At 46.7% G+C, this 288,358-nt stretch overlaps 1 protein-coding gene across 1 annotated transcript; it reads right to left on the reverse strand.

The window, feature by feature from the left end:
• Window positions 1-25,802: 25,802 nt before the first annotated feature.
• Window positions 25,803-224,993, reverse strand: BRINP1 (BMP/retinoic acid inducible neural specific 1). Its single transcript, XM_060251015.1, has 8 exons — window positions 224,802-224,993; window positions 172,544-172,811; window positions 75,500-75,690; window positions 62,324-62,493; window positions 56,140-56,245; window positions 43,628-43,864; window positions 43,294-43,516; window positions 25,803-27,466 (listed from the first exon to the last, which is right to left on the reverse strand). Exons 2-8 carry the CDS (start codon window positions 172,759-172,761, stop codon window positions 26,326-26,328), a joined length of 2,286 nt encoding a protein of 761 aa, XP_060106998.1. The 5' UTR covers window positions 172,762-172,811; window positions 224,802-224,993; the 3' UTR covers window positions 25,803-26,325.
• Window positions 224,994-288,358: the final 63,365 nt, after the last annotated feature.

The raw sequence follows: 288,358 nt of genomic DNA on the forward strand, positions 1-288,358 counted from the left end.
CCAAACTGGCTCTCTAACCTAGCAATGGCTATTTCATGCCACAGAGAGCCAGTCTGGTGTAGGGTTTAAGTGTGTGGACTCTAATCTGGGAGAACCAGGTCTTTCCCCAATCCTCCTTCACATGCACCTGCTGAGTTACTTCAGGTCAGCCACAGTTCTCTCAGAGCAGTTCTCTCAGAGCTCTCTCAGCCCCACCTGCCTCTTAGTGTGTCTATTGTGGGGAGAGGAAGGGAAGGAGATTATAAAACCATCTGAGACTCTGAGTGAAAGATGGAGTATAAATCCAATCTTCTCCTCCCCCTTCTCCATTTCCCCCTCTACATTAGGGGTGCCTGTATTTTTCAGTAAGAGAAATCACACATGTAAATTGTTCATGATCAAACTGGCTATTTGTTATTTCCTCACAAAAGTATTTTTTCTTTCCTCACGAAAGTAAGAGAACTCAATGGAGTTTCCATGAAACATTTCAGCACATGGACTAATAAGGCAGCCCAACACAAACAATTTAAGAGCACCTAAAAAGCATTTAAGCATGACAAGAGTCCTCACCCAACCAGCCAATATTCATTCAATGACTGGTCAATTTCACTTAAAAGCCTTCCTAAGCAAAATGGACTTCTATCACTGATCCTCAATGCGAGGCTCAGGGGCATCCTGACACCTGTCAATATGTTTTGTGCTGCCCATTTCCTGCTCCCCGCAGAGCAAAGAGCCACCCCCTGTTACCTTAGTGCAAGAGGTGCTTCAGAAGAGGCCATGAGACATCACATTTACATCTACTAGGAGCCCCTACTTGGAAACAGCTTCCTCCATCACAGGAGGATGCTTGGATCAGTAGCCATTTTGGTAACCGTGGTAGCCATTTTGTGGTGGAACCCCTTCCCTGTTCTCTCTAAAGTGCTTACAGATCCAGTAAGATCGGGAGGCCCACTTTTCACCATTCCCTAGGGTTCCCAGCTCTAGATCATGGAGGGGAGGGAGCTCAGCACAGTATAATGCCAGAGAGCCAACCCTCCAAAGCAGCCATTTTCTCCCAGAGGAACTGATCTTGATCATCTGTAAACCAATCATAACAGTGGGAACTCTTCAGGTGCCATCTGGAAGTTGGCAACCCTACCATTATCTGAACAGAGGCAGGGATGGAGCTGCTCAGACCTCTGCCAGTGGCAGCGTGTTCGAGAGTTCGAGCACAAATACTGATGAGACACCACTAACCTCTCCCAAATGGGAGACCAATAAAAAGCAAGTGTTGGGCAGATACTGCCAGGGCTTTTTCTGTAGCAGGATCTCCTTTGCATATTAGACTCGTGATATACTGCTCATGATTTCGTTGAGGGTGCTGTCTGAGCATCGTTTTGCTCTGAAGTCTCTTCTGTAAGCTATGTCTTGATCTAAAGGAGCACCTACATGAAGGAAAGAAAGGTCCCCAGTGCAAGCACCGGGGTGAAGTTGCTTTCACAATGTTTTCACGGCAGACTTTTTATGGGGTGGTTGGCCATTGCCTTCCCCAGTCATCTACACTTTCCCCCCAGCAAGCTGGGGACTCCTTTGACTGACCTCGGAAGGATGGAAGGCTGAGTCAACCTCAAGCCAGCTACCTGAAAACCCAGCTTCTGCAACTCAAACTACAAGTGATCTGTGTACTTAAGAAGTATAGAAGTACAAGTATGATGTACCTATGGGACTGTCTCCTCCATTACATCCCTGGAAGATGTACTCCTTAGCAGGGTTTTTTTTGTAGCAGGAACTCCTTTGCATATTAGGCCACACCCCCTAATTGTAGTCAATCCTCCAAGAACTTACAGGGCTCTTCGGGGGGGGGGTGTAGAAAAAGTGCAGCAGGAACTCATTTGGCATGTAAGGCTATAACCTTGACATCACCATTGTTTTTGTTTTTAAAAAGCCCAGCAGGAACTCATTTGCATATTAGGCTGCGTCTCCTGACACCAAGCCAGATAGAACTGTGTTCCTGTGCGTTCCTGCTCAGAAAAGGCCCTGGGGCTCTTAGCACAGGGCCTACTGTAAGCTCCAGGAGGATTGGCTACATCAGGGGTGTGTGGCCTAATATGCAAAGGAGTTCCTGCTACAAAAAAGCCCTGCTTCTTAGACAACAACTTGCTGGTGGTCCCCGGCCCTAAAGACATCCAGCTGTCTTCGACTAGGGCTACGGCCATCTCAGCCCTGACTCCAACATGGTGGAACTCTCCGCCAAATACCATCAAGTCCTTGCAGGATCTGCTGCAATTTCGCAGGGCCTGCAAAGCAAAGCTGTTCTGCCAGCCTTTTGTTGTTGTTGTTGAGGACAGCAACAGATTACATCTGCCTGGCACCCTTCTATAGTTTGGTGTAGTGGTTAAGTGTGCGGACTCTTATCTGGGAGAACCAGGTTTGATTCCCCACTCCTCCACTTGCAGCTGCTGGCATGGCCTTGGGTCAGCCATAGCTCTGGCAGAGGTTGTCCTTGAAAGGGCAGCTGCTGTGAGAGCCCTCTCCAGCCCCACCCACCTCACAGGGTGTCTGTTGTGGGGGAGGGAGATAAAGGAGATAAAGGAGATTGTGAGCTGCTCTGAGACTCTTGAGTAGAGGGCAGAATATAAATCCAATGTCATCGTCTTCTTCTTCTACTTCCACCTATTTTGCCCTCTTCTCACCTACTGGTAAATGTAGCCAGCAGTCGGAATGGGGGTTATCTATTACTCACCATCAGATTGTCAAAATGTTCTGTAAACTGATCTTAACTGGTTTAATTTTGGTGTGGCTTACTATATCCTGCACATCACCCAGAGCCCTGCAATAGCAGGGGTTGGTGATTTATAAATACAATAAATCACCATTAAAGACTGAGCTTCTCCTATAGGGTTGCCAAGTCCCCAGCTTCCCATAGTGGAAGTGACGTTATCAAAATGGCTGCGCCTGTGCATGGGCCGCTCTAGGCATTTCCGAGAAAACTATGGTTTTCCCAGACGCTTTAGCCATTTGGGAGGTGAAAACTCCATGGTAACTATGGTACCATAGAGTTTTCCCTCCCAAATGGCTAGACCATTTTGACAATGTCACTTCCGGGTGACATCATCATGCCAGCGATGTAGGGGGAGGTTTCCCCCACCGGCCCAATGTGGGCCGGCGGGTTGGGAACCTCCCGAGCAAGGATTCCCTGCCTGGACTGGGGGCTTGGCTGCCATATTCTCCTATTGCTCCCCTCCCCCTTGGTACAAAGTTTAGATGCCTTATCAAGAAATGGCTGTGTAAACTGCTTTGGGGACAGCTGCTGAAGGGCTGCCACCAAAGAGCAGGGGATCCTCTGAGGGAGCCAAGGCCCAGAATCTCTGCTTTGGTGAGGGAAACCCCAAGTGACATTTAGCCAGGGGTAAAATTCTAGCAGGAGCTCCTTTGCATATTAGGTCACATGCCCCTGATGTAGCCAATCCTCCAAGAGCTTACAAGGCTCATTTTGTAAGCTCTTGGAGGATTGGCTATATCAGAGGCGTGTGGCCTAATAGGCAAAGGAGCTCCTGCTAGAATTCCACCCCTGCATTTAGCAAGGTATGACTGCTCTATCCAATGTTTTCCATGAGAGGGTGTCTATCTACCTACCGACCTTTGTTGCAGATAGCCAATAGACCAGGGGTGGCCAAACTGTGGCTCAGAAGCCACAGGTGGCTCTTTCGCACATATTGTGTGGCTCTTGAGGCCCCCATCACCACCACCCTGTCGGTCGGCTTGGAGAAGGCATTTGTTTCTTTAAATCACTTTTCCAAGCCAAGCCAGCTGGTGGCTTGGAGAAGGCATTTAAAGTTAAAGTTGCTTTCTTTCCACCTCTCCCTCCCTCCCTCCCCCCCTTCCTTCCTTCCTTCCTTCCTTCCTTCCTTCCTTCCTTCCTTCCTTCCTTCCTTCCTTCCTTCCTTCCTTCCTTCCTTCCTTCCTTCCTTCCTGTCTTGTGGCTCCCAAACATCTGATGTTCATGTCTTGTGGTTCTGACATTTATTCTATGTGGCTCTAACGTTAAGCAAGTTTGGCCACCCCGGCAATAGACCCAGCTGTGGTGCAGTGGTTCAGAATGGCGGGTTCTAATCTGGACAAAGTGGGTTTGATTCCCCATTCCTCCTCCATGTTCAGCCAGCTGGGTGACCTTGGGCCAGCACAGCTCTCTCAGAGCTCTCTCAGCCCCACTTATCTCACAGGATGTCTGCTGTAGAGAGAGGAAGGAAAGGAGATTGTAAGTCACTCTGAGAATCAGAGTGAAGGGTAGGTTATAAATTCAGTCTCCCCCCCCCCCCTTTTTTTATATTCTACTCACCTTCCACAGAGCTCTGGCTCTCCCCTCCGTTATTTTGTCCTCACAACAATCCAATGAGGTTAAGCTGACGGACAGCAAAGATCACCATATGAGCTTCATGTCTGAGCAGGGATTTGAACCTTCATCTCTCCAGTCCCTGTCACCATACTGACTGTCCAAGGTAGGGTTGCCAAATCCACTTCAAGAAATATCTGGGGAATTTAGGGGTGGAGACAGGAGACTTTGGGGGTGGAGCCAGGAGGAAGGGTGGGACAAGCACGATTGAACTCCAAAAAGAGTTCTGGCCATCACATTGAAAGGGACCGCATGCCTTTTAAATGCCTTCCCTCCATTGGAAATAATGGATAGGGGCACCTCTTTTGGGGGCACATAGAATTAGACCCCCTGGTCCAATCCTTTTGAAACTTGGAGGGTGTTTTGAGGAGAGGGACAAGATGCTGTGCGGCAAGTTTGGTACATCTACCTCAAAAAAACAGCAACCCCCCCCCCCCCGAGCCCCAGATACCTGCCAATCTATTCTCCATTATTCCCTAAGGGAATCAGTCTTCATAGCAAACAATGGAGTGTGCAGCAGGCATTTCCCCTGCCCCTCCCCACCCCCCATTCTAATGGCCCTGAAGCGGGGGTAGGGCCTCCAAACTGGGGAATCCCCTGCCCCCACCTGGGGATTGGCAGCCCTAGTCCAAGGGTTGCCAGGCCTTTGCCTGAAACCCCCAAAGGCTTTTTTATTTGGGGGGGTGGGTGGAATGTTGTGGTATGCAGCAATGCCCCGTCTTCAGTGAGAAAGGCACACTATAAATAATACACACAAAAATTAGTAAGTAGAGACCCAGAAGTGACATCACTGCATCAAGAGGGAATTCCTAGAGCACCACTCACCATGGTGATATCATGTTGCCCTTTTACCCATCCCCCTTCCATTATCCCATTGGCCAAATGCAGAGGATGAGAAGAGTGGGCAGGGGTTCATCCACAATTAGTGCATACCTGACAGTCATACAACCTTAACTCTCACTGAGGTCTAGGGCTCAGTAGGGACATGTTGGTTATAGTCGGCCATATTTTCAGTGGTTGCTCCAGTGCCTATATCAAAGGCTCCCGGCCTCGTTGAGCCTGTGAGCATTTTTGGATTTGAAGAACAGGTGGTGGGTACTACCATAAAATGGCTGCCATGGGGAAGGCAGGTGGAGCAAACCACAAAATGGCTGCCACAGGGCAACTCACAGACTCCTGGGAGGTTCCCAGCCAAGCATCCTCCTATGGTACATGCAGCAGTTCCCAGAGGGGTGCTCTCTGGAGAACGTGCTGTTCACCGGGCTCTTCTGAAGCATCTCCTTCCAGTGAAATCGAGGAAGGCCAAGACTTGCCTTTGCTGAAGCAATGCTTTTTGGGGGGAAAGAAGTGGGCACCACTGAGGACATCTTTGGGTGTCACATCAGGGATCACCCAGCATACATGGTCTTCCCACTGAGTGTGCATTATGACTAGGAACAGAGGGCTGCCAACTCTGGGTTAGCAAAGACTTGGAGATTTGGAGGTTAGAACCTGGAGAGAGGAAGGTTTGGGGAAGGAAAGGACCTCAGCAGGGCACAAAGCAGACATCTTCTCCAGGGGAACTGATCTGTATCATCTGGAGGTCAGTTGTCAAACCAGGAGTCTTCCAGAGGTCTCATCTGGAGGCTGGCAACCCTAAATGAACCTGTTGAACCATCTTATCCTAGAAATTGTCCCCCCCACCCCCCGCCAATAGCTCTGTTCTGACATTTTTTCCAGTGTGGTAGCATGTGCCTTTGACTGGACAGCTCAATGTGTGTGTTCTAATGCAGCCTTATCCTTTTGACTGATAGCTTCCTGAGCCTTGGGAATGATGCGCCTATTTAAGGCAACCTTTTTTTGTAAAAAGAAAAAATCTAATTTCCTTTCAGTTGCACATTGTTGACTCATGTTCAGCTCATTATTCACCAGTTTGCTCTTCCTGTGTTGTACATATGTGGGAGGGAAAAAATGTGAGTCTATCTTTGTTCAGAGAATTAAGATAATAAGAACATCAGAAGAACCCTGGCAGATCAGATCAAAGAGTCTCTCTAGTTCAGGTTCTTGAGGGGCTAACTTGATGCTCCTGGAACGATACAGCAAAAGACAAACACAATAATGAAGGGGTTGGAACATCTTTCCAGTAAGGAAAGGCTCAAGGGTTTGAGCTTTTCATTTACGAAACAAGGCTATTAAGATAGCAGAATGTGATATAACTTAATAGCATTATGCATTTTCCTCCTTCTCCTCGAGTACCAGAATTTGGGCAGCACCCAAATGTGTAGTAGATTCAGGACAGACAGAAGAATGTATTTCTTCCTGGAACATAAAATTGATTTGTGGAACTCAGTGTCACAGGATGTGCTGAAGACTCTAGGCTTTTTAAAGAGGGGACTGGATAAACATATGGAGCAGAGGCCTGTCAGTGGCTATTAGCCACAGTGTATTGATGGAACTCTCTGTCTGGGGCAGTGATGCTCTGTATTCTTGGTGCTTAGGTGGGAGGGCAACAGTGGGAGGGCTTCTAGTGTCCTGGCCCCACTGATGGACCCCCTGATGGCACCTGGGTTTTTTTAGGCCACTGTGTGACAGAGAGTGTTGCACTGGATGGGCCATTGGCCTGATCCAACATGGCTTCTCTTATGTTCTTAAAGGATTTCTAAAGGATTCTCTTGGCTTGACTTCGCGAACGAAGTTTTAAGAAGGGTGCAGTAGTCCACGTCTGCTGCAGGCTCGCTGGTGGCTGACAAGACCAATGCGGGACAGGCAGATCCGGCCACAGTGGCTGCAGGGAAAAGTCTGATTTGGGGTATTCTGAAGTGTAAGGACTTCTCTGGTGTCTCTGGTGCCCAAGGTCAAATTAATTCATGCCGCAGTATTCCTCATGACTATGTAAGGGGATGAAAGTTGGACAAAGAAGAAAGCTGACAGGAAGAAAGTAGATTCCTTTGAAATGTGGTGTTAGAGGAGAGTTTTACGGATACCCTGGACCACCAAAAAGGCAAATGAGTGGGTTCTAGATCAAACCTAGCCTAAACTCTCCCTAGAAGCTAAAATAACTAAACTGAGGCTATGGTACTTGGGTCACATTGGCTGATTCCAGACTGCTGGCTCAGGGCGACAGCATGCTGACCTGGAAGTGAGCTGGTGGAAACTGGAGTGCCCCAGAGTGTCCAGATGGCCCGCAGAACAGAGATGGGCTGCGGGTGCCCCAGGGAGCATCCAGAGCACTCATGCACCTTTTCTGCTGCTCCCTGGGTGCTTTCCAGTCATCCAGATGGCTGAGGTGCCCCAGCAATTAGGTACCACTTTGCAAGTGGTGCCTTTTTGAGTCAGCTCCAGGTGAGTCAGGGATCGGTTGGGGGCAGGAGCAGAATGGCAGGCAGATGTGCACATTTGAACATAAGAACATAAGAGAAGCCATGTTGGATCAGGCCAACGGCCCATCAAGTCCAACCCTCTGTGTCACACAGTGGCAAAAAAATGTTATATACACACATACACTGTGGCTAATAGCCACTGATGGACCTGTGCTCCATATTTTTATCTAAACCCCTCTTGAAGGTGGCTATACTTGTGGCCGCCACCACCTCCTGTGGCAGTGAATTCCACATGTTAATCACCCTTTGGGTGAAGAAGTACTTCCTTTTATCCATTTTAACCTGTCTGCTCAGCAATTTCATCGAATGCCCACGAGTTCTTGTATTGTGAGAAAGGGAGAAAAGTACTTCTTTCTGTACTTTCTCCATTCCATGCATTATCTTGTAAACCTCTATCATGTCACCCCGCAGTCGACGTTTCTCCAAGCTAAAGAGTCCCAAGCGTTTCAACCTTTCTCCATAGGGAAAGTGCTCCAGCCCTTTAATCATTCTAGTTGCCCTTCTCTGCACCTTCTCTAATGCTATAATATCCTTTTTGAGGTGCGGCGACCAGAACTGCACACAGTACTCCAAATGAGACCGCACCATCGATTTATACAGGGGCATTATGATACTGGCTGATTTGTTTTCAATTCCCTTCCTAATAATTCCCAGCATGGCGTTGGCCTTTTTTATTGCAAACGCACACTGTCTTGACACTTTCAGTGAGTTATCTATCATGACCCCAAGATCTCTCTCTTGGTCAGTCTCTGCCAGTTCACACCCCATCAACTTGTATTTGTAGCTGGGATTCTTAGCCCCAATGTGCATTACTCTGCACTTGGCCACATTGAACCGCATCTGCCACGTTGACGCCCACTCACCCAGCCTCAACAGATCCCTTTGGAGTTCCTCACAATCCTCTCTGGTTCTCACCACCCTGAACAATTTAGTGTCATCCGCAAACTTGGCCACTTCACTGCTCACTCCCAACTCTAAATCATTTATGAACAAGTTAAAGAGCATGGGACCCAGTACCGAGCCCTGCGGCACCCCACTGCTTACCGTCCTCCACTGCGAAGACTGCCCATTTATACTGACTCTCTGCTTCCTATTACTCAGCCAGTTTTTGATCCACAAGAGGACCTGTCCTTTTACTCCATGATTCTCAAGCTTTCTAAGGAGCCTTTGATGAGGAACTTTATCAAAAGCTTTCTGGAAGTCAAGGTAAACAACATCTATCGGGTCTCCTTTGTCCACATGTTTGTTCACCCCCTCAAAGAAATGCAACAGGTTAGTGAGGCAAGATCTTCCCTTGCAGAACCCATGCTGAGTCTTCCTCAATAGCCCGTGTTCATCAATGTGCCTACTCATTCTGTCCTTGATAATGGTTTCTACCAACTTTCCCGGTATTGAAGTCAGACTGACTGGCCTGTAATTTCCCGGATCTCCTCTGGAACCTTTTTTAAAGATGGGGGTGACATTTGCTACCTTCCAGTCCTCAGGAACGGAGGCAGATTTCAATGAAAGATTACAGATTTTTGTTAGAAGATCCACAAGTTCAACTTTGAGTTCTTTCAGAACTCTCGGATGTATTCCATCCGGACCCGGTGACTTATTAGTTTTTAATTTGTCTATCAGTTGTAGGACCTCCTCATTTGTCACCTCAATCTGACTCAGGTCTTTCAACACCCCTTCCAAAATTAGTGGTTCTGGGGCGGGCAAAAAGTTCTCGTCTTCCACAGTGAAGACGGAGGCAAAAAATTCATTTAGCTTCTCAGCCATTTCCCTATCCTCCTTCAGTAATCCTTTTACCCCATGGTCATCCAAGGGCCCCACTGCCTCCCTGGCTGGTTTTCTACTTATAATATATTTGAAGAATATATTTGAACATCCTTTTTTCATGTGCTCGCCTGCTGTCCCTGGTACAGCTGAAACTGCCCATCTGAACCCAGCCATTGTTGATGTAGTAGAAGGCAGTAGGAGAAGACTTCCTTCAGGAACTCATTCTTCACCTTTGCAATTATGGTAAGAACATCAGAAGGGCCCTTCTGAATTCGACTCAGGTAGTCAACCACATGTTTCTAGGAAGCCCATAAGCAGGGCATAAAAGCAACTGTCTTCCCCCATTCTTTGCCCCCCCCCCAAAAAAAAAAATTGGAATTCACAGGTATATTGCTTCTGTACAAGGCGGTACCATTCTTAGGTAGCATAGAAGTGCTGTAATAGACCATGAATTCATCTAATCCTTTATAGCAATATTAGTGTTGCCTTGCAGGAACAGATGCAAATATTCATCTGGTCTAGTATTCTTTCTCCAAAAGTGGTCAGTCAGATGCTTTCAAGAAGTCCTCAACTGGGGCAGGAACAAAACAGCCCTCCCCTGAAATTTTCCACTCAGGAACTGGTGCCTTAAAGGTATGCTGCCTCTGAAAGTGGAGGCTCCATTCCACTTCAATGGCTAACGGCTGTTAATAACCTGATCCTCTACAACTGATTCTGATTCTCACAAAAGTGCTTGTAGGTCATGCCAAAGCTTCATCTTCCTTTATCCCATGCCTTTACACCACCCATTTTTATCCCACCCTTCCCTCACTAGATGATTCTCTGCTTCACCACAACCCCATGAGATAGGTTAGGCTAATAGACAGAGAGTATCCTGGCTTCCAGTCAGTCACCCAGTCACGTTCATGCTTATTGGCAACTGAACCCAGATCATAGTCCAATACTCTAACCACTCCAGGACAAATCACTCCAGATGGCTCCCAAAATAAACAGTTTTAAAGGGGATTCGATAGATTCATGGAGGATAAGTCTATCAATGGCTATTAGCCATGGTGGCTGAGGGGAACCTCCACATTCAGGTCCTTTGAATCCCAGAGCCAGGAGACAACATCAGGGGAAGGCCTCGGCCTCTCTGCCCTCTTGCTGGCCCACCAGAAGAACTGGTTGGCCACTGTGTGAGACAAGATGCTGGACTAGATGTACCGTTGGTCTGATCCAGCAGGGCTATTCTTATGTTCTTATGAAGGCCTTGGCCCCTATGCCTTGTTGTTGGCTCTCCAGAAGAACTGGTTGGCCATTGTGTGAGACAAGATGCTGGACTAGATGGACCATTGGTCTCATCCAGCAGGGATCTTCTTATGTTCTCATGAAGCCCTTGGCCTCTATGCCCTGTTGTTGGCTCTCTAGAGGAATTGGTTGACCATTGTGTGAGACAAGATGCTGGACTAGATGGACCACTGGTCTGATTCAGGGTTCTTATGTTCTTATACTATGTTGGATCTATCAATTGGCTAGCTTGACCCTTCCAGGAAACTCCCAAGTCATTTTTTTAAAAAAACAATTATGTCAGACAAGATGCCAAATGGGTAAATATTTGGTTTTTGTTGCCTGTGAAAAGGAAGAGGAAGAATCAGCGTCAGCAGGGGAATGTGACCCTGGAGTTGTTTGTGGTCTGAATCAACAACGTCTATGGCAAAGATACCAGCAGCAAGCTGTTGTGCAGCAGTGTGGGTTTCACACCAGAAGATAGAATCAGCAGGCCGACCTCAGGGAAATCACTCAGTGTGTGCTCACTTTACAGCTTGTAGGAAATAAATTGCACTGCCCCCTCCCCTCCCTTTTAAAGAAATTGATCCCCGTAAACATTTTTTTTTAAAGTTTCATTTTCTTTCTGGTCCCCGCCTTGTGTGTTGTTCCTATGTAGGCTGATAACACTTATCGTCTCTCTCTCTCTCTCTCTCCATAATTATAGGTCTCTTTGGAAAACTGGCTTCAGAGCAGAATTTTTGTTATTGGTTTTTAAAAGATTTTTTATTGGTTTCCAGCACCATTATCAGGGTTTTTTTTTCTTCTTAAAAGGTTGTCTGACCCGCCTCCATGACCCAATTGGTTATTGATTGTGACACTAAATGACACAATAGTGGGCCACAGGAGAGAGATGGCTGAACGTCAGCGAGGGATGAGACAATTTCACCCTGTTCCTTATTTTGCTGTTATTGCTTCAAAAGGTCTGTTCTAAGCTGCATTCCATTCCTCGTGAATTCTGCTTGAACAAGGAGAGTTTCTAAAATTACGTCCAGCATGTGCTGTTTGCTACATTTCAGTTCCTTCAGTTCATTTATTTCTCCTTCCTCTATATTTTCAGTGTGCAAACGGGTGCATTAATAAAACACAGCAAAAAAAAAAAAAAAGAACCTCTGATGAAATTGCATGTGGAGGTCCGTCAAGGTACTTTTTTGCATTGCATTTGACTTGCGAGTACAGGAGCCCTTGTGTATCAGAAAAACACCACACAGAAATGATCTGGGTGCAATGCAGCAATCATATCTGGGCCTGGGTCCAGATGGGCAGTTTGGTGTAGTGATTACATGCGCAGACTCTTACCTGAGGGAACTGGATTTGATTCCCCACTTCTCCACTTTCAGCTGCTGGAATGGCCTTGGGTCAGTAGGCTTCCCAACCCCCCCGCCCTGGCGGGAGACCTCTGAATTCGCAGCCTCATCCCCTGCTCTCCAAAAATCGGGAAGCGGGGTGTGTGTGTGTGGGGGGGAGAACATACCTGTAGGCTTCATGTTGTTGTAGAGCTCCTGAGCCATTTGTAAAATGTGTGCCCCATTAAGGCTGGGTAGGAAACAGGAAACAGGAAGGGCTTCGGAGAACGGCCCCTCCCTTTCTTTTGCTTTCGTTTTCACAGCAAGTAGAATTCTCCGGAAGAAGATCTAGTAAGTATTTGTGTGTGTGAGAGAGAGGGAGGGGGCAGGGGATTCCCTGGTTTGGAGGCCCTCCCCCCACTTTAGAAAGCATGGGCGGGGGAGGGAAATGTCTACTGGGTACTCTGTTATTCCTTATGGAGAACGATTCCCATAGGGAATAATAGGGAATTGATCCGTGGGTATTGGGGGCTCTGGGGGAGCTATTTTTTGAGGTAGAGGCACCAAATTTTTAGTATAGCATCTAGTGCCTCTCCCCAAAATACCCCCCAAGTTTCAAAACAATTGGACCCGAGGGTCAAATTCTATGAGCCCCAAAAGATGGTGCCCCTATCCTTAATTATTTCCTATGGAAGAAAGGCATTTAAAAAGGTGTGCTGTCCCTTTAAATGTGATGGCCAGAACTCCCTTGGAGTTCAATTATGCTTGTCACAGCCTTGTTCCTGGCTCCACCCCCAATGTCTCCTGGCTCTGCCCCCAAAGTCCCCAGATTTTTCTTTAATTGGACTTGGCAACCCTATGGGTCAGCCATAGCTCTTGTAGAAGTTGTCCTTGAAAGGGTAGCTGCTGTAAGAGCTCTCTCAGCCCCACATACTTCACAGGGTGTCTGTTGTGTGTGTGTGGGAAGGTAAAGGAGATTGTGACCACTCTGAGATTCAGAGTATAGAGCAGGATACAAATCCAATTTCTTCTTCTTCTTCTTCTTCTTCTTCTTCTTCTTCTTCTTCTTCTTCTTCTTCTTCTTCTTCTTCTTCTTCTTCTTCTTGTAAATTACTTTTTTTTGCAGTGTGTAATCAATGTACATATGTACTGTTAATGCAACAGAGGTGGGAAGATATAATGATACATTTCTTATTGTTGATGTGGACTGTTTTATTCTCTTCTATTGCTGTTTGTTTATCTTTATGTCCCTTAGGTTATGTTCTCCTTATAGCTTTATGTCTAATTTGGCCGTGAGCTAAAAGCCAGTGGATTAGAAGACAGGAGAGGAGGCATAGCTGAAAGAGCAAGCGGTGCTATCCTAGAGAGGGGAAGGTAGCTCCCCCTAGTAACATCATTACATAAAGGTAGATCTTCATGATTGATTGGTACAGAAGCTTTGATTAAGAAGAATTGCATGAACTTTTGTTCTCTGGAGGCAGAAAGACAATATAAAACAGCTAATTGGCAAAGAGACGAGGGTTTGATATGTTATCTGTCATTGACTTAATAGTTTCCAAGAGGCAAGAGAAGCTTCACTTGACCAGGTTTGCAATAGCGTTTCATCAACACAGGTGTGGTTCCATATGTACAAAGCGGGAGACGTATTGCATTTCAGCATTAGAGCTGGAACTGAGTTAAATGCTGGGATACCACAATTCTCCCTATCCAGATTTCTCCACTGAATTTGGATTTCCAAATTATCGGGTCTTTGAAGTGGAGAATTCTGATTAAGAATTATCAATTCATTTTTTTAAAAAAAAAAAAAGTTTTAAATTTGGTTTTGAGCACTGCAGATGCAACATTTGCTTTAACCTTCATTTCCTTTGCTTAATTCATAACTTTTCTCATCTGCTACATTACCAGGATGTGTGCAAACACTGCAAAAAAAGTAATTGAGATATGGTTATATTCTTCAGTTCATCATTATTTTGATGCAATCTTCTACTAATGCGCAAAAGCATTTTGTGAGCCTAAGCTGTAATGTTCCTTCATGTTAAGAGAGCCAGCTGCGGCATAGTGGTTAAGCCTGGCGGACTCTAATCTAGAAAACTGGATTTGAGGCCCCACTCCTCCAGTCATACCCTCTCAGCTAACCTGCCTCCCAAGGTTGTTGTAAGGATAGTTGTGAGCAGGGTTTTTTTTTTTGTAGCAGGAACTCTTTTGCATATTTGGCCGCACCCCTCTGATGCAGCCAATCCTCCTGGAGCTTACAGTGGGCCCTGTAAGAAGAGCCCTCTTGGAAGATTGGTTATATAAGAGGGGTGTGGTCTAATATGCAAAGGAGTTCCTGCTACCAAAAAAAAGCCCTGGGTCTCCATAGGGGAGACAACTGGGGTATAAAAGAAGTCAGTAAATAGGATGGCACTGCACTGTGTGGATTTTAGCTGCTTTTTATTAGAGGTAGAAGATTCCTTTTTGACACGGGCTTTGTGTGCCGCTTCACTTATCCTCCCCCATCCCTTACCTGATGTCAGAAATGTATATATTAACTTCTCAAAAAAACATTTCTAAGCTGCTTATTATATGCTCCCATAGATAATAATACAGTTATCTCGCTGCAGAGCCTTGAACGTTCAAGGAGTGCATTGTAACAGTGACAGATTTAGTTCTGGGCCATTAATGGAATAGGTAGATTGACGTCTCAGACTTAAATGCAAGGCATAATGGATTCTCAGTGAAAATATTGAAGGACATTAAAATGAGGCTTGGTCCTTGGCATCTTTTCCATCAGGTATTTCTCCGGTGGCTAAACATGCCCTTTCCTTCTTTTTTTTGGCAGTGGGAGGTCTGCAGATGGGAAATTCTAGTTCTACAAGCATAAACAGCTTCAGGAGGGGATTGAATAAGCATATGGAGCAGAGGTCCATCAGTGGCTGTTAGCCACAGCTTATCATTGGAACTCTCTGTCTGGGGCAGTGATGCTCTGTATTCTTGGTGCTTGGGGGGCACAGTGGTGGGGAGGCTTCTAGTGCCCTGATCCCACTGTGGACCTCCTGATGGCACTTGGGTTTTTTAGCCACTGTGTGACAAGTGTGACACAGAGTGTTGGACTGGATGGACCATTGGCCTGATCCAACATGGCTTCTCTTATATTCTTATGTAAATTCGGAAGGAAATTTGCCAAGGCTGCATATGCCCTGTGATCCAGTTGTGATGGATAAGACACTGATGGAATGATGCTATGAACAGGGTTGTTGGGAAGGCTGGGGGTAGGGACATGGAAGGTGCAAACTGGAGGTGACAGTGGGTAGGTCTTGGAACCACTGGAAACTATGGCAAAACCTTAGAGTTTCTAAAGATTCCTATAGCTACGTACAGTGACTTCCTGGTTGTAACTGGAAATGGCATGCGGGTGAGAAGGCAAAAGTGTTTTTTTATTTCTCTCTGCTTAGAACTGTGCTAGGCAACAGTGACAATTGGCAGGAGGCAGGGATGCCAAGTTCCCTCTGCTCCCTGTAGCCGGGGGTGGGGGGGACTTTCACGTGCGCACAAAGCATGTGCACGACACTATGACGTCACCCAGAAATGACATTCCTCGCAGCCGTTCTAGGCATTTTCGGGAAAACTCTATGGTTTTCCCGGATGCTCTAATCATTTGGGAGGGAAAAACTCTTTGGTACCAATTGTACCAAAGAGGTTTCCCTCCTAAATGGCTAGAGCATCTGGGAAAACCATAGACTTTTCCTGGAAACACCTAGAGTGGCCACCGTGCGATGTCGCCGGCACAATGATGTCACTTCCAGGTGATGTCATCAAGCCAACAAAGTCGGGGGAAGTTCCCTCGACTGGCCCAATGTGGGCTGGTGGGTTGGGAAGGGCAGTGGAGGGCATTCAAGCCTCATTCTTTAGACAAATTCTTGGTATGCCAAAATGTGTGTCCTACTTTGCTCTCTGCTCTGAAGTGGGTCAGTCTTTGGTGGAGACAAAAGCCTAGATTGCAGTGTTTAAATTCTGGCTCAAAATTCACTTTAGAACAGATCCTAACAGCCTTCTTGATTGTATGAAAAGAGACCCATATATTTCATCCTGGACAGCAGTGCTTATGTCCAAACTTAAGCAGTTGGGGATACAGGTTGACGATTTTTTTACTTCTGATGAGTCATATATCTTCAGATGTATTAAATTGAGACTGTGGGAGTTGGAGGAAACAAAACTACGACCAACAGACCTTTATATTTGCTCCCCAGCTTTCTTAGGTCTTCATGCTTTCTTCTGCAAAATGCCCCATTATCAATCAGACTTAACCATTCCAAGTCATTGCAGGGTATTTACGTTGGCTAGACTAAATGCGTTTCCCTCCAAAGTTTTACAAGGGAGACATCATCGAGTCCCTTTAGGCGATAGACTCTGTTCCTGTGGAGCGAATATTCCTGACTCAATTCAGCATGTATTGCTTGATTGTTCCTTTTATCATAATCTCCGTAAAGATTTCTTTTGCAAGCTTTCTTTCTCCCCAGCTTTGTCTATTCTGCCACCCTGTTGTTATTTATTGAATGATACTGAGGGGGAAGTTAGCGAGGCTGTGGCAAAATTTTTGGCTGACATCCTTAAATTTAAATCTGACCGTGTATGAATGCATCTGTAAGCTCGGTTTCATTTTGATTTTATCTCCTAATGTTTAAATTTTACATTCTGTATATTTTCATTGGCAACTGTTATGCCATTAAAGGTTTGGTATGGGTTGGGAAGGGAAGGGAACCTCCCGGGCAGGAGAACCCCCGCTAGAACCAGGGGCTTGGCACCCCTAGCAGGAGGCCTGCCATAGTGGGACACCTAGTGCCCTACCCTGCTAAATCCGTTGGGTTCTGTGGGCTTCAGGCCTTGAATTTAGCAGGAACTCACAGAAGCACAGCTCCTGAACCTTTTTGAAAGGTTCCCCCTCCTCCTCCTTGCAAGTTTTGTTGCTGAACAAAACAAAACACACACACACACAAACAGAGCTTTAAAGCTTTTGCACAGGTTTGAAAGGGCACTCACGCAAACAAACAAAATTCCACTTTCATGAAAATGCCTGCTCCCTTTCTTGCCTGTTCTGTCCCTAACCTTAGCTTTCCAAAGTGGAGGGAGTAACCATCATCAGAGGTAAGCGGGGGTGGAATTCTAGCAGGAGCTCCTTTGCATATTAGGCCGCACCGCCCTGATGGAGCCAATCCTCCAAGAGCTTGCAGTAGGCCCTGTACTAAGAGCCCTGTAAGTTCTTGGAGGATTGGCTACATCAGGGGTGTGTGACCTAACATGCAAAGGAGTTCCTGGTAGAATTCCACCCCTGGAGGTAAGGATTCTTCAACTCTCTTGTGAAGTCATTCTTCTTGCCAAAACAATCCTATGCCTTCCCCAGCTCTTCCTGCTGAGGGTGAAGAAGAAGAAGAAGATATTGGATTTATATCCCGCCCTTCACTCCGAAGAGTCTCAGAGCGGCTTACAATCTCCTTTACCTTCCTCCCCCACAACAGACACCCTGTGAGGTGGGTGGGGCTGAGAAGGCTCTCACAGCAACTGCCCTTTCAAGGACAACCTCTGCCAGAGCTATGGCTGACCCAAGGCCATTCCAGCAGCTGCAAGTGGAGGAGTGGGGAATCAAACCCGGTTCTCCCAGATAAGAGTCCGCACACTTCACCACTACACCAAACTGGTGATGGGACCTGTCGTTTTTCTCACCTGCTCAGATTCAATTAGGAGGCCACAAACACAGCAGTGTCTGGACCTGGATGTCCCAAGCTAGCCTAATCTCATCAGATCTCTGAAGTTAAGCAGGGTTGCCTTTGGTTAGTACTTGGATGAGAGGTCACCAAGGAAGTTCAAGCATTGCCACGCAAAGTCAGGCAGTGGCAAGCCACCATAGGGCTGCCAATCCCCAGGTGGGGGCGAGGGATTCCTCCAATTTGGAGGCCTTCCCCCCCACTTCAGGGTCATTATAAAGCATGAGGGGGGAGGGAAATGTCTGCTGGGCATCCAATTATTCTCTATGGAGACCGATTCCCATAGGGTATAATGGAAAATTGATCCGTGGGTATCTGGGGCTCTGGGTGGGGGGCTGTTTTCTGAGGCAGAGGCACCATATTTTCAGCATAGCATCTGATGCCTCTCCTGAAAATACTCTCCAAGTTTCAAAAGAATTGGGCCAGGAGGTCCAATTCTATGAACCCCCAAAGAAGGTGCCCCTATCCTTCTTTATTCCAAATGGAGGGAAGTCATTTAAAAGGAGTGTGGTCCCTTTAAATGTGATGGCCAGAGCTCCCTTCAGAGTTCTACTGTGCTTGTCACACCCTTGCTCGTGACTCCACCCCCAGTCTCCTGGCTCCACCCCCAAAATCCCCAGATATTTCTTGAGTTGGACATGCCAACCCTAAACCACCACCTCCAAACATCTCTTGCCTTGAAAACTCCCAGGGGTACTGTGAATGAGCTGTGACTTGATAGCATTTTCCACCACCACCACCACCAAACACCACAATCTGCTACATTTTGCAAGATGGATAGTACCAGGAGTGGAATTCTATCAGGAGCTCCTTTGCATATTAGGCCGCACCCTCCTGATGTAGCCAATCCTCCAAGAGCTTACAAGGCTCTTTTTTGTAAGCTCTTGGAGGATTGGCTACATTAGGAGGGTGTGGCCTAATATGCAAAGGAGCTCCTGCTAGAATTCCACCTCTGGATAGTACACTGCACTTGACTTAGAGTTGCCAAGTCTGGCTTTGGAAATTTCTGGGGGCAGTGCCAGGAGAGTTTGAGAAGGGACAAGGGAAGAATCTCCATGGGGAAACAATGTCCTAGAGTCCATCCTCCAAAACTGCCATTTACTCCAGGGGAACAGATATCTGTGGTTTGGCAATCACATGTAATTCCAGGGGAATCCTAACCTCTGCTTGGAGGTTGGCATCTGTAGGGGTACCAACTGCAGCTCAGGGAATTTCTGGAGATTACAGGGCTGGAGACTGGGAAGGGTGGAGTTTGGGGGCGGGTAGGACAGCAGCCAGGTATAGCGCTATAGAGTGCGCCTGCCCAAACAGGCATTTTCCCCTGGGAAACTGATCACTGCCATCTGGAGATCAGTTGTAATTCTGGGAGATAGGACTGCCAAGCCCCTGGGCTGGGCAGGGGTTCTCCCACCCTGGAGGTTCCCAACCCACCAGCCCACATTTGGCCGGCGGTGGGAACCTCCCCTGATGTTGCTGGTGCAATGACATCACCCGTTAGCGATGTCATCACGCTGGCGATGTCATGCGTGGCCGCTCTAGGCATTTCCGAGAAAACTCGATGGTTTTCCTGGACGCTCTAGCAATTTGGGAGGGCAAAACTCTATGGTACCCCTGCCGGAGGATGCAGGTGACAACCCTACTGGGAGATCTCCAGGTCCTACCTGGAAATTGGCAACCCTAACAAGGATGGGTGGATGTGAAAATCCCATTCCCTGCTGGGCAAAATTCAAAGGTCCCCAAAAGGATTTTTATGGGCACATGTGCAGGTTTGCATTACTTGCCCCCCCCACCCCCGCATCTAAAATACCAGCACTAGATTTTGACCCCTCTACCGTTGGAGCTCCTGTCCATGAGATTTAGACTTGACCTGTGTTGGTTTGTTCTTAAATAGCTCTTAAAAGAGCGAGTCATCGTTTATAGCTCTTGCCCTGCAAAACGTTTTAAATAGGTTTTATCCCCTCTTCCTTAGAATGAAAATCCAGGAGGGCCTGTCTAAATGGCAATGTTTTGAGGCCTTGCTGAGACTTTACAACAATGGTTTGGCCTTCACTATGCTCGATGAAGCTGAAGAGAGAACCACTTAGATGTGATCCTGCTGTTATGGCCACCTTTCCCTTATGGAGGGCAGAGGCAACAAGGGGCCTTGTTTCTTCCCAAGGATTTTCATGTGATAACTAATTAATGTCCTCTTCTTGTTGCCTTGGCAACCCCACGTTTTGCTTTCAGGCCTTCTCCAAGTGGGCATTCAGAAGGCCCCTGCCTTAGCATCCACAAGAGGAGATGATGCGGTTCACTTGCTTTCGCCGTGAGACAGCAAGAGAAGAGGTGACTTAAAAATGTGCGTGGCTGTGAGGGTGGTGGGGAAACTGGAAGCAGGCGTGGAGCATCTTTTGGTCCTCCTCTCTCAACTTGGCAGTACCTGTACTTCACCCCTTCCCTATTTTATGTTTAAGACTGGAGATAAGATAGATCTCTCAATCTTAGGGTTCCCAGCCTCCAGGTAGGTCTGGGAAACATCCTGGAATGACAACTGGTCTCCAGGTGATAGCCATCAGCTCCCATGGAGAAAATAGTTGCTGTGGATGGTGGCCTTTATGCTTTAGATGGCACTGAAGTTCCTCACCTTCTCAAACCCCACCCTCCCCAGGCTCTACCTCCAAATCCTCCCCATTTGTTCCCCATTTTCCCCACCTGGATTTGGTAATTCCAGAGCAGCATAACATCACTGCCAGATTTGGTTGGAAAAGATGACATGTGGTTGGTGTAATTGTGATTTCACCCCCGTTATTCTCGCACCTGCTGGCCGGCTTCTTGGTGACAGCGAACAAGGGCTGCTGTGAGAAGGTTCTGCTATAGGGGAAGACTTGGCAACCCAAGTGAAAGGATGCTTTATAGACTTTGACTGAAGTTGTCAATCTGCCAAGATTTTATTGTTCCAATCAATACTCCCTGTAAACTGTGGGGTCTTGTGAGCAAACATTCTACTTTGTGAGCTGCTGGCATTAAAGTTATGAGTTACTGCATAAATTAGTTTGCTCTGGGGCCGTTTTTCCTGAGCTAATACAAAAACGCGAGAGCCAGAGGCTAAAAAAACCCTGTGAGCTAGCTCACACTAACTCAGTCTAGAGGGAACACGGGTTCCAACCTATACAGCCATTTTGTAGATGTTACGATTGTAGAAGCCTGGTCTCTGTTATCTATGCTTCAGTAACAACCGAGGGGGATGTGTTATATGTGACTTTGAAAAGTCTTTAAAGAACTTCAGTGAGTCCAGTAGCTAGACTGTCCATGGTATGTGTGTGGATGTTTATCTGGTGTTCTAAAGTTTTCCATTATTTCCAGTTTGTTCCAAGGCAGAATTCAGTGTAGTGGGATTTAACCCTTGGGAGGATACTATAGCTCAGCGGTAGAGCATCTGCCCTGAATGCAGAAGGTCTCAGAATCTTTAGTTGGGTAGCAGGTGATATGAAAGTCCTTTGCCTGAGACCGAGGAGAGCCACTGTCAGTTAGATCACACACTATTGACCTCAAGATCAAAGGCATGGCTCAGCACGAGGCAGCTTTTTGTATATGGCAGAATCCTAACTAGTATAAGGCAGTCTCGTAATCAGTCTGAGAAGAAGAAGAATATATTGGATTTATATTTCACCCTATACTGTGAATCTCAGAGTGGTCACAATCTCTTTTACCTTCCCCATCCACAAGAGACACCCTGTGAGGCGGGTGGGGCTTCAAGGACAACTCCTACAAGAGCTATGGCTGACCCAACGCCATTCCAGCAGCTGCAAGTGGAGGAATGGGGAATCAAACCTGGTTTTCCCAGATAAGAGTCCGTGCACTTAACCACTACACCAAACCGGCTACAGGATACATGAATATCTCATATCAACTGGCCTGTCGCTTGAGATTGTCATTGGAGGCCCTTTCCTAGGTGCTATTGCCATCTGCAAGGCAGGTATCCACTGGGAATAAGACTTTTTTTTTTCAGGGGCTGCAACCCATTTGATGGAATCCCTTCCGAAAAGATGCTCCTGCTTATCTAAGTGTTTTGAACTTTCACGATGCATCCTGATTGGAAAGGGACACGTGCCGAACAGTGACTCACCTAGGGATCAGTCACTCACCATGCAGAGACATTCTGACAGCCGGTGTGATGTTGCGGTTTGAAAGATTGGGCACAAATGGGAGAATGTTTCTATTTTCATCCACTTTTGTATTCAGTATATTTTCAGTGGCCCATGTTCTGATCCTTCAGCATTCTAATTTGGATATGTATATTTCACTAGGTAAGTATGTACTTCATATAGACATCCACAAAGACAAACACACACACACACACACACACATGGACCACTGATAAAAGCTGCACTGATTGTGCTGATAAAATGTGTAGAAATGGACATTAAAATATGAGCTGGGGATCAGTAAGAACTTCCAGGAGTTCGTATTCCTCTGCCCCACTATTTTCTCTTTCCCATCCTTGAAATTACCTGCCATAGCCTCTCCCCTTTTCCAGCTTCCTTCTGTCCTTCCCACATGCCTGTCAGTCTCTCTTTGCTTCTCTGTCTTCAGCTTGCTCTCCTTCCTCCCCCCTAGAAATATCTACCTAGGAAAACTTCATCTCAGTTGCTCAATGCCTGCTGCTGGGAGGAGGAGGAGATTGGATTTAAACCCCACCCTTTACTCAGAGTCTCAGGGGGCTTACAGTCTCCTTTCCTTTCCTCTCCCCACAACAGACACCCTAGGTGGGGCTGAGAGGGCTATTTCAAGAACTGCTCTTGAGAGAACAGCTCTTTTGAGAACTTTGACTGGTCCAGGGTCGCTCAGCAGGTGCATATGGAGGAGTGAAGAATCAAACCTGGTTCTCCCAGATTAGAACCCCTACACTTAACTACTACACCCAACTGGCTCTCATTGCACAGGGCCCAATTACACAGTGAGCAACTCTCTCTCAAAAACCAAAACAACCCTGGAAGGCACCCTGCTCCTCCTCCTGCCTTTTACTGACAGAAACCAAGGCTTGAAGGCTGGCAGTACTGTTTTGGTTTACTAGAACCATCACTGAAGGCATTGGTTTCTTACAGCTACAGGTGCTGCTTCTATTATTGGGTGGGAGGAGGGATTTAACCTCCAGTGTGTTTTGTTTTAGAATTCTAGGTTTTTTAAATGAAGAAAAAAAAAACCTTGGGTATTTTTCAGGTTTGAAGAAAGATCCATCTTTTTTATCCATGGCTCCAATCTCTGTATTTAAATATCCAGAAATCTGGTCATATTGGCAATTAGATATGTTGACAAGTGGGGAACCTGCAATGATTTAGCGGGGGGGGGGGGGGGGGTGGATCTCATTTTCTTTTTTCCCACCATTTATTCTTTTGCTTCCCTGAGAGCCTGTATAACCTCTTCCCTTTTCCTGCTTCCTTCTCACCCACCAGCCAACTCACCTCTATCTGCCCTTTTGTCTTCAGCCTTATCTCCCTAATAGCTTCTCCTTTGGGAAGACTGTTTGCAGTAATGGCTGCTGGGCCAGGCCTTGCTGTAAAATAGAGAACCCACAAGGACTTGCAGGAGACACCTCGCTATCCCTTCTATTACCACTCCCAAAGTATTGCCTCCTTCCCTTCTCCTGGCAGCCCCCATATTCTCACCTTTCCTTACTTCTTTCCTTCCCACCAAGAAGCAACTTATATTGCTCCCCATCCTCAGCTAATATTATTTATTTCATTTATACCCCATCTTTCTTTGCAATAGGGACCCAAAAAGCTTACATCATTATCCTGCCCTCTATTTTATCCTCACAAAAAACTGTGTGACATGGAGGTTCCATGGCAGAGTGAGGATTTGAAAGTGGGCCTCCCAGATATATTCACCATCATACTGACTGACTTTTGTACAGTGGATGCTGTTGAACAGTAGCAAGCAGCTGGACTTGAGTGAGTCATGCAACAGGTTACCTGTTGTTACTGTAAGGCCTGGCCTCTCAAGGCTGAAAATGCCCTGAAAAAGACCCTGCTTCCTCCCCTAGCCTTTTACTAACAGAAACCAAGATATGAAGGCTGCCAATACTGTTGTGTTTATCTAGCAACAGCCACTGAGGGCATTCATTTCTTAAAGCTATAGACACGATTTCTATTGGGGGTTTTTGGAGGGGGAGTTCTAGTCTCTTAAGAGTACAGATTTTTATGCAAATCTGGAGCTTTCCTCATATTTTAGAAAGATGTGTGTTGTCTGTCCATTGCCCCAGTCTCTAGAATCAAGTATCCACATATTGAGACATGATGAGAGTAAGATTCACATCCATGTAGACCTTTCAGCAATGGCAGCTTGGGTAGTAGAATACAGGACCAGCCATAAACGATGAGTCCCAAATGGCAAATGCTACACATACAGCCTGCGACACTGGTGCTTGATGCCAACTTGGAATGCCATGCTGAAACTCAAACAAGTGACAAACGGCCATCTTGTGCAAGTAGCCATCTGCAACATCCTGCCAAATGTCAAGGAGAACTTTACCGAGCTCCTCCCTTCCTGGATTTCTGATGAGAAGCAGATAGGCAGTAACATCCTTCTCATCTCTTAGAAAGAAGGCAACAGCCATTTCCTAAGTGGCTTCAGCTAGACTTGACCTCCTCCCCATCCATCAAAACAGCCCTGAGAATCCAACTGCCCCGAGACTAAAGATCCCATCAAAAGCTTGCTTTTGGTCCAACTCATTGTCCCTTCTATCCTACACAAAAGTCTCCATTATGTTTTCTTAAAACTCTTGTTGGGCTGTATTGTACCCCTTGAGTTGTCTGCTGGAGGAAGATCCTCTGAACTGAAGAAAAGGTTGAACCCTATCAAGTCTCACACTGGCAAAACAGGGAGGGGGGGGAGAATCCTTTTTGGCTCCTGATGAAGCTGATGTGGGACAAAAGCTGCAGCGAGGAGGAAGAACTTGGTGAAAGCCAATGGAGCAGCTGGTAGGATCCAACCCTAAGGACCTCGTTTGCAGGAGAAAAGATCTTTAGGACAAAGGACTTAGCTGAGCAGTGCGGTAGGATTCAACCCAATATTTACAATTTGTTTCACAGAGGCGGGTATTTTGATATCCTGCATTTTTTCCAATCTGTTTTCTTTGAAGGGTCTCTCACTGAAAAGTGGGATACCATCCCAGCAGATCAGAAACTCATAATTTACGATGACCACCATACCATTTAGTATTGATTTAAATGCCACTTCAGAAGGGATGCATCTGAATCCCTTCCTAATAGAAATTCTCCCGATAATTGCTATATATATATATGTGTTTGTGTGTGTGTGTGAACTTGATATTGATGAGTTGAGGAATTGTTCTTTTATTTGGTTGACATTTTTATAGGCAGGGACTCTTACGTTCACAGGGAATTGCCCATAGTGTGAATAATGACATTTTTATTCCCTCCCCACCCCCGGCATCGTCTCTTTGTGTGGGTTTTGAGTGTGTGTGCACACTAGATGCACATTTGGATATGTATTACTATAATGGATGTGCTATGGAAGTGTGGGCTGCAACACAAATATGCACAGCACTTGTAGATAACACGTATGAAAGACATATCCACCTGCGCACCATGTGCCCGTCCACACCAATGAAGTTTACAGAGACTCATCAGAATGATGCGGAATGCAGTCTTTGACATGGCAACACGACCGAGAAACAGCAAGGGGGACCTTTGGCTAACACTTTGGTCCCTGCCACATTCAGTGCAACGTCTTGCACGCTGCAGTCGAATTTTTAAATGGAAGCTTTCCCAAAGTCTTTTCAGTGCCACAAGGGAGCCCGGAGAGCCGACGAGATCTATTCGCGCTCTTTGCTCCGCTCTGAAAACATATCGTCTTTCCTGTCATTTAAACCAAACTTATTTTCAGCTGGAAAAAACTTTAAGGGGGAAAAAAGGCTCTCAGGGGGCTGCCATTGCATCCTTTCAGTGACCGAGTGCAACAAAGGGCGAGTGAATGATTCAGAATAAAGCTGCTGTAACACTTCACAAAAGAAATACCTTTTATCTTTGGCCATTGTCTCCCACTCGGAGGCATGGCGGCTCTTTGTACATGTACACAGAACTCTTTCTCTTTCTCGCTCTCTCTGATGCTTCTCTCTCTTTTTTGCACCTGCATAGCTGAAATCGTTACAATTAAATACAGGAAATCTGATTTTTTTTTAAAAAAAGGAAACCATTTCTGCATCTCTTGTATTTTTTCCACCCCCATTGGCTGTCGCTGAATCCTAACTAGCAACGCCCCCGAGGAATCTCATGTTCTGACCCTGTTTTATGGGTATAGGAATAGCAAACATGCCCAACGGGTTTACACAACTGCTCAAACGGTTTTCTTTTCATTTTCCAACAAATGAAGACTTTTCCTCCCCCCCCCTTTTGTATATTAATTACATTTTACAAATTTTCATATTTTTTTAAATCTCTCTTTCTTTTATCTTCTTTTTTTTTGTTTGTTTGTTTTTACAGCAAAAAGGTGAGTCACCGAGTACATAAAAGTCTGGGTTAGCAGAGTTTGGCTGTCATCTGGTCTGACTGTTTGAGGATTTCGGTGTTGTACAGATCCAGGGCGTGGTTCACACGGATGATCTCGCTGTTGGTCAGTTTCAGGCGGTGCTTGAGCATACAGGAGAACAGATCCAGCTGGGGCTTCCCTGGCGCCACAGGAGGCGCCAGTCGATTGATTCGGTCCCGTATATCCAATAGCAAGAGCATGACCGAGGAGGAAGAATAGAACTGCCCGCCTTGCGTGTACGACTGGTTGACCTGCTGCACGGCACTGCGCAGCAGGTCCGCGTTGAATCGCAAGCTGTACCCGAACACCTGAATGTCTGAGATCTTGATGTAGAACTGACGCTTGCTGGGGTCGGAAAGGTCCACGGGCCCTTGGCCGGTGTCGTTGCGCATCAGGGAAGGCAGCCGAGTTCGGCTGCGCAGATAGATGTGGACGGTCTCAAAAAACGTTTTCCACCGGTTTCCCAGCAGAAGGGTCCAGTTGTAGCACTGACTGTTCTGCAGGCGGATTTTCTCCCAGCGTGGATAGCCATGCTCACCGAAGGGCATATTCCAGCCCTCGGAGTGGCTCCCACTGAAAGGGTTGACATAGACAAAGAACATGGGATCCAGGCTGCTGTTGCGCATTTGGCAGATGCGCATGGAGATGCCAATCACCATGTGGATGAAGTCCATCCGGTTCTTGTTGCTCTTCAAGGTGAGGGACATGCGCTTGCGCCATCGGGGGTCAAAGAAGGTGTCTAAGCGAATCTCATTGCTGATGAAAGTGGTGTGGACGTACAGGCGAGAGTCCATCTTTTGCAGCAGGTACTTTAACTCCAGGTCCTGGAAGTCCAAGTCTGTCTCAAAGCTGATGAACTGCTCGCTGCGCTCTGAGTCCACATTCTGCGGCTCGCACCGGCCTCGAGAGAGACGGTAGCCCTTGTTGCAGGAGCCGCAGAGGGAGATGTTGGCCAGGCTGCACATGGCACAGCTGTTGTTGCCTCCGATGATGCAGGGAATGGGCCGCTGGCATAGGCTGGTGCTTCCATGGCAGACACAGCTCCGCTGGCTCTCCAGGAAGGTTCCCCAGAACCCATTCTCATTGCAGTAGAGCAGAGACTGGACACGGGACAGCCATTGCTGTATTGTCCTGCAAAGAAGAAATGAAGGGAAATTAGGAGTGTATTCCTAAAGACTGGTACCCCAGGCTATTACACTCAATTTGTAAGGCTATCAAGGAATGTTACCACAAGAACTCAGGAGCCCTGAGGGATTCATATATCCCAGCTTCCTTTACTTGTAGCCATCCTGATGACTCTGGAAAGTCAATTGCTTTCCGCTGAACACTGTCCAGAAGCTTGTATTTAGATGTACTGCCTCTGAAGTCTCATTTAGCCATCAAGGCTAGTAATTGTTGAAAGACTTCTTCGCCATGATTTTACCCAACCTCCCTTTGGAGCCATCTAAGCCAATGGCCATCACCATATCGTGGCAGCAAATTCATTCTGCACTGTGTGAAGGAATGTTTCCCTTTGCCTATCCTGGACCAACCTGCCAGTTTAATCTTGCTGACTTCAACTTCTTATATGAGAGTTGGAAACCTCCTCTCTCTCCCTCCCCCCTCTGCTTTCTTTCATCATGCTTCTTCTTCTTCTTCTTCTTCTTCTTCTTCTTCTTCTTCTTCTTCTTCTTCTTCTTCTTCTTCTTCTTCTTCTTCTTCTTCTTCTTCTTCTTCTTCTTCTTCTTCTTCTTCTTCCTTGTTAAGTTGTAGCTGACTTATAGCAACCTCATAGGGATTTCAAGGCAAGAGATGTTCAGAGGTGGTTTTCCACTGCCTGCTTCTGCATAGCAACCCTAGACTTCCTTGGTGTTTCCATGATCTTATACATCTTGATACCCCTCCACCAATCTTACTGTCTTTCTTCCCCCAACATTTAAGTATCAAAACTGATTGATTCTTGGAACAAAGTCTGGGAATATGTTCCTTTCTTTGAAGTGGAAATACAAATCAGAGACACTGACTTGCACCTCAATGGAATGTTCTTTTGGGGACAATCTGAGTGAATATAAATGATACCTTTTGATGATAAACAAAATAATAGAAGGTGACCCACACACCATAGAACCGTCCCCACAGTCATCCTTCCAAGAAGGAAAAAAAGAAATTACCTAGAAATAGAAGATTACCTGGGAAGAATTTGAAAACACCACTGTCTCCCATTTCCTGGTGGGGGACCCACCCAGAAGAAGCATAGTGCAACTGTCTCCCATTTCTAGGTGGAAGGGATGCCAGACAGAGGGAGAAAGAATGAGAACCATTCTTACCTAAGATAGCCACACTCTGCTGCCTTCCCCAGATACCACTCTCAACAGAAAATAAGAGCTCCCAGTAACAACCCAGAATCTTGCCCTTGGTTGGGAGCTGTACAATCTAAATATCACAAGACAGAAGAACCTACAGGAGAACACTTTAACCTTTCAGGACATTCAATGTGTGACCTCAATGTAGCTGTTTTATTGCAAAGGGATGTCAGGAATACACTAGAAAGTGAAAGTTGAGTTACAAGTTATTACAATGCTCAGAACAATGGAACTCCCAGGACTTAACAGTGATATCGGTTTCTTATCTCATGACATATGCTGACATCATTCAGTCCTTGCATCTGTTTTCTCACCAACCCCCCAGAAGAATTATACTTTATGTCTTCTTTGGAACAGTAGATTGTAGAGCAACGAATAGCAGAATGTAATGTAATTTGGAATGGTCTAGGGACAGAGAAGCCAATTGCACCACCTTAAGAGGAAGATGCTGTACTATTGCCTGCATGCTTGAGAGGAGACAGGGCATCAGTTAGTTAATCTCAGCATTCCACAATTAAGAAGGGTGCATCTGCCCATCAGCCTCCAAATCTGATATATTTATTTCCTTCATTATGTTTCCTCCCAGAATTAAACCCAAACAAATGGTGACCATATAACCTAAGCTTGTTATTCCGGTTTGGCCCTTGTCTCTGTTAAACATCTTTTATTATGCTTGTGCCAATATGCTGCTCACCCTCTTTCTATACGTACGGACTGGCCACTTCCCTTTCAAAGTATCTGAAGAACTGTGCACATGAAAGCTTGCAACTTGAATAAAACATGGTTGATCTTAAAGGTGCCCCTGGACTCGAACTTTGTTCATCTAAATTTCGGTGCTGCAGAACAAACCCAGTAATGAAATGGCATCCAAAGCAGCTCATGCTGCATAGATCACCTCCCTAGTTTTTACCAAGTTGAAGACAAGGATGCCGTGATGGATGAATGGCAGGGGGCAAGAGATGCTGTGACAGTTATGGTGACAGAAAAAGACCCTGGGGTCTCTGCTGTTTGGTCAAGAAGAGACAGGTGCTCTTTGTCAGACACAGAGCTTCCTTTCTCAACTGAGAGGGAAAACACATTTGCCCTTTGGAGCGTTAACACCTCTTGATTGGGAGGTCCAGAACCTGGCACCCAAATTGGCAGAAGACTTCAGAACACATCTGGGATGGGGTCTGCAAAGGGGACCTGTTCCATTGTCTGAGGGTGCATTTTGGTGTGTGTTGGGAATTGAGTTTTAGAGTTCATGAGAGCAACTGTTTCTCCGGATGACCGGAGGGAACGATGCTAATGAGAGTTGGAAATGCACTAGGAACAGGGACATCCTGCAACCAACAAAGACCATGGATTGTAGGTACCCAGTTAGTAACTTTCCTTTTATTTTGCTTAGTGCACCTAGATTTTTTTTCTTGTAGCCTCTACCTCCAAGTTTGTGCCTTGTAGAAATAATTAGCAAGTCTCTGCACAAGTCCTTACCCACTTACCTTGACTTCTTGGGTATGGTATGGTGATATACCCCTGTAGAGCTGGCCTTGAGTAACCCACAAGAAAGAGAGAGTGCCTAGATTTTACCCAGGGTGGTGGTGGCATCAGTGAAAGAGAAGCGAAGATTGTGGCTAGTCTTGCCCCACAGCAGGATAGATATTATCACACAGATACCTTTTGAAGGAAGAAGGTTTTCCAAGACATTCTTGTCTGCTTTCTCTTTGTGGCTGAGCAGCAGCCAACAGGGTGAAAGAAAATGAGACAAAACTCTAGGAATCAGTGAGGCTTATGATATCTGCCTCAGATGCATTTCCCTCTGGAATCTGGGGCTCTGCAGGGTGGTAGTCAAGTTGCAACCAACTTATGGCAACCCCATAAAGTTTGCAAGGGAAGAAACACTCATAGGAGGTTTGTCATTGATTGATCCCTCACTAGCCTTATGCTGCCCTCATGCTCCTCTTCTCCATGGGGCTTCTGTGAGATTTCACACTACGTGCCCCGGGGCTGCAACTTGCTTTGCCTTTTTTGCACAGCAAACAGAAACCGTTTTTTAGAGGATCTTGACCGTTTTTGCACACAGCTCACCTCGCAGTCACAATCCTGTTCCCTCCGCAGCGCCTGGTTGGATTCCCCACCATCTGCGCCGAAGTTACAGGTAGTGCTGCAGCTTTTGTGCAGCAAACGTAAACTGCTAAACCCCAGCTTACGTTTGCTACGCAAAAGCTGCGGCACTTCCTGTAACTCCGGCGCAGATGGTGGGGAATCCGACAGACGCTGTGGAGGGAACAGGATTGTGACTGTGAGGTGAGCTGTGTGCGAAAAGGGTTCTTGTTTGCTGTGTGAATAAAGCGGAGCAAGTCGCAGCCCCGGGGCAGATAGCGTGAAATCAGACCAAAGCCTCACGGAGAAGAGGAGAGTGAGAGTGGCATAAGGCTAGCGGGGAATCGGTCATTGCCTGTCTCTGTGTAGCAACCCTGGGCTTCTCTTTGGTGGCCTCCCATCCAAGTTCTAACAGAGCCGACTGCTCAGATTTGATGTGGTTAAGCTAGCCTAGGCCATCTTGATTAGGAAGGGGGTTCTGCACATGCAGAAATAGTCCCCCTCCCCAGTAAATTTTTCAGGATTCAGCACAATCAGAAATATTTACTGGAAAGCAATGCCTAATTCTTCCAAAATGCATCCATTTAAAAAGTGTAAAAAGAGAGCCAGTTTGGTGTCGTGGTTAAGTGCACAGATTCTTATTTGGGGGAACCGGGTTTGATTCCCCACTTCTCCACTTGCAGCTGCTGGAATGGCCTTGGGTCAGCCATAGCTCTCACAGAGTTGTTCTTGAAAGGGCAGCTTCTGAGAGACAGGTCTCAGCCCCACCTACCTCACAGGGTGTCTGTTGTGGGGGGAGAAAATAAAGGAGATTGTAAGCCGCTCTGAGGCCCTGATTCAGAGAGAAGGGCGGGGTATAAATCTGAAGTCTTCTTTTTTAAAATAAAACGTGCCCCTTTGAAATTAACTCAGGACAAGTTGGCACAAGATACACAGCGTTGCACTTTTTGAGCATAACACTTTTTTTTTAAGCAATGAATGTGCAAACTTAGATATGGGTCTGTGCAGCTCTGGTTTGATTGGCAGCATCTCTCCTGAGATACTTTAACTGGCAATATCAGGGCTGCAATATGTACTCTGCCACTGGCCTATGCTCCCCCTTCTCCTAAAAAACAACATGGGCTGGACACAGAAATGTATTAAATAAGAAGGGCTTTTTTGTAGCAGGAATTCATTTGCATATTAGGCCACACACCCCTGATGCAGCCAATCCTCCAGGAGCTTACGGGGCTCTGATGAAAAGGGAGTCCAAGGAGGAATGCGCTTTGTGGCACTGACCTGTTTATGTAATTTCTGAACGGGCGGTGATGCATTGTTTGCCGCAGGGCAGGCTGCTAAGTTGTGGGAGTGAGAGACTGAAAAGCTGAGCAATGGAAGGAGTCAGGGGTGGAATTCAAGCAGGCACTCCTTTGCCTATTAGGCTACACCCCCTGATGTAGCCAATCCTCCAAGAGCTTACAAGGCTCTTTTTTGTAAGCTCTTGGAGGATTGGCTACATCGGGGGGAGGGGGGAGGGGCCTAATAGAAAAAGGAGCGCCTGCTTGAATTCCATCCCTGACTCCTTCCACTGCTCAGCTTTTCAATCGCTCACTCCCACAACTTAGCAGCCTGCCCTGCGGCAAACGATGTGTCACCGCCCGTTCAGAAATTACACAAACAGGTCAGTGCCACAAAGCGCATTCCTCCTCGGACTCCCTTTTCATCAGAGTCACATCTCATGTTGTTTTTTAAAAAAATAATTAACTTAATTTGCTGTGCTTGTTTGGCAAACAAAAATCACAGGTGCAAAAAAAAGAAAGAAAAAAGAAAGAAAGAAAGAAAGAGAGCTTTATAAATTTGGACTCGCACTTTTTTTTGGGAACCATTACAATTGGCACAATTCAACTTTCTCGTTCAGCATTCAGCTCTTTTCTGTTTCATTTCCGGAAGGGCAGCTGAGTGTCAAAACACGTTCCTTTAGGCTATAATTGAATATAGAACATACTATTTCTATTAGGCCTTTGTGAATGGGACGGAGAGTCTCATGCTGTTAATATAACCACTCCATCTTTTCAAAGCCTGTGGCACATATTAAATGCTCGGTCTGGGCTTTCACACAGCCAAAATTGCCCTAGTATGGGGGCTGTCCTAGCTCTAATTTCATGCTAGGTCTATCCAGCAAGCTTTCCCATCAGATGTGCAACAGTGGTGGAGACTGAGTAGTGGGTGGCGGAAGGATTTCTGTGGGAGAAATGACACTTGCATCACTCAGTCACTCCCCAAGAGGACATTTCATATGTGTATCTCCATCCCAGCATCCTTTGCACATAGGTTCCTCCATCCCAGCATCCTTTGCACATGGTCCCTCCATCCTAGCATCCTTTGCACACAGAAGCCTGGTGAGGCTGCTAGCAATTTGGTCCTTTGTGGGGGGGAGCAAACATGACTTGAGGAGGCTTAAGGGAAGTCCTGTGACTCAGCCACACAACTAATTGTTGGCATGCAGAAATACCATGGAGAAATGGTATGTGTTGTTGGTATGTTTAATACATGGCAGAATTCAAATAAGAGCCCCGTGGTGCAGAGTGGTAAAGGTGAAGTACTGCAGTTGGAGCCCTCTGCTCACGACCTGAGTTCAATCCCAGCGGAAGCTGGTTCAGGTAGCCGACTCCACGTTGACTCAGCCTTCCATCCTTTTGAAATCAGTAAAATGAGTGCCCAGCTTGCTGGGGAGAAAGTATAGATGGGCAAGAGAATGGCAAACCACCTCGTAAAAAGTCTGCCATGAAAATGTTGTGAAAGCAATGTCACCCCAGAGTCAGAAACGACTGGTGCTTGCACAGGAGACTACTTTTACTTTTTTTTTTTAGAATTCAAATAGCAGGTGTTGAGAAATGTCTTGCTCTGTTTTAAACCCAGGAGAGCCGCTGTTGGTCAGGGTAGACACTATTGAACTAGGTGGATCAATGCTCTGACTAAGTATACAGAGCCATTGTGTATAATGCTGCTTGCCTTGAGTTGGGTACCCAATTTTGCTTTATCAACCCACAAACCATCTGCAGCTTAATCCTGCCTAGGATACTTTATGGGTTCTGGTTTTGAGACTCCATATGACCATGCACAGTTGTGTTATACTGAGTCAACTGCCCCATCCACTTTAAATTTGTACACTCTTAGGTAAAAAAGGGAAAGGTGACAGTTCCCTGTGCTTTTGAGCTATGGTGCTGGAGAAGAATCTTGAGAGTCCCTTGGACTGCAAGAAGATCAAATCAGTCTGTCCTAAGGGAAATCAACCCAGACTGTTCCCTGGCAGGTCAGATGCTGAAGCTGAAGCTTAAATACTTTGGCCACCAAATGAGAAGGGAGCATTCACTGGAGAAGATCCTGATGCTGGGAAAGACAGAAGGCAAAAGAAAAAGGGGACGGCAAAAGAGGAGATGGCTAGATGGCGTTACTGATATAACTAACACGAATTTGAACAGACTTTGGAGGATGGTGGAAGACAGGAGGGCCTGGCGTGACTTTGTCCATGGGGTTGCAAAGAGTCGGACTTCACTGTGTGTGACTGAACAACAAAGTCCACTGTGTAAGCACTGAGTCGTTACTAACCCATAGAGTGACGCTGCATCACAGTGTTTTCTAGGCAGACTTTTTAACAGGGTGGTTTGCCATTGCCCTCCCCAGTCATCTACGCTTTACTCCCAGCAGTCTGGGTACTCATTTTACCGACCTCGGAAGGATGGAAGGCTGAGTCAACCTTGAGCTGGCTTTCTGAACCCAGCTTCTGCCAGGATCGAACTCAGATCGTGAGCAGAACTTGGACTGCAGTACTGCAACTGACCACTCTGTAACATTGGGGTTCCTTTGTACATTATTACTAGCAGACAAAGGTCTTTCCAGCAACTGCTCCTGGAGACCTTTTAAGTGGAGATGCTGGCAACTGAATGTGGGATTTTCCCTGCATGCAAAATATGCACTTTGTCACTTAGCTATGTCCTGTGACCTCTTTTCGTATCACTTTTGACCCGGTTTCCTCTCCATGTGCTATGTGTATTACATAATTAATAGTGACACCATGTGCTGCAGCCCATAATACGCAAGATCGATACTTGACTTCCATTCCCCACTGGCTCACTGCAGTCGTGAAAGAAAATGCTCACGTACATAATGGGATATACTGTAGGTGCACCCGCTAGGTAAGCTCAGTTATAATGTGTGCCTCAGTCACCTCCATAAATGGTTTCCCCTCAATTTCCCTCATCCCATTTTAATTTTGCCATTTTGCCTGTGCTGTCTTGTGCAGTCTTCCTTCCTCATTTGCCACGGGCCACACTGCGGGGGTGTCACAGAACACCTCTGCACCCACCATCTTGCATTCCTTGACTGCCAATTTCATTTGGACTCATAAAAAAAAAAAGATCTTGAGAAGAATAACGAGATTTCTAAAATGCTCCTCCTTTTATGATGGCTTATCGGTTGTCGGCTTTGAAATTGTCTATTATTTTGATTTATTATCTGTTTTATTGCTGATGTTACTGGGAGCCCCTTTGCGAGATGTGGTGCTGGATTATAAATAATTTTGTAAACAAATTATATATATATATATATATATATATATATATATATATATATATATATATAAATGGAGTTGCTTCCTGGGTTTTGTAGTTCTGAATTCCCTGCTCTTGTTTCTGCAGTGGAACTGATGCATTAAGGGTCCTCCAGTGTTCCGTTTTTATTTCCAAATTTTTCCAGAGCATTGCGCTTGCTGTGTCCTGCCACTACCAATGGCCTCAGTTCATTTGCATCTCTTCCCCATCTCTTTCTTTTTTAAAAAATCTACATGAACATACACATTGACAAGGCTGGCCCTGCCAATAGGGGAGGGACGGTGGCTCAGTGGTAAAGCATCTGCTTGGGAAGCAGAAGGTCCCAGGTTCAATCCCCGGCATCTCCAAAAAAAAAAAGAAGGGTCCAGGCAAATAGGCGTGAAAAACCTCAGCTTGAGACCCTGGAGAGCCGCTGCCAGTCTGAGAAGACAATACTGACTTTGATGGACCAAGGGTCTGATTCAGTATAAGGCAGCTTCATATGTTCATAATAGGCAAACTAGGCGATTGTCTAGGGCGCCAGTCTTCTGGGGGCACCGCATTGGGTGCTCCCCATGTGACTCAGTGATATTATCACTGGGGGGGGGGCACACCAGAAGTTAGCCTTGGCTAAGGTGCCAGACAGCCTAGGGCCAGCCTGGTACATTGATAAACACTGCCCCAAAGCAATCATGCTGCAACAGTTATAACAAGATTCTTTCTGTGTGGTGTTTTCACAGTGCGCTTGGGCAACCAGAAAGCACTATGAAAAAAAGAATCTCAATGCAATTCTAACATACAAGGTGTGGTGTGTGTGTGTGTGTTTTTATAAAGCATTATCAATCAGTGTGTGAGCATTCATCGCAAAGAAGGAGATGCAAACTGGAGTCAGAGGGACCTGTTCCAGTTCACAGAATTAAATTTAGAAATAAATTAAGCTTGGAAACGCTTTACAGGCTGAAATCCTGGAAACCATAAGGGAACAGTGGGGTGCCGCAGGGCTCGGTACTGGGTCCCATCCTCTTTAACTTGTTCATAAATGATTTAGAGCTGGGAGTGAGCAGTGAAGTGGCCAAATTTGCGGATGACACTAAATTGTTCAGGGTGGTGAGAACCAGAGAGGATTGTGAGGAACTCCAAAGGGATCTGTTGAGGCTGGGTGAGTGGGCGTCAACGTGGCAGATGCGGTTCAATGTGGCCAAGTGCAGAGTAATGCACATTGGGGCCAAGAATCCCAGCTACAAATACAAGTTGATGGGGTGTGAACTGGCAGAGACAGACCAAGAGAGAGATCTTGGGGTCATGGTAGATAATTCACTGAAAATGTCAAGACAGTGTGCGTTTGCAATAAAAAAGGCCAACGCCATGCTGGGAATTATTAGGAAGGGAATTGAAAACAAATCAGCCAGTATCATAATGCCTCTGTATAAATCGATGGTGCGGTCTCATTTGGAGTACTGTGTGCAGTTCTGGTCGCCGCACCTCAAAAAGGATATTATAGCATTGGAGAAAGTTCAGAAAAGGGCAACTAAAATGATTAAAGGGCTGGAACACCTTCCCTACGAAGAAAGGTTGAAACGCTTAGGGCTCTTTAGCTTGGAGAAACGTCGACTGAGGGGTGACATGATAGAAGTTTACAAGATAATGCATGGGATGGAGAAAGTAGAGAAAGAAGTACTTTTCTCCCTTTCTCACAATACAAGAACTCGTGGGCATTCGATGAAATTGCTGAGCAGACAGGTTAAAACGGATAAAAGGAAGTACTTCTTCACCCAAAGGGTGATTAACATGTGGAATTCACTGCCACAGGAGGTGGTGGCGTCCACAAGCATAGCCACCTTCAAGAAGGGGTTAGATAAAAATATGGAGCAGAGGTCCATCAGTGGCTATTAGCCACAGTGTGTGTGTGTGTGTGTGTGTATATATATATATATATATATATATATATATATATATATATATATATATATATATATATATATATATATATTTGGCCGCTGTGTGACACAGAATGTTGGACTGGATGGGCCATTGGCCTGATCTAACATGGCTTCTCTTATGTTCTTATGTTCTTAACAGAATGTCCACTCCTAGTTCAGACTCATCAGATTTTGGATGAAGTTATGGGATTTATATCCCTCCACTCTGAATCTCAGAGCAGCTCACAATCTCCTTTACCTTTCTCCCCCACAACAGACGCCCTGCGAGGTGGGTGAGACTGAGAGGGCTCTCACAGCAGCTGCCCTTTCAAGGACAACTCTGCAAGAGCTATGGCTGACCCAAGGCCATGCTAGCAGCTGCAAGTGGAGCAGTGGGGAATCAAACCCGGTTCTCCCAGACAAGAGTCCACGCACTTAACCACGACACCAAACTGGCTCTCAGGTGACTGGATCTTAGGAAGGAGGTGTTTTCACAAATCTATTGAGTACCGTCCAACAGGTTGGTTTGTTTTTTGTAGGTCAAAGCAGCCTGGCCTGCTGCGTTTGGCTTTACCCAGCTGGCTTTCACCCCCACCGTGTTGCTACAAATGCAGAATGACAAACCCAAAGTGTGTGGGGGAGGGGAATGCTAATACGCCTGGTGGTGTTGACTTAAACAAATCAGGCACATCACTCATTTAAAAACTCAGCTGCCATCCTGCATTTCATCCCATTTCACCCAGATTTCGATAGCGCTTGCCGGAGACTTTCTTTCTGCCTGGCTGGTTTTTTGGGTTTTTTTTTCACCCAAATAGAAGCAAAATGCTAAAGACATATTTATCTAAAAGCTTTAGAAGAGTACGCTTGGCTGGAGATACACTAGGTGCCTCTTCCCTGGCTCTTATTTCTAAGCTGATGAATCAAAAATAATATATGTATGATTTCTCCCCTTACCTTCTCTCCCCACCCCCCCCTTCCCTTCAGAAGTCAGGTTTGTTTACAGCGACTTAATAAAACGGGCAAGATAGGGAACTCGCTTCAGAAAGGGAATGCTGATGATAAAAAATAATTAACCTTGAAAATAAATATTTTGCCCTCCTTCTCACAAACCCTGTGAAATTCTGAGTAGTTAGAAGGGTGGGTGGGGGAGTGAGAATGACTGTTAGGAACAGTGTTAGCCTTCAGGCAGAACAACCAGTGAGTTAGTTGTCTGATCATTGTTTAGTCCGTCATTCTCTCATGCAGAATGTATTTTTCCCCCCTGGGGAGAGGACCAGGGAGAAGAGTTGGTTGGAGCAGGGGTGTCAAACATGCAGTCCAGGGAATGAATCAGGCCCTTGGAGAGCTTCTATCAGGCCCCTGAGCAACTGGCTGTCATCTGCTTCCTTCTCCCTCTCTCTTGCTTCCTTCTGTATTACAGCTTGCTTTGCTGGACTTGCTCAATTGCACAGAAGCTACAGAGCAAAACCTCTGTTTCCTCCATTGACTGAGGCTCCTCCCTTGGGGAGGGGGGGAGAGCTTGCTTTGCCAGGCTCTCTCAATAGCACAGCAGAGCAACTGAGCCAAGCCTCTCTTTCTTCTCTTGGCTGAGGCTCCTCCTCCTGGTCCCCCGGGGAAGGAAAGAAAGAGCCAGAGTTTCTTTTGCCCAGTTCCCTGGATCCCATGGGAGAGATACAAAGAAGGCACCGTTAAGACCGACAAGTGCTAATATATTAGACATGTTTTATTTTAAGTCCTTTAAAATCTTAATGGTGTTTATCTTTTATAAAGTTTGTATCTCTGCTGCCTGGTATGACATGTTATGACACACATGGCCCAGCTCGACAAGGTCTCACTTATGCCAGATCTGGCCCTCATAACAAATGAGTTTGACACCCCTGGGTTAGCGCATCAGACTAGAATCTGGGAATCCCAGGTTCCAATCCCCAGTCTGTCACGGGAGTTCGCTAGGTGACCATAAGTCAGTCACACTCTCTCAGCTGAATTTACCTCACAGAATTGTTGCTGTGAGGATAAAATGGCAGAAGGATGTTGAGAGCTGATTAGGGTCCCCAGGAGAAAAAAGCAAACAACTAAACACGGGCTGCATTCAGACAGGAATTTTGGCCCGAAATGGGCATGTTCCCCAGGTAGATTTAAAGGGAGTAACTGCCAGCCAGTCCCCTCTTGCTCTGACATCAGTGGAAGACGAGTCGCAGATGGGGTAAATCGCCACCAGGTGGAATCGAGCAGCAAGAGCTCCCCCCACATGAATCGTGCATTGCCAGACGACTGGATGTGGGGGAGTGCCCGCAAAATGGATTGGTGGTGTGAATCCACCAATCTGGGTTTTTTTTCCTTGCTCACGGCCATGGTGTACATACGCGCATGAGCATTAAAAAAAAAAAAGACAACTCAAAGCATTGGCATGCTGCAACAGTCTGAACGCTCCACCAAGCCCCCCCCCCCTCCATGCAATATACACTTTGGGTTGTTCTTCTGTGTGACCATGATTCTTTGCTCTGGAATGGAGAACTTATATCCGCCTCCAAAGCACCTAGAGCTTCCGATCGGTCTGTAGTCACAGTGGTGTACAAAAAGTTATATATATATATATATATATATATATATATATATATATATATATATATATATATATATATATATATATATATATATATATATATATGTTCTTCGCTTGCTCTTTTTTCATTGAAAACATGCATCTCTCCCCCTCCCAGCAAGAGAAAATTTACTTGGGGGGGGAGATAACTTGAGAAGCAGGACCCCCCCCTCCAAAACAGCCATTTTTTTTTCTCTCCAGAGAAACACATCTCTGTAGTCTGGTGATCAGCTGCAATTCTGAGAGGTCCCCAGGCTGCACCTGGAGGTTGGAAACCTTAGCTGCAGCCAGGAGTCAGCATGGAGGGGTAGCTGCTGAGGCCCAAAGCCTCAGGAAGCAAGCCAACCTCTGATTTGCTGTGACACCTGTCTTTCTTGTACCACATGGCAGGATGGACCACCCCTCCAAGCCAATCAGCGTGGAGGCAAGGAGGAGGAACCATCAGCACTTCACTGCTCTCTCTGTTTGCGGGGTAACATATGCTGCTGTTAACCTCTGAAGTCCTAGCTGCTAACTCCCTGGGTGATCTAACAGCAGTGGCAGCACCAGGAAGCCACAGCCACTACTGCCTGTTTTCTGCCTGCCTCTGAATGAGGAGGAAATAGGGCGGTGGTGGAGGAGAAGTTAATAATGACACTGGGGAGGTAGAGCAACAGTCAGCCAGGGGAGGGAGACCAAGAGCTGGGAAGTGGCAGAGGGAGAAGAATAGATGGGCAGGCAGGGGGAGTATTAGAAACCAATGGTGTGCCCCCACCACCACAGCTGCCATGTATGCTGTGGAGAGATGGCAATGCAGCTAGAGAGTAAGGAGCTATTAATGCCCCCCCCACTGTCTCTGATGAGTGGGTGACCCTGGTGAACTTGCAGATAGGGGAGGGGAAAGCAGCATTGCTGGCGGCTAGACTCCCCAGTTGACAAGCAGGGGAAATAATGAGATTCCTACGGTACCCCTACCCAAGACTGTTGTGGGTCCCTGCTTATCAATATATTTAATTCTCAACATGGCCAGATCTGTGGAGACAAGACAGATCTTTCTGCAAACCTGAAAAACACTCAGGTTGATTTAAAACAAAAAACAGAGAGGTAAGGCTCCCAATAATATAAGCAATGTCTGTAGCTTTAATAAACAGATGCCCTCAGTGGGGAACTGCAAGGACTTGCAAGGGACACCTCATTTTCCCTCAGTATTGTCAGCCTTCAAGCCTTGGTTTCTGACAGTGAACAGATGGGAGAGGGGGCAGGGCCCTATTCAAGACTGATTCAGTCTTGAGGGAGGACTCATAGGGGCCAGGTCTTACAGCAACAAGACTTCAGAGATCTGTTCCCCCAGAGAAAATGGCTGCTTTGGAAGGTGAACCCTAAGACATTTGCTCTATTGAGGTCCCTCTTCTATCCAAACCCTGGCCTCTCCAGGCTCCGCTTCTGATCTCCAGGATTTTTAAAATCTGTAGTTGACACCCCTACTTCATCCTGATGATGTATAGGCAGACATGGCTTGATTGGGGCTCTATTTAATGATGCTGCCTGGTGGAGGAAGTGAAATATCACCTCCTCCTTCAAGGATACACTTTCAAAGCAGGTACTTTATGGAAAGGAACAGCCTGACTTCAAACCACCACAAGCTTGGAACCCTGCAGCGAGCAATGGCAACAACTGGGCAGGGGTTGTGTTTTAATAGCTGTCGTTAGTTTCATAGTTGATGTTCCTAAGTTTGTCCCATTAGGGAGACCATAGTCTGTTGTGTTAAGGATTCTGCCTTGCATTGTCTCCTTGCCTGCCTATAAAAGCAGACTAATATAGGGCAGATCTCAGTGGGTGACTTTTCCCCCCTTGCGCTGTATAATAATAAGTTCTGAAACACTACAGAAAGTACCATAGCCTGATGTATCACTTGCTCTCTCCGCTCCCCCTTCCTTGAGTGGTGTCTCTTTACCTCACCCCCCCTTTATATTTATAGCTTATATTCAAAAAAAAGGAGGGTGCCAGGGAAAAAAAAATAAAGAAAAAAATCAATCGCCCAATGAGTATCAAGCACACAAGCCCGACAAAGTGACGACGAGATGCAGCAAACTAAATAGTACGTCACATCACATTTTTTTTTTTTGTTGCTTGGATACATCTTACAATTAGGCAGCACAGATTCTCAAAGATATTTCCCCTTCTTTCTAATGTCAAAGATCCTATTTATTTGTATTATCTATGCCCCGCCTTTCTTTTTCTAGGGAAAAAAAATCCAGGTGTTTAACAAAAGTCGATTAACGAATAGAAATGTGTCGACGTGGCCTTTCAGACTCTCCCACTGACTGGTGGGCAGCTGGTGTAGGCAGTAAGGCAGGGGTCTCTCACCTCCTTGAATGTGTGGGCTCTCTGGGATTTTGAGATTAGGTCATGAGAACTCCTATCAAATAGCTCCCTGGGTGTGGCCAACCACAAACGGCTGCCAGGGGAACTGAGGTCAGTTGCATAATATTGGGAAGTTCCAAGTCAAGCTTCCTTCCATGATGGAAGCATTTCGTTTGAATGACTGCTCCCTGTCATCAAAAGATAAGAACATAAGAGAAGCCATGTTGGATCAGGCCAATGGCCCATCCAGTCCATACAGTGGCTAAAAAACAAACAAACAGGTGCTATCAGGAGGTCCACAAGTGGGGCCAGGACACTAGAAGCCCTCCCACAAAGATGATGATGCTTTTTGTTTTCTTCTGAAGCAGTGAGGTAGAAAAAAGCCAAGATTGGCTCTTTGCTTTGGGGAGGTGGGGAGGAAGTGGACATCACAAAACATAGCAGGGGACAGGGCTGTTTTTGAGCAGGAACACATTTCCAGCTGCCTTGTCATGGGGTGTGGCCTAATAGGCAAATGAGTTCCTGCCAGGCCTTTTCTTAAAAAAAAGGCCTGTGTGAAACAGTGGCGGCATCAGGGGGTGTTGGTCTAATATGCAAATGAGTTCCTGCTGGGCTTTTTCTACAAAAAAGTTCTGGCAGCAGGTGCCATGGTACCCTATAAGCGAAGGGTAAGTTGACCGGGGACACCAAGGAAAGAAGCCTTGTTCCCTTTCCCGCTCCATCCACAGCATTGGTGGCCATTGATGGAACCAGAGATGAAGGGTCAGGTGACAGATGTTTCATGAAGTTTTTAATCTTTCACTCTCTTCCTTAGAGTCCCTTAGTTGCTCAGACAGTCAAGAGGTATGTGGGCTGCCTACCAGAAACAAACAACCCATAGAAAAGGGTGTACACATGACCATGCCTCAGATTCAGTGGGAGCTCACAGGAGCACAGCTCCTGAACCTTTCTGAGAGTTCCACCTCCCTGTCCATTGAATAGTATGTGCAGCTGCACTACAGTCCCTGGATGAGCTCCATCACCTATTTTTCTACACAATGACCCCTGCACATGATGATCTTATAGTGCTTACTCTCTGCCACAAGAGCTAAAGGCCCGGTACCTTTCTCTAGGCAGCTGGTGATTCGGATTGTGCCGACACCGGACGCTGAGGCCAAAGAGCTTGCGTGCGGTGCGCTGGATCTTCTGGCGTTGGGCCTCCATGGAGCTCTGCAGGAGTTTGTAGCGGTTCTGGAGGTCCCAGTCATTCCCCCAGTGCTGGTGGATGCTCCCGATGGTCAGGAAATGGTTGTTAGGTAGCCTCTTCATGAAAGATTTAAATTCATCTGCGGAAACACATGCACCAAAGCCAAGAAGGAGAGAGCTCAAACTTGCATCCTCTGATTTTCCTCCCTAAATGTTAAAGACCCAAAAACCTTCTTTACCCAATCATTTACCTGAGTTCTCCAGGTCTTTATAGGCCTCTGTCCAAGACTTTGCCATGTTGGCCAATGTGTATTCCATGATCTGAATGTCGGTGATGGGACAGTTGCATTGTGGGAATTCTTCTGCACACTGGCAACCGCATTGGCTATCGCGGCATATGTATTCTCCCTCCCCATTGCACATGATGTAACTCAATGCCGACTGCACAAATTTCTCTTGTAAATACTGAGGGAAGATGACCTGGAGACCTAGCAGCAAGCCACAAACAGGGAGAAAACAAAAATACGTATTGTGTACAGTGCTTTTTTTTTTTCTTTAAAGAAGCTATTTCATTAGCAACTGGAGAAGGTGACAAGAATAATTATAATTTCCCCATGCAATGTCTTCTCTAGGAGTCATCAGCAAGGCAGAGAGGACATGGGCAACTAAGCGCGGCGCAGCGTGGATGCTGTCAAGCCGAAAACCTCATCTCATCTGCCAGTTCATATAAGGTTATGCCAAGAGGCACTGTGGTACAAAGCCCCAGAAGGCACACATTAGAATGTCAAATGGGAAACAGATATAAAGAGAGAGCTGCTGGCTCAAATGCTCCCCGTTCTCATTCACAGGATCCCTGCCAATTCAGGACGTACAAAGGTGTCCTTCAACCTTCAAAAGAGCCGAGGTAGACCATCTAAGCCAGTGGACATTTCCACACATCTTGCATCAGCAAATGCTGTAAGTTAATACTGCATTGTATTACACACACGAACACACTGCTTTTTTGTAGAAAAGGCCAGCAGGAACTAATTTGCATATTAGGCCACACCCCCTGCTGCCAAGTCAGCTGGAACTGCGTTCCTGCTAAAAAAAGGCCATGTGTGTGTGTTTGTGTGTATTCTTTCACATGTCTTGAATAAGTTCTGGGTTCCTATCTGGGCAACATGTGAACCTAAGAAGAGCATTGCTGGATCAGAACAAAGGTTAGTCTATCCTAGAATCCAAGACTGGTCAGCCAGATGTCCCTGGAAGCTCACAAGCAGTGTTTGCAGTCCAACACCTCCTCTGTCGTTGAATTTCAGCAATGGCTATACACTGCCTCTGAATATGGACATTCCATTGAACCATCATGGCTAATGGCACTGGAGAGACCTCTCCTCCACAGGTTCGTTTGTTTGTCTTTTCAAGCCACCTAAGCCAGGGGTGGCCAACGGTAGCTCTCCAGATGTTTTTTGCCTACAACTCCCATCAACCTCAGCCATTGGCCAGGCTGGCTGGGACTGATGGGAGTTGTAGGCAAAAAAAAATCTGGAGAGCTACCGTTGGCCACCCCTGACCTAAGCCATCATCTTGGCCCAGGCTAGCCCAAACTCATCAGACCTCAGAAGCTAAGCAGGGACAGCCCTGGTTAGCACTTGGGTGAGAGACCATCAAGGAAAACCAGGGCTGCTAGGCGGAGGCAGACAGTGGTAACCCCCGCATGTTTGTTTCTTACCTATGGAATCACCATAAGTCAGTTGAGAGCACCTCCTTCCACTCAAATCATCAACTACATAAGACAGCAAATTCCATGAGTTAATTCCCAACAGCTCGATAGTCCTTTTTTCTTGCTTGTCGTGAATTGGCTGCCAATCCGCTTTATTGGATGACTCCCAGTTCTAGAGTGAAGGGCAAAATGTCTCTGCTTTCTTCCCTGCCGTGCATCATTTTACAGCCCTCTAAATTTTATAAACCTTTACATTTTTATGAACAGATGACTTCTGGCCAGTCCTGCGCTTTTGCGTCCTTCTGCTCATTGGACCCAAAGACCGCATACCGGGCTGCATTCTTTGGGAAACATACAGGAACTGAAGTTACCGGGGTATGTCTATTCAAAGAGATACACAGAAGAGCTTTGCCTAGGATATCATTTCCTATACCAGTGCACAATGCCGCTTGAGAAGTGCCGCTCCCGTTGCTTTCACCGGGAGGGATTCACTGTGGGTTTTCCAGTGGATGTCCTCTCCAGTATACCTTTATCATAGGCCAAGGATCAAGCCTCATTTTGGGCAGGAGCTCACAGGAGCAGAGCTTCAGAACCTCTAGATTTCATTGTGCTCTTTCTTTCTTCAGGTAAAAAAGGTAGTCCCCCTATGAAAGCACCAGTCGTTTCTGACTCTGGGGTGACATTGCTTTCACAACATTTTCACGGTAGACTTTTTACGGGGTGCTTTGCCATTGCCTTCCCCAGTCATCTACACTTCCCGCCCCCCCTCCAGCAAGCGGGGAACTCATTTTACCAACCTCAGATGGATGGATGAGTCAACCTGGAGCCAGCTACTTGAACCAGCTTCCGCTGGGATAGAACTCAGGTTGTGAGCAAAGGGCTCCGACTGCAGTACTGCAGCTTTACCACTCTGCACCACGGGGCTCTTTCTTTCTTACCCCCCCCCCCCCAAAAAAAAAATACTTGCTTCTGGGCTCCATTGTTCAAACCCCCTAGGGAGAATTTTGCTGAACTCTAAGATTTGACAAACCTTCTCATATTTTCCCCCACACACAAAAAAGGGAGAATAACCAAAACGTATCAAGCAAACAGATGGAAATCTTCATTATGCCACGGGGGCCACATAGGAGAAAGTAATCTAAAAAGTATGATGGGAGGAAGGTTTTATGATGACCATTAATAATAATAATAATAATAATAATAATAATAATAATAATAATAATAATAATAATAATAATAATAATAATAATAATAATAATAAATTTATTCTTATATCCTGCCCTCCCCCGCCGAAGTGGGCTCAGGGCGGCTCACATGACATGGTTTACACCATGATTACACTAAAATCCATCAATACATTAAAAACAATTAAAATAGTTAGATACAATTCAGACTGAGTTAATTAACAATTAAAATTTATCAAATATAAATTAAATTAAAGTGCCGCAGTTCAGGATGTGTATAGGATGGCTAGGTGTCATCTCCGGGTGCCATCTTAAATGCGAGTTGACAGAGGGTGGTTTTGCAAGCCCTGCGAAATTGATTTAGGGCTCGCAGGGCTCGCACCTCCTCTGGTAGTTGGTTCCACCATTTGGGGGCCATTGTGGAGAAGGCCTGCTCCCTAGTTGCCTTCAATCTGGCCTCTCTTGGTCCAGGGATTCGTAGTAGGTTTTGAGAACTAGATCTCAGTGCTCTCTGGGGAACATATGGAGAGAGGCGGTCCCTAAGGTAGGCAGGTCCTTGGCCATATAATTCAAGAAGCATTTTAAAGTAGATGTTGAGCTGATATAATTTAGTGCACCTTCTGGTGATGTCAGGGTGTGTGTGGCGTATGCAAATAAGTTATGCAAATGAGTTGTGCTAATGAGCTCCAGCAGAGCCTCATGGCGCAGAGTGGCAATGCTGCAGTACTGCCGTTGAAGCCCTCTGCTCATGACCTGAGTTCGATCCCAGTGGAAGCTGGTTCAAGTAGCCGGCTCGAGGTTGACTCAGCCTTCCATCCTTCCGAGTTCGGTCAAATGAGTACCCAGCTTGCTGGGGGCAAAGTGCAGATGACTGGGGAAGGCAATGGCAAACCACCCTGTAAAAAGTCTGCCGTGAAAACATTGTGAAAGCAACGTCACCCCAGAGATGAAAACGACTGGTGCTTGCACAGGGGACTACCTTTACCTTTAATGAGCTCCAGCACCTCTTTTTCTACAAAATGATCCCTGCCTATATTCTTCCATTGCTTTCGCCTGGAGGGATTCCCTGTGGGTTTTCCAGTGCATGCCCTCTCCAGTATACCTTTATCATAGGCCAAGGATAATGAAAAAAGGTGAATGTTTGGCAGGAAAAAGCCTCTGTCCGTCTTTCCTGCTGGGCCGAAGCATGCGTCTCGTAGTTTGCACACACGGAACAACGTACACACACAGAGCTCTGCATCATTCCGTAATTGCCCGTGATATCCTCAAGTTTGTGGCTTTCTATCAGGCAGCCTCAGGTCCCCTTGGATTCATAGCTGTTTCCTCCTACCTGATAAGTTCTGCTTGTCAGAGTCGGTCAGCTTCCAAAAGCGCACAAGGACAGTGAGAAAGAACGGAGCGCAGGGGAAGCAAACTCTTCCCGAGCACCCCAGCCCAGTTTGTCTTTCCCTTGTCAACACAGTCTGGGATTTCAAGGCAGACAGATAAAGGAGTTTAAAGCTTCAGCGGAACCGTCGGACTGCGGCATAATGAAGGCACGCAGGTCAGTTGCCCATCTGCTTGTGCTGCCGAGATTCTGGATTGCGGTTCTCTAAATGCCGACAGCTCAGCGGAGTGGAAGGGAATGGAAGAAATCACACAGAGAGCTGCGCTGTGTGCCAAGGGGACGGGAGCACTGTGGTCTCCCTGCCCCCCATCACAAATGCAACCCCTCCAAGAAGTGAGCCTGAACTTCTGGAGGAGGGAGGGCATGGATGATGCAGAGGGAGGGTGAAAGCTTCTTTGGACACCCAGTTCCAGCATCGTCTAACAGATGGTCTGAGATGCAGGAGCACAGTAGGGCCTAAAAGAGGTGACAGGAGAAAGGAGTGAAGAGGTCACTCTCTTTTGGGGGTTGCGTGTCCAGATCAGAACTCCCTGCCCAGCGGCTACGAATCACCCAGTTTTGTCTGACCTAGTTCTCAAGCGAGCAGGGAGCAGTGGCAGCTGTCAGACATGATAAACACAACTTTGCAGCTGTTGGGAGAAAAAAAAATGTTTGGAACGCAGAAAGAAGGAAGGGAGGGAGGAAGGAAGGAACAGTTTAAAGGTTATGATTGTGTGCAATGTTCCTTCTAAGCTGCAGAGTCTTGTGAGCAGAAAAAAAACCTGGTTTGTGAGCTATTGCATAAATTATTGTGCTCTGGGGTCCTCCTTCCTGAGCGAAGACAAAAATGTGTGAGCTGGAGGGTAAAAATCTGTGAGCTAGCTCACACTAGCTCAGCTTAGAGGGAACACTGATCATGTGTATGTTTGGTAAAAGAGGTGTCTAGCCTCCATAGACTATAGGCTCATCAGGGAGTTAAAAGTTAGCCACATGGAGCCACATTCTCCCCCAGGAGCCAGGATGGTAAAGCGAACAGAGCACTGGACTTTGAACAGGAAGGCTTGGATTCCAACAGGCATTCAAAGGGGCAGGGACTCAGAACACAAGTCCACTGGGTGCCTTTGAGCCTCTTTTAACTGCTAAGGCAGCTAGAGTTGCCAAGTCCAATTCAAGAAATATCTGGGGAATTTGGAGGTGGAGCCAGGAGACTTTGGGGGTGGAACCAGAAGCAAGGCTGGGACAAGCATAACTGCACTCCAAAGGGAGTTCTGGCCATGATATTTAAATGCACACCTTTTAAATGCCTTCCCTCCATTGGAAATAATGAAGGATAGGGGCACCTTCTTTGGGGGCTCATAGAATTTGACCCCCTGGTCCAATCCTTTTGAAACTTGGAGTGTATTTTGAGGAGAGGCACTGGATACTATGATGAAAATTTGGTGCCTCTAACTCAAACAACAGCTTCTCCAGAGCCCCAGATACCGGCAGATCGATTCTCCATTATACCCTATGGGAATTGGTCACCATAGGGAATAATGGAGTGCCCAGCAGACATTTCCCTCCCTCCCCCTGCTTTTTGATGACCCTGAAGCGGGGAGAGGGCCTCCAAACTGGGGGATCCCCTGCAACTACCTGGGGATTGGCAACCCTAAAGGCAACTCCGGCTGCAGAGTTCTTGTGAGGATTAGATGGAGGGAGAGAACTTTAAATACGCTGCCCAGAGTCCACAGGAGAAAGGGCAGGACACAAATAGCCAGATATGTGTAAATCCTCCCTACATTTTTTTTTTTTGGAGGGGGGGAATGGTCCATGACTGGCATTGTTCTAGGGAAGCAAGCTGCTTCCCATTATATTTGATTTATTTGTTTACCTTAGATTTATATGCCGCCCACTCCGCTAATGGACTCAGGGCGGCTAACAGTCACATTAAAAACAACACATTCAGTTACAATTTCAAACTGTAGAAGCATGAACAAATAATAATATAAAAGCTAGATAGTTGGTGCTATACAAAATGTTAACATAGGCGGATCAGATTATATTGATGTCGTAACGCTTCTGTTTATCTGTTAGTGGTCTTCCGATGGTGTTGCTCAGGAGTGTAACAGTTGCAGCCTTTTCCCACATTGGTTGTTATAGGCCTGTTGAAAAAGTTCAGTTTTATAGGCCTTGCAAAATTGGGAGAGATCCTGCAAGGCTCTTATGGCCTCTGGGAGGGCATTCGACATAATTGGTGCTGCCACTGGGAAGTCCCTGGCCCGTGTACAGCTTAGTTTGGCTTCCCTTGGTCCGGGGATTGATAGCAGATGTTGAGCTCCCGAACTCAGTGCTCTCTGGGGAACATATATACAAACAGCGTCACTACTATTAAAGAAGAGTTGCAAACTCTACCGAGCTTTCATCAAAAGGATTTCGTGCCTGTCAATAGCTGTCTGGCACTAAACCAATCTGGGTGAGTTCAGTCATCTACCTGCTCTTGTTTTCAAAGTCAAACTGATACATCAGAAATCCTCTATCACTTTTTTGTTTCCCAGGGGGGTTTTTTGTGCACAGAACCTGGTATATGTGCAGTTTGCGGCAGCTTTCAGTCCCATCCGTCTATACGTATCTTTCTCACCTTCTGTTTTACAGATGCACACTGAGAAAACACTGCAAACAAAGCAAGATGGACAGGATCTTGTATATGCTTGTATCAGGATTCCTCCTGTGTGTTGTTTCATGGGTGCACCTTACAAAACGTTGCACAAACAATGCTGAAATAATCATTAGCGCAGCCATGTCAAAGTTTAAGGGCTTTTTGTTTTGAGCAGGAATGCACAGGAACTCAGTTCCAGCTGGCTTGGCGTCAGGGGGTGTGGCCTAACATGCAAATGAGTTCCTGCTGGGCTTTTTCTACCCCAAACCCCCTGCGTGAAACAATGGTGATGTCAGGGGGTGTAGCCTCATATGCAAAAGAGTTCCTGCTGGGTTTCTTAAAAGAAACCCTCCCGGGCAAAACAATGGTGATGTCAGGGTGTGTGGCCTCATATGCAAATGAGTTCCTGCTGGTTTTTTTCTACCCAAAAAGCCCTGCGAAGTTTTATTTAAAAAGCGTTTTATCGAAACACAAAGGGACATTGACACTATAGCATTGTGGATTGCTGCAAAGCTGGGGGAAAGCTGGAGGTGCAGGAAGGTACCCACAATGTTCTGTGGAAGCTAAGGGAAGGGGGGGGGAAACCTCACAGCTCGTTAACACCCCAGTTGGACTAAAATATATGCGACTGAACTGTACTAGATCTGGGAGACCTAGGCTGCGATCACACACACTAAATCACACAAAACTCATTTGTTATGAGGTCCAGATCCAACATAAATGTAACCTTATCAGGCCACACCGTGTGTGTCATAAAATGTAATGCCAGGTAGTGGAGATATGAAGGACACAAACACAAAGATTTTTTAAAAAAATCTTAAAACTTGCTTACAACACTCATTGCTCTGAAATATGCTTTCTTTGTATTTCTCCCATGAGATCTCCCATGAGGAACTGGGCACAGGAAGCTCTGGCTCTTTCCTTCTTTTCCCTGGGAACTGGGTGGGAGGGAGCCTCAGCCAATAGAAGGAAGAGAGGCTTGCCTCAGTAGTTCTGTGTGGGATTAAGAGAGCCTGGCAAAGCAAGCTATCCCTCCCTCCCTTTCCTCCCCAGGGGAGGAGCCTCAGCCAATGAAAAAAACAACAACAGAGGCTTTGTTCTGTAGCTCCCATGCAATTGAGCAAGTCTGGCAAAGCAAGCTGTGATGCAGAAGGAAGCAAGAGAGAGGGAGAAGGAAGCAGATGACAGCCAGTTGCTCAGGGGCCTGATAGGTGCCTTCCAATGGCCTGATTTGGCCCCTGGGCTGCATGTTTGACACCCTGCACTAAATAATGCACTTTCGATCCGCTTTCGCTGCACTTTCCAAACCTAGTTGGAAAGTGCGCTAAAGTGGATCGAAAGTGCATTATTTAGTGTGTGTGACTGCAGCCCTGGTTGGACTTCCCTTTCTGTTCTGAAGCATGCTGGGTGATCTTGGGCCAGTCACTCTCCCTTAGCCTAAAGTACCACACTGGATTGTTGTGAGGTCCAACAGGAAGGAAGAACTATGCCCACCCACCCCTGAAAGTTCCTTGGAGCAAAATGTGGTTTAAGATGCAATCGCTAAAAGGCACCCAGGTACAGGAAGAGCGCAGCCCTCTATTAATAAGACTAAAGTGACCTTTAAAGCATGTCTCAGCATTCTCTCTCTCTCTCTCTCTCTCTCCAATCTAGAAGGCGGCTCTTGGAATAATTAGCTAAGATCCTTGCCTTTCCTCTCCAGCTGCTTCACAAGGCCTCATTAAGAATTATTCACAGGGCTGCAGGTAATGGATCGTGACTTAGTCTCCTCTGATCTGATTAGCAGCCATGCGCAAGCCAACGGCCGAGAATTTGCAATTGGCAGTGGGTCAAAGGCCTGCTTGGGGGAAAAAGAGCAGCTTCTCTGTGACACCTCCGCCGCTGTTCTCAAGAGGGCAAAGGGCAGTGATGATATGACCGGCACAGAAGCAAACATGGGCTTTGGTGGCCCTATCCCATAACCAGTAGGAGAAGCACTGGGGCAATTAACATCAAGCTTACAAGGTCTGAATCAGGGATCCCCCAAATGTTTGAAGTTCACGGACGTCTGTGGAATTCTGACCCAGCATGGTGGGTGCTAGCGTTGCCAGGTCCTTGATATGGGTGCAGATTCCTCTGATTTTGCAGGCTCCGATCTGCAGTCGGCTAGCTTATTTATTTATTTTATTTGGCGGATTTATATTCCGCCCTCTCCCATGTGGGCTCGGGGAGGAGGACATTCAGAATAAAACAGTTAAAATACAACAATAAATTAATAATATATAATTAAAAGAACGTAACTCAATAAAATACGCACAGGCGCGGCGGGCACAATTTACAGATTAAGATATAGTTTTCAGCCCATTGTGGGGGAGGACAATAAATGGTATAGACAGTAAGATGAAAGGACGCCCGCTTGTCTCAACCAAAATCCTGGCAGAGTAACTCCATCTTACAGGCCCTATGGAATGGAAGCCCGGTAGGGCCCGGTTCTCCATGGGGAGCTGATTCCACAAAATTGGGGACAGGGCCGAAAAATCCCTGGCCCTGGTTGAGACAAGTCGGACATCCCTTGGGCCAGGGAAGACCAGAAGATGTTGATTGGCAGATCGCAGCAGTCTTCGGGGCTCATATGGGGAGAGGCGGTCCCACAGGTATGTCGGTCCCAGGTCACGTAAGGCTTTGAATGTCAACTTTTGAGCTTTTAAAGAGCTTTTGAGAGGGGCTTTTTTGGTAGAGAAAGCCTAGCAGGGACTCATTTACATATTAGGCCACACCCCTAACGCCGAGCCAGCTAGAACTGCATTCGTGTGTGTTCCTGCTAAAAAAAAAAAGCCCTGGTTTTGATCAAAATGCTAGAGCATCGCAGCATGACATGCCCAAAGTGATGACATCACTTCCATGTGATGGCATCACACCAATATTGCACGCAGTGATGTCACCCTACCCTACCCACTCCCAGAAGGCTCCCTCCCACCCCCTGCCAGCCGGGTAAGTAGACACGGAAACCCTAATGGGTGCAGCCACAAAATGGCTGCCACAGGCAGTAGAGGCAGCCACAAAACAGCTGCTATAGCTTTCCTTCAGCCACACAAAGAAGAAGAAGATATTGGATTTATATCCTGCCCTCCACTCCAAAGAGTCTCAGAGCGGCTCACAATCTCCTTCAACCTTCCTCCCTCACAACAGACACCCTGTGAGGTGGGTGGGGCTGGAGAGGGCTCTCACAGCAGCTGCCCTTTTAAGGACAACCTCTGCCAGAGCTATGGCTGGCCCAAGGCCATTCCAGCAACTGCAATTGGAGGAGTGGGGAATCAAACCCGGTTCTCCCAGATAAGAGAGCTCTGGCTGACCCAAGCCATTCCAGCAGCTGCAAGTGGAAGCATGGGGAATCAACCCCGGTTCTCCCAGATAAGAGTCCACGCACTTAACTACTACATCAAACTGGCTCTCCTTGTGCTGCAGTAGTAGTAGAAGATCCTTGTGCTGCAGTAGCAGATTCTGCCATAGCAACAATTTTAAAAATCCATACAACCAATCAAATCTCTGATGACCAATAAGAAGCCTTGCTGGAAAAAAGCCCCGCTTAGCCCTGTCCGCTTTTGAAAAACACTCGATAGGCATCAGAAAAGATGCTGACAAATGTCTTGGTGCCGACCCGCACCACGTTGGGGAAACCTGGTCTACATTTGTCTGTCGTTTGTTTCTGACTGCAATTAAACTGGTGGTGTTAAGCAGGTTTGAACAACTTTTCCCTGCTGAATGTGCTCAAGTGCACTGAAAAGACACTAACCAAAAGTAATCTCAATGGGGTTGCCTGGAGAGAAGTCCAGTGTGCTGTATTGGTTTGCAGGGGTGGAATTCTAGCAGGAGCTCCTTTGCATATTAGGCCACACACCCCTGATGTAGCCAGTCCTCCTGGAGCTTACAAAAAAGAGCCTTGTAAGCTCTTGGAGGATTGGCTACATCAGGGGTGTGTGGTCTAATATGCAAAGGAGCTCCTGCTAGAATTCCACCCCTATTGGTTAGTGAGTAGCGATAGGATCTGTGGAATCCTAGTTCAAATCCACACACTGCCATAAAGCGGGCACAGTGGCCTTGGACCAAGATCTCTCTCTGTTTCTCTCAGTTTCTCTCCCACACACACAAAGCCTAACTTCAGAGGACCGCTGGATAAAAGGGGGAAAGAAGAAGTATTTATGCAGCTCTGAGCTCCCTGGAGGAAAGATGGGATAAACTGTACTAGATAGTATATTTCCCTGGGTCTGTTGCCTTATAGTACCAGAATTATAGTTCTATTCCTCCATAATTCTGGTTGAACTGGAGAAATTTCTAACATTAATTCCAGAACTGGAGTACGTGTGCATTGATAAAATATGGCAAAATACATTTTATCAGTGCAAACAAGCTCATCAATAATGTAAAGGAGAAAAAGATGCAAATAAACTGAAGGAACAGAAAGCTGGGACCATGCGTGCGTTCTCCAGTTCAGGAGCCAATGTTAGAAATTGTTAAGGGTAACGCATGTGGTTCACAATGGTAAAACACCACAAAGAATCTTGATAAGGTTACACTTGTGTTCTCAAAAGAAGGGCTCATATATAGTGTTTTAGCAATACATTAACGCTGGTTGTTAAAGTAAAGGGAAAGAATTCTTTACACAAACACACAATCCGAAAGGCCCTCCCAAAACATTTCAGCCTTAACATAATGTCCCTGAAGCCTTGATCACTGGAGATCCACTATCTCTACCAATTTTGGAAAACATCATAATTAAACTAGTCTTACAGTTTTTTTTGTAATAATCATCATTTACATGCATTGAAATTATTTTTGCAGTCTTAAGGACTAGAAACGTGTTGTTCTTAAAATAGAACGCCAACTTCTCTAGAGTCTTAATCCTGCCCTCCAGATTGAGCTTTGATCTTTAAGAACATAAGAGAAGCCATGTTGGATCAGGCCAATGGCCCGTCCAGTCCGACACTCTGTGTCACACAGTGGCCAAAAAAATAGGTGCCATCAGGAGGTCCACCAATGGGGCCAGGACACTAGAAGCCCTCCCACTGTTGCCACCCCCAAGCACTAAGAATGCAGAGCATCACTGCCCCAGACAGAGAGTTCTATCAATACGCTGTGGCTAATAGCCACTGATGGACCTATGCTCCATATGTTTATCCAATCCCTTCTTGAAGCCATCTATGCTTGTAGCTGCCACCACCTCCTGTGGTAGTGAATTACATGTGTTGGGTGAAGAAGTACTTCCTTTCATCCATTCTAACCTGACTGCTCAGCAATTCTGTCGAGTGCCCACGAGTTCTTGTATTGGGAGAAAGGGAGAAAAGTACTTCTTTATCTGCTTTCACTATCCCACGCATAATCTTGTAAACTTCTATCATGTCACCCCACAGTCATCATTTCTCCAAGCTAAAGAGCCGCAAGCTTTCATTCACAAAACTGCAGAACACCCCATGCCATTGCTTGAAGGTCATGCAGACATAATAAATAAGAGAGAGTGGAGACAATGTGGAATCAGTATGGAGAGAACAGCACTATAATAGAACAGCTTCTGGCAATGCCTCCTCTTCCCCACTGCCATTTCACAGGCCAGTGGAGGGTGGAAATGGAGGGGTTCACCAGTGGTAAGGCAATGCATGACATCACTCTGGCACAAAACTGGAAGTGATGCCATTGTATTTGACACTAGATTTTGATCAAAACTCTATGATTTTGGGTGAATCCTAGAGCATCACCATGATGTGATGATGTCCCTTCCAGTTCTGCATCAGAAGTGTTGTCACCTGTGGCAACGCTGCCAGGGCAACGGTCGGCAATCCCCCCCCCCCAAAGCCCTCCATTTTCTTCCCTTCTGAAATAAGACATTTCTGTTGCCTTACCTTGCAAGTGGAGTTTGCTTTCAGTGCTTTGCAGAAGGACGGAACTCACAGAGTCCAGATTGTCATAACTGTTACAGCCCAAAGGGCCTGTCCGAGTTTCTGTTACCTAGGGTGGGCAGGAGACCAAAGGGAAACAAAATTATTTCATGCAGCAAGCTACTTTTGGCAATAAACTAAACATTCTCAGACTCATAAAAGACAAGAAAGAATAGTCGTTGACAGTAACAAAAATAGAAGGAACCAAAGCCATCGACACTGATTATACAAAATCGGGATGGGGTAGGGATGAAAATAGCACTATCAGATCATCTGGGTCACTGCAAATGCTCATTGCCAATTTTACCAACACTTTGATTATTTTAAATAGTTTTCTCTTAAAGTATCTTTTTAAGTTACGTTCTTGTAAGCAGCCTTAGGAAGCTTCGGGTGGAAATGCAGGAGACGATTCCTTTAATGGCAAAAAAGATAAGCCATAGTCCTATTATGCACACACATCTTACTGCAGATTTTGAGAGCAGTAAGCCTTTAATCTTGACTTTGGATTCTGCACCCGCCTTACGCACCATTCTTTCCCTTCCGGTGTATTTATTCTGCACATACAATTTTTAAAACAGACTTTTTCCAAATCAGGGTGGAACTTCACATTTTTCATTATGCAATTGCCCTATCACAGCTGTACAGGGTAGCTCTGCAAGGGGCCACATACAGCTGAAGGGGCTGGAGAGCCAGTTTGGTGTAGTGGTTAAGTGTGCGGACTCTTATCTGGGAGAACTGGGTTTGATTCCCCACTCCTCCACTTGCACCTGCTGGAATGGCTTTGGGTCAGCCATAGCTCTGGCAGAGGTTGTCCTTGAAAGGGCAGCTGCTGTGAGAGCCCTCTTTAGCCCCACCCACCTCACAGGATGTTTGTTGTGGGGGAGGAAGGTAAAGGAGATTGTGAGCCGCTCTGAGACTCTTTGGAGTGGAGGGCGGGATATAAATCCAATATCTTCATCTTCTTCTATCTTTTTTATCAAGGATAAACACAGCAACAAAACAATAACACTGGTGGTTTCCCCAATATAAAATATCCACATTTTAAGGGCAATGTAGTTGTATCGTTTAAAACATTCTCTAAAATCGACATTTGTACATAGCAAGTAATATAGCCTGACCTGCCTAGATAGTCTAGGCTAGCCTGATCTTATCAAATGTTGAAAGCTAAGCAGAGTCAGCCCTGGTTAGGATATGGATGGAAGACCACCAAGAGAGTCCAGGGTTGCTACACAGAGACAGGCAATGGCAAACCACTCTGAATATATCTTCCCTTAAAAACCCTATGGCTTCAGCATAAGTGATAGTAAATTTATGCCCCACCCCGTAAAAGTAATATAACAGTAATATTTTTCTAGGACAGGGGTGTCAAACATGTGGCCCAAGGGCCAGACCAGGCCCCCAGGGGGCTCCTATCAGGCCCGTAAGCAACTCAGTGTCATCTGCTTCCTTCTCTCTCTCGCTTCCTTCTGCTTCACAGCTTGCATTGCCAGGCTTGCTCAACCATACAGGGGCTACAGAGCAAAGCCTCTATTTTCTCCACTGGCTGACCACCACATGAAGCAACTTATGTACAAAAAGCTTGCAATGCCCAGCCATTTCATATTTTTATTTATGACAGATCCCGCCCTCATAACAAATGAGTTTGACACCCCTGCTCTAAGATGTCAGGAGGAATTTCAGAGCCAGTATATTTGCACTAAACACAAAAACAGGAGATTAGGTTCCAAGACCCCTTGAGCCATGAAGCTACAGATGTTACTACAGTCTACAGCCCTGCTACTTGGACTTGGGGTTACCCACTTTGTGGTTTTAGGTTTTGTACTATTATAAATATAACTCGAGACTTTCTTTTTTAAAACCATTTTCTCATGCCAGAATTTTCCTTACTGCAAATGTTAATGCTATTTTTGCATCAAATCACATATGCAGGGGCCATGACTCAGTGGTAGAGCATTTGTTTGGCAATGCAGAAGGACCCAGGTTCAATCCTCAGCACCTCCAGGAAAAAGGATCAGGAAGCGAATGATGTGGAAGACCGCCACCCTGGATAGCCACAGCCTGTCAGAATATACACCTCTAGAGGGACCAGTGGCAACTTCATGGATGAAACTTTGCTGAAAACGTCTGCTTTTCTCTGGCAAACATCAGGAGGTTTAGAAGGATCAATCAGGCGATTTCCAAGATTCTCAGTCTTTGCAAAGGAAGCGTCTCAGCCTATTGACTTCAATGTGATCACGGAGGCCAAACCTTTTATTTTGGGCTGGGGAAAATTACCAGCTGTGATAACTTCACCGGTCAACAGCTGAATGAATGTTCTTCTTTTTCTTCCTCTCCTCCAGCACTGGCAGATTGCTTTCAAGAGAAGAAGGGGCTTTTGTCTGAGGGTCCTTTTCCACTTCTTTTGTCCATGTCCTCCCCTCCCTCTGACAGCTTTCTTGTGCCTCGCTCGGTGTCCCTGGCCACTTCAATCCGGATGCCTTTTGTCCGTGGTATATTATTGCCTCTTGTCACTCATGCACCTGAGAATCAGTGAAAAGACTTCCGAGTAAAGCCCACGGCACAAAAGGTCCGCCGGAGGGGGATGGGGGGGGACATGCATGCCGTTGAACAAGCACCTCCATCAGCACAAAAGCGATCCTCTTCACCTCATCACAATCATGCGATGGCTACTTGCCAACCCATTCTGCGGCGGCCCCAGGGTGCCCATCACTCTTTCCTGTAATATCTGTTGTGTATCCCTCTGCAACAGTCTGAGGAAAATGGGCACATCTGCTTTCGGTTAAACGACGCACCAGGAACACGTGAAGGGGCCTTCTACAAAGGAAGACCATTCATCTGTCTGAGTGTTGTCTACTTTGACTGGGGCAGATCTCCAGGATCTCCGGCAGAGAAGGCTCTTCCCCAAGTAGAGATGTAAAATGTCTAGGAATTTGGAATTATATTCTACAACTCTCTAACGACTTAAACACTAGCGACATTAATACAGAAGACTGAAAAAGTCGTAGGAGTTCAAATGAAGTCCTAAAAAACTTCCAAAAAGATTTATAAACAAATTCCAAACAGAGAGCAAGTTTGGTGTAGTGGTTAAGAGTGCAGACTGTTATCTGGGAGAACCCGGTTCCCCACTCCTCCACTTACAGCTGCTGGAACGGCCTTGGGTTAGCCGTAGCTATTGCAAGAGTTGTTCTTGAAATGATAGCTGCTGTGAGAGCTCTCTCAGACCCACCCACCTCACAAGTTGTGTGGGGGGGGGAGAGAAGATATAGGAGATTGTAAGCCGCTCTGAGTCTCTGATTCAGAGAGGTGGGATATAAATCTGAAGTCTTCTTCTTAATGATTGCAAGCAAACAAATACAGTTGCCAAAAGCTCAGATTGGCTTCAGTGCTGCTTGTTGAAACTCAAGCCTTCGTGGGCCCCAAGAGCAATTGGAGCTTCCGTACCTTCTGTCAACTATGTTCATTCACTTTCAATCGTTAACACCATTTGGAATGTGTTTACAAAATTTTGAATGTCTTCAGGACTTTATTTGAACTTCTTATATTTAAGTTGTTTGAGAATTGCAGAATATAATTTGGCATTGTTATTTGTGGTGTGTCTCTTTCAGGGCTTTTTTCTTGTAGAAAAAGCCCAGCAGGAGCTCATTTGCATATTAGGCCTTATCCCCTGATGCCGAGCCAGCCGGAACTGTGTTCCTGTTCAATAAAAATAGTTTTGGTTTCAAAAGGATATGTGTTTTCAGCCTCTTTTGTAACATTTCATGCGCCGTAATCCAATATGGTGCAGCAAGACTTTTGATAGCACAACTCTGGAAACATCATGAAGCTCTAAAGAAACAAGATTTGATTGACAAAGTACTAGAGACAGCAGAAATGGATATACTTGCACTTCGTCTTAAAGGCAAACTACTAAAAGATGGAGAAAGTCTTTGGAAACCTTTTTATGAATGGTTTCCATTCCATCCAACAATGAACTTGACTTTGTTATATTATCTGTTGCACTATCTAATGGATATTTTGATATGGTTGAATGTATAGTAGCAAACTATTTAGTATAACCGATAGACTATAAACTTGTTACGACTAAGAGTGATTACGTATTCTAATGACGTAGGAAAAAATGTTGACTTTGTTTTATTTTTACCCCTTTTCCCTTTCCACTCTGTATCCCTTTACTTTCCGGCTTTTTTCAAAATTACGATAATATATATATAAAACCAGGAATTGTGTTCCTGTGCATTCCTGATGAAAAAAGCTCCAAAAAGTCTGTATTCTCACCACCATGGTTGCTGGCTTTATCTTGGGAAATTTTGAAGTCGGCGGGGGGGTGGGGGGGAGGGGAGAAGAATGTTTCCTCCCTTTTTCAGGGGGAAAAAAATGGGGAAAATGGAAACATACACAATACTTATTTTCCTATTATCCCACCAATTTTTCTGATCAACTTAGTCAGCAAATAAACATATACTATTTGGCATATTTGCAGAATTTAAAAAAAAAAATACGAGTATCTTCATTTTCTTCAAGGGAAATGACATGCTACCTTAGCACATCCATCTTTCGTTTATTTGTTTCTGTCTGAGAAGTAAGAAAAAAATAAAAGTTGAAAGTAGAAAACAAATCTGCTAGTAAACCACAGGGAATATATTAATTGGGCAGCAACGGTCTCATAGAGTCACCGTAGTAGGAAGGACTGCCAGCACGCTTGGACATTAAAGCGAAATTTTGCAGTACAGGAAACACTGAGCTTTTAAGAAATGTATTAGCATTCAACCTATTATAGAATATTAATTGTTGCAAAATTATCTAGATTTTTAGTGCTCCCCTCAATTTTTCCAAAAAATCCCACTGGAAAAATGGAGAAAGTCTCCAGACTTTTACTTGCTACGTATTTGGAATGAGTGGAATGCCTTGTAAGACAGGGGATTGCTTTCACACAAGAGATTTGGCCCGACCTGGCCACACCTCTCATTTGGGTTAAAGGTGCATGATCCCACAAGCACATCTACCCTCTGAGCCATACCTGTTCTCACTGCATCCCCAGACGCCTCCTATCTGGATTAAAACGCCACCTGAATCATCCCGGTAGTTTCCCCTTGAATTGCATTTATGTCACATATTCACTGTCTGTTTCAATGCCCTGGCATGACTCATAAGCAGAAGAGCAGTGAGATTGCACCAAACCACTTCCGGCATGGTTGGGTTCCCCCCCAACTCTGTTCCAAGGAGCGCTTGTGTACTTCTCTGCTTGAGTGCACACACCGGGGGACTTAAAAAAATCCCCTTTTCCATGGTGGGTCTATTGTTGAGGAGCACAGACCACTGTTGTAATCCTGATGCTTCAACGATGGCTGTCTGATAGCCCAGAAATGGTCCAAACCCAAACAGCTTATTTGAAGCTGAGATAATATTGCACCAGTTTCCCAGTGTGATAGCACCCAAGGTTTTTCTCACTGAAAAGGAAAATATTCCATACTGTTTTCAGTGCTACTCCAAACTGCCCAGTTCCCCCATGCTTTCTTGACTGTGCACCTCTGCTCTACTAATACCTATCCCCAATCATACCAAGTCAGACCTCCATTTCATCTATACATGGGGGTCCTGATTTCTTTGATGGGCGTCACCTCTCCAGGGTCTCAGGAAAAGAAAATATTTTCCAAAGGGTCTCAGAGATCCTTTCATGGGAGGTACCTAGGACTGAACCACAGGAGATACAACAGGTTGTCCAACACTGACCTAAAAGATTTTTTCCCAACTCAAGATTGCTGAAATCCATTGGGGCCAGGGGTCCCCAACTGTGGCCTGACTCCTTTTCTGCACCCACCAAGTGTTTTTAGACAGTGAGCAAGGCCAGGTACTGGAGATTTGGTTGTCTGTACAGATTTTTTTTTTAAAAATGTTACTTTGGCAGAAGATGACATGACACTACACCACAAGGATCTTCTCTGTGCAACTGAAGGTAAGCTGTGGGAGTCGTACTGTGGCTGGCTCTGTCGCCTGTGGCAGCCATTTTGCAGCAGCCATTTTGTGGCTGTGCTGTTTCAGAATTCCAAAAGTGTCCACAGGCTCAGAAGGGTTTGAGAAATCTGACTTAGAGGTTGCTCATCTAATGCCCTCTCAACTGAGCTATTTCAAATTGTGGCTCAAGCCATACCTTGATTGCTCCAGTAGAGATCTGGATCTCATGGAGACGCCTCATGGTTCCATCCCGGTCCACGAAATAGGAGGAGGCAAGCTGGTGAAGGGATTCTACGCTCTGGGTAGCATTGCCTGACTTTCGGTCGAGTCGGCTCTTGTCCATGTACATGGTCAAAGCCTCCTCTCCTGAAATGCAAAAGATGGGGGGGGGGGGGGGGGGACATCACATTTTAATGGTTACTGACAGTGCAAGCATAGAAATCAGGAGTAGAGAGAAAAGACTGAAATGCCCCCAACATACAGCTCTCAGCACACAAATGCCCTCTTTTATCCTTTTTTATCCTATCAGCACAATACAATAGAGACGAAATGGGTGAGAACAGATGGGTGTTTAAAGCCGCCCCATGGACAAGAGGCAGGCAAACCAAAAAAAGCACGTTCGCATGCGCACATCGGCCTCCTGTCCCTGTCCTGCCCCTGTCCCACTCCTGGCTTGCCGGGAACCGGCTCGAAAAGGCACCACTTTGAAAGTGGTGCTTTTTTGCTGGGGCGCCTCCAAGGTGCCTCCCCAGCCATCTGGAAGGCCAGGAAGCACCCGGAGAGCACCCGGGGAGCTGCGGATAGGAAGAGTGAGCGTTCCAGAGGCACCTTGGGTGCCCAAGGCCCACCCCTTTCCCAAGCATCTTCCGGAAGCTTCGAGGTGCTCTATTTTCGGCTGATTTTTTTCAGGGCAGCTTCAAGCTGCCCCAAACCAGCTGTCTATTGTCAGCCAATAAGCACTAAATGTAAAATGTAGCTGGGCTGTTTATAATATTCAGGAGTCCATTTCATGTTTGATTATACCTCCAGGGCACTAGAATCTGACATAGTTCCAGACCAGGTTTTAGGACAGGGTAAATTTGCCAGGCAAGCTGGTGTGAAGAAGTCTTAGGAGACTGGTTGCAATCACACACACTAAATAATGCACCTTCGATCCACTTTCAGTGCACTTTCCAACTGGATTTTGCCAGTTCACACAGTAAAATCCAGTTGGGAAGTGCACTGAAAGTGAATGGAAAGTTTATTATTTAGTGTCTGTGATCGTAGCTTTTGAATTCCATTATTTGCTTCATCTGAATACAGTTATTCAGATTAACAACTTTATTTTAGTGAAGAAGAAGATGATATTGGATTTATATCCCGCCCTCCACTCCGAAGAGTCTCAGAGCGGTTCTCCAATCTCCTTTCCCTTCCTCCCCCACAACAGACACCCTGTGAGGTGGGTGGGGCTGGAGAGGGCTCTCACAGCAGCTGCCCTTTCAAGGACAACCTCTGCCAGAGCTCTGGCTGACCCAAGGCCATGCTAGCAGGTGCAAGTGGAGGAGTGGGGAATCAAACCCGGTTCTCCCAGATAAGAGTCCGAACACTTAACCACTACACCAAACTACACCAGACAGTGCTACCCCCAAACTGCCCAGTTTTGCTAAGACATCCCTCAGCATATTCCTATTACATCTTGGACACCTAGGCTGGGACAAGTATGCCTCAATTGATATGCCCACACCTTCCATGACTGAATCGCCATCCATGCTGCCTTGAACTAACTCTGAGCTGTGGCTTTTATTTTTAATCTTTTAATGTGTTTTAACTGTCTGATTGTTTTACTATTTATCTGTTAGACTGCTTATTGTCAGTTTTAATGGTTTACTGTGTTGGAATTCGCCCTGAGCCCACCATGGGAAAGAGCAGACTACAAATTGACAGACAGGCAGACAGACAGAACTAACTAAATAAATCTTACCCTAGCAAGACGACATCCATGCCTCCAAATACTTAGTTGTGTATGTACATCAATTATACCCTGCCTTTCTCTCCAGTGGAGACCCAAAGTCACTCACATCATCTCCTCTCCTCCACTTTATCCTCACAACGACTTGTAAATAGGGTAGGCTGAGAATGTGTGACTGGTCCAAGGTTATCTAGCAAGCTTCCATGGCAGAATGGGGATTCAAACCTGTGTTTCCCAGATCTAGGGTTGACAAATACAGGTTGGGGTATAGTTCAAAATTTGAGGGTGGAGGTTGGGGAAGGGAGGGAGAGAAAGAGGAGGAGGAGATTGGATATATACCTTAACCTTCACTCAGAGTGATTTACAATCTCCCTTCTACTTCCTCTCCCCACGACAAACATCCTGTGAGGTAGGTGGAGCTGAGAGAGCTCTTTCAATAACTGCTCTGAGAGAACTGATCCAAGGTCACTCAGTAAGTGCATGTGGAAGAGTGGGGAATCAAAATCAGTTCTCCCACATTAGAGTCCACACTCCTAATCACTACACCAAACTGGCTCTTGGGACCTTATTGAGGTATAATCCCATAGAACAAAATAGGAGTCAATTGCAGCTTTAAGACCATCTTTAAGACCACGAAAGCTTACGTTCTGAATAAAACGAAGTTGGTCTTAAAGGTGCAACTGACTCCTATTTTGTTCTACTACTTCAGACCAACACAGCTGCCTATTTGGATAATCCCATAGAGTTCACTCTCCAAAGCATCAATGTTTCTCCAGGGGAACCAGTCTCTGTAGTCTGATTAGTTGTAATTCCAGGAGATCTCTGGGACCCACCTGGAAGTTGACAATTTATTTATTTATTAATTTAATTCAATTTTTAGCCCACCCTTACCGTAAAACAGGCCCAGACAACCCTACCAAGTCCAAATAGTACAATAATTACCATAAGAGATGGGAGTCTGAGGGGAGCACGGACACGGGGGGGGGGTGCAGTGGGCAATGGTGTTACCTCACTTCTGGGAGAATCTCAAAAATTATATCAGATCTCTTTAGGAAACAACAGGATATCTATGGCAAAGAGCCAGTTTGGTGTAGTGGTTAAATACGTGGACTCTTATTTGGGAGAACCGGGTTTGATTCCCCACTCCTCTATGTGCAGCCAGCTGGGTGATCTTTGGTCAGCCATAGCTCTCACAGGAGTTGTCCTTGAAAGGGCAGCTGCTGTAAGAGCTCTCTCAGCCCCACCTACCTCACAGGGTGTCTGTTGTTGGGGGGAGGAGGTAAAGGAGATTGTGTCCGCTCTGAGATTCAGAGAAAGGGAGGAGGAGGAGGAGGAGGAGGAGGAGGAGGAGAAGAAGAAGAAGAAGAAGAAGAAGAAGAAGAAGAAGAAGAAGAAGAAGAAGAAGAAGAAGAAGAAGAAGAAGAAGAAGAAGAAGAAGAAGAAGAAGAAGAAGAAGAAGAAGAAGAAGAAGAAGAAGAAGAAGAAGAAGAAGAAGAAGAAGAAATTGTAGTAGTAGTCTTGGAGTGGCTTACAATCTCCTGTGCAGAATATAAATCCAATATCGTCCTCTTCTAAAAGCATAGCATTTCTGGTGATTCCTAGAATAATGTGCAATCATGCCTGGGTTTTCTGCAGAGAGACACTTTGTTGTCTGGCAATGATTCCCCCCTCCATCAGCCACCAACGTGCCATTGGGCAACAGGAACAGAGGGCAGTCGCTCTCCTACCCCAAGTAGGCAAATAGCAAGCCTGGGGTTAATTGATGTCCTGAGATTTCAGGCAGCTTCCCTGAGGCCCTAGAATTGAGTCTAAAACCTCACTCTGAGGGTGAAAGCCCAAGGCCTGGTAATCCTAACAAGGATATTTAATCTCATAAAATGAATCTGGTTTAAAAAAAAAAAAAGATTTATCCCATTTAATGTAGACCAGGTGCACTAAAAAAGCCTTCAGCAATATGAAATGGTATGTGGTAGCTGAGGTAGTTATCTTGCTATAGAAATACAGGTATTAGAAACACTCAGAAATGCCCTTGAGAACATGCTGGAGGGTGTAATGTTGAAGAGGGTTGACATAAAGCTGCCGAGCTCTATACAGAAGGTAGATTTTAATCCGATTCGGAGCTCAACCTCGTAGTCAATATGTGACACCAGCAACTGCATTACATGCGAACCGATGGCCCGATTGCACATCACAGGCTCCTTAAACTGTTCCAGGTAGCAGTGGCTGTTATCGCTCGGAAACCTATTCACATGCGCAAGGTACTTGTAAAAGCCGCCGGGATCATTTTCTTCACACATGTGAACCAAAAGGTTTACACCAGGGAAGGCGCTGCTTGAGCCGTGTGGTGAACAAGACTGCCTTAAAATCATAATAAGGCTGATTCCGCACTCACCTTTCTCCGGGGCAGGCTTCCGTTTCTGGGCGGAGCAAACTGGTGATTTCGCACCAGTTGCTCCATGCCGGCATTTTGCATGAGGCAAACCCGTGATTTGCCCCGCTGCAGTGTAAACCTGTTTTTTTCAGATTTACACTGTGGCGGGGGCAGATTGCGGGTTTGCCCCGTGCAAGATGCCGGCGCGGAGCAACTGGTGCAAAATCGCCAGTTTGCTCCTCCCAGAAACAGAAGCCTGCCCCGGAGAAAGGTGAGTGCGGAATCAGCCTAAATCTTAACATTAGCCTACATTAAAATGCCTCGTGCCTTATTATGAAGAGACCGGGAAACTCACACTGTCTATTCAATCAGCTGGTTTATTTTTGTTTTGCCTTAGTTAGGAGCCATAACAAAAACTGCATTCAAAATATATATAATAAAAAAGATGGGAGGGGGATCACATTTCCAAATTCCAGTGCAAGGGATCTCTGGATGAATGCAGTTGAAGTGCCAAGTAATGTATTCTCCGGACTCTCTAGTCTGCTGTCACATTCCCTAAACACCCCTCCTTCCCACCCGTCAACCCACAGCCCTTCCCCCATCACCTATCTACATGACCTTCCTCACAAGTTCAATCACTTTGCTCCATGGACAAATTTCATACCTGTCTTTGTCTCCTTTCAGTTGAAATCATTATTTCCCCCTCTTATGACACCGGCTGGTCTGGCAATCTGCGGTCGGAAGACGGCTCTTAGCAGAAATTTTCGGCTGAGGTTTGGAATCTTTGACCAGGCTAGCAGTGAAACTATGTCCTAAGGCTGGCTAGTGTCATAAGAGAAAGGATGGGTTTGGACTTTTGCAGGCTTTGGACTTTTGCAGGCTTTTGGACTTCTGTTGCAAATACAGTTGAGCCAGGCCAAGGTGACCCTCCCCTTCCCCTATGATTCTCCGGTGTTTTTTATGTTACTTTCAAATATATGTGTGGAGGCAGACCAGACTAGAAGAGAAAATAGCAGCTTATCGCCACGGAAAGAGCCAGCCTCAGCAATCAGGAAGGGTTAACAGATTTTTGCTGCATTATTAAGTCCTAATTTCTCATTCATTAAGTGGGCACAGCGTTCAAAGTCATCTTCCCTTCAGGGTATTCCCTGCAAATTAGCTCTCAGCTCTGCCCACTCTATTGCTGAGTGTGTGCATCCCAGAAATCACCCAGCGCTGTTTTCTGTTTTCAGGAACTCAACGCAGAGGATAGCAGGAGATGTATTATCTTTAGAGTAGAAGAGAGGCAGGCGGAAGGAGGGAGAGGATAGGAGAGTCCAATGTCTGGCACCAGAGCAGTTCCAGGGCAACCCTTCAGGGGTCATTCTCCTTTGGATGAGAAAGAGTGTCCTTGCAGAATTCATTTCATTGATAAATAAGCAAGCAGAGCGTATGGAAGAAAGGTCCTCTTTCAGCAGGCAAGAAATCTGCTGCTGATGCACCAGTTTCTTGGGAGAGCTAGTTGGGGGATGCCCCAGCTGCACCAAGGCTGCATCTTAGTTTCACTTAACTCACAACTCCAAACGTTCTATCCATTACGGTCTCAGAACGAAACCGCTCTTCTCTCGTATTTCTTAAAACAGAACGAAGCTGCAAGAGTCGCGACTTAAAGGCTAGTGGAGAGGGATGGCTGAAGCCTCTCATCTCGCACTCTTTTCCTGCTGAAAATCCACACTGTGGATACTAGGACTATTATGCACGGGTGTTTTGCCTTGCATTCACTGTGCATGTCCATTGGGTTTTCCTTTTCATTCTTTATTGACTTCCTCCCCTTCAGTGTTCAATTCACTTTCCTGTTGCTATTTCCCTGGGTTGTCTGGAAAGTGGCTTTGTGGTGATTTCTGCTTGTTTCAATCCTGAGACAAAGGTAATTTAAAAGCATAGATATTCCCTTGGATTTCCCTCTGATTCCATTGGATATCCCTCTGCCCTTTTGCTGCCCCGAGAGGTGCCTTGTTGTTTACTTTTACTTTTGGTTTGACTTTTCTTAGCAAGGCTATGCTTGGCATTGTCAGCTTCCAAAATTCCAAGATATTTGTATCCTTCTTCAATGTCCAGAGTTTGGATCTTCTTGTTGTTGTTTGGACCCTTGATTTCTTCTTGTTCAAGGAACTTTCCTACACTCAATGATAACGCTGCGCACTTGTCAAGGCCAAATTCCATTACTATATCTTTGCTGAATATCCAAACTGCATTAAGAAGGAAAAGAAGACGGCTGCAGATTTATACTCCACCCTTCTCTCTGAATCAGACTCAGAATGGCTTACATTTGGTGGAGTGGTTAAGTGCGCGGACTCTTATCTGGGAGAACCGGGTTTGATTCCCCACTCCTCCACTTGCAGCTGCTAGCATGGCCTTGGGTCAGCCATAGCTCTGGCAGAAGTTGTCCTTGAAAGGGCAGCTGCTGTGAGAGCCCTCTCCAGCCCCACCCATCTCACAGGGTGTCTGTTGTGGGGGAGGAAGGTAAAGGAGATTGTGAGCCGCTCTGAGACTCTTCGGGGTGGAGGGCGGGATATAAATCCAATATCATCATCTTCTTCTTCTTCTTACAATCTCCTATATCTTCTCCCTCCGCAACAGACACCCTGTGAGGTGGGTGGGGCTGAGAGGGCTCTCCCAGCAGCTGCCCTTTCAAGGACAAGTCCTGCGATAGCTATGGCTAACACAAGGCCATTCCAGCAGCTGCAAATGGAGGAGTGGGGAATCAAACCCAGTTCTTCCAGATAAGAGTCTGCACACTTAACCACTACACCAACCTGGCTCTAGTAAAGAATCAATATCAGATGATGACTTTCCATATATTTTCAAGTCATACGTATGCAACAAATGTGAAATCTTTGGCCCTGTCTTTGAAAGCTGGTATCCTAGGTCTGTGCTGTTGAGACTGATGGTGAGTTGTATTAGCAGAACGACAAAGAAGAGTAGTGATAGTAGCTCTCCTTGGGAAATTCCTCATTTGATATTAACTGTTCCAATTTCTTCTCTCTTCACTATCAACCTGGTGCTCCATTTACTCACGGCAGTTCTGATAAACATTATTACAGTTTTGCTGATGTCTTATCATTTCTAGTGTTTTCAGGGTCCATGTAGGAGGAAATGAATCAAATACCTTCTCTTAATCAATCCAAACAACATTCGGGTTGGTTTTCTGCCTTTTATAACGTTGTAAGACCATTTTATCAATTAGTAACTGATCTTTAGTGCCTCAGGATGTTCAGAACAATTCTTTTTCATTCATGTGGTAAAATTGAATTGAATTGTGTTGTGTTGCTGTTGTAGTGTTTTTTTAAAAAAAATGGTGAGGAGCCATCAAGGGGCTTGAGATGTGTAGTCCCCTCTAAAGGATGTGTGACTGGATGATATGTGGGAGACAAACTGTCAATCTCCTTATGTTTAAACAATGACATTCGTTTGCAGAAGTCTGCCATTTTCAGTAAAAGAATGTTAGGAGAGGGTCTGCGTTACCATTTTCTTTTCTGCCAACTGTTATCCTTTCCTACAGTCATTTTTTTCCCCTACAGAAGAAAAAGTTAGAAGACTCTAGTCTTTCCTGCCATAAGTGGCAAAGCACTGGGGTGGGGGGACAGTTCTAATCAAAAAGAAATGGCAGAAAAGGGTTAAAATGCCCCTCCATCGACTGCGGGGTGACATGATAGAGGTTTACAGGATTATGCATGGGATGGAGAAAGTAGAGAAAGAAGTCCTTTTCTCCCTTTCTCACAATATAAGAACTCGTGGGCATTCGATGAAATTGCTGAGCAGTCAGGTTAAAACGAATAAAAGGAAGTGCTTCTTCACCCAAAGGGTTATTAACATGTGGAATTCACTGCCACAGGAGGTGGTGGCAGCTACAAGCATAGCCAGCTTCAAGAGGGGATTACATAAAAATATGGAGCAGAGGTCCATCAGTGGCTATTAGCCACACGGTGTGTGTGTGTGTGTGTATTGGCCACTGTGTGATACAAAGTGTTGGACTGGATGGGCCATTGGCCTGATCCAACATGGCTTCTCTTATGTTCTTATGTTCATCAGCTGAAAGACACACATGTGAACATACACAAGGAGATCACATAAGCCACTGAAAACCCAGTTTTGCCCTCTCATTTCTCGGAAGCCAGTAGTCTAGCTTGAACCTGATGATTAGAAATGAAGTTCTGTTCTTTTGGATGGAAAGGGGTTATCTGAGCGCTTGCTAGGTTTGCCAACCACCAGGCAAGTCCCAGAGACACCCCCCCCCCCGCTCCTCCCCCCCGAATTAAAAACGACTGGGCTTTTTTTTAGCAGGAACGCAGTTCTGGCTGGCTTGGTGTCAGGGGGTGTGGCCCAGTACGCAAATTAGTCCTGCTGCGCTTTTTCAAAAAAAAAAAGCCCTGTGTGAAATAATGGTGACATCAGGGTGGTGGCCTAATATGCAAATGAGTTCCTGCTTGGCTTATTCTACCAAAAAAAAGCCCTGGAAAGTGATCTCTAGGCTACGGCAATCAGTTTCCCCAGATGAAGCTTTGGAGGATAGACTGAAGTGAATCCTCCACTCCTCAAACTCCAACCTCTTCAGGCCCTGATTCTAGATCTGTAGCAATTTTCAACCCCCTAGCCCTTGAACTATATTAGAGGGGGGCGGGGAGGGAGAATGTTGGTGTGAATCACAGAGGGGATTGCTCAGCAAAATTTTGTGGGCAGCTCAGGACAGAGGCGATTGGATACTGATGCTCTGCTCTGAAGAATCAGGGGTGTGTGGGGAAGGTATAGGGTTGCCAGACCCCCTGGTGGATGTAGGGGTCCTCTGGTGTCAGGCCCCACCTCTCTGTAGCTGATGGGGGGGATTTACCCCCCAAAAGGGAGAAGCAGCTGAAGTTTTAGCAACATGCCTACATGACTTCAACGTGACCGTGCAGTGATGTAGGCCCATAGAAGCTAATTCTGCCATAGACTTTTTGCGCCAAAACCAGAGCATCACCTCAATGTGCCGACATCACTTCTGGTTGAGACTGGAAGTCGTATGGACAACTTGCTGCAACGCTGGATAAAACATTCTGCTCCCAGTAAGCCCACCCCTGTCCCCTGCTGGCTGCCATGAGGGACCTGCCAACCCTAGCTAGGTCCCATCCTGCCAGTTGTTCCCTTGCTGTCCCATCTGACTGATCTCAGATCCTCTTAGTTTCCTGTGCATCTATGCACAATACTGCAGGTGTTGTGTGTTTTTGCCTCTGACCAGCTTCCTCCACATTCAGCTGAAAGGCACCACCCCTAAGGCCACATGTTCTTTTACATGTGTTTATTTGCAACAGTGCTGGAGACCAGTACTGTAAAAGGTGCTCTACAAAAGCTCCACAAAAACATAAACTCCAGGGAATGATTATTTGATGGTAGAACGCAAATTCATATGTCCTTTGTCTCTGATCTGCAACTTGGCCTTATTTTATGCAATTTGTATCTTTCTGGAGTAAAAAGCATTTTCTCCCCCAGTGAACTCTTTAACTGGAGATGCCAGAAACTGAACTTGGAACCTTCTGCATGCAAAGCATGCAAAGAGAGGGATGGTGGCTCAGTGGTAGAGCATCTACTTGGTAAGCAGAAGGTCCCAGGTTCAATCCCTGATATCTCCAACTAAAAAGGGTCCAGGCAAGTAGGTGTGAAAAACCTCAGCATGAGATCCTGGAGAGGCGCTGCCAGTCTCTGTAGACAATACTGACTTTGATGGACCAAGGGTCTGATAAGGCAGCTTCATAAGTTCATATGTTCTACCACAGAACCACAGCACCTTAAACTAAGTCAGGAGATTGGTCCACTAAACAGTATTGTCGATTCTGACTGGTGGTAGCATCTTTGGAAATTTTCAGCATCTTCCCCAAAAGCCGCTGCCAGAGCTCCTTCTAAAGGTTGAATCTGGGACCTTGTGCTTATAAACACCTGCTCTACCATTGATCTACACTCATTGATGTAACACATGAAATTGCCTTACACAGACTCTGACCATTAATTCACCTAGGGATTAATCCAACCAGCTTTTTTGCTGGTCCTCTTTGACTAACCCCCCCCCCAAAAAAAAAATAAACTATACTGGGGGTCATGTGACCTTGCTTGGACAAAGGCCATGTGAACCAGGAATTGTAGTACGGAGGAGTATTAGATTAGATTGGGATAGGGATGGGGTATTAATTAAACAAATAAAATAGATTGATGGGGGGGGATTGCTGGAACAGCTGTCCTAGTACTTATTCTGATTAGCAGCAACCGTTTGGCACAGGATCTCCAGAACATTGGAGTATCTGCACGCAAGGCGTGTGTCTTGCTGCTGAACCACAGACCCCCTTCCTAGAAGCTAAGGTTGTATGCATCTGATCTGATATATATGCCTGTACGTATCCCCTTATACTGAGCCAGACCACTGGTCCATTGAGCCCTATACTGATCTAGCAGCTCTCCTGGGTCTCAGGCAGGGAAAGTTCTTCTCCAACACTTCCTACCTGAGAACTTTTTTTTTCAGAACTTCAGTTGCCAGGGAGCGAATCTGGGCTGTTATGCATGCACAATGCATGATTTACTACCGAGCCACGAGACCTTCCTAAAACATGCATGCGCAAGGCACTCAAGACTTCGGAGGTCGTATCAGCGTCGAGGCAGCCGTTCCTGATGAGCCTTCCAGCACTTTGATTTCCGAGCCCTTTGGGTGAAGTCATTTTTGCATTATTTTAACGAGAGTGGAAAGCTGCGGGCTGCCATGGGATGATGGGTTGTGTATCCCGGGTAGAGGGACGCTCGTAGTCTCCATATAGGGAAACACTTCTGCTCATGAACAATGCATGTTCCCAGGAGGGTCTCTTTGCATCATCTTCCCCTTTATTGCCGTCAAGACGAATCTTTCATCCCTCTCCCACTGCTCCCCGGTGGCTTCCCCTCCCCTTGCACTCGGCACCGGGGGCTGATGGAACACTTAGCACCACTGTCCATCGCCAGCTCTCCTTACAAGCCTGTGCATATTTTAAAGCATTGTGTTGTAAAAACAAGAGCCGGGACACGCCACTGTGAATAATTCACCATCAGGCCCGGGCAAAATTAAAAATATATTTCACTGTCAAAAGGTCTGTGTTATTTGGAATTTTTAGGAAGGCTCAAAATAATGCAATCTGGTAGGGATAAGGAAGCAAGTGTTTGTTTCTCTGGTTGCCTCCAACAGAATGTAAAATCAAGAGTTTGGCTGTAAATGTCATTTCAGTTCAAGCTTGCCTGGCAACAGTGTTCCCCTACAGTAGAAATGCCCTATGCATGAGGGGTTGCTGGGGCGGGGGGAGTTGCTTTTCAGCAAGAAGTGGGCCCTCCGCCTATGCTCAGAGTATCTTAATCCCCAGACAGCTGACGAATGAAGCAAAAAAAAAAAAAGCAAACATACAAAGCCAGCAAGTTAGACCACTGATCCAGCTAGCCCAATACTGTCTACTTTGATTGGCAGCAGCCGGCTGCAAGCTACTTAAAAGCCTTCTGGTATTGACCCAATAACCTTCTGTGTGCAAAGCATGTGTTCCACCAATAAGCTATGGGTTGTCTTCATAAACATATGAAACCATTTTGCTTTGTACTGTCTCCTTCGACAAGTGGCAGCTTCCCTGAATCTGAGGCAGCAAAAGCTCTTTCCCAGCACTTGTTCTGTGAGATACTTCAACAGATATGATGGGGAATGAATGTGGGACTCCCAGGAGGCCTACACCAGCATCTCAGCAGCATCACCAGCAATGTGGTGAAGTAACTTCTGGTACATGTCGGAAGTGACATCACCATGCTCCCTGGTGACATCACCATGCTCCCTGCTATCTGGGAACCCTTCCTCATTGGTATTTGGGCAAAACTCTATGGTAAAAATGCTTTCTAGTCCAGGATTCTGTATCACACACTGAACCAACAAGATACCTCTGGAAGGCCTACAAATAGACCAAAGCCACCACTGGTTGTTTTCATGAGGAACTGGTATTCAGAGGTTCATTGTATCTGAACATGAAGATTCCCTTTGGTCTCCAGGGTGTATAAGAAGTCCCATTCAAGCCCTTCTTTCTCTTTCTATCTCCTTCAACCCTCTGCTTCTTTTGCCTAGCTCTCATGGCATTCTTCTTTGAAGCTCCTACTTATCAAACTAACCTACTTCAATTCCATGAGCCTCTGTACTCCTCTCCCTAAACAGCTACGTAACCCTTAACCTTCCTTCTTCTCTCCCTCCCCTTATTTACCAACAGAATATACTCCCTATTTTCTTTAGGCTCTGTGTGAGAATATTTGGAACCAAACTGGCCTTTTGCTTCTCCTAGATAACCTACTTGCCAACATTCTAATGCTGTCTATCTGTTTCATATCAGGTTGAATATTTGTGAGCATTCCATCACATCAATCCTATCAGTCACATAGGGTACAGAGTTACGGATGCATATATGCATTCTCATGCAACAAAGCATTTTAGCCTCTGATATGCATGTTACCCCAAGTGCAGAATGTCTGAGAGTTGGAACAGGGCAAAGCTCTTTTCACCCTACCTTTAATCAAATATTTGTGAACATTCTATAACATCAGACCAAGCTGGTTATGAGGGGCATACAAGCAATGTTCTGGTGCATGTCAAAAGTGACATCACCATGTTCCCAGCTGTCCGGGGACCCTTCCTTGTTAGTTACAAGCGATGTTCCCTCTAAACTGTGGAGTTTTTAAAGCAAAAATTCTATTTTGTGAGCTACTGGCAATAAAATTGTGAGCTGCTGAATAAATGCTCTAATCTAGGGGCGTTTCTTTTAAGCTAAGGCAAAAATGTATGAGTCACAGACTAAAAAACTGTGAGCTAGCTCATTCTAGCTCAGCTTAGAGGGAACACTGGTTACAAGTTACACAGCTTAGAGGGAACACTGGTTACACTTTCTCCTTAGCCTCTAATATGCTGCCAAGCCCAAGTCCAGAGAACTGGAATAGTACAGTGTGCTCTGCTCCAAATGATAGCGAGGGGGGAGGGAAACAGAAGTAATCCTGCTGCCACCTACCTCCCAAAGTGGCAGAGATGAGTATGTGTGTGCCGTACTTTTTGATGATGGTATCAATGAACTGCTGTGTCGTGGGCCTCCTGCCCAGCAGGCGTATGCTTCTCTGGAACTCAGGCATCAGGGGAACAGGGTTGCGGAGCAGGTCCCTCCGCTCAATGGCTGTGTTCCTCACCTTCCAACGGGCAAACTCCCTGAGTGACAACACAGGAACACAACACAGGTAAAGTTCTGAGTTAAGACGGGAGAGGCAGACCACTGGGGAAAGGCCAAGGGAGGGGAACAGAGGGAAATATTTTAACACCCCCTACGCAGGTGGATTATTGGGACTAGGCCTAAAAGGTTGGAGAGGTAGGGAGGAGAGTGGAAAAGGGAAAGGAGAACAGCAGAAGGAAAGACAGAATTTCATTGTAGTAGAGTCCAGAAGCACTTTCAAGACTAGCAAAATTTTATTGCAGCTTAAGCTTTCAAGAAATCCAGCTCTGTTTGACAGATACATGGAGTATGCGTCAAAAATGGCTAGAAATATATTATTATTTATTTATTTCATGAATATAGGTGGTGTATAATGGAGGGAAACAGAGGGAAATATTTTAATACCTCCTACACAGGTGGAGGGAAACAGAGACAATGAGGAATGAATGTGGGACCCCCAGCAGTAGGGGAGGCCTACACCAGCATCTCAGCAGCATCACCAGCAATGTGTTGGAATAATTTCTGGTGCATGTCGGAAGTGAATCACCATGTCACCTGCTGTCCAGGGACCCTTCTTCATAAGTATTTGGGCAAAACTCTCTGTTTCTCTCTGTTAGCCTTTCCCCAGTCATGAATACCGGGGGTAAGGGGAGAAGGGAGTGGATGCAAGAAGTATGTGCCATGAAAACGTAAAGCCATTGCAAAAGTCATGAATAAGAAAAGGTAGAATGCTCAGTCTAGGCTGGGTGTGACCACTTCCTTCTATTGATGGGATACCTGAAAGGGAAAGGCAGTTACTTCTGGTAATGAGATAACCACACAAAGTCCCTATTCGATCCAAGTCTGACTGAGTCAAATTTACATATGAATTCCAGTTCAGCAGCTTCACATTGGATTTTGGTTTTGAAGTGTTTTTCTTGAACTATGGTGACCTTTAAGTCCTTGATGGAATCTCCTCAGAATTTCATTATGCATTGATCCATGCTATACAAATCAGCTCTAACCTCAGTATGAAGGGAACCTCATAACATAAGCATGATTGACCACTCCTTAAGAGCTATCACGCAAACCCGCATCAAAGGTCCATCAGCATGTTCCTTGCCAACAATAACCACCTAGATGTTACAAGAAGGTTCACCTGCAGGTCATGATAGAGCTATGAAAGGAAGGCATGGTTGCACTGCATCTCGATCCACACCATAACACTGTGCTCCAACCTAGACATGGAACAAACATACTTGGAACACAGCTTCAGGACAAGACCTAGAGGGACCCTCAACCCCGAAACAATGAAATGTTGCATTAGAAGTATCATACTAAACCCAGGCAGTGATCCCTTAGCATCCTTTCTAAGACAGCTTCAGAGGATAGCCATGTTGGTCTGCAATTGAACAGTTAGATTCATTAGATGGGTCTTTTGACTCTCAAAAATTCCTACCCTGAAAATCTTGTTGATCTTTAAGGTGCTAGTGGACTCAGATCTAGCTTCCAAAGATAGTAGCCATCTAAATATCACAATGAAACTGCCAAGGAAGTTATGACAATTATGTCAAACCCAATATCACCATCTGATGGTCACGAGTTCCATAGTTTGAGTTGATTAGTAATTTTTAATATACATTAGTCCTCAGACTCATTTTTCGCCCCATTCTGCACTATCACTTGCACTTTTTAATTTTAAGGCATCTTTTCCTCATTCTTCCCCAACCCTCTCTAATCCCTCTCCATCTCTCTCCTTCCAAAACACTGAATAAGAAAATGATGGTGGTGCAACTGATGAGACACACTTTAGGTCAAGGGGATATCCAGCTGATGTCTAATAGACCAGGGAATGAATAAATGATGCCTCTACTTGAACAACTCAGGCTAAACCACCAAAACAAGTACATTCAAATATGTCCGCCCCACCCCCAGCTCTCGGATATGGGACAGGTCACAGCTGTTCCTCATTTTCGCTGGTCTTTACAGAAACCTGGAGGAAAGGGCAAAATTACCCCTCATTCTACCAATGAGGACATGGAGTCTGCTACACAGTCACTCAACCAATCTTAGTAAGGCCAAAACTTGAGGTACACTGGTAACTGGAGCAACATTCCATCACTGAATAGCAAAATGGACAATACTGAATGAGATGGACCAATGGTCTGATTTGGTATAAGGCGGCATTATACATTGGACTTTATATTTTATAGCCCTTATTTCCTTTCAGCTAAATGTTGGTTGGTAATGGCAAGGAAAATCAAACACAATTGAAGAAGATGATGATGACGATATTGGATTTATATCCCACACTATACTCTGAATCTCAGAGTCTCAGAGCGGTCCCAATCGCCTTTACCTTCCACCACGACAACAGACACCCTGTGAGGTGGGTGGGGCTGAGAGAGCTCTTACAGCAGCTGCCTTTCAAGGACAACTCTTACAAAAGCTATGGCTGACCCAAGGCCATTCCAGCAGGTGCAAGTGGAAGAGTGGGGACTCAAACTCGGTTCTCCCAGATAAGAGTCCACGCACTTAATCTCTACACCAAACTGGCTCTGAATAATAAGAGTGTGCATTGAGAAAAAATTCATTATAATTCCAAATCCAGCCTTTGTGAGGGAAATTTCCTGTGGCTGCTTATTTTCTGGTAGGACATTACCATTTTGGGATTCAAATCAGGTTTTTCACAAAGATAATACAGCAAATTTGGATTCAACACAGTTCTCCCTGTATTTTAAAGACCGATGAAATTTTCAAGTGAATTGGACCAAGAGAGTCAATGTTACAGACTCTCAAAGTAGATGTCTCCCAGCACAGTTTCCACTGATTCCTAAAATGGCAGTAACAGTGGGGCTCTGGCTGGCGATGGCATTTTTTAAAAAAAGTTTGACTCTTTTAAAAGTCTGAATTTTCTTACATTTCCACGGAAACCTCTTCCCTTGCCACCCTTCCTTATTGTGGGCCTGGTTTTTTTGTTTTGTTTTTACAAGGTAGAAGCAGCTTCCTTTGCAACCCCCTACCCCTGTCAGAACTTGTATCTGCTATGTATGCTGAGCTTGGTGCTCTTAGCCTAACAGACTCCATATTGTAACTGCCTACTAATCCCATGTCCTTGTAGTCAGGCCTACTAACCAAATGCTTTGCATTTCAAACAAACTGTAACCACTGAAGGTGGCAGATAGCCTCTGGAAAACATCTGCAGGTGTCCTTTGAAGCTAGCCCGCCAAAGCATCACAGCAGGGCTCCTTCCTCCTCCATGGAGATAAGGGACCCTGGGAACAGACAACTGTCTCCCAGAGTGTGAGAAATGGTTTGATTGTTTCTGTTACAACTGCATAAAGAATGTATCGATAGCTGAACCCGTTATCAGAGTCAACTTGTGCTTTCCCCGAACACAGTTCTCAATAAACGTCTTATACTTTTGCAACAAAGTAATGAGTTTCGTTTGAAGTTCTTCAAGTTCTGACAACCCCTTTCTGTTGGTCTGCCATTAGGGATGGGCTCGAACCTAAAAAATTCAGTTTGGTTTGGGGTGACCCCTAAACCGAACCAAGTCAAAAGGCCCCAAATTGAACTGGCCAGTGTGGTTCCCCTTTTCTTCCGGCCGTGGCTCACCATGACCAGGAGAAAGGGGGAGATCATCAATGAAGGGTTAAATGGCTGCCAGCTATTTAGACCTAATAGTGAGATGGGTACGCCTACTTGGAAGCAAGGGGAGGGGGCGCGAAACTGACGGGTGAAATAGTTCACAGCCATTTAAACCTAACAGCTCAGTTGCAGACCCATCCTGCTCCTATTACATTTAAATGGGCCAAACCATCCAGCCAAAGTAGTCAGAAATCTGATAAATAATCAGGGAAGTCATATTCCCTGAGCATTGGGTTGGGAGCTCCTCACTGACCCAAGCTTGCGCAGATTTTGGTTTATGAGTTGGTTCATGCCCATCCCTATCTGCCATTATGGGGGTGCACTATAACAAACTACAATAATGCCTACTGGAAACAATGGGAGAGGTTTGAATGCCCATGGGTATAATGGGAGCCATGCATGCCAATTGACTTACATAGACTCCATTATAGATGTTACAGCAACATTACAGTTGCAATGAAATGCAGAACAGATTGCAAGAAACCCACCCTGGGCCTGGTTGTGGAATAGTAATCCCTGGAAGTAGAATTATGGTCCCTGGGCCCAGATAAAGTGCTCTGGGACTGGAATCAGTGTTCTGGGGGCTGTCATTCCAGTCCCAGAACAACATATATGGTCCCAGGGACCATCATTCCACTCTGAGGAGTATCATTCCAATTTCCAAGCGTAGATTCTAGTCCCAGGGGTTTCTTTAAATCCTTTCCATATTTTCATTGCAACTTTGTTATGCTGCAATGTATTCCAATGGACCCCACATAATTGGAATACATAATTCAGTTGGCATTTCTGGTTCCCGTTACGTCCAATGGGCCTTCGGGTGGCACCCAATAGGCATTTTTGTCCTGTGTTTCAGTGCATCCCTTCCTTCACAGATCTCCCCTCACTTTCCTATTGAGGGACTTTCAGGGTCCCTGGAGTGGATCCCCCCTCCCTTAAAGAAAACAAACTGGACCAAGAATTAGAATTCTACAGCCCCCTGAAAAGCAGCTCCCACAAAGCACTGAGTGAGGAAGAGCAGCAATTCTTTGCAACCTGTCATCAAAGCTGATTGCCTGGTAGTGCTCTCTAGTTCTCCTTTGCAAGGGTCTATCGAAAGGGAGAAATGTCAGTGCCCATGAAATCAACGCAATCAAGAAAAGAACAAGGCATGCTGTGTTCCAGGCATCTCCAGCTAAAATGACTGGGTGGTAGGTGATGTGAAAGACCTTTGCCAGAGACCCTGGAGAGTCATTGCCAGTCAGAACAGCCCTGGATGGACCAATGATGTGATTCAGTATAAGGCAGTATTACAGTATACATCTGCTATGCAGTGAGGGGCTATGGTTAAGCGGTACAGCATCTGCTTGGCATGCAGAAGGTCCTAGGTTCAATCCCCGGCATCTCCAGCTAAAACGATCAGGGGGTAGGTGATGTGAAAGACCTCTGCTTGAATCCTTGGAGCGCCACTGCCAACTGGAGTAGTTCTTGATGGACCAATTATGTGAACCACTATAAGCAGGGGTGGAATTCTAGCAGGAGCTCCTTTACATATTAGGCCACACACCCTTGGTGTAGCCAATCCTCCAAGAGCTTACAAGGCTCTTTTTTTGTAAGCTCTTGGAGAATTGGCTACATCAGGGGTGTGTGGCCTAATATGCAAAAGAGCTCCTGCTAAAATTCCACCCCTGATTTTAAGGCAGCTTCTTATGCGTTCACGCCACTATGCCACAGCTCTTAAAAATGCGATAGGAAGAGGCCTGGAGGGCCAATTTAAAGAAAATTTCAAAGGTGCAATCCGGTTCATGGACTGTGGTTCAGAACAACAGTTTCTTGACATTTATACCTGGCAAGAGTATTGAGAACCCCGGGGGACCCTCTGGTTGCCTACAGGGAAGTCAAGTCTCAAGCATCCGGCTTGCTCTATTGTCGTAGCAACAGGGTCTATATGTGTCGCTGGAAGGTATTACCTGCCTAATTAGCACACAACAAAGGCCGGCGTGAATTATAGAAATGGCGGAAGTCACGAGGGAATGTCTGGTTGCTCGTTAGCGCTGCGTACCTCCAGGGGACAAGCAAGTGGGAAAAACTGCTGAGGAGGAAAGAAAAGGTTCAAAGCGCGGGGCAAAGATTTTGCCTTCTGGGAAACAGGAGTCTCCAAGGGCCCTCGTGGCTTTAACCAGACAGACGAGTCGGAAGGATAAGCCATCAGAGGGAATTAAAATGCTCCACCTTCCAACCACCACGGTGGCCAGAGGGCACGGGGGAGAAACGAGTTCAGTGCACAACCTTGGGGGCTGTCGTTTGATTCTGAGGCAGAGGGATGAAACACAGAAACAGAAGGAGGAGGCAAAGAAAAATGCAGAATGGTGTTTCCATCCCCACATGGAAACGCCAGGCAAAGTAAGCTGCTGTCTGGCACTTGCCGGTAGGTTCTTGCGACATGACCCAAATCTCCTTCTTTTGCTATCAGCCCCAGATAGGAGGTAGAAGCAGAGTGGGATTGTTGCAACCATGGCTTTCACTTGCCCTTGCTCCCTCTTCTTGATTATTCACTTTTCCCAGCATTACCCAAGAGGTACCATCTGCTCAGTGCCACCCACAGCCTGATCTGTCAGCCGGTGGCTTTTTCCACACATGCTCGCGTCAACGTTTTTCGCCTTCTTTGCTGCTGGGTCAGCCTCCTCCTCACAAGATTTACTGACTTTAACACTTCCATCACCGGGGGCGTGGGTTGTGTGCTTGTGGAAAGCTGAAGAACACTCGAAGGAAAAGCAGTTCTAAAAATGGGAATGCCTTAAAGGCATGCTTCACACAAGACATTCTGTACCCCAGAGTCACTGCTGCACAGGGAACTATGGGAAATCAGCATTGAAAATGTTGGTTAATGCATGCCTGGGAGAGTCCAGCGGGGGTTGAACTCATAGGGGGTCTCATTTCAGAATCTGTAGAGTGTATCCATTTATTTATTTTGTTCAATGTCTAGCCTGCCCTCCCCAACACAGCAGGCTTAAGGCAGGTTACAACATTCTTAAAGCCACCTATTTTGTAGAAAAATAGGTGGTGGAGCTCACTAGCATAACCCATTAGCATCTGCCCCCCCCAGTCAAAAGAAGGGAAGGGACGTTGGCTCAGTGGTAGAGCATCTGCTTGGTAAGCAGAAGGTCCCAGGTTCAATCCACGGCATCTCCAATTAAAAAGGGTCCAGGCAAGTAGGTGTGAAAAACCTCAGCTTGAGACCCTGGTGAGCTGCTGCCAGTCTGAGCAGACAATACTGACTTTGATGGACTGAGGGTCTGATTCAGTATAAGGCAGCTTCATATGTTCATATGTTCAACCCAACACAAGAAAGGAGAGCCCCGGGTGAGCGAGGTCTGCTTGGGCTAGCTAGAGATCCATGTGTGGGTCAAAAGGTCAGCAAGCCACTTGCCACCCAAAATCACATAAGAAGTAGAGAAAGGGTGGTACAGGCTTCTCCGGGGGTTAATGGAGCTGCTGGGGGCATGGCAAAGCTCCTGGTGGCTGGCTGGCTGCCCGTTCTCCTAATCCAAGGATTGTTATGCAGCTGCACCTACTATTTAAAGGACAAGGCAGGTGAGGGAACCCTCAGAAAGGTTCAGGAGCTGCGCTCCTGTGAGCTGCTGATGAATCCGAGGCCTGCTTAAAGCTTACAAAATTTTAAAGTACAATGCAATTCATATTAATAGATTAATAATTCTTAAATGGAACCAGCTGAATAATCTGGTGAACCAGATAAAGTTCTAATTACAAATAGCCATAGACTGAAGCAGGACAGGGCAAGTGAATGGGTGACGGGAACAGCTATGTAGGACTGTAGGACGCTGCTAGAATATGTAGGACACTGCAGAGCAAAGCAGAGCAGGAGAGGCCATTATAAATGGGTTGTCGCCACCTCAACCACAGGACTGGTGGAACATCTCCATTTTACAAGCCCTGCATTAAGATTTCACTAGGGAGAGTGTTCTACCAAGTAAGCACCAAAGCTGAGAAGGCTCTTGCTCTGGCCAAGGCTAGGTGTGCATCTTTGGGGCTTTCAGTCAAATGGAGCCAGAGTTGAGTATCATTGTCTAGCAAGAGTGAAGTTCAAGAAGAACGAAAAAGAAGAAGAAGGTAGATTTATACCCCGCCCTTCTCTCTGAATCAGAGTCTCAGAGCAGCTCGCAATCTCCTTTATCTTCTGCTCCCATAACAGACACCCTGTGAGGTGGGTGGGCTGAGAGAGCTCTCTCAGAAGCTGCCCTTTCAAGGATAACTCTGTGAGACCTATGGCTGACCTAAGGCCATTCCAGCAGCTGCATGTGGAGGAGTGGGGAATCAAACCCAGTTCACCCAGTAAAGACCAGGATCAGAAATAGGTAACCGTCTGAGACAGGAAGGAAGTTCAGAAGGGTTCAAGTTACAAAGACCATGGTGTGGAGATGATGTGGGGAGGGGGGGAGTGTTATTCCAAATCCCTCCTTGATTGGAATTCTCCCTGGAACACAGGCTTGTGATTTCAGTTGTGTGGGCTGGGCAACTGAATTATATGCATCTTCTTGTTGTCCGCTATCAATCATCAAGATGGCAATTTGGATGGGGCAGAAGGGATATGGGATAAAAATGCTTCGTCTAGGCATGTGCAAATATGTATTTGACCCCCTTCTTTTTATTTGTGTGTAGAAGGGGAAACTATTTTTACACAAACCCATTTTCTTTTGTTAATTTATACCCATTTTCATTTATTGTATGCTATTTTGACATTATAAATCATTTTTAGATCAGGAGTCCATTTTAACTACAATATTTCTATTGGATTTTGTTAATGCTATTGTGGGGAAAGGACAAGTGCACTTAGAGACATCATAAAAGAAATATGAAGTTTCAAGTCGAAACAAAGAGGTCACAAAATGTGGTGACACACCTGGCATTATCATAATGGAAGTACTCTGGAAGTATGGATTGAAACTTACCTCAAGTTCATATAAAATATGTTTTAAAATGAAAATGAAGGACACGTCCACACAAAGGTTGTATTTGCAACAGATCATCAGAAGGAGCTTTTAGGGTTCAAAGCTTAGGGAGGGAAAGTGTTATTCAGATGGTAACATCACCCACTCTGCTCTAGGAATTTCCCCAGTCTCTCCAATAAAGACTATAGAGATTGGAGAAACGTCTAGAGCAGGGGTGTCAAATGTGTGGCCCAAGGGCCAGATTAGGCCCCCAGGGGGCTCCTATCAGGCCTGCAGGCAACTCACTGTCATCTGCTTCCTTCTCTCTCTCTTGCTTCCTTTTGCATCACACTTGCATTGCCAGGCTTGTTCAATCACACAGGCACTACAGAGCAAAGTCTCTATTTTCTCCATTGGCTAACCAGCACATGAAGCAACTTATGTGCAAAAGCTCACAATGCTGAGCCATTTCATGTTTCCCCCTGGGTCTTAGGCTCAAAGCATTGACTAAGAGATTTCTGTAATGAGTGTCAATAAATCAAAAGTAGGTTTGCAACTTACAGACACACACCTGAACAACACCTGAACAGCATACTCAAGACTACTACAACACAGACATTATCTCCAGATTTTGATGCAATAATTCAGAGCAAGAGGTGTCAGTTATCAGAGACTGTTAAATAAACAAAAGATTGCAAGAGTGCTAATCTTTTAAGCACATTTTATTTTAAGAGTTGTTTTTTTTTTAAAAAAAAATCTTTAATTGTGTTTGTCTGTGGCCTTTATAAAGTGTATATCTCTGCTAACTGGCCTTACATTTTATGACACACATGACCTGACCCAACAAGGTCTCATTAATGTCAGATCTAGCCCTCATAACAAATGAGTTCAACATCGACACCCCTGGTCTAAAGTGTCACAGACGTGATGAGCAGAAGCGATTACACATCTGCAGCAGAATTTCCATCTCCCTGCTTCCTCCTTCTGCGAGAGCCAGTGAGGTGAGGGAGGGTAAGCCTAGGAAAGATTGGCAAATGCCTTGGTAGGCATATATTGCCATCTACCTTTGAGAAACATGGCTCATTTTGCAAGTCCAGTGGTGGCAGGACAGCGCTGGAGGTGCAGGAGATGTGGTGTCCCAGCTTGTCTGCTGGAAGCTCCCGTTTGAATCCTGCTTATCTTTCCATGGCTGTTCCACATAGCAAGGGTTCTCCATGTTGTTCTCATCATCACTATCGATGCAGAGGCTGACCTACTGGCAACCAATCTTTCACTTGTGGCATAGGGTTGCCAATCCCCAGGTGGGGAAGAGAGAAAACAAGCCCTAAGGCATCCACGAAAAACCAGCCTCAACTATGAAAATATAAAGTTTATCAAACAATTTAAGCAAAGGTGCAAAAAAAAAAAATCACCCGGAAACACAATGTCCTTTCAATTCATAATAGAAGTTCATAGTCTTTATGGTGGAGATCCAGGAAAGAAGTTGGCAAAGCCGTGAATGGAGAGTCCAATTCGCCAGAGATTTCTTTCAACACATGCCGGTGTAGGGACAATTGGCAGCCCAGAACAAGAACTCAACAGGGAGGCACGTATTGCCCTGTTTCACTGAAGGCTTTTACAAGCTTCAAAATACATTCAACATTTTACAAGAGGCACAAAGCTCAAATTCTATGAGTCCCAAAAGCTCAAATTCTATGAGTCCAATTCTATGAGTCCCAAAAGAAGGTGCCCCTATCCTTCATTATTTCCAAAAGATGTGCGATCCCTTTAAATGTGATGGCCAGAACTCCCTTTGGAGTTCAATTACGCTTGTCACAACTTTGTTCCTAGCTCCATCCCTAAAGTCTCCTGGCTCCACCCCCAAAGTCTCCTGGCTCCACCCCTAAAGTCTCCTGGCTCCACTCACAAAGTCCCCAGACATTTCTTGAATTTGACTTGGCAATCCTACTTGTGGGAACTGTGTGTGCTCTTTCTCCATCTGTTTTTCCACCTTTCCCCTTTCACACATGCTCTGTAGGCAGTCCTCAGTGGCTCTTGGGGAGGAGGTCATCACAGCAACTTTGTGGTGACTTGCTGTTCCCATTTGTGTTCTTTTCTCGTGGATGTGTAATGGTGCTAGAACAACTCTATTAAACTTTGAGACAGACGAGTGCCAATCCATCAGCACGATGCTACAGCAAGTACCTTTTTAAAGCCCACAGGGGTTCAACAGGGGAGGAAATGATGGGAAAATGGTGCCAGTGGGGGTGAGGCCTTGGAAAGTTATGACAATGGGCAGACAGTGTGTAACACTCTTGGTTTGTGCTTTTGAAGAAGAAGAAGAATTGCACTGAATGAGGTTGAGAACAGAACCTATTGAGAAAGGGAAAATCTGGAAACAGGACGATTACAGCTGAGCATTACATGAAAGGAAGGAAAGGTCCCCTGTGCAAATACCAGTCGTTTCCAACTCTGGGGTGACATTGCTTTCACAACGTTTTCACGGCAGACTTTTTACGGGGTGATTTGCTATTGCCTTTCCCAGTCATCTACGCTTTCCTCCCAGCAAGCTGGGGACTCATTTTGCCAACCTCGGAAGAATGGAAGGCTGAGTCAACCTCGAGCCAGCTACCTGAAAACCCAGCTTCCACCGGGGATCGAACTCAGGTCATGAGCAGGGCTTAGGACTGCAGTACTGCAGCTTTAACACTCTACACCACGGGGCTCTTGTATTACTTGGAAACTCCCCCACAAAAAACCCTCCAATTGGAAGCCAAGGTGGACCAAACTTTCTACGCGGAAGCAGTCCACATCTTGATGCTGCTCTCACTTTTTTCTGTGCCTCTTTAAGGGGAGGGGAGGGGACAGTCTTCTATCTGATGCCCAAATGCAGCAGGAGTTTTGATGAAAGAAGGGGAGTAAAGGCCAAAGGGGAAAAAAAAAAAAACCTGAGACGAGTTTTGCTAATGCTGATATAAAACAATAATGGCTTCAAAGAAGAGATGGATTGGGTGTGACCTTGAGCCAGTTCTTAGTAAGTGGATTGTTCCAGCAGTGAATTAAGAAAAAAACAAAATCACACGAGCATGACATTGACTCTGGTGTTGTCTGCTCAGACCAGCCTGGTCTCCTTTTATGAGTCAGACCTAATTATTTGATGCAGAGATGATTTTATTGCACAAGTAAAGTTGAGCAGAAGGAATCACCTGTCTGCAACATGGCCCGGGGCCAGCTCTCAAACTGGGAGCTCTTCTTCAGTTTTCATTTAGAAAAGAAGCATGCAGGGCTTGGAGTCAAGGCAACCATGTGGTGGTTACCAAGTAGGCCTTATGGGACTGAAAGAGAGAATAAGGCATGTAGGAGATCAAGCTTGCAAGGAACACAGCAGGCAGCTGATTCAATCTTGAAAACAGGTTGTGACCTTTGCTAGTACATCAGAGAAAAGGAGAGCCATAGACAATCAAAAGAACCCTTCTGGATCACACCAGGGTTTCCTGTAGTCAAGCATCCCACTGCTGAATCTGTCTGGGAATAAGCACAGCCTGAAGGTAGACGGTAGAAACCCTCACCCACTTTTTGTTCCCTTATCAGTAATGGGGCAACAAAAAGTAGGTGAGGGCACATTTAGATTCATGTACGTGTGTTATGGGCCATCAGGTCACCCTAGGGATGAATGACCTCCAGAAGTTCAGGTCTTACAAATGGAAGGCTGTGGCTTCCACATGGGGATCTTATGACCAGTGTTTCCTCTAAACTGAATGTGTGCGATCTAGCTCACAGTTTTATAGCCACCATCTCACATTTTTGTCTTAACTTGGGGGAAAATGGCCTCAGAGCGAACTAGTTTATGCAGTAGCTCACAACTTTAACGCCAATAGCTCACAAAGTAGAATTTTTGCTTACAGTACTCCACAGCTTAGAGGGAGTACTGCTTATGACCTAAGTCAGCATGAGAAACGTTGCCCAGTTTCCAGTATGAACCAACTTTATGAGCTAGCACATCTGTGTTCCAAGTCAGGTGACTTTAGAGACACATGCTCAGAATGTCATTTTGAGCCAGAGAAGAAGACAACCTTAGTCACGGTAGGCAGGTGTACAAAATGTCATTAATGTCCTAAGTTGGTGACAAACATTTTGGATTGATCCATAAGACAGCCAAGCATTCAGGGTTGCCAGGTCCCAATGGCATGCTGGCAGAGTGGGAGGGGCCTTTCCAAAAGTGGGGAGAAGTGCCATGCTGTGTCTACATCACCTGGAAGTTATATAGGCACATTGGGGATGTTGAGTCATAACACTCTGGTTTTTGGACAAAATTCTGTGGTAGAATTAACTATAAATCATAGAGTTTTGCTCAAAAAACCCCCAGAGTATCACTGCTTGATGTCCTCAGTGCGCCTACATCACTTCTGGGTGATGTAGGCACATATTGGCTACTTCCTGCTTCTTGGAGGCAACAGGAGGTAATTTGGAAGGAGGGAGAGGAGCTCCCTAAAGCAGGAGACCCCCACCCAAACCAGGGGGTCTGGCAACCTATAAACATTTGTATTTCAAACCAGGAAATAGTGTCTTTTGTAGGCTTCCAGGGGATTACTGACTCCAGCCAGAACTTGCTGTGTGCTAGAGGGCAGGTCACCGCAGCTGATCAGTGGAGGCATAAAATGGCTTGGGGGAAGACGGGCTTCAGCTCTAGCTGCAGTTTGACCAGCTTTTTGTTTCTCACAGGGAGAGGCACCACTGAGGAAGACAGGGGGAGCCAGGGGCATTTGGGCCCATCCAGGTGGCTTGAAATGAATAGGAAGGTGGCCAGGCAGGATGCAACCTAGCTACCTTCCAAAGGCAAATGAGGGAGCCAATGGAAGGAGGAGGAGGAGGAATAGAGAGCTGGGAAACCCTCCCCTCTTGTTCCTCAGGCTATTGGAGGCAATGATAGGAAACATTCAAAAGTGGGCCACTGGTGGGAGGCCTTGATCCCCCATTAAAGTTCATTAAAGCTAGTTGCCAGCTTTGGGTTGGGGAATTCCTGGAGATTTGCAGAAGAACCCTGGGGAGGGTGGGGTTTCAGGAGGAGATGAACCTCAGCTGGATATAACACCATAAATTCCACTCTCCAAAGCAGTCATTTTCTCCAGTGGAACTGATCTGGAGTCTGGAGGACAGCTGTATTTAAGAACAGAAGAACATGAGAAGCCTTGTTGGATCAGGCCACTGGGCCATCTAGTCCAACACTCTGTGTCACACAGTGGCCCAAAAAAAAAAACAGGTGCCATCAGGAGGTCCACTAGTAGGGCCAGGACACTGTTGCCCCACTCAAGTACCAAGAATACAGAGCATCACTGTTCCAGATAGAGAGTCCCAATTATACCCTGGGCTAATAGCCACTGATGGACCCCTGCTCCATATGTTTATCCAATCCACTCTTGAAGCCATCTATGCTTGTAGCTGCCACCACCTCCTGTGGCAGTGAATTCAATGTGTTAATCACCCTTTGAGTGAAGAAGAACTTCTTTTTAGCTGTTCTAACCTGACTGTGCAGCAATTTCTGGGAGGTCTCCAGGCCACAATTAGTGGTTGACAACCCTACTACAGCAGTACACATCCACAAAATGTCATTACTACCCTCAGGTGGTGACAAACCTTTTGGATTCAGACACACAATGTGAGTAGGGCAAATCCATATGCCAGCCTAGGTAATTACAAATGTGGGTATTGCTGCCAACCTCCAGGTAGTAGCTGGAGATCTCCTGGGATTATAACTGATCTCCAGGTTATAAAGACCAATTCCCCTGGGGAAAATGGCTGTTTTAGAAGGTTATTACACTTGGTTGAAGTCCATCCCCTTCCTAACCCCCCCTCCCAAGGCGCCACCTCCAAAATCTTCTGGCCAACCCAGAGCTGGCAACCCTAAATGTGGGTAACACCATGAACCCTTACAGAGCTTCTATCACTGGCTTCCAAACAACAAACAGAACAAACTCGTATCTCAAAAAAAACAAGTCTTCAGCTTGAAAAGTGGCAGTATTGGCAGAAACAACAACAACAAAATGGAGCAACCGTGTCTTCTGATCTTTTGAAAAGCCTTCAAAATTGCTTAATGTGCTGCTCCTCGGCTAGACCTCCTTTTCTTGTCATAAACAAACAGGGCAGAAGGTGTCAATCCAAACTGAAAAGAAAGTGTCAGTCTGTGAGGAAACAGATTTCCTCTGAGTCTCAAAACTGCCCTGCCAGCATTTTTTTTTTAAAAAAAATTACCAGCATCCTGAGAAGGTGAAAAACAGGGTCAACTAGCCTGCTGTGCTAGGACAGTGCCTAGGCAAATTCAACAATGAATATTATTATGACTAAATTGATTCCCAGCTAAATGCCATCATGCAGGCCCAAGTGAGAGAAAAGCATGCTGGTACAGTTGAGAAACTAGTGCTGATATTGATTACGAGTTGTAGAGATAGCCTAGTAGGATTACACAATGTTAGGATACAGACACAGAACATGAACATAGGAGGCTGCCATCTTGTTTTCTGGTCTATTTAGCGTAATACTATCTACCCTCACCATCTCTCTGAGGACCTGTCTGAAATCCCAGAGCAGGATGGATTGGACCTGGGACCTTTGGTTTACAAAGCAAGTGCTCTGTCTCTGAGCTCTACCACTCCATCTAGCCCAGTATTGCTTGCTCAGGCTGCAGCAGCCTCTAGGATCTTAGACAGGGAGAGGTCCCTGCCCAACTACTTTAAGTGCAGATACCAAAGACCAGGGCTTTTTTGTAGGAAAATCCCAGCAGGAACTCATTTGTGTATCAGGCCACACTGTCTGATGCCAAGCCAGCCGGAACGGTGTTCCTGTGTGCTCCTGCTCAAAAAAAGCCCTGCCTGAGACTAAAACTAGGACTTTCTGAATGCAAAGCATGTGCTCTGCCGAGTGACCTACTGAGGGCAAGCACACGTTGAGAAGACAGAAAACACAATCCTGACACGGGAGGGTTGCCAGGTCCTACCTTCTGGGAGAGGAGGTAGGGTGGGGCAACATTGCTGCATACGACGTCCCCAGTGTGTTTATGTCGCACAGAAGTTACATCATTACACAGGTGATGTCATGCAGTGACGCTCTGGTATTTTGGGAGATGCAATGCCTGAAATGTGATGATGCCACTTCCGTGTGATGTCATCATGCTGGGGATGGTGTGCCAGGTGGTGGCTGTTGGGGGGTAGGGGTTCCTCCTGCTAGCCACTTGGCCAGCAGCAGACAGGAGATGGCCAGTGTGGGGACAACTCTCCTAAGCACTGATTCATTAAAGCTTTCTGTTGATGACCTGCTTATAAGCTACCTCCCAGTATAAGAACAAACATCTGGGATCCACAGAGCTGCCCTAGGAGCTGAAAGGACTCATTACAGTGTTGGAAGCCACACATTTTCATTCAGTATGCTAGTGGGACAGTGACGTGCGTGATCTTTCTGCGAAAGAAACATCACTTTCCATGCGAGGGTTGAAGAGCCAACACTTTCCACAGAAGAGCTAAAGAGCCATCATTTTCCATGGGAAGGCTAGAGAGCCATCACTTTTCATGAGCAGGATACCCCAACATTTTCACTTCATACTGTATGACTCAAAAGAATTACGCAGCTATGCTTCACTGTTTAGATCACCCAGCTTCTGCCACGTGTAAGCTTCACATCATTTCTCCTCCTACATAATTTCCTCTCTTTTTGCTTTCCTTCTCCGCACCTTATTTTTCTCTCACATCTCTCTGCCTCCTTTGCAGCCTGGAAGCTACCCACTGCTGTGAGTTGGCATGGGAGGGAGGGAGGGAGGGAGGGTGAACATTCTGGGATTGTTTTCCTTTTGCATTCAAAACCATCAATCGAAATGTAAAACAAAGAGGCTTTCAGATTACTTATGCAAAATACTATTTCAACTGATTCAGGAGTATCAAACTCATTTGTTATGAGGGCTGGATCTGATGTGAATGAGACCTTGTTGGGCCGGGCCATGTGTGTACCTATTTAAGATAAGGTAGCAGAGATATAAATTTCAGAAAGAACACAGACAAACACACACACACACACACACACATATATAAACATGCACTCATAAGAACATAAGAGAAACCATGTTGGATCAGGCCAATAGCCAATCCAGTCCAACACTCTGTGTCACACAGTGGCCAAAAAAATTATATCTATCTATCTATCTATCTATCTATCTATCTATCTATCTATCTATCTATCTATCTATCTATCTATCTATCTATCTATCTATCTATCTATCTATCTATACACACACACACACACACACACACACATATATACACACTGTGGCTAATAGCCACTGATGGACCACACATTGGTGCTTTCTTTGTATTTCTCCCATGGGATCCAGGGAACTGGGCAAAGGAAGCTCTGGCTCTTTCCTTCCTTCCCCAGGGACTGGGGAGGGAGAAGCCTCAGTGGGGAGGGATGGTGGCTCAGTGGTAGAGCATCTGCTTGGGAAGCAGAAGGTCCCAGGTTCAATCCCTGGCATCTCCAACTAAAAAGGGTCCAGGCAAATAGGTGTGAAAAACCTCAGCTTGAGACCCTGGAGAGCTACTGCCAGTCTGAGTAGGCAATACTGACTTTGATGGACCAAGGGTCTGATTCAGTATAAGGCAGCTTCATATGCTCAGTCAATTGAAGGAAGAGAAGCTTGGCTCAGTAGCTCTGCTGTGCGATTGAGAGAGCCTGGCAAAGCAAGCTTATCCCTCCTCCCCTTCCTCCCCAAGGGAGGAGCCTCAACCAATGGAGAAAATAGGTTTTGCTCTGTAGTTCCTGTGCGATTGATCAAGCCTGGCAAAGTAAGCTGTTATGCAGAAGGAAGGAAGATATAGAAAGAAGGAAGCAGATGACAGCCAGTTGCTCAGGGGCCTGATAGCAGCCCTCCGGGGGCCTGATTCAGCCCCCGAACTGCATGTTTGAAACCCCTGAACTAACTGATGCTTTTGTAGGCATGACCAGGGAAAAAGACATTACACTAAATTTTCAGATGTGCTCTATATGGTTCTTCTACTGCCATGTTTGGAAAAGTACCTCAACTGTATCCCTTAATCTGCAGATAAGATCTGTCTTTGAGATATGGATAAATGCATTACCTATATCTGTGTTTACTTCGGCAGCCTGTACAATTTGAGATAATTTTGAGCTATCGATTGCCATTCGTTGCCACAGAGACCATTTAATATAATTACTACTCTGAATTTCACTTAAATCTAGTTTAATCTAAATATGGTCTAGAGTTGGCCCTTTGACCAGTCAAAAAGATTTGTTCAATTGACTGGTCAAACACCGATCAAGTATTCTTAAAGCACTGACTTCATTAGAAGAACAACAAAAGTAAAGAGAGGTTGCTTTAATCATCAGTGGTTTTGGTACTTATGCTAATTGCAAAACAAATTAGTTCACTGTTGCTGAGAAACAACACTGTAAAAATGGTAAGGAATTATTCCAAACTTAAGACAAGACTTCTAGAAAATGCAAACAACACAGTGGGGAGTTTGTTAGCTTTTACATGAAAACAGCAGCCTATAATTTTAAAAGTAAAAAAAAAATGAAACTGGACTGAGAAACTGGACAATTTTTCAAGAAATTCCCAAGCCACAACTGGCAACCATAGTGTTATTTCACTTTTGGCAGAAACCTGGACATGATGTCATGCCTCTCTAGGAACCCTAAAATCTTGCCCACAGCGGAAGGCAGAAGGAGCTCATGGTGGGAGGTCTCCATTGAGGAACATAGAGGTCTCCTGGTAACCCTATGGAGGCGTGTCTTGTTGCAGGGGTCCCCAGCCCCTGGGCCGTGGACCGGTCCCGGTCCGTGGCCTGTTAACAACCAGGCCATGAGTTGTATAATTATTTCATTATATATTACAATGTAATAATAGTAACAACAACAACAAAACAACAACAACAATACATTGGAATTAAATCCTGCCCTCCACTTCGAATCTTAAAGTCTCGGAGCAGCTCACAATCTCCTTTTCCTTCCTCCCCCACAACAGACGCCTTGTGAGGTAGGTGGGGCTGAGAGAGCTCTACCAGAAGCTGCCCTTTCGAGGACAACTCTGCGAGAACTATGGCTGACCCAAGGCCATTCCAGCAGCTGCAAGTGGAGGAGTGGGGAATCAAACTCGGTTCTCCCAGATAAGAGTCTGCACACTTAACTACCACACCAAACTAAGAGAAATAAAGTACACAATTGTATCATCTTGAAACCATCACCCCTCCCCCCACCTCCACCCGATCCGTAGAAAAATTGTCTTCCACAAAACTGGTCCCTGGTGCCAAAAAGGTTGGGGACCACTGTCTTGTAGCAAGAAATCTAGTCTTAAGGTTATCATAGACAGAGATTTTAGCCACTGCTGGGTGCTCATGTGCTTGTTCCTGTATGGAGATGCCCGCAGTTATATTGATTGATTGTCTGAAGATAACTTTTAAGCTCTCTTTTTTTCCTTAAAAGGGCTCAAGATACGTTACAATGATTTGTAAAAATAAACCCAAATAGAACAAACAACTGAAATCTGCACAGAACAGAGATGCAAGCAACCTCAAGAGACTGGATAACCGTTATTAACTAGAAGGCTGTTCTAAATAGTACAGTTTAGTGCTGTAATTGAAATACTAATAATGTGTTCAAGGGCACACTAAGTAGGCTTTGGTCTAATGAGTGAAGCTGCCACCCAGGGATATACTGGGAGAGGTAATTCTGATTCTGCGTAGACCATGAAAGGTGTTACAGTTCATAAGCCTGAATTGCCGGTTGCCAGTTGAGTACCGGGTTAGATTCAAAGTTTTGGTGATGACCTTTAAGACCTTGAGGGGCTGGGGCCGATGTATCTATGGGACCGCCTCCTCCACTATGTCCCCGGAAGGGCGTTGCGCTCCAGTAGTCAAAATCTGTTGGTGATCCCTGGCTCAAAAGAGGTCCGGCTGTCCTCAACAAGGGCCAGGGCTTTTTCAGTCCTGGCCCCAACCTGGTGGAATGCTCTGCCAGAAGACATCAGGGCCCTGCGGGATCTTTTACAGTTTCGCAGAGCCTGTAAGGCAGAGATGTTCCGCCAAGCCTTTGCACAAGGACAGCAACAGTTGCCGTGCTGGCACCTTTCCCTCTCCACCTCCTCTTGGGGGGGGGGATCCCCCACCCCTGACATGATGTACTGACTAAGAGCACTTTAAAGATGCCATCAGGGTTTGTAATTTTTCACTGTAATTGATTTTATATATATGCATTTTTTTACTGTTGTACATCGCCCTGAACCTGCCACTAGCTGGGATAGGGCAATTCATTAAATTTAAATATAATAATAATAATAATAATAATAATAATAATAATAATAATAATAATAATAATAATAATAATAATAATAATAATAATAATAATAATAATAATAATAATAATAATAATAATACCCAGAGACAAAAAGGCAGCCGTTGGCTGCTAACAGACAGGCATTTTGGGGTGCATGCAAGGCATCCCAAATTGGGCCAGCTCAGAAAAAAAACCATTCCAAATTGTCCACACACTCCCCCACAAGCTGTCCCCATCCCATCCCTGGGGCGACTTGGCACGATTGGACAGCTGTCGCGCACCATCCCTGTGCATCATTATTTTTTCCATTCATTTTTGGTTATGTGCAAGTGCACTCATGCGCCCATGTGCCTATGTGCTCGAAATCAATCTATATTTTAACAAAAAAAAGGACAGAAACGACTTGGGGCAGCTTGGCAGGTTCACATTGCCAAGATGCCTTGCTTGCGCCCTTCCGCATCCAGACGCTCGGGAGGCGACTGACGTGCGGCTCAGGAATTTGCTACCGCTTTGAAAATGGTAGCTTTTTGAGCTGTACTGAGTATGCCAGAGGACAGGGTCAGTATGGGACGGGGACTAGTGACAGATGTGCACATTTGGACAGGTTTTCCAAGTCAGTTTCTGAGGCATCTCTAAGTTGTCCCTAACTGTCTGTCTGTTAGCAGCCCTTGAGCAACTTTAACTGCTATGATATGTGAATTGTTGCTAAGGCCGTTTTCGCACTTAGCGTTTGCTCCCCTTTTTCCGCGGCGCAATTATGTCCAGAGCATTTTTCTCGTTTTCCCACTAGTGACTCTTTGCGGCGTCGCCTTCCCTGAAGCCCCGGCTCAAATCGTTTTCCCACTGGCATCGGCTTGAGTCCGATGCCCTGTCAATCATTTTTTTTTTAAGCGCAAGTCTGGTCGCGTAATGACGTACTAACGTACTAACGTAACATCGAGCTGCTGCCTCCCCTTCATTTCTTGGACAAACCGCATCACGTGTGCTGCTGCTGCTTATGGATTGGCTGCAGCTGTAGAATCCTCCACAGCCCTTTATGTATTAACGGAAGCATTCACAGTGGAGAATCCTAGCACTAGATTCCCCCCCCCCAAATTCTGAAGCACTAGATCCCCCCCCCCCAAATTTCCTCCGCTCTCTTTCCCCTCCCCGGCTGGCGCTTGCAACGGGGACCTGACTGATTCCTGCTGCCAGAGCTCCCCCCCCCCGCTCCATTCTCTCCTTCCCCTTCTGTGGCGCGTGTGAGGAGCTCGGTCGCGTCTACTTTCTAACCGAGCGGAATGTAGCCAGGGAGAAGAATGCAGGACTCCAACTTCCCATTTTATACATGGCGATTTTGTGCAGGTCCAGAAATCCTGGTGGCACAGCTGAGGGAGGCATTCCCTTCTTAAAACACACACACATGGACGCTGTGGCCCGCACCGGCACTACATTCCCCCCCCCCCCAGCAATGGTCGTTTTCGCATTATCGAGATAACGCAACAGCGGAATAACGCAACTAAAGTCAATAATAAAAAAAAATTCTAACGAAACCAATTGAAGTGCCAATTGAGGCTATTCCAGGAGGGTTTTTTTTTTTTCTATTTGTTAATTTCGAAATATCGCTATTACGCAAAACTGTGAAGTTTAAAAAAAAAAAATGGCCGTGCCGGCACTTTGGGGAAGCGCCGCGAAATGCTGATGATTGGCCAAGCGGGTGGATGGGGTGGGAGGACGGAAAGGGAGAGGGTGACGCCCCCAAAGCAGTCGATCCGGCGTGGATGGATTTCGCACAGGAAACTCCGCTGAGTGGATCCGGAGTGGATCCGGAGGTTTTCGGAAACTCCGGCAACTTGCTGAAAAACATACTCCGGCGTAAAATCCCTGAAGCGCCGGAGCAAAGCGCAGCGCCGGAGCAACATGTGTGAAATCCAAGAGAAGATCCGGAGGTAAATGGGGCGCTACGCCGGAGCAAACGCTAGTGGGAAAACGGCCTAAGTAAATTAATGACATTATTTTGCACTACCTGAAGTTTCCAGATCGTCTTCATACAAAATGCTTTCCTCCAGCTCTGAGGTTACTCCAGGATGGATCAGCAAAGCCAGACGAAGTGAGTCAAAGACAGGGAGCCCGAATGAATACAGAGAGTATGTTGTGCTTTAACTGCCCCATTAGCTTCTCTGTCTATCAGAAGAGAAGGATCTAACAACTATCAAAGAATTCAGGTTTTCACGGCTGGTAACACCATTAGGGTTTGTAGAATCTTTCGGGCTCAAGTGCCGTGTTCTACTGGAGAAAGTTTTCCTTCCAGACGTTTCGTTCTCAGCTGCGGAGAACATCCTCGATGGCATTGCAGCCGGAGCAGGCGCTGAGACCTTCTTGGCTGCTGTACATTGAGTGGGGGATCAATGTGCATCCACTCAATGCACAGCAGCCAAGAAGGTCCGAGCGCCTGCTCCGGCTGCAACGCCACCGAGGATGTTCTCCGCAGCTGAGAACGAAACGTCTGGAAGGAAAACTTTCTCCAGTAGAACACGGCACTTGATCCCGAAAGATTCTACAAACCCTAATGATCTAACAACTCTCCCAAACTCTTAATAGAGTCAACCAAAGACCACTGCGCCCTGTCCAGGCGGTGAGGTGAGGGCAGTAGGAGAAGTTTTACGTTGGGTGGTGCCTGACTGTTGTAAGCATGAGAGGGGACAAGACTTCCTTTGTTGCCCTACCACATGGCACCAAAGTGAAATTTTTAAAAAGGAAAGGTATAATGAGACTAGGGTTGCCAGTCGCCAGGTAGCTGAAGTGAATATTGTACATGGCCATTGGCTGTTACAATATAAAGGAAAGGAAAGGTCCCGTGTGCAAGCAACAGTCATTTCCGACTCTGGAGGTGACATTACTTTCACAACGTTTACACGGCACACTTTTTACGAGATGATTTGCCCTTGTCTTCCCCAGTCATCTACACTTTCCCCCCAGCAAGCTGGGTACTCCTTTTACCGACCTCGGAAGGATGGAAGGCTGAGTCAACCTTGGGCCGGTTACCTGAACCAGCTTCTGCTGGGATCGAACTCAGGTCGTGAGCGAAGCTTAGGACTGCAGTACTGCAGCTTCAACATTCTGCACCACGGAGCTCTTACAATATAAAAGCACATTATAAAAAAACACAATATAGAATTGGCATTCAAAATACCAAGCTTAAAAACCAAGTCTCCCAGTTAAAACTGTATAGCACTTTTAAAATTTCAAGCATACAACATCATGGTAGGAGCGGGAATCCCCTAATTTTGCGGGGCCCACCCCTAATAGCCACAAGTCCATGGGATGTCCCTGACATGATGACATCATGCGGAAGTGACATCATCATGCCGGGCACATGGTGCAGCGATGCTCTGGTACTTCTGCATGACATCATCACATTGGGGATATTGCACATAGTGATGTTGCCCCACTTGCCCACTCCTGGAGGGCTCCTAACCTGCCACAGCCCTAGGCAAGGACCTGGCAACCCTCTAACACAGTGGTGGCCAATGGTAGCTCTCCAGATGTTTTTTGCCTACAACTCCCATCAGCCCCAGCCATTGGCCAGGCTGGCTGGGGCTGATGGGAGTTGTAGACAAAAAAACATCTGGAGAGCTACCATTGGCCACCCCTGCTCTAAAAGACATTCTTGGCTTCATGGACTCATCATCCAGCTATATGAAGTGACCAGTCAATAATTCATTGAAGAAGATGAAGATACTGGATTTATATCCCGCCCTCCACTCCGAATCTCAGCGTCTCAGAGCAGCTCACAATCTCCTTTTTCTTCCTCCCCCACAACAGACACCCTGTGAGGTGGGTGGGGCTGAGAGGGCTCTCACAACAGCTGCCCTTTCAAGGACAACCTCTGCCGGAGCTATGGTTGACCCAAGGCCATTCCAGCAGCTGCAAGTGGAGGAGTGGGGAATCAAACCCGGTTCTCCCAGATAAGAGTCCGCACACTTAAGCACTACACCAAACTGGCTCTCATTGTTGATTGACTTGCAAACCACCTCTAACAGACCCCATCACTGTCTTCTGCCTTTCATTACTTCTCAGCTTCATCTGTATTATGAGATATGGTGCATTTTTTATGTTTTATTTATTTTTTTCGTGGGTAACTGCCTTTGGTTGTGAACAAATTAACATGATGGACTGAATCTTTTAATAATAAAAATATTTTGGTAGATATGACTTCTGGGGTACAAGTGCGAATGGCTTCCTGAGTGCATATCCTACCGCAGAGGATGAGGAGAGGTCATAAGCCTGTATTAAAAAGTAAAATAAAAACACAGGAAATCTAAATAAGGTCTCTTCATTTGCTTAACCCTGCGAACCTATAATGAAGAATGCCGTTTATTACGAAAGAGAGCCGGCAGCCTTTAAATGAGCTATATCTTAGCACTGACTGTTCTGGCAAGCACAATTTCAGTAATCTACTGTCCTCCATAGCTTGTAGTTTAAGGCCGTAATTTAGAATATAGTACCTTGTCCTTGAGGAGATTAAGAAACCCTTTACCTCAGTTCGTATGAGGCCATTCCCATAACTACCTCTCTCCATGGCTTTTGCAGTTTTTCAGTTGCCTTCTGCTGACATTGAGCTACATTGTGATTAGCTGAAGGGACCATCTGAGCACTGGCCAGCACCCACAGACTGGTGCTTTGTCATTCATTCCAGATTAATAGGGTTGTCACTCACCTACCACCTGTAGGGGATCTCCAGCCAGTGCTCCTCTTCCCCATGCTGCCCCTTAATGGAGCAGTGGTGAGGAAAATGGGTGGAGACATTGTACAACACATGACTCACTTCCATGTGAAGGCCCAGAAGTGACATCACAACATTGGGCGACACTCTAGGAATATCCAAAATCTCTATGGTTATATCATGTTGTTTTACAGCAGAGATTGACAAGATTCTTGGAGAGTTGCTGCCATGGTCCTGTTGTTCTGCTGGTGAGGGACCTGAAGTTCCTCTTCGGGAGTTCTTTGCCGCATGCACAAGGTGACACTCTAGTTTTTTCAGCAAAACTCTGTGATTTGAGCCCAAATTTACTATAGAGTTTTGTCCCAAAACTTGAGCATTGCTGTATGATATCGCCAGCACAATGACATCACTTCCAGATTGAGAGAAAGACAAGGTGTCAAGGACAAGGAACTAGATCTGTGAACTACCTTATACCATCTATACAAAGGCCTTGGAGCCTCTTCAGGCATAAAATTGGGATATGTGACATCAGTCCTCTTTTAAAAAATAAAAATAAAATTCAATCATTAACAAACAAAAAAGGAAGCATACAACGTAGGCAATGATAAAACACACGAAGGCGAAAACAGTTACCCATTTACAGACAAGGAGTGTACTGATTAATATAATATGTTGTGATATATGGAGCGTTTTGCAAGCAAATCCGTGTAAAAGAGATCATTGTCTATTTTCTCAAGAATAGGGGACCACTTAGCTATACAATTTAGTTGAGCTCGATATGGATCGACTTGATTTAAACCTGCTGAAATTTTGTCCATAATTATATGGACATCAGCCCTCTTGACCAGCAGGCGAAATTAAGCTTCTGGACCTGCATAAATTCTAAACTAGCCTGCAACAGAGCCCCTGATCTGCTTACTTGTTTCCCAAAAGCACATAAACTTGCCACAGAAATAAAGGGCTTGGGACATTTCTCCTACAAATTAAAAAAAAGAAAAAAAAAAGAGCCTGGGGGCATGACAAAATGGGGAGGGTTTTAGCGAGGTTTACGAAATCATCTGTGAAGTGGAGAAAGTGAACAGAAAGCCTTTTTCTCCTTCCCTCGTAAAGCTAGAACTTGTGGGCATCCAATAATGTTGATTGGCGAGAGATTCGGAATGGGCAAAGGGAAGTGCTTCTTTACTCGATGAGTCATCACTTCGTGGCATTCACTGCTAGTGGATGCAGCGATGGTCAGGACGAATGCCATTGGCACCAACATTCTCATAACCATTGATTTCAATAATAAATACAATTAATCAACTAATCCATTGATTGCTTCATTCAGCCACCAACTGACTTCCCAGCAGGACTATCTCATTCTGTCTCATAAATATGTTCCAAACGGGGGATCTGGAGAACCTCCAAGGAAAAGGAACACTCATAAAGCGAGTTGCTATAATGCAAAAATAGCTGCGAGTGTAGTAGTAGTAGTAGTAGTAGACCTCTGAATATTGGAGCCAGGAGAAAGCAGCAAGTCATTGACTCTCCACCATAACTTGTTGGCCAGTGTGTGAGACAGGATGCTGGGTCTGAAAGAGCACTGGTCTGAACTAGCAGAGTTCTTAAGAACATAAGAGAAGCCATGTTAGATCAGGCCAATGGCCCATCCAGTCCAACACTCTGTGTAACACAGTGGCCAATACACACACACACAGGTTTTGGCTAATAGCCACTGATGGACCTCTGCTCCATATTTTTATCCAATCCCCTTTTGAAGTTGGCTCTGCTTGTAGCCGCCACCACCTCCTGTGGCAGTGATTTCTTGTGGTTTTGGTCGTAGTGGTGGTGGTAGTAGTAATAGTAGTTAAAAACCCAAGTATTTAGTGCAATATTTGGATTGCATTCCAGGATGCACACTTCTATTTACATATAAATGGCTACCATTTAACTGAAACCGGTCATTGTAAGGCAGAGTTAAACTTAAAACACGTTTAAAGACAAACTTTAAGAATGTCTTCCTCACTAGCAGGGCATAGACTTGGTGTGCAGGAGGACCAAAGCTCAGTCATTGTCATCTGCACTTTTAAAAGCTTGCAGGGGATTGAAAAACCTTAGCCTAACATCTCAGTGAGCTTCTGTCCACCAGACAACACAGAGCTCCGTGGATCAGCGGTCTGTCTCTGTCTTGGTATATGACAAAGTCATGTGTAAAACAGGTTAGGCTTGTTTGGGATGGTAATGGAGAAGTTAGGGCCTAAGGGGTTGGTTTTATGAAGAAGGTCCCTTCTTCGATCAATGACGTCACCAGTAAAAATAACAACAAGTGGTGGGAGTGGTCTTCTGTGACTTGGGCTCTAGAGAGGAACCGCCAGTCAAAGCAGACAACTAGAGTTTCCAGTTCTGGGTTGGTTTTAGTAGCTGGGAAATTGGTTGGGAAATTCTGGAGATTTGAGGGTGGAACCTGGAAAGGGGAGAGACCGTAGCAAGGCATATAATTCATGGGCTGGTTTCACACTGTAAAACTGATGCAATTCCATCCCATTGCCAAAAACAAAATCACTTGAGTTTGGTCCATTTCCAGGCTATCAGCTGCCCTTGAGGCAGCAGGATCTCGGCAGTGGTCTGTGGTTGCCCATTCACATTGCTAGCATGGCTCAACCAGGGACCCACAGCAGAAAGGGTTGGGTTTTTTTCAAGCAGAGAAGCACACAAGCGCTCCTTGGAGAGGGGTTAGGGACCCGGCCGTGCAGGAAATGGCTTGGCATGATCACACAGCTCTTCCGCTTATGTAGGGTTCCCAAGTCCAATTCATGAGATATCTGGGGACTTTGGGGGTGGAGCGAGGAGCAAGGGTGTGACAAGCATCACTGAACTCCAAAGGGAGTTCTGGCCATCACATTTCAAGGGACCGCACACCTTTTAAATGCCTTCCTTCCATAGGAAATAATGAAGGATAGGGGCACCTTCTTTTGGGGCTCATAGAATTGGACCCCCTGGTCCAATCTTTTTGAAACTTAGGGAGTGTATTGGGGAGAGCCACGGCATGCTATACTAAAAATCTGGTGCCTCTACCTCAAAAAACAGGGGCCCCAGAGCCCCAGATACCCGCAGATCAATTCTCCATTATTTTCTATGGGAATAAGCCTCCTTGGGGAATCATGAGTTCCCAGCAGACATTTCCCTCCCCTCCCCCCGCTTTCTGATTATCCTGAAACGGGAGGAGGGTCTCCAAACCGGGGGATCCCCTGCCCCCACCTGGGGATTGGCAACCCTACACTTATGAGTGGCGCCCAGGCGTTCAGACAGTCACTGATTATGTGACCTAGATGCAATTCAGGGGGAAGCTTCAGGGAAAATCCAGGTGACTTTTTAATCTGGATAGGAGGCATCTGGAGATGGGGTGAGAACAGGTGCCGCTCGGAGGGCAGATGTGCTGATGTCATTGTGCACATTTAATCCGAATGGGAGGTGGGGCTAGGTCAGTTGAACATATATGAACATTAAAAGGTGCCTTATACTGAATCAGACCCTGGGTCCATCAGTATTGTCTACTCAGACTGGCAGCAGCAACCCAGTGTCACAAGCTGAGGTTTTTCACGCCTACTTGCCTGGACCCTTTTTAGTTGGAGATGCTGGGGATTGAACCTGGGACTTTCTGTTTACCAAGCAGCTGCTCTACCACTGAGCCACCGTGCCTCCCCAATTACAATACTCCGAGATCTCCAGGCCCCACCTAGAGATTAACAACCCTACAGACATCAGTGAGCAAGGTAGGCCAAGGGTCTGACTCAGTATAAGGCAGCTCTTTCCATCCCAGAGAAATCTTTTTATGGTCAGCCTTTCACAGTCAACAATACAGACTCCTACAGGCCTCTTCTTTACTTCCCAAGCCACGGCTGCAAATTCTGCCCCCAGCATAAGTGACACGCTTCTTCCGATTTGATAGCAGGAAGGCAATCAAATAATCAAAATTAACTCGATCTCCAGGCAGCTCCTTTCTATATTCTGCTCTAGGTTCAGAATAAATGGAGCAGTGAAATGCATAATGACACAGAGACTCAATTTCCTGTGCTCCACAAAGACATAACCAGACACACATTCGCTTGACACAATTTAAAATGTTCTTGCTGGGTTTGGGGGTCAGATGACCCCTTTTCAAGGATCGCCTACAGAAAATTAAAATTCTTCTGCTCTTGGTCTTGGAAGACGTCTGGCTTAGAAGAGTCACACAAATGTGGACTACCTGTTGAGAACCTCTCTCTAATAGATGCTTAGATCCAAGGCGCAGGTAGAGATGTTGAATGTTCTCTCACCCATTAAACAGGAACATGCTTTGTCTGCTGCCCTTAAAAAGGAGTCTAGGTTTTCCCCCAAAAAAGCAACTGACTTTTGATGGCCTTCCATTGGTCTGAATAACTGTTCAGCTCAAAGGTGAAGCTCTGATGGAAGATTTCCTGCTCTTTCTGTGTCACAAGAAGGAAAGCGGTATGCTAAAACTCTCTGTAGGAATATACTATCTCCCCCCTATTAGTAAAAGGTAGCGAACCAATCTATGTATCTATACTGCTTGCTGGGTCACCAGTTGTACTTAGGACAGAAAAGGGCTATCTCATTCCGCACAGGTTTTCAAATCTTCGGCGATACTGCTCTGAAGGCCTGAGGTTCAGAAGTGATGTTAGGGTTGTCCAGGGCTTTTTTTGTAGCAGGAACTCCTTTGCGTATTAGGCCACACCCATCTGATGTAGCCAATCCTCCTGGAGCTTACAGGAGGCCCTGTACTAAGAGCCCTGTAAGCTCTTGAAGGATTGGCTACATCAGGGGTGTGTGGCCTAATAGGCAAAGGAGTTCCTGCAGAAGAAGAAGAAGGAACCTGGGGTTGCTAGCTCTGGTTTGGAAAAGCCCTGAAAAGATGGGGGTGAAGTCTAGGGAGGGAAGAATTTGGCCATGGGAAGAACCTCACTAGGTTATAATACCACCTAGTCCACCCTCCAAAGCAGCCATTTTCTCCAAGTGAAATGATCTCTGTCATCTGGAGACTCACTGTAATTCCAGGAGATCTCTGGAACCCACATGAAGTGGGCAACCCTACTTGCCAGCACCCAAGTCCCAGAAGGGGATTCCCTGGTTTCAGGGTCTTCTTCCCTGTCGTGGACCAGCTGACTGGCGGAGGAAAATCCTCCCCTAAACAGGGGTGTCACTGAGCGATGTCCCCAATGTGATGGCATCACCCAGAAGTGTTGTTATCGTGTCGGGGACATCGCACAGGGTACACTCTGGTTTTTGGGACAAACTCTCTTGCTTAACTCCATCTTAACCATAAAGTTTGCCCCAAAACCAGAGTGTCCCCTGTGCAACATTCTGACACAATGACATCACTTCCAGGTAAGGTCAGCATGCCAGGTATATGATGCAACATCCCTGCCCACTCCAGAACACACTCCAAATCTTCCCTCTAGATGGGTGAGGGGACCTGGCAACCCTAACTCTAAGCAACATACTTGGCCACCAAAAAACAGTTCCTTCCTGGCTTGGCACCCTCATACTCTCCTTCTGTATCTCCAGGGATTTTTTTGAGCAGGAATGCCAGGCATTCCGGCTGGCTTGCAGTCAGGGGGTGTGGCCCAATATGCAAATGAGTTCCTGCTGGGCTTCTAATACCAATTTGGTAATTAACACCAGGCGGTTTTTTGTTTGTTTGTTTTATAGCGGCCCCGTGGTGCAGAGCAGTAAAACAGCAGTACTGCAGTACTGTGGTCTGAATTCTCTGCTCATGACCTGAGTTCGATTCCAGCGGAAGCTGGATTCAGGTAGCCGGCCCAAGGCTGACTCAGCCTTCCATCCTTCCAAGGTCGGTAAAATGAGTACCCAGCTTGCTGGGGGGGGGGAAGCGTAAGAGACTGGGGAAGGCAATGGCAAACCACCTCGTAAAAAAATCTGCCATGAAAACGTTGTGAAAGCAATGTCACCTCAGAGTCGGAAACGACTGGTGCTTGCCCAGGGGGCCTTTCCTTTCCTTGTTTGTTTTTAAGTTTGTTCAGGAATTTATGCATTGTTTGTAATACAGATTCATTTTTTAATTCATTTTTGTTTGTTTCTAGGGTTTATTTCTTTATTTCCACTATTCATAGTTCACCTTTCTCATTTGGATTCAAGGTGGATTACAACAGAGTGAGTCAATACAATCAACAAGATGGGACACTCAATAAACAAAGCGATAAAATTAGGGTTTTAGAACCCTCCAGAAGTCTAAAAGAAAAACTGAAGCAAAGCAGAAGTATTAATATGACACATTAAAAGATGCAAAATTCCACAGAAGGATCCTCGTTTCTGCAAGCGATACACAGTGCTATAGACCACAGCCCCTACTTTTCCCAAGTAACTTTGTGAATCATTTAGTGCCGTGCAACTCTATTGCCTGAGCAGGAAAGCCCTCTTGAATAATTCAGTCTTGCATACTTTTTAAGACTTTTCAGAGCAGCTACTGCCCTAATTGAATGTTTTGCTTCTGGTTTTAGTCTTTCTGATACTTACATTTGGAGTTTAGTTTATAAACCTGCCACTTTATGCTTTGTTATCCTCTTCCAAGCTGTGATACGTTGCTGTTGTTTTGTTTTTCATGTTATTAGACAGGTTTTGTTTTCTCAAATGTGTTCTCGAGACAGTGATATGCACACACATCAATTACATAACAAATAGATATTTCTAGTGATCAGCAGGGGAAGGTTTTGGTACAGCCTGCCAAAAACCGAAACACAGGAAGTCAGGGAATGGATATTTCATATTGCCAGAACAGTGGCGGGGGGGATTAGTAAGGGAACAAAATCTGGAGGACTCCTTGGTAGCCGTACAAAGTGCCGCTGCTGTGTGGCTATAAATTCTGCAGTCCTTTATCAAGACAAAGAGAAGAAAGAAATGTATCCAAGGCCTAACCTACCTCATAATGATGTTATGAAGGAAAAATGGGAGGGGGTTACATGCACTGGCCTGAGATACATGGAGAAGGGCTGGAATATGGACAAGTCAGGTGTTTTTTTGAGCAGGAATGCAGTTCTGGCTGGCTTTGCATCAGGAGGTCTGCCCTAATATGCAAATGAGTTCCTGCTGGACTTTTTCTACCAAAAAAAAAGCCCTGTGTGAAACAATGGTGATATCAGGGGGCATGGTCTAATATTCAAATAAGTTCCTGCTAGGCTTTTTCTGCAAAAAAAAAAAGTTCTGCAAACTGTGTTGTGTAGTGGTTAGACTGTTGGTTAGGGTTGCTTGCCAGGTGTGACTCAGGAAATATTTGGGGACCTTGGAGGTGGAACCTGGAGACTCGGGATGGAGCCAGGAGCAAAGTTGTGACAGGCACGATTGAACTCCGAAGGGAGTTCTGCCAATCATATTTAAAGAGGCCGCACTCCTTTAAAATGCTTTCCTTCCATTGGAAATAATGGGGGATGGGGTCATCTTCTTTAGGGGCCCGCAGAAATGGACTCCTAGTCCAATCTTTTTAAAACTTCGGGGTGGGGGGAGGGGATGAGGAAAAGCACCAGATGCTATGCCGAAAATTTGGTGCCTCTACCTCAAAAAGCAGCCCCTCCCCCAGAGCCTCAGATATCCACAGATTGATTCTCCCTTAAATCCTATGGGGATTGGTCTCCATAGGGTATAACGAAGTGCTAGGTGAACATACCCCCCCACTTTCTGATAACCCTGAAGCGGGGGGAGGGCCTCCGAACCAGGGGATCCCCTGCCCCCAGCTGAGGATTGGCAACTGTAGTTGGTCTAGGATCCAGAAGACTTGGTTTGAATCCCTCACCATGGAAGCTTGGGTGAGCTGGGGCTTCCCCAGGGTAGTTGTGAGAATAAAATTGAGGAGAGAATTCTGTAAGTCCCCACTGACAAGAAAGACGGGAATTAATGAAATAAATAAAATAAAATTTAAAAAAGAAATTAGAGCAATGGAATGGGGAAAATATTTTGAGAATTTGCTACCTAGGTATTTCAACTATTCATACAATCAAATGTGGCCACCAAGTCCACAAATATAACATAAAATGCCTTCGTAGGACAATTTATACCAGAATACGCTAATTGGCAGAGAACGTAACATAAGAACCTAAGAGAAGCCATGTTGGATCAGGCCAATGGCCCATCCAGTCCAACACTCTGTGTCACACAGTGGCCAAAACCCCAGATGCCATCAGGAGGTCCATCAGTGGGGCCAGGACACTAGAAGCCCTCCCACGTAGATCCCTCATCCATCTTCTTTATAATCAAGAGTTTGGCAATGATCTATAATGCCACACCCTATAGTGCTAGGGCAGTCTCATAAGGGTTAACCTGTAGACCAGTTTACGTATCTTATTCTCAGCTTATTGTCTAATTTTATCATTTTATTCATGTGAATGTAGTTTTAGCTTTATGGTATTTTATTGTAATTTATTTTTTTTTAGTACTTGAAAGTTTTGCAATCTTGTTATAGCCAATGGCTAATACTATAAAATTTGACTTGACTTGTGTCAACTAGAGATGCCAGGGATTGAACCAGGAACCTTTCGCCTGCTAAGCAGACGCTCTACCACTGAGCCCCACCCCAGAGTGATATTCGTCAGGAAACAGAAGGCAACAAACGCAAGCCTCTCCGGCTGCTGGAAATAACAGCTAGCTCTCAAACTGGAACCACACTTGTGAATCTCTGACAAAATGTAAACGACACTGCTCGATGACACAGGAGCCAGTTTGGTGACGTGGTTAAGTGTGTGGACTCTTATGTGGGAGAACCGGGTTTGATTCCCCACTCCTCCACTTGCACCTGCTGGAATGGCCTTGGGTCAGTCATAACTCTTGCAGAGTTGTCCTTGAAAGGGCAGCTGCTGGGAGAGCTTTCTCAGCCCCACCCACCTCACAGGGTGTCTGTTGTGAGGGAAGATGATCAAGGAGATTGTAAGCTGATCTGAAACTCATCCTCTCTCCCAACTTTGGCTTAAAATGAAATGTGGAGCAAGGTTAGATCTCTCTGTAAAGGTCTCTTGCTCAGAAAGGCCAGTAGAAGACCTTAGAATGGCTTGAGGAGCTCAGATGATTTCAGTCACATACAAAGTTGACTTATAATGAGTCAGACCATTAGCACATCAAATCCAGCATTGTCTATTCTGAGTGGTAACAGTCCTTCAAGGGTTGCAGGTTGAGAAAGGTCTTCCCATTACCTCAGATCCTTCAACTGAAGATGAAGACAAAGAAGAAGATTTGGTTTTATACCCTGCTTTTCCCCTACTTTAAGGAGTCTCAACATGGTATGCAATTGCCTTTCCCTTCCTTTCGCAAGAACAGGCTCCTTGCAAGGCAGGTGGAACTGAGAGAGTTCTGAGAGAACTGTGAATGGCCCACAGGCCCAAGGTCACCCAGCAGGCTTCCTGTGGAGGAGGAGTAGAGAATCAAACCTGGTTCTCCAGATCAGAATCGGCAGCTCCTAACCACTACACCAGCTGGCACCAAGATATCAGGAAATGCAGGCCTTTTTTTGGTAGCAGGGACTCCTTTGCATATGAGGCCGCACACCCCTGATGAAGCCAATCCTCCAAGAGCTTATAGGGCTCTTAGTACAGGGCCTGCAGTAAGCTCCAGGAAGATTGGCTACATCAGGGGTGTGTGGCCTAATATGCAAAGGAGTTCCTGCTACAAAAAAAAAAAAAGCCCTGGGAGCTTTTGTGTGCCAAGCATGTCCTCAATGGCAGAGTGATGCTCCCTCCCAAACAGCACAGGATGTTTTTCAAACATGAATGTCACCCTTACTGGTGACGCAGGCATGAAGAAATTGGCTCTCATACAGCTGGAGCTCCTGCCACCAGAGATCATAATATCGTAAGGGAGCAAGGTCATCGCAGATCTCTCATCCATCTTCTTTATAACCAAGAAAAATGCAGAGGTGGACTAAATGGCCCAAGAACAACCTAAGTCGGGTGGGTTTTGTGGCACTGGGAGCCAGTGTTGCAGGAGAACCTTTGCTCAGACCTGGCTGCTGGCACCAGTGATGGGGACCTGTTCTGCCCTTGCCTGATGTCAACAGGCCAGGAGGAAGCAACAAGTGAGATGACACTAATCATTGCTGCTTATGGCAGGGCTGAGGCAAGTGTCCCCATCGCACTGGAAGCTGATGACTGCCAGCAGCCCTCCAAACCACCTGCCCTCCGGGACCTTTCTTGGTAAGTCCAATGGCCATGAGAGCACCATACCTTGAAGAATTCTCCTGGTACGTGTCTCTCTTTCTCCCCCACCTTCTTTCCTCCTCTCCTGTCCTCAGAAATAAAGGAAAGCTGCCAAGCCATCTGGAGCCATCCAACCATCAGGGTTGGCAGTGCGAGTGTTGTGATGAGACACTTTAGCCCAAGTCCCTCTCCGCCACTTCCACCTCCTCAATTTGTCACTCAGACAACAAATGTCCACTCCGACATATGGTGAGCATACAGAGCTTGGCTGAGGGATGTCTTGGCTGGTACATGAGCTGGATTCTACGGCTAGAGCTTCCTGAATCAGATTTATACCAACGTGACCTCTCCGTGAAGCCTTCAGAATACATACCCATAAACATGGGGAAAGCCTAGACTCACATGCAGCCTGAATTTCTGGCAATGCTTGAAAGCAGTGGCCAAAAGACTCCACAAGGACAGATTAGCGTCATTGTATCGAGTTGCATCACTATGCTGAACACTATATATAGGTTTGGTGTCTTAAACTTAGCTTGCACATGTGCATGGTCTTTTCCTACTGTGGAGACAACTCCCCCATTGTAGATAGGTGTAGACAGGCATGTGGAGACAGCTTCCCCTGGTGTTACGTTACATACTTACAGGGCTTTTTTTTCGGAGCAGGAACTCCTTTGCATATTAGGCCACACACTCCCTGATATAGCCAATCCTCCAAGAGCTTACAGTAATATAATAATAATAATAATAATAATAATAATATAATCATAAATTTTATTTGTACCCCGCCCTCCCCTGCCGAAGCAGGCTCAGGGCGGCTAACAATACGGTGCCCAATGGTGCACCAACAATAAAACAGTTACATTGGAAACATTAAATTGAACATTAAATTAACCTTAAAAGCCTGAATTAAAACAATTAACTAAAACATATTATAACGCTATCCTTGACAGTAGGCCCTGTAATAAAAGCCCTGAAAGTTCTTGGAGGATTGGCTACATTAAAGGGTGTGGCCTAATATGCAAAGGAGTTCCTGCTACAAAAAAAGCCCTTCATACTTCCACTCATGCAAGACCCGTGTCTCTCAAATAGCTGAAAAGTGCCTTATGTACGATCAACAGGAATGTACTACCTCCACAACAGACAATGATGGGTGCAAGCAGAAGGAGGATCCAAACCATATTTCTCATAGTGAGGTTGGAAAAAAATCAGTTCAGTTTTAGCCCACAAAAGCTAATAAGGACTGTAATGGAGTTAGAATGCTGAGATATTTTTAACTTGGTCTACTATATTATTTGTCCTAAAGGATGATTCTGAAATACTTGGAAACATTTGGGGTAAACGCTTATTTTCAGATACCTGAAAATGTTCTGAATAGTATCAGCAATGCTTTGCACATGCACATTCTCACACTCTTTCCTCATGCTTTCCCTCCCATATGCTTAATACATTTAACAGGGGGAAAATCAGGTTACAAAAAGGATGATTTGTACTTGGCCTACAGGGATTGTAGGCCTACAGGGATCTGTGGGGCTTGTCTCTAACTTTACAGCCTTGCCCAGTTTGCTCACTGGGATCTCAAAACCATATTCTAATTTGAACGGAGTGTTCTAGATTGCACTGAAATCCATGCATTTTTACACTGCCATGTGGGACTTGTAGCTTCAGCCAGTAAACCCAGTCTTGCACTGCCATGTTTTGTTGCAAGACAGTGCTGCTAAAAAAAATCATTAGCATTTATTCCTCACTATGGGAGGAAAGGTAGCATGCTACAACCCAGTCTCATCCGATGCTGAAACCTAAGCAGGGTTAATACTTGGAAGAGAGAACACCAAGAAAGACTCTGCAGAGGCAGGCAATGGCAAACCTCCTCTACTTTTCACTTCCCTTGAAAGCCCCTTGCTTGGGTTGCATTACGTCAGCCATGACTTGACAGGACTTTACACATACATATCCCTCATTATTCCTTTCCGTCTTAGTCTAAATCAAAGGAATACAAAACCCATGATGCAGTGCGACTCCCATGTATGACTACATCTGAAACCTAGGCAACAACAGAATCGGGTAATTAATGAATAACAGAAGCTTGTCTTGATGTTGTACATTCTTGATGGACTTCCCAAGAAAATCCATTGCTTGGGACCAACAAAAATTGTGACTAGTTTCATAAGTCCCTGCTAAAGATGGAATGTAGAAATGGTGCTATCATCTTTGCACCTAATCCAAGGCTTCCTTTATCTGCACAGCAAGACTGCAGGACCCTGGCGCTTGTTCTATATCAGCCTCAAGTCTCAAGCTGCTTGTTCAACTCCATCATTCTCCTCCCGCCTCAGCATTTCTTTTCAGGAGCAGATGGTTCCTCTATATAAGGCCTCAGACCTGCTGCGAACTGAGACCGCTTGCTCATCAGCTCTGCCAAATCCCTCTAACTAATAGCCTTCTAATGCTGTCGGGGGTTTCATCCCTGGCCATGTCTCAAGCTTATTAGACAATCATTTTCATCTTTGGTCAACAGCATCGATGACAATGGCTGGAAAGAGGGGGGGGGGGGAATTTTGGCTAAGATAGAAAAAAAAGAGGGAGTTGAATGCATGGATTTTTTAAAAGGAAAGGAAAGGTCCCCTGTGCAAGCACCAGTCGTTTCCGACTCTGGGGTGACATAGCTTTCACAATGCTTTCACGGCAGACTTTTTACGGTGTGGGTTGCCATTACCTTCCCCAGTCATCTACACTTTCCCCTCAGCAAGCTGGGGACTCCTTTTAGTGACCTCGGAAGGATGGAAGGCTGAATCAACCTCGAGCCGGCTACCTGAAAACCCAGCTTCCATTGGGGGTCTAACTCAGGTCGTGAGCAGAGCTTAGGACTGCAGTACTGCAGCTTTAACACTCTGCGCCACGGGGCTCTTTTATTAAAAATCCACCAGTATAATACTTGTTGAGGTTTATTGCAGTATAAGATGTCAAAAATCACTCATAAATTGTTCCTTTTTATGCACTGATCCCAATGCCAAAGTCTGAACGCATACCGGCTGGCACCCTGAATGAAAAGGAGTGCCAGAGGTATTCCGGTATGTGAGGAAGGATTTTCTCAAAACATTTAATTCACGGTTCCTGCTTCTATAAAGCGCCCACAAATGTCATTCCAATTTGGTTTGTTTCTGAGTGGATCCTCTAACCTCCACAGAGCCAGAGGAACAGAAACCACCGTATTGGGTTATGCTGTGTTTGTGAAAAAATCGATAACTGAGTGAGAAGGTAAGTTCTAGAATGGGCAAAATGGCAGCACAGATGGGCTCTACAATAGGATTGCCAATCCTCAGGTGGGGGATCCCCCAGTTTAGAGGCCCTCCCCCCACTTCAGGGTCAGGAAGCGGGGGGGTATGTCTGCTGGGCACTCCATTATTCCCTATGGAGACCAATCCCCATAGGGCATAATGGATAATTGATCCGTGGGTATCTGGAGCGCTAGGGGGCTGGGTTTTGGGGGGTTTTTTGTTTTTTTTAGGTAGAGGCACCAAATTTGCAGCAGAGCATCCAATGGCTTTCCTCAAAACACCCTCCAAGTTTCAAAAAGATTGGACTGGGGCTCCAGTTCTATGGGTCTCAAAGAAGATGCCCGTATCCTTCATTATTTCCAATGGAGGGAAGACATTTAAAAGGTGTGCGGTCCCTTTAAATATGATGGCTAGAACTCTCTTTGGAGTTCAATCACGCTTGTCACAATCTTTGCCCTGGTTCCACCCCTAGTCTCCTGGCTCCACCCCCCCCCCAAGTCCCCAGATATTTCTTGAATTGGTCTTGGCAACCCTACTCTACAAACATGGCTGTGGCCCAGCAATTTAATTGCCATTGATCCCATGACATATATGAATGAAAAAGGAGCCTCACAAAGTTGACTAGACAAGTCTCACCTCATCAGGCAACCCCCCCAGTAGCAGTGTGAGAAAATGCAATCACCTAGGGTTGTGAACTCCAGTATGGGAAATCCCTAGAGATTTGGGAGTACAGCCAGGGGAAGATAGAGTTTGGGATGAAAGAGACCTCAATGTAGTACAGTTAGGGCTGTCAGTCTCCAAGGGGCACCTGGAAATCTCCTGCTATAACAACTGATCTCCAGATGGCCAAGATCACCTCCCCTAGAGAAAATGGTTGGTGTGGAACTCTGTGGCATTATATCCTGCTGAAATCCCATATAGCCTGGGACCTGTCTACCTCCGGGACCACCTCTTCCCATGTGAGCCTCAGAGAGCACTTCGATCAAGTACGCAAAATCTCCTTACGATCCCCGGGCCAAAAGAAGCATGGCTGTCCACCACGCGAGCAAGAGCTTTCTTAGCAGCAGTCCCTGCTATGTGGAATGCCTTCCCCGAAAACATCAGGGCCCTGTGGGACTTGCAACAATTCCTCAGGGCCTATAAGACAAAAATTATTTAAACTCGCGTTTTAATAAATAATGGGGAGGCGACCACCATCACTCACCACCCCGCAGCATTGACACCGGAACCACTCCAGTACAAATCCAGAGCGCCAAACCATTGTTTCATAACATCGTCAGATGCTGCGCTCCACAAGAACCAAAACCTGCCATCTGGATCTTAGCGAGTGAATTTGAAATTGTACTGTATATTTTTAAATTGTTTGCACTGTCAGATTGTTTTAATGATTTTATCGTATATTGGAGAGCCAGTTCGGTGTGGTGGTTAAGTGCACGGACTCCTACCTGGGACAACCGGGTTTGATTCCCCACTCTTCCACTTGCACCCGCTAGCTTGGCCTTGGGTCAGCCATATCTCTGGTAGAGGTTGTCCTTGAAAGGGCAGCTGCTGTGAGAGCCCTCTCAGCCCCACCCACCTCACAGGGTGTCTGTTGTGGGGGAGGAAGGTAAAGGAGATTGTGAGCCGCTCTGAGACTCTTCGGAGTGGAGGGCGGGATATAAATCCAATATCATCATCTTCTTCTTCTTCTTGTTTTTAACACTGTGTTCTGTTAATTGTTGTTAGCCGCCCTGAGCCCGTCAGGGGAGGGTGGGATATAAGCACAATAGAATTAATAAATCCCTTCCTCCCCCAAGTCTGCCCTCCCCAAGCTCCACTTCCAAAATCTCCCTGTATTTCCCAACGCAGAGCTGGCAACTCTATTAGGGTTGCTAATCCCCAGGTGGGGGCAGGGGATCCCCCGGTTTGGAGGCCCTCCCCTGCTTCAGGGTCAGCAGGAAGCAAAAGTGGAGGGATGGAAATGTCTGCTGGGCACTCCATTATTCCCTATGGATATTGATTCCCATAGGAAATAATGGAGAATTGACCCACGGTTATCTGGGGCTCTGGGGGTGCATCAAACTTTCAGCATAGCATCCGGTGTCTCTCCTCAAAACGCCCTCCAGGTTTCAAAAAGATTGGACCAGGGGGTGCAATTCTATGAGCCCCCAAAGAAGATGCCCCTATTCTTCATTATTTCCTATGGAAGGGAGGCATTTAAAAAGTTGTTTGGTCCCTTTCAATTTAATGGCCAGAACTCTCTTTGGAGTTCAATTAGACTTGTCACACCCTTGCTCCTGGTTCCACCCCCAATGTCTCCTGGCTCCACCCCCAAAGACCCCAGATAGTTATTGAATTGGACTTGGCAACCCTAAACTCTAGGTCTAACACCATAAAGTCCACCCTCCAATGCAGCTGTTATCTCTGGGGAACTGATCTCTGTCATGTGGGGATTAGCTGTAATTCTGGGAGAACTCCATGTACCAGAAGATTGAAGAGGAAGGTGATCCTGGATTTATATCCATCTCTTCACTCTGAATCTCAGAGTCTCAGAGCAGCTCACAATCTCCTTGACCTTCCTCCCCCATAACAAATGCCCTGTGGTGGGGCCAGATGCGTCACTAGGGTGGGTTGCACCCTGGGGTGTAACTGATTCAAATCACCCCCCCATTGGGCATCACCCCCTTTGGAGGGCTGCGTCACCCCCTCCGCACACAACCCCGCCCACTTCACATGGCCCCTCCCTCATCCACCCTCTGGTCACATGACCAGCCCCCGTAATCCAAGATACCAGTTTTGCAGCATTTAAGTTTCCCCCACTCACCCACACGCTTTTAGCTGAACCGGCGGCAGCGCGGCCCCGGTTTCAGAATCCCGGCCAGCCCACACACAGCAGCAGCGTTCTAGACCCAAGGCCAGACCCTTCCTGTTGGGGGGGGGTCATGGGTCCGTGCCTGGGGCCAATGAAAATGCTCTGGGGGGGGGGCGATGGCCCCCTTGGCCCCGCCCTAGTGACGCCACTGGGTGGGGCTGAGAGCGCTCTCACAGAAGCTGCCCTTTCAAAGACAACTCTGCAAGAGATATGGCTGACCCAAGGCCATTCCAGCAGCTGCAAGCGAAGGAGTGGGGAAGAAGAAGAAGAAGATTTTGGATTTATATCCCGCTCTATACTCTGAAACTCAGAGAGGTCACAATCTCCTCTGCCTTCCCCTCCCCCACAGCAAACACCCTGTGAGGTAGGTGGGGCTGAGATTGCTTTTACAGCAGCTGCCCTTTCAAGGACAGCTACTACGAAAGCTATGGCTGACCCAAGGCCATCTCAGCAGGTGCAAGTGGAGGAGTAGGGAGTCAAACCCGGTTCTCACAGATAAGAGCACACTTAACCACTACACCAAACTCTCTCTCTCTCCCTCCACCCCCCCTTCAAAATACCCCATTCTTTGTTGTAGATCATTCATACAGCACATTTATTAGGAGCCTGACTATAATTCAACCTGGAGGGGTTGTTGCCCACCATTGTGGTATGGCCTTATTTAAAGTAAGCAGGTCTCAGCTAGGTCAATGCCTGGATTTGTGTACCACCTCTCTCTCTCGCTCTCTCTCCCCTCCACAGAGATTATTTTTTGACAAGACCAGGTTTCGACCCTGCCTAAAAGCAATGCATTCTTGATGTAAATGCCCCGCACCAAATCCCTCACAGAGCTGCCACGGTATGAGCGCAGCTCTTGATCTAGATGTCCTTCTTCCGGGTCATCGTTTCGTGTCTGATGATTGGGGACTATGATCTCCTGACCCAGCCTGCCTGGATCTGATTTAAAAGCCAAAAGTTTCTCTTTGCCTTATCAGAAAAGGCTTACGGGATGCTGAATTGGAGAGCGCCTCTAAAGCACACACGGCCTGTTCTCTGCGTAATCAAAAGATAACTGTAAGCAAAGGATATTGTTTGCTAAAGAGAGACGATTCCAAGCTGCTCTAGCAGAAGTCGCTTGTTGTGAAGAAACCAAAAGCTTCCCTTAGGTTGTGCACTGATCAAAGCCATATCAGGAGGGTGGGGGGGGGGGGGGAAGGCAACATGAAACAGGATTATTCCACTCAAATGAGGGTGTGTATTCCCCCCCTCCCTCAGCTGATTAAAAACTTTCTCAGGTAAATATGTCAGCATAGTTATACTGCCTTAAAATGCAACAAACCGGTGGTGTTTTGAGCCCAGTCACATGCAGTCTAATTGAAAGCAGCTCTCTGGAATTTCCACATTTATTGCTTGAATGTCTTTATCTGAAGCTGCCAGGGATTAAAAACCTCAGGTCTTCTACATGTAGTCTACAATTCAACCATGGCCCCACAATGACTTGGAACTGTAGCCGTGGGACCGCCTCTCCCCATATGAGCCCTGAAGGTTGCTGCGATCGGCCAACCGACATCTTTTGGCCATCCCTGGCCCAAAGGACGTCCGTCTTGCCTCAACTAGGGCCAGAGCCTTTTCGGCCCTGGCCCCAGCCTGGTGGAATCAGTTCCCACGGAGATACGGGCCCTACCGGATTTGTTACCTTTCTGTAGGGCCTTTGGTTGAGGCAAGTGGGTGTCCTTCTCCTTAGTGCCTATAACATCTGTTATCCTCCCCCACATTGATCCGTCATCTGAATTATTATATCTGGGCCACTGACTACATTCTAACCTGCACTATGAGCCTGCCCGCCTCTGTTATATAGTACTGTGTTGCTTCGTTTTTAATTGTATTTTATTGGTTTTGTTGTATTTGACTGGTTTTACTTGGTTGCAATCTACCCTGAGCCTGTTTGGGAAAGAGTGGAATATAAATTCACCAAATAAATAAATAAATAAAAATACCAACCTCCATGGAGAGTCTGGAGAGCTCCCTGAATTACAACTGACTTCTAGGCTACAGAGATCAGTTCTTCTGGAGTAAGGAGCTGCTTTGAAGGGTGGACTTTATGGAGAGTTTCCAGATCTCCCCCTGGCAAATGACAGGGAAAGGCGGTTTAGGGTTGCCAGACCCACATTGGGAAAGACCTGGATATTTCGGAATGGAGCCTGGGGAAGGCAGCGACTTCAGTGTGATACAATGCCATAGACTCCATTCTCCAAACCATCCTTTTCCCCCAAGGAAACTGATCTCTGTAACTTGGAGATGAGCTGTAATTCCTGGGAATCCCCAGGTCCCACTTGAGGGCTGGCATCCCTTACTTTATGGCATTATATCCTGCTGAGTTCCCTCCTGTCCCCAGGCTGCACTCCCAGATCTCCAGGAATTTCCCAACCTGTTGTTGGCAACCCAACCAGAAACTGGTCTGAAGGAAGTATTTATTTATTTGCTTGGTTCCTGAATGGTCAGAGAAAGATCCTGCAAAACTGTCTTCAGCCTTCCCAGAACCAAGACCAAAATTTAACTACCCCACCCCACAGCAGCAGATGACCCACAGAGAGCTCTCTCACTTGCCAGCTCTCTCACTTTGGCAAGAGACCTGTCACCACCATCCCCATTGGCACTTCCAGCTGCCACTCAGCTGGGTTGTGGGACAAATGGGGGACAATCGGCATCATCTCAATTCCATTACATCATTTCTGGCACAACTCAGAAGTGGCGTTATAGAGCTCTAGCATTCACCCCAGACTCTATGTTAAAACTCTATGGTAAATGCTGGGAGTGTTGCCAGTGACATGGTGATATCACTTCCTGGCTGCATCATAAGTGATGTCAAAGTGGACAGCAAGGGCTCCACCACAGTACAGTGAATTTCCTTCTAGTTGAACAAAGTTTGAGTCCAGTGGCACCTTTAAGACCAATGAAGTTTATACCCAGAATTAAACTTTTTTTGGTCTTAAAGGTGCCGCTGGAACTGTTGCTTCAGACCAACATGGCTACCCACCAAAATCTATCTCCTGCTGTTTGCCAGCCTCAGCTGGGGTTGCCAGGTCAGCTCGCCCATCCAGAGGAGATGTTCCAGGAGTGGGAAGTGAAGTCATTCCTTTTTAGGGGAGGGTTTTCCCCTACTGGCCAGCTGTTTCACAGTGAAGAACAGCCCCCAAAACTAGAGGAAACTCCAGTCCCGCTTGGGGGCTGGCAACCCTAGTGTACACGACTGTATCAAGACAGCACCCGGTGCAATGTCCCCAGCATAATGATGTAACTTGGAAGTGACATCATCGTGCCAGGGACATCACACAATAATGCTCAGTAAAACTACTGTTTTGCCCCAAATCCCAGGGCATTACCCAGGTCTTTCCCAATGTGGGTCTGGCAACGTTATCCCCAGTATAATAAGATCACTTTTGCTTGACATCATCACAATGGGGATGCTGCACACAGCAATGGCATCCTGCCCTCCACACCTGGAAAGCCCCCAATCCCTCTCCGAGCCAGCAGGAAGATAGGACCAGGCAACTCGTCAAGTTTGCCTTTTTTGCAGTGTTTTACCAACGTTAATTGACCAGCCCTGTGGCACAGAGTGGTAAAGCTGCAGTACTGCAGTCGGAGCCCTCCGCTAACAACCTGAGTTCGATCCCAGCGGAAGCTGGTTCAGGTAGCCGGCTCCAGGTTGGCTCAGCCTGCCATCCTTCCGAGGTCGGTAAAATGAGTACCCAGCTTGCTGTGGGAATGTGTAGATGACTTGGGAAGGCAATGGCAAACCACCCCGTAAAAAAGTCTGCCGTGAAAACATTGTGAAAGCAATGTCACCCCAGAATCGAAAACGATTGGTGCTTGCACAGGGGACTACCTTTACCTTTTTTTACCAATGCTAATTATGAGCACTGGTCATACAAAAACATTGGTAATACAGGGGGAAGAGGCATGCGATCTACAGAAACGTAAAGTCATGTCGAACAGCTCAAGTAGAGTTTTCTGTACAAAAAAATCTATTTTAAAAAAACAAAGACAGATTCCCAATGCAGTGAATCCACTTCAGAAATCAGACCAGATAGTTCATATTTCGAGGGGGGGAGGGGTTGGAACTTGGGAGACATTGGGATGAGGAGGTTTTCAGAAGCTCCCTAAGTAAGAAAACAAGAAGACAATGTGTTTTCTCAGCATCAGGCACCGGGTAGCCACTTTTCCTGCTCCCGCTTCATCTGTAGCGATCTATATTAAATATTTATCTGGGAGAAAGAAAGAAAAAAGAAAAAAAGCTCTGTATTGCAGGCACATTTTCCATTATGGGGCCTTTATCAACAGATATTCTCAAAAGATATTTTCCCTTGAGCTGACTGCCTCCCCCCAAGTATTAGAGTCAGAATTTCCGACAGAATGACATCTCCCCCTCCCCCCCCCCCCCACTCTTCTCTCCCCGTGACCTTTTTCTCTCCATAACAAGCTGCTGATATGCTGGAATTTACAGGGTTATAAACATTTTTTATGGAGTGGGGAAGGAGCTGGGTAATTTGGCAGCGTCTTTTTCTAATAAAAAAAATCTACAGGGGGAGGAGATGATGTTTGACACCAATAAAGTACTGGAAGGAGCCGCCGTGTACATCCAAAGACAGCGGCTTCGAATGACAATTGCAGGGGGGGGGGGGCTGCTCTTGCTTTTTCAGGGGCTTGAGAGACCTGCACCCGAATAAAACGAGGGTTGCCAATCCCCAGGTGGGGTGCAGGGGACCCCCTGGTTTGCAGGCCCTCCCCCCACTTCAGGGTCATCAGAAAGTGGGGGAGAGAAATGTCTGCTGGGCACTCCATTATTCGCTATGGAGACTGATTCCCATGGGATATAATGGAGAATTGATCTGCGTGTATTTAGGGCTCTGGGGAGGCTGTTTTTTGAGGTAGATGCACCAAATTTTCAGGATAGCATCTGGTGACCTGCCTCAAAACAACCGCCAAGTTTGAAAAAAGATTGGACCAGGGGGTCCAATTCAATGAGCTCGCAAAGAAGGTGTCCCTATCCTTCATTATTTCCAATGAAGGGAAGGTATTTAAAAGGCATGCAGTCCCTTTAAATGAGGTGGCCAAAACTCCCTTTGGAGTGCAATCACGCTTGTTACACCTTGCTCCTGGCTCCACTCCCAAAGTCTCCTGGCTCCACCCCCAAAGTCCCCAGATATAACTTCGGACCTGGCAACCCTAAATAAAACAAACATTACTTTGGAGGGGGGAGAGTCAGGTTCAAATTCCTGTTCAAAAAGAGCTCTCTGGATAGACTTCAGGAGACATTACACTCATCTTAGCTGCCCTAAAGGCTTCCTGCATAGACTACTGTAATGCACTCTGTTTGGGGCCACAGTGTATGGTAGAGTTACTAACCTCCAGTTGGGGGCTGGAGATCTCCTGGAATTGGAGCTGATCTCCAGGCTACAGCAATCAGTTCTCTCTGGAGAAAACAGCTGCTTTTTGTGGGTGGACTCTATAGCACTGTACCTGTTGAGGTCCCTCCCTTCCCCAAACCCTGCCCATTGCAGGTTCCAACTGCAGATCTCCAGGAATGCCCTAACCTAGAGTTGGCAACTGTAGTGTGTGGAACTGCCAAGTTTACAACAAGCACCATCAATCATGGTAGACTAATCCCATCAGATTGTATCACCTTTTTTTTTTTTTGCTGAAACAGTGGGCAGATTCAGTAGCAGATTTTTCCCCCCATTATGGTCCTCAAATTATCTGATTCCTCCACAGTCCGTTCATTTGGAGTACTGTGTGCAGTTCTGGTCGCCGCACCTCAAAAAGGATATTATAGCATTGGAGAAAGTCCAAATGAGGTTTACAAGATAAAGCATGGGATGGAGAAAGTAGAGAAAGAAGTACTTTTCTCCCTTTCTCACAAGAACTCGTGGGCATTCAATGAAATTGCTGAGCAATCAAGTTAAAACGGATAAAAGGAAGTATTTCTTCACCCAAAGGGAGATTAACATGTGGAATTCACTGCCACAGGAGGTGGTGGCGGCTACAAGCATAACCAGCTTCAAGAGGGGATTGGATAAAAATATGGAGCAGAGGTCCATCAGTGGCTATTAGCCGCATATATATATATATATATATATTTTGGCCACTGTGTGACACAGAGCATTGGACTGGATGGACCATTGGCCTGATCCAACATGGCTTCTCTTATGTTCTTATGTTTGTTCGTTCATTCATTTGTTCAGTCAGTCAGTCAGTCAGTCATTCTTTATTACGGTTATTAAACTGAGTCTGGGCCTTAGATATTTCAGTGAGCACCTTCACACCTACTGTTTCTAGATCTTCCAGTGAGACCATACAGAAGGGCTGCCAACTATGAAAAGCTGAACTTTTCCCCATTATGGTCCTCAAATTATGTGATTTCTCCACAGTTCATTTGTTCGTTCATACAGTCAGTCAGTCAGTCATTCTTCATTACAGTCATTTCCCAATCATATAACACATTTACACGTAAAAATTCAAGGTGTAAATAAACCGGATAAAACAATTTAAAATTAAGATTTAATTACAGTCCCGTTTCCGAGACCTAAAAATCACCAAATAGAACCTAGCTACTTGAGGAGTAATCTTAGCATTCTTACGAGAGAGAAGATAATCAAGTCTAACTTTTTCGGTGAGACCAGAGATTTTGTCAAACAACAGAATAATAATCTCATCCCGTGCTTCCTTATAAAATGGGCAGCTAAAAAAACATGCACTCTCTTAGTGGACAGGAGCAGAGCCTTTCCAGGTTGGAAGTTTTGTTATATCTGCCTTCCGATACTGCAGAAGGGAGGGCCAGGAATCTTGCCAGGGTAAGTGCCCTTCTGAATCCATTTTATTTCTAAAGATGTTAAATAAGCTGCTGGTTTTGCAATATTTTGAAAGGCTAGCAATATTGGTTTGGCATTCTATGTCCTCAATCCTCCGTTTAACTAATCTCTTTGCCTGATTGTAACCCCTGGACAGGAGAGCATGAGGAGAGAAACCCAGGGCTTTTTTTGAGCAGAAATGTAGTTCTGGCTGGCTTGGCATCAAGCGATGTGGCCTAATATGCAAATGAGTTCCTGCTGGGCTTGTTGGGGGGGGGGGTTCTACAAAAAGAAAAGCCCTGGAGAAACCAGTTTTGGCATAGGGATCCCAATCCCCTGGTCCCAGTGGGGGATCCCCCAATTTGGAGAGGGCTTTCCCACTGCCGGCCAGCTGGCCAGTGGGGGAAATCCGACCCCAAAATGAGGGGTTTTGGGCCATTTCTGGTCAAACTGGAAGTGGCCCAAAAAAACGGAAGTGCTGCCCTAGAGCAGCCATTTGTGGGGAAGCACAAAGGACCATTCAAACGGCTGCTTGCAACTTGAGCAGTCACTTTTGCTTTCTCTGGGGAAACAAAAAGGACCACTCAAATGGCTGCCATCTTGCAGCTACTTTAGGCTACCCCTTTTCAGGGATCAGTTTTGCTCCTCTCCCCACCCCCCACAATTAGAAGTGGGGGGGAGAGAAACTGGCCATGGAATGATTGGCAGCCATTTGAGTGGTCCGTTTTCACCCCCCACCACCACCCCCAGATATCACTCAAATAGCTGCCAGCCATTTCCTATTTGGGCTACTTCTGATTTTACCAGAAGTAGTCCAAAATGTCATTTGCATCCCCCCACCTCCCGGAACCGCCCCCCTCCCACAAAGGCCTCCACTGGAAAGGTAAGGGAATTTGGTAACCTGAATGAGTGTGTGTGTCTGTGTGTGTGTGTGAGAGAGAGAGAGAGCAGCCAGTTGCTAGGGAATGAGGAAATGACTGCATTCAGGGGAACTGCGCTGCTGTATTTTTAGTTCTTTATTTTAGGGAATGAAAAAGTCTCCCAGCCACACCCCCAAAGTCCCCAGGTATTTTCTTAGTTGGCAACACTATTTTGGCAATATGTTTCTGAACAGACTTAAGCCAATTAGATTGGAAGCTGTCTCTGATTATGTGGGAATAAACCTCCACTAGTTCTACAGATGTCCTTTCCTGGGCTGTGGGATTACACCAGCCACTCATTCCTGAATGAGGGGGAGCAGCCAGCTACAAACCTGTCCAGAGCTCTGAGCATCTTGGCGCAAAGTTGCCCTTGACAAAACACTGTCATGGGGGCTAATCTTCAAGAGCACCACAAGGCTTACTCTTGAGCAGATGAGTGAGGATGGATCCACAAGTGCCCATTCTCTCCCCCTCTTCCTTCTCTCCTCCCCACCCCAAGGTCCATGTGGGCTCATCTTCTCCACACAAGAAGAGATAGGGTGGTTGCGCTGCCTTAGTTCCTTCTCTCCATGGCTACCATATCTGATGCCTCCTGCTCCACCTGCAAGACTCCCAGAAGGATGCAAACTAGAATATGTGACTGTGTGACTTTCCTCTGCTCTCATCCCTGGAGGAAGGGGGGTGGAGAGAGAGAGAGAAGGCAACCACTATAGGAGACCAAGGGAAACATGGCTGGTCACTGGCTGTGAGAGCACTGGAGAAGAACATAAGAACATAAGAGAAGCCATGTTGGATCAGGCCAACGGCCCATCCAGTCCAACACTCTGTGTCACACAGTGGCCAAAAACCCCCCAGGTGCCATCAGGAGGTCTATCAGTGGGGCCAGAACACTAGAAACCCTCCCACTGTTGTCCCTCCCAAGCACCAAGAATACAGAGCATCACTTGCTCCAGACAGTGAGTTTCATCTATATCCTGTGACTGATGAATCTCTGCTCCATATGTTTATCCAATCCCCACTTGAAGCTGTTTATGCTTGTAGCTGCCACCATCTCCTGTGACGGTGAATTCCATGTGTTAATCATCCTTTGAGTGAAGAAGTACTTCCTTTTATCTGTTCTAACCCAACTGCTCAGCAATTTCAAGAAGAAGGAAGGTAAGGGGCTTTGAAGTATGTGCCAAAGTACTGTCCATGAGGGCACCGGTGCATTCCAGATTTCAGCTTCAGCTTCCTTTTGGAATTCTGTTGCTCTGCAGTGAGCCAAAAATCTGTGCACTAAAGGCTAAAAAAATGTGTGTGCCAGTGCACCCTAGTGCATTTGGGCAGGGACTACTCTAAAAGTTCATGGAAGTTTGTGATGGTCAGGGCCATTTTTGTAGAAAAAAACCAGGAGGGATGCATTTACATATTAGGCCACACCCATAACATCACCATTGTTTCTCACAGGGCTTTTAGGCCACACCTCCTGATGTCACTATTGTTTCACAAAGGGTTTTTTTTTAGAAAAAGCCCAGCAGGAACTCATTTGCATCTTAAGCCACACACCCTGATGCCAAGCCAGCTGGAACGGCATTCCTGTGCGTTCCTGCTCCAAAAAAAAGGCCCTGGTGATGGTGAACCCATTCACAAACATGAGTTCATGATGAGCTCACTGTCACAAACATCCACGAGCTTTTAGAGTGGTTCAGGAACAAAACCCGTCATGAATTTTGCGTCGTGGTTCAGTTCATCCCAAGCCCTATAACGGTGAATGCAGTTTCAGTCTCCTGCAAAGCTGTTTTATGAAGAAAAGGACTTCAGCAGCACCTTGTGTTCACACAGGGTCATTCATGGCTCCCAAAGAATTCTTTATCAAAGACTTCAGCATTTGATAGGGTCACCAGGTTCCCCCTGGCCGTAGGCTGGGATGGGGAAGTAGGGTTGCCAGATCCAGGTTGGCAAACTCCTGGAGATTTGGGGGTGGAGCCTAGGGAGAACAGAGAACTCAGAGGGATACAGTGCCATTAGGCCTGCCAAGCCCCTAGGCTGAGCGGGGGTTCTCCCGCCCTGGAGGTTCTCAACCCCAACGTCACCAGCGCGGTGACATCACCCGTAAGTGACATCATCGCGCCTGCGACATTGCTCGCCGGCCACTCTTGGTGTTTCCAGGGAAACGCTATTTTTTTTTTCCCAGACGCTCTAGCAATTTAGGAGGGAAAACTCAGGGCGTTTCCGCACAGGGCTTACCCCGGAGCGACGTCCCTCTTCACCGCGCAGCGTCTGCGCAGATTTCGCACCAACTGCTCCGCAGAACCCGGAAGAGCCGCGAAGTGCCGCGGCTTTTGTGTCGCAAATGTAAACCGCCAAAAAACAGTTTACATTTGCGATGCAAAAGCTGCGGCTGTTCGCGGCTCTGCGGAGCAGTTGGTGAGAAATCCACGCAGACGCTGCGCGGTGAAGAGGGACATCGCTCCGGGGTAAGCCCTGTGCGAAAACGCCCTCAATGATGTCACTTCTGGGGGGATTTGGGAACCCTAAGTGCCATAAAGGCTGCCCTCCAACCTCCATTTTGGGATCTGATCTTTGTACGCTGGAGATGAGCTGTCGTTCTGGGGATCCCCAGGTCCCATCTGGAGGCTGGCGTCCTTAACATTGAAGAGGCACTCATATGCAAAAATACTAAAGTAATAGCCATGAAGGACTGCCTGTTTTTTTTTTTTTTTGGGGGGGGGGGAGAGGAGGTTTTTTTTTTTTTAATTGAGATTTTAAAAATCAGCTAACCCCATATAATAAAAATTATTTTAAAATTTGGACTAGTTGAGCATTAATTAATTCATTAAAACCTCAGCAGATTCACTTGAAATTGCAACAGATCACAGAAAAAAACAACGGAATAGTGGGTTTTTTTAAAAAAAAAATCAACTCACCTACAAAAATATATTTCCTAACAACCAGCTATTTCCAACTTGTCTAGACAAGCCATGCATTGCATAGAAAAACCCGAGCCTCAGACCCTGCCATCTACATCAAAATTGATCTCATAAAGCAAGTATTAGAAAAAGCTTCCCTTTGCCTCAGACGCCAAAGAACATCTAGCAATCCAACTAGAGATTATACTGAGTATGATATGAGTATCTTTTTTAATGGCTTGCTTTGTCTTTTACATTGATAATTGATGTTGACTTTATGGTTTCATAGTGTTTTTACTTGTAAGATGCTTCAAGTAGGACCCTGAAGAGTAAACATACATGAGTCCTGCGATAAATAAATAAATAAATACCAATGGCCATTTTAAAATTGAATATGGCATGACATCACTTCTAGGAAAATTCAAAAGTGAGATCACACCTCTCTAGGAATTGCCAGAAACCTTGTGGTAAAACAATAGCTTGTTCAGTGATTCCTCAAGAGGACTGGTGTTCTTTCTTGAAATCTTCAAAAACTCTTACGGTTTTACCATAGAGTTTCTGGTGATTCCTAGAGAGGACCAATCAGCTAAATCGACCCTGGTGATCATTGGGGTGACAGATGTCACAGCCAGATTGCTCTCACATCCCAGGAGTCACAAAATGTTACAAAAAGAAGCTAATTCTTCTCTAAGGAACTGCTGGACTCCTATTTAATTTTGTCGGAATAGCCTACAACGGCTACCCCAAGGTTATTTTAAAAATTCCTATAAAATGAAGAAATAACTACCAGTTGGCTTGGAATACAACTTGAGTAACACAGACCTGGGCAACTGCAATACAAGGGTTGCCAACAGGTCTGGAGGGAAATATCCTGTCTCTTTAAGAGAGCCTTAACTTGTGGAACTGGACAGCTGAAGCTTTTCATGACATGCAGTTAAATAACAGCCCTGGGATGGTAATATCTCATCTATTCAGGACTTTTTTTTTGCAGCAGCAGGAATTCCTTTGCATATTAGGCCATACCCCCTGATGTAGCCAATCCTCCTGGGGCTTACAGGGCTCTTAGTACAGGGCCTACTGTAAGCTCCAGGAGGATTGGCAACATCAGGGGATATGGTCTAATATGCAAAAGAGCTCCTGCTACAAAAAAAAGCCCCGGTCTGCAGGGGCCTGAGGGTAGGGGGCAATGCTTAGGAAAGATTGTGATGAAGAGGGGAAAGAAACGTGGGATCTTCATCCTTTTCAGAATGGGCTTCTTTTGCCTTGGACAGCCACAAAAGGGGGAGGAACAGGAAGTACAGCTCTTCGTGCTGTGCCAAAATGAGGATTAGAGGGCATGGGGGAGAGAAGCAATTCTGCTTTATTAATAAGAGCACTCTGTGGGGTTTTTTTTTTAGCAGGAACATTCAGGAACACACAGGAAAGCAGTTCCTGCTGGCTTGGTGTCAGAGGATATGGCCTAATATGCAAATAGGTCCCGCTGGGCTTTTTCTACCAAAAAGCCCTGTGTGAAACAATGATGATGTCAGAGGGTGCGGCCTAATATGCAAAGGAGTTCCTGCTACAAAAAAGCCCCTGAATCTATTGAAGGAACAGGATAGGTTTCCCCCCCCCCTCCCAGGCCACTGCCAACCCTATTCAACAGGGCAAGTCTGCTGGCAGCTCCAGCCAAATTCAATTCAACATTCATGATGCTAGTCCTTTAGAAAAGAGCAATCTTTTGAAAAATCATACCTTAAAAAAAAAAAAAAGGATCTGAACTTCCATATATGCCTGTGAATATATGGTGAAAATTAACTCTTAATGACTAATCCATAAGCTTAACATTCTTCCTCTTCCATTCATAAATGTCATTATTTTTAAAGAGAAATGACAGTCCCAGCCAGCCAGAGAGAGCTATGTCTTTTTCTTCTTTCATTTTTTTACATTTTTTTTATAGCATCACCAAAGCAAATTGATTGATTGCCACGTGGAAGTGGCTCCAACATCCCTTCCTAACTGAAAAATGTATAGCTCTTTAAACTCAAATAAAAAACGTCACACAAAGAGAAGGATATCCGCTCGAGAACCCGGGGGAGCCAGGAACGGTGGAATGACAGACATCTGTTGGTTAATCCTTTATTCTGCTGCACCTCTCTTCATCTTGGGAAAAGATTGAAGACATGCAAAGTCATGCAGCCAAAGAACTTTAAGGCATGAGAAAGAGGAGGACCAAACAGCCTGTCCCCTTCAGGCTAGATCTCTTCATCAAGCCCTCACTGACAGAGCTTCTCAGGGGTGGAATTCCAGCAGGAGCTCCTTTGCATATTAGGCCACACCCCCTGATGTAGCCAATCCTCCATGAGTGTACAAAAAAAGCCTTGTAAGCTCTTGGAGGATTGGCTACATCAGGAGGTGCAGCCTAATATGCAAAGGAGCTCCTGCTAGAATTCCCTTCTGTCCTCTTGAGGAATCACTGAAAAGAGCTTCTACTTCACACATCCCAGGTTCAGTCCTTTGCATCTCCAGTTAAAATGATCAGCTAGCCTTGACCCTGGGACCTGGGAGGGCTGCTACCAGTCTGAGTACATAATCAAATAAACGTCTGACTCAGTAGATGACAGCTTCATGTCTTCAAATAACCAGGGCTTTTTTGGTAGAAAAAGCCCAGCAGGAACTCATTTGCATATTAGGCCACACGATGTCACGTCTGACTCAGTAGATGACAGCTTCATGTCTTCAAATAACCAGGGCTTTTTTGTAGGAAGAGTCCAGGAGGAACTCATTTGCATATTAGGCCATGCGGGGAGCTCCTTTGCATATTAGGCCACACATCCCTGATGCAGCCAATCCTCCAAGAGCTTACAAGGCTCTTTTTTGTAAGCTTTTGGAGGATTGGCTACATCGGGGATGTGTGGCCTAATATGCAAAGGAGCTCATGCTAGAATTCCTCCCCTGAGGCCACGCCCCCTAATGTCAAGCCAGCCAGAACTGCATTCCTGTGCATTCCTGCTCAAAAAAAAAAAAAAAGCCCTACCAATAACAATTAGGACTGTCAGCTCAGGGTTGGGAAATCCCTGGAGATTTTGTGGGGTGGCGCCTGAGGGGGCGGGGTTTGGGGAGGGGAGGGACTTCACTAGGGCACTGTGCCATAGAATCCACTTTCCAAAGCAGCCATTTTCTTCAGGGGAAGTGATCTCTGTAATCTCGAGATCACTTGTTATTCCAACAGATCTCAAGCTACCATCCTGAAGATGCAAAGAATATACCAAATTTGGTATCATAACCCCAAATTACTATGAACACTCAACATATAATGAAATATTTATCAATGGTAATATCAAAACGGTAATAAATTCAAACAATTCAAGTGTCAGTGTCCTTCATTAAGTGCATTCCATAATTCTATACCACAAGGTATTGGCATAAGGCCCTCCATGGGTCACAAAAGGCTTTTCAAGTCCACTGTGTTGATTCAATCAATAAATCCAATGGTCCCAAAGGGTCCTGAAGAGCCAGTCCCAACTACAAGCAGTCAATTATTTACATGGCTTGTTTCATGGAAACCTCCTCAAGGTTGGGAATAGCAGTATTATCACAAATCAATATGGATATGAACAGCAACAACTTTGGAGCAAAGTGCTTGTCTGATCACAGCCCAGAACTAAAAGTATCCTCAAGGTGTGTGGGTGTGGGGGGGGGGGAACCTACCTTTTAATGTTATCCAGAGGAAGCTGCCCCAATATTCCTCCACTAGCTTTATTATTGTCTCGTGACATCTCAGTCTTTTCAGGTTGAAGATTCAACATACTGGTCATCTTAACTATTACAACCTCCAAGCATTGACTCAGGAAAAAGGAAAGGAAAGGCTATGGATAAGTGGTGGAGCAACTGCTTTCCATGCTTGAAGGTCTCAAGTTCAGTCCCTGTTGTCTCCAGTGAGTACGCCTCAGGTAGCAAGTACTGGGAAAGACCTTTCTCTTAAGAGAACATAAGAACATAAGAGAAGCCATGTTGGATCAGGCCAATGGCCCATCCAGTCCAACACTCTGTGTCACACAGTGACCAAGAAAACCAGGTGCCATCAGGAGGTCCATCAGTGGGGCCAGGACACTAGAACCCTCATAATGTTACCCCTCCCAAATACCAAGAATACAGAGCATCACTTGCCCCAAACAGAGAGTTCCAACAATATGCAGTATAGATGACTGGGGAAGGCAATGGCAAACCACCCCGTAAAAAAGTCTACTGTGAAAACATTGTGAAAGCAACATCACCCCAGAGTCAGAAACAACTGGTGCTTGCACAGGGGACTACCTTTTAATAGCCATTGATGGACCTCTGCTCCATATGTTTATCCAGTCCCTTCTTGGAACTGGCTATGCTTATAGCTGCCACTACCTCCTGTGGCAGTGAATTCCATATGTTAATCGCCCTTTAGGTGAAGAAGTACTTCCTTTTATCTCTTCTAACCCGACTCCTCGGCAATTTCATTGAGTGCCCACAAGTTCTCGTATTGCGAGAAAGGAAGAAAAGTACTTCTTTTTATTGTATTGGTTTTTCAATTCATTTTAGTAGTTCCCTATGGGGAATGGGTGGAATATAAATAAACTAATAATAATAATAATAATTTCTCTACCTTCTCCATCCCATGCATTATCTTGTAAACCTCTATCATGTCACCCCGCAGTCGACATTTATCCAAGCTAAAGAGCCCCAAGCGTTTCAACCTTTCTTCATAGGGAAAGTGTTCCAACTCTTTAATCATTCAAGTTGCCCTTTTCTGCACTTTTTCCAATGCTATAATATATTTTTTGAGGTACAGTAACCAGAATTGTGCACAATACTCCAAATGAGGCCACACCATTAATTTATAAAGGAACATTATGATACTGGCTGATTTGTTTTCAACCACCTTCTTGAAGCCCTGGAGAGTCACTGTAGAGTCTAGGCCAGGAGTGTCAAACATGTGACCTGGGGGCCAAATCTTGCCCCAGGAAGGCTCTTATCAGGTCCCCAAGCAACTGGCTCTTATCTGCTTCCTTCTCTCTCTCTCTGCTTTCTTCTGCATCTCAGCTTGCTTTGCAAGGCTTGCTCAATCACACAGGCACTACGGAGCAAAATCTCAATTTTCTCCATTGGTTAAAGCTCCTCCCCCTCCTGATCCCCAGGGGAGGGAGGGAAAGAGACAGAGCTTCCTTTGCCCAGTTCCCTCAATCCCAAGGGAGAAATACAAAGAAAGCACCTTTAAGACAAACGAGTGCTAACGTTTTAAGCATGTTTTATTTTAAGGGTTTTTGAGCCACACGCCAGTCACCTTCTTGGTGTCTGGAAGCAGAAGGGCACAAGCGAAGCGCTTCGGCAGTGTGAAACTGCCAAGCCACCTCAAGTCGCATCCAGTTTTAAAAAAATAAAACCTGCACATGCACACATGTGCGTGCATGCACATGACTGGTGAAAATGTATGGGGAAGCTGAGTGATGGGAATGGTGCACAACAGCTGTCTGAACATGCCCATGTCGCCCCATGGACAGGATGGGGACAGCTTGCGGGGGAGCATGTGGAGGGTTCAGGACAACTCTTCTCGATCCATCCCAATTTGGGATGCCTCCCATTTGCCCCAAAATGCCCATCTGTTATCAGCCTCTATGTCTTTTAAAAAGTTAATATCTCTGCTACCTAATCTTAAATAAGAACATAAGAGAAGCCATGTTGGATCAGGCCAACGGCCCATCCAGTCCAACACTCTGTGTCACACAGTGGCAAAATTTTTTATATATACACACACATTGTGGCTAATAGCCACTGATGGACCTGTGCTCCATATTTTTATCTAAACCCCTCTTGAAGGTGGCTATACTTGTGGCCGCCACCACCTTCTGTGGCAGTGAATTCCACGTGTTAATCACCCTTTGGGTGAAGAAGTACTTCCTTTTATCTGTTTTAACCTGTCTGCTCAGCAATTTCATCGAATGCCCACGAGTTCTTGTATTGTGAGAAAGGGAGAAAAGTACTTTTCTCTACTTTCTCCATCCCGTGCATTATCTTGTAAACCTCTATCATGTCACCCCGCAGTCGACGTTTCTCCAAGCTAAAGAGTCCCAAGCGTTTCAACCTTTCTTCATAGGGAAAGTGCTCCAGCCCTTTAATCATTCTAGTTGCCCTTTTCTGGACTTTCTCCAATGCTATAATATCCTTTTTGAGGTGCGGCAACCAGAACTGCACACAGTACTCCAAATGAGACCGCGCCATCGATTTATACAGGGGTATTGTGATACTGGCTGATTTGTTTTCAATTCCCTTCCTAATAATTCCCAGCATGGCGCTGGCCTTTTTTTATTGCAAACGCACACTGTCTTGCCTGACCCAACAAGGTCTCATTTATGTCAGAGCTGGTCCTCATAATAAATGAGTTCGACACTCCTGGTGTAGGCAATGCTGGGCTACATGGACTAACTCTCTGCCCTGGTATGAGCCAGGTTTATCTGGGTTAATTAAGGAATCATGTCTTCATGTCCTGGTTAAATTGGCTAGAACCTTGTTGCCCGCTGATTGGATGGGATCTTGTTGCTGGCTGATATTTTTTTGTTGCTGCTTCTGCTGGCATTTGTCTTTGATCTGCTGAGAGGCTGGTGATTCAGAGTCCCTCTCAGGCCATCTGTACCATGCTGATGCAGTTAGACATTTTAGACTGATGGGAGAAGCACATCTGTGCTAGTAGCCGGTCTGGTTCCTTGGGACTGCTTTTTCATTTTATGTCCTCCAATTCAGGCAGTTGGCCCAAAGGCTACAATTCTGGTCAAGACATTAAATTTCAGACTTGATGTCAGCCACTAAACTCTGTTTCTGAGGATTAGCACCATTCTTGCTGTCTCCTTTGCCCCCCCCCCTTCCCAGGTTGTTTTGTTCCATTGTTAATTCCCTTTTCCCTGGTCAGTCTTCTCATACAGCCCTCCCCACCACACACTTAGTAGTTGTTGTGTTTCTTCACAACCCCCTTCTTGATTTCCCTCCTCTTCCATCAATTCCCGTTTCTTCTATAATTCTTTTCAGGGGTCATTTTGTAGAAATAAAGGTGGTGGAGCTTATCCAGGGATTGTTATGCAGCTGCACCTACTATTCAATGGAGAAGGGGGGGAGGAGGAGGGGGAACCGTCAGAAAGGTTCAGGAGCTCTGGTCCTGGGAGCTCCTGCTGAATTCAAGGCCTGATTCTTCTATCAATTTTCATCAAACTGCCATCTCCCCCGCTTACCTTTCATGGAAGTTTAATTAATCTTAACTCCATTCTTCAGCATTCTTCAACCACATTCTGCCCCTTCTAGCTGCTTTTCCTCATTTGTCACAGGAAGCTGCTCTTGCACAGCCAGCCTATATGAGGTTTTCATCTGAACCAAACTGACAATGTTCCCTTCCTTCATGGAATTCAGCAGGGCTTTCTTTGAGCAGTAACACAAAGGGACACAGTTCCGGCTGGCTTGGAGTCAGGGGATGTGACCTAATATGCAAATGAGTTCCTGCTGGGCCTTTTCTACAAAAAAAGCCCTGACATTCAAGCCTGCAGACATTCCGACGTCTTTGTTTCCTTAGTAGTTGGAATGCACATCCCATCATGCTAAGGAAGAAGTACAAATCTGTTTGGCGATGTTCTGATCTTTCGCAAGAAATTGTTCAGAATCGACCTGGGCACAAGGACCCATTTTCTCTCATGCTGAGCTCCCTAGACAGTAGCACGGATGGTTTGTTTGCTGACAATCGTCATCATCACCCAGACAAACATCTGGCTGCACCCACTGGCACATGCTCAGAGATTATTGGACTGCTAAGGTTGATGGGAATTGCAGTCTTCTTGGCTTTTCAGTTCAATCAATAAGGCCAGCAAAAATTATAACTCATCAACTGCAGCTAGGGCTGCCAAGCCCCCGGTCCAGGCAGGGATTCTCCCACCCGGGAGGTTCCCAACCCATATTGGGCCGGCAGGGAGAATCTCCCCCTACATCACCGGCGCAATGATGTCACCCGGAAGTGACATCATCATGCTGGCGACATTGCACAGTGGTCCCTCTAGGCATTTCCGGGAAAACTATATGGTTTTCCTGGACACTCTAGCCATTTGGGAGGGAAAACTCTATGGAACAATTGGTACCATTTCCCCCTCCCAAATGGCTAGAGTGTCTGAGAAAACCAGTGTTTCCCCAGAAATGCCTACAGCAGCCACGTGCGATGTCGCTGGCACGATGACATCACTTCCAGGTGATGTCATCATGTTGCGCACACGCAAAGTGCACATCCGAAAGTCTCCCACTCCATAAAGCAGGGGACTTGGCAACCCTAACTGCGGCAGTGTGTCATGCTAGGATAGCAGAATAATAGGGATGATTATTTTTATTTTATTGAATTTTTTCCACCCTTCCCAAAGCTGGGCTCAGGGTAGGGCTGCCAAGCTCCTGCCACGTGCGGTGGATCCCTCACCCTGGAGGGCTCTTTTGGGGGTATACCAGGAGAGGCAGTCCTGAAAATATGTGGGTCCCTGGCTATTAAGGCCCTTAAACATCAATATCATAACCTTGAATCTGATCCGGTGCTCCACTGGGAGCCAATTCAGTTCCCGTAGCATAGGGGAGATGAGAGCTGTTCATGGAATCCTGGTGAGAAACTAGGAGCTGCATTCTGCACTAGCTGGAGTTCCTGTAGGCTTCCCAACCCCCCCCCCCCCCGCCCTGGCAGGGGACCTCCGAATTTGCAGCCTCCTTCCCCGCCCTCCAAAAATCCGGAAGCGGGGGGGGGGGAGAACATGCGTGTAGGCATCATGTAGTTGTAGAGCTCCTGATCTGTTTGTAAAATGTGTGCCTTTAAGGCTGCACAGGAAACAGGAAGGGCTTCATTGGAAAGGGTCAGTAATTGATTCCATGGAGAATGACCCCTCTCTTTCTTTTGCTTTTGTTTTCTCAGCAAGTAGAGTTCTGCAGGAAGAAGATCTAGTAAGTATTTGTGCATGAGAGAGAGAGGGAGGGGGCAGGGGATTCCCTGGTTTGGAGGCCCTCCCCCCCTTTAGAAAGTGTGGGGGGAGGGAAATGTCTACTGGGCACTCTATTATTCCCTATGGAGAACGATTCCCATAGGGAATAATAGGGAATTGATCTGTGGGTATTGGGGGCTCTGGCAGGGCTATTTTTTGAGGTAGAGGCACCAAATTTTTAGTATAGCATCTAGTGCCTCTCCCCAAAATACCCCCCAAGTTTCAAAACGATTGGACTAGAGGGTCCAATTCTATGAGCCCCAAAAGATGGTGCCCCTATCCTTAATTATTTCCTATGGAAGAAAGGCATTTAAAAAGGTGTGCTGTCCCTTTAAATATGATGGCCAGAACTCTCTTGGAGTTCAATTATGCTTGTCACACCCTTGTTCCGGCTCCACCCCCAATGTCTCCTGGCTCCACCCCCAAAGTCTCCTGGCTCCGCCCCCAAAGTCCCCAGATTTTTCTTTAATTGGACTTGGCAACCCTAAGTTCCTGAGTCAGCCTCAAGGGCAGGCCCACATAGAGTGATTTACACTAATCCAGCCTGGAGGTCACCATTGCATAGATTATAGTGACTAGGTTGGGGCGAGACAGATATGGTGTGAGCTACCTGACTTGAATAGCCTCACCATGTGCCCACCCTTGGCCATCATTCCTCATCCTTGAGATACAGAAGCAGAAGAAAAATGGTCATACAATGGCTTCTTTAGTGACACTCTATGAGGTTCCCCATGTCTCTATGGGCTTTACCGTAGAGTTTAGGGGGAATTCTTAGACTGTCATCTAGAAGTGTCAATAGTTCCCCCCAAAACTTCTGTTTCCCCAAGCACTGCCCTCAGAATCTCTCAGCAACCCCAGACAGGAAAGATAAAGCCAGCCTCTATTTAAAGAGCCCTCTCCTAAAACCCTACAACCACCTTCAAGGGGGGGGGGGGGATAAAGTGTAGTGACTTAGAGAATGGGAGAAATAACAGAAGAAGAAGGCAATAGATTTATACCCTGCCCATCTTTCTGAATCAGAGTCTCAAAACGGCTTACAATCTCCTTTATCTTCTTCCCCCACAACAGACACCCTGTGAGGTAGGTAGGGTTGAGAGCAGTGTTCTCTCTAAGCTGAGTTATCGTGAGCTAGCTCACAGATTTTTACCCTCCAACTCACACATTTTTGTCTTAGCTCAGGAAAAATGGCCCCAGAGCACAATAATTTATGCAGTAGCTCACAACTCCCGTGCCAGTAGCTCACAACTTTAATACCAGTAGCTCACAAAGTAGAATTTTTGCTCACAAGACTCTGCAGCTTAGAGGGAACATTGGCTGAGAGAGTTCTCTCAGAAGCTGCGAGAGCTATGGCTGACCCAAGGCCATTCCAGCAGCTGCAAGTGGAGGAGTGGGGAATCAAACCCGGTTCTCCCAGATAAGAGTTCGCACACTTAACCAGTATGCCAAACAAGGAGGAAGGTGTGCATCTTTACAAATGTGAACATTTTCTGAGAATCTGTCAAAGGCCTGTAATGCCTATCTGAACGTTTCGAAGTGATCTGCAAGGATGCTTACCAAAAAAAAAAAGTGCGAGCATTTTCGTGACAAGCCCACGGGTGCCTCACCCATCCCTATGTTGTGATCCCCTCGCTCCCTCTGCCTTCTCCCTCTTTCTCACTTTCTGATCCAGATGGGATTTATCTAAGCAGCACAAATGACTCCCTTGGGAAGTCAACCTCGTTGCAGTTTTCTATCAATATTTTATTGCAAACGACTGTGTCGGCGCAGAGCTCCGTGAAGTGAGACGTATGCGAAATCGTCTCTCAGCACCAAAGGAGCTGATGCATGGGCTTCAAAGGCCGAGCCTGCTCATGAATAACCTCGACAGGAGCACCTAATGCAGTCCTCGTTTCTTCTTGTCAGACAGAACTTTAAGAAAGCGATTCAGAGGGGGAAGTGCCACCAAAGGCAAGCACTTTTGAGCCCCACTGACTTGAACGCAAGATCTCTAAGCAGAAGCTTTACTGTTCTACCAAATTCATTTAGAAGCAGGGTTTGGGGGGGGGGGGGGGGTTGGAGTCCCGGAGCACCTTAAGACCAACAAGAGTTTCAGAAAAGACAAAATGCCAGTTTGTAAAGTATGCAAAAGTGAATAAAAGGGCAGAGGAGCTAGTCTGATGAGAAAGAAGCATCTTATAGAAACAGAGCAAAGTTTGAGTCCAGTGCCGCCTTTAAGACCATTAGCACAACTCATTTGCATATGATACACACCCCTGACATCACCAGAAGGTGTACTAAATTATATCAGCTCAGCATCTACCTTAGAGCCAGTTTGGTATAATGGTTAAGTGTGCGGATTCTTATCTGGGAGAACCGGGTTTGATTCCCCCCTCCTCCACTTGCACCTGCTGGAATGGCCTTGGGTCAGCCATAGTTATCACAGAGCTTGTCCTTGAAAGGGCAGCTGCTGTGAGAGCTCTCTCAGCCCCACCCACCTCACAGGGTGTCTGTTGTGGGGGAGGAAGGGAAAGGAGATTGTGAGCTGCTCTGAGACTCTTGAGTGGAGGGTGGAATATAAATCCAATGTCGTCGTCATCTTCTTCTTCTTCTGTTGCTTCTTCTTCTTCTGTTGCTTCTGTTTCTGCTTCTGCTTCTTGAAGTAGAATTGTTGTAATAAAACCTTTCTCACATCATGCTTTTTAAAATTGCTTTCTCCTATGTTGCCACAGTGGCATGATGAAGTTTTCCATCTATCTGCATTATAAGTTTTGGTCATTCTCCCATTGTTTGTAGTGAAAAATATTAGAAAATTTATCCAATCTCTAATGTAATTAATGACTTGTCTTTGTGGCAATGTCTTCTGATGGAGTCCAATGGATTTACACTAGCTTTTTATTCAGTTTTAATATTAGTTATAGGCATATTGCATTAGTTGCTATATGACTTATTAGACTCTTTGTACAGTACTTTGTGCAGTACAGCAGTCCTAAGCTCTGCTCACAACCTGAGTTCGATCCCCAGCAGAAGCTGGATTTTCAGATAGCCGGCTCAAGGTTGACTCAGCCTTCCATCCTTCCGAGGCAAGTAAAATAAGTACCCAGCTTGCTGGGGGGGAAAGTGTAGAGACTGGGGAAGGCAATGGCAAACCACCCCATAAAAAAGTCTGCCATGAAAATGTTGTGAAAGCAACGTCACCCCAGAGTTGGAAACGACTGGTGCTTGCACAGTGTTTGCACTTTTGCTTATAAAATTTGCTCTGTGTAAGTGCTACAATTGTGATATGTATGGTATATACTTTGATTTAAAAAATACAGTAAATTGTTTTTTTAAAGAAAGTTTATCCAGTCTTAGAGTTCAACAAAAGTCTCACGGGGGGGTTGAACAATGAAGCCCAGAAGCAAGTATGGGAGTGGTTGGGGTAAGAAAGAAAGAGCACAATAAAAATTAGAGGTTCCAGAGCTCCGCTCCTGTGAGCTTCTGCCCAAAATGAGACCTGGCTACCCCCATCTTCTTGAAAGCACAGAATGCTGCTGGTTGGTTAAAATAAAGAAAAAAGTAATAACTCAAGAAGGCAAGGAAATAGCCTTGGGTGAGCGCCCTGCAAACTTACAGAACCCTGGAGAGGTAAACTGCAGGGCAGTGGGCCCAAATTGTTTCTCCAGAAGTTGCTCGCGGTGTTTCCTGGGAGCAGCAGAGAGTTCTGTAGAGTTAAGATTTGCCAGGCTCAACAAAGTGTCTTTTTACAGGCTTTATAGATCCAGATTATAGATCCAAACAACAAATTGCTTCTGGGAGAAAACAGAAGCCAATGCGGAAGCTGGAGCACAGGGGCAATATACCCCTTCAGGAGGAAAGAGTCATTTCTCTTGCTCAAAGTCAGACTGGCGTCTCCATCTGGCCCAGCATCCTGTTTCCCACAGCGTCCAATCAGACTCTTCTGGGAGAGTCACAAACAGCCAGAACAGCATCAGCCCTCAGCTATTGTTTTTAGAGAGAAACTGCCTCTGGAGGTTCCACTTGGCAAGCCTGGTCAACAGAGATGGACAGATTTGTCCTCCATGTCTTTGTCAAGTCCTGATAGGGGATGAAGCGGATGGCCCAAGCTAGTCTGCTCTCATCAGATCTCAGAAGGTAAGCAGGGACAGCCCAGGCTAGTGCTTGGATGGCAGACCTGCAGGGCTTTTTATAGAAAAAGCCCAGCAGGAACTCATTTGCATATTAGGCTACACACCCCTCTCTCACACACAGGAAGAGAGGGAGGGGGAGGGAGCGAGGAAGGGGGAGAGAGAGAGAGTAAGAGAGAAGCCAAAATTACCAGTTTGCAATTCCATATTTGTATGGTCTCACTAGGGCAATTAACTCATGAGTTACTCAAGTTGCAAGTTCTTCAGGCTCACTCAGGGAAACCAACTTTCTAGTTTACCTTTTTCTATGCAAATGACTTCTGAAAAGATTATAAAACAAACCGAGGGTCTGGGCTGCTTCCTTCCTTACAGTTTCACGGGTCACTGCCAGCAGCCATGTTGTTCTGCCAGCTCACCCCGCCCCGATTCAGCTTGGCTCCTAGATTTAAAGGCACAGACACACCATTTAAAAAGCAAGCCTTTCCAGGAATCTTCTTAAGCCTTCCGAAGTGCAAAGGCACATGGTGGCTGTTGGGGCAGGGATTCCCTTCATGGCCAGCTAACTAGGGGTGGAAAGAAGTCTGCAAAAGCAGGAGATCCCCCACTGGGACCTGGGGATTGGCAAGCCTAGACTACATACCTCACATATTTATTTAAAACATACATTCCACTTCTGCTGGAGGAAAGGGAGCCTGCAAGGCATACACTACTAAGGACCCTCCCTCCCTAAACACCACTCATCCAGTTTCCACTCTCAAATCTCCAGGTGTTTTGGAACCCTATGCATGATGGAAAGGGGCCATCAAAAGCCAGACTGTGCCCTAGGGTTGCCAAGTCCCCTGCGTTCTCCAGCCATAGAGTTTTTCCTCCCAAATGGCTAGAGCATCTGGTAAAGCCATAGAGTTTCCCCAGAAACACCTAGAATGGCCACCGTGCAATATCGCCAGTGATATCACTTCTGGGTAACGTCATCGCACCAGCAACGTAGGGGAAGGTTCCCCCCGCTAGCTGTACTTTGCCCCTAGGTGGGGTGGATGCAAGTGGCAGCACGGCTTGCTTCACTGTCCCCCCCCCCCCTGCTTTGGGGAGTTTGGACAAAGAGCAGTTGGGGTCCTCCCCCCCAGTGTGGGGGCCTGGGCAACTTCCCCTTTGGGCCACCCAAATGTTTTGGAACCCAGAGTCGGCAAACCTAGTTTGTCTCCACTACCTCCTTGGAAGAACAGTGGGATCAAAATCAGCAAATCAGCAGTGTATTGCCTCTTAATATGGGCATTCATTTCTTAGTTATTATGGGTTATAGTTACATTCCTGCATGTTCTAAAGGTCTGACCCATGCCAATCTATTGAGGTAAAGCTGGTTATTCTTAACAGAGGCTAGTGGGTGGTTCTGAAGCTTTCCAAAATAGCACGAGAAGAAAGGAATGACAGTGGTTCCTGAAATAGAAAGCACTTTAAGAGGTACAACCAGAACTTTGTGTGCTTGCATGGAAGTTAATTCTCAGCATCAAACACAATGACTGCCATTCTTTATATAACCGCTTCGACAGGAACCAGGAAGGCATCCATTTGAAAAAGGAGACTTAAAATTAAAATGGAATAATGTCTTATGCTCGGCTTGTTAGAACCTCAGCGGATGCTCCCCTGAATCTCCTGGCATCCGAAAGCGAGCCGGCGGATTTATGACATGGGGATTTTTTTTAAATGTTTCCCAGAGCACATAGCTGGTCCAGTGTAATGCATTGGAGAGGCCCACTTGGGATGGTCTGCAGCAGGGCTTTTCTAGTAGCAGGAACTCCTTTGCATATCAAGCCACACACCCCTGATGCAGCCAATCCTCCAAGAGCTTACAGGACTCTTAGTACAGGGCTTACTGTAAGCTCCAGGAGGATTGGCTGCATCAGAGGGTGGGCCTAATATGCAAAGGAGTTCCTGCTACAAAAAAAGCCCTGGTTTGCAAGGGACCTAATGGAAGGGGGAAATGCTTAGGAAAGATTGTGATGGGGAAGGGGGGAAAATGTAGGCTCTTCATCCTTTTCAGAATGAGCTTCCTCTGCCTGAGACAGCCGCAAAAAGGGGAGGGACAGGAAGTACAGCTCTTCCTGCGGTGCTGAAATGAGGATTAGGGGGGATGCTTTATTAATAATAAGATTGCAGATTTATACCCAGCCCTTTTCGTTGAATCAGAGACTCAGGGTGCATTCACACTATGCTAAATAATGCGTTTGGCAAGTTGATTTTTGCTATTCTTACACAGTCAAAAAATCCAGTTGCAAAATACATTATTTAGTCTAGTGCGAATGCACCCTAAGAGCAGTTTACAATCTCCTATATCTTCTCCCTCCACAACAGACACCCTGTGAGGTGGGTGGAGCTGAGAGGGCTCTCACAGCAGCTGCCCTTTCAAGGAGAACTCCTGCGAGAGCTATGGCTAACCCAAGGCCATTCCAGCAGCTGTAAGTGGAGGACTGGGGAATCAAACCCGGTTCTCCCAGATAAGAGTCCGCATACTTAACGACTACACCAAACTGGGGGTGGGTGGGTTGAGCAGGAACTCACAGGAACGCAGTTCTGGCTGGCTTGGTGTCAGAGGGTGTGGCTTAATATGCAAATAGGTTCCTGCTGGGCTTTTTCTACAAACAAGTTCTGTGTGAAACAATGGTGATGTCAGGGGGTGTGGCCTGATATGCAAATGAATCTCTGCTGGCATTTTTTTACACAAAAAGCCCTGAGAGCACTAATACTTTGCACACAAATTGTACTTCCAGTCTTCAAAATAGTTTGTGTGATATTTCTTCTAATCCCCAAAACAGCCCTGTAAGGTAGGCCAGTTTGACTCACATATGCCATAAGGGAGAGCCTTATAGCATCAAGACAATAAATAATCTGCCGCTATCAGGTTCCCCAGCCCCTTTACCTCTCTCAGACGCTGGGGAGTAGTGACACCTAACTTTTCGCCATCTGAATTATTTTAAATTAGAATTTGTATTTTAATTGTATGTTAATTGTTATTTGATATGATTGATTTAGAGTTTAGACTGTTTATTGTTTTGAGTGCTTGATCTTGCTGTACACTTCCCTGAGCCCTGTGTGCAAGGAAGGGTGGCCTAGAAATCAGAAGAAGAAGATGATGACGACGACGATGATGACGACATTGGATTTATATCCTGCCCTATACTCTGAATCTCAGAGTCCCAGATCACAATATCCTTTACCTCCCCTCCCCCCCCCCCAACAGACACCCTGTGAGGTGGATGGAGAACAGCAGCTGCCCTTTCAAGGACAACTCCTGCTATAGCTATGGCTGACCCAAAGCCATTCCAGCAGGTGCAAGTGGAGGAGTGGGGAATCAAACCCGGTTCTCCCAGATAAAAGTCCACACACTTAACCACTACACTTAACCACTACACCAGACTGGCTCTTGAATGAATGAATGAATGAATGAATGAATGAATGAATGAATGAATGCAATAGTAATAAATTCACAACAGAAGTATGATTTGAACTTGTTAGGAATGGTGCTGAATCCTGCAACTCAGTGTGTACAAATACACTTGGCTTATAATGCTCAGCTGTAATACAAATCAAGCAAACGTCCCTCCCCTCACAAAAAAAAAAGGCCCTTCTCTGGCTTGAAATTCTGAATAAGATTCAGCATACCCACCATCAAACAGTAGTGCTGTAAGCGAAGGTACAGAAGTTCATGGAAAGAAGAAGAAGAAGAGAGATTGGATTTATACCCTACTCTTCACTTCCTAAAGGAGTCTCTGAGTGGCTTACAATTCCCTTTCCCTTCCCCTCCCCACAACAGACACCCTGTGAGGTAGGTGGGGCTGAGAGAGCTCTCCCATTACTGCTCTTGAGCAGAACAGCTCTGAGAGAGTTATGACTGGCCCAGGGTCACCCAGCAGGCTTCATTTGAAGGACTGAGGAATCAAACCCCATTCTCCCAGATAAGAATCCACGCGCTTCACCACTACACCAAACTGGCTCTCAAAAACCATTGCCAATCGTGATGAAATTGCACGCATTTGTTAAATGGATATGCGGTTTACAGAGCAGTGTCCTAACACATCCACTGTTAGAACGATGTGTGTGTTGCCACCATGCCTAGGCACAGTCTTGTGAATGCAACATGATAATGTTCATGTGGCAGCCCAATCAGCTCTCGTGCTCCAACATGAGGAGTTGTTATTATGATTCAAAACATTTATACCCTGCCATGTCTATAAGTGACTTGGAAGTGACTTGCTATATAAATACAGTAAAATAACACTACAACAAGAACAAAGAGAAAACCTGCAGTATAATAAAAGCAGTAAAATCAAGCAAAGAGCAGCAACAACCAGACGAAACTGCAGCAACAAAAGGAGGCTATAGTCACAAATATCCTAAAAGCAGCATTAAAAATCTCTAAAACTACTAGTACCAGGATGAGGTAGCCAGGGGTGGAATTCTAGCAGGAGCTCCTTGGCATATTAGGCCACACACCACTGATGTAGCCAGTCCTCCAAGAGCTTACAAAAAAGAGCCTTGTAAGCTCTTGGAGGATTGGCTGCATCAGTGGTGTGTGGCCTAATATGCCAAGGAGCTCCTGCTGGAATTCCACACCGGAGGTAGCTAAAAAAGCCCAACTGCATGAGGACTTATTTCTAAAATAATACAAATTTGTTGCCAGGCAAGCTTTTGCGGGGAGGGAGTTCCAAGGCATAGAAGCCACCACCCAAAGGGCCCTGCAACTGGTGCACACCCACCTGAATTCAGAACTTGGGGAAGGATACAGCAGGGCCTTTGAGGATGACTTCAGCTTTGGCTGGTGCCTTCATCCTTCTGGGAGAGAACTCTCAGCAAAAGAGCGTTTCCAAATGTATTCAGAAAGCCTCATAAACGTCGAGCCAATTCAGAATCGACCCAGGGAGATTGCTCAGCACTAGCTCCTCTTCAACGTTGGCACAAAGGGTTTTCTGCAGAGGAGCTGGCAGCCTCTAAAACAGCCCACCACTTCCTTCATTCTGTTGGACAGACAGACATTGTGCTCTGCCAGGGACTCTTTTAAGCAGTCATCAGGGTTTCAGGCTCCTGACCCTTCTCCATAATATCTCAGTTAATTGGCTAGTGTATTATGTTAGACTGGTAATAAATTCAGATGGAATGCCCTCTAAGCTTTGCAGCTGAACAGCCTGCCTCTTGGGCAAATCGCTCTCTGAGTTTTGTCTACCTCACAGGGTTCTACTACTAACAGCGCAACCCTAATTGTAGAGTTGCCAGGTCATAGAATCAGGCCTCAGATTCAATGGGAGCTCACAGGAGCGCAGCTCCTGAACCTTTTTGAGAGTTTCAACTCCTCCTTCTGAGAGTTCCACCTCCTTGTCCATTGAATAATAAGCGCAGCTGCATAACAGTCCCTGGATGAGCTCCACCACCTATTTTTCTACAAAACGACCCCTGCATAGAAGCATAGAATCCTAGAGTTGGAAGAGACCTCCAGGGTCATCTGGTCCAACCCCCTGCACAATGCAGGAAACTCACAAACACCTCCCTCTAAATTCACAGGATCTTCATTGCTGTCAGGCAGCCATCCAGCCTCTGGCCGATTTCGCACTCACCTTAAGCTGCTCTCACGTCCATCTTCTCAGCCCGGCGTCCTCCCAATTTCCTACTATTTGCGTCGGGGCTGCAGCAAACATCGCAGTTTTTGCACAGCAAACGGAACTGGTTTTTTCCATTTGCTGTACAAAAACCACGATGTTTGCTGCAGCCTCAGTGCAAATAGTGGAAAACAGGGAGGGCACTGCACTGAGAACACGGACGTGAGACCAGCGTAAGGGTGAGTGAGAAATCGGTCTCTGTTTTAAAACCTCCAAGGAAGGAGAGCCCACCACCTCCCGAGGAAGCCTGTTCCACCGAGGAACCGCTCGAACGGTCAGGAAGTCCTTCCTAATGTTGAGCCAGAAACTCTTGATTTGATTTCAATCCATTGGTTCTGGTCCTACCTTCTTGTAAGCTCTTGGCTACATCAGGGGTGTGTGGCCTAATAGTCAACGGAGTTCCTGTTACGAAAAAGTCCTGGCTTTAATCCACCCAAGAGAGTGAAGGAGAACCAGGCTTCTGTCCCCTGAACTGTTGTGCAGAAGAGGAAACCTTGGAGAGGCAGGAGCTGTCCCTGTGTGCTATCCAACCCCTTACAAAAACAGCCAACCTTTTGGTCGTTCAAACAGGCAAACCCTCCCATTGTTCAGCCCGCTAAGTATATGGTGGCTAACTACTCCGAGTGTGCCGCCGGCCAGATTGCCGGTGCTCGGTTCTTCTCAACAGGGTTCTGTTTGGCTGCCATCCCCATGCCTGCTGTGTTCACAAATCTGGGCCACTGCTGGAGCGTTCTGGTTCTGGGGAGGGACTGTGGCTCACCGGTAGAGCATCTGCTTGGCATGCAGAAGGTCCAAGGTTCAATCCCCAGCATGGCCAGTTAAAAGGATCAGGCAGGAGGTGATGTGAAAGACCTCAGTCTGAAATCCTGGACAGCCTCTGCTACTTTGAGTAAACACTACTGACTTGGATGGACCGATGGTCTGATTGAGGATAAGGCAGAAAGGTTTTGATTGTTATTTAATAACGGGCATGTTCAGTAATGACTTGCTTATTATTTAATAATGGATTTAAATGGATAACATTGTTGTAGATCGTTAACAAATGACTGTGTAAGGTTATTTGCGTGTTTTTTGTAATACAAGATGTATGGTTCGAGGATGATAAATCCAATGTGAGAAATAGTTATTTCATGCATGGAAACTCAAAATGGTATTGGCCACTTTAAGAATGAAGTGTAGTGACTCTGACAGGCGAACCTTGTTTATGAGAGGTGGTGGGCTCTCCTTCTTTGGAGGTTTTTAAACAGAGGCTAGATGGCCATCTGACAGCTATGAAGATCCTGTAAATTTGGGGGGTGGTATTTATGAGTTTGCTGCATTGTGAAGGGGGTTGGACTAGATGACCCTGGAGGTCCCTTCCACCTCTATGATTCTATGATACACCTTTAAAGTACATTAAAAATAAGTTAAAGGTAGTCCCCTGTGAAAGCACCAGTTGCTTTCAACTCTGAGGTGACGTTGCTTTCACGACGTTTTCACGGCAGACTTTTTATGGGCTGGTTTGCCATTTCCTTCCCCAGTCATCTACATCCCCCCCCCCCCCCGCAACCTGGGTACTCATTTTACCGACCTTGAAAGGATGAGTCAACCTGGAGCCGGCTACCTAAACCAGCTACCACTGGGATCGAACTCAGGTCGTGAGCAGAGGGCTTCGACTGCAGTACTGCAGCTTTACCACTCTGCGCCAGCCTGTAACTGGAGGATGCTTGTTTTGCTGACAGGGAATGTGTTAACTATGATGTTCCTGCTATTATGCGTGAAAATTAGAGAAAGCTAGGGTGAGTGATTCAGACTGTGATACATTTTTCATGTTATGAATGCCTGGAGTATGCCCTGTTTGTAAGTTATATATTTATTGCTTTGTAGAATTCTGGATTGACACAGATGATGATTGTATAATTTTTGGCACTACTGGACCTAGAAAATTGCACATAATATACAAGATTGGTCCCCAGAAGAAGGATTTGAGATCCGGAACAGCTTGCTAAGCAGACCGGTTCTCCATTGGACCTTTTCTCAAATATAGCACTGGAATACAATATAGTTGCTTTGTACCATGTAAGGACAGTAGTAGCATTGTTTTATGACCCTAATGAGATTTTAACTTTCTGTCTGACTGATATGTTTTGTATTGATAATACTCTTTTTGTACTTTGATACTATTACTCATTAAAAAGGTAAAGGTAGTCCCCTGTGCAAGCACCAGTCGTTTCCAACTCTGGGGTGACATTGCTTTCACAATGTTTTCACGGCAGACTTTTTACGGGGTGGTTTGCCATTGCCTTCCCCAGTCATCTATACTTTCCCCCCTGCAAGCTGGAGACTCATTTTACCGACCTTGGAAGGATGGAAGGCTGAGTCAACCTGGAGTCGGCTACCTGAGCCCAGCTTCTGCTGGGATTGAAGTCAGGTCGTGAGCAGATGACTGCAGTACTGCAGCTTTAACACTTTGCGCCACGGGGCTCTATAAGGTACTAAAAGGTAAAGGTGCAAGCACCAGTCGTTTCCGACTCTGGGGTGACGTTGCTTTCACGACGTTTTCACGGCAGACTTTTTACGGGGTGGTTTGCCATTGCCTTCCCCAGTCTTCTACACTTTCCCCCCAGCAAGCTGGGTACTCATTTTACCGACTTTGGATGGAAGGCTGCGTCAACCTCGAGCCGGCTACCTGAAACCCAGCTTCTGCCGGGATTGAACTCAGGTCATGAGCAGAGCTTAGGACTGCAGTACTGCAGCTTTACCACTCTGTGCCACGGGGCTCTTATTATTACTCATTACACAGTCAGAATTGTGTTTTAACATGGAGAGTGTTATTTTTGTTGTGGTTTAGCAGCTCCTCCATGGTCACAGCAGTACTGTGACTCTGAGTAAACAATATTGACTGATGGTCTGACTGAGGATAAGGCCCACAAAAAACCTCAAAGGTTTTACTGGCAAATTACTGGCCACAAATTAATAAGCAGTTTAAAGAGTATAATTGTGAAAAATTTCAAAAACAAAGTGCAACGTAAACATTTAAACAATTTTATATACGTCGTGTTCATCCAAATTTCACTTTGACCCCATAAACTCCCGGTGCGACCGGAAGATAGCAAACCAGCAGTTCAAAGTGCACTTAAATCCACTGCGATCATTCCGTGGATTCAGCTGCAGGAACCAGTGCCATTCTTCAGAGACTGTCAGTGGCAAAGAAGCTGAACCCCGATTCCATAAATTGATCACGGGGCCGCAAGCTGGAGCCGGCCATTTTTTTTTTTGGTTGTTCGATTTATATCCCGCCCCACCCCACCGAAGCGGGCTCAGGGCGGCTCACAACACAGAATGCCAACAGCAGATCAATCCAAAATACATTAATAATTTATACAGTAAAATACATAAAAATAGATAAAACACACATCAATATACTATGCTACCTCTTCTTCAAGTATTCCAGTATTCAAATATTCTGGTGTTCATAAGTTTGGATATTCAGGCATCCAGGTATCAGTCAGTTGTATGCCAACCGGAAGAGGGCTGTTTTACAGGCCCTGCGGAACTGTTCAAGGCTCCGCAGGGCCCTCACCTCCTCCGGGAGCTGGTTCCACCAACAGGGGGCTGCAATCGAAAAGGCCCTGTCTCTGGTCGCTTTCAGACAGGCCTCCTTTGGCCCAGGGATTATGAGGAGGTTCTGAGACCCCGATCTCAGCACTCTCTGGGGAACATGTGGGGAGAGACGGTCCCTAAAGTAGGCAGGTCCCAGGCCATAAAGGGCTTTAAAGGTCATAACCAGCACCTTGTACCGAACTCGGTATGTTATCGGCAGCCAATGCAGTCCCCGAAGCCCCGGCTGAATGTGCTCCCGTCCCGTCATTTCACACGGAGGCTTCGTCAGATGTTCACGTCGGGGTTATACAAATCTTCATACATTCATACTCAATTCAAAAACATTTCGAGTCAAAGGCGCTGGCTCCTCCAAGGACGTCCAGCTGAGGATAAGGCAGCTTTGTGTGTTCACATGTTGGTAGCCTGCATTGCCCAACTTCAAAGTCATTATCCTTCTTGGAGATGCCTACTCAGGTCCTGCTTTCCCTGACACTTTTCACCTTTGTTTTCATGACGCCGAGACATGGAAGAGCATCCATATGGCCACGGATGTATTATGCAGGGAACCCCACAAGGCTGAGTCCCGAACCTCGGAAGGAATGCAAAGCTGCTGCCGCATGATGCAGTGACGTGGCTCGTGCTCAGTCTCAGAATTTGCGCTCACTGGCAAAACCAAGAGACAAAAGGAGAAGCAGAACAATTCCTTGTCAAGCGTCACAAAAGCTGGTTCTCTCCAGGCTCGGCGGAATTCACAAAGGACGTTTGGAGAGGGCTGCGCTCTTTGCATTACTTTCCATAAATTGATTTTAAAATTCTAGGATCCGATGCTTTGACTTCCAAGTTGTATGCTCAGTACAAGCCAGCGAGCCTGCCAGGGAGGCATACATAATGTAGGGTATGCAAATCTTGGCTGTTTTTCACGCTTCGCTGTGCTGATTTGCCATCGATTTGGCAACAAGAATCTCCTTTCATCTCCCTCCCCTCTGTCCTTCATCTGCCACATTAATGTTCTTGATGTCTCTCATCTCGGTACAAAGCGCACCCAAACACATATGTAAATCCCACCCACCCACCTTTAACTGTGAGAAACAAAGATGGTGTGGTTAAGGAAACGGCACTACTGAAGAGCTGGCAGCTTCCAAAACAACCTGAGATAAGTCCCACTGGATTAGACCATCTAGCCCAGCATTTTGGACCAACCAGAGTTCTCCAGAAAGCGAACAAGGCTGTCCATTTCTGTCCCTTCCCAGTCACTGGTAGCAGGAGGAGAAGGAGGAGAATCTAAGGCTTGCAGCCTGCAGCCTGCTAGGCTGCTTTAGCACAGTTTGCCTCCCTGGGAGGGAAGAGTCAAGCTTTGCCCGTTTGGGCGCGCAATGTTGGGGGCTGGGTCTAGCCGTCTTAACGGCTAGCTCCCTGCTCCCTGCTGTCAGTCCTGAGGTGCATTGGGACTGTCGATGGCTGTGGAAGAGGCCTCCGTATCAGTGGCGGCGGCTGCGGCGGCTCCTCCTGTTTTGTCTTCGGCACGTGAAACGCGCGTGGCAGCAGCTTCCCTGGAGGGTCCTTGAGGGAAGCAGGGAGCGTCTGTATGCACAGCGGTGGCGGCGTTCCCTTCCTTCGGCTGTGTGGTTTGCTGGGCTGGGGGTTGGCTGGGACCTCTGGCTGGGGTTGTCTGTCCGGCTTGGGGGTCGAGTTTTTCCTGGGAGCCTGGTGTGATTGACGGGGCCTGCTGTGGAGTCTTGGGTGGTCTCCTTTTGTTATCTGTTCTTGGTGTATTGGAGCCTGGGGTGGCCTGCCCTTTCCTTTGGTCTTGGGGGGTATTGGAGCCTGGGGTGGTCTGCTTCCTCCCCTTTTTTCTGGGGTAGTATTTTGGGTAGGCTTGAGTCCCTGTGGGGGGGAGTGTTTGGTGTGGCTTGGTTGCTGGGGATTTCCTTACTGAGTAAGGTGTGAGGCTGTTGGCCATTTTAAATTGGTTCATTGAGTGGGGTGGCTGTTCTTTGAAGAGAACGCCAATATTTAAGTCCTTTCTTCGTGAGGGTGGGTGGCTTTGGAGAAAGTACCAGTCGGCGGCCATTTTAAGGTCCTTTCTTGGTTAAAGGGAGGCAGCCATTTTAGGTGGTATCTGTAAGTGGCCATTTGCAAAATGCCAGGTGGTAAAGGGACAGGTAAGCCTAAGGGCAAGAATCCAGCGCCTAAGGCACCCAAGGCTCCTGCTAAGAGGCCACCACCCCCGTCATCCTCCTCTGATGAGGAGGATGATGAAGCGGTCAACTCTAATATTATAAGGAGGTTGAAGGCTTTGGAGCAAGCGTCAGGGATCCCTTCTCCAGGAGGCACTCCAAGAAGGGTATCCAGGCTAATATTCTTACCAGGCTGTCTATTCTTGAGGGCAGGTCTGGTGGAGTCGTGCCTGGCAGGGATGTTGCCCTCAGCGGTCCTGATGTGGGTGTAGTGATGGCGGCTGGAGCATCGGGAGTCGATTTGCCATTGGTTCCTGCGGGATTTGGAGGTAGGTCTGGGGACAATTGGCAGGCTGGAGCGGGGCAAGTTTGGCCATGGGGGCCATGGGGACCAGCATTGGGGGTCGGGCAAGGTACTTCTGCTGCAAGTGCTGGGGTGCCGGCTTCTTTGGGAGCTGGTTCAATCCCGAATTGGGTCTGGCCTAACGGACAAGGTAATACCTGTGCTTATCCTGGCGCAGGGCATCCCGGCTTGGCAGGTTCCCTTATGGGCGCACCTTCCCCTTATGGGATGGTTCCTTTTACATCCTTGCCCTTTGGGGATGTTGCCTTGCCGTTAGGGGACCACTGGCTTCCCGCAACCAGGGAGAAAATCCTGAAAGAGGAGTATGTGGACATTTTTTCTTTGCTCTTTCGAGAGTTGGAGAAAAAAGATAAGGAAGAGCTGGATGAGAAAGAGAAGGAGAAATTAAAAAAATGGAAAGTGGACAGGACCTGGGCGAATTGGCTGCCGGGGTTTTGTATTTATGCCAGGGTTATCGTCCGGGCGCAGCCGTGGCAGGCAGCTGCCCTTTTTCAATATTTAGATATAATTTATAAGGGATACACGGCATTTAGTGGCCCTGCCTGGTTGCAATATGATCAGGAGTTTCAGATGAGGGCTGCCTTGTATCCGTCACTTCCGTGGGACCGTATTCATCAGCAGCTGTGGCTGCAGGTTATGTCCCCGGCTAGGCCTAATTTGGGTGATCGCTCGGATAGCGGTCACCTGGTAAGTAGGTCAGCAGCACCGGCTTCGGCTTCATCCAGCTCTCCCCGCGGTTCAGCAGGGCAGGCGGTTCAACCTCGCTCGCTCTGCTGGGATTTGGGTCCCTTGGGGTGTGTAACAGGAAGGCTTGCCAGTTCAAGCACGAATGCCCCATGTGTGGGAGGTCACACTCCTTTCATAGCTGCCTCAGAGCAAGGGGACAAAAAATGCAAAGAAGCCTGGTGGGGGTGGTGGATCCTATCCAGCTAAGAAAGGGGCCCAGCCCGATAAGGGTGAGGCCCCTTGAGCATTGGCTGTCAAGGTATCCTGGAAGGGCTGACAGTTTGCATTTGTTAGAGGGTTTTAAAGTTGGTTTTAGGATCCCTTTTCAGGGTCCTCGGGTTCCTTTTATGTCTGGGAACCTTAAGTCAGTTAAGAGTTTGGAACAGGTTGTTGTGGGGGGGGGGGTTCTCAGCTGAATAAGATGCAAGCCTACTTTTGGCTATCCAATATAGCCATTCCCAGATAGCTTCCAAAATATTTAGAGTTAACATGAAGCTTGGACCATGAGCTCTTTAAGCGCCTTTCCTCCTCTCCATTGGAAACAATGGAGGATGGGTGAACCTTCTTTGGGGCCCCACAGAACTGGAATCCTTGGGCCAACCTTTTTGAAATTTGGGGGTTCTTTTGAGGAGAGACATCAGCAGCAATGCTGCAAATTTGGTGCCTCTATCTAAATAAACAGCATCCCCAGACCCTGGATATTCATGAACCAATTTCCCATTTTACCCTATGGGGACCAGTGACTATAACAGTCCCCATAAGGAATAATGGGACCAAAAAAGGGGCGGGGTTCCTGAAAACTCCAGAATCCGAATGCCATACCAGTATTGGCATTTGGGAATATCTAGATATATTGATATTTGAGAGGGTCCAGTACACCCGAAACCCAAAAAATTCCAATCGGTTTTTTCGCACGCCCCAACCAGGAAGACTCCAGGTTCCACAATGAGGTTGGCTACCCTACTGGTATGTATTTGAGAAGGGAGCATGCATATTCTGAGAATATGCACAGAACTTTCACAAGCAGTTTTGAGTGTTCAGCAGAGTTGCTTGCAAAACTGCAAAAAACATGAGCAGTTTTGGTTCCAGTATCATGGAAATGTTCTCCATGGTGTACAAAAAATAGGGGTTAAAAAACAGAAGCCCCTCCTCCAAATGAAGAGTTGTATCCCAAAACTATAGGCAAATTTAACAAAATCCTGTGTTAGTACTACCAGTACAGTCAATATTTTGTATTTCAGCAACTGGCATGTAAAAGGTACTACTTATACAGCCTTAGTATCGCAAAACCCATATTGCTGGGTGACTGTGATGAAATATGCATGGATGGGAACTAAAACTGTTATTTATGCAACTTCATGTCACAAAATCCCCAATGTTGCCGAATGACATACTGTATGTCTGCACATGAACTAAAATGACTGATAGTTCAGGAAGCCATAACATATTTTGATAATGCAAATGACAGCAAGAAAAATATGTAAAGCCATGTGTGTATCTCACATAAATCTGTTGTTCAGCAAGAGAAATCCCCAATTAAAGATGGTATTGTTCCTGAGGGATTTCATGCTCCCTACCCAGTGGTACAGCTTACGTAAACAGAAACCTTTTTCCATTGTAGAGTCCACATTGCGAGAAGCAGCCTAAATTCAGAAGCTGAGAAAACAGAGCTGCAGAATAAAGGGCCTTCAAAGAAGGAGTGGAGTGAGTACAAGAACTAAACAAGAAGGCTGATATGAAGAAGAATAGGGCCTTATACCCCAGTTTCCTCAACCCTAAGGAGTCTCAAAGTGTCTTAGAGTCACCTTTCCCTTCCTCTTCCCACAACAAACACCTTGTAAGGTAGGTGGGACTGAGAGAGTTATGACAGAAATGTGACTGGGCCAAGGTCACCCAGAGGGCTTCATATGCAGGTGTAGGGAATCAAACCCGGTTCTCCAGCTTCGACTCTCTTAACCGCTCTCAACCACCGCACCATGCTGAGGGTGATGACGAGAACGATTAATTTAACATTCTGAACGGATGTCAGAATGAATCTGCATCCCTAAATGTTCAAGAACTGCAGCAGATGGGAGAGCCATAATGGAAAAAAAAAAGAGTAGTTACTGAGGTCTCCTGACTTGTCTCCTTTGCTCCGATCCAAAATAGCTTGTGTAAGTAACTCGTTATCAAAAATAGCTTTGCAGCATCAACATTTCTGTGTTCCTCCATTTACTATTCAGCACTGGATGCCATCTGAAGTGATGGCAGGGCGCCTGGAGTGCTTGATGGAGAAGTTGTCCTCACGCTACTCTGAATACTTGATGAAGTCTTTCTCCGGATTATGCAAAATGCAAGAATGCAGACATCCCTCACTCAGGCCTCCCCATTTACCTATCTTGGGTGCGGACTGCGGATTTACCTGCTCCAACCCCAATTTTCTGTCCCTGAGGAAACTGAGAAAAAATAGCTTCCATATACCGACACTCCAGAAATTTCACCAAGTATCTTTGGTAAAAAAAAACCCACAGAGTACTAGAGAAAGCAGCCTAGAGCATCACCCAGTAGCATCATAACCTCCCCAAACTCTGCCGTCCCCAGACACTGTCCTCCAAATCCCCCGGAATTTGCTGAGGCAGTGTTGGGAACTATATCTCAGTTGCACACTCTCATGAACACAGAAAAAGCCCAGGAGAAACTCATATTTGGCCACACCCCTGATGTCAAAGAAGGTGACATCACCCATTCAGCATTTCATGGATGTGTATTCTCACACAGCCCAATGAGACACCTTGCCCCCTCCACAATACAGCCAGAGAAAGAGAACCATGTGCAGCGGAGCAGGCAGAAGCAGGCCCAGCTTTTCCTGGGAGGGGGCACTCTTGGGCAGCTCCATGTCTCTCACTCTCTCCGCAAGCCCGTTGAAGGCTGGAGGCAGCAGAAAGGACAAAGTGTGTGGTCTGGGACTGCATGGCTGCTTAGTGCCTTCCCTCTGCCAGATACCTTTTCTTTTGAGCCAGAGCCCTGGCCAAGCCAGCCGGAACTACGTTCCTGTGCGTTCCTGCTCAAAAAAAAAGCCCTGCATACACGTAAACATACATTGAGATTTTGAAGGCAGTTAAGTGGCCCTGTTAAGATGATAGTCTCCATACATTCAGGCACTCCAGCCCCACTTCTGCCTTTTTCTGACACTGTTTTGTTTCAGAAGAAAATAAATATGTAACAATCCAACACTCACAGATCCAAATGGCAGTTTTCCTCTTTCCACATTCAATACGAATTGCACAATCTGGGCCTACAAACACTAGCTTTCATGAATTTGTATGATCCACATAGAACCTTCTTTTTTCTGGAGGTCTGGAAAATCTCAGAATTAGCAGAAGATAGGGAAGGAAAGAATTTACAGGTAATCAGAGGGGTGATTGGTACACCTGGTGCAACGACATCACTTACGGTGTGACCCAGAAATGACATCATTTCTAGCATTTGCCCAAAACTCTATGGGATTCAGGTCTCTCCTGTATGGTTTACTCCCAGGAAAGTGTTCTTTTGACTGAACTGTCTTTCCAACAATTTTTGGCCAAACAGATATCAAGCAGTTGGGATGTAGAGAGCAATCATATGCAAGCCTACACAGAAGTAATTCATGTTTTATTCCCCAACTCTTACTCCCAGCAACGTACTATTAAGATTGCAGCCTTCTTCTAGACCAACAGCTTCTAATCATGAATCCACTATGTCCCACTAAGTAGATAATATTGAGCGAGAACATTTGGCCAGTTCCCTGGACCCCATGCGAAAAATACAAAGAAAGCACTTTTAAGACTGAGTGCTAAAGTTTTAAGCATGTTTTAAGTTTTTGAAGTTGTGTCCTTTATAGGCTTCCCAAACCTCCCGCTCTGGCGGGAGACCCCTGGGTTCGCAGCCTCATCTCCCGCTCTTCAAAAATTGGGAAGCGGGGGGTGGAGGGGGGGGAGAATATACCTGTAGGCTTCATGTTATTATAGAGCTCCTGAGCCATTTGTAAAATGTATGCCCCTTTAAGGCTGGGCAGGAAGCAGGAAGGGCTTGGGAGAACGGCCCCTCCCTTTCTTTTGCTTTCGTTTTCACAGCAAGAGTTCTCCGGAAGAAGATCTGGTAAGTATTTGTGTGTGAGAGAGAGGGAGGGGGCAGGGGATTCCCTGGTTTGGAGGCCCTCCCCCCTTTAGAAAGCGTGGGGGGAGGGAAATGTCTACTGGGCACTCTATTATTCCCTATGGAGAACAATTCCCATAGGGAATAATAGGGAATTCATCTGTGGGTATTGGGGACTCGGGGGGGGGGCTATTTTTTGAGGTAGAGGCACCAAATTTTTAGTATAGCATCTAGTGCCTCTCCCCAAAATACCCCCCAAGTTTCAGAATGATTGGACCAGAGGGTCCAATTCTATGAGCCCCAAAAGATGGTGCCCCTATCCTTTATTATTTCCTATGGAAGAAAGGCATTTTAAAAGGTGTGCTGTCCCTTTAAATGTGATGGCCAGAACTCCCTTGGAGTTCAATTATGCTTGTCACATCCTTGTTCTTGGCTCCACCCCCAATGTCTCCTGGCTCTACCCCCAAAGTCTCCTGGCTCCGCCCCCAAAGTCCCCAGATTTTTCTCTAATTGGACTTGGCAACCCTAGTCCTTTATAAAGTTTATATCTCTGCTACCTAATCTTAAATCAGTGCCTACAAGGCACTTATTGTATAACCTATTGTATTTGATGTTGTTAGCCGCCCTGAGCCTGCTTCGGCGGGGAGGGTGGGATATAAATAAAATGTTGATTGATTGAATGTTGATTGACAAGGCCCGGTCTGACAAGGTCTGGCCAACCCCAGCCCAACAAGGTCTCATTTATGTCAGATCTGGCCCTCATAACAAATGAGTTTGACGCCTCTGCTCTAAGCCATGGAGTCTTGCGAGCAAAAAAAATTCTACATTGTGAGCTACTGGCATTAAAGTTGTGAGCTACTGCACAATGTTAGTTTGCTCTAGGGCCATTTTTCTTGAGTTAAGACAAAAATGCATGAGCGGAAGCCTAAAAAAACCCTGTGAGCTGGCTCACACTAGCTCAGCTTAGCGGGAACTCTGGCTGGAGTCAGAGGGAATTTGGCAGAACTGTGCCTGCTTTTGCAAAAGTCTTCCAAAAGCCTTCCGTTTTCGTTCTGTGTTCATCACGGAATGCCAAGGGCACCGTTATCTCAGCGGGTTTCCCGTGCAAATGACACGATTCTAATGTGCTGTGTCCGTGTTCTTTCACAACAAGACACCTGGGGGAAATTACTGCTAAACAAGGTACGGCACTGCAATTTGGACTGGAAGCTGTATGTATGGAAAGGTGCCGCTTGAGTTCGATCCCGTTCGGCACTGCGTTAAAAAAGCAGAAGAATAAAAAACAGAAATGAGACTTGAGAAATGGAATCTCAGGCTGCTTTGACACAGGGACAGGGAAAACAAGCAATGCTGGGTCTCGTGGGGGTGGCATTCACACAACTGGGGGGAAACAGTGCAGCTGAGCACCTCCAGTTTGACAGACTAACGGCCTTTCGGGTTTTTCCTCAGAAAGTGATGTCATGCCTTTGGCCTGATGGCAACTTTTTAAAATTCCAGCTGGAGCAGAAGAAAAAGCAACCAGCAACTGTGTACAAACCATGCAAGAAAAGATGTAAATCGGGTGAAGTCTCTCTTTGTTGTCTCTGTTTGTTTGAAATAAGACTAAAAACACAGTGTACAGAAATATCACTAAGGAAAAGGATCCACAAGGCTCAAAAATCACATGCCCAGAAACTGCTTAGTCTTTCACTCCTCTTGTTCAATTCTCTGTGGTATCCAAATTCCTTGAAAATCCAGGCTCCAAAGTATAATTGCCCTTTACATGCCCGTCGACTTTTGGATCACGTTTTGCTAGAGAATGCTTCCTCACAGAGCCAATCTGCTGTACTTTCCCTTTTGACGTCAACTAAGACCACTTGATCACATCTCCATTAGGCACGAGTTCAATCAGAAGACCTGGCAACCCCACGGGTGGAATTCTAGCAGGAACTCCTTTGCACATTAGCCACACCCCCTGATGTTGCCAATCCTCCTGAAGCTTACAAGGCTTTTTTTGTAAGCTCTTGGAGGATTGGCTACATCAGGGGTGTGTGGCCTAATATGCAAAGGCGCTCCTGCTACAATTCCACCCCTGACCGTGTCCAATCCCGCTGAGCTTCCAAACCCTCACAAGCTCAGGCCAAACCAGGCTGTTCAGGCTGTTCACTTTAACAAATGGCCTAAGGTTGTGGTCAGATGAACACTTTGATCGGACATCGTTGCCGTTCCCTTCTGGATTTAAAGTGCATGATCTGGCAGCAACATCTGCCTCCCATTCCGCAGATACTGGTTCCCCATTTGGCAACCCATCTTTGATCTTTACAGGGCTCTTTTTTGTAAGCTCTTGGAGGACTGGCTAATCAGGGATGTGTGACCTAATATGAAAAGGAGCTCCAGCTAGAATTCCACCCCTGGGCAACCCTACTTGCTCCTCATAGTTGCCAGTCCCTAGATGAGAGCGGGGGAATCTCTCGATTCCATGGGCTCTTGCTGGGGGAAAGCCTTGTCCCCCACAGTCACAACCCCACATGATGTTCCTGATGTGATGGCACCATGCAGAAGTGACATCACACTGAAGTGCTGTGACGTTCTGGGTTTTGGTCAAAACTCTATGCTTTGAGCCCAGTTTTATCCTAGAGTTTGCCCAAATACCAGATTGTTACTACCTGACATCTCCAGTGTGATGATGTCACTTTGGTGTGATGCCATCACAGTGGGAACGTTGTGTGTGGCAATAGCTCCCCGCCCCCACTCCCGGAAAGCTCCCTCACACTCTTCACCAGGCAAGGTAGGTGACCCTATTTCCTTATGTTCCCCAACTAATAGAAAGTTTGGGGTGCTTAGGGTTGTCAATCTCCAGGTGGCACCTGGAGATCGCCTGCTATTACAACTGATCTCCAGTTGATCAAGATGAATGCCCCTGGCGAGAATGGCTGCTCTAGATGGCATTATTCCCTACTGAAGTCCCACCCCTCCTCAAGATCCTTATGGCGATCCTGATCTGTCAGTTCTTACCTTATAGATTTGGTATCTTTTTAAATAAATAAATAAATAAATAAAATCATTATTTCTATAAAAATGCATGTCCTGCCCAGGCTCCACTCCCAAAATCTCCAGGTCTTTCCCAATCCAGAGTTGGCAACCCTAGTGTAGCATTATCAGGTTTCATTTCCATACATGACACAACAGTGGAAATTTAAGCTTCCATCATCCCATGTGTAATTAAAAAAAAATAGGACATAAGGGGAAGCAAACATGTGCACAGTAACCCAGCAGTACCGCTATCCTTTATCAGGTCAAAGGAGTGGGAGCCCTGAAATACATGGCCTTTTTTGCTGTGGCTCCAAAGCGCGCAATATCCATCTCATACCTCTGCCTGTCACTCAACCGTCTAACTTTCCAGCACATGCCAACGAAAGAACCTTGCTATTTTCCTCATCAAAGGCTCCTAAGAAAGCTTGAGAGTCATGGAGTAAAAGGACAGGTTCTCTTGTGGATCAAAAACTGGCTGAGTAATAGGAAGCAGAGAGTGAGTATAAATGGGCAGTCTTTGCAGTGGAGGACGGTAAGCAGTGGGGTGCCGCAGGGCTCGGTACTGGGTTCCATGCTCTTTAACTTGTTCATAAATGATTTAGAGTTGGGAGTGAGCAGTGAAGTGGCCAAGTTTGCGGATGACACTAAATTGTTCAGGGTGGTGAGAACCAGAGAGGATTGTGAGGAACTCCAAAGGGATCTATTGAGGCTGGGTGAGTGGGCATCAACGTGGCAGATGCGGTTCAATGTGGCCAAGTGCAAAGTAATGCACATTGGGGCCAAGAATCCCAGCTACAAATACAAGTTGATGGGGTGTGAACTGGCAGAGACTGACCAAGAGAGAGATCTTGGGGTCATGGTAGATAACTCACTGAAAATGTCAAGACAGTGTGCGTTTGCAATAAAAAGGCCAACGCCATGCTGGGAATTATTAGGAAGGGAATTGAAAACAAATCAGCCAGTATCATAATGCCCCTGTATAAATCGATGGTGCGGTCTCATTTGGAGTACTGTGTTCAGTTCTGGTCGCCGCACTTCAAAAAGGATATTATAGCAATGGAGAAAGTCCAGAAAAGGGCAACTAGAATGATTAAAGGGCTGGAACACTTTCCCTATGAAGAAAGGTTGAAACGCTTGGGGCTCTTTAGCTTGGAGAAACGTCAACTGAGGGGTGACATGATAGAGGTTTACAAGTTAATGCATGGGATGGAGAAAGTAGAGAAAGAAGTACTTTTCTCCCTTTCTCACAATACAAGAACTTGTGGGCATTTGATGAAATTGCTGAGCAGACAGGTTAAAACGGATAGAAGGAAGTACTTCTTCACCGAAAGGGTGATTAACATGTGGAATTCACTGCCACAGGAGGTGGTGGTGGCCACAAGCATAGCCACCTTCAAGAGGGGTTTAGATAAAAATATGGAGCAGAGGTCCATCAGTGGCTATTATCCACAGTGTGTATATGTGTGTGTGTGTGTGTGTGTGTATATATATATATATATATATATATTTATATATTTGGCCACTGTGTGACACAGAGTATTGGACTGGATGGGCCATTGGCCTGATCTAACATGGCTTCTCTTATGTTCTTATGAGCCCTGCTTCCAGCTATATGTCCAGAAGTGTCAGCCTACCCAGAGTTGCCAACTGTGTGTTGGGTGATTCCTGAAGATTGAAAGTGCAACCTGGGGAGAACAAGGGAAGGACTTTACTGGGGTATAATGCCACAGAATCCACCCTTCCCCGCTACTTCCCCCTTCCCCCATGCAACTCATCTCTATGGCCTTGAGATCAGTTGCAGACCCGGTGAATCCATTGAGCTGCTTTAGGCGGCTGCCGGGAGCACCGAGCTGGGGAGAAGGCACTGGCTTGGGCCCTCCCACCCACCAGTGCTTCTAAGTGGACCCACCACCCACCAGTGATTCTAAGTGGACTGAAATAGTCCACTTAGAAGCAACAGCGAGGCTCCAGATGTTAGCATGCGCGCTGCCGCTGCCTGCTGTCGCTCTTCCTCTCACGTCACAGATGCAAGAGGTGGAGCAATGTTGGGCAGTGGTGGCACACATGCTGACAGTGGGACCCTTGCTGTAGTTGCGCTCACCCTTCCAGTGCTTGCATTGGGGAGGTGGCAGTGCATTGGGGTGGTGGCTGGTGTTCCAGCACCGTCACTGATCAGTTGCAATTCTGGAAGATTCCTGGGTCCCACTTGAAGGCTTGCAACTGTAACCTACCTCACCCCTAAAAGTGCCCCGGGAATAGTCAGCAGATATCGAACAATGCTAAAAAGATATTCAGAATCCACTTTGTATTCATATTGCATCAAAACAAAACAAGTATAGACACTCTGATGCCAGTTGTAACAGTGAGCCACAAACCGAACAAAAGCGATACAGCGTACATGTCTTTGTACCATTTGTTCTTTTTCTCTCTCTCCCCCTATTTAGGATTTCTCTAATTTTTTGCTATTTGCACATCTCCAGGATTGAATAAATCAGGAGTAAAACAGCAGTTTCTATATTGAGTCAACATTTAATCCACGCCAAACCAGCTCATCATCATATTGCTTCCCCTCTTCCATTTTTAGGCTAAGAGAAACATACTGGTCCAAGATCACCCAGTGAGCTTCATGAGAGGTGAGGATTTAAAACCTGTATTATTTTTTTACTTAGGAAAATTATATGTTGCCTCTCCAGAGTCTGGCTTGAGTCAGTTTACAAAATAATAATAATAACAACAACAGCAACAACAACAACAGCAACAACAACAAAAGCAACAACAACAACATGAAATATCATTAAAACACTATGAAATATCTTAACAAGTCACACATTATCAATATAAAACCAAAGTGTTATAAATAGCTTAAAACAACAAATGAGCACCCTAAAAAGGAGGAGGAGGAGGAGAATTGGATTCAAACCTTGTCCTTCACTTGGAGTCTCAGAGCAGCTTACAATCTCCTTCCCTTCCTCTCCCCACAACAGACATCCTGTGAGATAGGTGCGGCTGAGAGAGCTCTGTGAGAATTGCTCTCGAGAGAACAGCTCAGAAACAACTGTGGCTGACCCAAGTTCACCCAGCGTGGAATCAAGCCCGATTCTCCCAGATTAGAGTCCACACACTTAATCACTATACCAAATGGATCAAAGGAAAACCACAGAACAGCTAAAAGGCAAAACTATGTAGTTTAAAACCTGGTTTAAAAAAAAGAAATATTTTGGCTTGGTTTCAACAGGACTAGTCTGATACATTAACCACTGCACCTCACAGCATAGTCAAGGTATTACAACAGAAACTTCCCTGTAATATATGAACGTTCCTTATACTGAATCAGAAAATTGGTCTGTCTAGGTCAGTACTGTCATAGGGTTGCCATCCAAGCATAGACAACTGCTGGGAGTTTGGGGGGCATGTTAATTGACATTGGACCAATGTTGTGATGTCACTTCCAGTGTGAACCCAGGAGTAACACCATCAATCACATTGGAGCGACACTCTAAGATTCCACCAAAAAACCTCTATAGCTTTACCATAGACTTTCAGTGAAATCCTAGAACATCACCCTAGGGAAGGGGTGTCGAACTCATTTGTTATGAGGGCCGAATCTGATATAAATGAGACCTTGTCGGGCCGGGTCATGTGTGTGTTTTAGAATGTAATGCCATGTTAGTAGAGATATAAACTTTATAAAAGGCACAGACAAACACACTTAAAGATTTAAAAAAAATAAAATAAAACATGCTTAAAACATTAGCACTTGTTGGTCTTAAAGATGCTTTCTTTGTCTCTCTCCCATGGAATCTGGGGAGCTGGGCAAAGGAAGCTCTGGCTCTTTCCTTCCTTCTCCAGGGGACAAGGAGGGGGAGCAGCCTCAGCCAATGAAGAAAACACACACACACACACAGACACACACATATATATAGGTCAATGTGCCTTGAAATGGCGATTTTTTTACGGTGAAATAAGTAATCTCAAACCATGAAAACGCTCATTTTTAAAATTAGGACTAAACTTGCCCGAACAGTTATTTAGTCATCCGTTTATGGGAGGAGATTTCCCCCAGATTGGGTCTGCAAACATTTGCTGTGTGTAAGGTTAAAGAGTTATGGTACAGCTGTTCAAGTTATAATTTTGCGATAAATTTGGCATTACCTTCCATATCGACGAACATCCACAGCAATATTCTCATAATGTACTTAACATGCACCAGTTCCAGCAGTTGCAGCTGCTCCACATGAGACCAGTGCAGGGGTGACCCCTCAGTTATGGAAGACCTTCCCCATAATTATTCAGCAGGCATTAAAAGTATTAAGTCACTGATCCCTGTCAAAGATGTATTTCAGTTGACTATATGGGAGAGGGGGATAGCTACACCTCCACAAACCTTTATTCTCTTTAAATCCGTATGCTCCTTTTTAAACACGGCCTGTGTTCATTTTAAATTACATATAGAAAAAGTGAAATATTCTCTTCCTGAGGGTTTTAAACCCATAACCACCATTTGGAAGGGGGCCAAGTGGCAAATAAATAGCTAGCATCGTTGTCAAGACTGGTGAGATTTATTTTCTGGGTGAAGTACCAGTCAGCAACTTAACTGCAGTATTTTGTACCACCGGGAGCGTCTGAACAAAGGCAGCTCCACTTATAATGCTAGTCTGGAGGTGACGAGAACAAGGGGAAGTGTGGCCAGGTTTTAACTTTCAAGGAAAGCCCACCACTTGCAAATGAGCCAAAGCAGGTAAAAGGTGTTGTGTATGACAAGTGAAAGTCCAGAGAAGGGCAACTAGAATGATTAAAGGGCTGGAGCACTTTCCCTATGAAGAAAGGTTGAAACGCTTGGGACTCTTTAACTTGGAGAAACGTCGACTGCGGGGTGACATGATAGAGGTTTACAAGATAATGCATGGGATGGAGAAAGTAGAGAAAGAAGTACTTTTCTCACTTTCTCACAATACAAGAACTCGTGGGCATTCGATGAAATTGCTGAGCAGACAGGTTAAAACGGATAAAAGGAAGTACTTCTTCACCCAAAGGGTGATTAACATGTGGAATTCACTGCCACAGGAGGTGGTGGCAGCCACAAGTATAGCCACCTTCAAGAGGGGTTTAGACAAAAATATGAAGCACAGGTCCATCAGTGGCTATTAGCCACAGTGTGTGTGTATATATAAAATTTTTGCCACTGTGTGACACAGAGTGTTGGACTGGATGGGCCGTTGGCCTGATCCAACATGGCTTCTCTTATGTTCTTATGTTCTTAGATATCTCCCTTCATCCAGGGATCTGGTTCTAACAGCACCCCAAATCTGTAATTTGCTGTTTTTTGGGGAAACAGATCAAGACAGGTAGTCATGTTAAGTCTGTCTGTAGCAGTAGAAAAGGGCAAGAGTCCAGAAGCACCTTGCCTGTTAAAGTCATTCTGCATCAGAAATCACTCCACCTGCCAATATATAGGACAGATGGATTCACATTCTGGCTGTATCTGAAGGAGCAGTGACTCATGAAAGCTCATACCCTGCCACAACTTTTGTTAGTCTTTAAGGTGCTACTGGACTCATTTTTTTTGGGGGGGGGGGAGGAAGTTCACCACCTTCCAGGACTGGCTGCTCCTTCCAATCTTGATTGGCTATACTCCCAACCGACCACACCTATGTCTTCTCTGGATTGAGCTTACATTTATTGACCCTTACATTTATTGACCCTCACATTGTCCTCTTTCAGGCAGTGGTGTCCACCACTTCATTTGACCCATCTGAAAAAAAAGAAACATAAATGGGTGCTATTTGTGTAACACCTCACTCTCTGTACAACTTCAACCTGTACAAATCTCTGTACAAGCTCAACCAGCAGTTTCATTCAGAACAGGGCCTCATCAAACCTCATGGCACATGAGATCAAACAGTAATACCTCAGAACTACCCTCAGAAACGATTCAGTAATAACGGAACCCATCAGACCATAGCACCCCAATTCAGTCAGTGGAGAATATAACGTTCAGTGGTATCAGAGGCTGCTATAACGGCAATTTACTGCACAAATGACATTAAAAATGCATGCTTTATGCAAAAAAATTGTGTGAGGAAACAAAATGGCATGAATCATGGGTCCTGTTCTCTCGCATAAGGGGAACGCAATGATATCAAAACTCACCCTTTCAGTTCAAAGCAGAATTCTGAAATCTTTGTTGAAAAATGACCTCAAGGATCAAAGATGGGGTTGCCAAATGGCGAGGCAGTAACTGCAAAATGGGATGTTGCTGCCAGATCATGCACTTTAAATCCGGCAGGAACGGCAACAATGTCAGATCAAAATGCTCGTCTGACCGCAGCCTTAGGCCTTTCATTAAAGTGAGCAGCCTGAATAGCCTGGTTTGGCCTGAGCTTGTGAGGGCTTGGAAGCTCAGCAGGATTGGACACAGTTAGGGGTAGAATTCTAGCAGGAGCTCCTCTGCATGTTAGGCCACACACCCCTGATGTAGCCAATCCTCCAAGAGCTTACAAAAAAGAGCCTTGTAAGCTACAGGAGGATTGGCTACATCAGGAGGTGTGGCCTAACACGCAAAGGAGCTCCTGTTAGAATTCTACCCCTGGACACAGTCAATGGATGGGGAACCCTCAACGATGACTGCAGTTGCTATGCAAAAGAAGGCAATTGCAAACCACCTCTTTTCATCTCTTGCCTGGAACACCCAGAATCAGCTTGGCAACCCTACCTCCCTTGCACCTGCTGGAATGGCCTTGGGTTAGCCATAGCTATCACAGGAGTTGTCCTTGAAAGGGTAGCTGCTGGCACCATGAATCAGCTTGTGACTTGACAGCACATTCTTCTTTTAGGTAATCTGAACTGACGAAGTGGGAGGGGGGACCTCTTTCTCAGCCTCAAACCAGAGCATTCGCTGAAATACTGAGCTGGAGGGCTCCTCCTCCCCCCCAGACTTCTCTGGGGAAATTTAATTGGGGCAGAAGCTTACACCACGCAATGTCGTGTTTCAAGTTTACAGCCCATCAAGTCACAGCTGGGGGGATCCCAAATGACCATCTGTTTTGAGACTTGAGGCATCGCTAACTCATCAGTGAGATTTGGGCAGAAGCAGCAATCTTGTTCTTTACAGGCAGGTCACTGTTAGCTTCCCGAAGGGAAAAACATGGCCACTAGGAAAGGGTATGAAGTTTAGGCGATTCGTAGTCCACCTCGGATTAAACGAACAGTAGGAACCTGCTTGTCTTCTGAAGACAAAGTTCTAATACCAAAATCGAGATACACCTATCATTTCACAAAGGAGAAAGGCTGATGATCTAAACTGTGTTTGCACTTTTATCATTTCCACTTAAAGGTTCTCAAAAGAGGGTTGAATAATATGTCGGCAGACTGGATCTGGCCACCAGAATATCTTCCGGCCCCTATTCTTCAGGGTCAGTTCGTTTTCTAGTCCCCATCCCAATCTTGGCACCCTTTATTGGACAACAGTCTTAGAACTGTCATAGAATCATAGAGTTGGAAGGGACCTCCAGGGTCGTCTGGTCCAACCCCCTGCACATTGCAGGAAACTCACAGATACCTTCCCTCCCCCACACACAGTGACATCTGTTCCATGTCCAGAAGATGGCAAAAACCTCCAGGATTCTTTACCAAACTGCCCTGGAGAAAAATTGCTTCCTGACCCCACAGGCATTTTCCTGGGTGTGTAGAAGCAGAAGACTGCAGAGTTATACCCCACCTTTCTCTCTGAATCAGAGCGGCTTACAATCTCCTATATTTTCTCCCCCCACAACAGACAACCTGTGGGGTGGGTGGGGCTGAGAGAGCTCTCCCAGCTGCTACCCTTTCGAGGACAACTCCTGTGACAGCTATGGCTAACCCAAGGCCTTTCCAGCAGGTGCAAGTGGAGGTAGGGTTGCCAAGTCCTCTTCATCCCCCAGCGGGGGACATTCACGTGCGCGACGTGTGTGCATGATGAAATGATGTCACTCGGAAGCGGTGTCATCAAAACAGCAGTGCTTGTGTGGGGCCGCTCTAGGCGTTTCCAGGAAAACTCTATGGTTTTCCCAGATGCTCTAGTTCAGGGGTGCTATGAGGGCTGGATCTGACATAAATGAGACCTTGTCGGGCTGGGCCACATGTGTCACAAAATGTAATACAGGTAGTGGACATATGAACTGTATAAAGGGAACACAGACAAATACAATTTTTTTTAACTTAAAATATTAGCACTCTTGCAATATTTTGTTTTTCAGTCTGATAAATGTCATCTCTTGCTATAAATTATTGCCTCAAAAACTGAAGACAATGCCTGTGCTGTATCAGTCTTGAATATGCTGTTAAAGTGTGCACATCTATAAGTTCCAAACCTACTTCTGATTTATTGACATTCATTACAAAGATCTCATAGTCAATGCTCTGAGCCTCAGACCCAGAGGAAAACATGGAGCAGCTGGGCATTGTGAGCTTTTGTACATAAGTTGATTCATGTGCTGGTCAAGATTATGTGAACGCACCATGGCACAGACTGAGGGCTACGTACTTGTCTGCAAAACTATAGTCTTCTCCAGAAAAATAATACAACTCCTATGTGCAAGTGCAAGATCAGAGACAGCCATGTACAATGGTCAGTATCAGCCTACTATCTGGGAAGTCTAAATTCAAGATCCCCAATCAAAGGAAAATGTGAAAGAAAAATCAATGGAAATTGCTGAGTAAACACACACACACAGCCTAATGCTAGCTTGTTGTTATTTCTCTTCTAAATAGTTCACATACTTTCCTATTGAGAAAGACTGGAGGGCATGAATACAATGAAAAAGAGGAGGAGAACCTAGCTGCACCCATAACAAGTCCAACAAATCTCCCTCCCTCTCTCTGTAGCAAGGCAAAAAGCTCAGACCTTCAATAAAACATCACTAGTCTTAAAAGAGCTCTTTGTATTTCTCCCGATGGTGAGGACTGGGCAAAGGAAGCTCTGTCTCTTTCCTTCCTTCCCCCAGGACACAAGGAGAGGGAGGAGCCTCAGGCAGGAAGGAAGAGAGCCTAGACTCAGTAGCTCTGAAGGGTGATTAATTGAGTCTGGCAAACTTAATCACCTAGCAGAGCTATAGAGCCAGTCTCTTTCATTGGCTGAAGCTCCTCCTCTCTCCTCCTCTCTTTGGGAAAAGGGAGGGGGAAAGGGAAGGAGCCAAGAAAGGTTGCTTTGCTGGCCAGCTGATTGCTGGGGAGAACTACAAAATGGTGACCGAACACAGCAGGCAAGAGAGAATGAAGCAGACAACAGCCAGTTGCTAGAGGGTCTGGTTGAAGCCCTCTGTGGGCCGCATCCAGCCCGCGGGCCGCATGTTTGACACCCCTTCTCTAGCCATTTGGGAGGTTAAAACTCTATGGTACCTATTGTGCCATAGAGTTTTACCTCCCAAATGGCTAGAGCATCTGGGAAAACCATAGAGTTTTTCCGGAAATGCCTAGAGTGGCCCTGCACGGGTGCCGCCATGTTGATGATGTCACTTCCGGGTGATGACATCGTGCCAGCGACACAGGGGGAAGGCTCCCCCCATCGGCCCAATGTGGACCAGCGGGCAGCCCTAAGTGGAGGAGTGGGGAATCAAATCTGGTTCTCCCAGATAAGAGTCCGCACACTTAACCACTACACCAAACTGACTCTCTGTAAGAAGGAGCCATGAGAATTTAGCACTGATACAGCCCTTCCTGCCCTCCCTCTCATGATTTGCTTAAGTCCACAGAATTGGCGTTGCTGTCAGATGGCCATCGAGCCTCCAAAAAAGGAGAGCCCATCATTTACGCTCAGTGATTGTATGTAAAATCAGATTGGCAGCTCCACACCTGTACATACAAGCTGATTGGCTACTACCTGTTTTATACTTTTTAGCTGATTTTTAAAATAATTATTGACTTTTTTCTTTTTATATGATTCTGCTTTCCCGTTTTATGAAAACTAGGTTTACTGACATGCCATAAAAACAATCATTCTATTTTTGCCTTTGGAGATGTCATTTTTTAAAACTTAGCACGTGCACCAGAGAGCACTAACCTCCTTTCGACCTGCCCAACTGCAGTCTCTCCAAATATATGTTTAATCTATTATTTACTAAAATAGTTACATCCTGCTGTTCCCCCAAAAAATGATCAAAGCAGCTTGTCAAATAAATAACACACAACCATTACAAATAAGCAAAATTTAAAGTTCAGAAGAACAAAAACCAGTGACAGCACAACTGCCAGAAGCACATCCCAAACTAAGCAGATCTAAACTAAGGAGCCAACTGATAGTACATGAATGTCAAGGTCTTTCTTTGACATCCAAACGCCAACTACGAAGGCACCAGGTAAGTTAACAGGAAGTTCCAAGACAGGGATGAATGAAACTATTTTGGTGCATTTCTTCATTTCTCCAGACTCTAGCCCTACCCTGGATTCTGCTCCCCTTTGATTCTGGCTTGATTTCTATATTTTATTTTGGAATTGGAATGTGCACAATCTGGTGCTGCTTTCTGTTCCTTCCATTCATTCACATCCATGCCAACTCTGATGAACACACGTGCATTCCTAAAACATTACCCACACCCTTGTCTGATGAAGTATGCTTAGAGCACACGAAAGCTTCCATTCTTAATAAAACTTCGTTGGTCTTAAAGGTGAAACTTGACTCCTACTTTGTTCTACTGCTTCAGACCAACACGGCAACCCACTTGGCTCTATCTACACCCTCCAAAAGCAGTCTTCTCTGATCGTACAGACGTGGATGAATCTTGATTTGTGTGTGTGGGTGTGCTTTTTCTGATGTGCACGTGTGCTCCTGAACTCAATGCTCTCTGAAAGACTGCTGCCAAAACTATACACTGAACTGGTGAAAATCTCAAGCAGGTTTCAACCATACGCAGTCCTGCTGGTAAACGGTACATTTCCAGGCCCCATTCAGGATGCAATGGTAAAGCATATATTGCAACGGTAAAATATATATTGCATTGTTAAAATATATATTGCGATGTCCGTATACAGGGTTGCATCACCCCCATCAAGATTGCTCTTCTGCAATGTTTTCTCAGCGCGCACGTGCACATCAGTCACATGCAAGAGAACAAAAGGGTTTAGAGGAATGGAAGGCACGAGCTACAGTACTCTGTACAAAATCTGGAACCAATAAATAAGTAAAAACGGTACAATGGAGAATTTCTAGGGAACAATCCTAAACTAGTCTTCTTGGAACCCTACTGAAGTCTGCCCACGGGGTGTTCTTGAGATTATACCAGTTCCAGAAAGAAGAGCAGATCGTTCCCAACAGTGGGAAAGAGGGTCAAGCTGTCTATACACCATTCATAAAATGTATAACATTTAATATAAAATTACATACCACAAATGAATTGTAAAGCGTTGTCTGGATGTCAGACTGCATAAAATATGTAAACCATATATAGGCTTCCCAATCCCCAGGTCCCAGCGGGGGATCCCCCGGTTTTACAGGCTTCCCCCCTCCCACAGCCAGCTGGCCAGCGGGGAAAGCCCCACCCCCACAGCCATTATGCACCCCCATGAACGATTCCCATAGGGAATGATGGGGAATTGATCCGCGGGTATCAGGAACTCTGGGGGGGGGCTGTTTTTTGAGGTAGAGGCGCCAAATTTTCAGTATAGCATCTAGCGCCTCTCCCCAAAATACCCCCCAAGTTTCAAAAGGATTGGACCAGGGGGGTCCAATTCTACAAGCCCCAAAAGCAGGTGCCCCTATCCTTCATTATTTCCTATGGAAGGAAGGCATTTTAAAAGTTGTGCCGTCCCTTTAAATGTGAGGGCCAGAACTCCCTTTGGAGTTCAATTCTGCTTATCACACCCTTGCTCCTGGCTCTGCCCCCAATGTCTCCTGGCTCCACCCCCAAAGTCTCCTGGCTCCACCCCCAAAGTCCCCAGATATTTCTTGAATCGGACTTGGCAACCCTAACCATCTACAGTTACTCATACACATTTGGTGGATTTACAATCAACACAAGGACCATACGCGTTCTGGCTCCTAGGGGCCTTCCTCAGTGGTCAATATAGAAGGTACAGAGACTCACATCCGGGGATAAAAAATAGAGGTTATTCTCAACTCCAGAATCCAGGGAGAAATGTGGATGCAGAGAATTACAGATGCATCCAGGGTTTTGTTGTTGTTGTTGTTCTTTGGGGTTGGGTTTTTTTTTTTTAGCAGGAACGCAGTTTTGACTGGCTCTGCATCAGGGGATGTGGCCTAATATGCAAATGAGTTTCTGCTGGGCTTTTTCTACAAAAAAAGCCCTGGCTGCATTCCTAGGTGTCCATAGATGGTTGCCACAGCCCCATCTTGATTCACAAGCCTCCAGCTGAACCCGTGGTTGCCAGTCTCCATGTGGGGTCTGGAGATCTCCCAGAATTCCAGGTGATCTCCAGATAAGAGAGATCCATTCCCCTGGAGAAAATGGCATCTCTGTGAGGTGAACTGTATGGCATTAAGTACGCGGCACTGAGGTCACTCCCTTCCCCAACCCCTGCTCCCCTTAGGCCCCTCCCCCAAATCTCCAGGGATTTCGCATCCTGGAGTTGGCAACCCTAGCTAAACCGCGACATGCAACCTTGATATTTAAAAACAAAGTCAAAGGAACGGCACCTGACGTACCTGTATATTTTATATCGGGTTGTAAATCCTTGACGATGTCTTTCCACAAAGGATAAGTAGCTCCGTGAGTGGTGGAAGGGCCCCCTGTCTGAAATAAGCCAATCAAATTCCTTGGAGACATGTTGGTTGGTAACAGCTGCTTCCTGGTGGGAGGGCTGTCCTGTGATATGGTCCCATATAAAGAGGAAGTAGAGGTACTCAACAACCCTCCAGTTCATGCTTTTCTGCCTGCCTTTTTCCTCTCATTCTTGCTCCATTCTGTGGAGTCCTGTGGATGAGGAGAAAGAAGAAGGAAGGGAAAGAATGGGGAAAGGGAAGAGAAACAGAGAAACAGGGGCAAAGGGAGGGAGGTTGAGGATTAAAAAATAGCAAGGAATGGGATTTGATTTCATCAAGAAGAGCTTTGCTGGATCAGACCCAAGATCTTTCTTGTCTAGTAGGAAACCAGCTGCCTTTGGGAAGCCAGGTGTAACAGCTAGAAGGTTGGACTGGGATTTGGGAGACCTGGGTTCAAATCTTCATTCTGCCATGGAAGCTTGGACCTTGGACCAGTTACATACTGCCCCTCTAACTTGTATCACATGGTTGCTTTTGTGAGGATAAAATGGAAGGAGATGGATGTGGCGATCTCCCAGATCTCTTATTATTACAAGAGATCTCCAGGTGACAGAGATCAGTTCACCTGGAGAAAATGGCCACTTTGGAAGGTGGACTCTGTGGCATAATATCCCATCCCCTTTCCAAACCTTGCAGGCCTCAGGCTCCACCCCCTAAATCTCCAGATATTTTCCAACCTGGAGCCGGCGATGCTAGTCATAGGCCATTATGAGTTCTTATTGGCAAGAGAAGCCAGTGTACCAATATATAATAAACTGTATATGAATGAATGAATGAATGAATGAATGAATGAATGAATGAATGAAAGCAACAGTTGATTCTGTTGTTTGTATATTGAATACTGTATACAATTCTGGTCACCGTACCTCAAAAAGGATATTACAGCATTGGAAAAAAGTCCAGAAAAGGGCAACTAGAATGGTTAAAGGTTTGGAACACTTTCCCTATGAAGCAAGGTTAAAACGCTTGGGGCTCTTTAGCTTGGAAAAACATTGACTGCAGGGTGACATGATAGAGGTTAACAAGATTATGCATGGGATGGAGAAGGTAGAGAAAGAAGTACTTTTCTCCCTTTCTCAAAATACAAGAACTCGTGGACATTCGATGAAATTGCTGAGCAGACAGGTTAAAATGGATAAAAGGAAGTACTTCTTCACCCAAAGGGTGATTAACACGTGGAATTCACTGCCACAGGAGGTGGTGGCAGCTACAAGCATAGACAGCTTCAAGAGGGGATTGGATAAAAATATGGAGCAGAGGTCCATCAGTGGCTATTAGCCACAGAGTATTGTTGGAACTGTCTGCGGCAGTGATGCTCTGTATTCTTGGTGCTTGGGGGGAGGGGCAAAGTGGAAGGGCCCCACTTGTGAACCTCCTGATGGCACTTGGGTTGGGGGGTTTTTTGGCCGCTGTGTGACCCAGAGCGTTGGACTGGATGGGCCATTGACCTGATCCAACATGGCTTCTCTTATGTTCTTATGTATCACAGTTTCTGGTATTCAGATTATTCTGAATTATGCTAGGAATGCTTCTGAAGTATACTGCCTCAGTACATGGAAGTTCCATTTCTGTCATGCATCTGAGCATAAAAAGAGACCAGCTGTATCATACTAAAGGTCCATTTAAGCCAGTATCCTGCTTCCTAACAGTAACCAAGAACTCCCACGAGGTGGACAAAGATGGTGACAGCCTTCTTCTCTTCTCTTTTCTTGTATTGTGTAGATCCTTACAACAATCTTGTTGGGTAGCTTAGTGTTATTAGTACCAATGGGTTGTTTTGTAGAAAAATAAGTGTTGGAGCTTATTAGCATAACTCATTAGCATATGCCGCCCCCCACTAGCCAAAAATAACCTGATGCGAGAAAGGAGAGCCCTGGGCTAGCGAAGCCTGCTTGGGCTGGCTAGAGATCTCCTGGGCCACCTCTTCCCCTCAATCAAAAGGCCAGCAAGCCATTCACCACCCAAAATCACATAAGAAGTGGAGAAAGGGTGGTGTGGGCTTCCCCAGGGGTTAATGTTGGCTGCTGGGGGTTTGGCAAAGTTCCTGGTGGCTGCCTGGCTGCCCACTCTCCTAATCCAGGGATGGTTATGCAGCTGCACCTACCATTCAATGGCCAAGGTAGGTGGGGAAGAAGAGGGGGGCTGTCAGAAAGGTTCAGGAGCTGCGCTCCTGTGAGCTCCGGCTGAATCTGAGGCCTGAGTACCTCTTAGATGTTACCGTACATCAACTGTAAAGCCAATCTTTCCAGCCTAAAGGAGTAGGCAGGACATTTTTTGTAGCAGGAGCTCATTTGCATATTAGGCCACACACCCCTGATGTAGCCAATCCTCCTGGGTTTACAGTAGGCCCTGTACGAAGAGCCTTGTAAGCTCTTGGAGGATTGGTTGCATCAGTGGTGTGTGGCTTAATATGCAAAGGAGTTCCTGTTACAAAAAAAGCCCCGGGAGTAGGAACTTTTCTCAGTGTTAAAGCTGAGATCTGCAGGCTGCTATATATGCTAGATGTAGGCTTCCCAACCACACCCCCCCCTTGCCCTGGCGGGGGACCCTTGCATTTGCAGCCTCCTCCCCCGCTCTCCAAAAATCCGGAAGCGGGGGGGGGAGAACATACGTGTAGGCATCATGTTGTTGTAGAGCTCCTGATCCGTTTGTAAAATGTGTGCCCCTTTAAGGCTGGCAGGAAACAGGAAACAGGAAGGGCTTCATTGGAAAGGGTCAGTAACAGTTTCCATGGAGAACGGCCCCTCCCTTTCTTTTGCTTTCGTTTTCACAGCAAGTGAAGTTCTGCAGGAAGAAGACCCAGTAAGAATTTGTGTGTGAGAGAGAGGGAGGGGGCAAGGGATTCCCTGGTTTGGAGGCCCTCCCCCCCTTTAGAATGCGTGGTGGGGAGGGGAATGTCTACCGGGCACTCTATTATTCCCTATGGAAAACGATTCCCATAGGGAATAATAGGGAATTGATCTGTGGGTATTGGGGGCTCTGGCAGGGCTATTTTTTGAGGTAGAGGCACCAAATTTTTAGTATAGCATCTAGTGCCTCTCCCCAAAATACCCCCCAAGTTTCAAAACGATTGGACCAGAGGGTCCAATTCTATGAGCCCCAAAAGATGGTGCCCCTATCCTTACTTATTTCCTATGGAAGAAAGGCATTTAAAAAGGTGTGCTGTCCCTTTAAATATGATGGCCAGAACTCCCTTGGAGTTCAATTATGCTTGTCACATCCTTGTTCCTGGCTCCACCCCCAAAGTCTCCTGGCTCCTCCCCCAAAGTCCCCAGATTTTTCTTTAATTGGACTTGGCAACCCTAGCTAGCTGCCAAACTGTATTTGCATTTTCTGCATTTGGGATCACAGAGATCCCCAGACTGAAAAAAGTTTGATTGTTCACCACTAGAGTCAGAGCGTTTTTGACAACAGTCTCTGCTCTGTGGAATGCCTTCCCCGAAAACATCAGGGCCCTGCAGGACCTGCTACAGTTCTGCCGGGCCTGTAAGATCGAACTATTTATGTTTGCCTTCAACAGAATTGCCCTGTGGCGCAGAGTGGTAAAGCTGCCATACTGCAGTCCTAAGCTCTGCTCACGACCTGAGTTTGATCCCCAGTGGAAGCTGGGTTCAGGTAGCCGGCTCGAGACTTACTCATCCTTCCGAGGTCGGTCAAATGAGTCCCCAGCTTGCTGGAGGAAAAGTGTAGATGACTGGGGAAGGCAATAGCCAACCACCCCGTAAAAAGTCTGCCGTGAAAACGTTGTGAAAGCAAAGTCACCCCAGAGTTGGAAACGACTGGTGCTTGCACAGGGGACCTTTCCTTTCCTCAACAGTTAAGGTAGCAAATGCCCCACAGCACTGATAATCCCATTGGACAAATACAGATATTCAGAAACATCGATGTGCATCTTGGATTTTATAGTTAAAAATGTGTGGAATTGATTTTTTTGTATATTGTTTTTAATATTCTGTATGGTTTTTAACTGTTGTTAGCCACCCTAAACCTGTAAGGGGAAGATGGGATATAAATTTGATAAAATAAATAAAAAAATTTGATGGAAACACAAACATATTTGACCAGTTCTTCTCTGCCGACTGTGCTCAGTTGCCTTTCTTGTGCTGGGGGATTATAACAAACTTTGAGACAATTCTGGTTGGATTGGAAAGCACAAAGCCTCTTTTAGCTTTGACCTTCAGTGGGGACGAAACTGTGGCTGTCCCTTTCCCAGCCCCATTAACTAAATTTGAGAGACGTATCGCTGTTAAAACCAGCATGCATTTGGGCATCAGCTGCACATAAAAGGGGTACAATGGAGGTATAAATGATGGAGAAACAGCAGGAAACCACGCCAAAGAAATGAACAAAAATGGGAAAGTTACCAAAAAAAAAGAAAAAGTGAGACAAAAATGGCTGAACGCAGTGAGGAAGGCATTGGAGGGTAATTCAAATTCCCTGAATCGCGTTACTGGGACAGTCTGACCTACTTGCAGGGAAAGCAAAAGCAGGTATGGTTCTTTCGTTGGCAGAACGCTAATGAGGCAGGATCCTTTTGGGGCTAAGCGCACACCGAGATGCCTCAATTAATGTTCTGGTATTTCTCCCTGGTGTGGCTGTTTCCTTCAGCGATGGAATTAGCCAAGATGCAACTCCTTCAGCTGGCTCGCTGCCTCGCAAAGGGATAAAAGCCAAAAGCCCTGTTTCTTGGCCTCATGCGACACATGGAAGGCAGCCAATCCCACATCGAGATGGTGTAGATGGGAGAGAGAGAGAGAAAGAAGAAGACTTCAGATTTATACCCCGCCCTTCTCTCTGCATCGGAGACTCAGAGCGGCTTACAATCTCCTATATTTTCTCCCCCCACAATAGACACCCTGTGAGGTGGGTGGAGTTGAGAGGGCTCTCACAGCAGCTGCCCTTTCAAGGACAACTCCTGCAAGAGCCATGGCTAACCCAAGGCCATTCCAGCAGCTGTAAGCAGAGGCGTGAGGAATCAAACCCGGTTCTCCCAGATAAGAGTCCGCACACTTAACCACTAAACCAAATTGGCTCTCAGAGAGCGAGAGAGAGAGGTCAAAATGGAAGCTTGGTGGGAACAGGTGAGCATCAGGGACAAGTGTCTTTAAAAAAAAAACTGTAGGACTCGTCTTTTGAAATTCCCATCTAGGGCTGCCAGCCTCTAGGCAGGGCCTGGGGATCTCCCAGAATTACTACTGATCTTCAGACTGCAGAGATCAGGTTCCCTGGAAAACATGGAGGCTTTGGAGGCCAACTTCAATGGCTTTATACTCCACTGAGGTCTCTCCCTTCCCCAAACCTTCCACTCCCCAGGCTCCAAAACTCCAGGAATTTCCCAACCCAGAGTTGGTGACCCTACTCCCATCCCATGGAAACTGATCTGTCGCGAAAATATTGGAAGCACTTTAGAATCTGGACTTAGGTCCAAGTAGGATTTCATTCATAGGGCTTCCCAAATCTGGCAGCCTTGTGGTTAGCCCAGAGGTGGAATTCTAGCTGGAGCTCCTTTGCATATTAGGCCACACACCCCTTGATGTAGCCAATCCTCCAAGACCTTACAAAAAAGAGCCTCGTAAGCTCTTGGAGGATTGGCTACATCAGGGGTGTGTGGCCTTCTATGCAAAGGCGCTCCTGCTAAAATTCCACAGGTTAACCATTCCACAGGTGGGGGCAGGGGATTCCCCCACTTCCATAGCCTGCTGGCTGCAAGCTGGCTGGTGGAAGGAAGTTTACCCCACCCTTCCCAAACAGTGACATCACGCACAGCATGCTGACTTCACCCAGAAATAAAATAGGCATGTAGGTGATGTGTGTGTGGGGAGGATGGCGCTCGGTTTCTTCGGCAAAACTCTATGGTTTGAGGGTGACTTTACCATACAGTTTTGCCCCGCAAAAAACAGAGCATCACCCCTGATGTCACCAGCATGCCTACATCACTTCCAGGTGAAATGCAATTTGTGCAATGCCCAGGGATCTTTTTGTAGAAAAAGCTGCCGGAGCTCATTCACACAACTCGTTTGCATTACTCATTTGCATATGCCACACAGCCCTGACACCACCGGAAGGTGCACTGAATTGTATCAGTTCAGCAACTTCCTTAAAATGCTTCTTGAATGATCATCGTCGTCATAAACCCGGACTCCCATCATACTTTTGAAATGACTTTCTCCTGTGTGGCCACAGTGGCATGATGATTTCCATTTGTCTGCTTTCCATGTTTTGGTTATTTTCTCATTTTTTGTGTGTGTTTGGGGGGGCGGGGAAGAGATTAGGAAAACTGGCCAATCTTAGAGTTCAGCAAAATTCTCACAGGGGGTTTAAACAATGGAGCCCAGAAACAAGGGTTTGTTTTTTTTTGCGGGGGGGGGGGGAGAAAGAAAGAGCACAATAAAATTTAGAGGTTCCAGAGCTGCACTCTTGTGAGCAACTGCCCCAAATGAGGCCTGGCAGCATACCTGCCCACTTTTGGAACAACCCCCATACCAGCATGATGAATGGACCCTAGGGCTGACAAGCCTGCATTCAGGGCGGGGATTCCCCCACCCGGGAGGTTCCCAATCCACTTGCTCACATTGGGCTGGTGGGGGGAACCTCCGCCAACGTCACCAGAGTGATGACATCACCCAGAAGTGACATCATCGCACTGGTGATGTTGTGCGGCGGCCACGCTAGGCGTTTCCGGGAAAACTCTATGGTTTTCCTGGATGCTCTAGCCATTTGGGAGGGAAAACTCTATGGCACGTACCCCTGCCGGAGGCTGCGAGGGATTTGGCAACCCTAATGGACCCAACAACCTTAGGCAGCCTTGTTTATTTCTTTGCCCCCCACTTGTCTTCTCAGTGGGGACCCAAACTGGCTTATGACATCATTTTGCCCACCTTCCATTTTTATTCTCACAACCACCCTGTTAGGTGAGCTGAAGGAGACAGAGTTGTCAGGTCTGTGTTGAAAACTTCCTGGAGACTTTGGGGGTGGATCCAGGAGAGGGCGGGGTTTGGGGAGGGGCCTCAGCACGGTACAATGCTGCAGAGTCCACCCTTCAGAGCAGCCCTTTTCTCCAGGGGTAAACTCTGTGACAAATTCACAATACACCCAAGCGTTTACAGGTAAGTTTTACATAGACAAGTGCTGGTGTAATACTTTGAAAAAGTCCTCAAACACTTTCCAAAATGTGTGTAGATGTCCTGGAAGACCCTCAACGTGGATAGCCAGCATTTCAATGAGACCACATGGAGAGCCAGTTTGGTGTAGTGGTTAAGTGTGCGGACTCTTATCTGGGAGAACCAGGTTTGATTCTCCACTCCTCCACTTGCACCTGCTAGCATGGCCTTGGGTCAGCCAGAGCTCTGGCAGAGGTTGTCCTTGAAAGGGCAGCTGCTGTGAGAGCCCTCTCCAGCCCCACCCACCTCACAGGGTGTCTGTTGTGGGGGAGGAAGGTAAAGGAGATTGTGAGCCGCTCTGAGACTCTTCGGAGTGGAGGGTGGGATATAAATCCAATATCTTCTTCTTCTTCATTGAGGAGGGATGTGTTGGACAGTCCACCAAAGGTTTCAATAAAGATTTTTTACAGATTGCCTCAGAAGTGGAGAAAGCTCTCGAGCACTTTGTCTATGTAAAACTTACCTGTAAATGCTTGAGTGTATTGTGAAACTATATAAGACATCACTGTGGTCTTTAAGACTCCCCCCCCCCTATAAATTATTCAGCTTTATATGAATTGTGACTGAATTGTGGATTTAACCTGCACTAGTAATTTTTCACGGATTTTTTTCTCCTTTCACTGACTGTTTTTTCCATGATTCTCTTCTTACTCCATTTTTCTCCAAGGGAGCTGATTTTTGCCAGCTGGAGATCAGTTATAAAAGTGAAAGATCTCCAGGCCTCACCTGGAGGCTGGCAACCCTGCCTCACTGGATGAAGGTCACCCAGGGATCTTCCATTGGTCTCTGAGCTCACATCGCAGTCCGACCTTCTAACCACTGCCCAACACTATCTCTCAATTGTGCTGTCTGTGTGAGGAAATCCGGTAGAAGAAGGTGAAAGCTCAGCAAATAAATGACTCATGCCCTTTGTAAAACACAGGGTTGCCATGACGTCTGAAAGCAGCCATGTTGCCCTGTCTTCAATCTGCCACTTCCTTTCTATTGTGCTCTTATTTTTCCCCCCTTCCCCCTCTCTAAACATGTCCCTGAATGTCATTTTTAATGTGCTGCCCTATCAACGGTTATGGTTCCTGAAAGCTACATTTCGGCAAGGCCTTCTGTGACCTCCCCAGAAGGTTCAAAAAATTCAGGTAAGCTGAGAAAAAGGTGTCAGGCATGAGAAACGCAATCGCTAATGACAGCTCAGGGTGAAGGGAACAGCATGTCTGTGTTGATGGAAGCCGGCATAAGGTTTAATGAAATGAAACAACAGCCGTTTCCAAAGCCGATGGATCATGAAAATGGACACAGAGATCAATAAAGAGGTATCAAGGAATGTAAGAGCCAAATTAGGGAATTAGAAGGTGAAGAAATACAGGGAAGCCAAGGGGAGGAGGCGAAGGTGACATGCTGGATGTGGGCGGCTGAAAAACCTTAAAACAGGATCTAAAAAGGACCTTGAAGAACAAACCTTTGCACCCACCAGACTTTAGAAAAACTGAAAATATCAAGCAAAGCAATTGAACTCCCAATGAAGACCCCTGTGAAGAGTACAGAGTTAGCACCTGGAAGATACGGTTTCATATCCCCATTCTGACATAAAGCTTGTTGGGTGTCATTAGGCCACTCACACAGAGGACACTTTCACACATGTTAAATAATGCCGTTTCCATCTACATCAGAGAAGAAGAAGATATTGGATTTATATCCCACCCTATACTGTGAATCTCAGAGTCTCAGAGCGGTCACAATCTCCTTTACCCCGCCCCCCACAACAGACACCCTGTGAGGTAGGTGGGACTAAGAGATCTCTTACAGCAGCTTCCCTTTCAAGGACAACTCCTGCGAGAGCTATGGCTGACCCAAGGCCATTCCAGCAGCTCCAAGTGGAGGAGTGGGGAATCAAACCCAGTTCTTCCAGATAAGAGTCTGCGCATTTAACCACTACACCAAACTGCAAATAGGGTTGCCAATCCCCAGATGGGGGCAGGTTTGGAGGCTCTCCCCCCACTTCAGGGTTTTCAGAAAGTGGGGGGCAGGGAGGGAAATGTCTGCTGGGCACTCCATTTTACCCTGTGGAGACCAGTTCCCATAGGGTCTAATGAAGAATTGATCCGTGAGCATCTGGGGCTCTAGGGGGGGGGGGCTGTTTTTTGAGGTAGATGCACCAAATTCACAGCATAGCATCCAGTGTCACTCCTCAAAAGACCTCCAAGTTTCAAAAAGATTGGACCCGGGGATCTAATCTATGAGCCCCAAAAGAAGGTATCCCTTTCTTTCATTATTTCCAAATGTAGGGAAGGTGTTTTAAAGGTGTGTGGTTCCTTTAAATGTGATGACCAGAACTCATGCTTGTCACACCCTTGCTCCTGGCTCCACCTCCAAAGTCCCCAGATATTTCTTGAGTTGGACCTGGCAACCCTATTTTCAAGCGGCTTTTGCCAATTCACACAGTAAAACCCCTCCGCAAAGTGCACTGAAAGTGCATTACTTTGTAGATAGATCCCAGTAGGCAGCCGTGTTGGTCTAAAGCAATAGAACAAAGCAGTCGACAAGTTCACCTTTAAGACCAACTAAGTTTTATTCAGAATGTCAGCTTTCGTATGCTCTTAAGCAGATTTCAACAGACAAATGGGAACGGAAGCAGCAATTCTTAATATAAGTGGGCAGTGTGGAACCATGGGAATATTTTTAGCGGATTAAAAGAATCACAAATAGGGATCTGTGTTTGTTAGCGTTAGGACAGAACAAGGCTGAAAAAACACAAGAGGGTGATAAAAAGAAGACTGCTGTCGTAGGGGTGCCATAAATCTAGGTAACATTCCGGCTTTGTTAGTTTAAATAGAGGGCATGTTTACTCAAGAGGTTATAACATCCATATAGTTTGCCATAGGATGGGCTGGTATATGCAATAAGACAAACAGCCAATACCCCCCATTTGAGTATGTCGATACAAAAAAACAAAAACGAAAAAACCCCCCACAAATTTTCTGATACACTGTTCTAAAAGTGAAATGATATAAGTTAGCCCTTAGAAAAACAGGGTGCATTAAAGTATCTTTCACACTGCCCACTTATATTAAGAATTGCTGCTTCCATTCCCATTTTGTCTGATGAAGTCTGCTTAAGAGCATACGAAAGCCTACATTCTGAATAAAACTTAGTTGGTCTTAAAGGTGCACTTGTCTACTGCTTTGTTCTATTGCATTACTTTGTGTGTGTGAAAGTGCCCATACTCTGCCTAACCTACCTTGCAGGGCCGTTGTGAGAATAAAACTGGGGAAGGTGGAATCACGCACATCACCCTGAGCTGCTGAGAGAAAGGGTGGTATTAAAGTGCCTTACGTAGACACATGAAGAAGGGTGGGATACAGAACAGAGCACATTTCTGGAACGGTGAAAGAATATGACCAGGCAAAGTGGCATATTCCAAATTAAAAGCCAGCAGGCTCTGATTAATGACTATGGCGCCATGGGGGGTAAACGTCATATGCATTTGCCCTGAGAGACAAACATCACGATCATATACATTTTGGATTAACATTTCTGTCCCCAGAGCATTGCCTGGGAGACGGTTTCAACATTAAAGTTTTACCATGTTTCACAAGCATTGTCTCTGCAAAAAAATAGTTTTTAAAAAAAAAAATCATTGGGATCGTGTTATTTTTTTGGGGGAAGGCAATATTGTGAGGTCCATTAAATTTAAGTACTCTCACAGTTACATAATGGAGGTAAAGCAGGAACACAGCAGTGCCGTCGGATCTCTGGCTAGGCAGTCAGCCTTGAGAAATCACAGCTCTGAGAGCTGGAATCGCAAACATCAGAGTATCAAAGAGAAAGGGAATGAGCCTAAGCAGGTCTACTTTGAAGTAAGTCCCCTTGAATTCACTGGGGCTTATTCCTAGGGAAGTGTTCACAGGATTGCAATCAGACTTTCGGGAAGTGTAGAGAAGCAGCAAATCAAGACGCAAGAGATGAACAGTGCCAGATTAAACCTGTGGAGGCCCTAGGCAGTCAAAATCTTGCAAATTATCTCTGAGTCGGAAGGCCTGCACCACCATCTGCAGCCTGCAGGCACCTTTTCAAATGCCCCTTGGACAGCTGTGGGGGAGAGGCAGAGAGAGGCAAACTTGGCAACAACGCTAGCAGCAGCCACACCAGGCAAGTCGGCAAAGAGAGGCTCAGTTGCTGGCTGTGCGTGCAGGCTGGGAGGGCTGCAAGCAGGGGGGAAACTGGGGGGAAGCCAGCCCGGGGCCCCTAAAGGTGTGGGGGCCCATAGGCCAGTGCCTAGTTGGCCTAACTGATAATCCGGCCCTGGCGATGAATCGGGTTCAGGAATGGCGATCCTTCCCAGTTGGAGACTGCCAGAAAACAAGCGCCTGCGTTGAGCAATTAAGAAACAAAAATGCAATTAAGCATCGTCAGAAGTGATTAGGTAAAGAAGTTGAGTAATTAAGCATGTGATTTGCAGGCCATGTCCTCTGGGTAAAATGGCTTTTGTCATGAACAAATGGCATCAAAGACCAGGTCGTGGGACGCACAAGGTTACCCCTGTCAAGAAGGATTGTCTGAAGTGCAAGATAAATGTTATGTCTCACATTTTGATTGTTAGATGTAAGCTCCACAAATGAATGAAGTGTTGCTCTGACCTTCATCGCCCAGGCAAGCCTGTTCTCATCAGATTTTGGAAGCTAAGCAGGGTCAACTCTGGCAAATACTTGGATGGGGGAGACCTCCTTGAAATACTAGTAATGCCAAAGTAAAGGTAGTCCTAAAAAAGGTAAAGGTAGTCCCCTGTGCAAGCACCAAGTCATTACCAACCCATTGGGTGACATCACATCATGATGTTTTCTTTGCAGACTTTTTGATGCGGGGTGGTTTGCCATTGCTTTCCCAAGTCATCTACACTTTCCCTCCAGCAAGCTGGGTCCTTATTTTACCGACCTCGGAAGGATGGAAGGCTGAGTCAACCATGAGTCGGCTACCTGAATCCAATTTAAGCCGGGATCAAATTCAGGTCGTGAGTGGAGTTTGGACCGCGGTATGACTCTGGCAAATACTTGGATGGGAGACCTCCTTGAAATACTAGCAGTCTGGCAGACAGGGGCAGACTTTATTCAGCCACTACTCTGAATATTCCCCAGACCTCCAGTAATGGTCAGTCAGCAGAGTACTGCAGTCCAAGCTGAGTTTGATCCCAGTGGAAGCTGGGTTCAGGTAGCCGACTCAAGGTTGACTCAGCCTTCCATCCTTCCAAGGACGGTAAAATGAGTCCCCAGGTTGCTGGGGGGAAAGTGTAAATGACTGGGGAAGGTAATAGCAAACCACCTTGTAAAAAGTCTGCCGTGAAAACGTCACCCCAGAGTTGAGAATGACTGGTGATTGCACAGGGGGCTACCTTTACCTTTTTGCAGTCTATGATGTGAGGAGGAAAATGGGTGAAAATTGCCACCACCTTCCATTAGTGGGAATCTTCTGCAGACTCCAACCCAGTGTGCATGCTTGCTGATTAGGCAAAGGGGAAGGGGTGTGACACCGGTCATGTGCAGTTGGAGGACCAAGGTGAGATCCGGTGGAGAAGCTCATGGAAGGAGTGGACAACACAGAACGTTCCTTGTCTTCCTCCAGCAGCCTGCTGCTTGTCCCAAAATCCTCTGGGGATCCTCCTGAACAAAACGCATCAAAGCACAGGGGAGAGACAGATACAGCAAAGAGGAGTTTTGTTGCACTCAAAAGGCTGACCAGCCACACTGCAGGGTCACCAGCACTGTCGGAAAATGCTGGGAAGTTCCAAGGGCAGTGCCTGAGGAGGGGGACGTTTGGGGAGAATTTTGATGTTACTCCCAGGTGGCACTCTAGGAATTTTCCCCTCATCTCTATGGAAAAGAACATAGAGACATGAGAAATTCCTATGAAGGCCATTTTCCGGCTCTTTTTTTCCCCTCCTGTTCCTCAATTTCTCAAGAGTGGGGAATGGGGGCTAAACTTGTGACTTTATGTAGCTCAGTATATACCCTGCTCAGGATTCTTTTGAACTACAAAGAAGAAGAAGACTGCAGATTTATACCCCGCCCTTCTCTCTGAATCAGAGACTCAGAGCGGCTTGCAATCTCCTATATCTTCTCCCCAACAACAGACATCCTGTGAGGTAGGTGGGGCTGAGAGATCTCTTACAGCAGCTGCCCCTTCAAGGACAACTCCTATGAGAGCTATATGCTGACCCAAGGCCATTCCAGCAGTTGCAAGCAGAGGAGTGGGGAATCAAACCCGGTTCTCCCAGATAAGAGTCCGTGCACTTAACCACTACACCAAACTGGCTCTCAAACTACTCAAAAGTCTTTAAAATATGATTCCGTTCCCCACCACACCACCGTACCTTCTTGTCACATGCTCTTAACATTTTAACCTGTTGCCGGAAGCTGGTTGAGTCACTCCACAAGGGCTAGCTGCTTCTGAACCTGACCATTGTGTCTCTCGGCAGCCAAGGCTGGGCCCACAGCACCTCTAGTGGTGGGGGGAGTCATTGCAGGGAAAGGATGCAAACACACAACCAGGCTGCTAATGCACCTGTAACGTACTGAACCTAGGACATTAATCCATTTAGTGCAGCAGCCGGTGCGCCATAGTGGGCCCCCAGGACCTTGGGGAAACCCTCCCCCACATTGCCCCAGGATCGTTCTGATATTGTGTTCAGTATTCTGTGGCATTTTACTTGGCCTTAATAGATGGAGGGTGGTTTTTTTTTTGCTAGAGTTCATTTCCCCTCCCTAGTGTACCGATGTGGCTCCCGGTACATTTTTTGTCCACTTAAATGTGGAGTTTGTCCAAAGCTCTCATTCTGCATTCCAGAACTCTCCTCTGCTCTTCACACCCCCGATTTCAAATGTCAACTCCCCTCCAAACAAGATGTTCTCACACTTCCCCAGCCTCCTGTAACCTGTTCCTGCTAGAAAAAGGAAGAGCTGGGGAATCAGAAACAACAAAACCCGATAATGAAACAAGCTCGCTCTCACTTCCAGCTTCGCACACAATTAGCGCGCCCTCCCCCCCGTATGTCCCATATTTGGTTTCTAAGCAAGACGAAATGGTGTTTGCTTAGTGTGATTTTACTGGAGGGAAGAAACTAACAATTCCGATTGGTACTCGCAGTTCTACTGCAGATGTACAATCTGCCTCCAGGGAGAAAGAGAGAAACTGGCTAACATTCTGAAGGGCAAAGGAATGAGTGATGAGTCAGCGAAGAAATGGCATTTCGGGAACACGAGGTGCTGAGAATTCTGGCTGGATGCTGGGGGAAAAGGCTCAAACGGCTGCTTAACCTTTGACTGCGGCTTCCCCACGCGCATCCAAATGATTGCATCTCCCAGTCTTGACTGGCTTTAAGGTTCAACCATCACGATCTTAGTGCCGGAAAAGAACTACCATGAATACTAAGAAGGCATTAACTGGGAATCAGGAATATTCAGTGGGGAGAGATGGCTTAGCTGTAGAAGGTTTGCTTTGTATGCTGGAGGTGACAGGATCAATCCCTGCTCTCTGGTAAAAGGGTGTCACCAGGGGCGGAATTCTAGCAGGAGCTCCGTTGCATACTAGGCCACATACCCCTGATGTAGCCAATCCTCCAAGAGTTTACAAGGCTCTTTTTTGCAAGCCTTTGGAGGATTGCCTACATCAGGGGTGTGTGGCCTAATATGCAAAGGAACTGCTGCTTGAATGCCACTCCTGGGTGTAGGGTTGCCAAGTCCAATTCAAGAAATATCTGGGGACTTTAGGGGTAGAGCCAGGAGACATTGGGGCGGAGCCAGGAGCAAGGGTGTGATAAGCATAACTGAACTCCAAGGGAGTTCTGGCCATCACATTTAAAGGAACAGCACACCTTTTTAAATGCCTTCCTTCCATAGGAAATAATGGATAGGAGCACCTTCATTTGGGGCTCATAGAATTGGACCTCCTGGTCCAATCGTTTTGAAACTTGGGGTGTATTTTGGGAAGAGGCAGTAGATGCTATACTGAAAATTTGGTGTCTTTACCTCAAAAACAACCCCCCCAGAGCCCCCGATACCTCTAGATCAATTCCCCATTATACCCTAAGAGAATCGATCTCCGCATACGGAATAATGAAGTGCTCAGCAGACGTTTCCCTCCCCCCTCCACTTTTCTGGTGACTCTGAAGCGAGGGATTGGCTTCTCTACTCATGAGTTGCTGCCAACTTCTTCAAAGTAACACAGACACACCATCCCAAGAGGAAGCCTTTCCAATTGGAGACTGAAGCCTCAGGAGGTGGAAAGTCACATGGTGGCTTTGGGGGCTGGGCTTCCCCCCACCAGCCAGCTGACTGGGGGCGGGAAGGAGCCTGGGAAAGCGGAAGAACCCCTGCTGGGACCTGGGGATTGGCAAGCATACCATGGTGGGTGTCATATAGAAGCTGCTTGGAAAGGCTTTTCTCCATCCAAGACCTCCAAGAGTTTTTGCCGATTACAATTCACAGTGTTGGGCAATCTTCTGACTATGGTTGCCAGCCCTCAGGTCCCAACAAGGATTCCCCTCCTTCGGGGGGCTTTGATTCACTGCTGGCCAGCTGGCTGGCAAGGAAACCCCACCCCCAAACAAGGATATTGTTGTGTGATGTCCCCGATGTGATGACAGAGATGTTGCACAGGGATGCGCTGCTATTTGGGCAAACTCTATGGTTTTGAGGGTGAGGAAAAAACAGAGAGTTTTGCACAAATACCAGAGCGTCCCTGTATAACTTCCCGGGCATGATGGTATCACTTCCAGGTGATGTCATCATGTTGAGGACATAGCACTGAATCTCTGCCCACCGCCAGAACACCCCCACCCCCAATCCTCCTGAAGGATGGGCAAGGGGGCCTGGCAACCCTAGGTTTGATTCCAATATAAAGGCAGCTTCATGTGTTGTGAGTGCAAGTGTAGTGTAGCAGTTAAGAGCAGGGATGGGATTCTAGCAGGAGCTCCTTTGCACATTAGAAGAAGACTGCAGATTTATACCCCGCCCTGCTCTCTGAATCAGTCTCAGAGCGGCTTACAATCTCCTATATCTTCTCCCCCCACAACAGACACCCTGTGAGGCGGGTGGGGCTGAGAGAGCTCTCCTGGCAGCTGCCCTTTCAAGGACAACTCCTGCCGGAGCTATGGCTAACCCAAGGGCCATTCCAGCAGGTGCAAGTGGAGGAGAGGGGAATCAAACCCAGTTCTCCCAGATAAGATTCCGCACACTTCACCACTACACCACACACCCCTGATGAGTCAATCCTCCAAGAACTTATAAAAAAAGAGCCTTGTAAGCTCTTGGAGGATTGGCTACATCAGAGGGGTGTGGCTTAATATGCAAAAGAGCTCCTGTTAGAATTCCACCCCTGGTTAAGAGTATTGGACTCGTATCTGGGAGACCTGGGACTGAATCCCCATTTGTGCCATCGAACCTCTCTGGAAACCTTGGGCCAGTCCCCCCCTCTCAATCTAATCCACTTCACAGGGTTGTTGAGAGGGGAGGTGTGAGGTGGGTGGAGCTGAGAGAGCCCTTCCAGAAGCTGCCCTTTTAACGACAGCGCAATGAGAATGACGGCTGACCCCAGGCCATTCCAGCAGCAGCAAGTGGGGAACCAAAACCCAGTTCTCCCAGAGAAGAGTCTGCACACTTCACCGCTACACCAAACTGGCTCTCAAATGACTAAAGGACTCTTACTACCTAAAAACCACTTCCCCCCAAATACACATCTCTTTGCAGCTCTGTTCTCCAATGGACAGTGCAATCTGAGAAGCATTTCCCTGGGAGTCAGCTCCACTGGACCGACCTGAGGAGGATTCTGCACAGACCTGCATGGCTAGACAACAAATGAGCACACTGCAAACCCGCGCCTGAACTGCCAAAGGGGAATCTGACACTGGATTCTGCACTAACAGGAGGGGTGGTAAAAAAGGTCAAGGTAGCCCCCTGTGCAAGCACCAGTTGTTTCCGACTCTGGGGTGACATTGCATTACAATGTTTTCACGACAGATTTTTTTATGGGGTGGTTTGCCATTGCCTTCCCCAATCATCTACACTTCACCCCCAGCAAGCTGGGTACTCATTTGACCGACCTCAGAAGGATGGAAGGCTGAGTCAACCTTGAGCCAGCTACCTGAACCCAGCTTCCGCCAGGATCAAGCTCAGGTTGTGAGCAGAGAGCTTGGACTGCAGTACTGCAGCTTTGCCATTTTGTGCCACGGGGCTACATAGGAGGGGTGGACTGGCCATTAAATCCCCAAGAAACGTCCTGGTTGGCCCTTCCCCTGGAGGGCCCTGGGTGGCTAGGAGTAAACAGAGCCAAAGAGCCCCTGCGATGCTGACAGCAGCAAACTGAGTGTTTGTCCTGGAACCGGACCAGGGCAACAATGACATGAGCTAGACCGCAGGGGACATTTGGCTCAGCTTGATCCAGAGCGGTTTTAACATCCAAATCCGTCCCGTCCGATAGACTTGGACAAAGATATTGAAAGCGTATCTGTCTCAGCAATAGCTCTCTAGTTCTGTCTCATCAATCATGATGCTTTTCTCTCTCTCTCTTTTTTTGTGTTGTTGTTTCTGGTTTAATCCAGACGTCAAGGTCCTTTTTTTTTTTTTTCCTTTCCCGTCCCTGACATACAGAAATTGCGACCTCTACTCAGGTCTGTGCAAAACAGAAGAGGACGTGGCCATTGCAGGGAAGAGACCGTGAGAGGATGGGAGATGCGATTGGTATTGATTCTTGGCCTTCATGCACTAATATCCCTCTCCCCGAGAGCTTGGACAGTGTGCAGCAGTTCAGTGAGATACTGAAGGTGTCAGGGGCAACTCAACGACGATCGATGTTCCCCGAATCCGCTGGAGTTTGCGAGCGAAGCTCAATGTTGGGCAGAGTGGACGGAGCCATTCCCAATTAAAGCTGATCATGCAAGGTAAGCGGAGAAAGGGAGTTAATGAAAGACCAAAGACTAAATAACACTGGCGCCAGGTCAGCGGTGCAGAGGGAATGATTCCAGTAATACAGAGGGGCAGGGCTTTTTTTGTAGCAGGAGCTTCTTTGCATACTAGGCCACACAGGGGTGGGATTCTAGCAGGAGCTCCTTTGCATATTAGGCCATACCCCCCTGATGTAGCCAATCCTCCAAGAGTTTACAAAAAAAAGCCTTGTAAGCTCTTGGAGGATTGGCTACATCAGGGGTGTATGGCCTAATATGCAAAGGAGCTCCTGCTAGAATCCCACCCCTAAGACCACACCCCCTGATGTAGTCAATCCTCCAAGAGTTTACAGGGCTCTTAGTACAGGGCTTACTGTAAGCTCCAGAAGGATTGGCTACATCAGGGGTGTGTGGCCTAATATGCAAAGGAGTTCCTGCTACAAAAAAAAGCCCTGCAAAGGGAATGGGAAAATCAGCAAACACTGCCCAACCCTTAAGCAGAGAAAGGAAGTCTCAGAGTTGCCCATGTTAGCAAGGTAAGAACATGATTGAAGATGAGGAGAGCAAGAACCTCCTTCTGTATGATCTGTTTGTACAATGGACACATGAAACTCCTTTCTAAGTCAGACCACTGGTATGTCTAGTTTAGTGCCCCGTACTCTGATGCACTATAGCTTTTTAGGGTCTCTGGCAAAGGTCTTTCACATTTCACTTGCCACTTGATCCTTTGTAAAGAGAGGTGATGGGGATTGAACCGAGGACCTTCTGCATGCCAAGAAGAAGAAGACTGAAGATTTATACCCCGCCCTTCTCTCTGAATCAGAGTCTTAGAGTGGCTTACAATCTCCTTTACCTTCCTCCCCGCCACAACAGACACCCTGTGAGGTGGGTGGAGCTGAGAGAGCTCTCACAGAAGCTGCCCTTTCAAGAACAACCTCTGCGAGAGCTATGGCTGAACCAAAGTCATTCCAGCAGCTGCAAAGTGGAGGAGTGGGGAATCAAACCCGGTTTTCTCAGATAAGATATGGTACCTACTGTACCATATTTTCCCTCCAAAATTACTAGAGTATCCAGGAAAACCATAGAGTTTTCCTGGAAATGCCTAGAGTGGATGATGTCGCCAAAGCGATGACATCACTTCCGGGTGATGTCATCGCACCAGCAAAGTCAGGGAAGGTTCCCCCGCTGGCCCAATGTGGGCTGGCATGTTGGGAACTTTCAGGGCGGGAGAACCCCCATCCAGGCTGGGGACTTGGCAGTCCTAAATCCGGGGATGGGGGTTCCTGTATTGGCCCAAAACACTCGCCTGAATGCAGCCCTAGTGCATCAGTCGCACTTTGCAAACCAGATGATTTGAAATTACAACATCTGGGGAGAAACTCAGCCATGGGGAAAAAAACATTTGAAGCATCCTTTCACTGCGAGAGACCGCTGAGCCTGCATCACATCCCCCTAAGCATTACAGCATCCTTTTCTTTCTCATCCATCTTCTGCCCGAGCAGGATCTTTTCCCGGGGAAAACGGGCAGGTATTCCAGCAGCGTCTTGGGCTCAGGTATTAATGCTTTGATGTGCTCTGTACAAACAAACCAGATGGCTGAGTATTCCCTGGCAGCATGTCAGGGGCCGTTTGCCGTGAGCACCCGTAACCCCTGTCTCATTGAATATGCATACGTGTGTCTGATTTCACAGCAGACATCCAAAGGCAGAAAGCCATCCAGACAAATGAAACCTCCAGATGATAAGGCATGTCCGCAGTCTAGATGGCTGATGAGGAATTGCCAAGAACGATCAGCATGTATGCTATTCCCCCTGCTCGACAAAGCTGGAAGCCTCCCCTTCCAGAGGACAGCTTCTTAGGACAGAGGAAAGCTTCAAACTTCACAGAGCTGAGTAGCAGGATATAGACCAGGGGTCCCAAACCCCCAGGTCTGTGGACCGGTAGTGGTCCGCGGCTTGTTAGCAACTGGGCCATCAGTTATATAATTATTTCATTATATATTACAATGTAGTCATAAGAAGAAGAAGAAAAAGAAGAAGACAATGACATTAAATATATATCCTGCCCTCCACTCTGAATCTCAGAGCAGCTCACAATCTCCTTTATCTTCCTCCCCCCACAACAGACACTCTGTGAGGTGGATGGAGCTGAGAGAGCTCTCTCCAGAAGCTGCCCTTTCAAGGACAACTCCTAGGAGAGCTTTGGCTGACCCAAGGTCATTCCAGTAGAGGAGTGGGGAATCAAATCTGGTTCTCCCAGATAAGAGTCTGCACACTTAACCACCACACCAAAATAAAGTGCACAATTGTATCATTCCGAAACCATCAACCCCACCCCACCCCGGTCCGTTGAAATATTGTCTTCCGCAGAACCAGTCCCTGGTGCCAATAAGGTTGGGGACCATTTATATAGACCATCTCTCTTTCCTTCCTCCATTCCCATGAAGACACTGGAAGCAACGAGGGTATATCCCTCTTTGAACTGCTATCCAAAGTGGAGGGTCATAAACAGGGGTGGAATTCTAGCAGGAGCTCCTTTGCATATTAAGCCACACACCCCTGATGTAGCCAATCCTCCCAGAGCTTCCAAGACTCTTTCTTGTAAGCTCTAATATGCAAAGGAGCGCCTGCTAGAATTCCACCCCTGGTCATAAACATTCATTCAGATATCTATTAACAAGTAAACTGAGGGAGGGGGAGATTCCTGGAAACAACCTGACCTCTGACCACATCAGCCCCGTAGCTAGGGGCCACAGGGGGAGGAGGCCACAGAGGGCTGCTGGGGAGGGGCCCATGGGAGTGAGTGCAGAAAGCTGGAGAGGCTGGGGGCCATCCCTCTCCTTCCTGCATGATTTAAAGCCTGTTGATCAGCTGATTAACAGGCCCTTTAAATGGCATAGGAAGGGAAGTGGTGCAATTTAAATCACACAGGAGGTGTGGCCCTGGGATAGGAGAGAGGGGCCAAAAAAACCTGTCAGGGGACCAGGCCTGTGGGCCCCTGGCTAATTACAGGCCTGGACCACACCCTAAAGTAGGGTTGCCAGTTCTGATTAGGGCTGCCAAGTTCCCGGATCGGGCGGGTTTTCCCCCACCCAGGAGGTTCCCAACCCGCATTGGGATGGCAGGGGGGATCCTCCCCCAATGTCGCCGGCACAATGACTTCATGTTGTGTGCCAGCCGCTCTAGGAGCTTCCAGGAAAACTCCATGATTTTCCCGGATGCTATAGGAATTTGGGAGGGAAGATTCTATGGTACCACCTTTCTCCCATCACACTTTTTTAATTACTTTCCCCTATGTGGCCACAGTGGTACGAGGAAGATTTTCATCTGTTTGCTTGATAGGTTTGGGTTATTTCCCCATTTTCTGTGGGGGGGGAAATTCGAAAGTTTGTCATATCTTGAGTTCAGCAAAATTCTCACATGGAGCCCAGGAGCAAGTATTAAGGTGGGGGTTAAGAAAGAGAGAGCACAAGAAAATTTAGAGGTGCTGGAGCTCCACTCCTGTGAGCTCCTACCCAAAAGGAGGCTTACTGATTGCAACCTCCCACCTGTCCACCAAACACCTCTCTGGATCATCAGCACAGTCAGTCGGTCATAAACCGCACCTTATCTCTGCATTTACAGCTGTTGTGTTGGCAGATATGAGCCTTGTACTTGTCAGTCCGCTCTGCAGCTCTCTTCCACTCCCTATCTTGCTTCTCCCCTATTAGATTGTTCCACCTACCCTCCCACGCTCCAGGACAGCCGCCTTCTTTTCATCCTCTTCCATCTGTTTGGGACTCCATGTCAACTAAGCCTTTGCTATCATTGGCTCATCATTTATTCTCCCTGTCTCTCTCTCTCTCCTGCAACTGGCAGCTGTCACTCAGTTACATCTCTCCGCAAAGCAGGCCTCCACCCAAACGGCTCGCACATCTTAGGGGTTCATTTGCACTCGTCCCAGAAATACCTCCCCCTTTCGTTAATCTTAGCAACATTCTCTTCACTTCCCCAGAAAAAAAATCCGACAGATGTTTTGCCGTCTGGAGGGACTGGCACATCACAGAATGGAGGAAAGTCAACCTTCTCACCTGTTTCCCCCTTCTGTGTTTCCTGGATGGTTGACTGCACTGAGGGGGATGCCAGCATAAGGATATGGGGAGAGGGGCCAAAAAAACCTGTCAGGGGGCCAGGCCTGTGGGCCCCTGGCTAATTACAGGCCTGGACCACACCCTAAAGAATCCTGGGAACTGAGATGAGCTGAGAGGTACAAATGGGATTTGATTTACCTACCACAGGACTGCCAATCCTCAGGTGAGGGCAGGGGATCCTCTGGTTTGCAGGCTCTCCCCCCACTTCAGGGTCATCAGAAAGTGGGGGGAGGGAGGGAAATGTCTGCTGGACACTCCATTATTCCCTAGAGACCGATCCCCATAGGGTATAATGGAGAATCCATCTGTGAGTATCTGGGGCTCTGGGAGTCTGTTTGTTTGAGGTAGAAGTACCAAATTTGCAGCATAGCATCTGAATCCTCTCCTCAAAAGACCCTCCATGTTTCAAAAAGATTGGACCAGGGGGTCTAATTCCATGAGCCCCCCAAAAAGGTGCCCCTATCCTTCATTATTTCCAATGGAAGGAAGGCATTTAAAAGGTGCGCGGTCCCTTTCAATGTGATGGCCAGAACTCCCTTTGGAGTTCAGTTATGCTCATCACAACCTTGCTCCTAGCTCCGCCCCTGGCTCCACCGCCACAATCTCCTGGCTCCACCCCCAAAATCTCCAGATACTTCTTGAATTGGACCTGGCAAACCTAGCCTACCAAGGAAATGTCGTTGCAATACTCAAACAATAATCTTGCCTCATGGCATACACAGTAAACCTGGGATCACCTTGGGTCATGCAGTAAACCTTGAATTACAGATTGAATTGTGCTGCTTCAAGGGGGCTGGTGAGGGGGAACTAGGTTGGCCAGTTCTGCGTTGGGAAAAAGCTGGAGATTTTAGGGGTGAAGTCTGGGGAAGGTAGGTTTTGGGGAGGGGGTGGACCTCAGTAGGGTACAATGCCATAGAATCCATCCTCCAAATCAGCCATTTTCACCAAGGGAATTGATTTCCGTAGTCTGGAAAGCAGCTGTTATAGTGGGAGATCTCTGGGTCCCACCTAGTAGAAAATGGGCAGGTAAAGGTTGCCAGGTGCCCCCTGGCAGGGGACAGAGGGGATTGGATTGCTAGTTCCAGGCTGGGAAACTCCTGGAGGTTTGTGAGTGGAGCCTGAGGAGGACAGGGACCTCAGAGAGATACAAGGCCATAGTGTCTACCCCCAAGAGCATCCATTTTCTCCAGGGCAACTGATCTCTGTAGTCTGGAGATGAACTGTAATTCCAAGAGATCCCCAGGTCCCACCTTGGAAGATCAAGACTTTATGTTTTATGGGCCAGAAGGAGTCTGCAAAACTGGGGAAGCTGGGGATTGGGAAGTCTAGATCTTGTTTATCTGAAGATCAATTATAATAGTGGGAGATCTCCAAATAGGGTTGACAACCTCCACATGGTGGCTGGGAATTTCCAGGGATTCCAACTGATCTCCAAGCAACAGAGATCAGTTCATCTGGAGAAAATGGCCGCTTTGGAAGGTGGACTCTTTGCCCTTGTCCCCCATCGAATCCCTCCCCCTCCTCAGGCTCCACCCCCAAAATCTCCAGGTATTTCTCAACCCAGAGCTAGCAACCCTCGTTCCTTGTCATCACCCCCCTGGCTGTCTGCCTTCTTCACGCAGGCTTAGCAGGATTGCATGTATCAATGGACTTCCTTTATTTCTATCCTGTGATAAGCTGCAGTGGCCCAACTCCACACATGAAGCTTCCATTAAAAAGAGATGGGAGCAGAACTTTCAAGCGATTGCATTGATCCATGCATAAGAAGGTGTTCTCTGTGGCTCAATTAGAAATGATTTGTGCGAGAGGCTGAGCAGAAGAAGAGCACCAAAGCCACCTTAAGTTCTGGAAGAGGCGGGTTCTCTTTCTCTCTTTGTGTGGACCTTTGCGGACATTCCTCGAGGCGCACAGCTCCGGATCAACATTGATTAAGATGCTACTTTGGACATTGTCAATGAAATTTACAAAGGAGTAGAGCACAAGGTCTTAAGTTGACATCGCCTGTATGAACCTTGGAATATGGCTATTGCAGGCCGTTTTTTGTAGCCGGAACTCCTTTGCATATTAGGCTATACCACCCCGGCGCAGCCAATCCTCCAAGAGTTTGCAGGGCTCTTCTTACAGGGCCTACTGTAAGCTTCAGGAGGATTGGCTACCTCAGGGGGGGTGTAGCCTAATATGCAAAGGAGCTCCTGCTACAAAAAAAAAAAAAGCCCTGGGCTATTGTAATTGTTATACAGTCATATGTGTGATACATTGTAAAAGGACTTAATAAATACACATTTTTAGTGCTTCGAGACCGATTTTTTTCAGTGCATGCTCTGTTTCTATATTACTTACACCAAAGCTTGTTTGTATTGCTTCCATTATAAATCTAGCATGTTTTTCTTCAGATCACTTAGTAATCTGCGACGGTATCATAGTTCAAAAATGTAGGTAGCAAAGGTTCGATATCAAATGTATGCTGACCTTCAGCTTTTTTTAAAAAAAAATAAACATTTGGAAAGTTGCATTTCCCGCTAGGGCAGTGCTCTAAGAAGCAATAGCTAGAGGGTATAAAGTTACCGTACATTGCTTTCTGTGTCAGCACTCTTATTGTCTGCTGAGGTATTTGTTACTCAAGTTTTTCAGCTCATTCTTGGAGCTGAAAAAATACACAACAGTTGCAGCCCCCCCCCCCCCCCCCCCGCTTTTTAACACAACAAGAAGTAACAGTCTACGTTCCAAAACTGTCATCATTTGCCTGACTGAGCGGTAATGTAGCCATATTGCTTTCTGGAAGCATTTAAGAGGGGGGGGGGAATTACATTGTAATTAAGATATAATAATACAGCATTCCATTGCTCGACAAACACAAATTGAATAAGCTGGGGGGGAAACAATCAAAAAAGAAGTCTGTGATTTGGCCTGGAGGGGAGGGGAATGGAGAAATGGCAGAATCCTTTGAGGACAAGATGGAAGGGAGCCAAGTGCATGACAAACTGGCAAAGCCAAAACAAAGCTCTTGAAAAAGAAGCGACAAGGAAATGGGCATCTCAGGCAGCCAGCAGAATTCCCAGCTGGGGAGCATCATAAAAGCACGGAGAAAGCAAAGCCCATAAAATCTCCCTGACTCCATGTCAGTTAATTCCACCCAGCTTGCTGTAATTAAGACAAAGTTGGGTGCTTGTATTTTGACCCATCTTGGGTAAGACAAAACCTTTCTGGGAACTTCTGGTTCTTGGTTCCTAACAGAAGAAAGTTCTCTCCCTTTCTTTGGATGGAAACCGGTGAGCGTTTACAAGACAGTCAAGCATAAGAGTCTTTGAGCGATCGTCCTTGAGCTCTTGGTAGTTCCTGGATGCTGTGAAGCCATGCCTATCACCAGGGCTTTTTTTGAGCAGGAGCACACAGGAACGCAGTTCTGGCTGGCTTGGCCAGGGCTCCAGCTCCAAAATAGGTCTCCAGCAGAGGGAAGGCACTAAGCAGCCACACACTCCCAGACCATGCACTCCGTTCCCTCTGCCACCTCCAACCTCCAAAGGGCTTGCAAAGAGAGCGAGAGACACGGAGTCACCCATGAGTGCTCCCTCCCAGGAGAAGCTGGGCCTGCCACTGCCGCTCTGCTGCATGTGGCTCTCTCTTTCCCGCCATGTTTGGGGGGAGCGAAACAAGGTCTCTCATTGGGCTGCGTGAAAACGCACATCTGTGAAATGCAGCTGATGGCACAATACTGTTCTGGGTCAATACCTACTGAACGGTGACATCGCAGGTGTGGCCTAATATGCGAATGAGTACCTGCAGGGCTTTTTCGACCAAAAAAGCCCTATCACCTTCTTCCATGTCCCTGGCTTCAGAAGCCCTTTCAGGAGCCTCCTCAGTCTCCTCTTGAGAGGACCAACCCTGCATGTTGAGCAAATGTACTGCGGGGGTGCAGATCCCAGTTTCAGAGAGCCTTGCAGAATGCTTACAGTGTGTTCCTTGGCTTACAACAACCCTGCATGGTAGACTATTGTCGTGCCTCTCCAAACCTGTCATCTGTCAGCAGAGCCACTTTGGCAGAGTAAGGTTTGTGTCTTGAGGAAGGGGATCTGACAAGGAAGGGATGGAAATCTTCGGTGAGTGTGAACATTGATGCACCTCACAAGGCCCATCGGAGAGCTCAAGAGGGATGCTCACAAAAACGTGAAAGCGTTTCGATCAAGCACAGGAAGATTTGCCCATCACTAGCTAAAAGAACATGTTGGGAGGACAGAATGGGGAGGGAAGGCAACACTGTATAGAGCAATCTCATCAGATCTTGGAAACTAAGCAGGGCTGGTACTTGGGAGCGAAACCATCAAGGAAGGCTCTGAAGAGGAAGGCAATGGCAAAACCACCTCTGCTTCTCTCTTGCCTTGAAAGCGCCTCGCTAGGGTTGCCAGCCCCCAGGTCCCAGCAGGGGATCCTCTGGTTTGGGGGGCTTGTCCCCCCTGTGGACCAGCTGGCCAGTGGGGGAAACCTCTCATAAACAGGCACATCGCTGCACAACGTCCCTGATGTGATGACATCACCCAGGCGTGATGTCATTGTGTCCGAAACGTTGCACGGGGGATGCTCTAGTCTAGTTTTTGGGCAAACTTTATGGTTAAAGTCCAATTTAACCATTAAGTTTGCCCAAAAATCAGAGCATTGCCTGAATGACATCCCCAACCATCCCTGGAATGAACATAAGAACATCAGAGAAGCCATGTTCGATCAGGCCAATGGCCCATCCAGTCCAACACTCTGTGTCACACAGTGGCCAAAAAAATTATACACACACACATACACACACACTGTGGCTAATAGCCACTGATGGACCTGTGCTCCATATTTTTATCTGAACCCCTCTTGAAGGTGGCCATGCTTGTGGCCGCCACCACCTCCTGTGGCAGTGAATTCCACATGTTAATCACCCTTTGGGTGCCCCCCAAATCCCCCCACTGAACCAACTAGGGGACCTGGCAACCCTAGCTGTGGTCGCCCTAAGTCAGCCGCATCTTGACCGTTATTTCTCTAAGCATTTCCCAAACCCGACGTATTTCCCAAAACAGTGCTGGCAGCTCTGCCAGCAACACAAGTCTAGGCCTTCTTTTGCTGCTGGTCAGTCCCTCAGTGGCCAGCAGATGGGCACCAGGGGAAAGAGGAGAGGCAGCAGGGGAGAAGCAGCCACCCCCAGCAGGGGCCTAGCAAGCCTACAGATGTAAATGACATCATGTAGGGTTCCCAAGCCCCCGTGGCCTCCGTAGAGTACCATAGAGTTTTCCCTCCCAAATCACTAGAGCATCCGGGAAAACCATAGAGTTTTCCCGGAAATGCCTAGAGCGGCTGGTGAGTGACATCGCCATTGCAATGACATCTTTTCTGGGTGACGTCATCATGCTGGTGACGTCAGGAGAGAACCCCCACCTGGCCTGGGGGATTGGCAGTCTTATGAACTTGGATTGTTTTATTTATTCTTGTGGTACATTTTTTTTTTAATCTCTCCCTCCCCCCAGGAAGCTCAGGGTAACACACACGATCCCCTACTCCTAGGGTTGCCAGGTCTGTGTTAGAAAATACCTGGAGACTTTGGGGGTGGATCCAGGAGAGGGGAGGGGAGGGCCTCAGCATGGTGCAAGGCCATAGAGTCCACTCTCCAGAGTGGCCATGTTCTCCAGGGGAGCTGATGTCTGCCAGCTGGAGATCAGTTGCAAAAGCGGGAGATCTCCAGGCCCCACCTGGAAGCTGGTAGCCCTACCTACTCCTCCATTTTGTTTTCACAGTGGCTCTGAGAGAGGGTGCCTGGAAATCAGTTCTAATTCCAGGAGATCTCCAGGCTCCACCTGCCGATTGGCAGGCCTCGAGCTCTACCACCGTCTTCAATGGCCCTGGTGCTCAGCCAGCATCCTTTCATGGAAAGCTGCTCTAGCGTTGCCCCTCATCCCCTCCCGCTTCTGCCTTTGCTCTCTCCTGCCCTCTGTTTTTCGGCGCTTCTCTTTTCCTTAGGCCTCCATTTCCTCTACTCACTTTCCTTTCAGGTTCCTGTAATGCCGACTCTGCCATCTTTCACTGACCAAAGAGTCTCCAAACTCCCTGTCAGGGTCACCACCTTCCGAACTGGCCCTGTAGCTACTCTCCCTTCAGTGTCAGTTTGATCTGCAGCACTGAGCAGACGATGCCTGGCTCAGTACCAGGAAAACATTTGTCTGCTGATATACGTATGTGCACATCAGCTCTAGTCAAAAGCAATGGGAGGTGGCTTTCTTCTGGCCTGCTCTCTTCGCTGTCCAGACTTCAGAGGCTTAGAACCATAGAGTTAGAAGGGATCTCCAGGGTCATCTAGTCTGACCCCCTGCATAATGCAGGAAACTCACAAATACCTCCCCCACACACACATACACAGTGACACCTGCTACATGCCAAGAATATGGTGGGGGGGGGGACCTTCAGGAGCCCTAGCCAAGCTGGCCTGGAGAAAAAATGCTGCCTGAACCTCAAAGTGGTGAAAGACCCCAAAGCCTCCTTCCAGTTTGGTGTAGTGGTGAAGTGTGTGGACTCTTATCTGGCAGAACCGGGTTTGATTCCCCACTCCTCCACTTGCAGCTGCTGGAATGGCCTTGGGTCAGCCATAGCTGTGGCAGAAGTTGTCTTTGAAAGGGCAGCTGTTGTGAGAGCCCTCTCAGCCCCACCCACCTCACAGGGTGTTTGTTGTGGGGGGAGAAGATATTGGAGATTGTAAGCCGCTTTGAATCTCTGATTCAGAGAGAAGGGTGGGGTATAAATCTGCAGTCGTCTTCTTCTTCTTCCTCAGCCTGTCTCCCCTTTCCAGTCCAAAGAGCAGTGTGAATTTTTAGCTCCACGTACACTGTCCTCTCACTTTCCTCAAAGGAAACTGTCTATCAGGGCTTGCTTTTTTCCTTCTTTTTTTAAAAGCAGGAATGCACAGGAATGCAGGTTCGGATGGCTTGGAACCAGGGGGTGTGGACTAATATGCAAATGAATTCTTGATGGGCCTTTTCTACAAAAAAGCCCTGTGTGAAACAATGGGGATCTCAGGGGGTGCGGCCTAAGATGCGACTGAGTTCCTGCTGGGGGTTTTCTGCAACCCCTCCCCTTGCTGTCTATCAACATTCCATGCTGCTTGTTGCCTTCTCCCAATACTCTGTGAACTTTCTAAGACATTTAACAATTCCACCCAATCAGAGTCGGAGGCTTCACTGTCATCAGCCCTCACCCCCAAACCTCTGTTACAAAACCAGTGCAGTACCAATACCAGTGCAATCCCAGCTGGACCCAGTGCGGTATTTCCGCAGGCACAAGAGGAAGGACTTCCACCCACTGGGTGTGACTTTCACAGATTCCCCTGGCCATGGGATCCCCAAATGCCCCCCAAGCCCTCTTCCTGGGAGTCCATTCCCCCCCTGGAGCTAGATTTCAGGGGGCATTTGGATCCATGAAAGCCATGTTCCATGGGTGGAAGTCTGTGCATCCATGGAAATACTATGCTGGAGAGAACCCAGAATCCATTACATGTAAACAGGGCTTTTTGTTTGTTTGTTTGTTTGTTTTTAGCAGGAATGCACAGGAATGCAGTTCCGGCTGGCTTGGTGTCAGGGGATGTGGCCTGATATGCAAATGAGCTCCTTATGGGCTTTTTCCACCAAAAAGCCCTGCATGAAACAATAGTGATGTCAGGGGGTGTGGCCTAATATGCAGATGCGTTCCTGCTGGGCTTTTTCTACCAAAAAAGCCCTGCATGTAAACACATTTGACATGTAATTCTTTATTCCTCTGTTTTTTTTTAATTATTATTTATAAGTGCATGTGTGTGTGCACACACACCTAGAAGTCATGGTGACCTCTGGTGCCTGACCCTTACTGGGGGCCTGGAAGATATACAAGGAGGTGGCTAAATAAATCCTGCCCCTGCCTCCCAACTGCTGGTACTCCAAGGAAGTCTCCTATCTAAGTACTCGCCAGAATTGTTCCTGCTAAGCTTTCAAGATCTGATGAGATTGGGCTTTCCTAGGCTATTCAGGTCAGGGCCAAATTGGATTTGTATGTGTGTGTGCATACATGCGTGCACACACCTGGAAGCAGGGCTTTTTTGTAGAAAAAGCCCAGCAGGAACTCATTTGCATATTAGGCCACACCTCCTGACACCACCACCGTTTTACACAAGGTTTTTTTTAAGAAAAAGCACTGCAGGAACTCATATGCATATTAGGCCACACCTCCTGACATTACCATTGTTTGCGCGGGCTTTTTAAAGAGGGAGCCCAGCAGGAACTCATTTGCATATTAGGCCACACCTCCTGACACCACCATGGTTTTACACAGGGCCTTTTTAATAGAGAAATCCTTGCAGGAACTCATTTGCATATTAGGCCACACCTCCTGACATCACCATTGCTTCACGCAAGGTTTTTTGTAGAGAAAGCCCAGCAGGAACTCATTTGCATATTAGGCCACACCTCCTGACACCTTCATTGTTCAGCGCAGGACTTTTTTGTAGAAAAAGCCCTGCAGGGACTCATTTGCATATTAGACCACACCCCCTGATACAAGGCAGCTGGAACTGCATTCCTGTGCGTTTCTGCTCAGAAATAGCCCTGCCTGGAAGCCATGGTGACCTCTGGTGACTGACCGCCTACTGGGGGCCTGGAGGATATTCAGGCAGGTGGCTGAATAAAGCCTGCCCATGTCCTCCCAACAGCTGGTATTCCAAGGAGGTCTCCTATCCAAGTACTCACCAGGGTTGACCCTGCTTAGCTTCCAAGATCTGATGAGATCGGGCTTTCCTGGGCCGTCCAGGTCTTTATTCTTCTGATTTGACAAGCCTGGTATAATATAAAATAAATCATGCTCTTATCTCTAGATATTAGGTAGGACTAGATGGCCTTAAATGGAGTCTCTGTCCTGGGATCTGCTTAGAAATTAAATGCCAGCTGTTAAACCTCCTCCTCACTTTATTGCCCATCCAAATCCCTGCCAATCTCCTTGGCTTCATGGTCCCTGAAATGTGATGGCTCTTTCAGCCAGTGGCAACCCAGCTCCTATGGATGTTCTCTGTCCCTCAAGTTATAAAACTACTGATTGCCGTGTATTCTGCCCTGATCCCCAGATTTACCATTCCTCATCTCTAAGCAACAGCGGGTTCATTTCTAGCTAAAGGGGGCCAGCGACAGGGAAAAGACAAAGGCAGGATTTCTCTCTGTGCCGTGGATCATATTGCAGCGCTGCAGGGCTAGGAAAGGCAGCACATGCCCCAGTTTCTTCTGCTATGCCGCTAACGCATGCATAACCAGAACATACGAAGCTGCCTGATACCATGGGTCCTCCTAAGTCCAATGTTCCACAATCTATCAGCCATTCAGAACAGCACACTGTGTAGTCCCACAGTGTCCATGCACTCTGTGTGCCCAAGAGTCCTGATGCATTCCTACAGACAGAGAAATAGGCAAAGGATTGACCTCTAAAGCAGGGGTATCAAACATGCTGCCCAGGGGCTGAAGGAGGCCCCCAGAGTGCTCCTATCAGGCCCCCAAGCAACTGGCAGTCATCTGCTTCCTTCTCCCTCTCTCTTGCTTCCTTCTACATAACAGCTTGCTTTGCCAGGCTTGCTCAATTGCGCAGGAACTACAGAGCAAAACCTCTATTTTCTCCATTGGCTGAGGCTCCTCCCTTTCACAAAGGTTTAACACAGGAGTGTCAAACATGACACTCCTAGGGGCCTAGGGGCCGAATCAGGCCCCCAGAGCGCTCCTATCAGGCCCCCAAGCAACTGGCTGTCGTCTGCTTCCTTCTCCCTCTCTCTTGCTTCCTTCTGCATAACAGCTTGCTTTGCCAGGCTTGCTCAATTGCACAGGAGCTACAGAGCAAAACCTCTATTTTCTCCATTGGCTGAAGCTCCTCCCTTTCACAAAGGTTTAACACAGGGGTGTCAATCATGTGGCCTAGGCACCCAGAGTGCTCCTATCAGGCCCCCGAGCAACTGGCTGTCGTCTGCTTCCTTCTCCCTCTCTCTTGCTTCCTTCTGCAACACAGCTTGTGCAGCAGGGAGAGAACTCCCCACTTCATGCAGGCCCTGGCTGGAGGTTCAAGAACTGCACCCCTGTGAGCTCCTGCTGAATTCAAGCCCTGAGCATATGAACTTTTAACAGACACAATAGTCCTGAAACCCTCCTCCTGTGGCCTTTGGATTCCGTTGTATTGTATTATTTAGTCTTTGAATAAGTCTCAAAACTTACCTTAAAAATTGAAATAATTGTAATACATTGAGATATTGTTTTGAGATTGTTAACTGTTAAGTGCCAGTTAAAAAGCTAAAGGTAGTCCCCTGTGCAAGCACCAGTTGTTTTCAACTCTGGAGTGTCGTTGCTTTCACAATGTTTTTACTGCAGACTTTTTACGGGGTGGTTTGCCATTGCCTTCCCCAGTCATCTACACTTTCCCCCCAGCAAGCTGGGTACTCATTTTACCGACCTCGGAAGGATGGAAGGCTTTGTCAACCTGGAGCCGGCTACCTGAACCAGCTTCCGCTGGGATAGAACTCAGGTCGTGAGCAGAGGGCTTCGACTGCAGTACTGCAGCTTTACCACTCTGCACCACAGGGCTGTATAAGTGCCAGTTAGTTGTGGTTATATTCTTCTATGTTACTAAAATTGGGCTCAAACCGTAGAGTTTTGCCCCAAAAGCAGAGTGTCACGATATGATTTTGCCGACACAATGACATCACTTCCGCATGATGTTCCTCGCATTAGGGACACCACCGTGTAATGTCACTGTTTGGGGGTGGGATCCCCTGCCCAGGCTGCGTGTCTGGGAACCCCACCCCGCATTATTGGTGACAACAGGTACCGCAATTGCTGGCTCCTCCTCAGCACCATCTACCAGCCCATGTAGACCACACATAATGTCCACTACCTTTGTACCAGGCAGGCAAGTCACCAGGCAGTCAGTACGCAGGTTCATAACCCATCTATCTGCATGCAGTCAGTACATGAGTTCACAGGCCATCTATCTACATGTCTAAGGATTGAATCACCAACTACCAAGAGCCACCCTCCCTCCCCAGGGATGGTTCCTTGGTGCAAACGGATACCTGTTCACCAACTGTAGAAGGGGTCCCTTCCGAGGGAACATTCCCCATTTCTTCAGCTAGGTGCCTTGTTTCCCCTTGGACCACATGCTTCCTGTCAGCAGCAGGGCTGCCACTATCGAAGGAGGACACATCGAACAAGGTCTTATCCATGGGCCTAACTGACTGTCTCCGCTTCTCCAGGTCAGCCACCTTGGCCTCAAGGGTCCAAAGTCATTCTCTGAGAACCAGGAGCTCCTTGCACCGAGCACATACCCATGGCACTGGGTAACCCCTAACCCTCTGCTGACACTCTACCTTCATAATTGCTTTTTTCCCTCCCCTTTTTTATACATTTCCTACTTACATAGATCTGTTTGTGTAAAGTGTGCTCATCCTTTTAGGGACGTGGAGAAACTAGTGCCCTGCCTTCCTCATGCTGCTTCTGAACTTGCATGTCTGCTAAGCTCACCTCTTTATTTCCTTGTTCCAGACACTTTGTCACTGGAGCATAGTCCAGATCTACGTTCATCATTGTCCTTTCCCTCCCATTCCCTTCCCCTTGTGTGTCTTATCTTTTTTTAGACTGTTCACCTAACTATCTCAGGATCTGGATCTTTTTTCTTCATGTGAGCTGCTTGGGGAAACAGTTCTGTTAAAAACAGAAGTATGCTAAATACATATAAGCAAAAAATATGGTAAATTTACTAAGTAAGCAATAAATGAGTGTTGTTTCAGTTTACTGCCCATTGCTACTTCCTATCCTTCTCCAGTGGTTTCATCTGTGCTCTTCCAAAGAATGGTCTAAATGAGCCCAGAAATAGCTGAGCTGAAGTGAGACATGGTGGGTTAAAGGAATCTCCATAAACACAGGCAGCAAATCTCTGAATGCCAAGGCTGGGAGACAGCATTACAGAAAGGCCTTGGCCTGCATGCCCTGTTTGCTGGCTTCCAGGCTGTGAATCAGGCTGCTGGACTAGATGGACCACTGGTCTGACCAGATGGGCTCTTCTTATGGCCATGAGTAAGCATGGGCATGAACCAAACCATGAATCACAAGTTGTGCACGAATTGAGCCAATTCATGGATTGTTTTGAAATGCCTCTGACCACTGTGCATCATTTGTTTTGTCTTTGCAGTTCCCAGACAGCTTGGCTCTGATTCGGTCAAGTGCTAGGCAACACAGGGGATGGACTTCTGAGAGGCCTAGAAATATCCATAGCAGCTGTCCATAGCTTGATTGGCAGCTTCAGAAGCCTATCACAGAGTTCCCATTCTGCAACACAAAGAGTTGTCAGTGAGAGCTGAAGCAGAGCTTTCCTGGGGGCACCTGTTTTGGGGGGCTATAACTTGAACATTCCAAATCCAATCTTCACCAAATTTGGAAGGCAGGTGGAGGAGAGCCTGCTGAAGACTCCCAGCGAGTTTAACACTTCCTGAACCAATGAACCACAAACTAGGACAGAAATCAAATAAATAATGAAATGAAATGGACCACCATTTCCCCCAGTTCGTGCCCATCCCTAGTCATGAGGCACCAGACTGAAGCAATAAGCCATAATAGCGATATAAGAAACCTCCGTGTTCAGAGAAAACATGCTTCCAAGTTGTTTGAAGGCAGCACTGCAAAAGAGCTGATGCTTACCTACCAGTTTATGGAATTTATGAAGCCATGGTGGGATATAAATAAGATGCTGGATTAGAGGGGGCTTTCTTCTGATTGAGAAGTGTTTTTCTTACCACTTTATGTTCTTATGAATGCACAAGCTTGCAATTGCACATGACAAATAATGCATGTCTGTGTGCTTAGCCAGAGATCTGCTTTCTTTCCATCGTTGCTATGAGGTAGACCATGGAGGAGGAAAATCTTGACAATTATGCATGCATAAATCTCCACATGCACATGTGTGCAATCCTGAGATTTCCATTTGCCCCCTTATTTTGTGCAAATTGATACTAGGCTCCTAAATATCCAAACCAGATATTAATACTACTCTCTTCTTTGCACCCAAAGTCCACATTTGGGGGTCAAAACAGTCTGGAAGTTTAAAACTAATGCATAATGCAATCCGACAGCAGAAACTGGTTTCCCCAGAGAGCCTTATTCAGAAGCATTCCTCCATGACCAACAATATGTTAAAAGATTGTTTCCAAAAACCTGACACATAGGATACATCTGCACAAGGGGATTTAAGGATTTCTGTGTTTATTCGGCTTCGTACCGCTTCCAAAAGAACACACACCCATGCACGGCCTACAAAGTCCCCATCAGAGGAAGGGGGGATGTTATGCAAAAGCCACCATTGTGGCTTCTCTGTTCTTATCCAAATCCTGTCTGTACCATCTCAGGGCTGAATGCAGGTTTTTAAGGCCCTCTGGGGGAAGAAGACTGCAGATTTATACCCCGCCCTTCTCTCTGAATCAGAGACTCAGAGTGGTTTACAATCTCCTATATCTTCTCCCCACCCCCCACCCAAATCTTAGAGTGGCTCACAATCTCCTTTATCTTCCTCCCCCACAACAGACACCCTGTGAGGTGAGTGGGGCTGAGAGGGCTCTCACAGCAGCTGCCCTTTCAAGAACAACTTCTGCCAGAGCTATGGCTTACCCAAGGCCATTCCACCAGGTGCAAGCGGAGAAACGGGGAATCAAACCCAGTTCTCCCAGATAAGAGTCCGCACACTTAACCACTACACCAAACTGGCTGGGGAAAGGCACTGAGTCTTAAAAGAGTCCATTAAGTACATGGGCCAGCTGATGGGCCAGAGATTTCAATTTGCTGCCATGAGACTTAGCCCCAAAGACCGGCCACCCTATTGGAAGGCATTAGGCAAACCATTTTTTTTCAGTTCTCCTCACACCTTACAGAGCTGTTCCAGGAATTACAGTATAATTGCATAATGCTTTGAGCACCAAAAGTGGGTCTCAGCATTCACATCAACTATACAACCAGCAGCACTATCCTAAACAGAGTTGTTGGTTTGTTTGGATTTTTTACTGCCCTTCCCAATCACCAGGCTCAGGGCAGTTAACAACAAATTATAATTTGCAACAAATAAAACCAGAGTAAATAACAACATAAAACATTACAGTTCCCAGAAAAGACGGCATCACAACCCTGGAAGTGCTGCTATCTTGCAGGCGGGGGTGGAAGTGGGAGTTTCAAGGTGAAACTGCAGCCACACTTCATCAAATACCTGATGGAACATCTCTGCCTTACAGGCCCTGTGGAATGATCCCACAGGGCCCAGATGGAATTTGACAGAGATTGGCTCCACCAGGTTGGGGCCAGGGCAGAGTAGGGTTGCCAAGTCCAATTCAAGAAATATCTGGGGACTTTGGGGGTGGAGCCAGGAGACTTTGGGGGTGGAGCCAGGAGACATTGGGGGCAGAGCCAGGAGCGAGGGTGTGATAAGCAAAATTGAACTCCAACGGAGTTCTGGCTATCACATTTAAAGGGACAGCACACCTTTTAAAATGCCTTCCTTCCATTGAAAATAATGAAAGATAGGGGCACCTTCTTTTGGGGCTCGTAGAATTGGACCCCCTGGTCCAATCCTTTTGAAACTTGGGGGGTATTTTGGGGAGAGGCACTAGATGCTATACTGAAAATTTGGCACCTCTACCTCAAAAAAAGCCCCCCCCCAGAGCCCCTGATACCCGCAGATCAATTCCCCATCATTTCCTATGGGAATTGTTCATGGAGGTGCATGATGGCTGTGGGGGTGGGGCTTCCCCCGCCGGCCAGCTGGCTGGGGGAAGGGGGAAGCCTGTAAAACCGGGGGATCCCCCACTGGGACCTGGGGATTGGGAAGCCTAGGGCAGAGGAGGCCCTGGCCCAGACCAAGAACAGCAGGATGTCTCTTAGGCCAGGGACCGCCAGCAGATGTTAGTTGCCAGAGTGCAAGGTTCTATTGGCGGTATACCAGGAGAGGCGGTTCGAAAGGGACTTGGGTCCCTGGCCATTGAGGGCCTTAAAGGTTAACACCAACTCCTTGATCCTGATCCAGTATTCCACTGGACTGCACCCCATGGGTCAACTGAAGTACATGGGCTTCAAAGGATATCACTCTGGTTCAGATGGCACTAGGGTTGCCACCTCTGGGTCGGGAAATACCTGGAGCTTTTGGGGGTGGAGGCTGGAGAGGGAGGGGTTTGGACAGAGAAGGGACCTCAGCAGGGTACAAGGCCATGGAGTCCCCCCTCCAAGGCAGCTCTGTTCTCTAGGGGGACTAATCTTGGTCACCTGGGGATCAAGTCTCATTGCAGGAGATCCCCAGGCACCCCCTGGAGGTTGGCAACCCTAGATGGCATGAGAAGGCTACTTGTGATCTCATGTGCTGAAAATCCCTCTTCGCTCGGACTGTTCAGAAGCCACAACCAGGCTGAAGGAGACTGAGCCAGTGACCCACCCTTAAGAGCCACCGGAGGGAAGCTTTACGGAGGGTTTGCAAACAGCTCAACAGAGCAGCAAAAGAAAAGAGTCGAAGGGACAAAAGGCAGGAACGAGCAAAGGCAACCGTTAAGGTGATGGGATGCCATATGCTCATTTGCCAGGAAACCAATCAAGCTGAGTGAGACGAAACCAATCAAGGGAAGTGGGGGAAAGAACAATCAGGGGGACGTCTCAAGGGGGTTGAACAGGAAAGCTGGAAGTTGATCACCGAGCTTCGAGATGCGCGATGATTATTATTTGTGAGATGCTGTTTCGGCTTGCTAAGGATGCTTTGCCCTCCTCCCCAAAAAAGTAGACAACATACATCACAGAAAATGTTTCACCTGGCTCACCTCGCCCAATATCCTGCTTTCCATAGAAGCTGTCAGATGCCTCTCTGACGCCACCACCACCCCGGTTTGCTTGTACCAAATGATGCCAACAAACAGGGCTTTTTTTGCAGCAGGAACTCCTTTGCATATTAGGCCACACACCCCTGATGGAGCCAATCCTCCTGGAGCTTACAGTAGGCCCTGTACAAAGAGCCCTGTAAGCTTTTGGAGGACCGGCTCCATCAGGGGTGTGTGGCCTAACATGCAAAGGAGTTCCTGTAACAAAAAAAGCCCTGCCCACAGATATACCGCTCCTGAATATGGAGCTTTCACTCACAGCTAGGAGCAACTGAGATAGACCTGCCCTTACTGAACCATCAATATCGTTTGTATTGCAACCTGCCCTCCAGCTAATGGAAGGATATATGCACCATTAACAGGTCTGTCAGTCAGGAGGTGGAGGCTGGTTTGAAGTAAGGCAAAGCAATTCCCTCCCCCCTTAAAAGAAAACTCAACCCTCTCTTCACTGACTTCCATTTTATTCACCTCTCTTCCATCTTGCATAAAAGCAAGACTAAGGGTTTTTTTTTACACTGACAGTTTGTGACTCTCTATCACCGCATTGGAAACTCACCTTTTACACTACCTAACATTCTCACAACTGTTTTGCATCGTTGCTGCCCGAAGCATCTACATTTGTTTCGGTGAGATGCGTTTCAGAGCTGCTGCTGCTGCAACGTTTTTCTCGACACTAGTTTTGAGCTGGTCTTTTCTCGACAGGCGTTTCAAGCTTGTATTGTAGAAGTTTTCATGCGTTTTAAAAGACTCCTCCAAAAGCCACCACAAGGTGCAGTAATTTGCATGAGAACTGACAGCATTTGAAATTTTTACATATAATTGCTTGCCTCATCTAGTAATTTAAATTTCTGTTGTTTTTGCAGGGTTGACACGATTCCCAAGCAACTGTATACATTTAACTGGTATTCTGTTGCCCTCTGATCAGAGACACCCCCCCCCCAAAAAAAAAAAATTTGAAATGTGAAAGGAAAATAATTAAAGCGGAACAGTGGCAGGCGATTTGAAGACTCTAAAACTCTGGATCAAACTGAATGTAAAAACACCCTAAGTGTTTTACCAAGTGTGCCGACAAAAAAGAGGGGAGACTGTATGCCGCTCTGAGCGTAGGGTGGGGTATAAATCCAATATCATCATTATCATCGAAAGTACCAGCGCACTGCTTCCCTTTTATCCCTCTCCTCCCTCCCGCATCTATCCATATAAGAAGGTGGCCCTCCTTGAGAAAGTCAGGTCCCTTGGAGGCAGAGGGCTTCAAAGAAGGTTATTCTGCTAAGGTTACCAATTCTGTAAGACAACTGGAGATGAGAAACCCAAGCTCAGAACCCAGTTCAGCCTGGAAGTTCACTGAGGCTGCCGTCACGCTGGAGATGCTACAGCAAGATATTCATAACCTGGCTGTTTGTTTGTTTTTTTCAGACAGAAGAGCTGACTTGCAAAAGGTTTCTGGAGCATCACAACAGTGCAATAGTTAGCAATGCGTGACTCCAGGCAAAGTGACCCTGATTCATTTGCTTTCTCTCTCTCTCTCAGCCACATGTACTTCGCTGGGTTGTTGTGAATGGATGGGAATGACGTACGCAGCTCTTCGCTTGGACGACGAAATCCTAACTGAAACAGGGAAAATGTTGCAACGGGAGATGTTTGGCCTGCTGAATTTTCACCCATCTGGTAAAGCTTCAACAGTCCTGCCAGGGAAATGGCTGGCTAAGCCATTTTCTGGAATAATATATTTCAATTCTGTTCCCTTCTCAAGGGAATAAAGCCCTGAATTTTCATACTCATTTTTAAGGGAATGGTCCTACCACTCTGATGCATTTCCAAATGGCAGACAGTTCTGAAGGCACCAGTGAATTCTCAAGTGTGTGGAAACCTAGAAATCTTCAGAACATTTTGAAGGCCTCTATTTCTACACATTAACATCCCATCCAAGAAGCTCAGAGGAGCATGCAAGGGTAGCCCCTCCTCCATTCAATCTTCACAGCAACCTTGTAAACTGGCTTAGGCTAAGAGAGTACAACTGGCACAAGGTATTGTTACCAACCTCCAGGAAGGGCTTGGAATTCTCCCAGAAGTACAGCTGATCCCCAGACTACAAAGCTTTGATCCCCTGGAGGAAGTGGCACCTTTGAAGTGTGGACTCTAGGGCATCAAATCCCTGCAGAATAGGGCTGCCACGCCCCCAGTCTGAGCAAGGATTCCCCCACCCGAGAGGTTCCCAACCTGCCAGTCCACATTGGGCTGGGGGGAGGAACCTCCCCCGACATCACCAGTGCAATTACATCACCTGGAAGTGATGTCATCACGCTGGTGACATCACACGGGGACCGCTCTAGGGATTTCTGGGAAGATTCTATGGTTTCCCCCGGATGCCCTAGCCATTTGGGAGGGGAAACTCTATGGTACAATAGGTACCATAGAGTTTCCCCCTCCCAAATGGCTAGAGCATCCGGGAAAACAACAGCGTTTTCCCGGAATCGCCTAAAGCAATTGCCACGCAATGTCGCCGGCGTGATGATGCCACTTCTAGGCGAGTCCCCCGCTGGGGGCTTAAAGGTACTTGGCAACCCTACTGCAGAAGTCCCTCCCCATCACAAACTCCACCCTACATAGGCACTGTCCTGAAACCCCCCGCTCCCCAAGGATTTCCCAAACTGGAGCTGGCAATCTTAGCCCAAGGTCACCCAGTGAGTCTTCACACCAAACAATTCATGTCTCTTTGGACTTCCTCATCACCACAGGTATTTTTGTTTACAGAAAATCAAATCTCACCCACTTGGAAAAGTATCTAGAAGAAATATTTAGCAAGCAAAAAGAACTTAACGAAGCCGCCTTACATCAGACTAGATCATAGGCCCACCTAGGGTCTGCTGTTTAACTGGTAGCAAATCAATGGTGGAGAAAGGTTTTCCCTAGCATCTGCTTTCTGAGGCCCTTCAAGAACTAGTAACACCTGGAGGATCAAACCCATGACCTTCAGCAGACAACACAGGGGTTTGTGCCACTAAGCCACAGCTTGTCCCAGGGTTGCCAAGTCCAATTAAAGAAATATCTGGGGACTTTGGAGGTGGAGCCAGGAGACATTGGAGGTGGAGCCAGGAGCAAGGTTGTGACAAGCATAATTGAATTCCAGTGGGAGTTCCATTACATTTAAAGAGACTGCACACCTTTTAAATGCCTTCCCTCCTTTGGAAATAATGGATAGGGGCACCTTCTTTTGGGGCTCATAGATTTGGATCCCCTGTTTCAATCTTTTTGAAACTTGGGGGGTATTTTGAGGAGAGGCACTGGATGCTACGTTGCAGATTTGGTGCCTCTACCTCAAAAACAGCCCCCCCCCCGAGCCCCAGATACCTGCAGATCAATTATCCATTATACCTTATGGGAATTGATCTCCATAGGGAATAATGGAGCACCCAGCCGACATCCCCCCCCCCTGTTTTCTGATGACCCTGAAGTGGGGGGAGGCCCTCCAAATTGCGGGATCTCCTGCTTCCACCTGGGGATTGGCAACTCTAACCTGTCCACATTAAAATATGACCCTTTGGACCCTCAGTGACTCTTCTGAGTCTCAAGCAGAGAAAAATCTTTCCCAGCACTTGCTTCTTCAGATCTTGTCACTAGAGATTCCAGAGAATAGAGGAAATGTCCCTTTATCACATCAAAAAAGAACAAGCAAACAGAGTCCAAATTTTAGCCTCTCCTCTTCTCTCCTTGCTTCTCCACGGTCTAGTTGTTGGCATGGATTTCCTCTTTGCTCATTAGCTCCAGTAGCTATATAACAGCTGCTCCAGCTTCTTTGCCCTCTCTCGTTGCCTCAGTGCAAGAAGACGCGGTGACCTTCAAGACACTGGAGGGAGGGAGATGGGTACAATCAAGCCCAGCAGGAACTCATTTGCATATTAGGCCATGCCCCCTGGCATCACCATTGTTTCACACAGGGCTTTTTTGTAGAAAAAGCCGAGCAGGAACTCATTTGCATATTAGGCCACACACCCTGACACCAAGAAGATTATATTGGATTTATATCCCACCCTCCACTCCGAATCTCAGTCTCAGAGCGGCTCACAATCTCCTTTATCTTCTTCCCCCACAATAGACACCCTGTGAGGTGGGTGGGGCTGAGAGGACTCTCACAGCAGCTGCCCTTTCAAGGACAACCTCTGCCAGAGCTATGGCTGACCCATTCCAGCAGCTGCAAGTGGAGGAGTGGGGAATTAAACCCAGTTCTCCCAGATAAAAGTCCACACACTTCACCACTACACCAAGCCAGCTGGAACTGCATTCCTGTGTGTTCCAGCTCAACAAAAAAAGCTCTACACTGAAGCGATTTTGGGGAAGGTTTTGTAGAAACAGAGCAACCTAGCTTGCTGTCTGCAGTGTTAAGGCCTGGGTTGGGCGCACTGCCTTCCCTGTAAACCTTTTTATGCGCTACACAGAAATACTCAATGAGACTTGTCTCCTCCAGGGCTTTTTTTGTAGCAGGAACTCCTTTGCATATTAGGCTACTCACCCCTGATGTAGCCAATCCTATGAGAGCTTACAGGGCTCTTAGTATAGGGCCTACTGTAAGTTCTTGGAGGATTGGCTACATCGGGGGTGTGGCCTAATATGCAAAGAGATTCCTGCTATAAAAAAAGCCCTGGTCTCCTCTATCCATCTCAGTAGGACAAGTCGTCAGAAATAAACAGTTTTCATCTGGATACTTGGAATCTGCCTGGAGGATGTCTTTGCTTGCTTGCAGTCCTGCACCTTGCAGAGCAAAATGTGGAATGAGCTTTCATAAAACATCAATGTGACCAAGATCAGTCTTGTCTTCTCCAACGGGCAGTGGCTCTCCAGTCAAGACCTTTCACATCACATACTACTTGTTCCTTATCACTGGAGATGCTGGGATCACTTGAATCTGGGATCTTCTGCATGCAAAGCTGATGCTCCAGTCTTGAACCAGCACCTTCTCCCCATTATCGCTAAATGTTCCTCTTTGCTCAGTAGCCTTGGTTGTGACTAATCAAAGAAGATCTCGGCAGTGCTGTTCTTCTACATGGAGGCCCCTCCTCACTGCCTAGGAAGAATAGCCCATTTCTTCTTCGTTATCTTGGTGTGAGAGAGGGACTGTGGTTTGGTGGTAGAGCATCTGACTGGCAGGCTGAAGGTCCAGACTTCAATCTCCAGCACCTCCAGTTAAATTGATCAGGCAGTAGGTGATGTGAAAGACTTCTGCCTGAGACTCTAGACCAGGGGTGTCAAACATACAGCCCGGGGGCTGAATCAGGTCCCCAGAGGGCTCCTATCAGGCCCCCAAACAACTGTCTCCTGTCTGCTTTCTTCTCCCTCTCTCTTGATTCCTTCTGCATAACAGTGTGCTTTGCAAGGCTTGCTCAACTGCATAGGAGCAACAGAGCAAAACCTGTTTTTTTTCCAATGGCTGAGCCTGCTCCTTTGGGGAGGAAGGTGGGAAGGCAGAGCTTGTTTTCCCAGGCTCTCTCAATTGCACAGCAGAGCTACTGAGCCAAGCCTATCTTCCTTCTATTGGCTGAGGCTCCTCCTCCTCCTGGCCCCCAGGGAAGGAAGGACAGAGCCACAGCTTCCTTGCCGCATCCCCTAGATCCCATGGGAAAAATACAAAGAAAGCACCTTTAAGACCAATGAGTGCTAATGTTTTAAGCATGATTGTGTTTATGTCCTTTATAAAGTCTATATCTCTGCTACCTAATCTTAAATAGGAATACACACAGTCTGGCCCAACATGGCCCAGCCCAACCAGACACAGCCTGGCCCTACAAGGTCTCATTTATGTCAGATCCGGTCCTCATAACAAATGAGTTTGACACCCCTGCTCTAGACAGCCACTTCTAGTCTGAGCAGACAGTAGGGGTGGAATTCTAGCAGGAGTTCCTTTGCATATTAGGCCACATACCTGTAATGTAGCCAATCCTCCAAGAGCTTACAAAAGGAGCCCTGTGAGCTCTTGGAGGATTGGCTACATCAGGGGGTGTGGCTTAACATGCAAAGGAGCTCCTGCTAGAATTCCACCCCAGGAGACAGTATTGACTTTGAGTGACCAAATGGTCTGATTCCATATAAGACATCTTCATGAGTTTCATTTGCTCATATGTACCTGTCCCTGTTAACATCCATGGCCATGATTGATCAGTATTTGTGCCCATTCTGGGTGCCTTCCTAAATCGGTTTAGCATAAGCCACTAGAGTTTTTGTTCTTCAGGGATCAGCTCCTTCCTTCAGGGCTCTGGCAGCAAAACCTCCAGGCTGAAAGTGGTGCGTGCATCATGCCTGCAACGTGCACGCATACAAAACACTCATGCATGAATGTCCCTGTGCCGTACGGAACCCAGCCTACCATTTCACAAACTGAATTGCAGCTGCTGCGGCATATTTGGAACCGTGAGGTCATATGATTACACAGTGTTGTTGTTCGGAGTGTATATTTAACCAAAAGAACAAACATTATTTGGCTTTTAAACACATGGAAGGCATGCAATTGCCGAGTCAATGAATATCCCCTGCAACAGATGGAGGAGAGAATTCAGCACTACTTATCTGGAAGAGGGTTGATTTTTAATTCCACATCCCTGCTGTTTTGACCCCCCCCCCAAAGTCTCCCCTTTGTTTTTACTTCTCTCCTACGCAAACAGAACATCAGGATGCCTTCTTTTCACCCAATGCCCTGTTTCCTCATCCCAAATATTCTCTGTAAAGGGCACCTCACCCCCCCCCACACACACACCCAGTGTTATCTCTGCACCAATAAACCAGCACGCTAGGTCTATGTATAGACGCTATACATCAGAATTTAAATAACACGTCAACGGCATGCCAAAAGTGAACGGTGCACATACGCAGAACACAATTGAACCCACCAACTGTGAAAAGCAGAGAACTAAATACACTGACATGAATATGAAAAAAAGGGAATAAAATAGGGAATATTTGCTCCACTTTAGAGAAAGGTTTGTGCAGTGATTTTTGGTATGTTAACTGGGATGTTAAACTGTGTCCTGTTGCCGGCGGTTAAACATTGGAGGGTTATGCAATTCAATCCAAGATGATCATCTCTGATTCTTCTGAAGGGCCAGAACCTCTCTGGCTGCACTAGCTTCAACCCAAGGATCCAACAACATTTGCTAATGTTTCTACCTTTTTTGCATTCTCCTTATGGCAACCAGACACTTGAGGAGATCTCCTGTAGCTTTAAAGAGTGCAATCCTTAACAGCATTACACTCTTCAAAGTCCACTTTAGTCGATGGGCTTAGAAAAGTATAACACTGTTTGGAATTGCATGCTAAGAGCAGCAGAGAAGATGGTTGGGTTTTTTTTGGCTGGCTGAGATTTTCTTGCCCCTAAGTGACGAGTTGCTAGCACTTGCCAAACATCCCTTTTCAGGAAGAACAGTCCAAGGGACCAGTCCTCCCTCGCTTCCTGGCGTTTACGAGAGAAAACTTAATTTTGCTCCAGCTCTCCGAAAAGAGAAAGACAAACACCACAGCGTCGGCGAGCACACAGCATCCAACGAGTTCTCATTCCAAAAAGAGGCTGAATTTATGAGCAAACCCGGCAGGCCAAGCCAAGCTCAACTGAGTAGCCCACCTCCACGGTCACTATGGCTACCGGGAGCTTCACAGGAAATCGGGGAGTGAAGGAGCTGCCAGATCGCAGCGGAGAAGATCACCGAGTGTCTGAGATCACGGGGCTCAAATCTGTTTGTTCAGTAGCCCCTTCGTTGAGTCTTTGATGGGTTTAATCTCCTACCACGGGCAAGTCTTTCCTTTCCAGGAAAAGTGTCACCTGCCAATTTCTGCAAATCCTGCTTCTTTTCAAAGCATGAGAGCCAGCCAGGCTGGGTTTCTTGAACACATACGTGTGAAGCTGCCTTGTACTGAATGAGACTATCAATCCATCAAAGTCAGTATTGTCTACTCAGACCGGCAGGCGCTCCTCAGGACCTTCAGTCAAGGTCCTTCTCTTCACCTGCCCCCTAATCCTTTTCATTGGAGATACCTGGGACTGAACTTGGGACCTTTTACATGCCAAGCAGATGCTCTGCCATAGAGCCACCGCTCCCATCCGCTTCTCACTTGCTGGCAACCCAGAGAGACAGGAACCTTCCAGGGAAGTCTTAGCAAGGCTACCTTCCAACGTGGTTACAAGGAGGAAATTAAATCAGCCCAATACATTTTCGGGGAAGCCATTTTTAGCAGGGAAACTCTCGCTTGAGCAAAGAGTCCATCACTTCCAGTCTTGGGTCCGGCAAAGTGGTTTCAGATGGAAAGGTGTTCAGTTGCTGTCTCCGTAAATGTTTAGCCCTTTTGAAGAATACAATCCCTGTCTTGTAACCAGGCCTTTAATTCAGCAGGAGCTCCCAGGAACGCAGCTCCTGAACCTTTCTGAGGGTTCCCCCTCCTCCTCCCCAGCTCCCTATCTTGTCCACTGAATAGTAGGTGCAGCTGCATAACAATCCCTGGATTAGGAGAGCAGGCAGCCAGCCAGCCACCAGGGGCTTTGTCACACCCCCGGCAGCCCTCATTAACCCCTGGAGAAGCCCACACCATTCTTTCTCCACCTCTTATGTGATTTTGGGTGGCTTGTTGGCTTTTTGACTGGGGGGTGGTGATGGCCAAGGAGAGCCCCGGGTGAGGGAGGCCTGCTTGGGCTGGCTGGATCTCTAGCCAGCCCAAGCAGGCCTCACTCGCCTGGAGGTCTCCTTTCTTGTGCTGGGTTGCTTTTGGCTGGTGGGAGAGCAACATATGCTAATGATTTATGCTAACGAGCTCCATCACCTATTTTTTTCCCCTACAAAATGACCCCTGCTTGTAACTACACTTTTAACAGGCATCTTTAATATATACGTGTGAACGTCTCTGACACAGACTCCGTCTCCTTCCCCTTCTGTGCGGATGGGGTCTTTTTGTGCATGTGTGCATGTGTGGGGGGGATGTTATTTAGACCCTGCCAAGCCAAGTATTACACATTGCCAGCTCTCAACCCAAGGGGAGCCGGATTGCTTCAGAGCACCACCGGCCTCCGTGAATCCTTCTCTGGACCCCAGAAGTGGAGTCGGAGCTCCCCCTTCTGGGAGACACAGTCTCTTCTTGGGATGAGTTTCTCGACCGGCAAGGCAAGAACCCAGCAGGACCGTCTGGTCGGGGTTGCCAAAAAGAAGGTGCTCGAGGACACACGCTTTTCGACAGACGCTCGTGTGATCTTATCAGGCAATTAGGGACATGTTTGTTTCGTGCATTTCTCTACCTGGCAGTCCTCCCCGTGACAAATCTGAGATTTTTCTCCCTGGTGCGTTACCGCAGCCCTCCGGCAAGTTATATACCTCCTTCCCCTGTTTATTAAGACATTTGAAGGGCCTGCTGTCAAGCCCCGGTTGGCTCGCCTCCCCGGTCCCCCTATGTTTTCTGCTGAACTGACATGTCTACTCCTCTTGTGCCAAGATCGGTACAGATTCCCAGAGGCAAGGTCTCTAACGACACTGAAGCACAGCCCCAATCTGCTGCACCCTGCTTCCTCGGTTTTTAAAGGGAGTCCCCCACCTTTTCTGCTCATCCCTTAATGCTCTTCCTAAACATCTGCAAATGTGTTCAGTGGTCATCAGCATAAGAACATGAATGTGTTCTTGGGGGGGGCACTGTGAGAGGGCTTCTAGTCCCACTGGTGGACCTCCTGATGGCACCTGGGGTTTTTGGCCACTGTGTGACACAAAGTGTTGGACTGGATGGGCCACTGGCCTGATCCAACATGGCTTCTCTTATGTTCTTATGAGAAGTCATGTTGGATCAGGCCAATGGCCCATCCAGTCCAACACTTTGTGTCATGCAGTGGCCAAAAAAACCCAGGTGCCATCAGTGGGGCCAGGACACTAGAAGCCCTCCCACTGTGCCCCCCCCACAAGAATACAGAGCATCGCTGTCCCAGACAGAGAGTTCCAACAATACACTGTGGCTGATAGCCACTGATGGACCTCTGCTCCAGATGTATATCCAATCCCATAAGAGCTTGTCTTGAACCGACTCCAGAAAGACATCCCAGCATTACATCCTCAAAGGGAAAGAACAGGAAAGAAAAAAGAAACAAGGTGGCAGTGGGGGCTTGAACCAAAGCCAGTACTAAGCTATCCTCTGCTATGAGCAGCATTTTTCATGCTGCCGTCTCCCCGAAGTCAGAAATTTCAGCCGGGCAGTCATCTGGCTTCCTTAAATCCTTGCCTAAGGGGATTATACAGTCTCTTAAGTAGGCCTCTGCAAGGGAAGCCGGCATCTTAAATGGGTGATATTGTCTTTAGGCCTGTGAGTGTCAAACCACACAAGGGGGGGGGGGATCAAGTCTGAGCCCACTTGTAGGACCGAAGCATCTTCCAAGGGATGCGCATTTGCATCGCCTGCATCCTCCGTGCCAGTTACTCATGAGCACATGCCTTGGATCGCTCCTGGGTTAAGTCATGTGGCATGGGTGTCCAGGCAAACAACACATCTCCCTACAGAAGCCTTCTAGCATCACACGCCCCCACACACACCCCAATTCACCCACCTCACCCTCTCTCCCCAGACATGCTGCTCTCCATGACACAGAGATGGTGGTTTTGGTTTTTTTTCCCCCACCGGGCAAACACATCCTTGCACCATGACATGAATATATGAGCTCTTGCTCAGTCAGAGAGGCACCGGAATCGATGCCTCTTGGCTTACACGCCCCTTCCTCTCTGGATCCTCTTGCAAAACAACACCAAGACGTTGCCTCTCGATTGTTGCTTTCAGACAAGCACATCGCCCTGCCCTGCTGGCAAAACCAGCTCAGTTTGGAGGAATGTGATGACGGATGATCCAGCTCCACAGTGCATGCAACCCTGTTTCCAAAGGTGCTTCCAAACATACACCCTTCCACATGCACCACACACACACACACACACCAGAATGCACAAACACCAGACTCTCTCCCTCTCCTTCTCTTCCTCTACAGCCGATCCCAGCCCTTCCCCTGGACAGCAGAACTTTATCCCTCTCACCCAAACCCAGAAGGAGGCTTGGTGGACAGACCCTCTTCTTTCCTGCTGTTGCAGCCCCTTCCTAATCGCCTGCCTTCCCCGCGAGGAAGGAAGGAAGGAAGGAAGGAAGGAAGGAAGGAAGGAAGGAAGGAAGGAAGGAAGGAAGGAAGGATTGGCTGAGTCCTGAGCACACACGAAGTGCAGTAAAAGGGGGAGGGGGGAGACTGTGTGCAAAGCGTTTTTCTGCTGAGTGGCAAAGAGCTTTCCCAGTCAGATAAGCTCCCGGTCGATGCCGGAGGCACACACCAAACCGGGGACGCTTTTAGGGATGAGGTGGACTCGCTGAGAGAGGGAAGGCAAGCCCCTGGCTTCCTGCAATTTCATTTGCCCAGAGGGAGAAAGCAGATGGGCTGGGGGGGGGGGTCCTGCAGCAGCGATGCCTCTCTATGTGGAGGAAGCAGCTAGGCATGTGTCAGAGCAAGGTGGGAGACTGAATCAGGAGAGGTGTCAAGTCACAGGCTCCCGAAAAGAAAGAATTGTGTGTGTGTGTGTGATATTTGTATATGGCAGAGGCTCTGCTTGCCTGGATGGATGACTGAGGCGGTGGGCAGGGGGTGGTGGGAGGTGGAGACGAGCAGGGACAAGCCCGTCTTCCTGGCGTTGGTGTAAAGTACAGAGAAAGGAGCATGCAAACTTTGGAAATCTGCATCTATGTGCTGACACCAGAGTGGTATACAAAGAGAACCTTGCAAAAGCAAGCTGGCAGATTGTGTGTGTGTGTGTGTGTGTCTGGGGGGAGAATAACTGGGGGAGCATTCTGTAGGAACCGGGTGCTACAGTGTTCTAGCATGCACATGAATGGCAGAGCACGTCTGGGTGCTGGGAGTTAATAAACATCCAAGCCATGGGGGGGGGGGGTGCGTACACGGATGGCTGTACAAGACAGCAAAAAAAAAATCTCATACGCGAGGAGACGGCACAGCTCTCTCTGCTTGCTCCTTCTGAAGCGCATATGTGAAGCAAGAAGGCAGCACGTCTCATCCTACACATCATCACCAGCTCCCGGTTGTGCCGAAGAAACCTCAGGAAACACCACCTGCACGTCCTGAAAGCCACCTTCATGTGGGTCTTGCAGGAGGCAGGAAGAAAGGGGTGCCGAGTGAAGCGGGCAAATGTCCATGCATTTGCGTCCAGCCCTTGCAGTGCAGGATTGTCCATGTGAGTTGGTGGGTATGTGCCTACCTGCGAGCAAGAGAGAGAGAGAGCTGGGGGGGGTTCTGTGTATTGATCTCTGTGCCAGAAAGAGAAATGCATCAGCGTGCGTTTGTGTGCGTGTGTTTGCGCATGCAAAGCGGGATGCTAGTCCAGGAGTGGGATGCCAGCCCGGGTTCTTCCAGCTTCCATTCCTTGCAGGGCTTCCTTCCTTCCTCTCTGCCTAACTCTCCCCAAAAGCTGCTTAACTTCCATTAAAACAGCATCCCTCCCCCCACCCCTCCTCGAATGGGGCACCATCTAGCCCCACCCTGCTCCATCCTCTTGCCTCCAGCTGCCAATCAGAAGAACAAACCCTTGCATGAAGGGAGGGGGGGAGCAGGGCGAGGGTGTTTTTTTGCTGCCTTTCCTCTACCTGATGTGTTTGGGAAGAGGCACCCAGACGCCCCGCACCCCCCCCCCTCCTGCTTCAAACACCCAGCACAAACTGCCCCTTCTCCACTTTCTCTTTCCTTTCTCTCTTCCCTGTTTTCCATGCAGGTATATTTTCCCGGCTGCACCTTTCAGCAAAGGGGACCAGGGTCAAATCTCCCCTCCAGAAGGCTGCCTTAGGGTTGGAGAGTTGAGCAGGGATCTCCAAATGTGCCTTGGCTTATCCTCCCCTCCACTTTGGCGCTTTACCTCCTCCATTCCCCCCCCCACACATATTATTGATTTCTCTCTCTCTCTCTTGCTCTAGTACATTTCCTCCCATTCCTCTCCCATGGGGAGGGGGGGGAAATAATCCGCACCACAGCCAAGGATTTAAAGTGACAACCTTCTGGCTTGTCCGTTGCCAAAACACAACAGGGGCAGTGTATTAAGCAAAAAAAGAAGAAGAGGACGCCATCTCCTTGGGGACTGCCCCCCCTCCCTTCCCTGGACTCGATTAGACTCCGTCTTGATCGATCTCTCCTGGCATGCACAGAGCCCCTGGAAGCGGGGTGGGGGTGGGGGGGTAAGGGAGAGGAAGGGGGCTCTGCAGCCCTCCAGCCAAGCAGTCCGGGGAGCCTGCCTCCAGCAAGTTACGTGCTTGCAATGCATGAAACGCTTCTCTCCCCCCCCCCCACACACATACACTAAAGAGAGATCCACACAACGCCAGTCTCTCCCCCTTTCTTTCGCTTCTTTTTTTCAAACCCGCACCCCACCCGAGGGGGGGGGGGTGAGAAAGAAATATCCAAGGCACCAGCAGAATCCCGACAGCTCCAATCTTAAGAAGGGGCAGGAGGGGGGAAAAAAAAACCCCAAAATCGACACGTATCTTGGCGCGGGGCTGGGGTGGGGAGCGAGAGCTCGAGCTCGCCCGCGCTGCAAGCACCGAGGTACACACAAGCGCAGACATATCCGTGTACACACATGCACACAGGCATGCACACGACTTAACCGTTTGTTGGCCAAGGAGAAGGAAAAGGGGAACGGCTGAAGAACCCCTCTGGGTTGCTGTTGTTGGGGAATGAGATGTGATCGTGGGGTGGGGGGGGATGGATTGGGGCGCAAAGGCTGGATTGGGGCCCAAAGGATGGATGGATGGATAGATAGATAGATAGATAGATAGATAGATAGATAGATAGATAGATAGATAGATAGATAGATAGATAGATAGATAGATAGATAGATGGTGGGTGAATGGATGGATGGGATGGGTAACTGGCTGGCTCAGGGGTGGCTTCCTGCGGGCTATGGGCCCCTGAGGACGAGGTAGCGGCGGTGGCGGGGGGCTTGCCGGAGCCGAGCCCGCCTTCCCCCCGTCCGCATGCTTACCGGCTGTTAATGCTCGTCCGCGAGGGAGACGCGGCGGCCGGGGCTTCTCATTCGGCGCGGCGGGAACTTGTGCGAGCCCCTCTGGACGCCGAGCGCATAGTGGGCGCTGCTCCGCTGATGCTGCAGGCGTGGGCAGGCTGGGGCTCCGGCAGTCCTTTTCATGCTCAGGCAGCGACTCCTCGCCCTCGCGCCCGGGTTGCAGCAGGCATGCGGGGCGGCGAGGGAGAAGCCGGCAGCGCGAAAGGGAGGAGGGGAAAGGGATTCCAAGAGGCTGCCGTCGCGCTCTCCTCTGCGCTCCCAGGTCGTGATTTTTCCCCCCGCCGGGTCCCCTCCTCGCACGCCCAGTTCCACGCGCTCGCTCGGGCTCCTGCACCCCCAGTCTCCGGGCGCGCGGCTTGCCTCCGATGAATCAGTTCGCAGCCATCGAGGGGGGGAGAAGGCAGAGGAAGGCGCCCGAGCCAGCCGGGGAGAGCGCGGAAGGCTGGAGCAGGAAGGCAGGGGAGGGGGGGCGCGGAGGCGAGCGCTCGCAATGAGTAAAGGCTGCGCGAGAGCCGCCGGGGGGCGGGGCTCCGGGGAGGAGGCGGGGCCGGGGGCGGGGCCGACGGCTTGGAAGAAAGTGGGGCGCGGGAAAGGCTGGAGAGCGCCTTGGCTCGGCGGGGGAGAGGCGAGGAAGAGGAGGCTGGGCAGGGCGGGACGGAGGCGGGGGGTGGGGAGGTGGAGATCGGAGCGGAGGGTTTGGGGGGGGTTAGGAGGGGGGATAGAAGGCTGTTGAGGAAAGGCGGGGGTCAAGAGCCGGATTTTGGTGGGGGGGGCTGAAGAGGGGGCAGTTGGGAAGAAGGGAGAGATCAAGCGGAGTTGGGGGAGTTGGAGATTGGCTGGAAAATGTTGGTCGTGGTGGATAGTTAGTGGATGTCACAGGGTCATGGATATCCCTCCCTCCTTCCTATCCATCCATCCAATATTTATATATTATCCATACATGTTCGTCTGTCTGTCTGTCTGTCTATCTATCTATCTTGTATAATCTCTCATCTGTGTATCTCTTGCTCTCTCTCTCTCTCTCATCATCATCATCAATCATTTATCATTTATCCATCTATCTATTTGTCTCTTTGATCTTGCTCTTTCTCTCTTTCATCATCATCACTTATCATCTATCTATCTATCTATCTATCTATCTATCTATCTATCTATCTATCTTGTATAATCTCTCATCTATGTATTTCTTGCTCTCTCTCTCATCATCATCAATCATTTATCATTTATCCATCTATCTATTTGTCTCTTTGATCTTGCTCTTTTTCTCTTTCATCATCATTACTTATCATCCATCTATCTATCTATCTATCTATCTATCCATCATCTATCTATCTATCTATCTATCTATCTATCTATCTATCTATCTATCTATCTATCTATCTATCTATCTATCTATCATCTACCTACCTACCATCTATCCATCCATTATCTATCATCCGTCTACCCTGTCTCGCTTCTGTTAATGACTCACTCTACACTTGCTGTGCTGTGCCAGTTAACCTCCCATCCTATCGTGTGTGGAGGTGTGGGGGTGCCTGTGTGAATCCATCCATCCCGTCTCCCTGCCCTTCTCTCCCCAACTTGGTCTCCTCTCCCACTCTCACGATTTCTCCCACCTCCCAGGCAGTTTCTCACTCCTCAGTCTGTCCATCCACCCAGCTCTCTGCTTGCGTGTTCTCTTAGTCATCCACCCAGATTGCATTCTCTTGGCATACACAGCACCCTCCTAGATGTCTCTCACAGCCTACCTTTATAGCAGTAAGTCATTCTGCCTTTCTGGATGTCTTTAACTGCATTCCTCAAAGGGGGAGGAAGGGCTAGAATGTGTTTCAAGGCCCTTTGGTTCCAGTGGGAAAGTGGCTGGGAGAGACAGGATGTCCTTTTGATGGCTGTGTCAACTTTGATGGGACCTAGCATAAAAGAGAGGGCCAGAGAAGAAATGTTAGTGGCTGGGCAGGTGGGAAGAAGAGCTGAAGGCTATTGTCTTTTTTCCAGTTCCACAGAGTACACGACAGGTCTAGTGCATTGCCACTGTACCTACCTCAGAACCTTGAGCTGGAGCATCTCTCTGTAGATATAAATAGGTCCTTCAATAGCTATTTGCTGTGCTCTAAGCTCAAGAAAATTGCTGTGCTCTTGAGAAACCGGCCAAGCGCTGCCAAAACATTTGTCACCACGATCAGTAGGAAGCTGTTGGAGCCACTGGAGAGGTCTTTCAGTACCATGGATAGCTCCGAGAGGGTGTGGTGACTGGTGAGAGCAAATGTTCATCTAACCTATCCTCATCTAATGGAAATCTCTCTATAAATCTACAAAACTACACACTGGTACATTTTCCTCCTGTCTTGATGCCTGGTCAGACTGTTATCTAGCCCAGAAATCTTTCTCAGCGGATCTCTTCCCATATCCCTCCAGTCACCTTTGTCTTCCCCCCCCCCCAAAAAAAAAATACAAGATTTGCCTGCCTGCTTTGGCGATTCTCTCATTCTCTTCTCATCCCTCACTTGCGGCTGTTGTTGTTGCTACCGCTGCTGGTTCAGCTCAGTCCTGTCTTTTTGGACTAAACGGAGCTGTTGTAGCTTTGTTTAAATGGCAGCTTGCTGTTACCTGAAGAAAGTCCAAGCAAAACAACCAAGCAGTACAGTTCCAAGAATCACAGAGAATAGGCCAGTGTGTACGTCTGGATTGCAGCGCAGCTCTGGATTGGGAACTGGGCCACTGATGCTGGCAGCTTTGTATTGTACAACTGACAAACTGGGCTTCACTTCTTTTTCCTCACCCACATATTGCATCTCCAGCCCAGCTAGAGACTAGAAAAGGTTCCCTATTTGATTTCATTTTATATTTGTTTGTATTTTTATCACTGGTCTGGGTTTTATGCTTTATGAGAGCCAGTTTGGTGTAGTGGTTTAAGTCAGTGGACTCTTATCTGGGAGAACCGGGTTTGATTCCCCACTCCTCCTCTTGCAGCTGCTGGAATGGCCTTGGGTCAGCCATAGCTCACATGAAAGGGCAGCTTCTGGGAGAGGCTCTCTCAGCCCCACCCACCTCTCAGGGTTTCTGTTGCGGGGGCGGGGGTGGGAAGATAAAAGAGATTGTGACCGCTCTGAGATTCAGAGTATAGGACGGGATATAAATCCAATATCATAATCTTCCTTTTTCCAGTTGGTTTTGCAGACTTAGTTGTAGTGTTCAGAGTGTGTATAGTTTCTCCATGCAAGTTATACAATAATACACAAAATATGCACCGTGTTATACATAGAGTGAATAGCACTGGTTTGTTGGTACACAAACAATGACTAAGGTTCAACGTACCCAAAAGTCTTCCACCACCCATGTATACCTCCCTGCACTTTAAGGTCATCTAAGAAGGCCCTGTTTTGCGACATTGCTGTGATAGGGGTACGATTGATGGGGATCCATGCAGAGAGCCAGTTTGGTGTAGTGGTTAAGTGTGTGGACTCTTATCTGGGAGAACCGGGTTTGATTCCCCACTCCTCCACTTGCACCTGCTGGAATGGCCTTGGATCAGCCATAGCTCTGGCAGAGGTTGTCCTTGAAAGGGCAGCTGCTGTGAGAGTCCTCTCAGCCCCACCCACCTCACAGGGTGTCTGTTGTGGGGGAGGAAGATAAAGGAGATTGTGAGCCACTCTAAGATTCGGAGTGGAGGGTGGGATATAAATCCAATTTCTTCTTCTTCTTCTTCTTCTTCTTCTTCTTCTTCTTCTTCTTCTTCTTCTTCTTCTTCTTCTTCTCAAGCCACCTTAATGACTGTCCGTAACTTTTGGAAATCCCACTCTTATTACTTACATCTGACCTCTTCCTTCTGGGTATATGTTCTGTTGTTGTTGTTTTAAATGTCAGAAGGCCTTTCTAAACAAAACTCCTATCGTGATTTTAAATTGCAGAAGCTGCTTTTAATTTCTTGATTTTTTTTGTTGTTGTTTTATGATTGTTATGCGTGGTTTATCCTGAGCTGCTTTGAGCATTTCTTTGAATTAGAAAGCAGGCTTATAAATCAACAGATAAACAAAGTGCACAAGTGGATTGAGGGGAGGGTGCTGTTACAACAAAATTGAAAATAAGTGCCAAAACAAGGAGTCAGAAACTCAGTTTGCACATAAGGCCTGTGAAACTGAAATGGAGATCTTCCATGCTGAAACTTCAGGGGTGTACAATTTAAAAAATAAATAAACAAACTTAAAAATTCATTCACTGAGGTAGGCAATATCATCAGGGCAGGAAGCATCCCTGTGAGGCATGGGGACAAAAGAAATGTGAAATGAAAAGCCTGCAACCCTGTGATAGAATTCCTTTCAGTCCCATTGTCACACACACCATTTGTGCCAAAGGTTAAGTCCCTCTAGCCCAATTGAAGAAACTCAACAGCCAGAGTTCCAAGTGAGTTGATCCAGCGATTCCTTTATTACCACCAGTGGCAGGAGGAAGAACCTGTCCTGCGTTTTTCCTCAAACCCATCTTTACAAAACATAGCATATTTATACAATTCCTGATACCAAAGCAGGTCTCGTTGATTGGTTGCAAATCCTCGCTCTTAGCCTTATGTGGTATCTCATTGGCTTAAAGAAATCCATCTCTACCCGGGTGAGGTAATCCCTTGGAGATTTCTTTGTTCTCTACGCCCAATCTCCCGTCTTCCTGGCATCTAGCATCCACCCGATTTCTGGTTTTGTTCCAAAGAATGTGTCAGTAAGTACAATCGCTACTGTGTGAGCGTGATGTCTCCTTTCAGACTAGGAGGTCCTTCCTTGAGGCAGGGAGAGAAGCTTGCCTTAGCAAAGGATGCTAACAGAACTTTGATAACATTCTCTTGCTAGAGAAATGTGCTTTGAGATTTGCAAGCACTCTAATAGAAGCCTATTGTCCATTGTTAGGACCTTGGAACCAAATTATCGTAAAGGCCCTATATACTTTTAAGGCAAGTTCAGCAAATATAATACTTTGAATGTAATGGTTTTGTTACAACTGTAAAGGCAGATTAGTGCAAATGAGTTCTATAATCAGGATTAGTGCAATTCTGTTTGGCACTCTGTCCATGCTCCAATGCAAATCTGAATTTACATTGGACTCGGCGGGCCTAACTTCTGAGAAAACAGACATAGGAATGTGCTGAAAAGCTACTTTTAAAAAGCAAACAAAGCAGCAAGGTGCCTGAGTTCTTGTTACCTCTCTCATCATGGGAGAGGAGAATGAGCACCACTTTCACACTGCACAAAAACAACCAAAACTGGAAGACTGACTGACAGCACAATCCTAAGCAGACTCATATAGAGTTTGGCGTAGTGGTTAAGTGAGTGAACTCTTATCTGGGAGAACTGGGTTTGATTCCCCACTCCTACACTTGCACCTGCTGGAATGGCCTTGGGTCAGCAATAGCTCTAGCAGGAGTTGTTCTTGAAAGGGCAGCTGCTATGAGAGTTCTCTCAGCCCCACCCAGCTCACAGGGTGTCTGTTGTGGGGGAAGGAGATAAAGGAGATTGTAAGCCGTTCTGAGAGTCTGATTCAGAGAGAAGGGTGGGGTATACATCTGCAGTCTTCTTCTTCTTCCTCCTCAATCTTTGGCATCAGTGAGTTTAGAAGGGTGTCACTCTCCTTAGGATTGCATTGTCAAACCCATATGCCCTCTTGGCCATTACTTGCTTAAAATATTCAAGAGCATCCTTTGACACCAACTTCAGTGAATGCCCAGGGGAAGACTCTTCCACACCCGCTACGGAAAATGTCCTTCCCTGTGGAGTGTCCTCCACTGAGATCATCGTGAGAGGTCCTTTTTTATGTGACCTACTGTTGGAAGCAGTAAGGATGAGTGCTACATTTTGAAGCCCAGCTTGTAAGCTGTTCCTCATCATCCCACCTGTCCCAGAAACTAGAAGGACATTCTTATTTTAAGAATCATTGGTTCCGGAAATCTTTGTTCCGTACCTGGACTTGGATAAAACCAATAATTTATCAGGAAATTCCAAAATGGGTATCTCCAGTGGAGGCATTCACTTCACCAAATCTTCTCTAACCAACCCAGATTTATAGGTAAGAGGAATTGCTGAAGAAGGATAATCTTCTGAAAACAAAGGAAGAGCTAGAGGATACTGATATTAGAATCAGTTGGTGGATGAGATTACAAATAGAGTCTAGATATGCCAAAGACAAGACAATGGGTGTTAATATGGAACGATACCCATTTGATAAAAAAAAAAAAATTGGGTCCTCAAGAGAATTTGATCTTAAAACTGTATTCATACCTATTGCAGATGAAAATGCAAGAAGAGATCGTAAAGGATTGCATGATTCAATGGGCCAAGAATGTGGGAATATTATGTTAGATGAATGGGAGACACTATGGAAATCTAATATTAAACTAACTAAATCAGTGACTTTCAAAGAGAATCTGTATGAAATGTTTTATAGGTGGTATGTGACTCCCCAGAAATTGTCTAAAATGTATTCTAATATGTCTAATAAATATTAGAGAACGAAACGTCTGGAAGGAAAACTTTCTCCAGTAGAACACGGCACTTGATCCCGAAAGATTCTACAAACCCTAATGTCTAATAAATGTTGGAAATGTTTGCAGCATGTGGGGTCATTTTACCATATGTGGTGGACCTGTGATGTGGTAAGAAAATATTGGAAGATGGTCCATGAACTTCTACAGAAAATTTTGAAGACACAGATTCCATTCAAGCCAGAACTATTTTTATTGAACATATTTTCCAGTAATTTTACAAAAAGGGATGAGACATTTTATAGCACATATCAATACAGCAGCTAGAATCCTTTTGGCACAGAAATGGAAACTTCAGGAAAATCCCCAACAGAATAGACTTGATGGGGAAAATCTTGGAAACGGCAGAGGCAGACTATCTATCCCAGTTGTTGGCTGGTAAATTTAAGGAAGAAGCAAAGAAGTACTGGGAGAAGCTATATACGTAGTTAGACACTTAAATCATACTGGTGTGGACTCTTACTTTCTCTTTTTTTTATCTACTATGATGTACATTAAAATGTGGAAAGGTAATCCAATATGGTTAGATAGATAATCTAAGTAATGATTTACAATTTTTATAATTTTTTTATAGATCAGAAAGATATGGTGTAAACAATATATCAGCGGTATTTTATTTGAAAGGTTTGTCAACATGCAAACTGGATTACAAAATATTGTTAGTGATAACTTTAATCTTTATTTCCCTTTCCCCTTTTCTACTTTGGAAAATCCATACAACTTTAAAACCTCAAAAAAAAGGAAAGAAAGAAAGCAACTTTAATTTTAAATGCATTCACCAAGCTGCTGGCTGACTTGGCTTGGAGAAGTGATTTCAAGAGAGAAATGCCTTCTCCACATCAACCAATGGGGCAGTGGGGGCTTCGAGAGCCACATAATTGGTGTGAAAGGGCCATAAGTGGCTCCCGAGCCTCAGTTTGGCCACCCCTGGCTTATATCCTGGAAAATGGGAGCAAGATGGGAGCACATTCGGCCGGGGCTCCGGAGTCAGCACTGGCTGCCGATAATATACCGAGTCCGATACAAGGTGCTGGTTATTACCTTTAAAGCCCTATATGGCCTAGGACCTGCCTACCTTAGGGACTGTCTCTCCCCACATGTTCCCCAGAGAGTACTGAGATCGGGCTCTCAAAATCTGCTTGCTATCCCCGGGCCAAAGGAGGCCCGTCTGAAATCCACCAGGGACAGGGCCTTTTGCCCTTTTCTGTAACAGCTCCTTGCTGGTGAAACCAGCTGCCGGAAGAGGTGAGGGCCCTGCGGGACCTTGGCCAGTTCTGCAGGGCCTGTAAGACAGCCCTCTTCCGGCTGACCTATAATTAACTGGCATTAGAAATTTTATAGAAGGTTCAGTCTGGTATTTTGATAGATCGCTGTTTAAATGTTTTAGTATTTTACTGTTTTAACTGTTGTAATTGATGTATTTTAAATTTAAAATTCTATGTTAGATTTTATATGTTGTGAGCCGCCCTGAGCCACTTTGGTGGGAAGGGCGGGATATAAATTGAAATAAACTTAAACTTAAAATAGTTGGTCGCTGCAGGACTCCGATCAAGCTGTGTAGAAACACACAACTTCTGTAGAGTGTGCAGTACTATGCAGGGTTCTACCAGTTAATGCCCTTGATTGTAATAGGCTGAGACCGGAGAAACTGTAGTCTTGTTTTGCCAATGTTGTTTGGTGCTTACTGTCATTTATTGCTCCCCCATGGATCACGGGGGTAGCATCAACCATGCAACCAACCACAGGACCATAGACCAGGGGTGGCCAGTGGTAGCTCTCCAGATATTTTTTTGCCTACAACTCCCATCGGCCCCAGCCATTGGCCATGCTGGCTGGGGCTGATGGGATTTGTAGGCAAAAAAACATCTGGAGAGCTACCGTGGGCCACCCCTGCCATAGACCATATGTCAGGATACTGTTGAGCTTCTTGCCAAGTGAGGTACCTCTGATCTTGATGTTCAGCCCTGGCATGCAAAAGTGACATATGTATTTTTAAACTGCCATGGAAGTCTGGCTGCCAGGGTGCATTTTTCACTCCAACCTGAGCACAGCCTCATGGCTTCTGAGCAAGCTGGCACCTTCTCAATGGCGAGTCAGCTGACAAAAGCATTGGAAGGCATGAATTCACAATTCAGACAGTGTGGAACAGTGCGCCTCATTCATAGACAGGGCAGGAGAGAGAAAATGCTCCCAAGGCCAATATATGCTCGCTTTTGACATTTAGTTTTTTTTTTTAACACAACCTCCCACTTCCCAACATTGATGGTTAATCATTCCCTGTGATGGGGTAATCTTACACCCAGCTAAAGAGATCTATGCATCAAGAAAAGGCTTGGGCATTCCAGTTAACTATGATAACTAAATGGAACATCCAAATATACAGGCAGGGCTTTTTTTTTTGTAGCAGGAACTCCTTTGCATATTAGGCCACACACTCCTGATGTAGCCAATCCTCCAAGAGCTTACAGGGCTCTTATTACAATGCCTACTGTAAGCTCTTGGAGGATTGGCTACATCATGTGGGGGATGGCCTAATATTGAATTTTTTTTATATCCCATCATATACTCTGAATCTCAGAGTCTCAGAGCAGTCACAATCTCCTTTACTTCTCCCCCACCCCCACCCCAGCAGACACCCTGTGAGGTGGGTGGGGCTAAGAGAGCTCTTACAGCAGCTGTCTGTTCAAGGACAATTCCTACAAGAGCTATGGCTGACTCAAGGCCATTCCAGCAGCTGAAAGTGAAGGAGTGGGGAATCAAACTCTGTTCTCCCAGATAAGAGTCCGTACACTTAATCACTACACCAAACTGGCTATGCAAAGGAGTTCCTGCTATAAACCCACCTCCCTGTATACAGGTTATACCTATCTTCCAAAGATCTCATATGTGATTCTCTCTTCTTCATTTTAATCTCACGAAGAGTGAGATAGGTTAGTCTGAAAGAGAGCCTTAGGGTGGAAAGCAAGATTCACCCAGCAAGATTCATGGAAGAATAGGCTTCAACTTCAATTCATGGGCTTGAACCCCAATCTTCTCCATACCAGTCCAAGACATAACCACTATACACCCTACCGAATGCCTTTAGCAGGGATGGCCAAACTTGCTTAATTTAAGAGCCACACAGAATAAACGTCAGATGTTTGAGAGCCACAAGTCATGAATGTCAGATGTTTGAGAGCCATAAGGAAGAAAAATAGATGAGGGGGAGGGGAGGGAGGTGGAAAGAAAGCCACTTTAAATGTGCTCTCTAAGCCACTGGCTGGATTGTCTCGGAGGAGCGATTTAGAGGCAAATGCCTTCTCCAAGCTGGCCAACAGGGCAGTGGGGGCTTCGAGAGCCACACAATATGTGTGAAAGAGCCACATGTAGCTCCTGAGCCACAGTTTGGCCACCCCTGGTCTATAGAAAGGTTTCCGTTTGCTTTGTAAACCTCCCTTTTGCCCCCTTCCCTGTTGCCTTAAGCGTTCTCTTGCCCATAAAATTTACAGACTTCTCGACATGATTTGTGCATCAGGAAATAGCCTTATACACTCTCTGCAGCCAGTCTACATATGACATACAAATTTCATCGAAAGACTGTTAAGGCAGCCCCATGCAATACAAATGAGTCTTCTGCTTGCGCAAAGCTGACAGCTGAAATGGTTGACAAAAACATAACCGACTAGAGAAAGAAAATGAAACAGGGATCCCTAAGTGCAAATAATAACAATTATGTCATTATTCATTTGAAATATGCCTAGCCTGCTCCGAGGTGCTTACAACCGCAGCGGGGGAGAAAAAGCTACAACCATCGTCAAATGTCTAACCAGGAAGCCATTCTTGTTACATTGAGACCGCTTTGATCGTACCAGGTCTATTTTCACCAGAGGTGATCCGGGATTGTTGACTCTCTCTCGACTCACCTTTACCTGACTCTTTAGGCAAGGAAAGAAATCAGCAACTCAAAAGCGTTTTTTTTTCCCAGGGTTTGCTATGCAAGGAAGAGCGGCTGGCTCCCCTACAGACCTCGGTGCTTTCTTCCTCCAGAACACAGAATGCCTTTTTTCTCTCTTTTTTTGTCAGGCCTTCGCCCGCTCTCATGTTTTATTACCGGCTAAAAATGGATTAAACAGCCTCTTTCCTAACGCCGCGTTGCTATTCTGGTGCATGCTCTGTCTCTTGCGCAATGTGTTTGTTTTCTGCACAGCGGGCACTGTAAGGAGGCTTTCTTGGGTGTGAAGGCAGAGCTCCTTGCAAGGGTACTGGCCTTTGGTGTGCTATCAGCATTTCTTGGTTTTATTTCCCCTTTCCCCCTAGTTCTCCTTTTCCTGTATCCCCATTACAATCTATTTTTTTTTTTAAAGCATTTATTGGTTTGAGATGAGCTGCCGGCTTGTGGGGAGGGCGGCCTTAGGTGATGACTGTCGCCATTTGCAAATTAAAAAGGGGGCAGGGCTCCAAGTCCGGTGCAAGCCGGAATTAATATCCGGAGCCTATGAGGAAAGGCATTTCTTAGGCATTTCAGAAAGACCGCCCAGCTCCTCAGCACTCAAGTAAGGAACAAAATTCAAGAGGGTCACCTGAGGTCAGCTTCAAGGTATGCTCAGAAAAGACTGCAGCCTTTAGTGGCTGTACAAGATCGCTGCCTTCTGCTTGCGGCTGCTATGCTACCCCTTTCCCTGTTTGTTCAGCTGCTGGTCCTCGCAACCACTGTGGTTGGCACTCATCATTGCATCGGACCCTAGGTCCCTGTGACAGGGCTGCTGTTGCAGAGCTGGAGAGCTTGTCTGGTGTAGTGGTTAAGCGTGCAGGCTCTTATCGGGGAGAACTGGGTTTGATTCTCCACTCCTCCACTTGCAGCTGCTGGAATGGCCTTGGGTCAGCCATAGCTCTGGCAGAGATTGTCCTTGAAAGGGCAGCTGCTGGGAGAGCCCTCTCACCCCCCACCCACTTCACAGGGTGTCTGTTAGTGGGGGGAGAAGATATAGGAGATTGTAAGCTGCTCTACTTCAGAGAGAAGGGCGGGGTATAAATCTACAGTTCTTCTTCTACCAGGCAGTGACCTGTTTGGTGGAGTAGGACACGCTCCTAGACCCAGCAGTAAGACTCACCTGGGTGAAGCAGGGTGGAACCAGGGGCAGACGGGTGCAGCCAAGGTTGCCTCAGCAACAGGTAGCTTTGGCAGTGAGTCCCAGGTAAACTCAAAAGATATGGAAGAAGTGAACAAGCCTGGTTAGGAGAACAATGGGTCTCTGGGCTCTGGTGTTCAAGGGAGGGAGGGGCTGTGGAGCATAGGATACAGAGAAGGGGAGGGAGGAGCTAAGCTCAAGGGCCAGTGTGTGAAGCTGGAGTTATTAAAGGGTGGAAAGAGAACTAGGAGGGGAATGGGAGGAGGGAGACGTCACAGGAGCAGAAAGGAAAGCTAAGCCAGCTTGAGAGGAGGAGGAGGAGAAGAAGAGATGTCTCAGGGAGGCCAGATTGAAGTATTGTTGCTCTTCTCCTTTGTAATGCATTGTAACCCTAAGGCAGGTAAAAATAACCACAACTTCGGGTACCTGGTGCTGTCAACTGAAAACAAAAACCATCTGTGCAAGGAAGCAGTGACTGGGCTGGTGCCCTCAAAACCCCACAGAACTCAGTCATGGAGTTCCCTTGCCCACAGAGGGTCCCTCTGGCCTTATTCAATCGACTCCAAGTGGCTGCATCTCTCCAGGGCCTCAGGGACAGCTTTTCCAACCTGATGTCTTCTAAACTGAGGTACTCAGGCTGGCACCTGCATAAGAAAAGCTGGGTTCAATCCTGACCACTTCAATTCTGGTCACTCCTTGGCTATTGTCTCCTCTAGATCTTCAGCACCTCAGACCCAGAAAGGTCTTGTCCAGTGCCTGCTCCTAGAGATGCTCTTACTGGTGATGCCAAGGATTGAACCAGAGTGTCAAAGGGTCCTTGCCATTTTTATGTTTCTGTGTACTGAATGTCTTAAGAATGAATTGGGGCGGGGGGGGGGGGGAGTTACAATATGCCTACTTTGCCTAGCTATGCTTTGCGTTTTGCAACAAATACACGTGCTCAGCCCTGCAGGAAGGAGGAGACCGGTTCCTCAAGGTCACATTTAACATTTTTTTGCAAAGACAGCCCAGCTGCCAAGTGTCCAGTGAGAGAAGGTGTTGGTGGGAACTAATGTGTATCCTTCTGGCGGGCTACATAAAGGCCCTTGATAAGGTATAAAAGACTGGTCACCTCACAGAGGAGTCAGTTCTGACACAGTCATGTATTGCTACCGATCAGGGGTCATTTTGTAGAAAAATAGGTGGCGGAACTCAACCAGGGATTGTTATGCAGCTGCACCTACTATTCAACGGACAAGGAACTCTCAGAAGGAGGCGGTGGAACTCTCAGAAAGGTTCAGGAGCTGTGCTCCTGTGAGCTCCCACTGAATCTGAGGCCTGCTACCGATCCATCTATCAATAAAGACAGCTTTCTGACCACACTGGAAGTCTTCTGTAATTGAAGATAGTCCCAGAGCTGACCCAGAGACCTTCTGATGTGCTCTGCGGTGGAACCAGGTTCCCTTTAATTTGATAGGCACATATCTTTGGTCATTGCACTACGAACCCATGAAGCTGCCTTCCATTGTCTCAGGCCATCCAGCCCAATGCTGTTCATTCTTGAGTCTCTTCTTCTCTGAACTGCAGGTAGAGCTGGTTCCTCGTTGGCACCTGGTATTTCAGCTGGCAATGCCCCGGATTGAAGGTGGGCTTTTCTGCATGCAGAGCAGATGCTCTGCTGGTGAGCTCTGGTCCTTCCGCAGCTCACGGGGCTTTCCAATCATTTGTCTGGGGCCTGGGCCAAGTTCTTTGTTGTCTGTTTTTTGTAGTCAAAAGAAGACAACTGTGGCTAAAACCTGGCAGCTAACCGAGCAGCATGGCTGGGAAAGGGACAGCCCGCTCATGTGTGGCAGCTGACAGCAGACGTTTATGTGGGTTTATCAGAAAATTGTCCTCGATGGCTGATTTTGTAAACAGCACTCAGGTTATGATTGAAGTCTCCTTGTTGCTATGCATTTGATCAGCGATTATTAAGGGAAAACATCTTATCTTGAAAGGTAGTTGTCCTCCCCCACCCCCTCAAAGTGGGGTTTTTTAGCCCTTCAGGGAGCCCAATTCAGCTCACCGCCATTTGAAGCGAGCCAGTCTAAGTCAAAATGCCTGCAATTGTGGCAATCATGACCTAATAGATCAAGCAGGATTATTTGTTTCTCTGTTTGCAACCAACATTATTTTCTTTATAAAACTGGTCTCTCATCGGCAGCATTTAGTCTACAAAATACACACACACACACATCTAGCAGGGTTTGAACTGAAGGACATTGCTGCAAATCTTAGAATAAAGTTTGAGTCCAGTTTGATGCTGGGTATCAGATTTCATGTGCATGGACTCTTTTTCAGGTATCTAAAGAAGTGTGCATGCAGCCAAAAGCTTATACCCAGAATTAACTTTTGTTGGTCTTAAAGGTGTTACTGGATTCAAACTCGGTTCTATTGCTTTGGACTGACATGGCTACCCAGCTGAAAAAATCTTGTCATCTGAATATCTCCCCCAGATTTGGGAGGTCTGAATAGGCTTGGCTTGTTTCCCCATTGGGATTAATGTACTTGAAAGCCTCAATTTTAGTTCTTTTTTTTAAAGAAAGAGTGTGCACATAAGAAGTTTGCAGAACATTCCATTTCTTCCCACACACACACTTCTTATAATGTACACACTCACATTACAAAAAAGCAATCAGTTATAAAACATTGCAAAAAAGCAATCTCAGTGTGATTGTCAGGGTTAGCAGTTCCAGCTGGCTTAATGCCAATGGATGTGGCCTAATATGCAAATGAGTTCCTGCTCGGCTTTTTTTTTAACTGCAAAAAAACCTTGTGTGAAACAGCGGCGATGTCAGGGGGTGTGGCCTAATATGCAAATGAGTTACTGCCAGGCTTTTTCTACCCCAAAAGCCCTGGTGATTATGTAATGCCAGTGGAAACTGTTGGGGGCATGATGCCAGTGTGCAGCAGTGTGTCAGTAAAACACTGCATACAAATGATCTCAATGGAGTCATGTACAGAACCTTTTTGGAAGTGGTGAACTGTCGGTAGAGCCGGCTCTAGACTGCCTGACACCCTAGGCAAGGCTAACTTCTGGCACCTCCCCTGCACTGATAATATCACTGAGTCACACGAGGGCACCCAATTTGGTGCCCCCAGAAGGCCAGCGCCCTAGGCAATCACCTAGTTTGCCTAGTGGCAGAGCTGGCCCAGCTTGTTGGTAGAAACCTCTAGATGGGGTTGCTGATTTTTCTTAAAGAAAGCTACAGCTGTATAACAAAAACCATCCTGAGCTATTTCACCTCTCTCCAGAATGTTACCAGGTTTTGTTCTGCCTAGAAACAGAACACGAACTAAGAAGATCAGAAGAAATATGCTATTGACAATGCAGCACAGAGAGGAGGAGGAGATGATATTGGATTTATATCCCGCCCTCCACTCCGAATCTCAGAGTCTCAGAGCGGCTCACAATATCCTTTATCTTCCTCCCCCACAACAGACATCCTGTGAGGTGGGTGGGGCTAAGAGAGTTCTCTTAGAAGCTGCCCTTTCAAGGACAACTCTGCAAGAGCTATGGCTGACCCAAGGCCATTCCAGCAGCTGCAAGTGGAGGAGCGGGGAATCAAACCCAGTTCTCCCAGATAAGAGTCCGCACACTTAACCACTACACCAAGCTGGCTCTCCCAGAAATCCTATGAAATAGAACTTGTTATAAAAAGCCTACAACAAATATTTTTGTTCCTTTTTCCCTTTTGGGGCTGCACAAGATACTCCGCAGCTCACTAACAACCTGTTGGAGCCTTCCCTCCCCCCCGCTCTACCCATTTATGCCCGCCTGTGTCATTGTTCACTTTTAGACTCTGGCGAAAAACATTTTTTTGTTGTTGTTAATTGGGCTTTTAACAATTCATTTTATACGTGTCTTAACTGGCATTCTCCTTTTCCCTTTAATTGCTTGAGTTTTACTGCTACGAAATTAAATTACTTCCAAAGGCAATCAGCACAATGAAATGTTCCAGAACTCAAAACTTGGGGAAGCTTCCAAAATTCGCTTCACCTGAATTTTTTACCCAGATATTGGAGTTTTCAATTACCTGCTTTTATTTTCAAAGTGGAATCAGTGCATTGGAAATCAGCCACTGTTCTATTCAGTATTTTTGGAATTTGGTACATGTGCGTGATGCATACAAGAATGGCTGAGGTTTTCCATTTCGGTTGCAGCTTGCCAAACCCATAGGGTTACCAGGTCTGACAAGAAATATCTGGGGACTTTGGGGATGGAGCCAGGAGCATGCTTGTACTCCAAAGGGAGTTCTGTCCATCACATTTAAAGGGACCATGCTCCTTTCCCTTCATTGGAAATAATGGAGGATGGGGGAACCTTCTTTTGGGGATCATAGAATTTATTTATTTTATTTATTTATATTTCGACTTATATCCCGCCCTTCCCACCGAAGTGGCTCAGAGTGGCTCACAACATGTAAACTTACATAAATTTAGCTTAAAAACAATTTCATAGTAACAGTTAAAAGTTTAGATTAAAAACAATTTCATAGTAACAGTTAAAAGTTTAGATTAAAAACAATTTCATAGTAACAGTTAGAACAATAAATTAATAAAACATAGAACATAAAACCAGCGGTCTGTCAAATGCATTCTAGCTCCATCCAGAAATTCTCAGTGTCAGTTAGTTGTTGTAGGCCAGCCGGAAGAGGACTGTCTTACAGGCCCTGCGGAACTGCCCTAGGTCCCGCAGGGCCCTCACCTCCTCCTGCAGCTGGTTCCACCAGTAAGGCGCCATTACCGAGAAGGCCCGATCCCTGGCGGATTTCAGACGGGCCTCCTTTGGCCCGGGGATTACTAGCAGGTTTTGTGAGCCCGATCTTAGTACTCTCTGGGGAACGTGTGGGGAGAGACGGTCCCTAAGGTAGGCAGGTCCTAGGCCATATAGAGCTTTAAAGGTAATGACCAACACCTTGTACCGGACTCGGAATGTTATTGGCAGCCGGTGCAGATCCCGAAGCCCCGGCCGAATGTGCTCCCATCTTGGGAGCCCTAATAACAGCCGGGCAGCGGCATTCTGCACTAACTGCAGTTTCCAGGTTCGGCACAGGGGTAGCCCCATGTAGAGGGCATTACAGTAGTCCAACCTCGAGGTGACTGTGGCATGAATCACCGTTGCTAGGTCGTCGTGCTCCAGGAAAGGGGCCAACTGCCTCGCCCGCCTAAGATGAAAAAATGCAGACTTGGCAGTGGCTGCTATCTGAGCCTCCATTGTCAATGAAGGCTCCAATAGTACCCCCAGACTTTTGATCCTGTGCGCCGCTGTCAACGGCGCCCCGTCAAAGACTGGCAGGGGGATTTCCCTTCCCGGGCCACAATGACCCAAGCAAAGGACCTCTGTCTTCGCCGGATTCAGCTTCAGCCCGCTCAGCCTAAGCCACCTAGCCACCGCCTGTAACGCCCGGTCCAGATTTTCTGGGGCGCAGGCAGGCCGGTCGCCCATAAGTAGATAGAGCTGGGTGTCATCAGCATACTGATGACAGCCCAACCCATACCTTCGGGCAATCTGGGCAAGGGGGCGCATATAGATGTTAAATAACATCGGGGAGAGAACAGCTCCCTGAGGCACTCCGCAATCAAGCGTGTGTCTCCGGGACAGTTCGTCCCCAATCGCCACCCTTTGTCCCCGACCGTCAGGGAAAGAGGAAAGCCATTGTAAGGCCAGCCCCTGAATCCCCGCGTCGGCAAGGCGGCAAGCCAGCAACCGATGGTCGACCGTATCGAATGCTGTCGATAGGTCTAACAGCATCAGCACTCCCTGGTCCAATCTTTTTTGAAACTTGGGGGGGGGGCATTTTAGGAGAGTCATCAGATGCTATGCTGAAAAATATGGTGCCTCTACCTTAAAAACAGTCCTCCTTGAGGACCAAGGATCAATTCTCCATTATATTCTATGGGAACTGTTCTCCATAGGATATAATGAAGGGCCTAGCAGACATACTACCCCTAGCCCCAACTTTCTGATAACCTTGAAGCAGGGGGAGGGCCTCCAAACCAGGAGATCCCCTGCCCTCAACTGGGGATTGGCAACCCTACAAGCCCAGCTCTGAGCTAAGCAAGGTTAACCATGGTCAGTAATTGGATAGGACACCCCCAGGGAAGACCAGGGTTGTCCTGCAGATGCAGGTAACGGCAAACCACTTCTGCTCCTCTTTTGCTTTGAAAATCTCGTGAAGGAGAGCCATGAGTCGGTCGTCCCTTGACAGTACAATTATAATCATTCCGTTTATTACATTGCACATATTTTCTACTCGGTGCACATGGTCTGCTGTCTCCCACTGGAAGTGAGCCTTCCGCAGGTTCGCATGCCCTTGTGAGTGTCTTGCCATGCTGTTCCCTAATAGCAGCCATGCTTTATAGCCTATCTAGCTAAAAAAAAAAAAGGCATTCAATGATGCCTGGGGGGAAGTAAACCAAGTGAAAAATGACCTACTTTGGACAACTCCAGTGGGCCTCTGTCTTGTTACCAATTTCTCGCTTTCTGTCAGGGACCAAGAAGTGAAGGGGCCAGTGAAGAGTTCACTGCCACACCATGTGGCAATGGCTGCTAGGGTTGTCAGCCTCCAGGTGGTGCCGGGAGATCTCCCACTTCTACTACTGATCTCCAGCTTGCTAAGATCAGCTCCAATGAAGAAAATGGCTACTTTGAAGGGTGGACTCTATGGCCTTGTATCATGCTGAGGCCCAGGGCTCTTTTTCTAGCAGGAGCTCCTCTGCATATTAGGACATGACCCCTGATGAAGCCAATCCTCCTGGAGCTTACAATAGGGAGTGATGGTGGCTCAGTGGTAGAGCATCTGCTTGGTAAGCAGAAGGTCCCAGGTTCAATCCCTGGCATCTCCAACTAAAAGGGTCCAGGCAAATAGGCATGAAAAACCTCAGCTTGAGACCCTGGAGAGCCACTGCCAGTCTGAGTAGACAATACTGACTTTGATGGACCGAGGGTCTGATTCAGTATAAGGCAGCTTCATATGTTCATAGGCCCTGTACTAAGAGCCCTCTAAGCTCTTGGAGGATTGGCTACATCACGAGGGCATGGCCTAATATGCAGAGGAGCTCCTGCTACAAAAAGAGCCGTACTGAGGCCCCTCCCCTCCTTTCCCCAAACCTTGCCCTCTCCCAGATCCACCCCCAAAATCTCCAGTTATTTTCCAACAGAGACCTGGCAACCCTACTTGTGTGACTTTAAAGGGACCACACAAATCCACACAAGATAGGCCTTGTCAGTGGCTATTACCCAGATTTTTTTAAAATTGAATTTTCATATTTACTGTCTGCACATCTTTAAACAGCAGTTGCTGGTGGTACACAGAAGGAGAAGGCTGCCAACTTCACATCTTGATTGTACGCACCATACATCTGTGCTTTCTGCTGGCCTTAGGCTGTCTATTTTTTTGCACCCACAGCAAGCAAACTCAGCTTCAAACAACCTCCATCCAGAAACTGATGAGTTGGGGGGGGGGGAGAGGGCACAAAAATGGCCTCCATAGTGACATTCTAGGACTTTTCCTAAGTTTCTATGGTATGTACCATAAAGAACAGGGAACATTGCTGGAGTCTAGACTGTCCTCTAAGATTGATGTCCCTTCAAAAAACTCCACCCTTCCCAGGAACTGCCCTCAGAATCTCTCAGCATTTGCTGAGGCGTGCTGCAACCCTAGTTGTTGCTGTTGTTCAGTCGCACAGTCAAGTCTGACTCTTTGCGACCCCATGGACCAAGTCGTGCCAGGCCCTCCTGTCTTTCACCATCCTCCGAAGTCTGCTCAAATTAGTGTTAGTTTACATCAGTAATGAGATCAGCAATCTCATCTTTTGCTGTCCCCTTCTTCTTTTGCTTTCTGTTTTTCCCAGCAACTCTAGTTGGCATCTACTAAATAACTATAGGAAACAGAAGGTAGGATCCAGTTGGTTTTCTCAGTGAACCTTACCCAATATTCCTCCATCCCATAGTTCCCATCCCATATGGTTTTTGTACATGCAGATACCATGATCCTCAGAATAGCCTTTTCAGTAGTCAAAGGGGACCTCATCTTCCCTTTTCAGAAGCAGAAAGATTGGTGGGATCCAACTCAGGATGCCGTACTGGAGGTGCCATTGATTTGACTCAGCCGAGTTCTTCTTTTGCTCATATTTTTATCAATGCAGATTTTTATCAATGCAGTCAACACCTGGTGAGATGGCATTATGGAAAACTTGAGATGGTAACACCCCCTCTTTATCACAGCAAAATGGCAACAGCTTGGCTAGGCTGGGCAGAAGAAAATGGTACCCTCTCTCCTTTCAAAGACCTGGTTTATTATGTATACTTACCGCTATGTCTTTTAACAGGCTTACGCCACCATTAAAGCTTTGTGGATGGATAGACTTGCATTGTGATGCTATAATGCGCTGACCTAATTATCTTTACTGTGGATTTATTTAACAGGTTTATTTGAAAAGAGTTATTCTTTTAAATGTCTGATAACCGATTTGTTATAACTCCTTTTAATGAGCCTCTGTCTTCCTCAAGGAGGCTTAATTCCTTTCTCAGCTGCCAAGAGAGGCATCCGTAGTGCTGGCGAAACCTGATTGTCGTGCATTTAGGCTTTTTTTGGGGGGAAAAAGATCTATTCTCACACCGGATATTCATTTCAACAGGCAGCTGCGGAGGTAGGAACCTGCACGCCAAATGATCTCTATTCATCTTTATCTTTCTCTGAATGGAATTGAGGGATAAAAAGAAATATCACGCTAATTTTTTTTTGTTAAAAAAAGAAAGAAAGTAAGTCTGTGTGTAAAGAAACAAGGATCCTGACGAGGCTCAGGGAAGTAAGACGAGAGCTCTGAAATGAAAGGTATACTTTGCTTTTGGTTCAGATCCTGCCAGTCTGGGATCTGTCCGTTTCTTGCCAATGTTCTGAATGTTCTGAACCAGGGTGGAATTCTAGTAGCCAGTCCTCCAAGAGCTTCCAAGGCTTTTTTTTTTTCGTAAGCTCTTGGAGGATTGGCTACATCAGGGGTGTGTGGCCTAATATGCAAAGGAGCTCCTGCTAGAATTCCATCCTGTTCTGGGCTTGTTGTTTACTGTGCAATGTGATCTTGCAGGAGGCCACAGGTATCGAACTGGACACCTGCCAATGGCTGATTCACAGGATTTGTTCCCACGAGGGGACTCATGGGCAGGGGTCATTTCGTAGAAAAAGAGGTGCCGGAGCTCATCAGCACAACTCATCAGCATAACACATTTGCCAATGCCGCACACCCCTGACATCACCGGAAGATGGACTAAATTATATCAGCTCAGCATCTACCTTAAAATGCTTCTTGAATTTTAATTGTCATAATAAAACCTTATTCCCTGACCTGGATAGCCCAGGCAAGCCCAATCTTGCCAGATCTCGAAGCTAAGCAGGGCTGACTCTGGCAAGTACTTGCATGGAAGACCTCCAAGGAATACCAGCAGTTGAGAGGAGAGGGGCAGGCTTGATCAGCCACCTCCCTGAAGGAGCTGGGCATGTTTAGCCTGGAGAGGAGGTGGCTGAGAGGTGATATGATCACATCTTCAAGTATTTGAAGGGCTGTCATATAGAGGAGGGTGTGGAATTGTTTTCTGTGGTCCTGGAAGGTAGGACCAGAACCAATGGATTGAAATTAAATCAAAAGAGTTTCCTGCTCCACATTAGGAAGAACTTCCTGACCGTTAGAGCGGTTCCTCAGTGGAACAGGCTTCCTCCGGAGGTGGTGGGCTCTCCTTCCTTGGAGGTTTTTCAACAGAGGCTAGATGGCCATCTGACAGCAATGAGGATCCTGTGAATTTAGGGGGAGGTGTTTGTGAGTTTCCTGCATTGTGCAGGGGGTTGGACTAGTTGACCCTGGAGCTCTAAGATTCTATGATCAGAAGTCGCTTTGAGAATCCTTAAGATGGAGAAAAGTGGGGTACAAAAGACTAGATTTGTTGCCTTAACTCATCCAGGCCATTCAAGAAGGGATTAGATAAACATATGGCACAGAGGTCCATCAGTGGGTCTTAACCATAAGGTAGAGATGGAACCCTCTGTCTGGGCCCTGAGGTAGTGATGCACTATATTCTTGGTGCTTGGAGGGCAACAGTGGGAGGGCTTCTGAAGTCTCCTGATGACACCTGGTTTTTGGTCACAGTGTGACACAGATGCATCTAGCAAATGGGCATTTAAGAGCTGATTGGAGGTGCCCCAAAGAGCCATCCTGAAGCCTCCAACATGCTCCCCTGTGAGGCGGCCCTATCCCGTCTGCAAATCAGCTTAGCGCGTTCAGATGGGGTGCTCAGAAGCTGGGCCACTTCCCCCCCCTCCATGAGTTAAGCGCTCAAGCACTCCGAGCAGTTTTTAAGGGAAAAAACCCCAAAAGTGGCTTGGGAGGTTCACACTGCCAAGGCACCTCGCTTGCACGCTTCTGTGTCCAGACACCGAGGAGGCAACTAGTGTGCAGCTCAAATATCTGCTACCACTTCAACAGTGAACCGCTCTGAGGCCACCGGATGACGGGGTGAGTACAGAATGGGGATGGGCGGTAGATGTTAGTGTTTGTAAAGATTTTTGGGTCGGTTTCTGAGGCATCTCTGAGTCGCCCCTAACTGCCTGTCTGTTATCACTCAGAGTGTTGGACTGTATGGGTCATTGGCCTTATCCAACACGGCTATCTTATGTCCTTATGTAAGTTCCAGTCAGATTTTGCAGTTCTGATACCATTCTAGTCCTGCATGCTGCTTATGTCCGGGGACAAGCTCTCCTCTACTCTAAACCTCCAAGGAACTTCTGGAGAGTTCCAACAGGACTCCTTCCGTCTTCGCCAGCATTTTTCTCATTTCCTTCCTAGTAGGGTTGCCAAGTCCCCTGCAGCCTCTGGTACCATAGAGTTTTCCCTCCCAAATTGCTAGCGCATCCAGGAAAAGCATAGAGTTTTCTCGGAAGCTCCTAGAGCGGCCAGTATGCAATGTCACCAGCGCAATGATGTCACTGTGAGTGACGTCATCATGCTGGCGACATCGGGGGAGTTTCCCCCCCCCACTGGCCCAATGTGGGCTGGTGGGTTGGGGACCTTCAGGGCGGGGGAAAACCCGCCAGGTCCGAGAGCTTGGCAGCCCAACTCCCTAGCTGTTCTTTTATGCAACAGAAGCTTCCTTTGCTGCTCTGACCTCTACCAGGTAGGCTAGAGAGCTTTTGGGCAACAAAAGACTTTGAGGTCTCCTCCCTGCCCTCTTCTTGACCTCCCTTGGAAGAACCAAGCAGGTAACCTTCTGACCCTTTACTGACTTTCTTGATAGGAATGGCAAACATTCCCTTCTGACCTTCCTAGGGAAAGCTTGACCAAAGCCAGGGACTGCCCTCTTGCACACACACAGTTTTGTTTGAAGATGAGTCTTCATTCAGCTGCCTTACAGAACTCAGGATATACGGCATTTATGGCTGCAGTCTTTTATCGCTGCGCACTGGCACGTTGGCAATGTACACCGTGGGGAACAAGGTCCAAATAACTTGAAAAACACTCAGGCTCCAAGTGAGGAATTCGTTTTAGGACTTCTGTTACTTAAACCAGAATGGAGGAGGAGCGGAACACAATGGAAACTAAACTTTGGGGGAAAGAAAGAAATAGAAAGGGGAGGAGAATCTGTTTCTTTCTAGCAGCAAGCAGGCTTCTGCCAAGAACCAGGGTTGACAGTCTCCAGGTAGGGCCAGAAGATTTCCTGAAATCACAACAGAATACCAGACCGTGAGACAATCTCCTACCCCCTTACCAGCCAGTTTCTTCCAGCAAACAGAATCAGCAGCATTTTGCTCTCCTGTGGCAAAGTAGTGAAGGTCAGTAGTGGTCCACTTGCCACCTTTTGGCCAGCAGGAAAACAGCAGCCTAAACGTGGCAGCGGCCAGTGAGAGGGAAGGCTGCTTCCAGCCTTGGAAGTGGACAGTTCAGACAAGTTGAACTGGACCCTCACTTTGTGCAGCATCCTCTTCCCTATTTTTTCTTTTCTTTTCTTTTCTTTTTTGCTGTGAGACTCCACAACTCCTTCCTTCCTCAGGGTGCAATGAACAAGTGACACCCACAGGAGGCCAAGATGGTCAATCCAAGATGGAGAGCCAGTTTGGTGTAGTAGTGGTTAAGTGCGCGGACTGTTATCTGGGAGCACTGGGTTTGATTCCCCACTCCTCCACTTGCACCTGCTGTAATGGCCTTCGATTAGCCATAGCTCTTGCAGGACTTGTCCTCGAAAGGGCAGCTGCTGTGAGAGCCCTCTAAGTCCCACCTACCTTACACGGTGTCTGTTGTGGGGGGAGAAGACATAGGAGATTGTAAGCCGCTCTGAATCTCTGATTCAGGGAGAAGGTTGGGGTATAAATCTGCAATTCTTCTTCTTTCTTCTTCTTCTTCTTCTTCTTCTTCTTCTTCTTCTTCTTCTTCTTCACTGTTATTATTAAGTTGGCTATTGTGGGTCTTCAAGAGAGAGATTTTTCTCAGGTGGCTAATAAACTATAGAAGAGAGCATGGGGCAGATGATTCCCCTGAAGACCTTTAGCTGACCTCCACCAGGTCGTATTTTCTGCACGTTCCCTAAGGTGTTCAGGAACAGAAGTAAGAGACAGCAGACTCACCCTGCCTCAGGTAGCGGGCTTGTTATATCTTGCTAGAAAGAAGGCCGGGCCATTTGATAAATGGCCATGTGGACCTCGTGGTTGTGGATAAACATCTCTGCCACAGCTCTTTGAACTCCCCGATGGCAGCATTCCTAGCATCTCCCCGGGTCTTCGTTTGTATGATCTCAGCTTTTCCAGCATTGCTTACACTTCGGGGAATATATGAATGCACAACCATCTATCTTCCTGAGAACATTAAGCTTTCTTAACAAGCTGGTGGGAGGACCAGGGTTGTTGGAGGAGCCTGGGAACCCACATTTAATTTATCAAATGAAAGTTGACAGGGCTTGAAAGTACCTGTGCATCATCCTCTGCCCTCCGAGTCCCTGCTCCCTAGTTCTAGATATGTCGAGTCTGAGTATGGTGACTGCTGGGTGGAGTAGATCGCTCTGTGCACGGTCAGTGATACTTTCTTGTTTCTCATTTACTTCAGGCAGCCCAGGACTAAGTATTAGCACTGATCATGCTCCAAAGTGACTTCGATTTGTTTACTGCAAGCAGCTGCAAGTGGAACGAGGAAGGGTGGGCGTGCAATTAAGGAAACCTTGACTGCGATCAGGTAAAGGCAAAAAGGTAAAGGTAGTCCCCCGTGCAAGCACCAGTTGTTTCCGACTCTGGGGTGACGTCACATCACAACTTTTTCGCAGCAGACTTTTTAATGGGGCGGTTTGCCATTGCCTTCCCCAGTCATCTACACTTTCCCCCCAGCAAGCTGGGCACTCATTTTCAGGGGTGGAATTCTACCAGGAGCTCCTTTGCATATTAAGTCACATCTCCTGATGTAGCCAATCCTCCTGGAGCTTACAGTAGGCCCTGTAAGAAGAGCTCTGTAAGCTCTTGGAGGATTGGCTACATCAGGGGTGTGCATCCTAATATGCAAAGGAGCTCCTGCTAGAATTCCACCACTGCTCATTTTATCAACCTTGGAAGGATGGAAGGCTGAGTCAACTTTGAGCCGGCTACCTGAACACAGCTTCCGCCGGGATCGAACTCAGGTCATGAGCAGAGCTTAGGACTGCAGTACTGCAGCTTTACCACTCTTGCGCCAAAGGACTCCTGCAATCACACAGACTAAACCCCCTGTGAGAATTCTGCTGAACTCCAAGATTTGACAAACTTTCTTGTATTTCCCTCCACAAAAAATGGAAAAAAAAACACAACCAAAACATATAAAGCAGCCAGATGGAAACCTTCATCATGCCACTGTGGCCGCATAGGAGAGAGTAATTTAAAAAGTATGATGGGACTACCTTAGGGACCGTCTCCCCCCACACGTTCCCCAGAGGGTACTTAGATGTGGATTTTAAAATCTATTAGCAATCCCTGGACCGAGGGAGGCCAAACTAAAGACCGCTAGAGAGAGAGCCTTCTCGATCACAGCCCCCTACTGGTGGAACCAGCTGCCAGAGGAAGTGAGGGCCTTGCAGGACCTTGCCCTGTTCCACACGGCCTGCAAGAGCCAGTTTGGTGTAGTGGTTGTGTAATGTACTGAGTTGCGAGACAACATCCTTTATTCAGTAGTCCATTACAAGAGAGGGAACACGTGGGCCGGGTCCCGCTTATATACAGATCTTCTCTGTGAGTCTCGTGGGGGCCTCTCCGCAGACGTTCAGGAGCACGTCTCTTTTCTGGCTGTCATCCATTATCATGTTTGCTCCGTGTAGGTCTCCCACCTCTCTGGTTTAGCGGGGTTGAACTCTTCGAGGCGACTGGTCGCTCCACTCTGGTTAGCCATGGTGGCTGCGGTGGCTGGTGCTTCCGTTTCCCTGGACAGTGTGCCTTCTCCGTCTCCGGCCAGCTCCACGAAGGTCCTCTTCGGGAGTTACCTGGCTAGTATCCCACCTTCGTCGCCACTGTAATGTACTGAGTTGTGAGATGGGTTGAAGGTAACATCCTTTATTCAGTAGTCCATTACAAGAGAGGGAACACGCGGGCTTATATACATTACCCGGAACTGCCCCCCAGTCTGACCAGTCCATTGCTGGTCAGTCAAACTTCCCGCCACAGATCTTGATGGGCAGGGCGTCTGGTGAGCTACATCCGGGGACCCGCGGGGTCACCTCTGTAGCGATCGCTATGCGGTACATCAGCTTATGTTTCAAGACATAACAGGTTGTGTGGACTCTTATCTGGGAGAACCAGGTTTGATTCCCCACTCCTCCACTTGCACCTGCTAGCATGGCCTTGGGTCAGCCATAGTTCTTGCAGGAGTTGTCCTTGAAAGGGCAGCTGCTGTGAGAGCCCTCTCCAGCCCCACCCACCTCACAGGGTGTCTATTGTGGGGGAGGAAGGTAAAGGAGATTGTGAAATGCTCTGAGACTCTTCAGAGTGGAGGGTGGGATACAAATCCAGTATCTTCTTCTTCTTCTTCTTCCGGTTGGCTTTTAACTGATGCGAAGCCTGTACTGTAGGGAAATGGAAGAAATACTGTCACCATTGAAATTATACAACCTCAAAGAGGCTAGCACCAAATCATTTTTTTGACTGTTTTAATTATTGAATGCAAAATTGTATAATACTGTATGGATTTTAATGGTTTGTTGTGGTTTTATGCTGTGAGCCGCCCTGAGCCTGCCTCGGCGGGGAGGGCGGGATATAAATCAAATAAAGGAAAGTTTTATGATGACAATTTTAATTCGAGAAGCATTTGAAGATAGGTGCTGAGCTGATATAATTTAGTACGTAACCCCGTGCTGCCAGGGGCATGTGGCACAGGCGAATGAGTTGTGCGAATGAGCTCCGGCCCCTCTTTTTCTACTAAACGACCCCTGCTTTTAATTAAATGGGAAGAAGGGAGGAGTGGAGTGCAATGGAGTGAGAAATTCCAGGATTATAAATGAGTCACCTGTTTTGCAGAGACTTGAACACACGAAGATGCCTTAGACTGAATCCGCATTCTCTACTCAGACCGGCAGTGGCTCTCTAGGGTCTCACTCAGGCAGAGGTCTTTCATATTACCCACAGCTAGAGCTTTTAACTGGAGATGCTGGGGGCTGAATCTGGGACCTTCTGCATGCCAAACAGATGCTCAATGACTGAGCCCCTCTCCTGAGTTGGTCCTAATAACGAGTGCCGGATTAAACCCCAAGCAGTCGAAATCTTGGGGGGCCCCTTCCAAATTAACTCAGAGAGCCCACCCCACCGCCTGCGGCCCCTGCTGCAGCCTGCAGGCACCTTCCCAAAAGCTCCTTTGACAAAGCTGAGGGGAAGAGGCACAAAGAGGCAAACTTGGCGACGACACTACCAGCAGCCGCGCCAGGCAAGTCGGGCAAAGAGCGGCTCAGTTGCTGGCTGCGTGTGCAGACTGGAAGGGCTGCAAGCAGGGGGGAAGAAATGGGGGAGAGTCAGTCCAGGGCCCCCAAAAGTGTGGGGGCCCATAGGCCAGTGTCTACTTGGCCTAATTGTTAATCCAGCCCTGCTAATAACATCATGATGTTTTTTGGTAATCTACCTTGAGTCTCAGGGAGAAAGCCACGTTATACCTGAAGCAGATAAAATAGAATAAATGAATATTCTTGCTTTTGGATTTCAAATGGACTGACAAAAGGGATGTTATTACATGTCATGAACACACCATCAGTACAACACACCTTCCATCTCTGACATGGGTTTAGGGTTGCCAGGTCTGGGTTGGGAAATAACTGAAGATTTTGGGGGTGAAGTCTGAGGAGGGCGAGGTGTGGGGAGGGGAGGGGCCTGAGCATGGTATAATGCCATAGAGTCCACCCTTCCAAGCAGCCATTTTCTCCATTTTCCCTGGCAGTTTGATTGCCAGGGGAACTAATTTCTGTTGCTTGCCTGGAGATCACTGAATGGAATATATCAGGGGTGGCCAACGGTAGCTCTCCAGATGTTTTTTGCCTACAACTACCGTCAGCCCCAGCTGATGGGAGTTGAAGGCAAAAACATCTGGAGAGCTACCATTGGCCACCCCTGGTATAGGGAGTTGTAGGCATAAACATCTGGAGAGCTACCGTTGGCCACCCCTGCCCTATACAGTCTTCACTTTGGTCCGCATACACAACAGGAAGATCTCTAGACACCACCTGGTGGCTGGCACCTCTATTCCCAAGGCACCTGTATCACTTTAGAAACAAGGCTGGATGGCTCAGAAGTCCACAATCCAAGGAGAAATTGGGATGAGGAGACATTTTGGAAGCTTCCCCAGCCCATTGTACAGAAGCCGACATTTGTTCCTTTCCCCCTACAGAGGAATTAATTGCTTCTCGGAGCTCTTCCCCTTCCGCGGAGCCGGGTGTTCTTTGCCTGCCTGATTTTCTGCGCCGTTTATTTTCAGAGCATTGATTGGAGTCCGCAATTGCAGATCAATTGATGATTTCATAAAACTAAATGAATGGCTGTCAACATTTTAATCAGCACAATGTGATGTGTCTCCACTGACCTTCACCCTTTCTCTTCTCCTGTATGAGTTAAATGTCTATTCTCTTTGCTGGGTGTCCACCCCCTTCCTCTCTCCCCCCACCTTCCTAGGCTCTCCAAGCATGGCTATTTGCAGATGGATTGGACTTCTGCTTAATTGGCTACACAAGATAGGGAAATAAATATTCGGGAGGCTTCTCATTCCTTCGGTGCCGGGCGGGGGAGGGAGGAGAGCCTGCCTAATGATGTTAGAGAATCTGCCAGAGTTTCAGGATGCTGGAAGCTCTTCAGTGCAGGATGGTGGGGGAGGACAAGATCTGAACCCCAGTTTGGTGTAGTGGTTAAGTGCGCAGACTCTTATCTGGGAGAACCAGGTTTGATTCCCCATTCCTCCACTTGCACCTGCTGGAATGGCCTTGGGTCAGCCATAGCTCTTGTAGGAGTTGTCGCTGAAGGGGGAGTTGCTGTGAGTGCTCTCTCAGCCGCACCTACCTCACAGGGTGTCTGTTGTGGGGGGGAAGGTAAAGGAGATTGTGAGCTGCTCTGTGATGCTGAGATTCAGAGTATAGGGCAGGATATAAATCCAGTATCTTCATCTTCTTAGTGATTGAAGGAAGGGGGGATGGTTCAGCAGGGGTCCTCATCCTACTGTAGGGTTAGGGTGGAAATGGGGAGAAAAGAAAACCCAAGTCTTTCTGATCTGTCTGCTTCTTTCTATGTTGTGTTTATTTTCCCATTTTTTGTGGGGGGAAATACTAGAAGGTTTGTCAAATCTCAGAGTTCAGCAAAATTTTCACCGGTGTGTGTGTGTGTGTGTGTTTGAATGATGGAACCGAGAAACAAGTTTTTTTTTGGGGGGGGGGGGGTAAGAAAGAAAGTGCTGGAAAAGACTCTTGAGAGTCCCTTGAACTGCAAGAAGATCAAATCAGTCAGTCCTAAGGGAAATCAACCCTGACTGTTCCCTGGAAGGTCAGATGCTGAAGCTGAAGTTCAAATGCTTTGGCCACCGAATGAGAAGGGAGCACTCCCTGGAGAAGACGCTGATGGTGGGAAAGACAGAAGGCGAAAGAAGAAGGGGACGGCAAAAGATGAGATGGCTAGACAGCATTACTGGTGTAACTAACATGAATTTGAACATACTTTGGAGGATGGTGGAAAACAGGAGGGTCTGGCGTGACCTGTGCGACCAAACAACAACAAGAAGAAAGAAAGAGTACAACATTTAGAGGTTCTGGAGCTCTGCTCTGTGAGCTCCTGCCCAAAATGAGGCCTAGCTCTAATGCACAGCAACCTACCTGTGCATAGTTAACCAACTCATGAAGGATGTACTATCCAAGTTCTAAGTCAGGGGTCCCCGGCATGGTGCTGGTGGGTGCCATGTTGCCCCCCCCAACTTGCCTGGTGACCACAAAGCATTTTTAGAAAGTGAGTGAGGCCAGGTTGGGCAGTTGCCCAGCAGGGCTTCTGATTGGCCACTGGAGACCCAATCAGCTAGGTAGATTAAAATAACACTTCAGTGGCTACTGCCAGTGTTCGTTTTATTCTCTCTCATGCCTCTTTCCCATTGTACTATCCTCTTCCACCCAGCATTTGGGCTTCCTCTGTGTGTGTAGTCTCACCTCCTGGGGCAGCCATATTATGGCAGGCACCACCTCCTATGGCAGCCATTTTGTGATTGAGGCCACCACCCTGTGTCAGAGTTCTAAAAGAGCCCACATGCTCAAAAGAGAGTCAATTTGATGTAGTGGCTGGGAGCACAGACTCTAATCTGGGAGAGTCAGATTTGATTCTCCACTCCTTCACATGCACCTTGGGTCAGTCACAGTTCTTTCAGGGCTATTTTCTCAAGAGCAGTTCCCAAAAGAGGTATCTCAGCCCCACCTACTTCACAGGGTGTCTGTCTGTAGTGGGGGAAAGAAGGGAAGGAGATTGTAGCCGTTCTGAGACTCTGAATGAAGGGTGGGGTATAAATCCAATCTCTTCTCTTCTTCAAAATGGTGGGGACCTCTGTTCTAAAGCATGGTCTTTCTGCCAGAAGGACTAAAAGACTGGAAGAACATTCCTCTTCACCCAACATCACTACATACTTCACTCTGATAACTTGCTATCTTCTAGGGCTCAAAAACTACTATAGGCACAAATCTGGGTTCTTCTGCCAGCTCTCAGGGTGCCCCTTCTAAGTTCCTGCTTTTACAAAAACAGCAGGGATCTTCCTCTGTTTCTTCTGAAGGAGTGCTGAAGACATGTTGCTTATGTCAGAAGACCCTGAAGGCTGAAGTGATATATGAAGTGGAGGTTACTTTGGGGTCAGGTGAGCACCTGTTCTCCGGCAGCCTCCAGCAGTCTTAGAAACACAGGAAGAATTGCTTTTAAGAGCCAGAAACAGAGGAAATATCTCTGCAAGGATATGCTTGCTTTGTGTGGTAAGGTGGGTCAAAGCTGGTTTCTCCAGTATGGGAGCTGCTGCATCAGGGATTCAAGGCAGTCCCACAGGGAGCACATTACAGAAATCTAAGCTGGATCCATCCTCACCTGGGTGGCCCAGGATAGCTTGATCTCATCAGATCTTGGAAGCTAACCAGGGTCTGCTCTGGTTAGTACTTGAATGGGAGACCACCAAGGAAGCCCAGGGTTTCAGCAGCAGCCAGAAACAAACCAGCTTTGATCATCTGTAGCTTGAAAGCCTACAAAGTTGCTATAAATTAACTGGAACAAAATGCCAGGGGCCCTGCTTAAGCCTGTAAACCCAGGCAACAGCTAGTGCAGACTGCTGCAGCATGATTGGTGGAGGGGGCCAGGTATTGGGACCATGCAACCCTGATATTACAGCAATTACACTGGCTAACAGTGTCCTCCAGAGCCCAATTTAGTACATTGGTTCTGATCGAAAAAGAAGACGAAAATGACAACCATGACGACAATGATATTGGATTTATCCCTCGCCCTCCGTTCTGAATCTGAGTATCAGAGCAGCTTACTATCTCCTTTACATTCCTCCCCACAACAGACACGCTGTGAGGTAGGTGGAGCTGAGAGGACTCTCCCAGCAGCTGCCCTTTCAAGGACAATTCTGCCAGAGCTATGGTTGATCCAAGGCCATTCCAGCAGCTGCAAGTGGAGGAGTGGGGATTCAAACCTGGTTCTCCGAGACAAGAGTTCATGCACTTAACCACTACACCAACCATGGTAGGGACCGGGGTATCTGAAGGACCCCATGCTGCCATATGTTCCTGCCCAGGGAATTCCAATCACAGGGAGAGACCCTCCTGCTCTCCCATCAATCAAAGATGCTTGTTCGGTGACTGCAGAGAGAGGGGCTTTTTAGTGGTAGCCTCGCCAAAACTATGGAAAAGCCTCCCGAGGGAGGAGCACCTGCCCCCTTCATTTTTGATCTTCAGGAGGCAGCTGAGAACTGTTTTTTGGTTGTTTTTTTAAGGACCATGTCTGATTAAAGCAGTCCTAAATTTTGGCCTTATGTTGTTGTTAGTGTTTGATGTGTTTTATTAATATTGTGAGCCACCTTGAGGTCTGTAAAAAGACAGGCAGCTACCGTAATAAATAAGACTTGGATGAGGCACTGCTGGTGTGGACATGGACATTTAAGAAGAAGATATTGGATTTATATCCCACCCTCAACTCCGAAGAGTCTCAGAGCAGCTCACAATCTCCTTTACCTTCCTCCCCCACGACAGACACCCTGTGAGGTGGGTGGGGCTGGAGAGGGCTCTCACAGCAGCCGCCCTTTCAAGGACAACCTCTGCCAGAGCTATGGCTGACCCAAGGCCATTCCAGCAGCTGCAAGTGGAGGAGTGGGGAATCAAACCCGGTTCTCCCAGATAAGAGTCCGTACACTTAACCACTACACTAAACTGGCTCTCTAACTGAAGTCCATGGCCATTTAATTAAAGGGGGAGACAGGGAGAAGTGTGACCTTGGGACAGTCCATCAACCTAGCCTGCCTCAGAGGGTTATGTCCACTGCCTTGACCACCTTGGACAAGCACTATTGGGGAGGGGCTGTGGCTCAGTGGAAGAGCCTTTGTTTGGCATGCAGAAGGCCCCGTTCTTGGCCCAGTCTCCAGTAGAAAGCACCAGGCAGCAGGTGATGTGGAAGACCCCCACCTGAGATCACTCTGGAGAGCTGCTGGAAGTCTGAGTAGACAATATAGACCTTGAAGAACCAGTGTTAAGAGAGCTTCATGAGTAAAGGGCAGGATATAAATGTGACGAGGAATGGAATGGTGGGAAATGCTACATGCTCTCACAGCAAGAACAGACTTCAAAAAACTGCTTGTAACTCCTGCATTAACAAGAATTGGATCTCATAGGCTTGCCAGCCTCCAGGTGGTGGCTGGAGATCTCATGGGATGACAATTGATCTCCAGGCAACAGAGATCAGTTCCCCCGGAGAAAATGGCCACTTTGAAAGGTGGACTCTATGGCATCATACCCCATTGAAGTCCCTCCCCTCCCCAAACCTGGCCTCCCCAGGCTCCAACCCCAAATCCCCAAGTATTTCCTAACCCAAAGCTGGCAACCTTATGGAGCTGGGTGGGGGCCAAAGAAGGCATCCATGCATGGGTTATTTTATAGAAAAATAGGCGGTGGAGCTCATTAGCATAACTCATTAGCATGTGCCACCACTACCACCACCAGCCAAAAGCAACCCTACGCAAGAAAGGAGACCCCCCCAGACGAGCAAGGCATGCTTGGGCTGACTAGAGATCCAGCCAGCCCAAGCAGGCTTCACTCACCTGGGGCTCTCCTTGGCTGCCCCCCCCCCCCGGTAAAAGGCCAGCAAGCCATCCGCCACCCAAAATCACATAAGAAGTGGAGAAAGGGTGGTGTGGCTTTCTCCAGGGGTTATTGAGGGCTGCTGGGGGCGTGGCAAAGCTCCCAGGGGCTGGCTGGCTGCCTGCTCTCCTAATCCAGGGATTGTTATGCAACTGCACCTACTATTCAATGGACATGGTAGGTAGGTGGGCGGGAGGAGGGGGGCTGTCAGAAAGGTTCGGGAGGTGTGCTCCTGTGAGCTCCTGCTGAATTTAAGGCCTGCATGCATGGAGGCATTCGGTGCCTCACAATGCAGTGCCCCACAATGCAGTGCCCTGTTCCCTCTAAGCAGAGTTGGCGTGAGCTAGCTCACAGATTTTTAGCCTCCAGCTCACACATTTTTGTCTTAGCTCAGGAAAGATGACTCCAGAGCTCACTAATTTATGCAGTAGTTCACAACTTAAATGCCACTAGCTCACAAAGTAGAATTTTTGCTCACAAGACTCTGCAGCTTAGAGGGAACATTAGCCCTGGTCCTAGATTTTTCTGGAGCAGATCCCCCACCTGGAACGCCCTTCTTCCTAAGCAGAGAGAAACCTCCACATGGTGCCCATGAGCACCATCATGCCCTCCAACACCTGAAGCCAGCTAAATGTTTCTAGAGCAGGGGTGGGGAACCTTTTTTCTGCCAAGGGCCATATGGATATTTATAACATCATTTGCGGGCCATACAAAAATTATCAACTTAAAAAAACAATGCTCCGCCAAGGAAGAACGATTCAGGCCGGCAAAATTAATGCAAATAATTGTTTTTCTATTTGAAGTCATGTGGGGAGAGCCTAATCTGGCGCGCACACACACACACAGCCCGCCGCCCTAGGCAAATGCATAGGTCCAGGGCTTTTTTGTAGAAAAAGCCCAGCAGGAACTCAGTAGCATATTAGACCACATCCCCTGATATTAGCATATTAGGCCACACCATCTGGGATAATCAAGTGCAAACTGAACTGTGACAGTAACTTTTCCACGCCCTGCAACAATTCTGACCAGCCAGCCAAGCCCCAGGAAGGCTGCCGCACAGTACATCTGGGCCCTGTGATCCCTGCCTGGCTCTGGGGAGGCTGCTGCACAGCGCAGCTGGGCCCCACGATCCTTGCTGGCCAGCTGGGCCTCAGAGAAGCTGCCACATGGCTCAGTTCGGTCCAGCAATCCCTGAGGCCCACACCTAGGGTTGCCAATCCCCAGGTGGGGGCAGGGGATCCCCTGGTTTGGAGGCCCTCCCCCCACTTCAGGGTCATCAGAAAGCGGGGGGAGGGGAGGGAAATGTCTGCTGGGAACTCTGTTATTCCCTATGGAGAAAATCATGGAGAATTGATCCGCGGGTATCTGGGGCTCTGGGGGGGGCTGTTTTTTGGGTAGAGGCACCAAATTTTCAGTATAGCATCTAGTGTCTCTTCCCAAAATACCCCCCAAGTTTCAAAAAGATTGGACCAGGGGGTCCAATCCTATGAGCCCCAAAAGAAGGTGCCCCTATCTTTCATGATTTCCTATGGAAGGAAGGAATTGAAAAGGTGTGCCGTCCCTTTAAATGTGATGGCCAGAACTCCCTTTGGAGTTCAATTATGCTTGTCACAGACTTGATCGTGGCTCCACCCCTGATGTCTCCTGGCTGCACCCCCAAAGTCTCCTGGCTCCACCCCCAAAGTCCCGAGATATTTCTTGAATTGGACTTGGCAACCCTAGCCACACCGAGTGACCTCGAGGGCCACATACGGCCCTTGGGATGGAGGTTCCCCACCCCTGTTCTAGAGAGTGTGGCCAGGCAGGGTTGAAATCCAGCAAGCCTCCCATTTGGCCACTGGAAATGTGTGCAAATTAAAAGAATGTTTTGGGGGCAGCTGCCCTCAAAGTTGGCTTTGTTCTCTCCTTCCTCTTTCCCAGTGCATTTTTATAAAAGGACTCTTCTTGTCCCTTGCATTTGGGCTTCCTTTGTGTGTACCTCTTCCTCTTAGGGGGAGCACTTTCTGGCTGTGGCCACCATCTCGTGCTGGAATTCCAACGGTGCCCACCTACTAATATAGGTCAGGGATGCCTGCACTGCTAGCAACGAGCCCCAGGAAGCTCAAGGTAGGCCGACCCGTCGTCAGAGCGGACAGGGAGCGCCTGGCTGCTCTTCCATCTGCCGCTGAATTGACTGCCATCAATTTCACTTGCCACCCGTCCAAGGCCGGGACCATAAAGCTCTCAGGAGCTGATCAATGACGACCTTGAACACCAGAAAGGGAGAGGCCGTGCTGAGCCCCCGGATGGAGAGCGGGAGATGGTAGCCGGAGTCCAGCTGAACACACACCTCCTAAGGTGTGGAAACAGAGACTGATTTTGCACCAGGGCTTGTTCCGGATAGAGAGCCCTTTTGCCCCCACGGCTTCTCTCCGTTTTTGCATAAGCTGCCTAGGGTTGCCAATCCCCAGGTGGGGGCAGGGGATCCCCCGGTTTGGAGACCCTCCCCCGCTTCAGGGTCATCAGAAAGCAGGTGGGAGGGGAGGGAAATGTCTGCTGGGAACTCTATTATTCCCTATGGAGATTTACTCCCATAGAAAATCATGGAGAATTGATCCGCGGGTCTCTGGGGGAGGGCTGTTTTTTGAGGTAGAGGCACCAAATTTTCAGTATAGCATCTAGTGCCTCTCCCCAAAATACCCCCCAAATTTCAAAGAGATTGGACCAAGGAGTCCAATTCTGTGAGCCCCAAAAGAAGATGCCCCTATCCTTCATTATTTCCTATGGAAGGAAGGAATTGAAAAGGTGTGCCGTCCCTTTAAATGTGATGGCTAGAACTCCCTTTGGAGTTCAATGATGCTTGTCACAGCCTTGATCTTGGCTCCAACCCCAATGTCTCCTGGCTCCACCCCCAAAGTCTCCTGGCTCCACCCCCAAAGCCCCCAGATATTTCTTGAATTGGACTTGGCAACCCTAAAGCTGCCGCAGAGCTGCGAGTTGGTGCTCTGCTTTTCCGCAGCAAGAGGAAACCCCTTGTCAGAGGATCTCGCTTGCTGCAGAATAGGGGCATGCCAACTTGCAGCTCCGGGACAACCTGTGTGAAAACAGAGAGAAGCCCCGGGAGCAAAAGGGCTCTCCACCCAAAACAAGCCTAGTGCGAAATCGGTCAGAGACTCCCCGCTGTCTGTGGGGATACCGCAGGATGCCAATGCCAACATTTGGCCCCGGGTGCAAATGGCAGCATTGCAGAATGACCGTGAGCTGCTGCACATGCTAGGATAAAATTGGGCAACCTGTAAATGCAACAGGGAGGGGTGGTTTTTGCAGGACGGAGGAAGGGCACGAGATCTGCAGGGTTGCCAACCTCCAGGTGGTGGCTGGAGATCTCTTGGGATCAGTTCACTTGGCGCAAATGGCCGCTTTGGAAGGTGGACTCTATAGCATTCCACCGAAATCCCTCCCCTCCCCAGAACCCTTTCTCCTCAAACTCCCATCAAACTCCACTTCTCCCATTGAGCAAACCTAATCTGTCAGCATTTCTGCAGCCATGTGATGGCATTTATATAAGGTTGCCAACCTCCAGGCGGGCCCTGAAGATCTCCTGGAATTTCCACTTAGCTCCAGACCTCTTCCTCTGGAGAGAGTGGCCGATTTATAGGGTGGACTCTGTGGCATTATACCCCAGTGAAGTCTTTCCAAGAATTTCTCTCCCTGGAGTTAGTTGGTAGCCTGATGCTTTATATATAATATATATAATGTATGCTCTTTTTATACATCAGTTATATGCAATTAGCACACACACACACAAAAACCAGTCAATTTTAATAGAATTCCATCACATTCCATGAGTATGGTCTGAGAAAGAGATAACTTTTTTTTTCTTCCTGAGTAGGGAAAACCTGTGCCAGAAATGGGAGTCATAAGAACATAAGAGAAGTCATGTTGGATCAGGCCAATGGCCCATCCAGTCCAACATTCTGTGTCACACAGTGGTCAACCCCACCCCCCACCCCCAACTGCCATCAGGAGGTTCACAAGTGGGGCTAGAAGCCCTTCCGCTTTGCCGTCCCCCCACTCACCAAGAATACAGAGCATCACTACCCTAGACAGTTCCAGTAATATGCTGTAGCTAATAGCCACTGGTGGACCTCTGCTCCATATTTTTATCCAATCCCCTCTTGAAGCTGGCTATGCTTGTAGCCGCCACCACCTCCTGTGGCAGTGAATTCCACATGTTAATCACCCTTTGGGTGAAGAAGTACTTCCTTTTATCTGTTCTAACCCGACTGCTCAGCAATTTCATGGCATGCCCACGAGTTCTTGTATTGTGAGAAAGGGAGAAAAGTACCGTACTTCTTTCTCTACTTTCTCCATCCCATGCATAATCTTGTCACCCTGCAGTCAATGTTTCTCCAAGCTAAAGAGTCCCAAGCGTTTTAACCTTTCTTCATAGGGAAAGTATTCCAAACCTTTAATCATTCTAGTCGCCTTTTCTGGACTTTTTCCAGCGGGCAATCCCTTACAGAGAAAGTCTTTTGTCTTGATGGTGCGTTCATAAAATGTGATAAAATCCCTGCTGTATCAGTCCAGTCAGGTGTATGTGTGCAGGGTGGGGGCGGAATCCAAAACCAAAAGTATTTATTCTATTTTATTTACTCTGTCCCCTTGTTTCCCTGTTCCTTAATTATGGTTTCTAAATTTAATTAATTCTGAAATTAATTTAAGGAGTGTCCTTTTTGTTTGCATTTCCCCTGCCATATGTTTTGGACGTGCTCATGTTCAAATCCTTGGGATTGTGCATGTGTATTTTAATCATGGATCTACTACCTGGTCACCACAAATTTTTCAGAAATTTGGTACAGTGCAGAGTTTCAACTCAATCCTTTCAATTGTATCACTTTGCCTACATAGCCTCATCACCCCTTAACCTCAGTGTGAATTGCCCAAAGAGTAGGTCTTGGAGCATCTCCAGACAATGAGAGTACCTCTGAGTATGTGAAGACAGCATCTTTCTGAGTAATCCTGGCCAGTTTTCACAAATTTGGAATAAGGGATAAGCCCCCAGGTAACATGATGCCTGTATGCCAGGAAAGGGATACACATTGAAAGACAATGTGGTTAGAGGGCAGGACCAGAAATGGAGAAGCCCAGTGGTGGAATTCTAGCAGGAACACCTTTGCATATTAGGCCACACACTCCTGATGTAGCCAATCCTCCAGGAGCTTACAGGGCTCTTAGTACAGGGCCTACTGTAGGCTCCAGGAGGATTGGCTACATCAGGGGGTGTGGCCTAATATGCAAAGGAGTTCCTGCTACAAAAATAGTGCTGGAGATATGGATGCACACATTCTTCAGCACCCCCTTCCTTCAAAATTTTAGGCAGATAAGAGCGAGTGGTTCCCTGTTAGAGCATCCGTCTTGCAGGGGGAAGGCCCCATGTTCAATCTCCTGCATCTCCAGTTTGGGATTCGGTAATGTCAAAGATCTCAACCTGAGATCCTGAAGAGCCTTTTTGCCAGGAAGACAATATTTAATGCTTGAGGAAGTCTGTTGTAATGTATCTGAAGAAGTGTGCATCTACACACGCTAAGTCATTCCGTTCTTGCTTTATACCGGGAATTAAACTTTCTTGGTCTTAAAGTGCTGCTGGACTCAAACTTAGGTCTCACATCTGTTTTAACTCTTTGATTTGTATGCAAATTTGCTGCTATTCACAGGTTTTACCAACTGCTTCAATCCAATCTTAGCTATACTTATCTCCAGGTGTTGTTTCCTAGAAAAAGAGGCACCAGAGCTCATTAGCATAACTCATTTGCATATGCCACACACCCCTGACATCACTGCCAGGTGTACTAAATTATATCAGCTCAGCATCTACCTTCAAATGCTTCTTGGATTATAATTGTCATAATAAAACCTTACTCCCATCATGCCGTTTAAATTACTTTCTCTTATGTGGCCAAAGTGGCATGATGAAGATTTCCATCTGTCTGCTTGATATGTTTTAGTTATTTTCCCCTTTTTTGTGCAGAAAAAAAAATATTAGAAAGTTTGTCAAATCTTAGAGCTCAGCAAAATTCTCACAGGGGGGTTGACCAATAAAGCCCATGAGGAAATTATTTCAGGGAGGGGGGAAGAAAGAAAGAGCACCATAAAATGTCGAGGTTACGGAGCTCCGCTCCTGTGAGCTCCTGCCCAAAATGAGATCTGCTTATTGCTTGGTTACTTATGCATCTTGACTAATTAGCCCTTCCTGGAAACTAACCCCCTCACCCGCTCTCTACTTATATGTAAAGTTTGAGGGAGTCTGTTTCAATGTATCGGAAGAAGGGTGAGTGCACAAGAAAGCTTACACCCAGAATTAAACTTGGTTGGTTTTAAAGGTGCCACTGGATTCAAACTTGGTGATAATGACCTTGGTAAGACCGTCATATAATGCATCCAGCCAATATTCCTGCTTGTACAGCAAACGCATGGAGATGTTTGGAACCCTAGCGAAGAAAAGAGCAGGGTGCATAGACACTAATGCGGTATATAAATCGTAACCAAAATGCTATTTATTTATTTACATTATTTATAGTCACAAGGACTCAAGGGGAATTAGACAGCGAGTCAGTACAGTCAACAAACTGGGACATTCGATAACCAATGCACTAGGATTGTAGAAGTCCGGAACCACCAGAAAGAGCTGAAGTGTAGCATAAGTATTCACACGATTCATTAAGTGGTACGGAAATTACATAAATAGGAACCTCCTTACAATAAGCTGTGCGCAGCAGCAGTATAGACCCCCGTCCCTAATGATTTATCCGAGCAAGTTTGTAAAAGTATTTGGGCAGTGCAACCAGGGCCAGCCCTAGACTAGCTGGCACCCTAGGCAAGGCTAACTTCTGGCACACACCCCACACTCATAATGTCACCGAGTCACATGGGGGACACCCAGTTCGGGGCCCCCAGAAGGCCAGCATCCTAGGCGATCACCTGGTTTGCCTAGTGACCAGGCCAGCCCTGAATGCAACCCTATTCCTTGTGCAGAAAACCCTCTTGAAAGTTTGCGGAAAACTAGGAGAGTGGGAGGTTTCCCAACCTTCCTGGGCAAACCGTTGGGCAAGGAGGGGGCCACACATGTAGAGGCAGTTGTGGATTTTTGCAGGTTGGCACCTTCAGAAGCCCCTGCTGACTTGACTGAAGTTGCCATGGTGGAACACAGGGAAAGAGGCAGTCCAGCAAATAAGAGTGGTCAAGGTTGTGAGGGGCTTTGACTAAGAACATGAGAGAAGACACGATGGATCAGGCCAATGGCCCGTCCATTCCAACACTCTGTGTCACACAGTGGCCAAAACCCAGGTGCCATCAGGAGGTCCAGCAGCAGGGCCAGAACTCTAGCAGCTTTCCCACTGTTGCCCCCACCCCAAGCACCAAGAATACAGTGCGTCACTGCCCCAGACAGAAAGTTCCATCTATACCTTGCGACTAAAAGCCACCAATGTACCTCTGTGTCATATGTTTATCCAAACCCCTCTTGAAGCCATCTATGCTTGTGGTCACCACCCCCTCCTGCAGCAGTGAATTCCACATGTTAATTACTCTTCGGGGTGTGCTTGGGATTGCATTTAGCAAGAATATGGAGCTATCTCTGCATCTGCAATGAAGGGGGTTAGGTGTAGGTGATATACAGCTTGCAGAACCATCAGTCTCCTTAATCGACTCAAGGCCACCCACCTGCATTCAGAGCAGCAAAAGGGAGCTATTTTTAGACAACAACAGAGCACGCAGGTGAGAAGAGCTAAACTCTTCCCATGCCTTGCCTCAAGGTGCATAGGCAACAAGAGGAAGCCGTGAGATAAATGCCCACAAAAAACCCTCAAAGGTTCATGGCTGCAAATTACCGGCAACAGATTTATAATCAGTTTAAAGGGTATAATTGTGAAAAATTACAAAAACGTCCTTGGAGGAGCCAGCACCTTTGACTCGAAATGTTTTTGAATTGTGTATGAATATATGAAGATTTGTATAACCCCAACGTGAACATCTGACGAAGCCTCCGTGTAAAACGGCCGGCTCCAGCTTGCAGCCCCGTGATCAGTCTATGGAATTGGGGTTCAATTTCTTTGCCACTGACAGCCTCTGAAGAATGGCACTGGTTTCTGCAGCTGAATCCATGGAATGATTGCAGTGGATTTAAGTGCATTTTGAACTGCTGGTTTGCTGTCTTCCGGTCGCACTGGGAGTTTATCAGGTCAAAGTGAGATTTGGATGAACACCACATATATGATTAGGGTTTGTAGAATCTTTCGGGCTCAAGTGCCGTGTTCTACTGGAGAAAGTTTTCCTTCCAGACGTTTCGTTCTCGGCTGCGGAGAACATCCTCAGTGGCGTTGCAGCCGGAGCAGGCGCTCTGACCTTCTTGGCTGCTGTGCTTTGAATTGGCTGTCATCAGGCCATTTGACTCAATGCACAGCAGCCAAGAAGGTCAGAGCGCCTGCTCCAGCTGCAACGCCACTGAGGATGTTCTCCGCAGCTGAGAACGAAACGTCTGGAAGGAAAACTTTCTCCAGTAGAACACGGCACGAGCCTGAAAGATTCTACAAACCCTAATGATGTTACCAGCCGTGAAAACCTGAAATCTTTGACAACATATATGACTTTTTATCACCCTCCAGTGTTGTTTCAGCCCTGCTTTATCCTACCACTAACAAACACAGATACCTATTTGTGATTCTTTTAATCTGCTCAAAATGTTCCCATGATTCTACACTGCCCAGTTATATTAAGAATTGCTGCTTCCATTCCCAGTAAGAGCACACGGAAGCTTACATTCTGAATAAAACTTAGTTGGTCTTAAAGGTGCACTTGCCTACTGCTTTGTTCTACAAAACACGTGAAATTGTTGTTTACGTGGCACTTTTTTTGAAATTTTTCACAATTATACTCTTTAAACTGATTATAAATTTGTTGCCAGTAATTTGCAGCTGTGAAACTTCGAGGGGGTTTTGTGGGCATTTGCCTCAAGGTGCTGCAGTGCTTTTAACGTATCCCCCCCCCCCCTTCCAGTCCATCTCTGATCTCAGAAAAACTGTTCAGGTTTGAATTTGGTGGTATCCAGGGGTCGTTTTGTAGGGGGAAAAGGTGCAGGAGCTCAGTAGCATCTCTCATTTGCATATGCCCCGGGATCTGTGGGCAGCAGGGAAAGAACTTCCCACTGCATGCAGACCCTGGTTGGAGGTTCGGGGGCTGCACTCCTGTGAGCTTCTGCTGAATTCAAGCTCTGATGGTATCGAAACAAACGAACCTCATAGAGAATCTTGATTGTACAAATTTGGGGACTCCTGGAATAGGAAGTATGCACATTTTGCTACAGCTTGCAATTTCTTCTTGTCCCACCTCTACCCCACCCCTACATTTCTAATAGGTATGTGCATACTTTGGGAGGGGGGGGCATTGCAGAAATGCTATCGTGATTGCTGCACCAAGATTCTTTTAGTGTGGTATGTTAGCAATGCAAAGCATTGTGCAAGCATAAAACACCAGACCCACCCCCCACCCCCAAAAATCTGGAAGACAATGTAAGTAAGCACAACTGTAGGAAGATTACCTTTTTTTGTGTGGCGTTTTACCAACAAGCACCCGCCTTGAGAGCCAATTTGGTGAAGTGGTTAAGTGCGAAGACTCTTATCTGGGAAAACCCGGTTTGATTCCCCACTCCTCCACTTGCACCTGCTGGAATGGCCTTGGGTCAGCCATAGCTCTGGCAGAGGTTGTCCTTGAATGGGCAGCTGCTGTGAGAGCCCTCTCAGCCCCACCCACCTCACAGGGTGTCTGTTGTGGGGGGGGGTGGAGATAAAGGAGATTGTAAGCCGCTCTGAGACTCTGATTCAGAGAGAAGGGCGGGGTATAAATCTGCCGTTCTTCTTCTTCTTCTTGAATCCCAATGAGGAAAGCAGGCTATAAATAAAGTACACAAACAGCAAAAGGCAGGGCTTTTCTGAGCAGGAACATACAGGAACGCTGTTCCAGCTCGCTTGGCATCAGGGGTATGGCCTAATGTGCAAATGAGTTCCCGCTGGCTTTTCTACAAAAACCTGTGCAAAACAATGGTGATGTCAGGGGTGTGGCCTAATGTACAAATGAATTTCTGATGGGCTTTCCCTAGAAAAAAGCCCTGGCAAAAAAAAAAACATGCACATTATAATAGTGGAGGACAACTACACGAGTTGGAGCTGCATCATTCTCAACCTAGAGGGGTGGATCCAGACTAAATTTTCCAGCGGCAAGGTGGAACCCCCCCCCCCCCCACCTCTCCTCTGCAGCTTGCAACTCAGCCAACTGCTGGTCCTGGGCGATAGAGGAGGGGACCCCGAGAAATGACATGAAGAGGGTCTGTAGAAGAAAGGGGGATCCGAGGGAATGGCCAGTTTAGCCTGGATCAGGCTCACGGCCCTGCGAGGATTAATTTCAGGAGGAGCCGAAAACCACACAAAGCAGAATTTCTGAACAATATGGAGCAACAGAATGGGGTGAATCCACTCGTCCCTCCTGATTGACTGGAGCACCAAATCCACTTTTCTGCCTCGCCCCTCGCTGTAATTAATCATTCGCCGCCTCCTTTTATTTTCTGCTCACAAAGTAAAAAAGAAGAAACGGGCTCTTAGAAAAAGAAAGCGCGGGGAAAGGATGTGTTATGATCGCCCGGCAAATGCAATTTCATTTCCTTAATGAAATGCTTATAGGCCGGGGGTGGGGGGAGAATTTCTTAAACACATTTGTGAAAAGCTGGGAACTTTTTCTCTAAAGCCTCCAAAAAGGGAAACATGATTTCTCCTCTCTATTTTATCACTCTGCCCCGTTTTGTGTGTCCCAAGTCAGATCTGCATTTCGATTACAGATAGAGCATTCCAGGAGACATCTCTGCTCTAACCTACTCTAAGTTTCTATGAAGTTGGGAGTTTATCTGTTTGCTTTGGGAGCTGGGGGTGGGTGGGTGCGTGGGAGAGAAAGCCGCCTGTTAGCTTTGTTTCTTTGAAAGCCTCTTGTCCCAGACCTCTGATCAGCAGCGAGTAGCGAATGAATCACTCATCTCCTGTGCTTGCTTTTTTAATTCAGCTCACTAAAAGAGAAAAGTTGTAGGATCTTAAAATAAAGCTGCTCTGGAAAAAAGATGCGCCCCTGTCTCCGGTAAATGCAATTTCACTGCCTTAATGAAACGCTAATTGGTAGGAAAATTCAGAAACCTCTTCAGTACCATTCTAATTAAATTTCCCATTCCCCCCCCACCCTCCGTGACCCTGAAAATAGACAAGAGCTTTTGTAACAAGAGCACCGGGCAGGGCCTGTTTGCAAAGGAGGATGGGTGGGGGAGGGGGGGGTCAGATGCAGAATGCCTTTTCCTCACCAGGGGAGCCTTAAAAAACCCATCATGATGGGAGAGATTCCCCACCCCTGTGTAAATCCATAATAATATGTACGAAACGCCGATGGGCCCAGAGCAATACACTAGCAATTAAAGCCCCACCATGGTAAGCGCCATAAACAAACAACTATCATTAGATTATCATCATAATCATAAAGAGCAATATTAACAGAGGGAACGGCGAATCGCTCGAGCTCAGACTTCTCAGAGGTACTAATAAAAAACCTTTGCTGAGTCCATCGCTTCCCGGCCCAGAGAATGGCCTAGAAAGCAGCATCCCAGAAATGAGAATTTCCCCAATGCCAATCCTTATTAGCGACTTGGGGCCCTGCGTCTCTCTGGCACTTCGGTGGCGGGAAGTGCCCATCAAGTCATGAGCCAACTTACAGTGACCCTGTAAGAAGAAGATATTGGATTTATATCCCACCCTAAACTCTGAATCTCAGAGGGGTCACAATCTTCTTTACCTTCCCCCCCCCCCCGCCTCTACAACAGACACCCTGTGAGGTGGGTGGGGCTGAAAGAGCTCTCAGAAACTGCCCTTTCAAGGATGACTCTGTGAGAGCTATGGCTGACCCAAGGCCATTCCAGCAGCTGCAAGTGGAGGAGTGGGGAATCAAACCCGGTTCTCCCAGATAAGAATCTGCGCACTTAACCACTGCACCAAACTGGCTCTTTCTATAGAGCTTTGAAGGCAGGAGGTGAAGAGCAGAGGTTTGCCATTGCCTGCCCCTTCCTAGCAACCCAGGCCCTTCCTTGGGAGTCTCCATTCCAAGTATTAACCAGGGCTGACCCTGCTTAGCTTACAAACTCTGGCAAGGTCAGGCTAGCATGGGACATGCAGTTTAGGGCCGCTCATACTGTATCTGCCTGATAAAGTTTGCAATAAGAATACTGAATGAATGTCCCCTTCTCTCATTGCCAAGAAGAAAGGGCTGTTTGGAAGGGGAAGGGACTCCTGTTTTAATGAGATCCCAGCCTGAAAATACAGTTGAGAGGATCATCCCTTAACAGCACCCCTTCCTCCAGATGCCACGTACCATCCAATAATATTATCTGGCACTAGGGTTACCAGGTACAACTCAGAAAATACCTGGAGACTTTGCGGGATGGAGACAGGAGACTTTCCCATTCCTTAAAATAAATAAAAGTACAGCAGTGTAGTTCCCCTGAATACATCCCCAGCAGTTGTACTACCACTAAATGAAAGTGAACATACACACACACAAAGCAACCAAAATAATGTTTGCAAGTCCACTCTTTTGTGATCTCACTGGGGCAATCGCTTTACTCACGGGAGTTGCTGAATGTAATAATCTGCTGTATTTCCACCAACTTCTTCAGAATAACACAGGAAAACCAAAGTACAGGAGAAAGAGGTCTACTCTAGGGGGTGGAGTTTTCCACCATCCCATAATCAAGTTCCAGTTAACTCTTTACTATCCATATGACTTCTGAAATAAGTGCTGTCTTAATCTCTCACACACAGTCACCATGAAGAGCCACATGGCTCTGCTGTTTTCCCCTCTTGATGCAACTTTGGGTCCTGCTGAATTTAAAGGCACACACACATTCCAAAACACAAAGAGTCCGCAGGCTTCTTCTAAATCTGCTGGAATCTAAAGGCACATCCTGGCTGCTGGGGCAGGGCTTCCCTTGCCAGGCAGTTGATTGGTGGCGGGGTGGTGCCTGCAAAACCTGGGGGCTGGCAAGCCCAATTTGCACACATTGGGTTGCCAGCTCTATGTTGAGAAATACCTGGAGATTCAGGTGACAGAGCCTCATAAGGGTAGTATTGGGGAAAGGGAGGGACTTCAATGGGGTAAAATATCATAGAGTCTACCTTCTAAAGTGGCCATTTTATCCAGGTGAACTGATCTCCATTGCCTGGAGATCAGTTGTAATCCCAGGAGATCTCCAGCCTCCAGGTGGTAGAAACTCTGGGCACAAAAAAGCTAATCAAATCAGAGACCATTCTCAGTCCAGAGGACATTATGCTGTGGAACATCACTGGAGGATGCCACGAAGCTATATCAGATGCCGAAGCAAAGCCAAACTTAGCAGGGAATGAAGGAAAGAGACCAGTGTTCCTTCTAAGCTGAGTTAGCATGAGCTAGCTCACAGTATTTTAGCCTCTGGCTCACACATTCTTGTCTTAGCTCAGGAAGGATGGCCTCAGAGCAAACTAATTTATGCAGCAGCCAAATCGCTCGCTCACCACTTTAATACCAGTAGAGTTCACAAAGTAGAATTTTTGCTCACAAGACTCCCGCAGCTTAGAGGGAATATTGAAAGAGACCACAGTCTAACAACAAAAGGTGTATTTGGGGCTCAGTCCAATTTATAAATCCCTCATAGAATTACAGAAGCGACTCGAGTTGGCTGGATCTCAGGACGATTGCCGAGGAAGATGATGGCAAAACGGGACCCGCTACCAGCCCTGGGTGCCTTTCTAACCTGACGTTGCCAGCCTCACCTTTTATAAAAGGTAGCATGTCAGCACTGAGCCTCTAAATGCCTCTGCAAATTGCCTTTCCTGCTGAGCATAATTACCTTAATTAAAACCCCACCTCAGTCTCTTGGATGCAAAAGGTTCCCATAATTGCCGTTCCGGTTTTAATGATCTGGTTAGCAGTAGGATCGGAGAGTCCTTTGTCCTTTTGGATGCAGATGGTCTGGGCTGACCAGATCTGGGACGGTCAAAGTCTGTTCTTCTGTCATATTTTCTGCAGGAAGTAATGCCACGTCAGCTGGTCTACTGTTCCAGAAGGTGAAGAAGTGAAAGCAAGGAGCTGCGCAATTAGAAAAGGATAGGCTCTATAACATTTCTGTGCTCGGAAGACTCTGTGTTATTGCAAGTCAAGCCCCCTTGCCCATAAATCTATTTGCAAGCAAAACCAAAATGTTCTTGAGGCTTATAGGCTCTTTTGGTGTCAGTACAGTTGGGAAACAAAGATGGTAGCCATAGCTGGTGCCTAGGGCTGCCAAGTTCCCAGGCCGGGTGGGGGTTCTCCTGCCCTGGAGATTCCCAACCCGCCGGCCCACATTGGGCTGGCAGGGGGATCCTCCCATAACATTACTGGCATGATGATGTCACTCGGAAGTGACGTCATCGTGCCGGCGATGATGCACGCTGGCCGCTCTAGGAGCATCTGGGGAAGCTCTATGGTTTTTCAGATGCTCTAGCACTTTGGGAAGAAAACTCTATGGTACCATTGCTGGAGGCCACGGGGGACTTGGCAACCCTACTGGTGCTTGATGAGAAGTTGATCATTTAAACCCTTTTTGCCCTCAATGAAACTGTTTTGAAACCCTTTAGAGCAGGGGTGGCCAATGGTAGTTCTCCAGATGTTTTTTGCCTACAACTCCCATCAGCCCCAGCCAGCATGGCCAATGGCTGGGGCTGATGGGAGTTGTAGGGAAAAAACATCTGGAGAGCTACCGTTGGCCACCCCTGCTTTAGAGGCTCACAAGGACTGCTGCAGCATTGCATATCAAGTATGTTAAACATGGAAAGTGCTCTATAAACACTGAGTATTCATTTATCTAGTTAGATCCAGGTGGGCAGCCATGTTGGCCTGCAGCTGTAGAACAAAGTAGGAGACCAGTAGCACCTTTAAGGCCAACAAAGTTTTATTCAGAATGTAAGCTTTCGTATGCATGCATACTTCATCAGACAATGGAATGGGGTACAGTGAGCTGAAATACATATAGCTGGTGGGTTAAGAGTGTCAACTGATACAAAGTTAAGATCAAATGGCAAAATATCGTAATAAACTGGAAGACCATTTGGTCTGGATAGCATTTGTGTGGGAAACCAATAAAAGGTGATAAAAGTTGCCTGTTAATTGCTCTTGCTAATTTGTTTATCTAGTCGTTCAGTTCCCTTTCTTTCTACCCTAAATGTACACTAAGGTTTACTCTTTTCCACTGAGGAAAGAGACAGCTTTGACCCATTGTCCCAGTGCTGGATTAAACCCTGTGGAGGCCCCTAGGCAAGGGAGCCCCCTTGCAAATTATCTGAGAGTTGGAGCACCCTCCATGCCACCTGCAGCCCCCGCTGCAGCCTGCGGGCACTTTCCCAAAAGCCCCTTTGACAAAAGTGCAGGGGAGAGGCATAAGAACATAAGAGAAGCCATGTTGGATCAGGCCAATGGCCCATCCAGCCCAACACTCTGTGTCACACAGTGGGCAAAAAAATTATATATATATATACACACACACACACACACACACACATACATATATATATACACACTGTGGCTAATAGCCACTGATGGACCTCTGCTCCATATTTTTATCAAACCCCCTCTTGAAGCTGGCTATGCTTGTAGCCGCCACCACCTCCTGTGGCAGTGAGTTCCACATGTTAATCACCCTTTTGGTGAAGAAGTACCTCCTTTTATCCATTTTAACCCGACTGCTCAGCAATTTCATCGAATGCCCACGAGTTCTTGTATTGCGAGAAAGGGAGAAAAGTACTTCTTTCTCTACTTTCTCCATCCCGTGCATAATCTTGTAAACCTCGATCATGTCACCCCGCAGTCGACGTTTCTCCAAGCTGGAGGCAGAAAGAGGCAAACTTGGTGGCGACGCCAGCAGCAACCACACCAGGCAAGTTGGGCAAAGAGCGACTCCGTTGTTGGCTGCGCATGCAGGCTGGGAGGGCTGCAAGCAGGGGGGAAACCGGGGAAAAAGCCAGCCCGGAGCCCCTAAAGGCATGAGGGCCCATAGGCCAGTGCCTGCTTGGCCTAATTGTTAATTTGGCCCTGCATTGTCCTCCTCACCCAAGGCTGGAATTGGGTCTGGAGTTCTCCTGGAATTACTGTTGATCTCTAGACCACGGTGATCAGTCAGTGCCCCTGGAGAAAATAGCAGCTTTGGAAGGTAGAGGCTGTGGTATCACATCTCTCCCCAACCCAAACCGTGGCCTCCCCAGGCTCCACCACCAAATCTCCAGGAATTTCCTCACCCAGAGTTGTCAACCCTACCCAACCTCCCCAACCCTCACAGCTGTTCCTCCACACAGAACCTGTGAACCGCCCCCCCCCCCCCAGCTCTGGGATTCAGATGAGTAGTGCATCTGAATGAGGAAGTTCCCCTCAGTTTTCATGGCCAGTGGCAGTAACCATTGATAGACTCATCCTCCTGTTATTACTCAAAGTGTTAACGTTCAGATCCCTAATATGGTGTTACATTTGATCCAGAAGAAGAAGCTTCTCCTATATCTATTAAATTACTCAGAGAAACTATCGTAACCACAGCTAAAAGAGCTTATTGCAGGTACAGGAAACAGTCAATAATTCCATTGGTTAAAGAGCAGTTAATTAAAACATTGGACATCGCTGAAAAAGGCAGACTCGCAGATGTTCCGCATTGCAAGGAAGACCTAGATTGGATGCCTGCTTTGTTTGAAAAACAGCTCCACGTGTTTCTCCTGTTGGAAAGCTGATTGGGATTTGTTTCACATTAATCTTGACAGGTCTATTCTTTTGGAAATGGTTTTATTTTGAGCATATGGAGCATATGGCATAAAGGAGATTCAAAAGAGGGAGGGAGAGATGGCAGGCGAGGTCTCCCTCCCTTTTATTAGAAGTCCTTGCAGGACAGAAACCATATCTTTTTTTCTCCATGGTAATGTGAGACGTTTGTCCTCCATGAACAGGTCTTTTGGATGCATATTTGAATACTTTGGCCACCAAATGAGAAGGGAGCATTCACTAGAAAAAAACCCTGATGCTGGGAAAGACAGAAGGCAAAAGAAGAGATGGCTGGGCAGCATTACTGATGTGACAAATACGAATTTGAGCAGACTTCAGAGGATGGTGGAAGACAGGAGGGCCTGGCATGACTTTGTCCATGGGGTCGCAAAGAGTCGGACTCGACTGTGCAACTGAACAACAACAAATGAAGCTGCCTTCTGCTGAATCAGACTCTTGGTCTATCAACGTCAGAATTGTCTGCTCAGATGCAGGGAGATCTTTCCCAACACCTATGAGCTCATCCTTTCAACTAGAGATGCAGGAGATTGAACCTGGGACCTTCTCCATGCCAAACAGATGCTGTACCACTAAGCCATGGCTTTTGCTCAAAAGCATGATTCTCAGTAAACAGGATATTGCCTACATGGAACAGAAGAGGAGGAAGAGGAGTTGATTTTATAACCTGCTCTTTATTACCCAACGTCTCAGAGTGGCTTACAATCACCTTCCCTTCCTCTCCCCACAACAAGCATTTTGTGAGGTAGGTGGAGCTGAGAGAGCTCTGAGAGAACTGCTCTTGGGAAAAGAAGAGTGCAAATTTATACCTCACCCTTCTCTCTGAATCAGAGACTCATAGTGGATTACAATCTCCTATATCTTCTCCCCCCCCACAACAGACACCCTGTGAGGTGGGTGGGGCTGAGAGGGCTCTCACAGCAGCTGCCCTCTCAAGGACAACTCCTGTGATAGCTATGGCTGACCCCAGGCCATTCCAACAGCTGCAAGTGGAGGAGTGGGGAATCAAACCCGGTTCTCCCAGATAAGAGTCCACACACTTAACCACTACACAAAATTGGCTCTCGGAGAACAGCATGTGGAGCGTGTGAAGGAGTGCGGAATCAAAACCCAGTTCTCCACTGCCTCTCTTATTCACTACATCAGACTGGCTCTGGAATGAATTTTTGGAAGCCTCAGTATTACCACCTCGTGGTTTTACTGCTGGGCTGCTGTTTTATGTCCATGGTTCGCTCAACGTTCGGATCAAGTCAGGAGCTGGGGTGAAGTGATTACAGCTGATCCTTCTGGTGAGGGCGAAAATCAGTGAACCTGATGGGTTGCAGGCTGGGCCAAGAGCAACAACCCCTGTTCCTTCGAAGCAGCACCAGTGAAGGAAAGTTCCTGTTGCTGCTACAGCAGAAATGCAGCCCTCCCAAGCCAGCCGCTTGTGGGTCACGAGATGCCAAGCCTGGCCCTTTCGATAGCCTCCAATGCTGATAGAAGGCCTGACCCGGGCTCTCTCCTCTCCATCTGGGAAATTCAGATACCCAAGCCTGCACCTCATTCGAGCTGCCATGAAAATTACCTTATTAGATTTTTAAATAACTCCTGTTGGCCAGAATATCTAAAGAGTTTCATTTTGCGCAGAGAGTCCTGGCAGGACCGGTGGGCTGGTTGACTGTGTGTATTTTAAATTAAATATCCTGGCCTCGGGATACATGAAAATAGCCTCAGATTTCCAATCAGTGCTCATGTTCCGCATTTGAAATGCAGTTTATAAACTGGCACCTTGACGGGCGTTGATCCCAGAGGTAGTAATGAGCCGTTTTGCGGATTCTCGGGTACAAATTGCCACCAGAACCATTTTGAGCTTGTGGGGGGGGGCAGGGAGAATGCGTATGTACTGTAATCACTGATCTGCACACGGGAGTCTGGTCTCCACTGACTTCCTTCCACCTTCTTTCTCCTCCTCCATCTCTTCAATTATGCAACAGTTTGACCCACAAAGAGATGTTGCCGGTGACAGACATAAGACCCCATTAAGAGGGGTGAAAAAAAAAAAAGATATAAAACCTGAGTCGAAAACTGTTTCTCAGCCCGAGGGCAAACCGCCCACCAAGGCCACCTAAGACCAGCTAAGTTGAAGGATTCGTAATGGAATGCTGGCCATTAATCGCTGCGGAGGGAGTGTCCGCCACAGCCAGACAAGGGGAAAACAGCCTGAACTCTGCTCCCGGGCAGCTTTCCCAAATGACGGAGCTGGTGCTTCTGATTAGCTGGAGGCCAAAGGGGAAACCCTCCTCAGGCGGATGTGAGGGGAGCGTCGAAGAGAGTGCACGGCTCTTCTTTGGCGTGCGGTAGAATCACAATGACTTTGTCGGTCACTTCCAAATGTGTAAGGTCGAGGATGTGATCGCGAGGCAGATGTTGCCAGTGGGAGAGAGGTGGACGGAAGGTGGGCAAGTGAGGGAGGCTGCAAGGCATGCTGCAGCAGAGAGGGTCTCCGAGCCACGACTGCGATACAGTTTTGTAAAACTCAAATGCAGCTTGTTGTGTATGGAACCAAATGTATAGGACTGAATTGGATGTTCTTGCCTGGCTCATGGGAGCCATACGAATGGAGCTTGGGGAACTGGGAACAATGGGCGGCAGGATCCAAATACCTGCACCAATCACAGGTCTCCTGCCGGTTTGAATGATCCAATAACGTGCTTGCGCGGGAACCCTAAGTTGTATATAGTTGAGGCCCCGTTAGCCAGCTCTCCAGTCTTGTTCACGGAGCCACCTACCATGCTGTGGAACTTAATAAGAAAGAGCTTGTTATCACTACCACCTCGCCTCTTCAATGCCTAAGAACCCACTATATTATACAGGTGCAATTACGTTTATCAAAATGCAGCAAGCAAGATGGGACCTATCAAAGAGCCTGTAGACTCAAAAATGCTGGGAGAGGGACGTCTTGCAGGATCACATCCATTTAGAGCAAAAGAAGCTGTGAAGAAATGCATTTTTTTTTCTTTGGAGGTTTGAAATGAGCAAAACCTTTGCTCGGAGTTTTGAGAGCTCTTGCCTCTTTCTGGGCAGAGAACAGGCAGAAAGGGGGGGAAGTCGCTTCAATGGCTTTCCAGACATATTTCAGCCCACCTTCACACAAATGCTAATAGGTCTAGACAGGGCATTTTTTGTAGAAAAAGCCCAGCAGGAACTCATTTGCTTACTAGGCCACACCCCCTGACGTCACCATTGCTTTGCACAGGGCTTTTTGTGGGGAAAGGCCAGCAGGATCTCATTTGCATATTAAGCCACACCCCCTGATGCCAACCAGCTGGAACTGCGTTCCTGTGCATTGCTGCTCAAAAAGAGCCCTGGGTCTAGACCAGCATTTTGCACTCTAGGCAAAACTAACTTTATGCACCCCTCTGCAGCACCACACCAGAGAAGGGGTTTAAAGTTTAAATCCCCTTGTCTAGAGTCAAGCAACAGTAGCCCAATCCCTCCATTCTATCCTATGGGTCCATAGGAAAGAATGGGAGACTCCCAAGCCACTGGGTAGCTGCCTCACTAAGTCATGTGGGGAGCAGCCAATTTGGTACCCCCCAGTCCACTGGTGCCCTAGGCTGCTGCTTATTTTGCCTAGTGGCAGGGCCAGCCCTGAGATCAGGAGTGTCAAATATCCATCCCGTGGACCAGAACCAGCCCACCCAAGCCTTTAATCAGGCCCCTTGGGCTTTTTTCTACCCCCTCCCATCCGCATCATTTGAAGCTCCAAGGCTGATGAAATCCCTTTCCTTTTCTGCCTTGTCTTTGCAGGCTGCAGCACAGACAAAGCTGCAAGGAAAACAAGGAACGGACTCTTCATCAAAGCTGCAGGGAGAACATAAGAGAAGCCATATTGGATCAGGCCAACGGCCCATCAAGTCCAACCCTCTGTGTCACACAGTGGCAAAAAAATGTTATATACACATATACACTGTGGCTAATAGCCACTGATGGACCTGTGCTCCATATTTTTATCTAAACCCCTCTTGAAGGTGGCTATACTTGTGGCCGCCACCACCTCCTGTGGCAGTGAATTCCACATGTTAATCACCCTTTGGGTGAAGAAGTACTTCCTTTTATCCGTTTTAACCTGTCTGCTCAGCAATTTCATCGAATGCCCACGAGTTCTTGTATTGTGAGAAAGGGAGAAAAGTACTTCTTTCTCTACTTTCTCCATTCCATGCATTATCTTGTAAACCTCTATCATGTCACCCTGCAGTCGACGTTTCTCCAAGCTAAAGAGTCCCAAGCGTTTCAACCTTTCTTCATAGGGAAAGTGCTCCAGCCCCTTAATCATTCTAGTTGCCCTTCTCTGCACCTTCTCTAATGCTATAATATCCTTTTTGAGGTGCGGCGACCAGAACTGCACACAGTACTCCAGATGAGACCGCACCATCGATTTATACAGGGGCATTATGATACTGGCTGATTTGTTTTCAATTCCCTTCCTAATAATTCCCAGCATGGCGTTGGCCTTTTTTATTGCAAACGCACACTGTCTTGACACTTTCAGTGAGTTATCTATCATGACCCCAAGATCTCTCTCTTGGTCAGTCTCTGCCAGTTCACACCCCATCAACTTGTATTTGTAGCTGGGATTCTTAGCTCCAATGTGCATTACTTTGCACTTGGCCACATTGAACCGCATCTGCCACGTTGACGCCCACTCACCCAGCCTCAACAGATCCCTTTGGAGTTCCTCACAATCCTCTCTGGTTCTCACCACCCTGAACAATTTAGTGTCATCCGCAAACTTGGCCACTTCACTGCTCACTCCCAACTCTAAATCATTTATGAACAAGTTAAAGAGCATGGGACCCAGTACCGAGCCCTGCGGCACCCCACTGCTTACTGTCCTCCACTGCGAAGACTGCCCATTTATACTCACTCTCTGCTTCCTATTACTCAGCCAGTTTTTGATCCACAAGAGGACCTGTCCTTTTACTCCATGACTCTCAAGCTTTCTAAGGAGCCTTTGATGAGGAACTTTATCAAAAGCTTTCTGGAAGTCAAGGTAAACAACATCTATCGGGTCTCCTTTGTCCACATGTTTGTTCACCCCCTCAAAGAAATGCAACAGGTTAGTGAGGCAAGATCTTCCCTTGCAGAACCCATGCTGAGTCTTCCTCAATAACCCGTGTTCATCAATGTGCCTACTCATTCTGTCCTTGATAATGGTTTCTACCAACTTTCCCGGTATTGAAGTCAGACTGACTGGCCTGTAATTTCCCGGATCTCCTCTGGAACCATTTTTAAAGATGGGGGTGACATTTGCTACCTTCCAGTCCTCAGGAACGGAGGCAGATTTCAATGAAAGATTACAGATTTTTGTTAGAAGATCCACAAGTTCAACTTTGAGTTCTTTCAGAACTCTCGGATGTATGCCATCCGGACCCGGTGACTTATTAGTTTTTAATTTGTCTATCAGTTGTAGGACCTCCTCATTTGTCACCTCAATCTGACTCAGGTCTTTCAACACCCCTTCCAAAATTAGTGGTTCTGGGGCGGGCAAAAAGTTCTCGTCTTCCACAGTGAAGACGGAGGCAAAAAATTCATTTAGCTTCTCAGCCATTTCCCTATCCTCCTTCAGTAATCCTTTTACCCCATGGTCATCCAAGGGCCCCACTGCCTCCCTGGCTGGTTTCCTACTTCTAATATATTTGAAGAAAGTTTTATTGTTGGTCTTTATGTTTTTTGCAATATGCTCCTCATAGTCCCTTTTTGCCTGCCTGATCACAGTCTTGCATTTGATTTGCCACAGCCTGTGTTCCCTTTTACTAATCTCACTTGGACTGGTTTTCCACCGCTTAAAGGAGTCCTTCTTACCTTTTACAGCTTCCATCACTTTGTTTGTTAACCACGCAGGCCTTTTCTTATGCCTGTTTGTGCCTTTCCTAACTTGTGGTATGTATTTTATCTGAGCTTCTAGGATTATAGTTTTAAATAGCGTCCAAGCTTCCCCAAGGGTTTTGACCTTATGTACCTTTCCTTTCAGTTTCCTCCTCACATGCCTCCTCATCTCAGTGTATTTACCCCTTTTAAAGTTAAATGTGGTTGTGGCGGTCTTTTTGGACAACTCCCTATTTATACAAATGGTGAAATCAATAACATTATGGTCACTGCTCCCAAGCGGCGCAATCACTTTTACATCTCTCACCAAGTCTTGGGCATTACTTAGGACCAAATCCAGAATGTGGAGTGAATTTTCCATTAAGATCTCTGTGCCCAGATAGATAGGGTCCTGATGGAAGATCCATGCCATGTTTTCCTTGCAGCTTTGTCTGTGCTACAATGTGTTTCAGTGGAGTGGAAATCAGCTTTCTTTCAGCATTCCTTATATAGACAGCTGAAGCTCAGGCTTCCTGGAGTTGTGTCCTTGCAAATAAAGGGTTGGTGCTTTGATCTAGCTTATCTCTGCTCAATAGACCTGAATCAGTGAGTACTCTTTGGGTGCAGTCAAAGGGGCATAATACACTGGAAAGCCATTGCCAGTCTCAGTAGACTGGGGGGGTGGGGGAGTGAAGAAGCTTACAATGCCATTCCATTGTTTTTCCAGGCTGAGCATTTTATATTTTTAAGTTTCTGCTGTGATCCTTGCACTTTTTCTTGATGTTTTTTTATAAACATTTCATTGCCAAATCCCACTATTCCCCCACCTTTCAATTTTAAACAAAAGACTGCAAGAGTTTTAAGTATGTATGTATTTTAAGTTAAAAATAATATCTTTAATTGTGTTTGTCTGTGTCCTTCATAAAGTGTATATCTCCATTATCTCTCATTTTATGACACACATGGCCCAGACCCACAAAGTGCCATTTGTGTTGGATCTGGCCCTCCTAACAAATGAGTTTGACATCCCTGGTCTAGACAATGGGAAGGTCAAGCACCTCCTTGCTTCAAGAAGGGAACAGAGACTTGGAGTTGTTAAATACCAGAGAGATTTCAGGCAGCTTTTCCCAGGGTCATCAAGGACCATTAGCACCTATAGTTAACCTCTGGTAAACTCATCAAACTTCTCCCAAATCAGTGTTCACCTACAAAAAACTCATCATGGTATTGCTTCTGGGGCAAATACATCAGACTGCCCAAGGGAGCTTTCCCCCTATAATTGTAGCAATCAGCTCCATAGCAGTATGTGTGTGCTCTTGATACCAACAGCGTGCACCCCCACTCTTTAGGTTTCTTCTCTTCTCCTCTCTCCATGAAATACGATCATTTTGCTGCTGCTTCTGTGGACCTCTACCAAATCTGGTAATTATAGCCCTTTTCCCCTCAGCTATTCCTGCTTCTCCCTGATTTCCTTAGTCAGCCTTATATACATTTAAGTGTGTTTGTGTGTGTGTTGCCCTTTTATTTCTCTTTTAATAAAAGGTCTTTCTGCTTGAAATCTGCCTGGCTTATCTGAGAGTTCTCTTTAAAAAGAAAAATCCTGTCATAAATTTGTGGAGATCCCAGCTTGCCATTTGTCCCATGGCTGGTAGGATGAAAATCTAATAAATCACTGTCAGATGATGATATGACATCACTTCTCGGGGGGGGGGGACCATAGTGTTTCTTGTCATTCCTACAGCAGTGTGACATTATTTCCAGGTTTTCCCCACAAATGACATCATGCTGTCGACTAGTGGTGCCCTCCATGCCCCTACCCCTTGGTTGCCAGCTTCTGGCTGGCATCCCTAAACACCATGCACACCCATTTTACTACAGCTTTAAGTTCCCCCAGTCCATTGATATTTTGCCCACCTCTGCATTATTGATGTATACATTCATATTGATTGAAAAATTGCAAATATTCATCTCAGTTTGATGATGTCTCTTTCTGATAATATCAAAGTTTCTTTTTGTGCAATGGACTATCAATGAACTGGACTGGGGCACAAAGTCTGGATAGACAGACAGATTGATAGATCGATTGATTGATTGATTGAGAGAAAGATGGATGGATGGATGAGGGGGAGGGAACAAGTTTTTTTCTTCCCATATAACAACAAATAGAAATTGAGAGATCAAGCAAGCATGTCAGTCATAGCCAGGGCATCTGTTATTCATAAAGTTTGTATCTGTGAGCTGGGAAATACCTGGAGATTTGGGGGTGGAGCCTGAGGAAGGCAGGGTTGGGGAATGGAGGGGCCTCAGCAGGGAAGAATGCCATACAGTCCGCTCTCAAATGCAGCCATTTACTCCTGGGGAACTGATCTTGGTTGTTTGGACATTAGCAGTAAGAGCAGGAGATCTTCAGGTGTTACTTGGAGATAGAACAACAGAAGGCAGGAGTGGGCTTGTTTCTCTCTAAAGAACTGGGCCAAAAACTCACTTCATGATTTGCAATGAATCTCTTTGTCAACGTGAGCTAGATCCTTGCTTTCTTCTTATAGAAAAGCAAAGTGTGCTGGCTGGAAAAAGACCTAAATGGCCCCAGAAAAATGCACCTCCAGAATCCAGAGTGATTCCTAAATAACCACAACAAATATCAGACCAATTTGCAGATTACAGGAATGTATATGCTAGGCAAGCATTCCTTCTCTTTGCCACCATCTTGGGTCCTCTCTCAGCTCCCTTCCGAAGCCGTCCCAGCTGCTGCTAAAACCTGCCAGCTGTCTACGGGGGATTGACACCTTACTATAAAATTTGATGTGCCCTGCCGTCTCCATCAGAATGTAAATGGGGGAAATATGTTAAGCACACTTTATCTCCTCAGCTATCTTTTTTTTTATTTTACATTTTTATTTGATAGAACTCATCCAAGGAAGAGTTATCAATAAAATAATCTCCTAAAATCTGACTCAGAGCATTATCATTATGCCCATACCATCCGCAGCATGAATATTGCAGCTTAGCAAGTGGTACAATCTAGTCTATGTTTGAGTTTAGTGGATTTAAATCGAAGGATGAAGCAGGTATATCATTCCTCCCTTTTTGGAATCTGTGTTTGTTAAAAAGTGCTTACTTTGGAAAGTATGCTTTAACCCTGAGTCAGACCTCTGGCTTATCTAGTTCATTATTGTCCCACCACTGCCCTCCCATGAAGTCATGCACCAATCCTGCATTAGCCTTTGTTCTGGTCTTGTTCTCGGCTCTCAAGTTTGTGCAGGGCAGGGCAGAGTAAGCAGGGAACAGGCAGCCCTGCTCCTAGGCTTGCAAATCCCCAGGTGGGGCAGAGAAAAAAAGGCAAAAGCCTCCACTTTAACCAGCCTCAAAATAATTTCACAAAATAAATATTTTATCCATCAGTAATAAATATTCTCATATCTGGCACATAATATTGATGCATACAAACAAGAACATCTGCTCCCCCCACAACACTCCACAGTCTTTTTTGATGCCACCGTAGCAATTTCTCCAAATGAGAGCATCGGGAGGAAGCTTTAAAAAGTAAGTATTCTCAAAAGAATCCAGTGGTCCAGTTGCAATGTCTTGAAATCAATGCAGCTTGGCAATAATATCCAGCAACGAGGCCGTACTTGTATCCTTGTTTCACTCCAGCTTCGATGAGCTTTATATAATCCAATACCAATACTTCAAATTCAGGCAGTTATAAGACACTCTCCATCCTACTTCAATGCGATCCCCAGGTTATTGTTTACACAATCCCCAGGTGGGGGCAGGGGATCCCCCAGTTTGGAGGCCCTCCCCCCATTCAGGATCATCAGAAAGTGGGGAGGGGGTCATGTCTGTTGGGTGCTCCATTATTCCCTATGGAGACTGATTCCAATAGGGTATACTGGAGAATTGATCCATGGGTATTTGGTGCTCTGGTGGGGCTGGTTTTTTTAGATAAGAGGCATCAAATTTTCAGCAAAGCAAAACTTCCAGGGTAGGAAAATGCCGAGCTGAGCTGCTTCTCATAAAGGGAGCAGGCTGGAACTGCTGTTCAGGGTAGTGGAAGGCAAATTAATGCCTACTGCCTACTTTTCTCAGTCAGAGATTAGTCCAAGATATGCACAGAAACCTTTGAGGACATTTATCTTGGCTGAAAGGGAGTCCCGGGGGGGGGGGGCTCTTTTGAGGCTTTGAGGGTTCTCCAAAGAATAGTTGCATTTTCATCATCTGCAGAAGTTTCCAGAGTCATTTATTTGACATAAGCTTAACAGAATCCTAACCTTCTTGGACATTACTAAACATCTAAAGCTACACAAGACGGGTGTGAATCTGGATAATTGGCAGAAAAGGTACAGATTACTATCTTTCATTCCGGGACTATTTAAAGTTTAACAGAATAAATTCAAAAGGTGGGAAATGGAAATCTAGAAAGCTTGGAAGAAGAAGGGATGAAAAGGTGAAATTTGGACTTTTTAAACTCAAAGGACAGTGCTAAAAAGTAATTTATTGTTTGGTCTACTTGAGGTTTTGAAAAAAGAGCACCATCATCACGGACCTGCAGCATACACAGTCAACACAGGAAGTGCGTCAAGTATCATGAGATCTCTCTACCAGCGAAAATGGGATTTGGTGCAAATAAAGCAGGAAGCATAAGATGAAAAGCCTACTCTCGGACTATAATGCCATAGAAAAACATCGGCGGCCATTGCAAGGAGGTCAAAATTAAAATAATAATTTTAAGGTGTTGGGGACATTAATAATTTTTGGAAATAATTGAGATGGTGAGGAAAGGATAAATACTATTGGACATTATTGTTAATATTGGATTTTAGCAACTTTTAAAGGGAAAAAAAGGGAACTAGAAAGTCACGACCGCCATTTTGAAAAAAATAAAAATTTTAAAAATTAATATCTCAGCCTAGGAAGCTCTGAGAATGGCGAAATTAGGCTTGTTGGAAAAAGCAAGATATAATCTTTTGAATTTGATAGTTAAATTTTAAATTGATGAGAATAAAATTTTTGGTGTTTTTAAATGTCAGAGCATAAGCAAACCCGTACCAGGACTACCTCTCTGGAGAAAATGCAGGAACAATTAGAGGCAATAGAGGCTAGAATGATGAAATGTATGAAAGACATGATAACTGCCTTTGATCTTAGAAATGAGACTGAGGAAACACCTAAGAAAGTGCAAGAGGTGAAAGGGAAAATGAAAGTACATGATTCTATCTTGTTGAAAATACAGGGAAAAGTGGCAATCCATGATTGCAAATTGATGGAGACTCAGATACATCTGAGAGAAGTACCTGAAAAGGAAGAGAGTGACTTGAAAGAATATATAATAAAAATAATTGCAGAATTTTTGGAGGAAGATCCTGAAGAGACTAAAAATATGTATGACTACATGTATAAAGTGAACTCATTCTATGCCAAAAAAAAATTAATCTACCAAGAGATGTGGTCATAAGATATATGACAAAAGAAATGGTGGGAAAGAATATGAACAAAAATTTTGAAAAGACATTGATAGTGGCGGGTAGTAGAGTAAGAATCATGAAGGAATTACCAAAGCAAGTGATAAATGACAGAAGAACATACAAAAAACTGACAGAGAAATTATGGGATAATGAAATGAGGTATAGATGGATAATACCTGAAGGTTTGAGCTTTGAATTTCAGGGGAAAAGAACCACAATTACAAATGAACAGGAACCGTGTAGATTTTATGAAGAACATAAAGAATTTGCACCATGATGGATTACAAATTATTATCTTGGAATGTAAATGGACTAAATTCACCACAAAAAAGAAGGACAACATTTCATTGGATTAAAAAGCCAAATTGTAATATAGTTTGTCTACAAAAAGTACATATAAAACAGAAGGATTATAATTTTTTTATGGAAAAAACAATTGGGATTAGAATTTTATTCCCTGGCTGAGCAGAAGAAAAGGGGAGTGATTTTTTTTATGTTAAACAGGAATTGAATCCGAAATTAGTACTTAAAGATAAAAATGGAAGATTTGTAGCAGTAGAAATAAATTTGAATAGGAAAAAACATTGTTATTGGGATTGTACGCACCAAATGGGGCGAAAGATGTATTTTTAAAGGATATTACACAACAACTTGATGAATTGACATATGATCAAGTTTTGATAATGGGGGACTTTAATGGAACAATTCAGAATGCATTGAATAGATCTGGACAAAAAATAATAATAAAGAAGGGAAATTGCCAAAATCTTTTTTTTGAACTGGTTAAACAAGAAAATCTGGAAGATATATGGAGGAAATTTAATCCTGATGTACGGGACTATACCTTTTTTTTCAGCAAGACATAATTCTTTTTCTAGAATTGACATGTTGTGGGGCACTAAAGATTTGGGACTTATAACAAAGAAAATAGAGATTTTGCCTAAAATAGGAGCTGATCATAACCCAATAATGTGGATTACAAATTCATTGAAAAAATCAAGAAGATGGAGATTAAATGAAGATTTACTACAAAATAAAGAAATAGTGACATCTCTAGAAAACGGGGACCAAAGCTTTCTTCTAAATAAACAACAGAGAAGATATTGAATTCCAGACGGTGTGGGATGCCTATAAGGCAGTAATGAGAAGAATATTGATAACACTGAACAACAAAGATAAGAGGGCAAAAGATAAACAGATGTTGGACATTCAAAATGAAATAAAGAAAAAAGAAGGTGACTTAAGGAAGAGGCCAGGGAAAAAGAAAATTATAAGCGAGATTACAATATTACAAACACAAATGAGACATTTGTTAAATAAAGAATTGGAATGGAATGTGAAAAAACTACAGCAAAAGTCTTTTGAAGGAGCAAACAAACCTGGAAAGTACCTGGCCTGGCAATTAAAAAAAAGAGAGAGAAAGTAAAATTATTAGTAAGATTGTGGTTGATGGAAGAGAGATGGTGGATCAAGAAGGAATAAAAAGAGAATTCTTTAAATATTATGCTAAACTATTTAAGGGTGTTAAAATAAATAAAGAAAAGATGGAACTATATTTACAAAATATTAAAATAGCACCCTTAAAAGAAAATATGAAAAAAGTTTTGAATGCGCCAATTGAAAGAATAGAGATTGAAGCAGCGATCAATGCAATGAAAATTGGAAAGGCTCCTGGGCCAGATGGATATACAGCTAAGTTTTTTAAAACATTTAAAGAGGAATTAATACCAAAGCTCCAAAAATTGATGAATATGATAAGATTAAAAGGTAAAATACCAAATACATGGAAGGAAGCAGTGATTTCATTAATTCCAAAAGAAGATAGAGATGACACAAATGTA

This window comes from Heteronotia binoei, chromosome 12, assembly GCF_032191835.1.
Source record: "Heteronotia binoei isolate CCM8104 ecotype False Entrance Well chromosome 12, APGP_CSIRO_Hbin_v1, whole genome shotgun sequence".
NCBI classification, from domain to species: domain Eukaryota; kingdom Metazoa; phylum Chordata; class Lepidosauria; order Squamata; family Gekkonidae; genus Heteronotia; species Heteronotia binoei.

Excerpts from the sequence above, each read along its gene's own strand:
- BRINP1 (XM_060251015.1), bottom strand. The coding sequence starts at position 172,761 with ATGAACTGGAGGGTTGTTGAGTACCTCTACTTCCTCTTTATATGGGAC. Across the intron at positions 62,494-75,499 it reads CATCTCTGCCACTTTGGGAG|GAGAGGAGGCTTTGACCATG; the intron begins GTAGGTGGCAGC and ends TTTGCATTTCAG. Across the intron at positions 43,865-56,139 it reads AAGCAAACTCCACTTGCAAG|GTCTCCAGGTCATCTTCCCT; the intron begins GTAAGGCAACAG and ends GCTTGCTGCTAG.